Here is a 257541-nt window from a genome sequence, read left to right on the forward strand (position 1 = left end):
CACTTCAATGAGTTATCTGAAAATATCTTCTTTTGGGGCCGGATTCTGACCGCAGTGACTCAGGGATCTGTCTGGAGTAGCCCATTGATTGATTGCTACAGGTCTGCACATGAGCTCGGAATCTGGCCCTTTATTTGGATCTAAAGTCCAAGCCAAAGAAAAGTGGCATGAAAGAGCTAAACATCCAGCCCCCTGCGCCCTGAAATGTAAGAAGAGAACACTTCACCTTCAAGCTGTCTCGGCTTTCCAAGCCAGGAGAAAGGGAGAGTTATGTTCATTTCCACCTAAGCGATAAAGGCTCGGGGCAGGTTCATAGCCTGGCCACTGGCAGTGTGGGTTTCCATATTTATCCTCCCATCGTACTCAGGATCAGGGGCCAGGTTTTGTTATTTCTTTGTGTGAAATGCTGGTTAGAGGCAGACACAGCACGGAGACCCCCCTCCATCTCTCTACTGATGCCCCTCGTTCCTGATCCCCAGCGCCCCCTTCCATTCCAGTCCTGGGCTCCGCACAGCCAGCTGTCGTTCCCGACCAGCAACTCACTACGCTGTTTCTCTTGAGGCTTTGTTAATGAAAGACCTTGTGGGGGAAACTCAATTCCTTATTTGTATTACAACAGCCCCTTTTTGATTGCAGCCAGGATTGGGGCGCCCCTGGGCTGTCCAGACAGCGAGGCCTTGTCTCCGCATGAAAAGGGCTGATCTACACTGGGAGCTCACACGAGTTAGCTTGAGTCGTTAAGGAGCTGGCGTAAGCAAACTGGGAACAGGGCGCTCTGAGTCCAAAGGAAGAATGTCCCCAGCAGGGGCTGTGCTGATCTGAGTTGGTTTCTGGACTGATCTGGTTATATGGATGCTCCCAGTGTGGCGAGACAAGCCTTCAGCCTCTGTCCTTTTCTCTGTGCTTGCAGGGGTGGTGTTGTCTCTGCCGCCTTGGACTTCCCCTTCTTACACTGCCGTGTTTCCCGGCCTGGCTGTTTCCAGGGAGCCCAGCCGGAACCGTGTTCTGCGTATGTAACCAGATTAGCAAGCACAGCAGCTATTAGGTGAGTTAGGTTCCCAGGGACCGGGGATCCCTGAACACTGGTCAGCTCTGGAGACTCCGAGCTGTTGATACCTGCTTCTCACCCCTGCACCTGCTGCTGCTGCCGTCGCGCTGGCTCTGCAGTCCTGTGCCCGAAATCAGCCACTTCTGCTCACAAGTCTCCCGCCCGCCATGGGAAAGCGCTTTTCTCCACCAGCCACACACCCAGGCAGCTAAGCGGGCTGCGGCCCTTGGCCTGTGCCGAGCTCACGTACCAGGTCCGTGCCAGCTGGGCTGGCCGTGTTTCTTGCGTTAGCACATCAGCGACTGCTGCATAATATCCGCGTTCTGCCTGGATCTTCGGGGAACGTAAACAAGGCTCCGAGATGGCCACTAAGCACAAAGAAAAGGCCTGTCTCCTTTCCAAGGGCCGGATCCTGTGCACGTGGTAGGTGGTGGGCAAGTCGCCTCTTGATGTCAGCGTGAACCGGGAGGAGTGAGACAGGCAGGCCTGCGCCCCCGAACAGGCCTGTGATGGGGTGTGGTGGCATCGCCTGGTCCCAGTGAACAAGGGGTTAACCTGAACCTTCAGCTGCCCCCTTTCCCTTGCACAAACCCTGAAAGAGCTGGAGAGGAAGGTGCAGGCAGGCTCTGCACCTGGGGTCATAGGAGGGCACTGCGTAGGGGTGTGTGGGGGGGTGTCTGTCTCCTTCCTATCCTTGGAGGCTATGGAGGAGATCTCGCTGAGTCGGCTGCATTTCCCCAGTGGGGTTGCCCCAACAGCTCACAGTGTGCGTGTGTGTGTGGGTGGTGGTGGTGGTGGGGTGGGGCGAGGGTGTTTCTAGCAGGGGCTGCGTGCACTGCCCGGCCTGCCTTTCTGGCCAGGGAGAGCCGGAGGTGCAGTCTGTGTTCACTGCCTCCCTGGGACTAACGCATGAGCGCCGCAGGGAGGGCTGGAAGAAGGGCGGCCATGGGAGTCGGTCGGTACTGAGCGCTGCCATGCACCGGGGGCTGGGGGGGGTTGCGGAGATCAGGGTCTTCCCAGAAGGGCACAAGACCCATCTCAACCACCCAACGAGAGGCCTTTGCACAGTCTCCCCCCAGCACTGGTGGAGGAAGCAGATCACAGGGCGTCTCTTGCCCCTCTCCGCTCCGGGGCCATCACTCGCTAACCCTTTGTCTGTGGTGCTCCCCACGTGACTGCGCTGCTGGCTGCAGCTGGAATCAGCGGGGGGCCGGGACGTGCCAGCCGAAGCGGGTGGGTTTATTTTATCCATTAAACAGCACGTGGCACAGCAACCCAGAGATCAAAAGGACCCGCCTCTCCTGTTCCCTGGCTTCTTCTGCGTCCCCGCCGTCAGTGCAAGAGCCTTCTGCCAGAGCCCGCCAGTGGACATCTCTTTTCTCTCAATTTCTCCCTCTGCTCTTATTTGACTCTGTGATTAGATCATTGATCTCTGCCAGGTGCTTCGGGATGGGGCTGGCATGAGAGATGCTGCACTAATTAGGCATGAGTCATAATTATAGAGCAATGGCTCTAATGAACAGTGAGCAGCCAGCCCCTGAAATCGATCCTGTCCTGTCTCGTTTTCACCTCTGTTTCGCTCGGACGAGACGCTCTTTGTACAGTCTGGACGTGCTTGTTTGCTACCTGCGTTCTTCTCCATCTCCTTGCTCTCCAGGCTTGTGCGGCCCGTGAGCTCCTTGTTCTCTAGAGTGCTGGAATTGGGTCTAATTCTGGGGTGACTCCATTGTAATCCAGTTACTCTGGCTTCCCTCCCCCCATGTCAGGGAGACCCCCATTCTGGCTTTGGCTCCCCACAGCTTGAGTGCAGGACAGCTACGGAGACAGACTCCTCCATGTCTGATATCGCAGCATTGCTGACCTGACAGCTGAACTCTGCCGTGCCCCCGGCAGGCATGCTGTCAGAATTCAATGCCTGTCTGTCCATGTGATGGATCAGGGAGGAAGAACTGGGCCAAACCAGCTATTCCTGACCCCCAGGCAGGTACCGGGGGAGTAGAGAGGTCAGGCTTTGTTATCTCCGCAACCATCCCCTCTCTCAGCTGGTACCTGGCTTGCATCTGGCTTGTTAGAGGAGCTAATGAAGGGTGCCAGCAATTATAGGGGAAAAATTGATTAAATGATAAATCATGGAGCCTTCAAATGGCTTTGGTCGGCGTCACTCTTGATTGGCACTGATGTCAATCAGGAGCAGAACTGGTTCTGTACAAGGGCGCCCGTTTTCTCTCCTGCCCACCCCTGCTGATGTGGGTTACTAGCAATGAAAGTCTCGGTCTTGAGACCTGGTGGCGTGAAGTTTAGCTAGCGAATCCCCACCCCAGCCTGCTGTCCCAGGGAAGGAAAGCCAAGCCAGGACTGAGGTACGCCCAGTGGGCAAAATGCATCAAGACAGAGGGGGTCTGGCCAACTTTGGTTGCCACTGTGTGACGTGGAGTTACGTTGTCTTGTGCAGCCAGGGGCCAAGAGAAGAAATGGGTTGGGGATTAGTGTCTGTCCCCAGGAGCCCATAGCCAGCGCTGTGCGTGCGTGCGTACGTGCTCGCTGCCCCCATTTCTACCAGGAAGGTAGAAATTCTGTATCACACATAATACATAAAAATGGGGTATCCGTATTATCTCTATTATGGTAGCAGCTGGGACCCCCACACCTGGACCAGGAACCTATGGTGCCAGGCACTGTACAAAGACAGCAGTAAGAGATGGTCCCTGCCCCAAAGAGTTTAGGGAGCTCATTCCCTGGGGAGCCCTGTGAACCCCAGGGTAAGCGCCTGGGTTGGAAATATGAAGACCTGCCCAAAGAAAGCTGGATGTAGAGCACTGCTGAGACTCAGGACTGTGTGCGACCTGTTGGCCTCTCCCCCCAGAGGGATCTCCTGGGCAGTTCTCTAGTCTGGTGGGGATGGGGTGTGTGCCTGAAGCCAGAGGATGCTAAGAGGGATTTCCTGAGTGCATGGGGGTCACCTGTCTCTTGGGGAGTCTGCCAGTGCTGCTGTCTTTGAGGGGCGCTCAGATCCGCACCCACGGAGTTGTCTCTACAGCCAGCCAAGGCTCTGCGGCGTAAAGTGAGTGAAAGATTCCCCCAGCAACACCTCGAGGAGTCCCTTGTGCTCCTCCTTGAGGAGCCAGGCCTTTGGAGAGGGGGAAGAATTAGCCCCGCACCTCACCCCCAGCAGTGGAAAACCAGCACTAGGTCCGAGCCCCTTCCAGCGAGGAAAAGCTGAGCTCTGCTCTCCCCAGCGCAGCCGGCAGGTGACAGCTCTTGAACTCCCCTGAGGCAGCCGCAGCCTGGTTTGCCCCTCAGCTGAGGGTGAGCCAGGGACCTGGGGAATGAGCCCGGAGAGGCGAGGGGGTTCTGGGGCCTGCCTGAGTCTGCGTGGAGCGCCTCGCGCATGCAGCTGGCGGGCACACCCCCACCTGGGCCTCGTTACACAGGAGGGGGCGGTTACCAGCTTCATCGGTTAAGGGGAGCAGCGAGAAATGGCTCTTGCAGCTGGGGCAAGCGGGGCTTCTTGGCCACAGCCGGCCAGTGAGGGAGAGAGAGCAGATCGCCTCCTGCTAAGGGAGCTGCAGTGTCTAGGTCCGGACTGGAGGAGAGGTCCGTCAACGGCTATTGGCCAAGATGGTCATGGAGGCAACCCCAAGCTCTGGGCATCCCTAGTCTCTGACTGCCCGCAGCTGGGAGCGGGTGCTGGGATGGATCACTCGGTGGTTGCCTGTTCTGTTCATTCCCTCTGAAGCACCTGGCCCTGGCCGCTGTCGAAAGACAGGATACTGGGCTAGATGGACCATTGGTGGCCGTTCTTATGTACGACGCAACGCTGGGTGGATCAGACCCATGCGTCAGGGTCTGTTGTGGTGGATGCTGTAGATGTAGCCTGATTGGCAGAGGATTCCAGCCCCTGTCTTACAGCTGTGGGGAAACTGAGGCCCTACCGCTCTGTTAACCCTTCAGCACCTGGATTCTCTGCAGCAGTCATTCTCCAGCCAAACGCTCTACGAGGAGGAAAACCAACGTATTTCAAGCTCAGCCTCCAGTGCCAACGTTCACCTACCAGTGGCTGCTAATACAGAAAAGCTTAAGGAAATAAAACAGAGGGCTAAGGGGTCAGAAAGTTTGGTGCTTACGGAGCAGATGGCCTGAATGCCCTCTGTGATTCACGGATTTGTCTTGGTCATCCGTGCTCTCATTCAAGCCAGCCGTTCACGCTTTGAACTGTGCTCTTCTCGTGCTCATTAAGCAGCCAGCTCATGGGTAGGCTGTTAATGGAGGTGATCGATATGGGCACTTGCCGTTAATCTCAGAGGATGAAATTCCCCCCTGTGCAGCGGGCCAAGCACAAGATCTATGCTTTGCTAAAGGGCCACGGGGGGTGTGTATGTGGGTGTGTGTGTGTGGGTGGCCCTGATTTACTAATACGGCTTGTGTTTCTATTTCCTGTGTAGCAGGAAGGAGCAATCTGTAGCCAGCTTGGTTTCAAAGGGTAGAAGTGTTTTTAATACCCAAAGTATCCCAGGGCACTTTGCCAAGCAAAGACCATGGTGAAACCTTGACTGCTGGCATGCTGGATGCTCGCATATAGAATCCTGTGGTGGAGCAGAAGCACTGAATTCAGGTGCGGGTTATTTAAAAACAAACAAACAAGCCATTGGCCTGAAAACATTCAGAGGGGAGGGCAGCCCGTTGTGGTATTTGCACATGGAAGTCTGATGGTGCCAGACGTTCAAAAAAGTTCAGCACATTGGGTTCTCTTTTGCAAATCTGGGCAGGAGAATCGCCGTGGGAGCAGCTGAACATCTTGAAAAGCTGCCCTTTGGGGAGTGGTGCTTTAGAAACGCTAACAATAATAATAGCAATAATAATAATTTATTGTGGCCAGGAAAACACATGTAACAAAATATGATCTTTGTAAGCTCTTTGGGGCAGGGAGCTGGCTTCCTTTTATGCTTGCCCAGCACCTAACACATTGTGAGGGCTACTGGAAATCCAGAGTTAATAAATAATAACTATTATTATCACAGGGAGAGAAAGAAAGATAAGTATTGCAAAAAGGACTGGAAAAATCAGCATCGCTCAGTTAATCAGCAGTAACTATTTACTTGTAGCAGGACGAAACCAGGAAGGAGAAAAAAAATCTTTTCTTTCTGTTTCCTGCTTCTAGATGTTAGATAATTTCCCAGCCAGAAGAGTGTATTTTCCCCACCTCCCCTCTCTATGGCCTGGAGCCTGGAAAATGCTCCACGGTGGTAGAGCCGTGCATGCGTGTGGATCCTGCACTACCAACTCAACCAAGCACGGATACCTGGGCACCCACCCGCTCAACTTCCCCACCACGCCTGCATACCCACCCTCCCGTCCGCTGCCGCCCCTGCTGGGACCCAGGTGTATTGGCCATAAATGGACATTTATGGTTATGTGCAAATACATTTGTCCATGAAGTAATTTGCACGAAACGTCACATGTGGCACTGTGCAAAACTCGGCAGCTCAAGTTGACATATTGCCACCGGGTAAATAATGACACAGGGTTGCCAACCATCTGTAAATTTACAGTCAGTAAAAAAATGTACTGGCCATAAACCAGTCCATAAATGAAAATGTCTGTGAAATTGGGTGGAAATAAAACATGTATTTTGACATTGATCGTCGTCCTTCAGAATCACTTCTTGTATCATAAAATGACAGGGACCATGCCTTGATCAATTTCCTGTTTTCTATTATTGCACACGCCCCAAGAACCTGATGGATCAATTAACTGCAGCTAAAAGGACTGCGTAATGCCACATTCCTGTGTACAGAATAGCGCCAGCCAGTGCTCGCTTTTGGGACATGGCTGTGTCGTGTGTGGTATTTTAAGTGATGTCAGTAACAAGTTTATTGTGTCAGTAAAAAAAAAACCAACCAACTTCAGATCTTCATGTCAGTAAAAACTCAAAGGCCAGGCTGGCCGCCCTGCACAGGGGATGCGGCTCACTGCGGACTCCAGCCCAGGGGGTGGTGTGCAGGCTGACACCCTGTCCCTTATTCCAATGAAGGGATGTCCCTTATGGGAAAGGATGTCCCTTCTCTGGGGCCTGGATCAAGCCAACAGAGGAGGCACTTCCTCTCTTATTGAACCCACAGCCCTGCAGTTTGCACACCGCCTCGTGCACCCAGCTTTGCACTGCACGTTCCCTTCCACGCCCTCCTTCTCTCCTGGAGCCCGGCTCAGAGGTTGCACCGCCGAGGGAAGCGGGCCCGCTTCGCCCAGCCCGGATCGCGTTCGGCTGGAGAGGAGCGGCAGCGGCAGCGGCGACCCCGCCCGCCCGCGCCGCTTTCCCCTCCCCTGCGCCGGGAGGCGAACCCTAAAACTGACTCCGCCCCGCGCCCCGCTCCTTGCTGCCGACGGATTTGCCGCGGCAGAAGAAGTGGGCGGGCCCCGCAAGGGTGGCAGCTGGGGGACACGTGTGCAGGGCAGGCAGGGGAAAGCCGGAAGTGACAGCAGGCTGCTGGTGCTGCTCTTGCTGCTGGTGGCCGGGGCTGGGGGGGTCGGGGTCCCTGCCGTGCATGCAGTGAGTTGGTGCTTCTCGGCTCTGCGGGGGGGAGAGACTCAGAGACGTGCTCGCTGCAGGTCAGAGCTAAAAACAGTCCCTCTCTGTAGGCACCAGACATCCTCAACCCCCCCGGGGGCTCTTTGCAAGGGAGACACCCCCCCCGGGTGGGCGCAGGGTTGCAACGTGCAAGCCCAGGGCCGGTGCTGGGTGTGTAAAGGGGCCCTGGGCGAGTGTGCAAAAAAAGGACTCACGCCCATGTGGGGGAATGCCCAGGAGCATTTCTTTACTTTTTTTTTTTTTTTTGCACAGGTTTCCAAGGTAGCTCAGCCATTCATTCAGCCGCTGGTCGGGTGAGGCCATCCCCGCGTGCAGGCTGGGCCTGGGTTCTTGGCCAGTGCAGCTGGTGTGCTTTGCAGGAGAGCTGGCAGTGCAATAGGAGCCGGCTTCTCAGTTGTGCCTGCCCGGCTCATGGTCCCAGCCAGGGAGAGTGACACGCTGTGGGGAGTGGAGGAGCGCATCCCGGACTGTTCTAAACCGGCCTGGTGGGGCGCAGTCAGTGACCCTGTGCTTCAGAGCGAGATTGTCTTGGGTGTCCGTGGGTGGAATGATAGGACTTGGGTTTAACGGGGCCCTGCTCTGTTTTGTTGTTTGCAGCAGAGCTTTTCAGAAGAAAAGGAACGTTTAAAAGACTCTTGGACACTAGGAGCCATGCACAAGCGCGTGGGTCGGTTTGTACCAGGAGAAAGCGAATTGGGATCTTTGGAGTGGGTTAGAGAGCTGGGGGTGGTGGTTCTGCTCTAAGCTTTTGTGGTGCAGTAGGGAATGAAAGCAGAAGCGGTGTCGGTTGGCATTTTTGTTAACTTTTAACTTTGCGTTAAGTTCAGCTGGTAGAAAGACTCTGCACAGAACTCTAAAGAGAGTGCACATCTCTGCACTAATACTTGTACTTCCCCTCCTCTCCCAAAATCCTGTTTGGCAGAGAGAAATGTCTCCTTAGGGGTGTGTGATAATGACTATAAAGTATCTAGGCATTCCTCAGATAAAATAATAAAACATCTGGGTTCCTTTCCTTACGTTATTGGTAGCTTCTGAATAATAGTATGTCAAAAGTATCCAAGTACCCTGTCTAATGCTGGCTTATTTCTCCTGCACAACATAAGTGGCTGTAAACTATTAGTGCAATGAAAGCAGTGCTGCGAATGCACTAATAGTCAAAATGCTAAAGTAGGGTAAAACTGTGTTCGGCAAAAGTAGGTGGGAAATGGTGTGCACACTTTGGAGTTTCCTAAGCAGACACTTCTCTGCTACGTCCGAATGTAAACGGAAAAGCGCTGCTAACACATCCTTTTTGCTCACGCTGAGGAGTGTGTGCAGACTTAGCCCCTCTGAAAACCAGCTCCTAAGGTACTGCTGTTAATAACAGGTAAGGGATGTCTTGTCCTCTGTGATGCCTGAGTTTTGTGTTGGCGCCATCCCTCCTAATGCATCAAATCTCTTCTAGGTCAGTAGAACCCGAGTGTGTCCAGCATGATCCCAAACTGCAGTGCGGTGGTCCAGGCGCTGCTAGGGACTTTATTTACCTGGGGGCTGACAGCTGCAGGCTCCGCGCTAGTCTTCATATTTTCCAGTGGCCAGGTGGGTTTTGCCATTCAGTTCTGAAAACGCATTCCTTCTCCTTCCATATAAGATTTCTGTGTGATCAATACAAAATACTTAGGCCATGGTTCTGCCTGTATGGCTCTGACTTCTGGATGAGGAGAGGGCAGTCTTAGTATGCATCTTATGATGTTTGAGGGGCGGGTGTTTGTTTAAAAACAGCAAATACACAGACATCTGCTCTCTTGTAAATCCAGCTCTCAGATGCCTACCTAGGCATTTATATCACATAAGGAAATATCGTTTGCATTTATTTTCCTCTGTGATGCGGGCAGGATGCGGGAAGAATGGTATTGGATTGCAACTGTAAAACGATTGACTGTGGTTCTTCTCAGGAAAGGGAAGGTGGAAATGACCGTTTCTTCCTCAACGGTTTCCCCTCCTCTGTATGCACAGGCACGTTGGCTGGTTTTAATGACAAAAAGAGGTTTTTACTCCTGGAGTCAGTGCAGCTGTTAGAGGGGGAGCAGGATTCTGTTCTGTTTCATGCATCAACAATAATATGGCTGACCAAGTTCCAGCTGCTTGGTGAAATTTTTTTGCTGGGTGTAACTGAGGGTTGTTTGTGGTCTGCATTGCTGGTAGTGATACATGAGAAGGAAAGAACCCTGCTTGACTCTCAGATCCGAGGTGTTTTCAGTGAGGGAGCCTATACTCTGTTCACCATCACAGCGTTCTGCAAGGGCAGTAGTCTGCTTTCTCAAGTTTTGGGAGCAAGGGGTGAGTTGGCAGCTGAGATTGCAGCTGGAGTGGATTCTTCTCTGCTGCCTTTCCTCCGGTGTCTGTGATGGAGGGCAACTTTATTTGGAGCGTTGGTCAGTTCCGTGATCTGGGGTTGAATTAGCTGAGACTCTGCTTGGGTCCCTTTGCCTCCTAAGCCACCTTTGGAAAAGCTGCAGGCCTGCGTCAGTGTTGCCTTCAGATGTCATCCCGTTTTCCCAGCCTATCTCTTATTTAAGCTCTTCTTGGATGACTTATTCAGGAGACTTGTTTTGAAGGGAGAGTCCTTTAGCAGCAGTATATTAACTTTCTTCCCCTTGAGGAAGGGTGAGTCACACCATGGGCCAGCTAGGCAGCGGGATGCCCTGAATAACTGACAGGCTGTGGAGTCAGTTGGCTGATACTTTGGTTTCAGTATTTGTTGGCTACAAACCAAACTTTAGAGAAACATGAAGAACTGCAAACAAGAAGCTCCCCTCGCAGAGGCAAAGTACATCATTAACTTTAAGCACGTTTTTAGGTCCAACCTCATATGGCAGAGCACTGCTTAGGCGTGTGCTTAAGACTCATTGTAGTCAAAATGGGACTTAAGCCTGTGCTTAAAGTTAACCCTGCAGAGTTAGGCACATGCTTGAGGGGAAGGATTGCCTAGTGGTTAGGATGCAAGCCTGATGCTCAGAGGACACAAGTTCCCTGGTCCACCAGAGACTCTGACTGTGGGAAAGTCACTTAGTGTCTCTCTGCCTCAGTTTCCCATCTGTAAAATGGGGATAGTTGCACTACTTCCCAGGGATGCTGTGCACCTTGAAAATTGGGAGGCGCTCAGATACTCCAGTAATGGGTGGGGGCGGGCGTATGTAAGTATCTTAGAATCAGGACCAGAGCTGCTGACTCCCCTCAGCGTTGCACCTTGTTTCTCGTAGCCGTTGGTAAACGAAGTGCTCTGTTCTAATTTTCAGAGGCGGATCCTAGACGGAAGCCTGGGCTTTGCTGCGGGGGTAAGTACAGTACCTGCTGTGACGTCCTCTAATTCTGCTGGTCACCTGCTGCACGTGCTTCATCACGTCGACGTTTCTCGTGCGTGTCCAAGATCGAGTTATGGCTCCGCGAGGCAGCGGAGGAACGTGGTACAGCGTGGCTCAAGTCCTGTCACACGTTGGTGCCCCCTAGGGGAGGGTGGAGCTGGTGCAGCGTGGGCAGACGCAGGCGTCCGTCTGGCCCGAGGCAGGATTTTTCACCTGCGGTGGGTTTGCCCTTCAAATTCAGTGCTGCTTGTTTGGATTTTCCGATTTGTACCCCTTAAAGCTTCCTTATGTGGATAGGAAAAAGTGAAGGAAGCGGGACCCTGCAGAGACTTTCGCACGTGGCTATCTTTGTGTCTGAGTACCCCAGTGAACTCTGGTGCTTAAAGGGGGCCCATGGGGGCGGGGGTTGAGCCAAGCCTAAATCAGCAGCCTCATGTAAATGGAATGCTTACCATGAGACTGCGAGTTTCTCTAAGGCATGAGGTAATTCAGGGGCTGTGCTAGAATCGTGGCTTAAACTGCATCAGGGCAGGCTGGTGGAAACTTCCAGGGGATTTGGGTGAGCCTGGAGTCTTATATTCTGCATTGGTAAATCACTGGCGTGTCTTCTAGGAGCTTGAATGTACGTGAGCATCTGAGCAACTAGCGTAAAGAGGTCTCTGGCTCTGGGTGCTTAGAGGGAACTGCTGTCCATTTCCCACTTCCTTCGGAGCGCTAGAATCATAGAATCATAGAATCATAGAATATTAGAGTTGGAAGGGACCTCAGGAGGTCATCTAGTCCAACCCCCTGCTCAAAGCAGGACTAACCTCTGCTATATCATCCCAACCAGGGCTTTGTCAAGCCGCAGCTTAAAAACCTCTAAGGATGGAGATTCCACCACCTCCCTAGGTAACCCATTCCAGTGCTTCACCACCCTCCTAGTAAAAAACTTTTTCCTAATGTCCAACCTAGACCTCCCTCCCTGCAACTTGAGACCGTTGCTCCTTGTTCTGTCATCTGCCACCACCGAGAACAGCCTAGCCCCATCCTCCCTAGAACCCCCTTTCAGGTAGTTAAAGGCCGCTATCAAATCCCCCCTCACTCTTCTCTTTTGCAGACTAAACAAGCCCAGTTCCCTCAGCCTCTCCTCATAAGTCCTGTGCTCCAGCCCCTAATCATTTTTGTTGCCCTCCGCTGGACTCTCTCCAACTTGTCCACATCCTTTTTGTAGTGGGGGGCCCAAAACTGGACACAATATTCTAAATGCGGCCTCACCAATGCCGAATAGAGGGGAATAATCACTTCCCGTGACCTGCTAGCAATGCCCCTCCTAATGCAGCCCAATATGCCATTGGCCTTCTTGACAACCAGGGCACACTGCTGACTCATATCCAGCTTTTTATCCACCGTTACCCCCAGGTCCCTTTCTGCAGAGCTGCTGCCCAGTTCGTCGGTCCCCAGTCTATAGCTGTGCATGGGATTCTTCCTTCCTAAGTGGAGGACTCTGCACTTATCTTTGTTGAACCTCATTAGATTTCTTTTGGCCCAATCCTCCAGTTTGTTTAGGTCACTCTGTATCCTATCCCTACCTTGCAGGGTATCTACCACTCCCCCCAGCTTAGTGTCGTCCGCAAACTTGCTGAGGGTGCAATCTACCCCATCCTCCAGATCATTAATAAAGATGTTGAACAAAACCGGCCCCAGGACCGACCCCTGGGGAACTCCGCTTGTGACCGGTTGCCAGCTAGACATGGAGCCATTGATCACTACTCGTTGAGCCCTATGCTCTAGCCAGTTCACTATCCATTTTATAGTCCTTTCATCGCTGATAAGAATACTGTGAGAAACCGTATCAAAAGCTTTGCTAAAGTCAAGGTATATCACATGCCATGCCTGAGCCAGGCTGAGGTGCTGCCCAGCTTGCATGCTACGTGACTCTAGGAAGCACGTGGTAAGGGTGAAAAGCCATGGAGGAACGCTTTGGCTTCTGACCCTGATGTCTGGCACAGGGAAGGATGTCAGGATGTTCTGTTGCAGTGCATTGTGGGCATGAAAGTGTTTCTTTTTCAAGTCTTGCTCTGAGGTCAACCCAGAACTGTCTTGTCTAGTTCTCTCTCAGAACGTTTTGGGGTCCATGTTCCTAGCCAGTGGCATAATGGGACAGAAGGCGGCTGGAGTTTTGGCCCTAATTCAGAAACTCCTGCTTGTCCCTCTAAACCATGCCTCTGTATCATTGCTATAATCAGGCATGTGTGGGTGGATTATAGCTAAATGACTTGGCGAAACAGGCAGATCCTGTTTGATCCAGTGCGTATCCTGTATGTGTCAGCAACTCCTGGAGCACAGAAAAAAATGCCCATCTGCACTCGAGATGAACTGGAAGCCTTAGTCACCTGTCAGCAGTGGATTTCTGGCTTCTTTGTTTTTCCTGCTGCAGTTAATAACATTGCTAACAGCTAAAGTGCAGCTCTGTGCCGCATGTGCCATGGGAGCCTGTGTTGACACAGGCACACACACAACTTTGTATCTTTCATTTTTTTGAGATCTTCCATTGTTCAGGAGACAAACAAAAAACACTTGAGTAATTGTCTTAGCGGAGAAGTAGGAAATGACTTTTCGTGAGTTTGTCTCTGAGTGTATTTCCCTGAAGCGTCACCGTGATCTGTTAATGAACTGGGAACTTAGGTGTCTCACCAGAAGCTTTTTAATAATAGCCTCTTAATTCATCTTTTAACACGTACATTTGGGTTGGCTGGGAGGAGCCGGGACCCGCTTCCACGCCTATTCCCTCTCCAAACGAACCTCACGACTTACAGGCGCTCTTGTTTCCAAACCAATGAGAGAGTCTGTCACAGGGCGGTCTGCCCTGTAAGGCCAGTCCTGTTCCGAGACAGACCCCGTTTCAGGACAGGTGTTTGGGCCTGGTGGAGAGAATGCTCACACCCAGCTGGGAAGGGGTCAGATGCCTGCTTGATCAGCTACTGATTTCTGTAAAGTCTGAAAGAGCTACGCTGAAGGGAGGAGTTACAGGGAACAGGTTGGTTTCTGTGGCAGGCCCTGGAGCAGAGGGGTGTCTGGGCAGAGGGTCTCATGGGAGGCCTGAGGAAGAGCTGCCAGGGGTGTGACGACTCTGGGAAGAAACCCCTGAGCCAGGAGCAAGGTAGCTGTTGGGTTTGTGTTGAACTGTTTTATTCTGGGCTTAGCTAAAGATCGTTGGTGCAATGAATCAACGGTGCTGCAAGGAAAGGGTCTGAACTGACGCAGGGTGTGGTGGTGAACCCTTCCTGGCGGTGGGGAAAGACAGTCCGGCAGCCTACAGAGTCCCTTTCCTCTGTTGGCATTGCCCACAACGCTGTGTACCTGCTGGTTGGGGTGAAATGAGCTAGGTTGCTCCCACTCTTCCTGCTTCTTCTGAAATGTTCCAGCCTAGCCCTCCAAACCTCAGGCACCTCGGTCCTGCTCCTGGGGCAGCATCGCAGCAAAGGAGAAAGCATTTCCCGCAGTGCAGCTGTCTTATTGGCTGATGGCTGGGTCAGCCCCCTGGTGATCACGGGCAACCCTACAATAACAGTTTCTGCCTCACTAGCCCAGCTGTGTGTGTGGTGGTGCAGGGCAGCTTGTGAGTGCTTGCAACCCTACATAAACAAACCAGCATGCACAACCAAACCCCCCACAAGCAACCCTACAACAGCGTGTACGTAGCTACGCAACTGAGGCAGGGATATTTTTTTCCTCCCCCAGCCTCGAAGGGTTTATTTTCCAGCTGGAGAGAGGTGGGGAAATGCTCGTCGTCATTGCAGTGTCTTCCACGCTGGCTGGGGAAAGCGTGTCACTGTGGAAGCTCTGATTGCTGGCCGGGCCCTATCGGCGGAGTGTGCTGCTCAAAAAAAAAAGGAACACCAGCTCCAAATTGTCCAGGCTTCTGGATGGCATTAGTGGGCCTGAATTGCCAAAGTGCAACAGAGGGCAGGGTTGGGTTTAATTTGCTACTTGCCTGTGCTGAGCCGTGCTGTGCAGTGGGACAGAGGTTTCCAAACTGTGGCTTTTCGCTGCTTGCTGGTGGTCTGCAGCCAGCCGGACGGTGGTGACCCCTCATTTCCTGCTGGTAAATCACACTGAGAGCACAGCTAGAAATCCATGAAGTGCTTTCCTAATATGGCTGCTCCGTGTGGCAACTGCAGCAACTGGCAAGGAAGATGATGTGGGACTGCAGAAAGGGAGCTGTCCACAGGATTTCCCTCCAGTATTAAAATGGGGCCAACTGCAGAAGTCTCAGAACCGTGGCATGAGAATGGGGCGCTCAGCCTCGTTGCTGGTGGGCGTTTGCTTATGTCCTGTCTGGTGATACCATGAGCCTGACTGAAAGGCCTGGTGCAGCATGCAGTTCTTACTTCAGTCACGTTTACCAAATTCATCAGACGTGGTGGGTAACTAAGTCCCAGAGAACCAGAGCTTCTGTCAGGCCTCGGCGGATCACAGGCTGAAAACTGCTGTTCTGTGGTAATGACAACCTATCGCCAGGGAGCAGCATGTGTGCTGGTGGGCGAGAATACAGCCCTACAGTAATGCTCTGCCCCTGCGTAGCACCTTGCATCCGAGGATCTGAAAGCATGCTATATCTATTAACAAACTACGCCTCGCCATTTTGCAGATGGGAAAAGCGAAACACCGAGTCACATGCCCACGGTCACACAGGGAGTCTGTGGCAGAGCCGGGGATGGGACCATTTCCTGCCTCCTAGTGCATGTGGGGCTGAGGCTGCTGTGAGCAGGAGATGGACGCCTTGTGAGATGCGTGCAGCCGTTATTAATCACCCGTGAGTCCTCCTGGGCATTCCTTTGAATCCCTAATGACGTGACATTCTAACCTTTCCAGATCAGTTAGAAACTTCCCCCGGACTTCACCTCTTTGTGTCGGCATCAAGCCTGGGCTAGAATCATTTATCTTCCTCTTTTGGAAAACCGCCATCTCCTGCAACTCAGCATGCTGTGCGAAGCGCTTTGAAACGAGCAATATCTGAGCGCCAGGTGGCTTGCGTGGAACTGAGAGAAACGTATTGGCAGTAACCCTGTTGGAAGCCGAACTGAGTCCCGCAGCGTTGCTTGTTAATAAGCCAGGCTGTGAATTCTTTATTGCAGATAGAGAATGCCACAAACTTTGTAGTGTGCTGACTAGCTGAAGCCAGGTGGGTTGATCGCTTCCTCTGTCCAGCCTCGACCTGCTTCGTGAAGTGACTGTCGGGGGTGTGACCAGAGGAGCAATACAGAAAGAGATTAATTTGCATGCTCTCCTGGGTGGCTTCCTTCCCATAAAAAATAGGATGGGAAAATAGACTTAAAAAAACCAACAAAAACCACAAGACTCCACATGTGTCTATTTCTTAAACACCACCACCACACACACACACCCCCCGCCCCCCCCCCCCAGTTAAAAGCAGTTTCTTCAGGTTGCTGTTACTGACATACTACCTGGGTCTTGGATTATTTTGATAGTTAAATGTTTTCTCTTAAACTCTTGTTTCTCCGCTCGATTGCTTGTTGTGAATATGTGCAGTCTGTTTCTCTTGCAGTCAAGGCAGGGAGGCCCCAGTGTGATCTCCTCCCTATCTCTTCTCTGAAGTCTGTTTTGGTTCTTGTTATATACAAAGCCTCTTCCACAGAAAATGCTTGCACATTAAAAAGCAAGCACAAAAGCTTTTTACTAAGCTGCCGGTTGTGATTGAGCAACCCTAAAATAACAAACTAGGGTGGCCAGCCCCCTTGCTCACAATCAACTCCAGTAGAAAGCGCTTTACCAGGTTGTTCTTTTAGTCAGTACAGTTGCTCCTGCTTTGCTGGGATTTTCTGCGCTCTCAGATTAAAACCTGGCATCTGATGGAGCCCTCTAGCCCCAGAGGTTAAATCTGTGGGGAAATAACGTGATGGAGCGTCATAGGTGGATTTCACTATAGTACCCAGCCAACATCTGTGTGCAGACCTCTTCCATGCCCACGCATGTGCCAGGTACTGGGAGAATAGATTTCTGTGTCCATAAGGATTGAAGAGCTAGAGAATGCCTCTCTCCAGAGAGGCAGATGAGATGCTGACCTTGACTTTCTGTGCTAAATCAACCTGATGCGTGAAGTGCAGTGTGCTGAAAATTGCTTTGAGCTTTGGCCTCCACTCCATTTTGTTCAGTGGATGGAGGGAAGGGAGGCAGAAGCTAGGGTTTTTTTAATTTTAATTTCATTTAATTTTTATTTCTTTGCCTTCATACACCCTCAATCTCTGGTTTTGAAGTGAAGATTTGAAATTGAGAATCCAAATTAGGTGCAGATGACTCAAATTCTCGATAATGGCCCATCACATTGTCTTCTCCTTTTGGCCTTACGTTGCCAGCTTTGCAATGCTTTAATAATTTCGGGTCCTCTTGGTTCATGTTACTTGGCTTTTGGTTCAGAGGAACACTTCGTGGTCCTTATAGCAAAATCCTGAGCTTCAGCCCAGTGGAACTTCCAATCTTTGCATGAGTATAGCCTGGGTCCAGTCCCCTTTTGAAGAAAACAAAGCGCATGATCTAAACTGCTTCAAATGGCTCGTGATTTTTTTCATACCTCAGATTTTGGGTGCTTAACTTGGGACATCTAAAGAGGATGGTTTCAGAAGATGGGTGCTTGGTACTTCCTGAAAATGGGGCCCCTTTTAAGATGTTTTGAATGGAGCACCCAAAATCACTAGTCATTCTTGAAAACGTAGGCCTGTGCTTTCCAAACGGCATTTCCTGGTCTTCTGAAGAGAACGTCATGCCTGAGAGAGCCTTTCCCATTCTAGCTGGGATTTTGTGTTTCACCTTTTGTCTCAGCAGGGTGCTGGAACAATTTGTATAGAAGGGGTGCTGAGAGCCATTGAACCAAACTGTAAACCCAGTGTCTGACGGAAACCACTTCAAGCCAGGGAGTGCGGCAGCGCCACCCCTAGTTCCAGCAGTTGGGGGGCTCCCGGAGTGTCTTTAACAAATGAGATTTCATTATTTTATCAACGCCCCTCTGAAAGGAGAAAAGCAGTGTGTGCTGCATCTGGAGGACGGATGGCCCAGTGGTGAGGGCACTAGCTTGGCGCTTGAGAAGCCAGAGTTCAATTCCCTGCTCTGCCACTAATGTCCTGTCTGACCTTGGGCAAATCAGTTGGTCTCTCTGCCTCAGTTCCCCACCTGTAAATTGGGGCTGATGCCCTGCCCTGCCTGTGAGGAGGATTGTGTGTGCTGAGGCCATTAGTTACCATGGTGATAGGGTCTGAGTAGGCTGGGGGTAGGCATCTGATGTGGGGTTTTGTTAAATATCGAGGCTCCGGCCGTTTTGTGCTGGAAGGGCTTGACCTTGAGACGTACTGTCTATTCCCACTGACGTTTTCTTTGCATGCTGCCCGCCGGTCCATCTTCCTGGGCCGAGCTGGACTGCGGTTTGCCGCCCTCGGCAAAGCGGGAAAACCAAGAAGAGGGGCCGGGGAGGTGACGGACTTCAAACAGCAGCTGACTTGTTGGGCATTGAATATTCCCTTTCAGGGCTGGATAAAACTGCCTTGGTAACATGCAAAGCCGAGGTGCCTTCCCCGGAGCGAGGCCGATTCTTGGTATCGGCCCCTTCGTGAGGTAAAGTTTCTTCTTGCTAAAAAGTTTGGCCTGTTGAGTGTCTTTCTCTCTCTTCTCCCTCCTCTGTTTTCTCCTGGTGATGGAGATCTCCCTTGCAAGGCTTCTGTCTTTAATCTGGTACGTAGTTAAAATTGCCACTGCCGCTGAAACAACGGCAAAAACCTGCGTTCTGGTCCCACACCAGCCCTGTGGGGTGGTGACAACCTGACGTGCCGCTGCTTAGCAACCGACTGTCTTTGCTGCGAGAAAGGGTGGGTTTTTCGGGTTGAGAGAGCTAATGTGATGGAAAATCCTGGTGGAGACGAGGCACAGAGGACGGCTTTTAACTTGGGATAGAGTGTCAGGGTCAGCCCTCTGCCGTTGCCTGGGGTTTACCTTGGCTTGCCTTGGCTAGCTACACCATGGTGAGAATTACAGTGTGTGGGAGACATCTCGAGGTACAACACACCTCTCGGGTGCTGTGAAGCCACAGGCTGAGTTGGGATCTTGCGGTTGCTGTGTTAGCACCTGCAACTCATGCAATTGCAGGGACCCACAGGGCTCTGTGTGTGTGTGTGTGTGTGTGTGTGTGTGTGGTGGGGGAGGGGGACTCACATGGTGCCTCTTGCTAGTCCCTGGTGACAAAGTGAAAGCCAAAGTGAAACTCAAACCCTGCACAATGTGATGGGCTGCAAAACTAGTAGGGACCCTGGAACTGAGCTTTGCAGGGGGACACTATGGGACAAATGCCACCACTGGTGCTGGTAAGAACTGGTGTGTGTCCTGTCTCTCCTCTCCTCTCTCTCCCCCCCTCTCGGTTTATGGAGGGGAAGGTAGGATGAGGCTGTGTACAATGGCATATGGCCCGTCTGCAACTGCCATTAGCAAATATCTCCACCGGCCAGAGATGGGACCCGATGGAGGGTGGGCTCTGAGTTGCTATAGACAGTTCTTTCCCGGAGGTTGGGCTGATGGGTCTCAAACTCATGCTCTGGGTCTAACCGAGCGCCATATTTGGGGTCGGGAAGGAAATTCCCCCCAGGTCAGATTGGCAGAGAACCTGTTTGTTTTTGTTTTGTTTTTTCCCTTCCTGTGCAGTGTAGAGCACAGGGTCGCTCGCTAGCTTGAGCTACGGTGCATGATGGATTCTCTGTAACTTGAAGCCTTTAAATCAAGATTTGAGGAGTTCAGTATCTCAGCCAGAGGTTATGGGCCTACAGGAGTGGGCGGGTGAGGTTCTGTGGCTTGTGATGTGCAGGGGGGTCATACTTCGCGATCACGGTGGTCGCTTCTGAGTCTATGAAAGAAGCAAAGTGCAACAGCCTATAGTTAATTAAGTTAGTTCTTCCAGCAGCAGGGGAAAAAAACCTGATAAACGTCTGAATTCTGGGGAAAGCAGATTAGCATTGTATTTAGAGGGCAGGGTAACAAACCTGCTGCCTGTATGTGGTGCTTAACTAGAAAAAGATTGCATTTACTGGCTCCCGGTAAGTTCTCATGAATAGGGATAGGGTCTGAGTTCAACAGTTACCTCTGTATGCCGTTCTTAATATAATCAGCTCCCTGGGTGTAAATTCTAACCTTTGTTTTAACTTGTGAGCATCTTCCATGAGCGGCTTAGACTGATAGCTGTCGAACAACCGGGGATGATTTTCTCTTTTCCCCCCCACTCCCCCTTTCTCCTTGTGTTGTCACTTAATGGACTGGGCCAAATCCTGTAGTCACTGGGCAAACCCCACTGACTTCCATAGTTAGGTGAGCGTCCTCTAGAGACGCCCAGTGAATTCAGTGGCTCAGCTGCAGCTGCAGAGCCGTGTAACTAAGATAAGCCTGTGTCTCTGCTCTGAGATCACAGTGGAAGCTGCCCGAGGGAGGGCTGCAAGACTGATCTGAGCTGATTATTGTTTTCCCAGACGAGCTGTTCACAAAGATCAGGTGAGGTTTAGGCAGCTCTGGCCAGGTGCTTTGCCCTCGTGTGTGGCTGTAGCACACCAGTTCTCTACCTTGACCATTCCATGACCCCAGCTTGTAACCATAAGGAAAGGCCGGGAAGGGAGGCTTGGGGGCGGGTGCCCCCGGGCAGGGAATCCATGCTGTAAAAGGAACCTATGGCTGTGGGAGAGCCAGAATATTATCACTCATTGTGGACCAGGATCCCACTGGGCTGGGCGTTGTTCACACAACAAAGACAGTCCCTACCCTGAGGGGCCTACAATCTAGATATTCCTTCTAAGCAAGTAGTGCTGTTGTTGGAAATCCAGCTTGGCGTCCATTCGTTTAGAGGCGCAGGGTCATGTTTACCCCTGGAGCGTGGCCCTGCACCTGTGGAAGCCAGCAAGAGTTTCACCGTTGGTTTAAGTGGCAAGAGGATCAGAGGTTGGGGAGAGGAATGAGCAGAATCTGGCCTGTTCCTTTCCTTGGGGAAACAGTGTTTTGCCGTAAAGTGATGATGCTGCTCCCGCGGCTCATGTCACTGACTTGTTTTTTAAGAGGTGGTAGCGTTCAAAATACAAAGTTCTGAGGAACTCCTTGCCAGAAGATGTTGTTAAGGCCAAGACTACAACGGGTTCAAAAAAGAACAAGATACATTCATGGAGAATAGGTCCATCAATGGCTATGAGCCAGGCTAGGCAGGGATTGCTGTTTGTCGGAGATACTGAACCTGGTGAAAGCTCTTAATTGGCTGATTATTTTTAATTAATCCAGCCTGGTGAATCTAACACCAGGGGATGGGACAGGGGATGGACAGATGGACGGGGGAAGGAGCGAGCAGAGGTCTGCCTGGTGAATCCGTGAAGGGGCTGCTCTTTTCCTCCTGCTGCGGGAGCGTTATTAAGTAGCCAAGGTTTTGTGGCAATGAAGGGGCTGGGTGGGGAGTGTGGGTCGCTGAGGCTGGATGCCTGGCTTACCCGGGAGCTGCGTGGTGGTTGGAGGGAGTTGGGATTACACAAAAGCATTTGTGGTTGAGAGGCAGCATGACCCTTTGCTGGCACCACTGGGAGCCTGATGAAACCTGTGGTGTTGAAGCAGAGGCAATGTGGGCCAATTGATAGGGCACCCGACTGGGAATCAGGAGACCCGGCTTTGTTCCCAGCTCTCCCATTGAGCTGTGGTGAACATTTTGAGCTGGTCACTGCTATGTGCCTCAGTTCCCCCCACTTTGGACTGTCTCTTTGTTGCATGTACGTACAGCACCTAACGCAGTAGGGCTCTGATCTTGATTGGGGGCAGTCCCATAACGTGTCTTAATTCTTTGTGTTCTCTGTCCCTTAGGTCATGTTAGCTGCTTCTTACTGGTCCCTCCTGGCTCCTGCCATTGAACTGGCCGAAGAATCTGGGAATTTCGGGGCCTTTGCTTTCTTCCCAGTAGCTGCCGGCTTCAGTCTGGGAGCAGCTTTTGTCTACTTTGCTGACCTCCTCCTCCCCTTGCTGGTAAGTAGCGGTCTGACAGTCTTTCTGCTGTCCGGAGCCTTGGGCTAGTCTCCCGCCCACCCCGTTTGTACTGGGAGTCCATGGACTGTTTATAATGATCTGCATGTTGCCAGATGTGTGTGTGTGGTGGTGGGGAGCAGGGTTTAAATATTGCTGTTGAGCTCTTGCCTTTCATACGGCAGAGTAAAGACTGATCTCTGAGCTGGCAGCATAGTGTACGCAGTGTCACCACCCCTTCCTCATTTGCTCATTTCCCCCCTCCTGCGGCTGCCCTAGGTAGGAAATGCAGGCCTGTTGCCCTAAATCATGTGCTGTCTTAGGGGCGTGGCTCATAGACTCATAGAAATGTGGGGCTGGAAGGGACTTTGAGAAGTCACGAAGTCCACCCCCTGCGCTATGGCAGGGTCAAGTAAACCCAGACCATCCTTGACAGGTGTTTGTCCAGCCTGTTCTTAAAAGCCTCCAGTGATGGGGATTCCACAGCCTCCCTTGCCAAGGCTGGAAAGTTTATAAGTTTTGTGCTAGTTTCTAACCTTAATTGCCCTGTGGCTGCAGCTTAAACCCGTTACGACTTGTGCTACCTTCAGTGGACATGGAGAACAATCGATCAGTGTCGTCTTTATAACAGCTGCTCTTAACATATCTGAAGACTGTATATCAGGTGTCACCCCCCCATTTTCACCCACACACACTCAGCTTCCTTTTTTCAAGACTCAACATGCCCAGTTTTTCTTACCCTTTCCTCCCAGTCCTCCCAGGTTTCCTAAACCTTTTATCATTTTTGTTGGTCTCCTCTGGGCCCTCTCCAGTTTTCCCACATCTTTGCCCAGAACTGAACACAGCACTGCAGCTGAGGCCTCCCCGTTGCCCAGCAGAGTGGGACAGTTACCTCCCATGTCTTACATCCAGAGCTCCTGGATGGCCCTGTCAAGCAGCAGCGGGACTGTATGTGTATTCGCCTTTGGCTTGGTCGAGGGCCGAGGCTTCCCTCAGACGGCTCCCCACAGTATTTGGGGATCCCCTGGGTGGATTTTGCATGGCTGCAGGGTTTTTCTATGAATGTTGCACTCAGTGTTGCCAACTCCAGCTGTTCATGAATCAACCCTCCAAAATGATAAGATTTAACACCTTGCCTTCTGTTTTCTGAGCATTTAGGGTGCCCTTGAATCACATTTGCAAGCTTTTCTCTGCAACCATAAGGCTAGGAACTTGTTTATTAAAAAAACCCAAAAAAGCTAGTGTATTCATGTAATAACATGACTCTGGGAGCTGGGGCTTTAAAGCACTGAATACTGGGAGATTCATGAAAGGTGGAAATGCACCAACTGAAGGAAGCTTTAACAAGAGCAACAAGTGCAAAGGGTTAACTGCAGTAACCAAAAGGGCAGGATGGTGGAAACATTGATTTTCTTGGCTCTGCTGGCTGTCTAGATTAGACAGGCTCTTAAAAAGGCATGAGATACCTGTGTGTTAGATAGTAGTGCCAGGTAATGAAGCATCATGAGTGCTGACGTTCCTCTGTGCTTTGGATAATGAGATTAGATGGATTTTTTTTTTTTTTTTTTAACCCTCCCAGTTTCCATTCTGGCAGAAGCCAGATCCAAACCAGTTTCTATTGAAGATTTCATACAACTGTATTTCCTGGGACTCTCTCACAGTCGGTGTCCAGGTATTAACGTGACCTTAGACCACACACGTGGGAAGTGCTGTCAATTTCTAATTTGTTTTTGATTTTTAACCGGCAGCCATTTCCAGACAGTTCAGGTGAGACCCTTTGTTTCAATCCTGAGATTTTTTTTTTTTTGGTAGGGTTGCCAGTGTCAGACTGTTTTCCCCAAAACCAAGAGATTAACTTAAAAATCACAAGGTGTTGTGTTGTGTGGGTTTTTTTTTTTTTTTGGTCTGCTGGTGAAGGAACATGTAGGGTCACGTTTCCAAGACACTCTGCAGCTACAAGGGCTAAAAACTGTAGATGACAGCTGAGTTTGTCATGTCATCACATGGCTCCCAGGAGCTGGGCCTTTAAGAATAATGCAAAATATTAATAGCAATTCTTGGAAAATGGCAAGGATTGGCAGCTCTGGTAGAACTCTGAAGAATGCTTCCCCCTCCCCTATCAGATTCTTTTTCCCCCTTCCCATTTTGGCACAACTGTGAATATATGAAAACTTAAAAAACAAACAAACCCCAAACAAACCTCTAATACAAGAGTCTGTAGCAGTAAACTCAGTTCTCGACTGTACTGTAAATAGGGAGGAATGGTGGTTTTGTGGTTAAGGCACTGAGTTGGGACCCAGGAGATGTAGGCACAATTCATCGCTCTCATCATGACCTCTGTCACATTTTTCTGTGCCTCAGGACTCTGTCTGTAAAGGATCCTGCAGACTGACGCTCCGTGAGCCCCCTGACATTAACGTCATGCTCTCCTTTGTTGTGTTCCTCTCAAATTTAAGTTGCCAGATTGTTGTGTGGTTAGGTATGTCTTGGTATGAGGGACATGTAAAGCAACCCAGCACAGGGTCCAGCTCTGTGTCACGCAACCCTATGAATGCAATTAGCTCGCATTGTGCTTGAAGCAGTTTGGAGATTTTCCCCCTCAAACACCCATTTGTTTCACTTACTTTTGTTTTAAAAATCGGTTCTGTCTTGCCTGTGTTGGTGTTGGTGATAATTGCCTGTCATTATAAGGTGCCAAAGGAGGCCTTCTAATATATTTGATCAGCTGCCCTCAGCTCATGTTTCCCAACAGAGAAAGTAAACAGTTATACCACGCAGCCCACTTCTCCCCATGTCCCTAACACGTTCTCTGCCTCTTGGGAAGAAGCCTAGGTCATGTGTGTCTGTAGGGTGGGAGGGGAGGAGGCAGGTTACAGCGTTGTTGGGATAAGGAGGAGGTGGCAGGAGGAAACAGACAGAGCAAAGTGATCAGGTTAAAGATGTTCCCTGATTGCTGGCTGTGGGACATGCCCGCCTACCTGTGTTGGATCTTTAATAGGCAGCCTGGCATGTGTCCACCCCTTAAATGGTAAACTGCTGCACTGTCAGGTCTGAGGGATAAGAGGCGTTAGCGTCTCCAAGCTGCAGGAGGGAGAGTCTGGAAGGTTGCGAACCCCGCTGGATTAATCTGCCTGGCGCCGTTGATCTCTCACTGCAAAGCCAACCTTTGGTTCCCAAAAAGGAAGAAAACCTTTCCTAATTATTGCACGGCCCAGTTAAAATAACATCAGGAGATTACCTGAGTCTTGGCTTGTAGTTGAGGCCCTTTTGCATTTCTACTTACTCAGAGGAGCTGGTGGGTCCTTCCACACCCTTCCCTTGGAGTCCTTTTGGGTAGGAGTGGAGGGACTGTGTGCGTTATCTTCCCTGAACTAGTAGTAGTTTTGCAAGGGTCTGAAGACACTTGCTCCCTTTGCCTAATGCGCACTCTTTGGGGATAAGAGAAGGATGTCCTATCCTCTCCATTCCTCTTACTCCCATTCTATTAACTGGGGGAATAGAATACCCCCAACAAAGCAGAAGACAGCAGTTAGTGCACTTTATTGTTCTTTATTTATATTCAGATCGGGCCCCAGTCATGGACCTGGACTCCCTGGTGCTAGGAGCTGTACAGACCCAGAACAAAAAAACCAAAGAGCATACAGTCAAAGTAATAGATCCAGAGGGGTAGCCGTGTTAGTCTGTATACAGCAAAAATGTCCTCTCATTCCACTCATCCCCGAATGAAAATGACAGATGCTGGTAGTGCGTCAGGAGTTACTGGAATCGTCCGTGTTAAAAGAAGTAATAAACGTCCGTAGGGCTGTGTGGGGGCTCGGAGGTCTCCCCACATCTTTCCTTCCAGAATTGGGGCCTTCAATTGCTTTGTGGAGAGCACAACCTAGCAAAGAGACTTGGTGGTGGTGAGAGGGGTGTTTATTGGAGGAACTTGGGGAGTGACTCACTTAAAAACGTATATAATTGTATTATTCTGATCAAAATTTTCTCTTTCATTTTTTTAACCTTAATAGGCCAATGACCTCCCTGAGATAACTCTCTTGGCTTTTTAATGGTCTGACATGGGGGTGAATTTGACTCATTGTCCTTTCCCCGTCTTTCGGATTAAAATCTCTCAAGCTGTGCTTTAGTCATTAATGCTCAAGCGCTCGTCAGGTTTAAATTATTGTAATTTTCTCCCGACATCTCAAATCTTGGATGAATCAGTTCAAGAAAAAAGGAGATGGAAGAACCAAGCAGCACTCTTGCTCACTGAAGTCTGCAATGGAGGAGGGCCCAGTGGGGAATACAAAAGGGTTTTAGCACGTACCATCATTATGAAAGATGATGATGATGTTAAGGGATTCATGTGTGGGGTTTTTTTTTTTGATTTTGGTTTTTGTTATCAGTGGACTGTCTATGTAAAGAAGACTTTGCTTTATGCTTGATACTTCTCCCTAATTTCTTTAGAGTACAGCAACAGATAGTAAAAATGTATAATGGCTCTTTGATTATGGGTGTGATCGTCTCAGCTTTTTTGCTGGTGGAAGAAAGGGAATGGGAACTCTTTCCCACTCGCATCTTTTTTGTAATTTTCCAGCAGTTCATCACAGAGGTTTGATTATGGTTACTAGTGATACGTAAGAAAATGTGTGTGTTCCACAGTTGGGTCCCGTGGGAGTTTTTAACTCTTGGAGACAAACCGGCTAATGATGCTGAACAGTTTGTCATTAGGTTCTTCAGAAAGGGAAGGATCTAATCCATTGGATTTTTAACTTTAACTGTTTCTGACTTGGAAGACTGAAACCATCTGCTCTTTCCTCAGCTGGGCTCACTGCGGTTGAGACTCTGGACTGTGTGTGTTTCCTACTGCATGTAGGTGATAACACTCCTGGACAATGCAACGCCATTAGGAGCTATGCCGCATTTGCATGTAGGGACCTTGATATTTCAAAATAACCATTGGGGGGAACTTGGCAAGCAGGTCTCCATCTACTGCAGTCAGGCAAACTGCTGTCTCTCTGTGCAGGTCCGAGAGTACCTAGTTAAACAAGATCATGGTCTAGTTCCCTGCAGGATGTCCTGCTGGTTCTGTGGAAATAACGCCTGTTTTTCTACTTCCCTTCCACAGGCTTCGGTGACATTTAAACATGCTCCTCACAGGAGGCCCAACACATTCCAAGGGCTGGTTTTTCTGTTTTAGGTTTGGACTTTTTTAAAAAAATGGAAAACTTGCTCCTGAATGATCTCTGGGGGAGGATTCCAGATCCCCTGCCTCTCAGGCAAACTGCTTTTTTTCAGAAAGGCTTGGCTGCTGAAAATCAAAATGTTTTGAAGAGACGTTGCTTGAGAAATACACTCCAGTGTCTACAGAGCACCTAGCACAGGAAGGCCTCCATATGCTACTGTAATGCAACTAAGCATCGTTGTTATTCTACCCACCCTTCACATTGTCTTTCAGCCCTGCCTGCTCAGTGGGCTGGAAGGGGGCAGAGAAGAATGAGTTGGTTCTTTCTCTCTCCTCTTTTCCAATCACATTTCCTTGTTTTTTCGTTTCCTTCCTTCCCTCCCTTTTTTCTCTGCTCCCAGCTTAACTCTCAATATCTCAAGGCCCATAAACTGTTAATGCAGGAACCCTACAACATTCTCGGATGAACTTCTTTAGCATAAACATTATTTTATATGATCACAGCTTTATAACCAAAGGCATCGATGGTTTAGTGGTGAGAGCACAGGGCTGGAGAATAGAACACGGGGGTTTTATTCCTGGCTCTAACTTTTTTTTTTTTTGTGTGTGTGAGTAGAGTTCATGCATGTTGTTTCAGCTCTCTGTGCCTCAGTTTCCCCAGCTGTTAAATGGAGATACTACTACTCGCCTCCCAAGGTAAGGTAAGCACTCTGACATTGTTAGATGGGAGGCACCATTTGGGACATTTTAAAACTTGGCTAACCTGGTGGTGTTTACCTTCATATTTAGGTATTTTGAAAAGCTGGGCCACTTTATTTCTTTTTTTTTTTTTAAAAAGGAGTTGGGCACCGGAAGCTGCTGAGGAAATCAGTGGGAGGTCTGGATGATGAGTTTTTATTTAGCTGACTAAAGGTAGGCACCTAGATTTGGCCACTGTGTTGCTAATAACGTACAAACATTGTTGCTAACATTCAAAGCCAAAGACTCTGAAGCCTGTGTTTGTGTAGAACAGTGGTCAGTTTGAGTCTCTACTGAACTCCTTTGTTATTGGTGCTTTGAATTGTCCACTTCTACAAGGGGAAAGGCTTGGTTGAGTTTCTCTCTCTCTGCCACGGCCTCCCGTGCCCCGCGCTTTTGTGAGTCCCGTGAAAGGGGGTCAGAGAACACGATTCTTCTTGTGGGCTGTGTCTGCACAGTGCGCTGGGGTGTGATTCCCAGCTCACATGGACGTGCGCTAGCCCGAGGAGAGCTGGCACAAGTAAGTATAAATAATAGTGTGGCTCGGGCAGCGGCAGTGGAAACATGGCTAAGCTGTGCTGAGTTACACCCGCCTGAACTCCTTGGGTACGGACTCACTGCCTGTGCTCCTGCAGCTTCGCTCGTCCTGCTAGCGTGAGTATGTTTGCGTGAGCGAGGAATTCCACAAATATAGTGTCAAAGTGTGGGTTTATTAATGGAAATAGGAAGGAGAGAAGGAAACACGAGCCTTCTCCCTCGCATGTGGTACTCTGCTGCAGACCGTCCAGGCAGAGAGACTCGCTATAACGCGCTTGGATTATTTTTTTAGCAAAGGCTGCCAAATTACTTGACGGACAGTGTACTGTGTGTTAGCATCCTGCCTGCGAGGAGGATATTCATCTAGCCCAGAGCATCTTTCTTGTTTTGTCAAAGCGTCTGTGTTTGGAATAGCAATGAGGAGAAAACCTCTTTCCTTCCTCTTTGCTTCCTTTAAGAGCATCTATGGTGTTGCAGAGACAAAATGACTGTGCAATGGAAACTGGCGCATTTGTCTGAAATGCTTGTCAATGCTTGGCCTCTGCAAAGGGAGGGAATCTTAAAGCAGTTTGCTGATGTTTGTTTGCATACCTGCCAGATTGCGCCTTCTCCTGGTTTAAAGGAGGGGTGTAACGGAGGCAGTATGGTCGAGTGGTTAGAGCACTGCAGTGGGGCTCAAGAGACTTGTGTTCTATTCCCAGCGCTGCTGGCTGACATTGGACAAGTCACCTTTCCCTGCCTGTTTCTTCTCCCCCGCCCTTTGTCTTTCTTGTCTTTGTAGATAGTAAGCCGTTCGGGGCAGGGCTGTCTCGTCCTATGAATTTATGCAGCGCTTTGTACTGCGGACCCCTGATTTTAGCTGGGACTCCTAGGCATTGCTGCAAAGCAAATATTTGTGTTTTGGCCAATTTCCCTTATTTTTCCTTTCATTTGCTCTTTTGCCTTTTTACCTTAATGGACAGGGCGCCCCCGTGTTTCCCCTCCCACCTCCACGCAGGTGGCTCAAACAGTTTCAGATTCAAGGAGATGGATGTAGCCTCTGACCCTGTAGCCGAAGTGCTGCCCGTTAAGGACAACGTCAGACTGCCTGCAACAAATGTTCTGGACTCGCCTGGAGAGCCCGTGTGTGTCTGGCAGGCAGTAACAGACGTACGCCGCCTTAGGTGGTGCTGCAGTGGTTAGTAATTCTACATAAATACCTGACAGCTGTGGGTTAGTGGTGTGTGATTGGAGGTAGCAAAACAATGGGTGACTGCCGCAGTGGTCCAGCTTCTGCTGTTGGTGTGACTGGCAGCAAAATCTGGCTCTGCGGGAGTTGTATTTAAACAACCTACGGATCACGCACAATCATGACGTCTCAAAACGGCTCTTTCCGCTGTAAATCTAACCACCGTTCTTGGGTCTTCGTTGAGCAGTTTGTCCTTGTTCTCTGGGAACAGTCATTACAGATTGCTCTAGATCAGTTCATGAAGGATCGGTCCATCAATGGCTATTAGCCAGGATGGCCGGGGATTGTTGTTTGCCAGAAGCTGGGAATGGGTGACTGGATAGATCCTTTGATTCCCTGTTCTGTTCATTCCCTCTGAAGCATTTGGCATTGGCTGCTGTAAGAAGACAGAAAATGGGCTAGATGAACCATTGGTCTGACCCAGTGTGGCCGTTCTTATGAACCAAACCCAGGACGCCTGCCATAGTGGTGCTGTACGTTACTCACAGAGCCGCCCAGCCACCGGGCTGGCTGTATCCCAAGTTGTGCCTTACAGGGAAACAATCATAGACATTCATCTGAATCCCCTAAGGTATCTATCCGCATGGCTCTCCACACACCCAGGCAATGCCTTCCACGCTTGCACTGCTGTTTTTTTAGCAGTGTGTGGTATCTGCTGCTGGAGCCTTTCCCCACTGCCGGGGCCTTTCACTGCAGTATGTAGCTGCACATGTCTTGCCCCCCGATTAGTGTGGGCATAGGCTAATTAACCTAGACTGGTTTAGAGAGCTCCTCATTCTCACCCCCTGCTCTCCCTTGCCCCCCAGTCTTTTCAGCCTTCTTGCTCTGAATGCTACTGTGGAACTGCGCCTGCAAAGATCGGGAAAAAGCAGATCTGCTTTAACAAGGGACCATGTACTGTGAAAGAAAAGGAGCCTGATGGTTTGTGTGTCTCCGTGTGTGCCCATGTGTGTGTCTCCTATTAACTATAATATTCTTCATCACCCCCCTGACTGTGTGACGCTCTCTTCGCTGAGTGATTCTTGCACTGAACAGGATAATGAGGCTAACTCTACCGCTGCGTTTCGCTTGGCTGTATGTTTCATCTTCTGTCTGCATATTAAAATTGCGTCACGTCTCCAGCTTCTTGGAAGGAGAATGCTGCTAGCAGTAGCACTGCCCAGAGTCGTTGCACTGTTGGCGGGTAGCGTGATGTGTCGGAGTCAGGGCCATGCTTCGTGGCGCTCCTGGCAAACCTTTAATCGCTTCCATCCATTTGGGCATCAGAAGATGCCATCGTGCAGGAGTTGCTGCTGTTGCGACGCTGATGGACTGAAACTGCCACCAAAGACTAACCGTTAAGAAGAGTTTGGGTGTGGTCTGTGCACGTGGCTTTTCGGGACAACCAGCCGTTAATTTGCAATCCTGCCCGAGAGCTGATGTGCCGTGTTGCCAGTATAAAGGCCAGTAATGGTGGGGTAGAGAAGCAGGTGGAATCCCATCTGGCCGAATCTTTATCAGTCAAGACACAGAATTGTTTTCTCGGAGTACAGTGTAGATCAGTAAAGCCATGTTGAATACTGGGACCGTCCCTCACTATTTATTTTAAAACCCTTTCGAAAGCCTTCTGTAAAGCTTGTCGGAGTGTGTATTCTGCAGGCACAGAAATTTGCCCGGGTTTTGCTTTGTAGAAATCTTGATGTAATTGATTTTAATTTGTAGTGTCTTGAAGGGCCTCAGCTCTTCTGCAGGTCCAAGCATTTCTTGAGCACTCCTGGAATCTCCCTGGCTGTGAATTGCATAGCTATTTTAATTAGCAGGCTCAAGTGCGTCAGGTTAAACGTGCAAGATATGGAATATGCAAGAGCAGAAAGTTCATTTGCACAAAGCAGGAATCTCCTTCATCCCTGTGGAGACTTTGGCCTGGTCTACACTAGGAAATTAGCTTGGTATAACTATGTCTCTCACAGGTGTGAAAAATCCACCTCCGTGAGCGTCGCAGTTAAACCGAGCTAACCCTGGTGTAGACGGTGCTAGATACATTTCAGAGGAATTTTACCCTCCTAGCTACTGCCTGGAAGTGTTTAGTAATTGATCTGGGAGAATACTGCAAAAATCCACAAAGGTTTGATACTTTAAACAAATTCATCCTGGACACCTGGATTAGTTAGATGAGCGTGCAGCCGATTGAGGCTAGAAATGTACCATGCAGATCTCTGTACTGTCACTTTGAATCAATATCAAGAAGCTACATAGGAGGTGAGATGGGGAAAGTTGAAGGTAGCTCTACGGTGAAGCAGAGGGGGAGCGCTATCGGCATTAGGGCTGGTACTGTATTCTTTTGTCTAACAAAATTCCTTGTTCGGAGTTAGAAGAAAGCAACAGGAATTCTCTACCATTGTCACATGCTACAATTTGATCTGTGTCCAACCAGAGCCACTCAGACTTTGACTTTTGGCTACTCTGCTCACAATCAAGAGACAAAGACTTGGCTGTGACGTCTCTGTGGCTCAGAAGGGCGTCAGTCCGTCAGCACAAGGGTTAGAACATGGGGACTCTTGGATTCGGATCACTGGGCAGTCTGAGAGATCTAGTGAGAGTTTAATAAAACGTCTCGTGGAAGAGCAGATTCATCAAAGAGGAGTGTTCCCCTGGGAGACTAATTGCACGCTGGTTGCATAAGTCCACATAGAGCCATGTCAAGATACAGAGCTCTTTATAGTAACTCTTCCATGTGGATTGGATGGGTTAATTATTCGGCGATGCTGAAAAGATTACTTGGGCCGAGCCCTTGGCATTGATTTATAATGAGGAGAAAGGTTATTCTTAGGCAACTTCTTAATTCCTTTGAAGCATGCCCCTTAAAAGTTCCCTTCAATTTGTTGTGTTTAGCTCCTTCCAGGGTGCACAGATAGTTAGCAGCACGTCCTTGCCCTAGGTGGCAGGCAAATCTTCTTCATTCCAGCTATTAACCAAGAGACATGCCTGCACATGCCTCTCTGCTTTTTGATTTAAGTTCTTCAGGACGGGACTGGAACATCGGCCCGGTATCCCCAACATAGGGCAACATTCAGCGGTACATTATTAAAGGGCGCTCCATATTTTTGACGTCCCCCTGCGTGGATCATGTCTGTTCAGCAGGGTGCTGCTAATTGGTTTTCTGAGGCCTGAATGACGTGGGGCAGCGCAAGTGGGAAGTTCCCAGAACACACCTCCTTTTTGTTGTTAAGCATGCCTGGAGCTTGCCAATGATGTTTTAAACAGTCCTCAGAAGCATGGGGGGGGGATGAAACTTGCCACATTCCTGTCGTTGGCATCAAAAGAAGATCAAGAGGCAATTTTTATATTGCTAGACCTGCTCAGAGAGAGATGCTGCTGCCTTCAGTATATATATATAGTGCTGTTCCTCCCCCTGACTCCCACACACACAGTGGACACCAGCTTTTGAAGTGTGTGCTGTAGTGGAAGTGTTTTCAGGAGACAAAGCTTGAAAACACACAAGGGGAAAGTGGGAAAAGATTAATTTTGAGGGATTCGATTTACATTCTAGCTGGTAAGATTCAGAGCTCAGTCGCTGCATTTTTAATTTCCCTGTTTCTCTACTCTACCCCTCACCCGCCCCGCACTGTGATAAATAAAAAGCAGCCCTTCCACCTCATTCTTCATCACCTCCCCAGCTGCTCTTCTACGTGGCGTGGAAGCGCGGATTCTGCTCCTATTAACTGAATGGCGGAAACCTGTCTGGGGAACTGTCTTCAGGAAATGATGTGAAACCTTCCTCTGAGGAAAGGCCTATTAACTCCGTGTTGAAACCATCTTATATCTCAATCCACCCTCCAAACAAATCAGCCAAATTAGCTTTAATTAATATATATGTTTTAAAATAACCCCCCACCCCAAGCAGAGGTTTTACTGTGAAAGGAGAGAAGAACCAGATGTTCCACTAGGAGTTCTCTATTGCTATTGATTTTATGTGGCAGGTGCTCAGATACCATGGTGACAGGCAGCAGCATAACACCGTAAGGTGGATAAATGAGAAAATTACCACCAGTGCTGCATTGACAGTTTGACTTGCAGTACAGCCATTAAAATAGATACAACAAGCTCTGTAACCAGGGGGTGAAATTCACCTCTGTGCAGACAGCCAGCACAAAGACTTACAGCTGAATTGGTCTTGGATGGTAAACAGGCCTTGTGCTGGTCCCTTCTGCAGAGGTAGATTTCGCCCGCAGTGCATGCTTCACAGACACTGGGTGACCAACACGTCCAGCACAATCCCTCAGAACAGTTATGACACACATCACCCAAAGCGAAACTGCAAAACAATCCTCTAAATGGATCCATTGAAAGCTACCAAGAAATTAGTGGGAACCTGTTGATTTGAGTTTGACCCCAGCTTTAGTGTTTGTGGAAACCAGATGCCCATTGAAATGTTGCTACAGCTTGGGGTTTTCATCTGAAATTCCTGTGTAAAGTTGTGTGGCTTTTTTTTTTTTTTTTTTTTTTTTAAAAAGCCTTCCCCTTTGAAAATCCAAACACTGTATCCCTAAATCTGAAATGGACTCTGATTTTCCTAGTCAAATGATTATACATTAAACCAGAGTTCCTCAAACGGGGGGGGGCACGCCCCCTAGAGGGTGCTGAGCAACATTGGGGGCCCAGGCCAGCCCCCATGGGGAGCAGGGAGGGAGCGCCACCCAGACCTGCTCTGCCCCAAGCTCTGCTCCGGGCCAGGCAGTGCCTTCGGCCATGGCACCTGGCCCCCACGGCCCTGCTCCCAGCCCGTGGCCCCAACCGCAGCCCCCCAACGGTAGCCCCAGCTGCGGGGAATCAGAGGGGGCATGGACAGGGGTAAGGGGAGATGCGGGGTAAAAAGTTTGGGGACCATTGCATTAAACACTACGAAAGTTATTGCATCTAAAGGCTTAAAGCCCAAAGCTCAACAGAAGTGATATACCCTGAATCAAATTTGGAGGGTAAATCCCCTTCTGCACTTCATGCTTATTTTGATCTGCACAGTGGCTAGATTGCCAGAAGATGAAATCCAGGAATCACTGTATTCTAGAAAGAGTCATCAAAATTTTATGGGTTGGAAGGAGGAAAAAGTGTTTATCTCCCAAAACCTGCAGTGAGAGAACCCCACTTAATTCCACTCCTTGCATTCAGCACAGCGCCTCTGTTATCGCAAGAAGGGTAAAGTTTCTCCATCATTACTTTCTCTTTTACTACGCATTTGCGATCATGATAAAAGGCTTATTTCCCTGCAGCTCAGCCTGATTACTTCCCTCCCTTCTTATCATAAGAGTTGCCCTGCATTAGAGCAGGGGTCTTTGCTGTGAAATTCAATTACTGTCGGAGGCTTGGCACAAAAATTGTAAAGGAGAAATTTGCAAAAGTGTTCTGGAGAGATTTAAGACTCCTAATGCACCCAGAGGAGGCTGAGTGGCCAGGCCATGAGGAAAGTACCCAATGTAAAGAATAATTTCAGTAGGTAGCAGATATCGTCTTCGGATTTTCTTTGCTTTTCTGGGAGGGGGGTGAACAAAGTGTCTTTTGCTAATTCAAATTTCACCCGGATGAAATAGGACACCTGTACTTTTGGGGTCTGCACTGGCTACCCTTTTTGTTTCAGAGAGCGATTCAGGCAGCTGTGTGGGGTTAACCCCCTCTGAAAATCAGGCCGGGGGGTGTTCCAAGCTGGGCACTCAGTATTAGTGGGACCTAACTGGCTTTGCAAGCTACGCAGTGCGTCAATGATCATCTGAAGTGGAACCCTTATTTGCAATAACTACACTCCCTGTCTGGCCGCTGAAGGTCCTGGCTTACCTAGGACCTGGTCCTGCGGTCGGTGGGAGTCAATGTTCACTTTGTGGGGTTCGGATCACATCCTATAAGGAATCGACACTCCGATGGGTGCTGTTCGCTGCTAAGCTGTCTCGGATGATTTACAGGACCAACCTAGTTATTTCAAGCAGCAAGATGAGGCCCACTCATTCGTTGGCACGCAGAGCCCTTCCGACGGCCTTCAGCTTTTCTTTGATCCTGTGTTGCGTGCGAATTGACAGACTGGGGCGCGGCCCAAATTAACGCATCTACCGTGAAATGGAAACCTGCCATTAAAATGGAAAAAAGGGGGCGAGATTGCAAGCTGCGGGTGTTTGAACGTGTCAACGAAAGCAAAATTGCTTTTATGTCAATCACCAAAAATATATCTTATCTTTTATTTAAAAAAAAAAAAAAAGGGTGGCACAATGATAACTGATCGGAGTAAACTCTGAATCATTTGGCAGAGTCTTTTGACGTGCTGTCTAGTTTGAAGACTACTTATAAAGAGCTGGCATTCATGCAAATTTTACACTGTTCATTTGTACAATAACCTCTTTGGGGTGGAGGTTGACTTTATATTTTGGTAGCGCCTCGACGTCTTATCCCCATTGTGCTAAGTGTGCTGTATCCATGGAGGAAAGATGGTCCAGTGGTCACGGTGCTGACCTGCGACCACAGAGATCTGGGTTTGCTTTGCCATAAACATTCTGTTACTTTCAGCAAGACACTTATTCCTTCTGTGTCTCGTTCCCCTATCTGGAAAGGGGGAGCATAACACTGACCTGCTGGCCTGGTGTGTTGCGGGGGGATAAATACATCAAAGACTTTGAGGTGCTCATGTTATACAGTAATGGGGCCATTCAATTGCTATCTGCACGATAAGCAGCAATCATAGCACACTCCCGGCCCCTCCACCCCATTGTGCAGTTTTTTTTGTGTATTTGCGTCTTGTGTGGCACAAGGGATGTCCTCAGTGGTTTGATAACATTTTCCAGTCATTTGCGAATTAAGCCAGCGTACCTTACACAGAGCAAGAATTTCTGTCCCGCTTTATATCCTGCGGGAGCAATTCCCTAGGCCAATTGAAGATGCTCAGAGTCTCGGTGGGGTTTGTTGGATGTGCTTGACTCGCGAGGCAGCAGGAAGAGACCAGTGCAGGGTTGCTGTTTTATACGTGGGGCTGGCTTGATTTACAATGCTGTACAGTACTCACTCTGCTCCTTGAAGTTGCTTTGCATCTTGCAGTGATGATAGCTGTAAGGCCTCAAGGATTTCTCTTTGAGAGCCCTGTGACCCAGGGTCTGCCTGTGGGCTTGTCTAAAACCTCCAAGGGCTGGAAGCTGAAGCTAGGTAAATACAGATGCGGAATGAGGTGCTTCCTTTTAAAGTTTAAACAGTGCGATGGCAATTAACCATTGGAATCACGTTGGAATGGGGGGTGGATTCTCCCTCTCTTTAAATCAGGACTGGATTTTTTTTTTTTCTAAAAGATGGGCTTTGGTTCAAACAGGAATGAATTCAGGGAAGTCCTATGGTCTGTGTTAGCTAGAACGTTAGACGAGATGGTCACTACGGTCTCTGAGTCTTTACAACCGATGAATCTAAACATAAAGAGTGCTGTTTTAACTGTTCTAGTGTAGTGATAGTGGTACAGTTCCCCTAGTGTAGACACACAAATAAGGGTGCAAAGGTATTTTATGCTGATATAGTTTGTTCCCCTTCCAGTATAGGAATAAACCATTTCTGGTATAAGCACCTTTGGATCGGTATAATTGACTCAATACTACGGATTGCATCAGTAAAAGAAATGCCATCGCTAAGAGATGTAGCTACAATAGTAGAACAGCTGCGTGTAGACCAGACAGGAGCTTTATTCTTGTGGTTCTCTTGCTGGTTTGCACGAGAGGTCCAGTGCTGTATCGCATTTCGGATGCCCTGAGTTCATGAGTCTAGTCTTTACAAGCCCACAGGACACCTCGTTATGCCAGAGGCTATACTGGCCCAGAGTAAGAGACGCTCCCTGTCCTGAAGAGATGACAATCAGACAAGACAGACAAAGGAAGTGCTGTCCTCTCTGTTTTACAGGTGGGGAGCACAGAAACGAAGTGACTTGCCCAAGTTGTTACACAGCACGTGTGCTAGTGCACAGAAACTAACCCAGATCTCCTGTGTCCCGGACCAGTTTCTTAACCACAAGAGCATCCTTCCAAAATGTGAGCTGGGTCTTGCTTTGAATACAGTGCTAAGTAGCAATGATCCTTTGATCCTTGCTTAGACGTGACGTGCATTGGTAACTTCTCTTTTCCTTTGCATTACCCAGTGCATGGGGATGAAGAGGGATTGACAGTTGCAATTAAGAAAAACATGAGGATCATGACAGCATTGTATCTAGGCCGTGTCAGCCCTGTCTGACTGACTTGAACTCCTTGAACCATTTTAGAGCTTATTGTATCTTTAGCGGCATTATGTTAAACACACTTCTTCTGGTCCAGTGACAAGACCTGTCTGTCACTCTACCTTCCAGATCGCTAGCGCAGAAGACACACGCCACAGAGTAGTTGCCTGATTTGCAAGTGGCTTCTTCTCGAATATAAATCAGGACTGAAACTCTGGCAGAATGTGCCTGAGTCCTTGTGACAGGCTTGCAGGCCAGAGCTCTGCTATGAACCAGGCATGCCTACATCATGATACAAAGAGGGCAGAATAGCAGTGTGCACATCAGGAACTATCAGCTTCCTTGAACTATGTATGTAAGCCAGTACATCGGCTTATTCAGGGAAGAATCTCAGGAACTCAAATGAAGATGAACAAAAAGTAGGACATTTTATCCTCAACCCCTTGTTATTTCCTCCCACTGTTCCAAGGCTAGTCCTTTTTCAAACGGGTTTAGTGGCAATGGGCCTGATTCTCCTTTCATGGACCCAGGTATAAATCTGGTGTAATTCCACTGACGTTGATGGTGTAAAGCTAGTGAGAGGGAGAGGAGAATTGGGTCTGTAATTCTTACTGAATGTGAGGTGAGGGCGCAAAACCTGACTGAGGCTAGCCCGATCTCGAAGGGATTCAGCCTCAATGTTTCAATTGCCCATGTGAGCAGAGCAGACCATGAGGTTCCCTCAGCTGTTAGAGACGTTGCAAAGAATTTATGAAAGTACAATAGCCAGGAGAAGCAGAGAAGCTCCTTTCTGAAGCAGGAGCGCAAGAGCTTGTGGCAGTGACTACTGCAGTGACTGTTGTACCTGATCATCTCGCTGTTGTATGTTGACTGCCACAGAGACACAGCTGTCTACAGCATCCAAGGATCTCTTCTCCCTTTGGTAGACATGTCACGCCCACTGCTACTAATAGGAGTTAGGGACGTGTCATCCCTTGTTGGACTTCAGTGCTGCCCATAATAGTCAAGTGCGTGCTTAGAGAAGGGGAATTGAAGCCAGGGGACCTGAGTTTTATTCTCGCTGTGGGTCACATCATCTGAGCCTCCATCCCCAAATGGAGATCACGTTCACCTAACCCACAAGGAAGTTGAAAGGCTTAATTCCTGTGTTCTGGTGTCCTTGGCTGGACGGGGCTGTAGTCATACAAAGTGTTACAAAGGCCAAGAAATTAAATACACCGAGCATATGTTTTGTGAGACATCTGGAAGTCTGGAGGGGAGGAACCCTCACCTCTCCCCAGCCCCGAAATAAATTTGATGTCGGCTTTGCTCCTCACAGGCCAGGATGATGCCCCCGGCCATTGATATTTCTTAATGTAGCCGAGCAGGCTGTGGGGAAGGGAAGATGGGAATGGGTGTCAAGGGAAAGTTGGCCGCTCTTGTTCCTTAGCCATTTGTCCACCAACGAGCCGACGTGAGCTGCCAGATTGAGCCACTTGTGTGTTGCTAATTGTGATTCTGGAGGAAGGTAACGTTTTGATTTTGTATGTCAGGTAATTGAGTGGTGCTTTCAGCTTCTGAGGGAGCTGTTCGATAACTTACCGGTTAAACTGCTTTACTTGTGCTTCTCCACGTCACGGCTTTTAACAGAAGTGATGCCCTGATCGGTTCCCCCTCCAGTCCTACCTTCCCTTGCTCTGCAGTATTTATCCCGCACCATGACGTCAACTGTGTGTGGGTTAAATTATGTTGAGAGCAACTTTCATCCTAAAGGATCCCAAACCACTCTGACTATCCGTCTATTGACAGGTGTGCCTCTCGGGTGTGAAGTGGTGGCCTGTGGATTGAGATCAACTGTGATACCTGTTTAATGGCTGGTCGGCCCAGGGAAACCATATACATTATTCTAGCTGTGGGAATGGTAGGTCTCCAGCTCCAGCGTGCCACGGAACAGCTTGCAGTTAAAACGCCACTTGCTTTGGGGTGTCCTGCGTGCAGAAGAGTGTGTTGTGAAACCTCCGTGCAATACATCTCGGGGGTTGGGGGTTGGAACTTTTTGCAGGGAGGTGCTGATGGCCTCTTGCTGAGTCGCTGTGGCATGTGTAACTTGTTCACTCCGCCCGCTATCATGGAGGAGGGCGTGACGCTTTGATTAGGGGGACCTAAGGTCTTGGACGGATGGTCCCCAGGTGCGTGCATTGGGTAAAGCAGTTGCCGTATGCAACGCCGTTGTGCCGCCCCGTTTGGAGGGTAACGTGGCTGCTATCCAAGGTGCTCAGGTTCATTACCTGGGGGGGAGTAGAGGTATGCTGAATGCAATTTTCCATGGTACCAGTTGAGTAGTTCGCTGAGGCTGACACTCTTGCGTGGGAAGGAGTGTGAAGGAGCCCGTACCGAGGCTAGCAGTTACGCACCAGGGAACCGTCTTGCGCCGTCAGGAAGACGGGAATCGTCCCTGACTGCCATCATTCTACTGGATGTCTATTGGCCGCAGCTGGTGAGGACCCACTGCAAGCCAGAATCTCCAGTAGTTCCCACGCCTAGCCTTCTGTTTGCGCACTGGTTCTGTTCAGACCTGGGGTGTGTCTCGATTGGGGAAGCTTGCCCGTAGTTACGCTGGGGCAAACCCCCTGGCATAGACACTGCGCCAGTGCGAAAAGAGGCACTGATGTGACATACGAGAGTGCACATTTCCCTAAGTTAGACAGTCCTGGGTGGAAAGATTGGACTTTCTGAACTGGGCCTAGTTTTACCTGGAGTCTCTCAGCTACTGATACAGTGAGACCTGGATTTAGCTCATGAGATCTGATGAAAATGACGCTCGTGTGACTGCTTTGTCTTTCTCCAGTTCAAAGCATTTATGGTATCGCAGTTGAGCAAGAACCAGGATCTTTGTTCGTTCTCCCTACCCTTCTCCCCCTTAATTTAATCTCCCTAGTTAGCAAATAATTGCCAAGAAATATTGTGTAATAATGAGCTGTTAATCGAACTTCTGTTTGCTTTCTTTTTTATCTGGGTTCTGCAAAAAGCCTTGCATAATAAAGGGGCTATAAAAATACATGTTGCTATGTTACAAGACTGCAGGGGAGGGGAACTAGTCACCATCAGACTTTGAGGCATGCAGAGAAAATGTTCTTCATTAATACCCTCCAAAGACGTAAAGGTTTATTGAAAACAGTTGCAATCTGGAATTGTCTGTTGTTTTGGTGCTAAATAGATGCAACAAAGCTTTATGTTGTGTGTTGCTGAACAAACCACATTCTGTAGCGATGGTGGCGCTCACCTGAAAGTATCTAACTCCTGTGCCTCAATATTACAGGGCGGGTTTTCCATCTAGAACAAGTGGGGTTATATATGTTGTAGGTGCCCTCCGTCCCCATGTGTTACAAGAACTCTTTAAAGTTTATTTACATCCTTGGACTATCCTTCCACCCCACTTCTTTCTCCTTGGTAGAGGAGCAATTATTTTGTTGTCTCAGGAGGGAAATGTGCAGCTTCTCAGCAAATCGGCTCTTTGAAAACTCTGTATGGTGCCATTTTTCGTGCAGGAACTAAATGCAGTGGCTGTATTTCATGGTATCTCTCAGCTTTCTGGGGCGAAAGGGGTTGGGAGGAAACCTCCGTCTCTTGATAATGACACTGAAATTCTTGATGAAATATTTGTTTCATTGTGTCTTTAGTTTTCACAAAACTTAGATTTGCCTTTTATAGAAGGATGGGGAGTTGCTGGTGAAGGGTGTGAGAAATGAATGAAAAGTGAAAAGCTTTTTTTTTTTTTTTCTTTAAGCTTTTTGAACCTTTGGTGCAAAATATTCCTGACATTCTGCCATGTAAAACGTTACAGGTTTAAAATGTCATTTGGGAGTAACCCCCACTGTATTGGAACATATCGTGTGTGTTGTCTCTCGCTGATTGTCCAGACTCCTCCTTGCTCCTATATAGAGAGAGTGAAACCTATAACCAGCCCTATCTTTTTTTTTTTCATATGGATCTCGCTGCAGCCAAAGCAACGTCCTCTTTAATCCTCCCCACTCGAGAGCTCTTCTCAGCCCTCTGCTCTTCTTTGATGCTGCCTTTTATCTCTGACCCTTTGCCTCCCGGAGTACTTGCACTCTGTTGGAGCCACTGTTCTCACAACACTCGTGCCTGAATTATTTACGGGATCCCTTTCAGCTCCGCTGTCCCCACTTGGGGATGTTGGCAGATGTCTTGCCACATCCTTTGGTGGCCCTCTATGGGAATGGAAGCTGGCTTACCCCTCTTGGCTGCGTGTTGCATTATAGGCTAAACATAAGCCCGTGGTGGTGGTCTGGGTTGTGGGTTAAACACTTCTTGTTTAAGTACAGATGGTCTGCACCACACTGTGCTAGTGGGTTTTGCTGGAGGGGCAAGGGGGATTTAGGTTAGATATTAGGAGAGCCTTTCTAATTATAAGGGTAGTTAAGCTCTGGTGTAGGCTGCCAACGGAGGTTGTGGCATCCCTGTCATTGGAGGTTTTCAAGGACCGATTAGTCAAACACCTGTCAGGGGTGTTCTAGGTCTGCCTGGTTCTGCCTCAGTGCAGGGGGATGAACTTGAAGACTTCTGACAGCTCGCGACCCCCCCATAATAATCTCGCGATCCCCTGAGGATCATGACCCCCAGTTTGAGAACCCCTGAGCTAAAGGACAAAGCTGGCACAAGCACATCTGTATAAACTGGCCATGAATAAAATTAGAAGGTTTCTGACAATCAGATCAGTGAAATTCTAGAACAGCCTCCTTGTAGGAGTCGTGGGGGCAGCAGACAGCCTAACTAGTTTGAAGAAGCAGTTTGATAAACTTGTGGGGATGGGCAGGGGAGACTGATTGAAAAGAACGCAGTATAATTTTTTAAAAAAAAAGTTGTGATTTTTGGGCCAATCTCTTGATTCTTAGGGGGTCCAACTCATGATTTTTGATCTCTTGAAGTCGGCAGTACTGAGACTCTGGTGCTCCTGGGGTTTTGTGCCCCAGCAATCTCCAGATTCCCTGTTTGGGTGATGGTGGATGTTGATTAGTTTTCAGAGGGAGCACGAGGACTCATTCAACAGAGGGGTGCTGTTTGCAATTTACGAGAGTTATGACTTAGTAAAGTAGCCTAGGATTAGCAGTGAATAAAATGTACCCACAATAATATTACATTAGCTACAGATAAACCGATTCCAGGCTTGCTTAATATTCACTTAGGCTTCCCTGTTTCCAGTTATTAGATGAAAGCTTGGGCATCCCGTTGCTGGCCAGATAATGCAGCTGGCATCAAAACAATAAGGTTTGATCAATGAGCTTGATGATATCCCTGCTGTTCACAAGACACCGTTGTAACAAATCTAAAGCTAAAATGCTGCTAATTGTTTAGATCAGGTGACCTTTCCCTTCTTCACAATTAATCGGAACAGCAGCCACGGCAGTATAGCCACAGCCTCTTGTCTAACTTGGCCAAGACTGTTCAGCTGTATTACCAAATGCAGAAGAGGCATGGCCGAGGATGGAAGATGCTCTGTGTGAGCTGTCTGAATAGGAAAGGCCTATCCTGGACTGTTGACGTGCCTGAGAGTTTTTTTGTCCTTTCTTGATGCAAGATGCCAGTATATAAATCCATGGTGCGCTGATGCCTTGAATACTGCATGCAGTTCTGGTCACCCCATCTCAGAAAAAGATACATTAGAATTGGAAAAAGTACAGAGAAGGGGGGGGGAGCGCATACACACACACATGCACAAATGAGAGAGATTAGGGGTATGGAACAGCTTCCATATGAAGAGAAATTAAAAAGACTGGGACTGTTCAGCTGAGAAAAGAGATGACCAAAGGAGGATATGATAGAGGTCTATAAAATCATGAATGATGTGGAGAATGTGACTAGGGAACTGTTATTTACTCTTTCACAAAACAAGAACCAGGGGTCACCCAATGAAATTAATAGGCAGCAGGTTTTAAACCAACATAAGGAAGTACTTCCTCACATACCACACAGTCAACCTGTGGAACTCCTTGCCAGGAGAATGTTATGAAGGCGAAAGGTATAACTGGGTTCCACAAAGAATCAGATCAGTTAATGGAGGCTAGATCCATCCATAGCTGTGAGCCAAGATGGTCAGGGACATCTCTCCAGGTTCTGGGTGTCCCGAAGCCTCTGACTGCCAAAAGCTGGGTTGTGATTTTGCTCAGCGCCTTACACGATTGGGCGTTTAAAGGCCTGATTCTGCATCTGTTTTTGGGAATCCATTTCATTAGGATTTTTTTATTGCGTGCTAAGTGACCTCAGAATCAGGTCCTTTCACCTTAGAACTAAACCATTTCCTGAGCTAATCGTGCCACCTGGCTTAATGTAACTGAATGCCATTCAAGGACGTTGGTTAGCTAGCTACACGGATGAATCTTTGTAGGGGTTCTACTGATAACTCTGAAGTGTAGCACTGTGACTGTGAAAAGCATTTGGTTTCCAAAACTTCTGTCCCTGTGTGTGTGAAATTGATCTGATCTCTGCATGGTGCTGCTCTCCTATTGTGCAATTGCACAGCTTCTGCCCTGCTCTGTGTTGCCAGTGGTGAAAGCATCTAGATGGAGAACAGGGAAAAATGAGCTTCAGAGTTCCAGAGAAATGACCCTTGGAACAGGCATTCTGGGTAGAGTTAGTCATAGACGTGTTTGAGTTTCAGATGTGTTACAGGTCTGATTTAGGGTGACAGCATAGACTGGAAACAGGCTAACTGTGCAGCTGTCCCAGCTAAGGTGCATGTCTGCATCTGTGCTACTTCTCTTGCATCGATTGAAAACAAAACAAAACAGAACTTTTAATACTTAGTAGTTCTCCTCTTCCTTTATATTTCATCCTCTCTCCTGCTGCTGCTTTATTTGGTGGCTCTTTGAAGCTTACAAAGATTGTTGTGATTGCTGCCTGTTATTGTACATGTTCTATTTTAGGTTTCATGAATCTGTGAATAATTTACTGACAAGGGAGAGGGGAAAATCCCAACCAAAAACTCATAAGAAGTGCGGCTGTTTCACGCTGTGAGCTATGACACTAGCCTACCCCTCATTAGCAAACTTGAAGGGCGCTGGCTTTAAAGTGCACTTCTGCAGACCCTGCCAAACATTGCTTGTCTGCTGTTACCAAGCTTTGAATTAAGAAGATGCAAGGCAAGCTGCACCTGAAATACTCAGACCCTTAAATCTCCATATGGTGATAGACTAGGCTTTCTGTACTCATTGTATTAAGGAGTGCTGGTAAGGTGATGGTACTGAATAATAGCGTGTGGTTCTCTCACCCCCACCCCACCCTTGATTTAAACCAGGTGTAATACCCCCGAGTGGGACGTTTTAGAAGAAAGAAATGGCAAGGCTGTGGCTATTTTGAGGGCTCCTTGAAGGTTGAGGTCACTGTTGTATCCGCGGAGCAGGGTGTACCGTATGGGCAGCATTAAGCAGAGCTCATGCACACAGAGGCGTTCCTGTTGTGCTCTAGCTAGAGAGACAGCCCGAAGCAAAACCCTGGATCCAGCCCCCAAATTTGGGTTGGGAGCTCAGGGCCATGTCTGTTTTTCACTACTGTGTCTTGAGGATCAAGACTGTTCCTTATTCGGAAAAGTGTTGTACAGAATCTGCTTGGCGTATAATTGGAAATTAGCCGTGGATAATGGAAGGCACTGTCCCTGTCGCCAGGCAGGGCTGTCGGGTTGCAATGACACCAGGGTGTAGGGGCTTGCTCAGACCTAGTCAGCTGTAGGCACTCGTGCTGTGGTCATGAGTGGGTGGAAGTAGGTGGACAGAGTGCTGGAGAGTCAGGCGTATTGTCTGTCAGCCCTCCATAAAGTGTGCAGGCTCTAAACCTGCAGAACTTGGATTCAGAATGGGGTCCACAAAGCTTCCTGTAGTATCAGTTTTGTGAGTCTGTATCGATGGGTTTCTCTCTCAACGAGTAACTTTGGGTCTCAAGGAGAGAGATGGAGGCTGTCGTCGGTATTACTAGTTCTGTTTTTCGGAGACTCCACAGTTCTGGCTGTCTCTGAGAGAGAAGATTGGGAAGACGGGAGATCTGGATTTTCAGGTTTAGGCACCTCTTGGGAGTCACTTGTGCCATCATGATCTGCTGGACAGGCGAGCTCATGTCAAGTGGTCAGTGGATGCAGAGGAAACAGACAGAAAAAACAAGACCAAGCTGGGGAAATGTATATACTGGGTTTAATCCTAGCTCTGCTGAAGTCCATGGGAGTTTTGTCGTTGATTTTGGTAGTTAGATTGTCACTCAGTGTATGACGAGACTAAACTTAACATCTGGCAGAAGGCAAATTTTAATGGCTTCCTTACACTCAGACTCTACTATCTAGCAGCCCCCTACCAGGATCAGGGCTCATGGAGCTAGGTGCATAGAAGGAGAGAGGCTCTTTCTTGAAAAACTACATTCTAAAGAGACAGGACAGTTGGGGTTATCTTACATCCAGCCTACAGATGGGGCAAACTGGGCACAGCGAGGGAAGAGACTTTGCCCAAAATGTCATGGTGAGGCATTAGAGAGACAGGGTGGGTGAGGTGATATCTTTTATGTGACCAACTTTTGTCGGTGAGAGACAAGCTTTCGAGCTACCCAGAGCGCTTTTTGGGTCTGGGGAAGATGCTCAGTGTCACAGCGAAACACAAGGTGGAACAGATGGTTCACCACAAGTAGTTAGCTCGTGTTGTAAGAGATGATTCAAGGTGAAGTGGCCCGTTAACACCCCTGCGCTCAGAGGACAGAAAAAGGGGGCATCAGTGGGTTACAGGTTGTTGTATTAAGCCCGCGAATCATTGACAGAGCTGGATACGCAGATCTCCTGGGGCCTGATCCGGTGCCTTTACCGTAAGACCATCCTGCCTTCATTTCCTCTTGGGGTTTTAAACCAGGTATCCTGCTGTGTTCCCACTGGCTGGAACTGTTGGCCACCAGCTAGCCAGGCCTGTTTCATGTGCTGCCTGACTCTGATGGCATTTTCCGTTTGCTGTCTAATCCAGGTGTTTCGTTTCTTTTGCACCACAGCTAAATGACTAGGCTCTCTGTGCAGCCTTTGCTTCACTTGCTTAGTGGGGATATTTCAGAAGCCAGTGCCTGTTTGTTATTGCCACGAGAGCCGGTTCCTCACACTGAACATGCCCATGAGAAGCCTGTTGTAGGATTTCTAGTTATCTGGATTTTCTCTTTTCAATCAAACCCTCCATCAGCTAAAGCCAGGAGGTTTCAAAACCTCTCCAGAGCGCAGGGTGTGGGTTGTTGCGCTGCACGTTCCCTCAGGGCTGCTCCTGTCACCTGACCACCTCACTGGCTAGCTGGCGACTCAGCATCCCAAAGCCCTCTTGCTTTCAGTGTCTTCTCCTGCGGGGCTGCAGGGGAGGCTAAATTGGCTAACATGACAGCAGCACCGTCAGAATCTTCTGCAGTCAGTCCCAATGTCTTTACTTGGTGCGGTTTGTTGAAGCCTCGCTATAAAAGGTCACTGCCAGCCTGAATATTTTGCAATTGACTAACTTGAAAAGAGAAATCCAGTTTCTGCTAGGGTCCAATTTAAATGGTATGTGCTGGCACTTAACACAGATAGTTTAGAATGCTTTTGTAAGGGTTTTTTGCTCCCTTGCTGGTGTTTTGAAAGGTCTTTACAGCAAGGGAGCAAAAGGACTGACTGAGTACAAGGGAGGTAGTGAAACTAGTTGTATGTACAAAGGGCTGTCTAATGCACAAAACTAACAGCCGAGAAAATCCCACAAATAATCATCTCTCTGCCAAAAAGATTGACTGAAACTGAAGGAAATCAGCAATCATAGCTGTAATTTGTAGCTGCAGAAGGTAGAAAATTTTCAGGTGGGAAGTTCAAGCTGACATTGTCTGCCTCTGAAAACTAGGTGAACCTCTTCTGAGAGCAGTGTGAGAATGCTGCTTCTGCACGCTTTCTTGTCAGTTACCCACAGTGTTATTCTGGGGTCCTGCTTCCTCCTCAAGGAATCCTCACAACCTCATCTGGCTAATGGTATCTTTCGAGTCTGACTCTGATTTATTAGGAACATAGGAGTGGCCACAGTGGATTGGACCAGTTGTCCTTCTAGTCCAGGACTCTGTCCCTGACAGCAGCAAGTACCGGCTGTGTCAAAAAATGCAAACCATGCAATAGGCAGTAATGGAATAGCTCACCCCTAGAGATTTCCTCCTGACCCCAATAGCTAGAGGTTAGCTCTTGTCCTGAAGCAATGAATATTTGATACCATTAATCGTTTAATGTTGTATGCATTAGCTTCGGTCTTTCCTCAGTCCTTCCTGTTGCCGTGGAGTTGTTCCATATTTTTGTCACGTTAATGGTTTTTCAATGATCCCGGGCTTTCATAAGGCTGCATTTTAAGTCTTTTCTTTACAGAGGGTTTTTTCGCCTTTGGAAGAGGTTAATGTGTACTATAGGACGGGGTCATCTTTGCTGAGCGAATGATGCTTCTCTCTATTATGTGGCCAGTGCTTTATCTGTACCGCTTCCAAGGCTGTGCTTGATTGGTGCCTCGAAGGGAACGTGAAGATGAGTTACTGCGCTTCTGGTGAGCTGTGCACTGGAACTGAAATACAGCCAGGCTTCTAGCAAGGTGCCCGGCATGTGATCTCTCAATAACTTGACTGCACATCTCCACCTGCTTGACTGTTTTCATGTTGCATATGAATTCAGTTCTGTCTCTGAATAGTAACACTGAGCCTTGCGCCCTGCATTTTAATTCTTAGTGAGTCCCAGGCCGGCCTTTGTTGTGGCACGATGCTGACAGTGGAATGATCACAATTAGGCGTTGTTTGTTTTTGTAAATAATGTATGGTGAGAAATGGAGGCATGGAGCAGAATGAGCCATGTAATTATACAGCTTTTGGTGGCTTTCAGGAGTGTGGATGGTGTAAGGGTCATTTTGTCTCTATGAGCAGAACTGTACTGGGCTCTAACTAGGCAAGCAGCTCCATGCAGTTTTCAGTGGGTGTCTCGAGGGACACTCTGCATTTACCAGTGTTCAACCATGGGGGTTATTGTCAGTATTCTGGTCCTGATTCAGGAAAGAACTTAAGCATGTCATTTAAATTTAAGCACGTGCATAAACATTGTTCTTAAATAGGGATGTTTTCCCTATGTTGTGGTGTCTGGCACTGGTTCCTTTACAACTGTGCATGGGAGTTAGGGCTGGTCTGCACTGAAAACTCACATTGGCAGAACTATATTTTTCAGGGTGTGAAAAATCCTCACCCCTGAGAGACGTAGCTATGCTGACCTAACCCCCGGTGTAAAGAGTGCTGGGTCAACAGAAGAATTCTTCCATTGACCTATCTACCATTTCTTGGAGAGGTGGATTATACAGTGATGGGAGAACCCTTCCTATATTTTTAAAAACTCTGTGTTTTATAAAGCAAATTGCTTATGTTACAAATGACACTTTTCATAATTTTCTTTGATACTGTTTGTGTCCTTATCCTCTGGACAAGGAAAATACCCAGTTTCAACTTGCATATTTTTTTCATTTTCACCAGTTCAGAGCTGCGACGTTTGGTATGAAAGCATGACAGAGGGAGGTTTGGCTTAAAAACAAAACAAGAAGCCTTGCCTCCTCTGGATTTGAAACCAAACCAACAAACAAAACTGCATGTAAACATGGTCTTGTTGAGCTTAAGTTTGGTAAAGTTTATTTCTGCAAAGCCTGAATTTTGAAACCTATTGACCTGATAATATCTCACTACATTAAACTTAAACAGAGCGAAAATAGTAAAGGGTAGAAAATGAATGGAAGGCCAGTTTTTGTGATGACTCACTTTTGCATTTGTTAGGTTTTATTGCTTTATGAAAGAGTCACGCTGGCACAAAGATAACTAATCTGTGCTCTGCAAATGGACAGAGCGTTTACTTCTGAGAGGTTATTAAACCATTGCTGGACAGTGTTTTAAACACATATGGGATACTTTAAATTAATTGCTTTTTAAAAAGCTATCTTGTTTTGTGGTGGATGTGTGTCCTAGTTCACTCTCTTTTTTCTAGATCTATGAGGCTCTGTAAGGAAACATACATAGATATATTTGATTTGTAGCCATTGGCTTTATTATTGGAAGCAAACCCTGCATGCAGACATGCCATAGGTGGAATATTGAATATCTATTGAATAAATAATTATACTGCACTTGTTAAAATTGCAAGCTCTTTGGGGCAGGGGACTGTCTTTCACTCTCTGGATGACATCTAGCACAGTGGGGCCCAGACCTGACTGAGGTTTCTGGGAATTATTATGACATAAATAAAATGCACACCTGCATCTGCACATTCTCTGTGTCACATGCACACACAGAGGCCGGTGTACTAACATGGTCCCAGCTAAGTGTTTAGAACAGGCCAGGGATACGGGAGGTTTAAGGTGATCTGCAGGGTATGTTAAAAAATCTGGGCTCTATTTATTTATTTATTTATTTATTTTTAAAGACACTGGAGTCCCACTGATATGAGAGAGGGAGAGTTGGGACCTCTGTCCTGCTACTGTGTTCCGTGCTGCCTTCGAGACTTGGACCTCTGGGTTTGGAGAGAGAATAGTTCCGTTCTTCTCTGTGGAAACTGAACTTTAAGAGATGGTGGAGGGGACCTCTTTTCAGTACTGAATAACACAGTTTGCAGGCCCGGGTCCCAGCACTGGAGAAATGTCTGAGCAGCGTGAAGGGCTGTTGGTAGTACCTCCTGAGGCATGCTGCTGCTGAAATAGTTTGTACACTGCGCCTTAATCTCCACTATTTCCACCCTCCTGGACAATTACACCGTGTGGTCTCTGCTTTACATTTGTTCAAGCGAAAGTTGAGCGAAGTGTCATCTTTCAGCTTCTTGATGACATGCTTGTTCTCAGCTGGGGCTCTGCTGTAGAAATGAATGTGCTAGGCGTGATTTTGGTGTAGCTGGATTGAAATCAGCTGAATGTTTCCCAAGCCCTCTTAAATAGGTGAGTGGGTCCCATGGGAACTCGGGTTGTCGTGGAATGTGGAACGTGGCTGCCGCCTTGGATTCATCCGGCTGAGAAGTGAGCATATAGCTTCTAGACAGCTTCCAAAGCCTGTTTGCCTTTCTAATCTCCGCACACTCCTCTGGCTACTTTACCCTTCAAAGCTGTTCTAATCCAGGTCACCTGCTTCCTTGGAAGCGTGGGAGGATATGCCTTAGCTACAAAGATTTGCTGTGTAATAACCTCTGATGGGGCAATTAATCCAGTGGCTTGAGCATGGAGCTGGAAGTCAGGACTCTTGTGCTCTATTCACAGCACCGTCGTGGTGACATGAAGTTGCTAATTCTTTTTGCCTCGGTTTCCCCATCTCTAAAATGGTTACCCACCTTTGTAATATGCTTTCAGAGCTATAGGTTGAAAACTCCCCACTCTATATGAATGGACCAGTATTGCCATCTCCAGGCACCTGTCTCTAATTTTCAATGCCTTCTGAAGCAAAAACTGACCCTCTGTCATCAGAGAGAAGTTATCTTCCCATCTTAGTTATTTTCTCCTCTTAGGTTTTTTATTCTTTTTAGTCTCTGAGCTATTGCTGCTTTCTCTCTTCAATAGCCATTAAATGAGAGCCCCTGGGCTTGATTTATTACCATTTACATTATTTTCTCCTAGCGTTAGCCCCTGGATGCACTACGAACATTTCATTTTTTTAATATGGCCGTGAAAAGCTGATTACACTATTCTTTTTCCCAGTAAGGTGCTCATTGTGCATTGCAATGCATTAGGGAAGCAAGGGCATAGCTCTCCTCAATCTCCAGTGCAAAAAATGTGGTTTAATATATCTTGTTCCAGAAACATTGCAGCTTCCATTGGGTTCGTTATTGGTAATAAATAAATAAAGTAGGGATGTCAAACGATTAAAAAACACCGTGAGATTAAAAACAAGTCATAATTAATCGCCGTTTTAATTGCACTTAAACAATAATAGAAGACCAATTTAAATTTATCATGAATATTTTTGGATGGTTTTTCTACATTTTTAAATATATTGATTTCAGTTACAATGCAGAATATAAAGTGAACAATGCTCACTTCATATTGTTTTTTTATTACAAATATTTGCACTGTAAAAAAGATTTAAAAAAAGAGAGCGCAATTTACAAATTGAAGCATGAAGGGCATATGAATGTTTAGCATATCTGGCATGTAAATGCCTTGCAACACCGGCCACAACAGTGCCTGCGAACCCGTGTTATTGCCTTTGGGTGACATTGTAAATAAGAAGTGGGCAGCATTATCTCCCGTAAATGTAAACAAACTTGTTCACTTTAAACCATCCAAGGGGTTTGCCTCCCTGGCAATCCACTTCCTCTGGCCCCCCCCCCCCCCCCCCACGCGCAGTAAGTGCCCACTAAGATTTACACTCTTTGATCTCATGTGATCAGTGAAGGAACAGAAGACATGCAACAAACCGAGCAGTATGAGCGTGGGCTCACGGGCCGCAGAACACTTTTGGTTTGAGGCAACATCACAGCTAGAAATGGGTTTTCAAAGACTCATAGCAACACAGCGCTGGCAGGGACCTGAAGAGGTCATCCAGTCTAGCCCTCTGAGACAAGGCAGGATAGGATGCTAAAAAGAAATAAAAAGTCCTTAATGACTTTGCTTGGTCGGGAAAAGATCTGATCCTAGGCAGTTTAACTCCCTCTCTCTGCCAATACAGTATATTAGTGACAATAATTGAGTGAATCACTTGCAAAGCCAATGAAAACCCTCATTTAAAAAAAAATAACGAGGGAACCATTGTGATGTAAATATCAGAGCAAGGAGACAGTGCACCTTCCTCACTGATGTGGAGTGTTTGCTGGCATGCAAGTGTGTTCTTTGTAGTCCCCCCAGTAATTCCCTCCCCATGCTCCCCCAAACTGGTTTCAATGAATTGCAAAGAGTATCAAAATGCTGCAATTAATCATATCGCGTTGAAAAGGTCATTTAATTTTGCTTTTAAACAAGCAAGTGCATTAAGCCCCAGAAAGAGAGCAGACAATGATGGAACGAGTCCGGGCCTTGTGGAAGGTGAATTAAGTTTTGGGCATCAAAATAATAAAAAGCCGTGTCACTAAGAATGATGGTCTGGCAGGACCCACGGTGTAATCTAATTTTTCACATAAAGACTCTGATGTTGTAAGCCGTGCTCAATGAGCCTGCCAGACATGATGGCTTTATCTGGACTAGTTTAGACTCACTCCTTAGGGACAAAACCTGCCAGAGAAGAGAGACCTTTGCTTCCCAGGGTAAGTAAACTTATCAAAAGTTATTCTCAGGCAGAGACTATACAGAACAAAGGAACAAGCTAGCAAACACCTCAGGGAGTCAGGAATCTATTGCTTGAAAAGAGTAAGCATGGTCCAATGGTCAGAACAGAAGCGCAGGACTTGAGAAATCTAGGTTGAAGTCCCTGTTCTGCTACAGACTTCCTATGTGACCTTGGGCAAGTCACTTAAGATAGAGGAAGGGCCTGATAGAGGAAATGCAAAGGGCTGTAAAAGGCACGAGCTAGATTTAGGAGTTTCCCAACAAGAAAGGTCACTTTAGAAGCGGAAATAGGAAAAAATTTAAATTTAAAAATAGAATTGAAAGGTGAATTTAGTGCTGGTGGAAGGCACTGGAGGAAATAATTCTGTCATGCAGTGTGCATTAGATTATGCAACTCATTGCTGCAGGATGGTAAGGCCAAGAGTTTAGCAAGATTCAGAAAGGAATTGGCTATTGATATGAATGTCGATTATCCAAAATTAGTATAACTAATGCCAACAAAAACTGGGCAGGATATTAAACTTTCAGTGTTCAAGCCAGTTTCTGACTATTAGAGATCAGGATGAGACCTAACATAGGGCGCAGATTATTTCCCAACTGCCTCATGTAGGGTTCTTATACCTCCTTCTGAAGCCACTGTCGGAGACAGTATACTGGGTTAGATGGCTCTTGGGTCTGATCCAGTCTGGCAGTTCTTGTATTCCTAGTTCACATGGGCCATCGAACACCCTGGAAGAAATCTACTCACGAAGGCTGTCCTTGGGCCAGTGGCTTTTTGTACTTCCTTTGCTATTATTTCAAATATGTACCTCTTTGAGCAAGAACTTTTCCCTTGCAGTCTTGCTTTCCTTCTGCATGCTTCTGCATTAGAGTCATACTCCTGTATGACATCACGCTCTAGCCATCGTAAGGAATGTGATGTCACACCCGGGCTTCACTGAGGAAGTCTGGGAATGGGAGGAGCGAAGGACTTTGTTAAAGACAGTCTTTGAGAATCAGCAGGGACCCCAGGAATCCCCTTTGAAAGCTAAAGAGCTGTGTCTGATACACACTTTAAAAGTTTCCTCCTGACCCTTTTTTTAAATGGATGAGAATTTTCAGGGATTACAGTGGGTGCTTTGCTGAGCTCTGCACATCCCTCGTACATTTCTTCCCTGGTTGCTGGTAAATCAGTACCAGCCATCCCCATCTGCTTCATATTAGAGCAGACAGCATTGCTTGCTGCGTGCACATCAGGAAAGTCAACAGTTGCCATTGCAATCTGGTTCTTAGTGGTGCCAAAGGAACAGTCATTGCTATTCTCAAGCATTCAGACATGGACACTTTGACCTGGTTTCTTTAATAGCAGGGTGAGCAGTGCTTTCCTTTGGAAGTGAAATCACAGAACATGGAGATACATTCTCAAGCTGGAATCTTAAGTGTGATTGAAAAAGTAGTGACTGTGTGGGGGCAGTGTGCATGTAAACATTACAACAAAAGATCTAAGCCATTTTATTCTTTTAAAGTGAGGGGGAAAATAAGAGTCCCAATTGCAAGAGATGGTAAAGCAACTTCAGCAGCAGTTGCTTTCACGGAGAGTACTCAGGATTAGACTATGATCCTCTAAATTTCCAGTCAAGAGACTTAACTGATGTCTCCCAAGGTAGACTGTAAGAGTTTTTACAATCTCCCCAGCCATGCACAGGTCAACAGCAAGGCATCTATTTTCCAAAATCCATTGGTATTGGAGTTTCTCTCCATATAAGAGAAATCCATCGGGACTGATCCCAGATCTGTCCAACATGATCTCAAGAGTAGACTTTGTCATGGCAGATCCACTGATAAATTTTCCAGAGGAGCAAGAAGCCAATAATGTGCAACTCCTGCACTGTCTGGGTTGTTACTAGGATCGATGTTGAAATTTTCCACCCTGCAGAATAACGGTAGATTTGTTTTAGCAGTGTGTTTGTTATTGCAATTGTTTAGTAATAAAAGCAGCAGTTGCTGGTTTAGCGTGGCCACTGTGTGCCTGTGTTGGAGAGACAACACTGTAAATAACACTAGTGATGCAACGCTAAATTCTCTGCTTGCTTTATACCAGATGATCTAATGGGCCCTTCTGTCCTTAATATTGAAAAATGAAAGGATCTTACTCAGGCTATGCATCAGAATAATTTTCTCCAGCTGAAGAGATCTTCCCGGCCAAGTCTCTCATTCACCAGGCATTTTGAAATGCAATAACCCCTGGTGTTTTTTCAGTTAACTCTAATTAGCAGCATGAGCTAATTAACATGGGCTAACTTTTCCTCTTCCATCCTGATGCTTTTTTAACCCACTGACATATTGCAGTTAAGGGGCCCCCCCGGGGAGGGGGGGGGGAGGAGAGAGATTGGAGTGGCTCAGAGCTCTCTCAGTTGGAATAAATCAAGTGCTTTGCTGAAGGTCACTCCTATTTTTCGGATTGATGAAGTTGCATGTGTGCGTGTGTCTGTAAGGTCTGTAAGTCTCCGTGGACAATAAGCATCTGAAATGGCAGCAGATCTCTTGGTTGCCTCTTTTTAGGCATGAGCTGCAGAGGGAAGCTTTCGGTATGTTCAGCAAGGATAGCAGAGGAAATACCTAGGGGAGGCTTTTCTTGATTGCCAATTTTCAGACAAATGCATCTCGACTTCAGCAGTGGATTGCGTGCCTGATTATCTAGCTATGTAATGCTAACCGCCTGGCGGCTGCTTCCACTGATTCTTTTCTTTTCATTGCAATCTTTAATTTATGGACTCCTATATGCTCTGGTCCATGCTCTGTGCTTTTAATTTTATTACCCTTTTATGCTGACAGGACGGAGATGAGAGCCAATTGCCTTTCTGGTGCTGGCAAATCAGTTGATGATAAACTGTGAAAAGCTGCTTTTTGTATGATTTGTTCTGTAATGTGAGGCTTATTAGGTGCAGAAGGACAGACTGTGGCTTTGACCAGCGTGCGGCCTCCAGGAAGACATGACCGAAGTGAGAGCGGTGACTAACATAAGCGGGGTGATGAAAGACGGGCAGGATTACATGAATAGGTTCATGCAATCATTTAGACAAATTGCATACACTTAATAGTTGAAGCTTTATTACAGGGGACCCCAAGCTTTCAGCTGCGAGAGCCACATCCCTCAGTCTTGCTCTAAAGGTGGGCTGGAGCAGTCTTGTGGCCCCCCCTCCCTTTCTCCTCGTTAGGCAGGGCTCCCCTGCCTGATTGCATTTCCCATGGAAGGTGAGGGAGGCAGTTGCATTATGGGAGTCCGTGGCTGTGGGGCATTCCAGAAGTTGCAGCTTGGCCCATGGAGGACAGGGCACCTGAGGAAACTCAGCAACAGCGCCCCTCAGACTCCAGGGTGGGACATCAAAGGAGAAATATTCTGGTTGTCGGTGTTGGGGTTTTTTGATGAAAAATAGAATTTTTCCATGGAAAGCAAGCACGTTTCATGAAAAATTGTTTGTTTTTAAACCCCCATTTGGTGCAGAAAAAAACGTTGAGTCAAATTTTTTCTACCGGCCCTGCTGGAGGGCTCTCGCCACAGGAGGAACTTAAATATCTGGTGTTTAAAGACTGCTCAGACCAGAGGAAGGGCAGTGCAGCCAGAGACTATCTTGTGGTGTTTCAGAGTGGCCACGGAATTGTGAATAAAATTAAAAAATTTGGTCTTTTCTGCTTCATTTGGAGTCCAAGTGAGAACATGTCCGGTTGTGCTGACCCCAGACCTTCCCGATCAGCAGGCTGGCTGAAAAGAGACCAGGGAGAGAACCCATCTTGAGAGTGCCTCCTAATGCAGTAATGTCACAGATGGGTTGGGATATTCCACTAACACCGGCTTAGTGGCAAAGCCAGATGACAAGTGACAACGAATCGTATCCAAGGTAAAAGCCAACCAGTGGCCCTCGGTCTGACAGCCTTAAAGGCTACACCAACATGGGGATAAAAGACCTGCGGCATGGCCGCGGCTGGCTCAGGTCAGTTGAATTGGGCTTGAGGGGGCGAAAAATTGCTGTGTAGAAGTTTCAGGCTCAGGCTGGAGCCAGGGGGGCTGGGACCCTCCACCCATCCCGAGCCCAAATGTCTGCACAGTTGTGCGGTTTTTTATCCCTGTGTAAATGCACCGGTTGACTTTCTCCAATCAGCTTCTCACTGCCATGGGCACTTTGTGATCTAGGAAATTGCTGACTCAGCCTGCCTTAACGAGGTTGCTCTGATTCAGCACTTTGGTGCACATTTTAAGCCAGGTGGCGTAGAGGCATAGATTCCAAGGCCGGAAAGGACCATTGTGGTGATCTAGTCTGACCTGCTATATAAAAGAGGCCAAAGCACTTCCCCAGAATAATTCCTAGAGCAGATCTTTTAGAAAAACATCCAGTCTTGATTTAAAAGTTGTCCATGAGGAAGAATCCACTATGACCTTTGCTAAATTGTTCCAAGGGTTAATTACTCTTGCCTTTAAAATTTTACGTCGTATTTCCAGTTTGAATTTGTTTAGCTTCAGCTTCCAGCCGCTGGATTGTGTTAGATCATTATCTGCTAGATTGAACAGCCTATTATTAAATATTTGTTCCCCGTGTAGGTATTTATAGACTGTAATCAAGTAGCCCCTTAACCTTCTCTTTGTTAAGCTAAATAGCTTGAGTTCATTGAGTCCATCGTTATAAGGCAATTTTTCTAATCCTTTACATGTTCTCAAGGCTCTTCTTTTAACCCTCTCCAGTTTATCAATGCACTTCTTGAATTGTGGGCACCAGAATGAACACAGTATTTCAGCAGCGGTCATGCAGTGACCAAATACAGAGGTAAAATAACCTCTCTTGAGATTCCCCTATTTGTGCATCCCAGGATCACATTAGCTCTTTTGGCTACAGCATCACATTAGGGAGCTCCTGTATAGCTGATTATTCACCCACGCCCTCAAATCTTTTTCAGGACTGCTTCCCAGATTAGAGTCCCCCATCCTGTAACTATGGCCTACGTTGTTTGTTCCCAGATGTATATGTTTACATTTATCGGTATTAAAATACATATCATTTGTTTGCACCCAGTTTACCAAGTGGGAGGGGGAGAGTTATTTAAAGTCTATGATTCCAAGATCCACATCGCCCTGGATCAGTGACCCATCCGCCTCATTATTTACCACTCCCCCAAGCTTTGCGTCATCTATAAGCTTTGACCGTGATGTTTTTGCTTTTTCTTCCAGTGATAAATAAAAACGTTAAATAGTATGGGGCCAAGAACCAATCCGTGCAGGGCCCCACTGGGAACACTCCCACTCAGTGACAATTCCCCGTTCACAGTTACGATTTAAGACCTATCAACCAGTTAGTTGTTAATCCATTTTATGTGTACCATGTTCATTTCATATTCTAGTTTTTTTAATCAAAATGTCATGTGGTACCAAGTCAGACACCTTACAGAAGTCTAAATCTATTACGTTAGCACTATTATCAACCAAACTTGTAATCACATGGAAAAAAATATCAAGTGAGACAGGATCTATTTCCCATAAACCCATGTTGACTTGCATTAGTTACATTGCCCTCCTTTAATTCTTGGTTTATTGAGTCCTGTAGCAGTGAAATAAGGAAATTAACTGATTATTCCAAACTTCCTGTTGAGTTTTGTTTCTTTGTGTCTTAGGAAGTCTGCTTTTTCATATTTAGCCATTTCTTACTCTCGAGGACAATTCTTCTGCATTTGCTAACCTGAACTGCAGGGTTTTGCATCCAGTTGTTTCCATTTTTTTTGGATCTTGGTTTTTTTTTAGTCCGTATCAGACCATGCTACTTACGTGAAGTTCTCCTTTGTGCACATCCTTCCAGTATTTCATGGAAAACGTCTACATTTCCACATGCTTTTTTCATCCACTTATTACCTGTTCCTGCTCCAGTCTAGGTAAGACTGACTCCGGCTGAAAATCTGGGAAATGTTGAGAGGAAGAAAAGAATTGTAACATTTTGCTAAGGAAAAATCCTTTCTAAAAGAAGAGTGTCTCATCAGTGCATCTTCTAATGGCTAGATTAACGGGGCAAAGGCACCCTGATTAAACTGCAGTAGGAAAAGGGTAGCAAATATCTGATTAGTATTAATAACACCAGTCAGACTATATTATGCAAATGAGGGGCTAATAGTTGATTTAATTTCATCTTAAATTTTTTTTTTTTAAAGTGACCTTACTCTTTGAGTGTCTCATTTGCCTGGTCTGATGATTTCGTGTCTGTTAGTTTATATTGCTGCTCTCTCAATCCAAGGGCGAAAGTCAACTTGCAACTCTGCTGTCGTGGGTAGAACTAAAACATTGCTGCCCCATGATCCCCTTCGTGACCCTTTTACATTCTTTCAGCGAGTACCTTGCCATCAGTTTTGTCTGTGCGGTCAAACCCTTCAACGAATCCGGAACTTCAAAACTGCGGGAAGAGAAGTAGCAATTTGCATGGAAACTTGTGGCACCGAAAGTAGATGAAATATGTCAAGTCTGATAATATCTTTGTTTCAAGGGGAGATGTACTGAAATCTAACACATTCTTCAACCTTTCCTCCTCTCCCCTGTCTAGGTTTTCCAAGCTGAAAATTTTATTTTCATTAAATTCTGTAGCAAGCGGAAAGTTGGATTTGAACGGCATATGGTGAAGTTGTTTTGTCAGTGAGACCTAGAGTCTTCCAGTTGAGTGTGTGGAAGTCAGTAGTGACATCTGGTGGCCTGTCAGGTTAACCTCAGCTGTGAATTTTCTATATGATTGGTGGCGTGCCAAGTTCCTTCTGTCTATAGGAGAGCCCGTTTGGACTTACTGCAAATCCGGCACTGACCTGGAAACATGATATTGTGTCTGACTGGTTCAGCAAATTTCCTTTTTGGACGGTGTCTTTGTTTGTGTTGTTGGTCATGCCTAGCACTCCCATTCCAGGGTCAGGAACCCATTGTGCTAGGTGCTGTACAAACACATTTTGTTTTTAGGTGTGCACATTGTCCCCGTTCCCCCCACCTACATACATTTTGAAAAATAGGAAGTATTATCAATATATTCTAGATGACATTGAAGGTATTATCATACTTGGGAAGTGATTCAATAAAATGACATTGCATGGGTCCTTATTTATTCTTTCCCTGGATTCCCAAGGAAATACGCTCTGTTTTGAGTTAGTTTGTTTTTTTTTCTTCCTAATTGCCAGGGCTTCAATTGAGGAAAGGGCCCTTTCTCATTAATGCACATAAGTACGTGCTTAAGTTCTGTTGTGGTCAATGGAGCATAAGCTGATGATTCAAGTTAAACCTGTGTTTTTGTGCTCTCCTGAGTAGGGCCCCAGATCAGAGGCCCCGACCAGCAGAACCTGAACCTTAAAGTATTCACATGCTTTGGTGAATAAGGGCCTGAAAACCCAGCTTGAACATTTTCTGCCTGTATTCCTGACAAACAGGGGAAGGTTCCACAAGCAGTTTTGACTATGCATGAGCCAGAATACAATCCAGCTCTCTCTCCTGTAGTTTTATTGGCTCAGCAGTGCTGACGGCAGTTTTGTCAGCAAAATAAGATACTGCATGTTTAGAGTTTTTTTCCACACTGTAACTGCAGTTGAATTATGTTTGTGTTTTTTTCTTTTTTTTTAAAAAATGTTGCGTGGAGTTTCTGTTTTGAAACAAAAATTTTGTACAAAATGTAAAAATACCAAACTATCTTGAGTGAGACGTTGGTGGTAATCACCAAAATATGGACATGAAATTGACATCTCCATGTTTTTAAAATCCTGTGCCCTGTGGCTTTTTCACTACCAGATCCATCACTGTATATTGAGCGCAGAAGCTTCTGGAAAATGCATTAGGTTTGCATATGAAGGATGGAGTCAAAATTCCAGTTCCTATAAACCTGCAAAAATTCTTCAAACTGCAGCTATGTGGAACCTGCCTTATGAAACCTGACAGCTTGTGAAACTTGCCTGGTTCAGAGTCTTGCTACATAAAGACTTTTTAACTCAGGCCCAGTTTGTGGAAAGGTCTTCGGAGCGAGCTTGGTTCGGTCATCTTGGTTTGCAGTGAAACCCTGTGAAACTTGATGGCCTCACTTTGAGTTGGTTTAAATCCAAAACTCGGGGCGGTGTGAACCAAATCCAAAAGAAACTTTGGTATGAAACACTGAGAATCAAACATACTGAGCAGTGCCCAGATCTGCTGTTAAAACCTCTGCAGATTCCAAAGTTGTCTTTGAACATTGGGTGGGGGGAGAGGGGGAACGTAGAGAGAGGAAGATACACACTCACCCATGGAAACAAAGTTAAATTTGCCTCTAATCCATTTCAGGGCATCAACGATCCTCCCCACACAGCCTTGTCTTTGAGCTACGATCGGAGAGCAGTGAAAGAGAAGTACGATCCCGAGCCGACTTATCACCAGGACAATGGGAGTGAGCTGTCCATCCGGATAGGTAGAACTGGGCTTCATTCAGGCAAGCATCCTGTCATATACCAACAGCAGCGTTAGAATAACTCGATTTAATTGGCTCATGGACCATGATATCTATGCTTGAAATTTAATCCATTTCAATGAGCGCACACACACTTTCCTTCTCTCTTTCTTGGTGCAGGCTGGCGTCTGGCCCGAGAATAATTGCTTCTCTTTCTCCTTCAGTTCTCAAAATCACTTGCATGGTTCTCTTTCTGGGCATGGATTATTAATAATTAGACATCTAATTTGACAGTGAAATGAAATTCACTTACCTTGAGATGAAATTTTCCAGCTGTGAAGGAGTGGAAGGTCGCTCTTGCCTACCCACGCTAAATTGTATACATCCCGTTATAATGACCCTTGTGATGGTTTGCCGCAGTTATGGGCCATGACTGATGGTCACGTTGTGGTTTATTCTGGGGGAAAATAGAGCTTCTAGCTGTTAGAACGTGGAATAAAATGTCCTGTCTTGGAGAATATCTGATTCTTTTTAACAGTTTTTTAAAAACCAGTGGGAATGTTTTATACGATTTTTGTAATCTGAAAGCATGTTAAAGCATCCCAGTTTTAGGTGTGTGTGTGTTCAGTGCTTGTCCAGCACTGTAATGAAAAGTGTTGCACCTGTATAATATTTGCTGCATCTTCAACTGGGGGTCTGTTTCCTTCCCTTGTGGGAGGATGAACTTGATCTGATAGGATTTTCCTTCTCTAACTACTGTGTGCCTTCATTAGGCAGAACAATGTAGTGTGCTAAATGGCGAGTGAAAAAGTCTTGCTGCTTTTATATTTTTCTTGAGTTTAAGCGTATCTGGAACACTAGCTACTACCCCAGTTTCTCACTGCCAAGTATGGAGATTGGAGCACATCAAGTAAAGAAGTGAGTCTTTCTGCAAAGAATTGAATTAGCTTCTTAGATGAGGTTTTAGTCTTCTTTATGTAGTTACATTCTTCATGAAAAACTGTTTTGAACCAGAGTGCTTCTAACGTTTTAAAATTTTAGCCGGGGGTTTGCAAAGGAGCCCAAGTGGGTTAAGTGTCTAGTTACCATGGGATTTAGGTGCCTTGTGTCTTTAAGCTCCTTTGACAAGTCCAGAATTAAACCCCAACTGCAGCTGCCCAGTTGATAATTCTATCATTATTTTTGGAGCATTTAGCATGCTGACAATTTTATGTCTCAACTGCCATTTAATTTCACTCTTAAAATAATCATGCATCTTTCTATAAATTCAGAGCTACTCTCTTCTGTGCTCTTGATTGTAAATGAAAACCATGGAAATTATTTTGAGAACAGAAACTTTCCATTATGCACTGTTGGTTTGCTCTCTCTGGGGAATTTTTTTTTAAAGAACTGCAACAAATCAATACCCTTTTGTTCTCTTCAGTGATGTTTTTCTTTAGTTTTTTTGCTTGTTTGAGTGAACTTGCTATTTTCACAAGACACAGTGTGATTGCCATGAAGACCAATTGCAAATAGAGACAGACAGCAACTTATTAATTAGCAGCTTTCCCTAAACCCAGCCAGAACTTACCAGCTGTGTTCTTGTGAAAATTCTCAGGGCACATAATGGGTATTTTATTAATCTAAATGACACTTCTAGCCTAATGTAAATTTTGACATAGTCACTGTTGAATTATTAATTTAACTTTAAAAGTCCAACAACCAAGCTGAAAAAACAAAACAAAACAAACAAAAAAACGCACCTCTTGCATTGTTCTGCAATTGACTTAAAAAGTGTAAGGTGGTAGTGATGAGTGGAGGGGGGAGACGGATATTGACTTGATTGAAAAAGCATGAAAGTTCAAGCCTCTCCAATCCTATGTAACCAAGGCCCTGATCCTGCAAAGATGTATGCACATGCTTGACTTACTGCCATGAGTGTAAGCGCTCACAGGATCAGGCCCAAATTATGCCCCAGTCACGCTTAGCCAACAGGAATCTTCAAGTCAATGAATCTGCTGGCTAAATGGGAAGATTTACCCTAGATCTACGTAAAAGAAGATTGGGGGGGCAGTGGGGAAGTCCAGTGAAGGCTACACCCTACTTTTCAGTAAAGTGGAGAGGCGGCTCCTTGTTGCCTTTGTGTCCCCTTGTTTGCATGCTGTTCCCACTGGATGAATGAGTGGGATGGGAGTGGATGCCATCTGGACTGAGCTCTGTTGAGTCTTTGGCAAATGTGTGATCTGTGTTTTATTTACCCCCCAAGTGAGAACAACATCTTTCTCCTCATACAGACAATGCTTTGACCCTTCCATCTTCTGGTATGAGCAGAAGCAATTCTACAAACCAGTTTTATAAGCTGCTGCATGTGGGAAAAGAGCAGCCAGCGTTCATTTTTACCGGTGCAGCTGCAGAGATCGATACAAAAAAGTATCAGCTACTTAAAGCAGTGCTTAAAATACGTGTATTTCCTTTGGAGCCCTTTTGCCTATGTTCTATATCAAGCAGACGTGAAGTGCAGCGAAATGCATGTCTCTAGTCTCGGAGTGTTAACGCAAGGGGGGATATACATACAGGCTTAATAACTGCTAACGACATACCAAAGTCAAGGCCTGATTCAGTCTCCAGACATGAGGCTGGTGTAATTGCTTCTCCCTTCCCATCTCCTGATGCCAGGTGCACAGCCATGCTGCAGAGGCTGTGTTAATGTCGGTGTGTTTTCCTTGAAATCATGAGAAGCACGCCCCCATAGGGTTAAAATTCAGCCCTGTGCAGAGGGGCAGCCCGAAGGCCATGCACCACTTACGTCCTGTGGAAGTTTTCTGCGTGGGTGTGCGTTGCACCCACGGCAATTCTGCTCTGACCCAGCAGGAGATGGGTGTGTAGGGTCAGTTCAGGTGGTGTACGTGCCAAAATGCATTGGCTCCTCAGCCCAGCCCTGGCATGTCCTTCCTGTGGCCTGGTTGCACAGGAGTTTGTGGAGATGCATCTGTGTGGGTTAGGAGGAGGGGCAGAATCAGAGCCGGTACCTGGTGACATGGGCCCACTTCTGAGTTTGAAGCAAAATGCAGCACTGCTCTTCTTTTAAATTTGGCCTTTGCTTGCCCATAGCGTCCTGGCCTCTGTAATCTATGCTGTTTGCTTACAACAGAGCCAATGCAATGTAAAATCCTCTCTTAGGATCCGCTGTCATGCATAAAATCAAATAGTTTTAGAGTTGCCGTTCTGGAAATGATAGGCCCATAGGATCTGATCTTCAGATCGCTTACCGCCACCTGGTTTTCCCACTGCTTGTTGGTTTCCACTGCTGGTCAAGCTGCGATTGTTGAACCATGAGCTCTTGTGGATTTCCAAGGCTGATGTATCTCTGGTGCTTTAGCAGCTTCCTTAATTTACTGGTTAATGGCATGAAACAGAGGTCCCGAACGGAAGGTTTTTAGCCTGTTGTTTGAAACCTTTTAGGTTAGTTCTCTGAATTGATTTTCGTGGTGTAGACATCTTTCCATTCGAGGTCGTGGAAGGGTTCAGGTCACTGAAGGGAAATACCCTTCACTGTGTGAAGTCTCTTGAAGGATAGAAAATAGCAGTAGGAGCCCCGTTGGCAGTGGTGTTCCCGAGAACCGCAGAAGTAGTGTAATGATCCTGACCGGAGATGCGTGTTTGATTTCTATTCTTCCAGGGTGGTTGAATTCAGCCAACTCGTCCTTGTTTTCCGGTCAGAGTAGCAAGTAGGCTCTGCTCAGTTCCGAGGTCATGTTTCAGCATCCCCCACCTCGGAATATCTTCATCTTTTTGGTCTTCTTCAAAACTCCTGTGTGAGGCTTTTCTCGCCAGGTCAGTACTTCTTTGGCCGCTCCTTCCTTTTCAGCAGCGCCTCCTGTTTCAGACTGTGCTTTCCTTGCTGTTGTTTTTGTCCTCAGAGTGACGTGATTTTTTTTCCCCCTGAGCCTTTGGGCTCATGGTTTGAATGTCAACTCTGTAATTTTTAGTGTCCCAAATGCTCGCAATGGGAGCTCTTAGAAAACGATAAAGCAGATAGTCTACTCCAGCAGAAAGTCTACTCCAGCAGCAGATTATTTTGCTCATGTCTGCCTTCTCCATGCTTTCCCCTGTGAAAGAAGAGCAAGCTGTGTCAGCACACACTGACTGATTATAGCACATGTAGCTATAGCACTGAATGTGCACATGTAGTCTGCCTTCCCTGGGCATCCCCAGGAACACAAGTAACTTCAACGTGGGCTGGTGCCTAGGGACAGCCATGCTGAAACATGCAGACCCTGTCCTCCCCCCCCCCCCCCCTCCTCCTCTGATTCATAGACACCTAGTGATGGAAATCCCTTCTACAGGAAGGCCTGTGGAGTGTCAGCTCCGCTGAGTTTGGTGTCAGCGTGCAGTAGGTGGAGCGGTTCTGTCGGCAGTTTTTGGATGCTCAGGTCTCCTAAGGCCAGAATTTGCCCCCCATAAGTCACGGCTACATTTAGGCTGTGCTCTTCTTTAGGTCTCAGGAAGGATTTGCAGACAGCACCGTGTCTAAAAATTTGAGCCATGAATCATGGCTATAGAAACGATATATTAACAGTGAGAGGATGTTTGTTTCCTACAGTTTTCCAGCGCAGGATGATTCATGTCACTCCCAATTAGATGCCTGAAGAGAGTGGGAGGGTGATGCTTCTCACCAGCCAGTCCCTTAGTCTTTTCTATTCCTCCTGCTTCAATTATTCCTGCTATAATATTGTAGGTGAAACATCCATTATATCAAACAAAGTGCTTTCTGGCTGGTGCCGGTTGCCTTGCACCGAAGGCTCTTACACCGAAGCGCCCAGAGGGTCCAGAATTAAATGTCAAATATAATTTCCACGTTAGGAGCCCAGAGTGTTTCCCTGCCTTCAGAGAGGAGCTGTCAGCTTGAGGGAATGTGAATCAGCCTGGTGTGTGCTGAAACCTTGACTTCGCGAATCAGGAGTCATCATTCAACAGGCTAAAGTGGCCGCTAATTTGCTGTGTGTGTGTGAGTGTGAGAGAAGACGTGCACCCATGCCTGCACAGATTTCTCCCTTGGGAAGTTGGTGAGGAGTTGCATAAGTGAACAAGTAGCTAGGCCAGTAACTAGAAAGATTATGAAGTGCCTCAAATGCAACCCTGCAGATGGGATTCACCACACAGATGGCTAATGCTTCTCAGCGGTGGAGTGGACTGACATAAACATGGTGACTCCTACAGAAGCAGCATTGAGAGGTGGTTTCTTGATAGGGACTCCCTCATTTAAAGTGAGCGAGAGGAACAGAGAGAGCGAGAGAGACAGGTATCGCGATCTGCTCTGAACACAACTCTCTAGTTGCAGAGAAATTCCAGGGTTCATGGGATTTAGGAGCAGAGTCAAGGGAACTTTCCTGGGTCCTAAAACTGGTTCCCCCTGTGGTCCTCGCCAGCTCACTGAGGCCCTGATTCTGCAAGGTGCTTCAGCATGTGAATAAGTTGCCAGAAAGGATCTAGGGGTTATAGTGGATCACAAACAAAGTACGAGTCAGCAGTGTGATACAGCTGTGAAAAAGGCTATGGTCATTTTGGGGTGTGTGTTACCAGGAGTATCCTGTGTAAGGCGTGGGAGGTAACTGTCCTATTCTACTCTGCACTGGTGAGTCCTTGGCTGGAGTACTGTGTCCAGTTTTGAGTGCCACACTTTAGGAAAGATGTGGACAAACTGGACAGAGTCCAGAGGAGACCAACAAGAATGATTAAAGGTTTAGAAAACCTGACGTCTGAGGGGAGGTTAAAAAACTTGGGCATGTTTAGTCTTGAGAAAAGATGACCAAGGGGGGACCTGATAAGTGTTGAGATATGCGAAGGGCAGTTATAAAGAAGATTGTGATCAGTTGTTATCCATGTCCGCTGAAGACAGGACTAGAAGTAATGGGCTGAATCTGCGGCAAGGGAAGTTTAGGTTAGATATTAGGACAAACTTTCTAGTAGTTTGAGTTCTGGAATGGGCTTCCCAGGGAGGTTGTGGAATCCCCATCACTGGAGGTTTTTAAGGACAGGTTGGACAAACACCTGTCAGGCTGGTCTCTGTTTACTTGGTCCTGCCACAGTGCAGGGGGCTGGACTTGATGACTTCTTGAGGTCCCTTCCAACCCTATGTTTCTGTGATTCTAAGCACATGCTTAAGTGTCTTGCTCAGTCGGGACCCTAAACTCTCCACTAGTTTTCCTTCTTTGTAAAATGGACATTAATTCCTCCCGGTATCACAAGGATGCTGTGCTCTTCTCTCCTTACATCGTACACTGCGACATTGTTAAGTCGCTACTAACCAGGGGAATGAGCTTTCATTTTAATGACTCAGTTTACTTTTGATACAGCATGATTTGAACAATGCTACTGATGTTTCTATGTAGACATTTAATAACAAAATTCACATGGGGATAGGAGTGTTTTGGAATGAAATGAAATCTCATAAAACTGGTTATTTAATAAAGTGCTGGGCTTGAGGGATCCATAAAAAAAAAAAAAATCCTGCCACATATAACGTGTGTGTGAATGTAAAATGCTCAATAAAATCAGCTGCAGAGCTACCCGGCAACTTTCATCTGAGGATTTCAGGACATGTTACAGATGGGGAAACTGAGGCATAGTGCAGTGAAGTAATTTGTCTAAGCTTGCGTAGGGAGTGAACGGCACAGCGGGGATTAGAACTCGGGTCTCCTGACCTTGGGTCCCACGCTCTGCACGACACAGTGAATACAATCTCGATGTGTCATCTTGGTGACCATGCATAGTCCATTCTACTTGCGTTATGCAGTTTCTCTTCTTTCTTGCCATTTCTCTATTGGCAACTTTTTATAGCCTTCTTCAAAAACGCATGATCGTGTGCCAGGCCGTTGTGCAGATTGGCTCCTCTGAGGTCTGCTGATATCAGGTGCATAAACTCTTGAGTTTTTGGTCTTCCCCTTGGTTGTCTTCTGTCCATGATAATTGCAAGAGCCACCCTACTGATGGAGCTCTTAGATCTCTGCTGGATGTGGCCATGCCAACATAACCTCGTCTTCCTCAAGTTGTCTTCAGTTGAAGCAACCTGCATTCAGTCCCTTATAACTTCATATCATTTCCTCTCATGGAGTGTCCAACTGTTTGAACATCTCAACGCCTTCATTTCCATGGAGCGTACTGATTTCTCTTCTGGTGGCTGGCCAAGTCTCTGTTCGATACATTAGGATGGGTCGAGTTACGGTTTTATGCACTCTGCCTTTTACCTTCATTGGCCTCTCTTTGTCGCTAAGAACTGGGTCGGCTGCTGTCATTTGCACCAGGCAGGGTGAGTACGATGGGGGGGGCATCGTTCCAGAGGGCTCAGCATGAAGCAGTTTCACAAGTCTGGGTTTGACCTGGGTCACTCCCTTCCCTCTCTCTTAGCGCTCTCTGCTTTTACCTTCCAGCCCTCAGAAAGCAAACCATTTTCAGTCTAAACCTGGGCAGCAGACTGTACAAGCCAGGGAGCCCTCCCTTGCTAACCTAAGACACCTTTTAAATCTCTCAATATATTGGGCAAAACTCTGTAAGTAACATTGCGAGGAAAGAGGGGAAGAAATGGGGGGAAAGGAACTAGTGAAATAAAAGAAGAGGAATGAGGTAAATGGGCGAGCGGGCGGGAGAGACCCTTTAACCACCTGAGAGAAGGCGGGGAACTGAATTCTGGGATGCACATTTTTGCCCCAAGTAGCAGTAGAGTTTTAATTCCTAGGGAACTAATTAATATCTCCAATATGTTACCTGGCTGTCTCCTTGTGAACTCCTTCCTCTGAAATCTACCCACTTCTCTCCTGTCTCTTCTAAATCCTGGCTTGTCCGCTGCCTAAGAACTTCCATTAGCTTCAGCAGAAGCAAGCGAAGACTGTTAGCTTTTCCTGTGTGTCTGGGACTTGAGTCAATACAGCTGGTAGGTCCTTGTCCTTCAGTGGTAATTTCTGAAATACTTAATTGTATGCTGGCTTTTCAAAGCCCTTATTGTTCTTGGGAGAGGTGCATGTAGAGTGGGTTAATGGAAGACTCCTATCCACGTTTTGAAGCTAGACTAAGACACACTCGGAAACTACACGGTGACCTTAGCGGGTCGGTGTCTCACTCTTTTCTAGCGATACTTTGCCAAGACTTAACACAAAATCCTTCCTACAGGAGCCCTCGCTTCCTTCTGTGAAAAGGCAGTTCACAGTGATAAATTATACTAACTGATCTTCGCTGAATGTGATGAATACGCTATGTTTAGATGGTAAATCCATTGGATTTACACCGAGAGCAGAATTTTGTCCCACTGATTTTTCAAGATTTCAAATTGCAGTCCGTTTCCAGGGTGATCCTATAAAACCAAACCAGATTCCCCTTTATGTTTTTCCCCCCTCTGTGATTGGAGAGAGAGGAGAAAAATGTTCCCATTGTAACAACCTTCTGCTGGGGCAGATTGCGTCCCTTCTGTGCGGCTGCAGGCAGTTGAGCTGAAAACGTTCAGAAAGTCTCTTCTTTCTGGTTCTGGTTGGTTTCTACAGTCTGCTCTCCTGCAGGGGGTTATCTACACACAGACTTGCTTTGCACTGTGTGTCTGGCAGCAGTGCAGCATTACCAGTGCTGGTGGTAATGCGGGGTGCACTGGTATAGACTGGGGCACAGGTGTGTTACCAGGGTCTTGTGTCGCCTGCTCCAGCAGGATTGGGCATCATAGCAGTAAAGTCCTGTACACCCATTCTCTGCTAACGCTCCCTACAGGTCATAAGAAGACCGAGTGGAGACGAGGCTGAAGAGAGAGCAGGCCGGCTCAGCAAAGAGGAATAAAGATGGCAGAGGGCAATAGGCTGGGAGAGATGCTTTGTGAAATGTAATGGGGAATCTAGGGTGTCTGCCGCGGGCACAGCTGGAAGGCCCCATATTGGCCCAATTCAGCGTTGCCAACTCGCTGTCTTTTTCTCTAGCGCGTCTGACCGGCTTTTTGCTGCTGTGTTGGATTCTCTGCCGGCCTTGGCATGAATCGTTGGTTCAGGTGGTCTGGTCTGGGGCACACAGCACAGAGCTCTTAGCTCAGCCGCGACTGCTGGCCGCGAGGACTATTTTTTCTGAAGACCGACGTGTCTTCTGCCTGTCACCTGCCAAATGGAATGTTTCACGGAGTGCGAAAGCCCTGGCTCGCATTGAAAACAGCGCTGGGTGCTGTCGAGGGCTAACGGCCCTAGGAGGATGGGTTGGATTCTCTTCGCTGTTTTGCTGTCGTCTTCCGGGCTCTGCTGCCATGTGACTGTCATTAGCAATGGCAGCAGCGCTCTGGGACAGGGATGTCTTTTTCGTTCTGTGTTTGTACAGCACCTAGCGCAGTGGGGTCTGTGAAGGGGGCTCTTTGGCGCTGCTGCAGGGCAAATAATAAGTGGCACTCTGGTAGATTTGACCAGCTGCAGCTAGGAGTGTGAAAGGGTGATGGGAGCTTTCTTTTCCCAGCCGGCAGCCCTGAGAAGTGTTGCCCCGGCGTATGTCCAGTTCAGACTTCTTCCTTCCTCTCTTCTTTATTATTCCTCCACTCGATCTTTACAAGCTGGGGAGAGAGAATCCTGAGAACCCCCAACAAACCTCTCTTAAAAGCGGGGTACGTTGCCTCGCTTGCCCCCGTTTTGCTGTAGAATACATACCACCAACCTGTTTCTTTTAGCACCTGTCACTCCACACCGAACCACGGATACTGCTCCTCTCCTTGGCCTGTGCCTTGTCTGCCTTCTTGGGTTTCTTTCTTTCCCCTCCCTGTTGTTCCTTCGTTCAGTATTTTGCTCCTTGTAGTGCCCAGAGGCTGCAGCTGGCCCTGTTGTACGGGGCGCTGTCCATAATGAGACAGTCTCTACCCCAAAAATTTAAGTCTGACCGGACAAGGTAGACCAAGGGTGGGAGAAGAAACAGGCAGGGCGAGAGGAAGTAACTTACCCAAGGTCCCTCAGCAGGGCAGTGGCAGAGCTAGGATTAGAACCAAATCCCCACACTCACAGTCTGATCCCTGTACCACTAGACCGTGCTGCCTCCTGCCTGGCACTGGCTGGCTTGAAGAAGCACACCAGTGCTGAGTCTCCATGTTTTCTCCTCCTCCTCACATCCTATCCCCGTCTTTAATGCTTCTTCCCACCCCATCCACGTGTGTTCTTTCCCCTTCCCCCTCACTGGGCCTCCGTCTGCTCCAGCCCCAGGACTGGGATCAGTTCAGTTGCTGGAGGAGCTGCTGTTCCGGAGCACAGCAAAACCATGCTGTCCTGGCACGACCGGGCAGCTCTGGAGTGACCAGGACACCCTGCGGGACTGAGTGAAACAGGAATGCAATGCAGTGATCTGTTCCAGCGGGGATCGACCTGCAAAACTGGAAGAGTCTTGATCTGTGGGCCCCTTCGGGCATGTCTTTGCTGCAGTGATTATAGCACGTGACAGCAGTTGAGCTGCGGCAGCAGGAGCAGCGGCTGCTGCTGGAGCGCGCACCCGAGGTCCCGGTGGGCAAGGCCAGCCTGTGCTGCCCAGGGTTCGCTGCTGCTGCTGTTACTCAAGCTCGTGTTGATCTTGCCAGATCAAAGCTAGCTGGAGTACGTCTGCGTGCGTTGCCATCGCGCCTCCCGATGGCAGTGTAGACGCACCCATTTGTTGTAATATGCGTCTGCTGTTGGCTTGGGGGGAACGAGAAGGGAGTCCTTGCAGAGCGCGCAGTGTCTGAAGTGGACTTGGTCAGAGGTTTGCAAAAGCTCACCGTGTGAATTCTCTTCTTTCCTTGCTGTGTGTTAGCGCAAGGTGATGGCCCAGAATATTAGGATTGGAAGGGACCTCAGGAGGTCATATAGTCCAACCCCCCTGCGTGGTGTGTGTGTGTGGGCGGGGAATGATTAGGACAATCTTGGCAGTGGTAAAAAACCTCTGATTCATTGTAATCGTTTTCAGCAGGCCCCTGGCATATGTGAATGAAATATTCATTAAGGGGTTACAACCTCCATAATAGATGGGCTCCTTATGCAAAACGTAACATTTACTGGTTGAGAAGGTTCCAATATATTCAGAATCATGTCGACACATTCGCACCACACTTGATACTCTGCTGCGCTTGGCACACTGCCGCGTATCACACACATCGAGGCTAGCCAGCAAAATCCAAAATGAACCAAAGATGAGTGCCTCTGGCTGTTTTAGAATCGATTTAAGAAAACTCTAATGCCAAGTCGCAGAGGCTTTAAATGGCTAGCGGTGATCTGTGCCATCTTGCGTTTTAACATTTCTAGCCTTTAATTCCTATTGAAGAAGGAAAATTGACATACATGCACGTTGAGCTCCTTGCTACTATATACACTGGACCCAGTGTCACTGTTACACCAAGTAATTCATTGGCTTCACTGGAGTCACTCTGGATTTAACCCACTAATGGGGTTGCACGCTTGGTAGCTTGTGTAAGATGAGCTTATCGCACCCACCAGGCCTTCCTGCAGCCCTCCACAAGTTAGCTGGGTGCAACCATCCCATCGCCTTCAATTTCAGGGACTCCTTGCAATTCCTCCCATTTTCCCTTCTCAGGGTCCCCTAATCTGCCCCATTCCAGGGGCTCTGTGGCACACCTCCATACCTCCTTTTTCTCCTTCCTTCTCCCCTATTATCATTTCTCTTCTGTCTGTCACTCTGGGTGTCCATGTGTTAAATTCTGTTGGGAGAGTGAAGAGGGTTATAATGCTGGGAGGTGTTAATGGGTGCCATCAACAGATGGCAGCCCCTTCATGTGTTCCGCGTTTCCCAACTCTTAATGTTCCAGCCCCCCGCCGCCACCCCCAAATCAATAAGGTTCTGGCCATAGACACTTTGGAAGCAATAGGGTTCTATCATTCCTGGACACTTTGGAACCAATAGGACAGGGCTCGACAAATTTGCTTCGGAGTTAGGAGCCAGCCCAAAAATTAAGGAGCCAGACAACATGGGCCCAGCGACGGGATGCCCTGGCCAGAGCGCAGCAGCCGCTCTCCCCTCCCGGCCCTGCCCCTTCCCCACCGCCCTTCTCCCATAACGTGGGCCCAGCGCCGGGGCGCCCTGGCTGGAGCACGATGGCCGCTCCCCCCGGAAAAAAACTAGGTCCCAGACTTAAATTTTCTAGGCGCTATGGCGACCTGGCGCCCGGGGTTTGTTGAGCCCTGCAATAGGATGTGACGTTCAAACGTTTTGGCGTTACGTAGACACACAGACACAAATGCCCTCAAGTCACATGGAAAGCCTCCCAAACTCAGCCAGTTAAGATTCCCAGCAGAATCTCTCCCAGCTAAATATAATTTCTTCTTTAGGAAAATCTCAGACAGTTCTATCTGAAGAGAGTTCTGTGCATATATAGCGTCTGTTGCTGTTCTCTAGTTTATTGCTACGGGAGCTTGAGTATAGGATCCTTTTTGCTTAGTTCATCTGTTTTCCGTTGCTCAATCCCCACTTGAGATCAGGAGCAGGAGACCTTGTTTTCTTACATGTCATGCTTTAAGTTATTGCTAGGAAGAGTGAGCCAAAGCAGAACTTTGTGACCCATCAGCACAATGACTTCTCAACTAGTTGTTTTTCAGCGCTCCCTCCCTCCCCAAGGTAGTGCTAGATCGTGAGAGCATTTGTCTGCCAATTATCAGGAAAGAGGTTTTTAGCTGGGAATAGAAGGTGCTGCATTGAACAGCTGAGCTGGATATTTTCAGGTATAGCTTGCTTCAAAACAAGGCAGGGTTAAATCAGATGTCTTTGCCCTTTCGTTCCATTTCTCAGTAAAACAGCATCCTAAGTTGTGTGTGGGTTATTAGTGAGTGCATACAGCTTCTTTGTTTGCCTGCAGAGCTGCTGAACTGTCTGTATCCCAAATCACAGCTTTAAAGAGCCCTTGGAATGGGAAAGATGTTGCATAGATTATTTAAAAAAAAATCAAAATCTCTATAAATTAATGCATGTGAAATGCCTCTTGGCATCTTTAAATATTGCACGAAACAGCAGGACACAAGTATCATCTTTCATGGCCTTTCTGTCAATGCATCCTCGTTTTCTGGGCTTTCTCTAATGCTCTCCAGGATGAAGTGTGTCCTACACGTTCGTAGCCCAGCAATGATCTTTTTTTTCTGTTTTTGTTTAAATCTTGTGGCCGTTTTAAGTTACAGGAACTCGTACAAAGCAACAATACATTTGCATTGTGCCTTTCATGCCGAAGAGGACCTTTGGGTGTTTTTTAAATGGAGAGCGACAGGGATGAATTGCTTCCACGTTTCCTGAGCTGTGGCAGGGGTGTTAAGCAGTGAAGAGAACACAGAGTAAGTTTGATAGGGACTGAGGTATAATAAAATATCCAGTTAGTGTTGCTGGGGGACTCCCGGTCTGCAGAAGTTGCCATGGGCTCTTTCATGTCCATCTATCAGCCAGGGTTTAAGTGTTCCCTGATGGATTCCCTCCCACAGCGCACGCACCACACTGAGGAGCTGGATTGGGTGCTACGGGGAATTGCAAAGGCTCTGCCTCTCTTGGTAGTGCCTTTTCCTGTAAGCCTGTTAGCTCAGGGAAGCTGACGCAGCCCAAGACGTTGCTTTGGTTCCTGTCTGTTTGCTCTAGAAAACAGTCCTGTGTAGTGAGCTGCTGGCTGTTGTAAGGAAGGGGGTGTCTACACTGCTGTCACGGGGCGTGACTGCAGCTCGTGTGGACATCCCTGAGCTAGCTTTAGCTGGCTCGGATACTAGATTAGTGAAGCTGTGGCAACGTGGACTTCAGCGTAGACTGTACAAGTCCACCTAGACATACGCCGACAGCCTGGGGTGGGATCAGGGGAATGTTCATGGATCTGACAGGATGTGCCATTTGAAATGAATGGGGGGATCTTACCAGCTCTCTCCCGGTGGCACTGGGCTGTTCTCCGGAGCCCGGAGCCATTCTCTATCCCCAGCAGCGTGAGTTCAGAAGACAGCCCCGACTTTGAAAGATCCCACCCACGACCCCTCTCACCAGGCCCGTCAATCTGTTTGGACAGCATGTCAGACTGTACTGATCGTCCGGCCAGTGAGAAACGAGTGTCGCATCCCTCACAGCTTGGCTTCTGTGCTCGGCACCAGTTTGATTTAGCCAGGATTCATTAGCCTGTCAGGCTTATTAAACTCAGTGGAGCGATATGCTAGTTCAGGCCTGCTAGCAAGTGTGGAAGGTACAGAGATGTTTGCTGTGGTGTATATGTCTCTGAGTCAGGGGAGTCATTTCCCAAATGCAGTTTGCTAGCTCTGTGCAATATTTTCAGCTGTGTAATTGCCTGACTTCACCTGGCCACCCATTATCCAGACCCTAAAGTCTATTTTTATTCCATGTTCCACAGCTACTTACATTAAGAGACCACTGGAAAGCTTATTTCCAATCCCTCCATCTTTCTTATAATGCTTCTGTGATGGACTCCTTGCTCATTACTGGCATAGCTCACAACACAATGCAATAATGTCACTTAGCTGTTGTCTCGGTAGCCTAGAAGTGTTTTAGCAACAAAGTGGAGTATGGTAGAGGATCAAGCTGGAATGTAATCGCCCCACCACGTCCTTAGTAGGGCTTATCATGTGGCGTGACCTGACTTTTTGCGTGTGTGTGAGAGCACGAAGGTGCGATTAAACGCCGTCATATGAATTGTGACGTGCAAGAATATAGCAACCTGCCATATCATTGTGTGGGAGTCAGTCCAGATGCGGTATGCATGTGCGGATGACTACAGACCACCTGCATGACTGTGGAAAAAGACTGGTGCAAGGTGACATGATGGAAAAGACACTGGTGTGATCACTTCTAGCTTCCCAAGTGACCTGCCACTAGTGTCCTTGACATCGATCAAGTCATTAAAATCCCAAAACATCCTCCCTAGAGGCATGCACATATGCCCTGCACCAAAATACTTCTCTGCCTGTGTCTCGCAACCAGTTTGTCTCCTCTTGGAAGCTGCCTGGGCTGAAATAGCGTCATCTCCAAAGAGTTAAATGGACCCTGGATAGCAGAACAGGAAGGCCCATAAAAGGGGGGGAATAGATTTCAGCAGCATTGAAGAAACCCTGAAATATCATTGCAGTGTATGATACACTCACACATCAAACATCTCTCCCTCTGCTTCTGCTTCATTCATTAAACATCAGAATTCCTATATTTTCTTTATATGATTTCTTATTTGAATAGGTATCTCAATCACTTTTAGTTAGCCTGAGAATGCTTCACAAAAGAGAAGTGAAAGCGGATTCCTGACACTCAACGACCACAGGAATATTAATTCAGGAGAAATTTCAGGGCAGATGTATGAAAGCATGTTGAGGGTTGTTTTTTAAAGACGGGATTTGTTCCCTTGGCAAAGTGGGGAGGCTCCGTCCCTGCATTATAAATATATATTAAAGATAATGAAATGATTTGTAAGACATAGCCCAGCACTGCCATGGATGATTTGCTTTGGCTTCAGCTTTGAGAACAAACTCTAATGAGCATTTGCAATGGAGTTCTCAGGTTAGCATCTGGGATGCAAGGAACCAAAATTGCGGAGAACAAATTTAGCTCCCCCACACCTCTCCACGCTTTGTGAACATTCCTCTTTGGGTGATCCCTGGTCCCTCTTGCTTTCCCTGTGCTTAAACCCAACCTCGAGTACATACAACATCCAAGAACAAGAGGAAAAGAAACCTTTCTGGATGCAAATGAGTGAGTGTGGGGCCATTGTGTTACAGAATAATAATACACCGCACTTGTGCAATGCTTTCCCTCTTCATGGGGCTGAACAAATATTCTCACTGGGGTGGTAAGTGCCATCCCCATTTTAGAAATGATGGAAGGAAAAACGGAGTTGGGAATCTGTAACTCCCCGGGGGTGGCACTGGGATTGCAACTCTGGAGTACCTGAGGACTCATCTTGTGTGATAGCTTCTAGACAGTGCTGCTCTCAGGTGCTGTATGCTGAATTTGACCCACCCCAATGCTAGTTACACTGAGCCATCAGTTCAATTTACTCCTATCCCAGTTATGTCACTGGGGAAGGAGCTGCTGTTGAATAGGGCTCACTGCGTGCATCTGCTGCCTGAAAAAAATATTGCTGGTGGCTTGGAGGCTCTGGAAACTAGCTTTCAAAATTAAAAAAAATCTTAATATTTTCCTAATTGTGGGGAGCTGTGGTGCTGTTGATCTCTTCCTCGCCTGATTCTGATTCTGACCTATTTCAATTTGGCTTTGATGTGTGCTAAAACAGGGCTGTTTATGTCAGGGCTCCTTTCATGGGCTTTTGAATGTGGTATATGGCACAGGATGATGGAATAATGCCTTTTCACTAAAAATCAATGTTTTATTTCCCCCACTAGGAAGCTTTTCCCAATACAGATATTGATGGGGCTGATAAGAGCCATGTTTGCACCGTAATTGCTCTTTAAATCATCGGTGCTGGTGGCGTGGATGCAGCTCTCTCTCTCCAGGAGAGCTTAGAAAGTTGATTATTCAGCTTTTGTTCAAAGACTAAAGGAAGGGGTTTGGCACAGGAGTAATCCTAAAGCTGGGGGATTGAGTTCTACAAAATGGCAAAAGAAAACAAAACCCAAACCTATTTCTCAATTCTTACTTGTTAGGACAGCTGAGAGGATAAAATGTGGGTCTAAATATATACGCCCTTTTAGTTCTCTTTAATCTTTTATACCTCCACCTTCAATCTCGGTAAACTTAGTGCTAGGTGGACTCATCTGGAAAATAATGATACCTAGTTCTTATCTAGCACTTTTCACCTGTAGATCTCAAAGGGCTTCATAAAGGAGATCAGTATCATGATCCTCATTTCCAGATGGGGAAACTGAGGCACGGGGCAATGCCGTGACTTGCCCAAAGTCACCCAGCAGATCAATGACAGACCTGAGAACAGAACGTGGGTCTCCCGGTTCCAGTCCAGTGCTCTTGCCACTAGGCCATGCTGCCTCCCTGTGAAGTCCTCTGTGACTACATAGTTCCATCAAGTGCTGTAACAGTGTAATCAATCCACAGCTCCCTGCCCAGGAGCTGAGAGTTCTGGTCTACGGGTATCATCACTAAAGGTGAGTCCAGTTTTCATGGCCAGGCACTCCTTGTCCTCTCTGAGACGTTTATTTGTGATGCGGTAGTGCAGTCCCAGTTGGACACTGAGGTCTTGCCATGGTAGGTGTTGTATGTGCACATAAGAAAAAGATGGTCCCAGACATTTTACAGTCTTAGGAACTAGCGCAGTTTATGGTGGATTTTATATGCATAAAGAACATTTCATGAAGGCTACCAAATAATCACCAGATGGCAAACACTTTTGGCTCTTCTGCTGGAACAGAATGGATTACTAATGCCCGCCTGGTAAGAGAAAAATAAATGTAAAGGAACATGGGGAGAGAGGTAGTTTTTGGGCCTCAAATTCAGGACTGGGGTGTGCTTTCTAAAAAAAATCTTTAAAACCCCCCAAATATTTTCCATTTTAATGGATATAAAAAAAAAAAAAAAAAAATTCAGTGCAAACCATTTTGGGTTAGATTTTAAACCCACCCCTGCAACATCTGTGCATGGCGTCCAAGTTGAGCTTTGCACAAGTGTCTGGAGACGGGAAAGTGAAACTGATCAATCTAATTTCACTATGCGGACTGCATGGATGGTGGAATTTATGGTTCTAATTCCCTAAAGTATGTCTAGACATAAATTTTTAGGTGTGTTAATTAACACAATTGTAAAGTCTGGTGTAGACAAGATAAATACTTGTCCCTAGTTGTGTTTCATCCTTGACTGAAGTCCTGAAGCAAACATCTAGTATAGTGTCTACGCTTGGATTTATAGTCATGTTATTTAACACGTGTTAAAATACAACTTAAAAATCGAAGTGTAGATGCACTGCACTGTTAGTTGCACAGGTAAGGAAACGTCTTTTTAAGTTATATTTTTAATCTGTCACTATCCTCTTTAATATCATTTTTGGTTAATAATTATTACATGTACTATGCATTTGCAATATAAATCAATTAGAAAGGTGTTTAATTATTAAAGTGTTTTTCAGTTCAGAATATCATGCCACTAGAGAAAAGTCAATGAGTTACTATCCAAACAGAACTGATCCAGATCTATAACCCCTGACTTCATTTTAAACTCATTTCAAATGCTCTGGATCCACGTTAACTTAGCCCTGGGCACAAAGAGGCAGAGCTGGGTCTGCCTTTCATTGCAGCATTGTTTTCCGTTAGTCTCTTTGGTTCCACTTTGATGCCAATAATAGGCTGCCTCCTAAATGATGGCTGTCCTGAGGGTTTGTGAAGGCCTCATGCTAGGCTGCTTTGAATCATGCGGAGTGGCACCAGACTGTGGGAAAACATTTGCCAAGAAGAATCTGCATCGTGCCAGCCCTCCCACCTCACTGGATGTCGTTGAGCTATTTTAGCATCCTGCAGGTTGCTGATAGAGGCTATGTCCCTCTTGCTGGTGACAAGACAAAGAGCGCAGCTGGTGGGTGGAGGTTTGATGGTGTCCTCATTTTTCTGTTGTACAAATATTGGGCTGAATTTTAGTCTTCCACATGCAGAGAGGGATTGAATAATGCTGGCTCGAGCCCAGAGCAGCTAAATCTAATACGCCGCCTACCAGTGCACCTCCAGCATCGATACATGCGTTCGTGATGGCTGCACTTCAGAAGATTATGAGGCTTTGCATAAATGTGCGATGCACCAGATACGTCTCCAAAATATTATCCAACCCCCCTGGATCCTGGTGGTAATTGCTGTCTTGGACTGCTGCTCAGCAGAGGTGTCTTTTTAAGCTGACCAGGATGGTGATGCTTTGACTGGGACGGGAGTACACTAGAGATGACCCAACTCATTCCACTGATTAGTTTACATGTGTATTTTGGTGGTACCATCTGGCTCCATTGTTCTGAGCACTGCATAAACGTAGGGGAAATGAGTCCCTGCCCAAAGAGCTTACAGTTTGGGTCCTTGGTCAGATGTGAACTCTGGTTTTAGAAGGCTGCCCTTCCCATTGTTACGGTTTCATTAAAATGTAGGCTTCTGGGACCCTATTTCCAACCCATATTGAAATACTCCCTGTTGATGTGCTTCTGAGTGCGTGGTGTGTGATTGCTGAGTAACCATTGGACATGATGTCCCTTGGACATGGGAGGATGGGGTGAGGAGAGGGGTGGAGCCACAGGGTTGCCATAGAGGTTGAGTGGAGGGTCTGCACCCATGTACACGTCAGTTTAGGACACTGGGATATACCCAGGCCGGAACGTTGTCTAATGTTTAAAAAAAACTGAACAGGGAGTTGCGGGGATGATACGGATTCTGTTCCTGGCTCCAGCACTACATTGCTGTATGACCTTGTGTAGCTTGCTTCAACTTTGTGCCTTAGTTTCTCCATCTGCACATTAGGCATCGTTCTACCTATCTTCCAGGGGGGATTGTATAGGGATTTTCATGTTTATCCAGCGTTTTGAGATCTTTGGACAGAGTATGCTAGAGATGTGTAAAATTGTTCTGATTTCAAGATCCAGGGGGTTTGGATAATATTTTGGAGAAGTGTCTGGTGTTTTGTATGTTTATGCAAAACCTCAAAATCTTATGAAGTGCATCCATCATTAACATGCATATCTTAAATTACATCAGGGAGACTTCAAAAAACAAACAAGATGTATAAACATTTTTGCAAAGAATGTTTTTCATACAGGCACACATTCCTGGCGCTCCGAGGGTACCGTGGTGCGTGAAATCACATAGACTAAGAAGTGCTACATAGCAGAAGTTTCCACTCCTAAGTTGTGCTAGCTTTTTGCTTGAGGTGGTACCTAACATTTGAAAAGCTCCTACACATCTCAGGGGTGTGCGTGTGTGTATCTGGGGTTGTGGTGGTAGAGGGGGAAACCCATTTAAGGGTTGGATTTTGTGTACTTTATGCTCCCTACCTGTTAACTACACCATTTGATGAAGAATGGTTCCAGTCAGCACCGCACTGACGGCTGACTTCCTTGACCAGGAACGAGATCGCAATAAAGGGAACTTTAGGACCTTTTCCACCTGGAGCATTTAACAGTTAAGTCCCAGACTTCATTCCGGCAGGTGGTTTTCACTGGGGGGGGGAGGGGTGTGGAAATCTATCGGGTGGAAAAACCCAGAAAATCCCATTCCATCTTGCTGCACACACTTGTCAGCAGATTAGTATGAAAAATTACTGTTCAAGGGAGTTAATTTCGGGGCATTCAATAGTAATTTTTAACAGGAGAAGTACAACGGAATAAAGTGGGGTGACGTTGTCCGTTAGTCATTTCAACGCTTATCTGGAATAGCTCTTCTCCCACAGACCTGCAGTCATCAAGGTTACCTTGTTTCTATTCCCTTGCCATAACACCTTCCCCACACATACACAATGTGTGTGCACAGCAGTTTTGGGATCTATCCCTGCAGTAAACAATCTGCTGTGATTAGACCTCTACACTTCTTCCCTTTGTAAATCCAAAGCTTTCTGCACTTTAAACTCTTTTCTAGGTCCAACCTTCTTAGCCTTTTTTCAACCGGAGGCTGGAGCATGCCAGAGATGACGGCCCCTCAGGGATGTCCGTATGGAACGAAGCCTTCAATAATAGCAGCCTTCAGTAATAGCTAGGCAGCAGCAAATGTGTGAGTGGGTGTATGTAATATGCTACTGAGAAAGGAGGTGGGTTTTTAAATGACTAGCGGCTTGGTGATTTCTCATTCTATCTAGTCTGTTGGAAGCCTAATTTAAATCTGTCATGTTTTAGGACTGCATTATCTGGAAGTGTTAAAACTGAGGCTTATTCGTCACCATCTGTGTCTCTTTACATGATACTACAGTGGAGTAACTCTGGGCTCTGATTCCCCTCCCTCACTCCCAAGTTGAGTCTAAATGTTAATACACACCCAGGCATGTGTTACTAGGCGATAACACAGACCTGAAGAGCATTTTAAGGAATGAAGCAAAGCTGAAAGTCTGTGTCCAAAGCCTTGAGAAGTGTCTATAGCAATAGATGTGATGGACTGTCTTAAAGTCATTGGGAGATAGCACGGAATTTGCAATGTTGTGTAATAAAAAAGGCTTTTTTTTCTTAAAGACGATGGATGGTTGGTTTTCCCTCTGCTAACACAAGAATGTGTTCCCTGCTGAAATATAATTCTGTGACTCCTACGTGTATAAAGCAGGCATTTGCGGGACCCAGAAGTTGCACATGAATTTTAAAATGCACTGGATTGTATTAGCTGTACATGTCCAATATTCTTTTCTTTCCATGGTGCCTTAAATGGGAGCTGCAGGCTCGCTGATACAGTGATTAAAAGGGTTGTTTACTTTTCTTACAGCTTTTCCAAGTGCCTCTGTTGGCAACTGGTTTTTGTTTTGTCGTACAGCAATACCCCTTCGCAAATCGCAGCAGCTGGCCCTGTGCCTCCTGCCGCAACGTTTTGCTGAGGGCACCGTTTCTGCTTTTGCCCCGTGGCAGAAGCACGGCAGTGTTCCCACGAGGGCAGCTGTAGCAGGGTCCCAACTCTCTCCACGCCGGCGCAGGCCCTGCTCTTAAAGTGCTGAACTTGGTAATTCAGCGCCCAGGGTTGTGTCCTGTAGGCAAGATAGCAAAGCTGTAGGGAGTCCAACCACCTAGCTTTACAGGACTGTCATTGCCTTGTCCCAGTTGTATCCAGGTCCGAAGGTAAGCCGATTCAGCCAAAACCCGAGTGCTTTCCGAAGGGCAGCTCAAATGCAATTGTTACAAACCTCAAGAGACGGAGTGCGCCCCCTAAGGCTGGAAGAAACTTCCAATCTTTTGCTTTGTGTCCTTCATTTCGATCCTGCATTGAAGCTGACTTGGGCACAGAGCTGTATTTCTACAACAGCGGTGACCCCGGTGTCACAATTAAAGGCACAGGATGGCACGCTCGAGTAGAGAGAGACTGCTTCCTTCCTTCCTTCCCTGACGTTCTGAGGCACAAGTCTCTCGAATGCGTCTGCAGAATATCTGACTCTGATTGAGCTCAGGTGGGCAGGATGCTGTGTGGTAATTTAATGGATGTCCCGTGCACGCGGTAAGGGGAGAAGGGACCTCTGATTACTCAGCCTTCTCTACAGCTTCTGATGCTGTTGACCTTTGTGCTATATGCTTGTCTGGCCTTGATGTATCAGTGGGCAGTAGAAGGTATCAGGAGGGCTGCAATTTTGAGAATAGAAAATTTTAAAATTGAATACAAATTCTTGACATTTTGGAGTCTTTCTGGCTACACCCAGGGCTGATCTTTGAAGTGACGAGAATTCCCATCTGTTCTGCATAGCAGCAAGGCATCTGAAAGGCTTGACTTTTTAAAAACTCCATTTGCGTAAGAGAGGGAATCATTGTCTGCTTAGAGTTACAGCCCTTCTCACGTTTGGGGTTATTGCTTGCGCACACGAAGTTATATCACTCCTGATGTGATGTTTCTATTAAACTTTAATTGCTTCCTACGCCATGTTCATGAATATAAATTTATTGCTGGTGTAATTCTGAAGTAACATCACTGGCTATCCTGGAGTCATTCTTTATATACCCCGTTGTAACTGAGAGCAGAATTTGGCCACTGATTTCAACGTTTTCTCCTATTTAATTTATGATTTATTCAACATCTCCTTTGCAAGGAGAACGGTCCCTTTTCGTATTGGAATTAGTAAATTCCATTGGTTTAAAATACTAGTAATATAGGAGCTATTCTTTGTATCACAAGGGTGGGGGGGATGAGACTGGTACAGCTCTGTAAAAATATCCCTTCGCGGTGTTATAAATCCTTTAGGAAAATTAAGACGTGGAGTTTTTGTGCAGCTGTGTGGGAAGGAGGCGCGCTAATGCTATTTTGCAGCTGAATCATCTCCGCCCTCCCATGGGGGGGGGGAGAGAAATTTATCTTGGTTTTGGGATGGGGGCACCAAAACAAGGGCCGTGGTAAATACTGCGATTGATTTCAAGAGAGTGTCTGTTGCCCTTCACGCTACCCACCTCTCTGTTCAGCTGAACGTTTGGGATCCATCCTGACGGGCGTGAGCAGCATGGCCGATTCTGTAGACCTGGCTGACGCTGATCGCTTCGGAAGATTATCCCGCCTTGCAGTGTCTGCGGGGCTGAACGGATTGCTATGTGCTGACGCATGTAAATGCCTTCTCTGTAATCGGTTTCCTCCCCACCCACCAAACTGCTCCACTGTTGCTTTCACTGACGCAGGTCCGCCCGTGCTGGCAATAATGGTCTGGTCTGAAGGCCACTCTAGCCAGTGTAGAGACCTACGTTGTCTTCAGTGGGCTGTGGGGTCTGGTCCCGTGTGAAACCACCATCACAATGATAAAATGTGCCTAGTCCTTAGTCTTGCAGATACAGGAAACGCTACATTAGAGCAGGGGCACTCGGGCTTTAAACAGCCAAAGAGCCACTTCATCATCCAAGATCCTCACCCGAGAAGCGGAATAGCAGCTGATCACAAATTACCCTTCCTTACGGCAGCCTTGATGACAGCGAAAGCAATCCCAGCCAAGCTAGCTACTCACCCTCTCAAACACAGACTCAGTCAGGGAGCTTTCCACCAGACCGCCCTCTGGGTTGAGCTCAGCCCCTTGTGCCCTTCTCTTTTGCACAGCTGGACAGAGCCACAAAAGGTGTGAGCTGAGGGTTGCAGCAGTCGGGCACTGAGTGTGTGGCGCAGTGACGAGCTTTGGTGTTGCCTTTGAGACGTGGAGAAGAGGGAGACTGAAAGTGGGAGTCCAGGCTGCTCTGTTTCCCTCTGCAATGGTATCAAAGCTGTCGGACAGGTGGGTGTTGAACACGGTGGCTACTGGATCCCTCCCTCCCAACCTCCTTCTCTGTCCCTCTTCAGGGACCCCTCTCACAAGCAACTCCTCGGCCAGGAGGTGCAAATTCTCGTGCAGTTGGGAGCAGCAGAGGTGGTTCCTCACTGTCTGAGGGGAAAAGGTTTCTACTCAAGGTATTTCCTGATCCCAAAGGCGAAGGGAGGCCTGAGGCCCATATTAGGCTTGAGAGCACTGAACAAGTTCCTCCAAAAGACGACGTTTTGCATGGTCTCCCTCGCGGCCATCATTCCTTCTCTGGATTCGGGGCGACTGGTTCGCCGCCCTAGATTTACAGGATGCTTATTTTCACGTGGCTGTCTTCCCGGGCCACAGGAGGTTCCTGGGGTTTACTGTGGGCACGTGGCATTACCAGTTCGCAGTCCTGCCATTTGGCCTGTCTACGGCCCCCCCCGTGTTTTTACCAAGTGTATGACGGTAGTAGCGGCCCACCTCAGGCTCAGGGGGGAGGGTTCAGGTGTTTCCTTACCTGGACGATTGGCTCATCAAGGGCCTCTCAAGGGAAGAGGTCCGTCGTGAAGTGCAAATAGTGAGACACACGTCTCGGTCGCTCGGCCTGTTAACAAAGGAGCAGAAATCATTACTCACGCTTGTTCAGAGAATAGAGTTTGTGGGGGCGGTCCTGCACTCTATACAGGCCAAAGCACACTTGCCCCATACCAGATTCCTGGCCATGACGGAGCTTATAGCCAGACTCCGGAGCCACCCGATCGCCACGGCGAGGGTGTGCCTCAGCCTCCTGGGACACATGGCAGCGTGTACCTACTTGGTCGTCCATACAGACCTTCATGTCCCACTATGCCATCACGCAGCAAGCTTGGGACGATGCGGCAGAGCGGTTCTGCAATCTTTCATGGCCACAAACTCCTGCCCACCTCCGAGAAGCACAGCTGGTGAGTCACCTAAATCAGAATAGACATGAGCAAGAACTCGAAGAAGAAAGAACGGTTACTTGCCTCGTAACTGTTGTTCTTGGAGATGTGTTGCTCATGTCCATTCCACAACCAGCCCTCCGTCCCCTCTGTCGGAGTTCCAGCAAGAAGGAACTGAGAGAGAGGGGGCCGGCAGCGCCATATATGTGAGCGCATATCACCGCTGCAGAGGGCACAAGAGTCTGCCCTACAGGTACCGCTAGGGGAAAAATTTCCAGCACCCGTGCATGTGGCGCACACACACCCCCCTAAATCAGAATGGACATGAGCAACACATCTCGAAGAACAACAGTTAGGAGGTAAGTAACCATTCTTTGCGTTGGGAAGGCTGTGAAGCGATGCAGGCAGAAGAGGATGGTGGATTGAACTGAGAGGTCTGAGGATCAGAAAAGCTTCTCTTTTGAATACAGAGCAGTTTCGAAGTCAGTAGTTACTTTACTTCCAAAGGCATTTATACGTCTGACTGTACTTTTGGTGGATTTCTAGCTTTCGCATTTGCAAGTTGGAGAGAGAAATCACGTTTGTGATGAAGATTTGCAGTTTGGTCTGTAAGTTGTAGATTTTTTTAAATGACCAAATCGTGTTTCATCTGGTAAATGAGTTGCCACTTTTCAATTTCTGACATGAGTCACCTCTGGATATCCCCATCGGCTTGAGCTTTGCTGCCAAGGTATGTACATTTAGACATTGAAAAAACAAAGTGGCTGTCTAATAAAATAACAAGTCTTGTCCCACTGCCATTTTCTGTTGGTTGTAGTGATGCCTGATGGGACTGGCACAGCTGGATGGTTTAATTCTGAACCCAATGAAAGAGCTGTTTGGTACTGTCCTTCTCTAGAATGGGTGGAGGAACACCGTCTTCCTTTCTGGGTGGACTCCCAACCCTGTATGAATTCCTCCAGCTCACGTTGCTGCTTTGTTCATAAGCAATCTGAAGATGGGTGATGTTGCTGTGTTTCAATTATAGTCCTAGTTCCATTGCGCTCCTTTCATGTGTATTTAAACCTGAAGTCCCTCATGCGTTTAGTCATGTTCTTTATTTTAAAACAAATGTAATTAATCTGCAAACAGAACTTCTCTAGCCGAAACCACGGCACCCCCTTCAAATGGAAAGGCAAACAGAAACTGAAATAATAGGAATGCTAGAACAAAGGAAAATGAGAGATACTGCAAAAATATAACTCCATCTTATCACCGTTAATCTCCGTCATCTAAATTTGCTTTTCAAAAAGTATTGTAAAGGGATGTCTTCATAAAAAGCAAATTGCAATAAACGTGCTGTTCTTTCACCCCCTGAAATAATAAAAGCCACATGGTTGTCATAACTAAACACTGGGCATCAAAGCTTCAAACTCCCTTTTGTTGTGAGTTTTCCATATTTCTGTGTTTGTTCAGCTCAGGAACGTGTGCATATAAATAGCCACCATTTGAAAATTGTACCGGGCATATTTTCTGCTTTGTGGATTTCCATACTTGCTTTCAGCTTTAATTAAAAAGAAGAGATGTTTTACATTTGTAATGGAAAATGGTCTTTGTGCCAGATTGCAAATAGGCAGATAAATGAACAAAATGGAACGACGCCTGTTCTTGTGGAGGGGAGGAGGCAAAAGACCATGAGAAATCCACATGTTGCAAATTGCACGCAAGGAACAAGATGGGGTGAATCAGCATTTGCTAGTATTGAGGTTCAAAGGTTGAATTCAGGTAGTTGGGAGATGAGCCTAATGGAAGAGGAATGTTAAAGAAGAACAGAGATATTGCAAATGGTCTATTTTGCCTTTTTCCATTTCTAAGGCTGTGATCATAGAAACTGAAGACCAATCGGCATTCATTTGTACCCGTGTAAATCCAGAATATCTCCAGTGAAGTCTATGCATGTACTTCAGACTTATGCCAGTCTGAACTCCTCAGGTGGCCATAGGATCTCTGTTGTGTGGCTAATCTATGCCTACTGCCTATAGCACCAGAAGAGATTCACTGGTACAGTTATTCTGGTATAACCACACACCTAGTATAGACACAGTTTATATGGGCAGAAGTGCTTTTGGTCTGTATAGCTTATAGCGGTTCGGTGAATGAAAAAAACTGTGGTGGCAAAATCACTTTTATGCCAGTATTGTCGCATCTACATTAGGACTTTTGCCAGTTTAGAAATGTCACCCTCAAATCATCCCCCCCCCTTACTGGCGTTGCCTTAAGTTCAGCTGAAAACTCTTTAATTTCAGCTGCATTTTTAGCATGCCATTTTCTTCCCCCGTATTTACTAACACTACCTGAACTCCTGTCTATGCAGATTCTTTTCCTCACTCTGGTGTGTGAGCGCTTGAACTTCTGCTGTCAAGTGCAGTGATGTGTTTCCTTTTTGTAGGCTGCCTGCAGGAAAGGGGATGTTTCAGAGACGTTTGGGGAGGGAGGGTACACGTGCACACGCAACTTCTGAGCCTGCTGTTTAAATGCATCTTCACAATAATATTCAGCTGGTATTTTTCTCAGTATTTGGACTTTGAATGGATGTTGTCCGTGCTGCTGATAGCTGTCTTTGTGGCTAGCCTAGCTAATACGGCAGCAAAATGGTTGCAATTCTGAAGGTATTTGTGTTTGACTGTGTGATGAAAAGCAACTGCTCTGCAACTAAGCAGATGTTCAGTCAACTTGTGGTCATCCAGGGTTTAAAAAAAAACTCAAGTGGCATCATCAGCTGCTATTTAAACTTAGTGGTTCTTATCCAACTCTGCCACTGACCTGCTGGGTGACCCCGGGCAAGGCACTTAACCTCTCTATGCCTATTTCCCCTCCCATCCTTTGTCTGTGATGTCTATTAAATTGTGAACTGTTCAGGACAGAGGATGCGTGTGCGCACATGAATGCATATGTGCTGGTTAAGTTACTACAATGCTGTATTGTAGTTAGTCATAAAATTTGCTAGAAAATAACTTAAAAAGAAAATCGCACTGCATTTCTTCCCTTGGCATTTTGTCCTCTTTTCTGAAGCTCTTTAGAAGTATTGTCCATGAGATGTGCTGCAGAGGGACCTGGACTTCACAAATACTTCTGTTCACGGGAGACATCCGTGCAGTCTGTTCTGACATTCGCTGTTAGACGTTAACGTGAGATGTGTAGCTGTCACCCAGCGTGATGAACGTTAATTGTACACCCACTTTTTTTATTTCTGGGGGAAAGGGGATATGGAGGATGAAAAGGAGAAAAGTAAAAACCCTCAAGGACCTGAAGGAGGGATTGCTTAACCTCCAACCCAAAACAAAACACAACGTGGTAAAAGCGGCATTGCATTTGTTTGATAGAGGCAACAGTGTTGACATAATATACTTACACTTTTATATATGACTTCGGTCCCATCACTGTGCATGTGCTGGTGTAGTCCCCATAGTGTCAAAAGACCCTATAAGCTCATGTGGGGGGGAAGGAGGAATTAACCTTTAAACTAATTCCTTGTTGAATAGTTTGGACTAAGGGTTCCTTATTGTTGCATGGATAAATGCAAATAACCCAGCAAATAAAACCTGCCCTGTTGGCATTAATAATATTGCTCGTCTTGTGGTAGGACCTGCTGCAGGCAGAGTGTTTCCAAATGTAGGAGGAGGACTTTCCCAGCTCCAAGGAGCTGCTGGTCAAAGGACTCCCATGGGAATGGTTGTAAACTGCACCCTTTCAGTCCTCCATTCATAGGTGCTGGGACTAGAGATGCAGGGGGTGCTGCTGCACCCCCTGGGTTGAAGCGGTTTCCGGTATACATAGGGTTGATAGTTTTATTCAGTGGATCTCCGCAACCCCACTGCACAAATTGTACCAGCCCCCACTGCCTCCATTTGTGCGGGCGTGGCTGCACGAGGTGCTGGGCTGGGTAGGATACCTGGCTCTTTCAATGCACTTTGAGAGGCCGATGACACTGCCCTGTTCTCAGGCTTCTCTTTATCATAGAATCCTAGATGACAAGGGTTGGAAAGGACCTCAGGAGGCCATCTAGTCCCACCCCCTGCTCAAAGCAGGACCAACCCTCACTAAATCATCCCAGCCAGGGTTTTGTCAAGCCGCACCTTAAAAACCTCTCAGGATGGAGAGTCCACCACCTACCTAAGTAACCCATTCCAGTGCTTCACCACCCTCCTAGGGAAAAAGGTTTTCCCCAGTGTCTGATCTAGACCTCCCCCACTGCAACTTGAGACCATTGCTCCTAATTCTGTCATCTGCCACCATTGAGAACAGCCTAGCTCCATCCTCCCTGGAACCCCTTTTCAGGTAGTTAAAGGCTGCTATCAAATCCCCCCTCATTCTTCTCTTTTGCAGATTAAACAAGCCTAGTTCCCTCAGCCTCTCCTCATAAATCCTGTGTCCCAGCCCCCTCATCATTTTTGTTGCCCTCCGCTGGACTCTCTCCAACTTGTCCACATATTTTTGTAGTGGGGGGCCCAAAACTGGACACAATACTCCAGATGTGACCCCCTCCCTCCTTTTATGCAACTCATGCTTTAAACCTCCTTTTTGCTATTAGGCATTTGTACAGTCGCTTCCCCAGCAGCAATTGGAATGGCCCAAACCAAGGATTTGTGCGAGAAAGGGCAGCGTGAGCAGATAAATAACAGATGAAAACAAATGTCCCTAAAGATACGTCCTGCCATAGGGGAGGGCCCCAGTGCCCAGGTTCCAACCCACCCTCAAACGTCTACTCTGCAACTAAGCAGCCCCGTAGCCTGAACCCCATGCGCCAGAGTCAGCTGCCAAGGAACAGCGGCGGGTGTTGAGTTGCAGTGTGGACATACCCTGAGAAAACAAAGTACTCTTAAAGAGCAGGCAGGTGTCCCAAGTGACGGGCAATCATTCTGTCCTGTTTAGGTTCTTGTCCATCACCATGCCTTAAAGGGTCCGAATTGGGTCCTAATAAGATGTCTGATTCGCCCCCTTACAAGTTGTCTGTATCTTGGTGAGATCTGAGCCTGGTGCAGGGCTGACTGACTGGCCCTCTCACGACTCCTGTTAGAAGCCTTTTTCCTTTGAAGCAGATAATGAGATTTTTCTTGCATCAGGAAATTGGGTAGGGTTAATCTCACTAAGATCAGAAGCTGCTATGTGCCAGAGATCGGTGTTCCAAACATAACTCAACCCTCTGAGATGAAGTGATTAAATAACTTCAATAAGTAAAACTTAGCCATAAAATGACTTAACAATATGTTTTAAAGACTTCCAGGCAGACAAAAAGCTCTTGGAATTTAGCATGAATTAATCTTTTGAATAGCACCTCTTGCATCCAATTAAATTCAACAATGTGAATTCCATCACAATTCTATGAACCAATTCTATTGGTTCCATCAAGGAAATGACTCTTTAAATGCTTTCCAAATATTGAACTATGATTTCCCCCAGCACTCCTTTTCTCCTTTAACATCATACTGTGTTTGTTGTCCGAAGGGAACGATCTATACTTTGATTGCATCGGTACAGTAGGATGCCACCGTTGATGCCTTTTTCCTATTTAAGTCTGATTGTTTAATAAGAAGGCCTTATACTATATCATGGGAACTTGGCTACTGTGGAATGTTCCTCTATCTCTCTGTTGTCTGGGGTTTAAGGAGGCCCTGCAGACTACACTGCAAGAAACCAATATTCTGAGTCTGGAATTCAACGGTAATGATCTTCCAAGTAATAGGAAAGAGATTTTCTCTTTGATCTCAGGCTGTGTGATTCTCATTCTTGCTCAGGGACTGCCGTCCCATTAGACAGCTCATTTTGGAGCACAGTGTTGTTAGTGGAGGAGGAAGTCTGTGCTGGGCAAGTGAAGCTTTCTGGAAATGGCTCTGGATCAGCACCAGGACTGGACGTCTCAAAGGCACTGCTTCTGTGAATGGGAAAAGTGAGCAGCCCATACCTGCACTGCTATGAAGGGAAGACGTTGCGTGGAGTGTTTTGACCGTTCACCTCCAGCGGTTTCCAGCTCTATGTTCTAAAGTTTGCCGCCTTGCCAGAAAGCAAATGCAAAGTAGAAAGGGCTGAGTTATCTGACTGTAGGGAGGGGAGACGTCTCTCTCATGGGCAACAGCTAAGTGCCCCTGTCCCAGCCTGACACTGCTGCTCTTTGCATTCCTTTCACCTTATGCTGGTACAGACTGATGGAGCACCTATATTTGCGTTCCACCTCAGCCATCTGCATCATTGTGATGCTTAGGAGAGTGAGTTACAGCGGTTCAAGCAAAATGGTCTCATTCTCCCCGTCAGCAACTCTTGATTTTATGCATACAATTGCTTTTGTTTTCAGCAATCTTACCGGGCCAGGTCAAATTCTGACAGCCTGTACGATTTTTTCCTCCCTCCCTGACACGTTCATTTGCAAAGTCCGTATAATTCTACACGCTCTCCCCTCTCACCGGATGGACTGCTTCACTACTCCTGTTCTCTAGACTAATATGTGCACAAATGAATGTCCTCAGGTCTTGGGAGCAGTGCTACAGGAAGAAATTGCTACCGCAGCATGCATGCTGAAAAATAATCTGCAGTGTAAGAATACGGTACAACCCCATTAAATTGAGCATCCATTATCCCGCTCTCCATATTAACTGAACCAACAGCTGGCTGGGGCTGACAGTGGCTGGGGTTCGGGCGATCAGCGGGAGCTTCGGCGCCCATTCCCTGATTTATCCAGGTTTTTGGTTATCCGATTTGGCCTCGGTCCTAATTAGATCTGATAGTCAGGGTTCCCCTGTGCAAGGCAGTACCAGTGTAGGATGGCTGTATTTTGTGCAGTGTATTTTTCTACAAACAAAGTCTCAAAATGCTTTAGAGATAAGTGAGTGTGATTTCGGGAGTGGGCTGCATGGCTGATATGGGGTCTGTTTTGTGTCTGTGTCTGGAAAATAAATGAGGCAAACTTCAGGGTCTGGGGGAAGTGCAGGGGCAGCCATGAAGGCTCTGGAGGGAGCTAGCCATTGGGGGGTTGGTTTGGAGTCTCCCAGACAATCGGTGCATCTTGAGTTCGAGTCACGCTGACGAGGAAGGGTGTGTGCGCCTTGCAATGTTACCCATGTCGTACCTGTCGTGTAGGAGAAAGACTTTGGGTCTCCAGTGTCATTCTCTTTGTAATCTCTAAGGCTCACTTAGAAATATAAGGAACGAAAGACTCTATTATCCCCCTTGGCACAGATTGGCTCGTGGGTGTCTGGCTCTCGGGGGTTATCTGCTTTCCAACGCAACGTCTTCCTGACTTTGAGAACTTGGGACGGGGAGCCCAGGATAATGGGTCTGTCGCTCGTGATGAATTAAACAACCTTTCAGGAAATCTCGTGCACATGGTTAGATAAATGGAGGCACCTTCTAGACAATTAGTCATGGCGCTCTCCATTTATCTTCCCGGCTGAAAGCTTGATCAGATAAAGCATGCACCCTTCTTATCCATCAGAAGTATTAGAAATTAATTTGTTGCATATGGGAGAGCAGGGAGTGATTGAAATAACAGTGAGATCAGTTAAGGAATTAATTCTGAGGTGAAGCCAGCAGGACTGGATGCGGAATTCACCATAATAAGAAAACAAGTGTTTCAAGTTTTTTATTCTAACATGAGAAATTGGATTATTTCCTGGCATTGAGTCTAATTCTAGAGTCTCGTTCCTTCTTTAAAACAAACCAGCGTCATAACTGCACCTGCCCCATTGCCCAGCTGAGCAGAGAAACAAGGATAGACTGGGCTGTGGAGGACAACTCTTTCCGTGGAGGGGTGCTGGTAGGTCAGAGTATGGGCAGGATGATGCCGAGGAGACTACACTGCCTGTTCTGTAGCTGTCTCGTGGAGTTGTGTTCCCGGATTTGTCGATCTGTCGCTTTCGCCAGCACGAAAGTAACTTTAAAAATATGAAATACAGTTAGTTGACAGAGTTTGATTGACTCCAAGAGGTTCTGTGTTTGAAGACTCCTTTGTTAACTGTGGAAGGCCTAAGAGACCGACCTTTCTTGGTTCTGAGACTCTCTTCCTAAAAGAGCATGTTCATCCTTTGTAGAGTCTTATCACCAAGAGGAGGTCTGCTGCGGTCTCCTCAGTGTACCGCACAGCATGGAGTACTGCCTAGTGTTTAGAACAAGGGACTGTGAATCTCTCCAAATCTGCCACTGCCTTGCTATGTGTCATTGGATGCATCACGGAGCTGTTCTCTCTTTAGCTGTCTGTAAAATGGGGATAGTACTTATCCCATAAGAGGTGCTGTGCGGTTTAATTACTCAGAGGGAAGTGTGAAATCCTCTTATGAAGGGCTAGATAAGTCCAGTGTGCCATGGTGAATGAAAGTGAATGGATGATGTAAATAGCCGACCTGCCCTTCGGTACAGAAGCGCCTCCCTGCCCATTTGAAATCCACTCTGTTGATAGAACAAGGTGCGAGGGGAAAGAAAAGTGTCTAGCTGCCTATGGTAACTTGGAAGGCTACCCAAGGGCACTGTATGCTCAGCTCACCCTGCTGTCCCATTCCCGTGGCAGGACGGCAACAAATGGAAAACGTAATGGGAGTTCACATCACACTCCCTGGCTGAAAATAAAGACCGCTTCCTCTCTGTCCTGATGAGGCATCCTGCTTAAAGAGGAGACGCTGTCCGGGGTTTTGCCATTTTTAAAAGGTATCTGTCTTCTGTGGAACTGTCACTGGCTCCTCCTTAGACATTTGCATAATTTTCTGTTTCTTGGTCCTACAAAGTTCCTTTTGGGTGTCTTCCCCTTTACCTTCGGCCAGAAATTTTCCTACTTTGGCTTCAAACTCATTCCTCACTTCTGATTAGATCCTTGGTGCCTGACGTGATTCATAAATTAACTGTATTAATTCAACTTCTCCTGACATCCCTTTTTGAATTTGGAAGCAGCAGGGAATCTGGCAGGTAAAGCTTTTTAGCTGGAACCTGGGTCAAGGTTCATGGGTTGCAGGCTTGTGGGCTTTGAGAGATTTCCCTCCCCCTCTTTGAAACTTTGCCTCCTGGTAGTCATTAACTTGGTTTGTCGGATGCTTTCCTCACATGGCCTCAAGCTCAGGGAGACGACACCTCTACACAGATAACACTGAGTCCTTCTTTTTCTTGAATCCAGTCTGCCTCATATGCTCTTCAGCTGATTAGTTTCTCTCTGAGGTCTTTATTTAACCCTCCAGATTTTCAGGATTACAAAGAAATATACTTTTTTCCCTCTGAGAAGAGAATGGATTCTGTGACTGGGGCTGGAAGGAATTTGTAAAAAAAAAAAATAATATATATATATATATATATAAACCTACTGACACCCTCTGTGGTCTCTGAAGGGCCGTGAGTGAGTGAATAGCTATCTAAATGAGTTACCATCTCATCGCAGGAGTTGAGGGTGCCTGTGGGTCAAAGCCGAGGGTCTGTATGGCAGTGATCTACCTTCACAACTCCTCCTCCCCAACCCGTGTTGTGCCAGCGACCCATGTGGAACCAGCTCAATTCCTTTGTGAACCCACTCGCCCTCTCTTTAGCTCATTTGCTTTTCTTTTTTAAAGGGGCACCCCCCTTTTTTATCTGCCTGGAAAAGGTCGTTTTCAATGTTTGTTTGTAGTGCAGAAATGCCAAGCCCTGTCTAATGAGTTAGTCCTTTTTATTGGCTAATGACACAGCACTGCAGCTAAGTGCTTTTTATAAACATCTTACATTTTCAGACATGAAAAGGCCCTTTCCAATTTCACTCCACGACCTTACAGAATCAATGAAAGCCGTCAGTGGCTGCAGTGTGCACAGTTGGCAAAGTCATTATGTCCGCGTTGCTCTGCCTTTATAAAGGATGCTGTTTTGGGGTTTGGTTTTGTTTTTTTGTTGAGGTTTACTCTGCTGCCTTCATCCTCGCCCTGTAATTGCTTGGATTAATCGGGATCGAATTGTCAGTTAGCTCTGTTTGCACCAGCGTGGCATGAGAGAACTGTACAGCTCATGGGCTTCAGTCCCAAGCACTTGTCAGCACTCTTCTAGTCAAACCTTTGGTGGTTTTTTCCTTTAAAATAAAATAAATGCGACTATGTTTTTGTCTTGCTGCCCTTGATACAGAGCAGTGCGAGGGCGCTGCTGTTTACGTCTGGCTTAGGTTCTGGAGGCTTTATACATCGCCATTGATTTCTGTGCAGTTTCCCTTCTGGCAAGCTGGGACCTACCCAATGGTCAAAAAAATATAAAGCTAAAGGGAAAGATGGATCAAATCGAGTGGAGGGTCTGGGGGAGCTGCAGAGGCTCTGTGCTGCTCCCCCGGGAGGAGAGGATGTCTCCAGCAGGGTCTCATGTCTTTAGGCTGTTGACCACTTTGGAAAAGAGATGCAAAACCTCCTCTGAGTCCTGAGCTACTTGGTCCATGCCCTCCAGGGAGAGCATCGGGAAAGCCCTTTTCCGTGCACCATAACTGGAGAGATGCTGCTAATGGCGCCCTAGCAAAAAATGACACCAAATCATTCGTGCTAGAAGTGCAAAAGACCCAGCTGACCATCCAGTTCATTTCTCAGCCAGCGTGGGTTGTTCCTGACAGTCTGTTTCCTACTGTCTTGTTCAGATCTGCTTTAAATATCCCAAGCGATGGGTGCTGGAGGGAGCTGAATCGAGCTCTACTCATGCAGAAAGACAGGTCTGCTTGACAAGGAGCCTTCAGCTAGCTTCGGGTGGGGCAAAGGGAGCAGATTTGCAAACACGCCTCTTTAAAAAAACAAAAACAAAATGAAAAACAAACAAAAGAGCCTGAAACCCTTTGCGAAAGAGATTGCTGAGCCGAGGCTTTGAATGTAAAAGGGGGTGGAGAGGTTTTGGAATCCGTTAGCTCTCTGCTGGGTCCTGTCTACGTGGGGTGATAGCACAAAACTCTTTGCAGAAGAACTTGCACAGAAAAGAATAGAAATCTTCTGACCTGGGGACTGTCATGACTGCAACTCTTGTGCAAAGCCTTTTGCGGTTTATAAAGATGGTCAGTCCTTTGGGCCTGGACTGTCTTTCTGTTCTGTGTTTGTACGGCGCCCCCATAGCACTGTCCTGTCCCATGGCTAAGTCTTGTAGGCGCTGTAGCAATACAGATAATAAAGAACACTGACGTGCAATATAACTACCCCTTTCGTTCCAAGACACTCCATGCCCTTAGATAGCAAGCGTTTTGGGGCAGAGACCTTGTGCTCATATCTGTTTGTATGGTGCTGTGTCCCTCCCATGACAACTGTCATGTTTGATTTAGTACATTACTGAGCTTAACTTCTGTCCAAACTGGCTGAAACAATCTTGAAACCTGGGGACAAGCTCTGCGTGGGCTCAAAAGCTTTTCTCGTTCACCAACGGAAATTGGTGCAGTAGATGCTCTTTTCTCACCCACCTTGTCTCTGAAACAATCTTGTCACTTCCGGGTGCATGGAATATTACGCAATCTCGGTCACTTAAGGGACGGCTGCACTGCAGCTGGGAGTGTGCGTCCCGACTGGGGAAGACAGGCACTAGCTCTGCTCCAGCTAGCATGCTAAAAATAGCAGCGTGGCGGTTGCAGCACAGGCGCTGGCATGGGCTCGCCACCTGGGCGCAAGCTTACTTGGCCTCCTGGGTCCGTGCTCAGGTGGCTAGCACATGCCTCTGGCCATGCTGGAGTGTCCACGTGGCTATTTTAAAGCGCTAGCCCGAGCAGCGCTGGTGCATGTCTGTCTCCCCATGCTGGGAGGCTCGCTCCTGGCTGCGGTTGGACACATCCTTGGGGTTTCATGGCACACGGCGGAAGTGGTATCCCGTGCGTCTCTCTAGCTAAGAAGTGAATGGGAGGCGTGGGACCCAGACACACGCCGTCTGAATGAGCGGCTAGAAGAGCAGTGTCCTTTTGTACAAGTGATAAAACTCAGCCTGATTACTGCTAGTTGTTAAAGAGCTGCTGACTCCTCATGGGCGGCCGTGGTACACGCGCCGTTCTGCCGGGATCTCTCCGATTCTGCCCTCCCCTGGTGCTTTGTGGTGCACGAATGTGGTGCTACCTGTTCCCAGTCTGCCGTCAGAAAACCCTGTCGAGCTGCTCTAGGAGCAGAGACGATGCTGACCTACAGCCCAGCTTGTGGCGGTTCAGAGCCCGGGCCCGGGTGCTGGCATAAGTCTGACCTCTGGCGTGGGGAGGGGAAGGGGTCAGCAGCAGGAAGGCTTGGAACATTCGGGCCCCATTTCCCACATCACCCTCTGATCTGCATCTGATTTTGCAGGCATGCCGCCAGAACCAGGTGTAGGAGGAGAGCTGGCGAGATGGCCTGTTGCTGAGCTAGTGAGAGGAGCAGATACGCAGCCTGTGAAAGCCAGGCAGTCAGGGCAGGAAAGAGGTGGTGGGCAGGTGGAAGGAACCTCCTCCCACTGTGTTCTTCAGAAACAGCTGTCAATAACCCGCCCACCTGCCTGCTCTGCTGCCTGATTCATGGCTCATGTTTCCCCCTCCCCTTGCCCAGAGGGCTCCAGCAGCCCCAGCTGGCTCCCTGCGGGAGGAGGCGGGGGCCGAGAGGAGGCTTATCTTAATGTCAGCCTAACAGCTGGGAATCCGCTTGTCTGCCCCTGTGGGGCACGCTGATTGCATCGGCACCTCCTAGGATCAGGCCATCTCTCTTGTGCTCCCACCCGAGCAGCTGTTTGTTGTGAATAAAAGCTGCTGTCCGAGCAACTCTGCTGGTTGTGGCACTGTCTGTGCTGTGGCTTTCCTGCAGGGGCGGTGAGAGATGGCTGCGTACGCTTAAAGTACTCGTGAGGGGTGATTTCTTATGCACTGTGGGGAAGGCGAGTTTGTGGTGAAATTCCATGTAGATTATTTCCCCCCGTCCCCCACACCCCCTCTCCCGACATTTTTGATTGAGATCCCATTTCCTCTCTGACCCCATTGCTGTGCCCGGTTGGAAAGCTGCCTTGTTCCACCTCAGAGGTGGCTGCATCTCAGTAGTTGGCAAAATGAGTTAGGGACTTAGCTGGATTGGAATGCTGAGGTACAAACAGCAGCAAGATAAATCTCCAGCTAGCCTCTCTTTTTTCCATAGTACATTATCCTCTCTCTGCCTAAAACAGCGCCTGACGGAGTGCATCCTTGCTAAGAATTCAAAAGAAGACCTCAAACACAAAAGCCACTGTTCTGTTCCCAGTTGACCTGCAGGCACCATCCCCATCAGCGGTCTGTAGCAGCGCAGCTGTTTTCACTCCAAGCCCCCCAGATGCTAGTTGGCCCATCCGGTTGTACTGCACCATAAGCAGGACTTGTGGTCTTCAGAATTAAAAGCCTGTGTTAATGCTGCTCGTAGGGAGTGGGTGTGGATCCCTTAGCTCCAGTACTTTGTAACGGCATTGTTATTGTGAAGGAGAACTACATCAGCTCTTTGGGGCAGGGCACAGTCATCTTGTTGCGGGTTCGTACATCACCTAGCGCAGTGGGCTCCTGGTCCGTGACTGGGACTTCTAGATGCTACTGCCACACAGATAGGAAATTATTTATTCTTTTAGATGCCAGGCGTGTTCTGAATCTTCCGTGGAGATACCTACACACGTGCAAACATGATCCTGTGTTGAGACACTAAAAGAACAGCTATTGTTTCAGAGAGGAGTAGCGTTTTCTTAGTTCAAACCTACACCAGTCTCACACATACGTGTATGCTTAGGGTTCTGGCTTGAGAGCCCCAGGTTCAAGGCCCAGCTCTGCCACAGACTGCATGTATGGCCTTGAGCAAGACACGTGAGCTTCCTGCAGCTCAGTTCCCCACCTGTAACATGGAGTTAACTGTACTGTCCTGCCGAACAAGGATGTTGTGTGGTACATACTTTAAGATTGTGACATGCTCAAATACTATAGTAACAGGGGCCGTATAAGTACCTTAGAGAGAGAGAGAGATGTAACTAATGTAGGTTTTGGATTAAGAATATTCCCTCTAATGTGTTTGTTTTTCTGTCTGAGCTGCCTGTTTCTTACATGCATTAATACTGAGTATCTTTATGAATATCTTGCTACAATTAATCATCTATTTATAACAAAGCAATTGTGTATCAACGCTCAGCGCCTTCTCATTTCCCCTCTCCCAGATTTTTGAGACGAGACTGACATCTTTATAAATAGTTCTATTTGGGGAGCTAATTTGCTGCTCACAGACTTAATCTGAAAGAATTACCTCGCTGGAACCTCTGGACAGTTTTGCTTTAATAACAGTCCAAAGATTTCTCTGCTGTCCATGTTTGCTCAGTCATTACAAGAACAGATATTGTTTTGAAGAGGAGTCCTGTGGTGAGATGTCAAGGGAAAAGCCGATGGGGAAAGATGGATGTTTGAGGAGGAATTTCAACTCTGTCAGTAATTTCTCTGCCACCACCTTCAGCCTGGGACTTCAGCCAAACTTGGGTTTTTAAGTTTCAGTTTTGCATTTCAGATGGTTCAGAGACAGAACCCATTATCATCCATCTCTCCTCTTCAGTTCCCCCACCTCCATCTCTTGCCACCTCTCTGCAGAGTGCTCTCAAGAAGATGGTGGTGAATAGTACTAACGAGCTCTGAGCAAGCGAGCTGTCTTGAGAAGAAACCCTTCTTAACCCTTTGGTCTTCTTGTCTGGGCCCAGATTTTCCGCAGAGCCACCTGCTCAGGAACGCTGGAATGCAGTGGTGCAGAGAAGTCTCCTTTGCTGTGCGTTTCCTCTGGTTTTGGTACCCGCTAGCGTTCGCTGCCTTGTGCTGTTGGCCATCTAGCTCAGGTGATGTGGAAACAGCATTTCATGCACGCAGTGGAGAGACCAGGCTAGACCGTGGAAACTGGGCTCAGCCGTGAGGAGGTGTGTTAATGTACTACGACACTGGAAGGGTGGGAGAGGAACCTACAGTAAGTAGACAGGATCGCAGACAGATGTGAACTGGAAGAGCAGAGTACCCAGGCAGGCCTTATAAACTGATGTCGGCAGAGGCTAGCTTTCTCTGTCAGATAGGAACGTGCTGGACAGAAGGGGTTGATGCTCAGAACACAGCTGGGGCAGCTCTGATTCTTCCACTTTAAATCCGAGCTCTGCCTGTCAACTGCCCCAGCTCCAAAAGGTGCTGCTTGAAGTCAGATCGCCAAGGACAGCGCCATCCTGGGGAAGTGACTTGCCACGTCCACACATCTGAGAGGCTCGGCCACCTGTGCCTGTGCCCAAATCCTGCCTTTGTATCTGCATCTCTGCATACCTTTGCATGTCCAGCATAGGGGCTGAACTGGAATTGGATTTCAGGCAGAGCTGAGCAGTAAAGCTGCCTGGAAAATTTTGCTGGAAACAATGTTTGGTCAGAAAAATGTCATTTGGATGAAATCAATTTATTTTTCAAAATTGTATCAATTTTAATTAAATTTCCCTTTTTCCTCCCCCCCTCCTCCTCCCCCACAATGGGGAAAACAATATTTTGGAAAATTTCATTTAGAAAACATTAGTTTTTATTTTACTTTAATTTTTGTATTAGTTTTAATTTACATCTAATATTAGTTTAGTAGTAAAGCATAGGATTTGTCATATGCCATGTTATGCGATGCTACTACTTACATGTTAAAATGGTAAAAGTAATATAAAAATGAAAAATAATAACATTTCTTAACAAAAATTCACTTTGAAACAAAACGTGGAAGTTTTTCCCCCAAACCAAGACATTTTTGGATCTTTCGTTTCATGGGATGTTTAAAAAAATATTTTTTTTTATTCCACTTTGCAACAAAACAAACTTTGAAAGATCGAAATTTCCCACGAAATGGAAATTTGAAGTTTTGACTAAGCTGCGATATTCAGCTAATTTTGAACAAAATTCTAACAAAGCTCCAATACCATTTTCCAGTTATTTACCTGGGTGCAAAAATAGACATTTGATAAATTGCAAGCGCAGAATCCACGCAGAAGAGATACTGGAAGGCAGGGTGTATCAGTATCCAAAGCCCCAGTTCAGCAAAACATAGAAGCATACGTTTAAGTCCCTCTATATTCAACAAAAGCACTTAAAGCTTAGCTGAATCAGGGCCTATATAGAAGGGGAACTGACAAGTATAAGACCATTCTGTTTCCCCAGTAGATTAAAGTTTGAATTCCAGAACTAACAAACAACTTTAATAAAGGGGTAGGGCTGCGATTAGCTATTGATCTATCTGCGTGTAGCTTGCAAACACAGTAATGCTGAGTTAGCAGCCCAGGCCAGAGGTTTGCATTGAGACATAATCAAAAATGAAAAGTCATTTCACACACCGCTAAGAAGTCAGTTGCTTTTATAAGGCATCTGCAGTTTGAGCCACATTTGAAGCCATTTATCTCTTTCCAGCTCTGGCTGCAGAGGATATGAAAAATGCAGCACGCTGCACACAGGTAATTAAACTTTTTGGCAGAAACTTTGCCCTGAAGCTTTTGCTGGGAAGTTCAATAATGATAAATCAAGTGGAATATTTAGAGGCGTTTTTGAGAACACCATTTAAAATCATGTACATGGCACACTTAATTACATGCCAGGTGATTACATGGGAATGATTCTTTCCAGCACACTCATCTAATTGCACCTGCTCCTTCTTCCAAAGACAACTCATCATTCCACCCTGCTAGCACTGCTGCAATTGACGGTTGATGATCTGATTTCCAATCCCGGCTATATTTAGAAGTATTTTAATCCTTGAGCATTTTGGGGGCTGGGTTTTCTGTCATATCTGAACCCAGAAGAATCCCCATTTCTCGGCTTCCCTTGCTTATGTGCACCACTTAAAGATGATTCTACACCAAGGATTGGCTGCCGATACGCGACCTTCTGTCATAGACGGCCATTTATGATACAGTTAGGCACAGAAGCCTTCTGTGTAAGCTTTCTCGATTTGTCCCGTGTTGGGTAGTTGAAGGAGTAGAGCTTTTCTTCCAAAATAGGGGGTTCAGAGTGCATAGGGGAGACGATGGCAGTTCCTGGAAGTGTCAGATTAATGGTCTTCCTCCATGTTCAGTTCTTTCACCAGTGCTGTTCAATGTGTACAGCAGCAACGTGCCAGCAGCACTCTCGCACCAGTTAATCTGTGCCCAGGACATCTGCTGCAGCTGCCCAGCTCAGAACTTGACACGGTTCTGGATGATGATACGAGGCTCACGGCAGACTGTGGTGGTCGATGGCGCCTGCGGCTCAGCTTTTCCAAGACCCTTTCTAGCATATTTTCATCAGCATAATGCAAGCACAAGCCACGAGTTGAATATTTTCTTACGCGGCCAATGCCTGCAGCACGACCCAAACCCGGTTTATCTCGGCGTGACGTTGGATAGGTCGTTGCAACCACGTGCAGAAGAAAGCAGCCGAAGTTAGCACGGAACAATTTGCTCAGAAAAGGGGCTGTCTCAACCTGCAGTGCGAGCTCCTGAACGCTTAGAACATCAGCCTTGCCCTCTGCTATTCAGCAGCAGAGTACGGTGCTCCTGTCTGTTGTCGCTCGTCTCACACGAGGCTCGTCAATGCAGAGCTTAACAAAGCGACGCGCATTGTACTGGGACTGGTTCGTTGCCATGGCTGCCAATGCTTCATAACAAAGCTTGCCCCATATTTGCTGTGACGGGGGCTTCCATCACGCTCCTGGCCAAGGTCCGTGAGAACAGTGGCTTGCCTCTGTATTCAGACTTCTTCAAGCACTCGCCAGTTTGCCTGTCTTCTAGACACCCGCTGTGGTCACTGTCCCACCACGGGACACGATGGTGGAATCTGCTGGCCATAACGAGCGGTCAGCGATGGCAGTCGTTAATCACTCTCTCATCACCGACCCCGCAAGTTTCCTGGCAGCGAGTTTGTTGATAAGTAAACAAAAGTGTCAGAGGCTCCTAATTTTTTGGGCGGGCTTCATAATTATGGAAATGGCCCTTCTGACAAATAGCTCGGTTCAGACATTCATAGACTTGCTGCCTCTCATTTCCCCTTATCTTTGCTACCAGCCCCTGGTGATTCGGTTAGTAAGAATCTGGGAGTCGTAATCAGATGGCTACCGGCCTGTCTAATGATATCAAGGAGCGGGGGATTGTCATCTGGTGAGGGGAATGCTCGCTTGGTGTAATGGAACAAAAAGATGGGAAGGCAAATTTAAACTAGACATCAGGAAAAATATTCCCGTGGTTAAGTGAATTAGACTGTAAGGCAGCCTTCCAAAGAGAGTGGTTGAAAGTGCCATCAGTCAGATTTTCAGAATCAGCCTGCTCAACACCCTTGAGACAGCCGAGCCAATCATACCCCTTGTAACTCCTGGAGGAGTTAACGGAGATTTTCATTCCTTCATATTTACGCTTCTGTTACTTTTTGATATAAAGAGAGAGGGTTCAGGCTCGTTATTCTCTTGCTGAGATCCGTCGGTATTTCGAGTGGGCAAGGTGTTTTTTGGCATCTTAATTTAACAGCTAACTTCAAATAAATTTGTAACAAATCAAATATTTATTACGCCCCACGGTTTTGTTTGTTTAAATAATGCACAGCACAGGCTACTTTTAACAGTAAAAAATGCTTTTAATTCAAAATTTACCTCTGCTCTTGGAATGAGTGAACATCTTAGCAGGTGACAGGCTAATGTGCAGCCGAGGGGCAGGACTGGGCATCCATTTTCATTAGCAAGAGGCATGTAATGAATCTTTTATGGATATTTGATAATGGGGAGAGGATTGGTAATAGTAGTCATAATGGGAATAGCTGAAGCTTTCCCAGTTGTGCAAGGTTTCTAATTTATTGTTAAGGGTGGCGTTTGTGGATGTTTGTATCTCAGGCTCTCTGATTATATGAGGCAGTGGAATAATTTAATTTTACAGGGGGTGGGTAACATTTTTACAGCCATGGGCTATAAGTTCCTAAGTTACACAGGCACTCATGACATTTATTGCCATTCGTTTACAGGCACTTGATTGTTATTTGTTCACTTCAATATTCTGTGTTTGAAGAAAACATCACTAAAGCTCTGATGACCCAGCCATATGTGGAGTGGGAAATGCTGGGGTGTATGAATGTACATATGTGAATGTATTTTTATTCTTACAGAGAGGAAATTTCATGAATCCCCATTGCATCAGAGTCTGGGACAGCATATTGGTGCCTTCTGACCATAAAGTCTATGACACTTGTCCACACTGCAAACAGGGACTCTGTATGCATGTTTCTCAGCTGTCTATGCCCAGCAACCCACAAAACTTTTTTCCTGTTCCCCTTTGCTTTTGTAGGAGCCCTGATTATGTGCAGTGGTTACCCTTATTATCTGCTGATGAAGTAACACCCATTGAAAAAGGAACACTTTATCTTCTAAATTGTCTACAACAAGTCACACAATAATAATAATAATACAGCGTTTTTCATCAGTAGATCTCAAAGTCCTATACAAAGGGAGATCAGTATCATTATCCCCATTTTACAGATGAGGAAACTGAGGCACAGAGAGGGGAATGATTTTCCCCGGGTCACCCAGCAGGCCAGTGGCAGAGCTAGGAATAGAATGCAGGTCTACTATGTTTTAATCCAGTGCTCTGTCCACTAGGCAATGCTGCCTCCAAGATCTGTTGCTTATTTCACTATTGGAAGGTGCCCAGGTACTGGGGTGATGAGCACGATGTCAGAACCTATGTGGGATGGAATAGGAAAGGATTTGTGCACCAGGAAAGGCGACTGATTTGCAAAGCAGGGGCCTGCTGTACAGCAATGCAATGGAGCAGGTCCCCCAGCATCCCATGCCCTGGCTGGCCTGGGAAAGGGAGGCAGAGACTGGCATGTGGACCCAGTATTTTGCTGTGCTGCTAGGTGCTGACTGTGAAGGCGGCTCCATCCGGAATTCTTGGAGGCAGAACAAATTGTTTTGCAAAGCATTTTTGAAAGATGTTGGAAGTTTCCTCTATTGTTATTTTTGGCTTGAATATTTTGTTCTGAGTTGATTTCTGTCGAGTTGCACCTGCTGTTCCCTGCCCCCCTGCCATATGCATACGGTTCAGTTTTTGGACGTTTAAAGGCCATCGAGTTTTGTTTTGTTTTATTGTTGAATTGGTTTGTCCTGCCTGGGGCTTGTACCGAATGGGGAGTGGAGGGAAGAGGAGCTGTGGAAATCCTTACCTTTGGGTTTTGTGCAGCGCCGTGGGCAGGTATTCAGCCAGCCAGCTGACGCTTCGCAGTGTCAGCAGTTTGCCCCCATGTTCAGGAATAAGCAGTCTTAATACCACAGCTCATGAATCTGTTTCTCCTTGTAGGTTCAAAGAGAATCATGCTGCATTTGTCGTAGCAAATCAGCCTTTTCTGGGTGCACGTTAAAGCTAATGACTTCATCTGAGTGGCAAACAGGTGTGGTTGGTTGGAAGAGACTGGGTTGTATCTTGCATTCAGTGCTCACCCTTAAACACTGTAGCGTGTGATTGTTAGATAACGTGACCTCTGTATCTGCAGACTTCCTTTTACGTAGCGTAGCGATGACTAGGGGAGGCTGCGTATATGGAAGTTGGGTTACTTCGTTATCTTGGGCAAAGCTGGATTGTAATTGAGGGCACCCACTCTAGCATCTTTCTGCAGACTTTCGTGATGTACAGAAAAATGTGGTGTCAGAAAAATGTACCTGTTTGTATTTAGAGGAGCACAGACACTTATGCTGAAACACTGTGGAACTGGCTTCATGTTGAAATCCATGTGCTTGTCAGTAATAAGCGTTGGCCGGGATGTTGGTGGAGGGTGTTGGAACATTCTCACTGACTTGGTTCCTCATTTTTATACACAGGGTTGTCTTAGCTGTGTTGATCCCAGGATATTTGAGGGCAAGGGGGGTGAGGTCATATCTTTTACTAGACCAACTTCTGTTGGCGAGAGAGACAGCTTGCGAGTTTACACAGAGCTCTTCTTCAGGTCTGCGTAAGCTCAAAAGTTTGCCTCTCTCACCCACAGAAACTGGTCCAGTAAAAGATATTACCTCCCCCACCTTGGTTCGTACTTGGTATTTCTGTGTTCCTGGGCACCTAACTACATACGGAGAGAACCTGGCAGTTTACATGAGCCAAGCTCTGGCTTTCTGGGTACCCAGCCTCTGACAGCCATTCTCCCCACTGGGTTGACACTCAAATTTGCAGGGCTGAAGCTAGCGCTCCACAAATAGCTGTGTTAACAGCGCCTTGAGAAGTTGGGAATGGGCGATGGGATGGATCACTTGATGATGACCTGTTCTGTTCATTCTCTCTGATGCACCTGGCACTGGCCAGTTAGAAGTCAGGATACTGGACTAGGTGGACTATTGGTTTGACCCAGTATGGCCATTCTTATGTAGAAATATTGTGTGTTTTGTCTTACGGGTCACAGAAATGGGTATTTGCCTGTGTGGGTTCCAGAGCCAATAAAGCTTCGGGTGTCTTCTGAGGTTCTCAGAGCTGTTTGCAAATACTAAGTCTCACCATGCTTGTGAGTTGGGTATCCTTAACAGAGGCACAAAGATTTTAGAGCCCAGGAATCCTGATTCTTGTTTCCCTGCTCTGTGCCTTAGTGCTCAGTGCGTTCATTCCTACACAGGAGGAAGGCCAAGACTCCTGTGGTTGGAATAGAAAACAGAGGCACATTCCAAAGCTTAGGGTTATTACCAGGCAGCTAATACCAGCTCAAGGCTCAGTTCCTGGAAGCCAACTTTCAGGTTAAAAATAGAAACTCTAATGTCGCTATGGTTTCTGTTTAAACTCTGCTGGAAGCCAATGTGAAAGGCTTTCTGAGGAATTGGATGTGAAATATCTAACCTTGCACCCCTAGTGACAAGCAGGCTCCAGCATCTGATTTATATTGCAAAGGTTGGTTTCCTCCAGTCTGTGTTGCATACCATCTATGGGGGGGAGGATGAGCTGTTTATTAGCTGGTTGATTGGCTGCAATAAAGAACTTGCAGCTAAACTGGCTTTAGGCCAAAGTTTTTTTTCCAAAAGCAACTGGGGCACCCCAAAATTGAGACTCTTGGCATCTTGATTATTCACAAATTCTGGGCTACCAGTAGCTCCCATGGGCTTCAATAGCCAAAATATCTCTCTGGTTCCAGAAATACTCTGCTAATCTCTTGTGCCATATGCACCAGTGCTTTGTGTATGGTAGCTATGCTGTCTTCCTCTCCTTAAAAAACCATGGAGCTGTAGTTATTTGAACATCCAATCTCTTTGGATAATCGGGAACTGGGAGAACCAGGGATACAGCTTGTCGGGAAGGAAGGTTTGGCCGTGGGGTGTCTTGAACAATCTGAATTCTGCTCTGGTTAATGTGGGACATAATAGGGCAAAAGAAAATTTACACATTTTTATGTTTTTGAGAGGAATTTTTGTTGTTGTTGTTACATTTGTTGATACATTGTGTGGTGTGTTCTAATGGCAAAGGTCTCTACTCTTAAATAAGCAGTTTCCTCTTTGACCTACATTTACTGGAGTGCAACCTCTCTTCAATGTCATTTTATTTTGGTTTTATACACAGAGATAATGGCTAATTTATGCTCTTGTGGGTACTTGAAGGAAGGGAGGGCAAGGAGAAAGGAAAAGAGAATCAGAACAAAACAGCGTATAACTGCCCATGAACTGCATGAGTGAGCCTGCATGGTATCCTCTGGTCTTGAAAGGGAATGAGAGACAGGAGATGGTTGCTCTTTGCTTCCCTTGAGCACCTTGGACACTGCATTAAACCATGGAAAATTGAAGAAGCTGAAAAAAAACACGTATACAAATTTCATTGTTTGTGATTTTTGAATTGGCAAGCGGGCTGGGAAAGTCTGATCGGATTCTTCCCGCGCTGTTACCCCTGGGGGGAGCGGTTGTTTGTGTTATGGCACAGGTGAGATGGTAACACGCGCTCTCACCCATGCATTACTTGATGTTTTTCCCAACCTTCCTTGTGGCACCAAGGCCACGTCTTCACTTGGGGGAAAAGGAGTGTGCTTACGCTTCATTAGCTCACCTGCGGTAACTGACACCCGGAAAACGCTGGTGAAGGCGAGGCGGTTCGTGTTTTTCACACGTTACCGGGTTGAGGTAGAAGACTAAGGAGGAGCCGGGAGTTTACCTCACACCTCAACACGTGTGAACAGACTGTCTTGTGATCACGAGGATTTTCCCACTTGTTCGCTAACATGGTACAAACACACCTTTTCCCTGGAGAAAACTCCTGCGAAGAGCGGGAGTCACGGCTGGGCCCAAAGCCTTGAAGAGTCCTCTGAAAAGCCTTTTTTAAACTTAAAAACAAATCCGACGTCAAACACCCCCACTCCCACCCCTCCTTTCTCTCCACCAGCCTTGCACTGCTGTCCGCAGTGTTACGTTATGGGCCCATGTCGGTAACAGAATCTGTGTTTGGGTCTGACAGGTGCAGGTCATTATGACCTAAAACACAAGATCCTGGCTCCAGGCTCCGTCCTCTTTGCACCACTAAGTTGGCATAAAGGAGGGATGTTAAATCTGCCCTACTGGATCAACTGGGGGTCTCCTCTGGTGTCGGGAAATTGCTGGGTAGCATTGGGCTGCCAGCTTTCAGCTCTTTCTCCATCCCCCAAGGTGCAGAGGGCACTGCAGGTTGTGAGCAGGGCAGAAGGGCGTGTTAGCCAGTATAACTTAAACCAACCTTTAGGCTGCCCCAGTTGGGTTGACCCTAGGTTTAAGGGAGCTAAAAGGTGGCTATGGGTGTTGGGCCAAGCACAGCACAAGGGCCTGGTCCTGAGTATTTCCCAGTCTTTCCCTTCCCCCTTGACTTTATTTTCTTATTATTTGTAGCCATTTCTGTTGTGACCATCACTGTGGTATCTGACCCTCTGGTGCAGGGAGACCTCATGGACTGTTTGGTGCCTCGACACGTGACCCACAACATATGGGGGAGGCAATCCGAAATGGTGCTACTTAAAACAAAGCAAAGCCATCCAGCAAACAAAAGTCGGTAATAAAGATTTAGGAGCTTGAGTGACAGACTGTTCTTTTCCCTGACAGCGTATTGAGCTGTAACGCCAACTGTCTGCTCTCTTCCCCTGGGGCTTGCTCTGTAGGAGAGAAGAGGGAGTTTAGCTTTTTGGATGTCTGATGCTCTCAGAGCTGTCCCCCCTCTGAGGCTCTAATGTGGGCAGAGCTATCGCTCCAAAAGCAATAGCACATGAAAAATAGCCGAAGGGGAGACTGTAATGAAAGGAAAAGAGATTATCTCGCTCCCAAACAGAGCAGGTGCCAAAGCAAAGTTGCTTTGTTTTTTGCTTTGAAAGGCAAGTTTTGGCAATGCAGGTGACTTTTCAGCTCTCTTTTCACTGTTGAAAGAAAAGCAGCAGCAAGGAGGCTTCAGAAGTAGGAAGGATGCTCTCCTGGCCCAAGCAAAGGACTACGCCTTGAGTTCTGTTCCCAGCTCGGCCAGCAGCAGCTGTGTGACCACGGGCAAGTCCCTTCACTCTCTGTGCTGCAGTTTCCCCATTTGTAAAATGGAAGTGACCAGAGATTATGAGGGGGAAATAAATGCAGGCGGCCCACCCCGTCCCAAAGCCCGCCCGTATTATGGTCAAACCTCCCCAGACCTAGTCGTCTCGTGGATGAGCTATCAAACACTTGCTGTGGGACTGTCTGGATCCCAGAGAGTGCCAAGCAAATCCCTCGTTCCTGCCCTCTCATTTGCTTTTTCGTGCCCGTTCATGCTGACGCCTGCTCTGGCCCCCTGAGGATGCACCCATATGCTCTCTATGGAGTGCCCAGTGTTTCACACTGCGCTCGCGCTTTTCCCTTTTGGGCTGGTTGCAAGTATCCAGAAGGTGGCTGATAAACAATAGAGGGTGGCAGCCGGGGAAGCACAAGCAGTCTCAGCCTGCAGAAGCCTAACGAGATGCCGTGAAGTAGCATCAGCTCAAATTAGCGGGGGCTGACCGCTCTCTGTTTTGCAGGCTGCACTGATCTCACAAAGGCGCTGTTACGGGGGCACTGGATTCATTTTCCAGGAATAAGCGGCTTTTTAGCCCTGCTGTGAGACGCCAGCCTTTCAAACGGGCCGTGACTGACAGAAGCGCATCCAGCCGTCAGGCTTGGTTCAGGCTGCGTACGAGGGGCAGCCTGGGTGGTGATGCTCTGCAGCACTGCCTGGGTCCTGCAGGAATTCTCCAACTTTTTTTGCTGGAACCCCTTTAGAAATATTTCAGGCAGTGACGACCCCTCCCCACAAAAGTGATGACGCCCCCCCCCATGCCATGCCATCCTTACCAGCATGCACGGAGGGCTGGCAGCTCGCAACCCCCCCATAATAACCTCATGACCCCCTGAGGGATCACGACCCCCAGTCTGGGAACCCCTGAGCTAGAGAGACAGGACCCCATTCATCTCAGCTCCGGGGCAGAGGGGATGTGGCTTGCAGAGCTGGTGGCCAAGTTGGCCCTGACTGCAGATGGGGTTGTGCTAGTACTGTTAGCTGGGATGTCTGAGCCAAGGCTCTCCTACCCCAGAACACCCCTCAACGGGGCTTGTGTGTGCTTGGGGAAGTGTAGCTGACTCGGCACATGCCAGTGCTTTTTACCTTCACCTTTATTTAACTAGTAACCACGTCGTCTCCCCCATCTTTCTTTTCAAACCTGTCCTGTGAGCTGAGTCCCTGAGCGTTGGTAGGGCCAACCCACCACCTGGCCGGGCTCACCTGAATTCGGTGCTTTTTCTTTTTGAGTACATCACACACCGGGTTCCGCGAGGGTCTGCCTGAGACCTCGTCTGCCTGCACAGACAACGCTAGCCAGGGCAGGGAAGTGGGCTTAGCAGTGCTTCTCTGTCCCGACGTTACCAATGAGCATGGGCTTCATCCTGCTGTATTCAAGTCGTGAGGAGTTTTGCGCCAGCGTTCGCTGCAGCCCCGTTACTTCTTGATTCCAAAGGCAAAGGGAGGACTGAGGCCTATCCTGGGCTTAAGGCGCCTCAACAAGTACCTCAGAAATCTCAAGTTTCATATAGTTTCCCTAACCACCATTATTCCCTCTCTGGATCCGGGCGACTGGAACGCCGTTCTCGATGTAAAGGACGCCCATTTTCACATTGCAATCTTCTCTGGCCATAGGAGTTTCCTAAGGTTTGTGGTAAGAGACCGCCATTACCTCTTGACTGCACCAAGGCTCTTCACCAAGTGCACGTCGGTGGCGGCGGCCTGTCTCCGGAGATGAGGAGTGCAGGTCTTTCCTTACCTGGACGATTGGCTCATCAAGGGCAGGTCAAGGTCTCAAAAACTGGCCAGCATCGCGATTGCCTGGAACATTTGCCATAAATGAGCAAAAATCGACATTAGTCCCTGTGCGGAGGATAGAGTTTATCGGGGCGATGCTGGACCTCTACCAAGGCCAGAGCATTCCTTCCAGAGGAAAGGTTCCTGGCAGTGACAAAGATCATAGCTTGTATTTTGACCCACCCCATCACGACAGCAAGGGTGTGCATCAGCTTCCTAGGCCATGTGGCAGCCTGCACCTGGGTGGTTCCCCATGCCAGACTGCACCTCAGACCTCTCCAGATGTGGTTGGCGTCGGTGTACTCCCCAGTCAGGCATCACCTGACCAGGATACTTACGGTTCCTCGGGAAATACTTATCTCCATAGCGTGGTGGACAGAACCACATCAGGTGCTTTCGGGAATGCCCTTCAAAGCACCCCAGACATTGGTCATACTGATTTCTGATGCCTCAGACCTGGGATGGGGAGCTCACTTGGGTTCCCTAAAAACCCAAAGCATGTAGACCTCAGGGGAACTGGTGTTACACATCAATATCAGGGAGCTCAGAGCAATTCGTCTCGCCTGTGCGGTTTTCCTACCACATCTTACCAGCAAAGTGGTGCAGGTACTCACGGACAATATGGTCTCCTTGTACTATATCAACAGACAGGATGGGGCCCGGTCCCCAACTCTGTGCAAAGAGGCCATCTGTTTATGGCACTTTGGTATCCATCACAGCATTCACCCGGTAGCAGTGCATCTCCCAGGGATCAACAACCGTTTGGCGAACCGTTTCAGCAGGTCCTTCTGCTCTCACCATGAGTGGTCCCTCCTTCCGGAGGTGGCAAGGAACCGACCTGAGGCTGATCCCATAATGATGTTGCTGGTGAGAGAGCTTGTTGGGATAAAGCTGCCTTCGTGCTATGGGGCTATGAATCAGGGGCACATTATCCAGAATTGATGCAGTTTTGTTGATTGGGTCAGATCGCTCCAGACAGAATATGGGGTAGCAGGCAGGAGAGATGCACTACTAAAAAAAAAAAAAAAAAAAAAAAAACCCTTTTCCTCTCTTGACTCTTTATTATTTTAATATCTCATCCTGACCCTGTAACTGTGCTTCAGACAGGAGAGCACAGGATATTAAATAAAATTCCTCAAGGTTTTTATCTTATTCCTTTCTATTCTTTGCTTCCTAACTGCTGCCTGAGGGAGGCAAGGTGGTGCGATGTGGTGGTATTGACTCAGCATTAGTGAAGCCGTTACTGGATACCGTGTCCAATTCCGGGCTCTACATTTCACAAAAGGGCAGTGGAGAACTTGGAAAGGGTTCAGAAAAGAGCTACAAAGCTGATTCGGGGTCCATACCTTGTAGTGAGAGAGGTAAGAATCTCATTCTGTAGTATTTAAGGGAAGGTTAAGAGGTGACTTGATCATGGTGAACAAGTACCAAAACGGGAAGAGATTTGATATAGTTCTTTAACCTTCCAGAAAAAAGACAATAGCAAGATCCAGTGGGTGGGAGCTGAAATGAGACACATTCAGATGAGAAATAAGGCACGTTATTAACAGTGAGGCTGATTAACTGCTGGAAGAGTTTATGTAGGACCATGGTGGAGTCACCATCATTTGCAGACTTTACAAGCCCTACACTGCAATACGAGACCAGCAGCATGGCTATGGCTGGCTGGCCTGGGTCAGCTAACTTGGGCTCATAGGGTTTGCGCTGCTTTAAAATTGCAAGGTAGACGTGGGCTGGTATCTGGACTCTGAGGTGATGTCTGCAGTGCAACTGGATGTCTGCAGCTGGCCCGTGCTAGCAGGCTCGGGCTATCGGGCGGTAGATGTAGATGGTCAGGCCTCAGCCTGAGCTCTGGGACCCTCCCACCATGCAAGGCCCTAGCGCCCAGGCTCCAGCCTGCATTCAAATGTCTACACTGCAATCAAACACCCCCTCAGCCCCGAGCCCTGCAAGCTTGAGTCAGCGGACCCGAGACGCGGGGTTTTTTTTTTAATCGCGCTGCAGACCTACTTCGGGTGTTTTTCTAAAAGAGGTGCCCAAGCGCAAACCAAAGTTATGAGCGCGATGCGGTGATTATTGGGTGAGGTTCTCTGGCCTGTGTTACGCAGGAGGTCAGACAAGATGACCCCAATGGTTCCTTCTGCTGAACGAGATAGGACACGAGGATGGGTGTCTGGAGTGTTGGGGTCCCGTGCCAGCCCTGCCACTGACTGCTACGTGCCTTTGGGCAGGTCCCTTAGCCTTTGTGTCCGTCTTTTTCCCCTTTGTAATACAGGGCTAATGAATGATATTTCCCCATCTGTGTAATGCACTTGGGATCTGTGGAAAAAGTCAATGGAATGTGCTGTTGAGTCCTTTACCTGGCATACGAACAGGTAATGCTCACACGGTGCTCTGTCTGCAAGCAATGACTAACCTTCTCCCAACCCCTAGGAGATGACTACCATCCCTACCTAAAGATGGGGGAAACTGAGGCAGATAGATTGGGCTCCCCGTCCTGTTGTCGGCACACCTCTCTTGGTTCGTCGTACACTTTAAACAGTGCCCAAAGATCGGAAACACTAAAGGAGGGTTAAGGGCAGATTGCACCTTGGAGTAAAGAAAAAAAAAAAAAAAAAAAATATATATATATATATATATATATATATATATATATATATAGCATCCGTGAAAATGTAGTGAAGCAATCTTCACTCTCTTCCTCTCTCTGTTTTCAGTAGCACCGATCCGTGCACAATATTAGATGAAATGATGGAAGAGCAGCGAAGATAACATTACACTATTTTGGGGTAGGGGGATATGTGTGTTTAGTTTCTTGTGATCTGGTTTTAAAAAAAAGTAGCCACAGTGGTATTGGAGTTTGCATTTATCATACTCACATGCAGATAGGAATATCCAGAAGGGTTGCTATAGAAACCGTGTGTCTCATGCCCCAAGCAACACTAACACTTTGCATTGGAGCTGCGTTTCTTCATTTGTAGCCTTTGCATAGTCTGATTCTATTGCTGTAAAAAGGATCACATAATAAGGTGACTCGGAGGAAAGGTGAGATTAAAACCAAACCAGCCCCTCTAACCAGGTAATTAGACTTTGGGTAGCAAGTAGGTTGCCAGTCAGTGTTCCAACAGCTGTACAGCCTGGACATCTGAGAAGGTTAAACTGCTAGAGAAACATGAGCATTGGTGGGAAGTTGAGCCCACTGCCTGCCTGATGAGCTTGTTAACGTGTGTGGGGACCACGTAGGTGCTTTGAATCCAAATCCTCAGGCAACAGATTGTCTTTGAATATTCGTAGAGTTGCTTTGCTCCCCAGCTGATATTTGTATCTTGTATGTGAGATGGCGGAAATGCCTCCGGCCAACGGGGAACATCTGTGCTTTAGAAAACGCCCAGTGCTGCAGTTGTTTTACTTGTTGAATTGTAGGTGAGACATGGGAGAGGAAACATTGGCATCACTGTGCATCCAAGATCTCAAAGCACTTTTCAGGCACTTAACGGGTTAATCCTGTGCTGCAGATATGATGCCCATTTTCCAGATGGAGAAATGGAGCAGTGGCGAGAAGAACATGGCTGGAATTTTCAAAGATGGGTCAGAAAGTCGGGCACCTAACCCCCCCCTCCATTGATCTGCGGGAATGAAATTTCACTTTGAGTCAAATGTATAAACCATCATGCAAAATGTCTGAGCTCCTCGGAGAGCCTTTGCAGAGGGAGAGAATGGGAGACATGGGCACAGCTGTTCCCTTGCCATCAGCCTATATCAATGGTTCCCAACCTTTTCTCAGCCGTGGCACACCTTGATACCTTTAATTATTTTGAGGCACATCGTTATATGGTCTCCAAATGAGCTCGTGTATATTCATGAGCCAATCCAGAACTCTTCAAGTCGTTTTTCAAAACATTCTGTGGCACGCCTGCTCAGGCCTGGCGGCAGACCAGTGAGCCGCAACACACTGGTTGGGAAACGCTGGCCTATATAAAAAAGGCAGGCGGAAGGCCAGAAGTTCAGCTAGTGTAAGTTTGTGTCGCTCCGCTGACTGCCATGGACCTGACTTACAACCAACTGAGCCCCAAAATCTTCAAGTTTTCTATTTAAAAAGAAGAAAAAAAAAATTCCCTAACAACCAACAATAAATCTCTTCCTTCAGCATTTGATTCACATTTGCAGCAAACAAGGATTGCCAAATTGCATCTCAGGCTCCATTCCCCCCTTTTTTCTGCTCTCGCTGTAGATATCAGATGCTTTTCCAGATGTCTATCATTACTTTAAAAGAAAACAAATTCTACACGGATAGAAATGACTTTGTCACTTGAATTTAAGAGCTCTTCTCCAAAGAACAGCTACACAGGTTTTCCTCTCAACACACAGAATTTTTTTTGACAGCGAGTAATTCCTACTACCCCTGCGCCTGCTTTGTTGTTCCAGGAATTTCCTCATGTTTGTTTTTATGTGGGGGCATCACCCCACCCCAGCCTAGTTACAGTAAAGAGAGCTTTCCATGAGCATCCTCAGCGTTGCTTCGTCTTCAGCTTGCCTTCGTGCTCTGAACCCTGATGATGATAAACAGGAGGATGAATATAAGCCCTGCAAAGTGACTGGCTAACATGAGTTTTAGAAGAGGGGAAAGGATCTTTCTTTAGAGAGGGAGGATGGTCTAGTGGTTAGAGTCTCTGGGAGCTCGAGGTTCAATTCTTTGCGCTGCCACAGACTTTCTGTGTAACGTTGAGCATGTCGCTTGGCCTCTCTGTGCCCCAGTTCTCCAACTGTACAATGGGGAGAGTCAAACAACCCTGCCTCACGGAAGTGTGGTGAGGATAAATATCTGAGGTAATCAGATACTGTATTTATGGGGGGCCGTAGAAGTACCAAAGACAAATTTCCGAGCACCAAATCTGACCTTGTTTGTTCATGAGATTTTTTCACTGTTGTGTTTGCCCCAGTGCAAACCCTGCATTTTAAGCTGCACCAGTGCAATTGCCCTGTTTACGCCCGTGCAGCACATCTACAGTAGGCGTTTGCACGGCTGTACCTACACTGATACAAAAATCCCTATGGTAGACAAGCCCTTAGCTTCAGGGTGTGTCAGTGGCTTCCTTTCCCTTCCCTCTAGGTTTACCTTCCGATGGCGGGTTCTGCCCAATACAATATTTATTTTGTCTGAGGTTTTTATCTTCTTCTGCTCCCTGTAGTTCTCCCTGTTTTTGCTCCACACACCCAGCAGTCTCAGTCTTTTCAGTCACACCTTTCCAAGTTGCCTCTCCATTGGATTAAGTATAAACCAGGGCCCATCTGGGGGTGTTTTAATGGGAGCAGATAGCCTCCTCCGTGATGCGTTTTAAGCTCTTTGATATTTCCCTGTAACTGCTAGTGGGTGGCACTGAGTCAATGGTGCAGTTTTAGGGTGGAGTGTGAAAGCTGTGGGTTTTAGGTTCATATGGAAGTGTAGGTGGTCATGGCAGAGACTACCAAAGATACCCCTGGATTCCTGGTGCCAAGGGCTAGCCATGCGACAATATTAGGATACTCCAGTGATCTGGTACTGCAGGTAACTTTCAACTGCTCCTGCATAAGTGACTTTAGAGTTTGCTAAAATGTTCTCCTTCCCTAAGTGAGCATGTTTACTGGTGGAGTTCTGTGGCACTGACACGTATATTGTAATTATTGTCCATCTGCTGTTGTCCTTTCGTTATTAGTGGACTCTTAAGGATGTTGGAAGGTAGGAGAGCAAAGGTACTTCTGGACAAGATTTGCAGTGCAGATTATTGCATACAGAGAGATCCTATTTTCCGTCAGTGAGAAGGTTTGCATCTGTTTTCCCAATAGCCTCTGTTCAACCAGGAAGGTGGACTGAGCCCATAGCATGAGTATGAAGCTTCTTGATGGTCGTCTGTGTCTGTGGACTGACTGTGTCGTGGATTTTTACGTTAACATCCCATGGGAGTCGGAATGTCTGGGTGTGTGTTTGAGTCTTTAGCACCAGAGAAGACGGGGGAATCTGATGCCTGTTTGTGTGATAGATGGTGATTTTAAGATCTTTGCCTTGATTGTGTGTGTGCACATGTGTTGCAGTATGCAGCTGTGTGAAGAAGCATCTCTTCGAGTGTGCAGCGGGCCTTTTCATGGGGATGCTGCTTCGTCTCACTACCTCCTGCAGTGCATTGCTGGAAGATCCAAGACTATGGTTTGTTTTAGGAAGCCGGGCGCACACACTCTTAAAAGCCGAAGTTGAGTTCCCTGTGGAATGATCTGCCAAGGGAGACAGAGAGCCCCCTAGAGCTTGGAAATTTTGGATCTAGGCTGGACAAAGTGCAGGAGAACATACTATAGGAAACAACCCAGTCGTGGCTGGGGGATAGATGAACCCTTCCCATTCTACAATTAAAGGAAACAAATCCTTCGAGGCACGTGCAGGTGTTATGGGTCTGGATGAAGACTAATAAGACTCCATTAGCGTTTGGAGTCTTCAGTCACTTGCATAGTTCATTGTAATTCCTGCGGATTATTTAATTGGTCAGAAGGGTGGGGGAGGGAGCAGAATTGGCCCGCCTTCTCACGCATGTTTGTGGTTTGCGGTCCTCTGTGCCGCCTTTCAAGTGCTGTGCAGCCCCAGATTTTGAACGTTTGAGTAGAACGCGCCAGAGCCCAAGGACTAACTTCCTGAAAAACACAAGCAAGAGCTACAGGGTTAAAAAAAAATAAAGAAACAAAACCCAGGCACCGGCTGTACATCAAAAAAAGCCACTCTAGGGATTTTAATCCCTGCTATCAGATCTGCATCATTCACTGGCTTTCCTTTCACACAGCTAGATAATGTTCTGTTTATCCTTGGGGACTGGAATGAAATCCTGTTAGCAAATGTGTTAGCATATGCCATTGGTTTGGCTAGAATTTTGGGCTGACCAGGTGTCTGGGCCTGTGTATTACTTGCTAGCGGTGTGCTGGCCTGCAGATGTTGCTTTAAAAAGAAGTGCAAGTGTCTGTGCAGGTCAGTTCGCTGAGGTGGGTAACAACAGTCAGGTACACCTCAGCCGTAGTGGTTGCTATGCTGACATCCATGAAGAACTGGCTGGTCAGACGGCGTCTGATCTCCTTGTTTCCTGCGTTCCTGTCGTTTTTCTGATCGCTAAAGTGTGCTGATTCTTTGGTGTTGAAAATTGAATTCCGACCGTGATTCTTGGCTGCTGTTGAGAATCTCCTGAGAATATTTTAAAGCGCCCTTCCTCCTTTTCCTGTTTTAGATGGCTAGAGGTGATTTGTAAAATGCCCCCCCCCCCCCTTTCCTCTGGTGACCTTGTGGATCAATTTGCATGAGCACTTTTATGCTAAGATCCTTAATTGGTGTTGCAAAGGCTTGCTTTACCAAGTGCAGTGCGACAGTTCAGCATTATCTTGCCTAGAAATGGCATGGGAATTAAATTACATTCAATCAAAACCATTTCTGATGACTTCTCACACTTGTTTGTCTGCCATTAAAATTCCGAGGTGGGGGAAGCCGGTGGGGGAAGGAGAATTAAGTGCATCTAAAATGTCAAATCTTCTTTAGTGCAAAGCGGCAACTGTTGCCTGTGTGAGGTTCAGGAATTTCTGCTCATGTAATTTCTTGGCTTCTCCTCGCCTGTTCAAACTAAATGTGAACTGAGAGGCTCTCAGTCTAAGTGGTCTTGATTATAGTGCTGGCCTTTGCTCATTTTGCCCTTTCACAGTCCTAGCTGGTGCTTGGGTTCTACTTACGTGCTTTCAAAATGTTGGCCAAAATAGAGCGCGACGCCCATTCATGTCCTGCCAGGAACACGGGGTTGGGAGGAGTCTCAAAGCTCTGGCTGAGCAGGAAACATGCTAGGAAATGAAAATGGGGCAAGTCTTTTGAAGGCGACTGGGAGCAGCCACTGACTATAGCAGCGACCTCATCCAAACCTGGGAATGAAAACAAAACTGAATATAGCCGTGCCTTCCTTCGGCAACAGGTGGAAGCTTCCTGGGGAGGAGGTCGGTCTTGTGCATGAGGGGTTGGAAATAGGGTGATTCTCTTTGAGATCCTGTAATTTGCACCCTTTACTGTACTTGTGGCTGTGGAAGGTCCCCACGTCACTGTTGTCCGTCCCATCCCCGTGTCCCGTCCTGTTCCATCCCGCCTCCCCTTCCCTCCCCCCGTTTAAGGGTGTCTGGACATTGTTGCTGTACCGGCTTATCAGTTTTAACCTGCACATTGCCTAACTCTGCTCAGAGCGGGGCTAAAGAGAAGAATGAGGGGGGATTTGATATCATCCTTAAACTACCTGAAAGGGGGCTCCAGGGAGGATGGAGCTAGGCTGTTCTCAGTGGTGGTAGATGAAAGAACAAGGAGCAACAGTCTCAAGTTGCAGTGGGGGAGGTCTAGTTTGGATATTAGGAAAAACATTTTCCCTAGGAGGGTGGTGAAGCACTGGAATAGGTTACGTAGGGAGGTGGTGGAATCTCCATCTTTAGAGGTTTTTAAGCTGCGGCTTGACAAAGCCCGGGCTGGGATGATTTAGCTGAGGTTAGTCCTGCTTTGAGCAGTGGGTTGGACTAGATGGCCTCCTGAGGTCCCTTCCAACTCTAATATTCTATGATATGATTCTAAATGGCATGGTGACTTTAATGCCGGCCTGGTACACTAGCACTTGTAGGAGGCTTTCCAGACTCCTGTCAGCCTTCCAGCTGCAGTGAAACCACAAATAACTAAAACCGAAACAGAACGCTGAGGGAGGCGTGACCTTCTCCAGGCTGCGGTTTGGTCAGTGTCTTTTGTGCTGAGGGTTTTTTTTTTTTTGTGAGTGGGGAAAATAGTTCCGAGTGTGAGCCTGCTCCTTTCTGAGCTGACCTCGAGTCCATTTGTCTTCCCCCCTCAGACAGAGTTGAAAATGGGGAGCCCTATCAGAGGAAGAAGGGTGCGGGAGCCAGCCACTCAGAAGTCCCAGCAGCACCCCAGACTTCTGGAGACAGCGCGTCGACCCCAGGAAGCAGCAGTTGGAGGCGAATATTGCTGCTCATTTTGGCTGTAACGATACATAACATTCCAGGTGAGCCCCTAATCTGCTTTCAGTTGCAATTTGCAGGACGGGTGTAGCTGTGTTGATGCCCGGATGTGAGAGAGACGAGGTGAGTGAGGTGATATCTTTTATTGGACCAACATCTGTTGGTGGAAGAGACAATCTGTCAAGCTTCACAGAACCTTCTTCAGCTTTGGCGAAGGCAACCAGAGTGTCTAAGCTAAATCAGCTGACCTCCTTCTGCCTAACAATCTGTCCCACCTTGTATTTAGCTTCAGTTGGATGAGAGGGAGAGAGTTGATTTCACCTCTTCAAGGATCTTGGAATAGCCTCTTTGTTTTTATTGCTGTTTCATTATTGCAGAGGGTGCCCATCACGGTAACATCTGGGAACCTTTCTGATGAAATCTACTACAGTTGGTCTTGTTTTTCTGTGTTCATGTTGTTCCGGGAAGGCTTGACTTCCCATCCTACATTAGGAAGTAGCAGTTTCAGGAGAATGGCTTGTGAATCTGCATGGTGTCCTAAATCCCCTTGGTCTCCCAGGACTACCAGCCCCAAGTGTTCAAAAATCATGTCAAGCCCCCCCAAAAATCATGAGTTAAAAATCATGAGATCTTAAAAATAATAAATGTTAGGCTTTTTATTTGTCGGCTAGTCTTTGGGCTGTTAGGAGTTGCATTTCAAACTTCTCTGCAACCATGAGGGACAGAAACTTTTTTTTTTTGGGTGTTAATTAGAAGAAAACTGAGATTCCCACAGAATCGCTTAAGTCCAGGAGCTGGGGCTTTAAGAAAAATAGATATTGCAGGACTGGCATTAAAATCTTGAGAGTTGACAACACTCAGTTGCTTTGCCATTCTTTGTCATGCTGGGGATAAGACAGGATAACCTGCTTTCCTTCGTGCTCTTTTTCCCCTCCCCTTTCTATCTCTCTTCCCTGTTAGCTGAGCCCTTCTTTCATTTAGGTATGCAACCTGTGTTATGGAGCGAGAGAAGGAAGCTGATCTGCATAGCTGTGATCTTTGGGAGACTGAAATGCTGGATTCTCTGAGTTCGCTTGAGGAAGTGTGATTCCAAAAGCGCGGTGATTGTATCACTCTGTAGCCGGGAAGCTGCTCCGGCGCACTAAAAGAAAGCGGCTCAAACACAAAAGACACTCTTCCCATCAGAACAGAGACTCAGGAAGTTGTTCTGTTGCACGTGCTTTTCATTTTAAGGGCGGCTTCGTGCTGCTGCGGCAGAACTTTCATTTTAAATTTCATTATTGGATGCGTCTCTGTTCTACTGACACTAGTGAAAAGACTCAGAATTACGTGGCTTTGATCACAGCTCCTGTACCCACTGCAAGGACAGCCAGGAGCCACACAGGAAGCTGGCAGTAGTGGCCGTGTGTGTGCGCGTGTGTGTGTGTGCGTGCGTGTGTGCATTCGGGCACAAGTGCACACTTTCTGCTCATGAATTTCAAAAAGCTGCCTTCTTTCCAGCCTTGCGTTTGCTTGCTTGCCTCTTTGCAATCAGTTGCCCCATTTCAGCTTGTAATAGGTTTCCACTGTCCTTCACTGCTCCTTCCTGCATCTTGGTGGAGGCTTAACTAGGCTTTCTGTTATCCCAAAGAGGGGGTGCAACAAAACCTCTGCTTCACTTTCCATTGGATGATCTCAGGTGCTTTGCTAACACCAGTTGGTTATGCAGCCCAGCACCACTCTGGCCTTGTTACCCGTTTTTCAGCAATTGTCAGCCGTGGTGGAGCTGTGTCAGTGCTAAGCTGCCAGTATAGAAAAGGTTCAGGTATTTTTACCATTCTGCTGTGAAAGCCTGTTCTAGAATACTGTCAATTCATTGAAACTGCTTGAAAGCTTATATATGCTGGGTTTCTCCCCTCAGCAGTGGCTGTATTCAGCCATTCCTATCGCACAAACGCTTCGTCTGCCTTTGATGTCAGGTTACACCTGACTGTAGAGATGCTGAGCTAGTGTCTCATTTTGGTTGTACCAGGGAAAAGTTCAGACTTGCGCCACCGAGTGGCCAGTGAGCAAGTAAAAGATTAACTGCGAATAAAACGTCACTTACGGCAACGCGAGGGTTGACGCGTTGAACAAGCAAAAGCCAAGGACCTCTGAGTTAAAGTTTTCCCACCAGCCATTTGTGCGCTGTACCTCATTGCTAAGCCCTGGCTACTGTGACATACTGCACAGCGAGTTTTTATTTCACAGTGTGAGTAAACTAGAAGGTGGATGAAGGCTCTTAGTAAATCCAGCATGTTGAGCCTGTTGGTCTGGGATTGGAATACAGGAATTGCTGCGCGGGTCAGTGCAATAGTCCATCTAGCCCAGTGGTTTGTCAGCTCTTTTAGAGGGAGATGTAAGAAAGTCAGCAGTGGGCAGTTATTGGAATGGTTTCTCCCAGTGCCCAATGGTAAGAGATTGGCTTATGCCTCTGTGCCTCGTGCATTGATCTATAAATGGGTTGGGGCCCATTGTCCATTCAAAAACTCCTGGGTTTGGATTTTTCAATGCTTACTCTGCTAATTCCGGAAACGCTAATTACCCGATTAGCCTTTTTTTTTTTTTTTTTTTAAGTTCTGTTAAAATCTTCACCTGGATGATCCCTTGTGGCAGTGAGTCCCACCGGCCAATTATGCATTGTGTGAAAACACGTTTCCTTTCGTTATCTGTTTCGAATTTGCTGCCTCTCATTGCACGCCCCCTTGCTCTTGTCTGAGCAAAGAGGGTGAACAGCAGGTCCTGACATACCTTCTTTGCAGGAGTCATTACTTTGCATACATTTATCATGCCCTCTCTGATTCACCTCTTTTTCCAAGGCAACTAGCCCCGTTCATTCATGGGTTTGCCTTAGTCAATAATGATTCTATGACTGATTAAAATATTGTTGATGGGACTCTGTGGCTGAAAGTACTGGAGACATGGTGCAAAGGGCCTGGTGGGGGTGTGTGTCCGTCCAGGTATAGATAGATGAAAAATCAAAGGGGTGGGGGTTCCCTCCAGGAACCTGTGTTCAAGTGCTGCTCTATTGTCCTCTACCTGGACAGCTTGAAGGAGAATAAGGTTATTGAGGCTTAGCCGGGCCCAGCTCCTTCTTTGATATATAGACTGAAATAACTGCATGTGCTGGAGAACAGAGCGTGGCAGTGGGAGCGGGAATTTCTTTGCACGTTGGGAGCTTTAGGTGGAAGGTGCCACTGTAAATGTCATAGAATCATAGGGTTGGAAGGGACCTCAGGAGGTATCTAGTCCAACCCCCTGCTCAAAGCAGGACTAACCTCAGCTAAATCATCCCAGCCAGGCCTTTGTCAAGCCGCAGTTTAAAAACCTCTAAAGATGGAGATTCCACCACCTCCCTAGGTAACCCATTCCAGTGCTTCACCACCCTCCTAGTAACAAACTTTTTCCTAATACTCATGTGTCTTCAAGATGAGTTATGTGTAACTTTCTCTGTATGCAAGCAAATCTTGATTGTCCTAATTGGGGAGATCAATCTACTCATGATTCCTTGAGTGGCTTTTCTCTGTCTTTCTCATGAAATTTGTAGTTTGTGATTAAAAAAATCCATTTTCGCCTTCCCAGGTTTTTAATTCAGCTTCTTCCGATCTGGAACATGTCGTACTTTATAAACCCAGGTGCTGAGTTGTAACAACAACTTGAAATCTGTGCGTAAAACTATAAAATTACAGCATAGGAAAACGATTTGTCTTAATTATTAGAATTCTCTAACTAATGAACGACAGACAGTGCTTTCAGAGATCCAAAATAAAATCTGTGGGATTTTAATTGTGTAGGAATTTGCAAAAAACAAAACAAATGTTTTTTAAATAAAAAAGCATTTGCTTTTTCTTGGAGATGAAACTGATTTTAATCCCTTTTAATTAAAGCAGCTGAGTAGCAGAACTTCAGTATGGACTTTTCCACCATCTGGGAGAACCAGGGGACATGAAGTGACATATCCGATACTGCATAATCTTGAGGATTTTTTTCACTCTGCCAAAGGCAATTTGACTCCCCCAAATTAGATTTTTCTTTTTTGTTGAAATTTATTATTTGGATTGTCGTACTTTGCCTAGGAGCTGCAATGCTACACTTGATTGTGGTCGCTGCTGTGCAGATGCAGACCCAAACGACTGTCCCTGCCCCAAAATTTATAGTTTAAGTACGAGCTTCTACCAAATTTGAGATCACTGGGAAGGCTGACGTTTTTGGAAAGAAAAATCACTGGTTTAAAGCAAAAAAGTCTCCATCTGGGTTGTTTGCAACCCCACCTGAAAGGGGAACTGACTCTCATTAAAACAAATAATAATCAACAGTTGTGCTAATTGCCGTGTTGAGTGCTCAAAAACAGCATGAAGATAAGGCGGTCGCTGCTTTAAAGGTGAGCATAGTTTTATAGAGCCCAAAAGAAAAAGGTCACTGGCGTTTGAGCTGAAAACAGCGTAATTGGATTTTCTCTCTCAGCCGAAGCTGTCGGGAAGCACAAATAGGGGGCCTGCATGCATTTGTCTCTTGCTGTCCTGCGCCGTGTCAGCTAGGGAGATGGGGATTATTTCTACTGTCACTGAAGAAGCAAACCTTTGTAAAGGAGTGAACGAAGTGTCATCCAAAGCAATAGGTTAATGACGATAATCATGCCGTTGCTGGAGCGCACTCTTGGAAGCATTTTTTTGTTCCCACCCAGCACAAAGCCCTCCTTGGACAATTATTGAGACTCAGAAATTCTCTGTTACTTCTTAAAGGTCACAGGACGAAAGTGTAACATTTAGAGTGGTGTGGGAGCGCAGCGCCCTGCGAGTGCATCTGTTACAGCTCAGCAAGTGAGTTCTGTTTCTCTTGTGCTGTGTGGCTCCCTGGCTGACAAATAAGGTCTTCTCCATGGCTCCTTTTCCTGAGGCCAGACCGGGATACAGATCGCTCAAGCCAAATTGGATGCAGCCCCTGAGGGATTTCACGAGCATCCCGTGACAGTCTGGCAAAGCATGTGAGGTGGAAATCGCCTTGTTGTTGGGGCAGAAGTTTAATGGGTTTCAGCAGTGGGGCAGTGTTTATATTTCGAGTTCACTTTCCATCCACTTTCTTTGCTGGTTGACCTGTATGTTTCATTAGCACTGGAGGCATAGCCAGGCCAGCCTTTTCCACAGGTGGGGTGAATAATAGTAACATCTGTCTAGTGCTGGCCGTTGGTATCGAAGCCCCTTCCAAGCGTTGTTATTTCCATGTTACGGCCAGGGAAACTGAGGCACGGAGCGGGGAAGTGACTCGCCCAAAGTCTGTGTTGGCTGTGGGGATAGAAACCACATCTCCTGACTCCTAGTCCAGAGCCCTAGTCACTGGGCCCATGCATCCGTGGCAGCTTCCCGGGATGCCCTGTGATGCACTAACACAGGGAATCTCTAAGGTTGGTAACTCACAGGCCAGTTGCAGACTCCCCCGACGATGGGGTTTTTACTTATCTGACCTGTTTCCAAAGGGCATCCCTGTTTTATTGTTTGGCTGTGTGGCCCTTTGGGGTCTCACCACTTACTATGGAGTTTGTGTAACATCTCCTCTGGACTGTTGCCATGGATTCTGGGGGCTGTGTAGAGACTAGAGTTGCCAGCCGCAGATGAGAGAGTAGGAAGGAGGGGAAGTCTTTCTTAGAGGTGAAGATAAGGTTTTGAGGAGACAAGATGAACTGGTGCGATTAGGGAGAAGGGTGGTAGAGCACTACCTTGCCCATCGCCATCGTATCTGACCCACCTGTGTCTCGTCCTGGAACAGGGATTTGCCCAAGATGCAGACTAATGTCATGGCATTTGAAAGGAAACTTAAAAAAAGGGCTAAAAATCAGTGTCAGTGAAGTTCTTTTGTCTTCCCTGCAAAGCATCGTGCTGTCCTTGCAGTCGCCAGCAGTGCCTTGTGTCACATCTCTGGCAAATTAAATCTGATGAGGTTTCTTTCTGCCGCACGGGATTTGTAAACACTGTGAAGTTCTCCCTTAATTATAATCCTAGGAGTGGAAAGCCTGACATAATTAGTGCACGCTCCTGCAGCGCGGTGTGGCTTTGCTTAGTGTAGCGTGTTGCAATGAGCGCGCCGGTGCGGAAGCTGCCGTGGTGGGTTGTTGGATTGAGCTGCCGTGTTTTTGTTTGGATTCATTGCAAACTGAGATGTTGCGGATGGGGTGAACATGCACCGAAAAGATCCTTGCTGAACTCCTGCATGCAGGAGCCTGGTACTACCACCTGTTATCACAGTTCTGGTCCATGAAATTGTGTCATGCCATCTATCTCAGTGTGAACATAGCTGTGTCACATTGGTTTGGTAGTAGCCAATTTTTTTAGTGTCAATTGGTGATGTTGCTTATGTCGAGTCTTTCATCGAAGGATCTCAGAGCACCTTGCAGGGGCGTCTCAACTTCTCTGTTAGGTGAATATTCCCCTTGTTTAGCTGAGACACAGTGTGCTGGAAGAGCCAAGCCTGGGACCCTGCAGTCCTGGCCCCTGGGGCGAGACTTGTCACTGCATTGCATGTTGGGTACTGCTTTATACCTGTGCTAAGTGGGCACTTACACAGCGGTATAGGTAGAGAATTTGGGTTTGATGCCAGATTTACGTCCACACTGCAGTCACTCTGCATGGGTGTATGGGCTACCCAAGGGGCAGAGCCCCCAGTATCTTGCATTTACTGTTTCAAAGCACTTGCTTCTGTTCAATAATGGCTTAATTGTCTCATTGAATCTATCTTTGATTCCCTGTTCTTTATGGAGAACGTTGTCCTGGAAAATCCATGGGCTTGTCTCCCTGCTTCCTACTTCCTCACAGGTGTCAGTGTAGTGGCAGCAGGGCTAGCTGGTCAACGATTTATAAAGCGGAAGGTTTTCAGAAGCTTTGCCGAGATCACCTGAAAAAAAAAAAAAAGCCGTACGCAGTAAATATGCCTCTAACCTAATGGTACCTTGGGTGGATTGCCTTGCTGGAATGGGTGGTACAACATCCGTGTAGCTTACTGAAAACATACTGTAGAGCACCATCAGGACACCTGCCTTACGGCTCAGAGAGATGCTGTATTTGGCCTTGAGGGAAAAGGGCATAGGATCAGAGCACCTGTACGGTCCAATTGCAAGGTCTGGATTCCAGCGCTGGAGACTTGTCTTCTAGTCCCAACTCTGCCTCTGTCTCCCCACTTCCCTTCTCTGTCCTGTCTGCTTCCAATGCGTGCATACAGTGCCTGGTGCACTGAGGACCCGATCTTAGTTAGAGCCTCAAGCTGCTGTCGTAATACACAGAAGCAGAGTTGCATGCAGGTCTCAGTCTTAGTGTGAGGGAGTCTAGGCTAGCATGATCTGCACATAAGAGGAGGGTAGGAAGGAAAGCTGCTAAAAGGAGAATATTAGGAGGTTTAAGTCAATGAAACCTCTCTCACACACACTCCCAGCTACTAGACCTGACCCCTTCCTGGAGACCCTCAGGATGTAGTTTACACTAACTCAGACTCCCAATGTGTAATTTACCTGCTTTACACATCACCCCCTAAATTCTGCCCAGTCCCTCCCTCTGGTGGGTTAATTTCCATGTAACTGCACATGCTGTTTCTGGGAAGCTGCCACTTTTCATTAGCTCAGTGCCAGAAATGCCTGCGTATTAATGAAGGTGACACCTCGCTCCTCTGGAAGAGCGTCAGGCTAGCATGAGTGACAGGCAGCCTAGCCTGCTGGTGGTTTGGTTCAGGTGACTAACCAAAGCTTAGCCAATATGCGGGGATCTCGCCCTCACTCCTACCCAGCCAGCTCTCTCTGATCACTCCCCCACGTCCCCACTTGCAACCCACCTCCTCCAACAGCTTCTCCTTCCTCCCTGGAAAGAAGTGTTCGTGGGTTGTGTGAAGGCTGAGGCCAGGAGAGTCTCTGCCTCTTACCAGATCCTCTTGCTGTAATAGTTTTCAGTTATACTCGTTGACAGTAATGCTTAGCGCTTAAACACACTCTTGCACCTGAGAATCTGGCAACTGCTCAGGAAGGAGACCCGTGGCCCTGGCCCTCCCAGGGAGGCAAGTAAGCGTTGCAATCTCCATTTTGCAGATGGGGCAATCAAGACATTTACTAGATTGCAGGCTCCTGGGGACAGGGACTTTCTGGTGTGGAACCAAATGTGTCATTAGCGCTTCAATGAGCATTTTGCCAAAGTTCACGCAGAGCTGGGATTAGGACCCACGTCTCCTGATTCACAATCTTGTGCTCTAGCTACTAGGCCACACTCCTTCCTAATAATTCCCCCGGTGACGCAGGGTTTTTATTTACTTCGAGCCCCATTCAGGGGTGAGTGCCTTTCAGTTTTGGCGAAGGAACCTGTCTTTCATTTCGGGCAAATCTGCTGGAGTCTGACAAATGTGTGGGAAAGATAATTGAGTAGAGAAACCTGCTTCTTGAGTGTGTTTTGTGTTGATCGGCTTCAGCAGGCTAACGCAAGGTTCGTTAATTTGTTCCTAAGCTTTATGGCAACATAAAGAATAAATTGGTGAGGACAGGAGATGCCAAACAGCGGAGTAGTTCCTGCTAATTAATATTCATATATGCCGTGTTCAGTGGAACATTAATTATGTATTTAATCAGGCCCTGTTTATTCTGGTTCATCTTTGTACCTTGGGTGCTTGTTATGATGAGGAATTGAAAATAATTAAAGTGTTACGGATGTGCTGGGAAAAAAAAAACAATTAGTGAGGTGTACATTTAAAGTCTCTGTGCTGCTCCCTTCCCTCTGATCTGCTTAAAGAGAGGGAGGGAATGACACATGGCAAAAGTTTGGGATGCTTTCTCAGGCGTTTTGTAAGCCCCGTTTGGTCCTGTTGGCTCCGGACAGTGATTTGCTGCAGTACCAGAGAGGTAGCTTGGTCCAGTGGTTTGGACACTAGCCTTGTGAGATCGGAGTTCAGTTCCCTGCTCTGCCACAGCCTGGTTGTGGCACTTTGGGCAAGTCCTTTAGCTTTTGTCCCCCATCTATGAAATCTTCCTTGCAGGAGGTCTGAGGGTAAACACATTAAAGATTAAAAAAACCCAAAACAAAAAAAACTCCAAGAGTCCTGTAGCACTTTAAAGACTAACAAATTTAATTTCTGCAAATTTAATTTGCAATTTAATTTGTTAGTCTTTAAAGTGCTACAGGACTCTCCTTGTTTTTGCTGTATACAGACTAACCCGGCTACCCCTCTGGAACTTTTCATGTTAAAGATTGTGAGGTGCTCAGATATTACGGTAATGGGGGCTGTGTATGTCCCTAGGATAGACTGACGGATACATGACAGAGGCCTTCACCTTGCTGTGGGCGCAGTTCTGGTGATTTCACAAGTTCGTAGGGGCAGGGTCCCGTCTAGCTACTCAGACAAGTCACCACAGTCCATCTGCTCTTAGACAATGTGTGTTTTGTCTCCAGTGCACTGGTGACAGTCACAGGTAGGACGTGTTTGCTGACTACCCCTCTCTTCTTTCTCTCCCCGGGTGCCAGTTTCTTTTGTTTAATCCATTAACAAACCCTCTTTCCCCCCGGGACAGCTGCATGCAATTCAAAGGTTGAAGTATTCCTGATCAGTAAATGGGTTTGTTTTTATCCCCTGCTACATTTGCACTTGCCAGACAGGCAGACCCCAAGACCACTTCGCTGTAGGCTTCTGAATTCTTCCTGTCCGGGTTTAGTGCTGCAAAAGACCTCTGCTAGTAAGAAAAATGGCTGCTGAAATGGTGAAGGGAGATACAGTGGGGACTCGAAGCAGAAAAGAAGTTTCCCAAGCAACAGAGATGCCCCGACATCCCAGAGTGTGCTGGCAGACAGGCTCCTCTTTGCCAGTGTATATGTGTGAAATTGACACCCTGTCTACATTGCTGCTATCGCTAGGGCAGGGGTACCCAGCCACAACGCCGCTCAAAGCAGTGGTGTAGACGGGACCTTAGTCGTGTTCCGTAATCAGTCTCAGACCTTGGGCAATCTGTAGCTTTATCCTGGTGACAGGGAAGCTGTTCAGAAGTTACAACCTTGAACTATCTCGTAACTGATCAGGGAAGCTCTTTGTGATACTGGGATCTCTAACTGAGATAGTTTTGGGTACGCTGGAACACAAGAGGTTTGTGTCCGTCTTTTGTAGTGTAGTGTGTGGCTGCAGGGCAGTGTGGCAGGCATCGCTTTGTAGGGACCAGCAGATATGTTGATACCTGCCTCACATCATTAGGTGCTTTGGGAAGATGCTTTGACACTTCTTTCAAATTCCCAAATTCTTCTCAAGCTGTTGGGAATTTTTCTCCACTAATTCTGCCATGTGCAAGTATGTCTCTCTCTCATCCTCCACCGTTTTGATCTTGGTTAAAGCAGTGGGCTTCATCTGCCAGTGACTTTGGAGAGTGTCCCGTTGCTTAGAAACAGGAGGTGATGTTTTGCAACCAAGATAATGTCACCAAGGAAACCAAGCCATGAATTTCCTTTTTTTTTAAAAAATTTGTTTGCTGCCCCATGGACTTGAACACTGGGTGAAAGATCTTTTCTCTGACAGCTGTGGGAAAACAGTGGCTTTGGAGTAACGCTAGCACAGGGCAAAGTAGAGGAGATACACAGGCTTTACCCAGGTGTTGAGCTAAGAATCTGTTTTGTAGGTGTGGAGGACGGTTCCAAATATTTTCCCTGCCCTCTTGGCAATAAAGATCTCACTTCTCTTTCTGAATGCTGTCCTTACTTTGATTTCCACCACAAGTGTCAAAGTCGAGTGGAGGTGTATGGAGAAAAGCAAACTGGACATGGGTAGCCAAAAAAGCCCAACAAAGGCATCATGTGCAGAGCAGGGAGGTAACACACTGTCTCTGGCTCTGATTTGACTACATCGGAAATTTTGTATACTGATCTGGAACCTCCAATACTGGGGATATGGAAAAAGTGGAGTCACTTCTATGAAGAGCAGCAAAAATGCCCCGGGGGGCATATGGCAACGTAACTCACAAGGGAAGATGAAATGAGCTAAATATGTGTCAAGTGTTCCCATGGCTATGGAGCCCTGGAAAGTGTGAACGCCATGCAGGGGAAATAATGGTGGTTATGGCAAAAGTGGGGCATGGTCATCATGGGCATCTATGGGAAGAGATTTACCACATGGAAATTTTAGACAGGAAAAGCTTCCCAGCAGTGATATTGAGGAAGCTTAATTGCTGGGGCCCTTTAAAATGAGATTGAACCATAGATGAGTGAATGCGCTGTAGGGATCAATCCTGCATCAGCCCCCGGGGGGGTACAATAGCTTGTGTCTGATATGCCTCTTCCATCCCTCTTCAGTTGAGAGGGGCTATCCTCTCCTCAGAGCAGCTAGGCTTCTTACGTGAATAGGTCTTTCCTGTCTGTAACGACAATCTTAGCTCTCTCTGCAAATAGATGAGGCGCTTTGCTTTACCATTCTTAATGCTTTTTCTTTGCAAGGGGCTGGGGGTGGTAGTTTACGCACAGGCAATTTCTTTCAAACTTCGTTATTCTTAACGTCCTCTCCTCCCTGACCCCTCATCCTGCAATAAAAGTCCTTGGGGGGGATGGTGCAAATAGCTTTTGTGAGCAAAGTGCTGTGCGAGCCAAGGAAATGTAACATCTGTGTGGTGTTGTTATAGCAATGAAACGCACAGATTGATGTGCTGTAACCAAGACTAACAGCCAGCGCACGCACCAGCAGCGAGTACAACAGCTGGCGCATGGAGGTGGAAAAGTGCGTTGTCTCCTACTTCAGCTGCCGAGCCTGGCCCAGATAAAGGCCAAATCTAAGTGTGTGTGTGTGTGTGTGTGGAGAGGGGGGGGAGATGGCGCACTCGGGAGTTCCTCTCTCTCTGCCCCCAAGAACTCACAGCTCAGCATCCTCAACCCTCAGACAAATCGGACCGGGGGAGGGCTCTCCTTTGGACACCCCTTTCTCCCTGGAATCCTGGAGTTGCGTGGGCATAAGGGAAGGATTTAGCCCCCCAAAGGCTAGATTCTGCCTTGTCCCAAAAGAACAAGTATTGGGGGATGCCATGGGCAAGGAACGGCCGAGGAATCCTCCCCTCCCCTGCACCCTTGCACTGTCAGCCTAAGGTCCTGCGTGGAGGGAGCCCCAGAATCACTTCCAGCCTTCTCCCCTGCGAGTGCACAGCACCTCCCATGGAGCATTCAGGGCTCCCTCACCAGTATGTACACCCATAAAGGGCATGTGTGTGTAAGCTAGTACGCTCCCCCTCTTCTCTAGGGACCACTGGAGAGGTGTGGCTTCAGGGGCCTGAATCTTTAAAGGTGCAGTTGAGCCCCGTTTTAACTGAGTGCCAAGGCAAGAGAATAGGATTTCCATGCGTTAGTGCATGCTTTCTGTTTCTCCTACATTTCCCCTTCTTTCCCCTCTTCTTTTTGCACTTGCACGTGGATTTTAATGAGGTATTGCAACTTTTTTCCTTTTGGAATGTAACGTCCACATCATTTTTGGAAGCAGAAGATGCTGCTATTCTTTCTTTCTTTCTTTCTTACAGAAGGGTGCAGGTGGGGGAGTGGAAGGGGAGGAAAATGAATCGTAAAGTAAACTAAATGTGAACGTGATTTGAAAGACGTCTGGCTATGACATTGGCATGAAAGGAAAACACAGCTTGGCACAAACCCCATACCAGAGAACATGAAACCTGGATGGATGGATGGATGCCTTTGTAGTCCCGGTTTTGGCATATGCCTTAAAATGACACAGACCCATCCTGCTGAGGTGCCTGCCAGGACATGGCAGCCATTTGTTGTGTTCTTGATGAATTCCTACATTTAACGGCGTTAATCTCGTTTTATGAGCCGCTCATCAAGGTGAGGAGAGAACGTGTTTTGGTTTTGATAAGCTAGGGCCTTATTCATATTTTATGCGAAGACACCTTCGTGCTGTGAGCGAAGCAAAGAAGCCACGATGTAACTGAGTATCAGGAGCTTAACCTTTAGAGGTGTTATCAGTTAGCTTGCATTCCAGGCGTAAATAAGTGAAAGGGGATCGATCTATCAGAGTAAATAGGGGAAGGTGAGAGAAATCAAGGGTGGGTTCAACATAAGAATCTCATTTCTCCCTGGCCTGTTGCAGAGCTCTTTTGTAATACATGGAGAATGATTCTCTCCATCCCCCATCATTATGCCTATCAGCACGTCTTCCATCAAAAATAAATTGCTCTCTATGCGTAATATCTATTTGGATATTGCAAGAAAAATTATCCAGAATATAGGTTTCTGGTTGCAAAGGAAACACGTGTTTGCTCTTGGGTGGCCTGCGTGAAATGAACCAAGGGTTTCATTCCAGTTCCTAGTGGCCAGGAATTAGTGGTACTGGCTTAATTTAAAGAATTGCAGTCAGACATCACATTAAGTCACTAAAATAAGTGCCAGATGGTAAGAAAACATAGGCTGCTTAAAATATAGAAGAGATTTTTTGCTGCCATGGCTGTCATTCATCCTAGGCAGATATGGCCAAACGGCGCCAAGTTTGTACATGGAAAGTTTCACTGGTGAGTCCTTCAAAAGGGGCTATGCCAGACTTTTATGAGACCAACACAAGAATCCAGAGATCCAGATGTATCATTTTCTGCAATGGAACAGGCACTCGGGAATAATGGTGATCAGGCTCAGTATGAGAACCTAAACAGAACAGAGACTGTGTGATGCAGAAGGTGAATCTGTAACAGGAATTTGCAGATGGTTGCCACCAAATTGGAAGGTATATTCTCTATTGTAGAGTCATGGCTTTTTGGAGGGTCTGATCACATACTCATTGTTTTGTCATTTGCAAAAGTTGATTGAATTCATTCTTCTGGGAGATGCTCTCGCTCCTGCACTTGTCCTCTTGATATTAAGGCTGGAGTGAGGTATATGAAATCACGTCTCCACTAGGAGGGAAAATGATTATTTGTATGAATGCGTCTCAAAAATCCATCGAGTGTCTGTAGTATTAGTTTTGGATGATAGATTTCTTTGTTGCGCTATTGATATTGAGGATATTATGGTGATTGTCACATTTAATATGCACTATGGTACCTATTGAGTTTTGGCAAAAGGTGTGAAAACGTGAGCCATTAAGCTTTGCTGATTTACTGTGCTCTGGATCAATAAACATCTCCCTTTGCTGTCTCTCTCTCCCTCTGAATGTAAAGTACATTTCATTCCAGTGTTGGTTCTGTTTGCTGCCTTCATGCTAATGAATTTTTCTTAAGTATGTTTGACGAAGTGCGTTTCTGCCCACGAAAGCTTATGCCCAAATAAATTTGTTAGTCTTTAAGGTGCTACGGGACTCTCATTGTGAATGTAATATTGGGCTCCCCTTGCTAATAAGGGGAAATACTTCTCTTGACGTAAACCGCCCAGCATTGTTTCTGACAGTGCGAAACCAGACCTGAAACTAGTGACTTCCACCAGCAAAGGTTGCTTGGAAATGAAGGTTGAGAAAACGCGTTCGGTCTGCAGGAGCTGATGGCAGGAGGCATGGTGTAGCAGATAGAGCATGGGACCGAGGCTCAAGAGACCTGGCTTGCTTCCCACTTCTGCCCTAGATTCCCTGTGTGACTATGGATAAGTTGTGGAGTCTGTCTCTGTTTCCCATCTGCAGAATGGGGATAGTGGGGTACTACCTCAGAGGGGTGTTGTAAGGATAAAAATTCATTAACGATTGCAAAATGCTCCAGTACTATACAGAGGGAGAGAGTGAAGTCAAGTTTAGCCCGTACACTAAGTAAAGTGATTTTACCTACAGTTTTTACATTGCATACGGGTTGATGGAAATGTTTAATAAGGTGGTGACTCATTTCTGACTAAACAGGGAAAGCGAGCGAGCTCTGAAAGGCGTTGTGTTAAACCCCCGTTAATATAAACCGTACATTAATTGTGAATCTATCAGCCCATGTTTAGCCAGCTGCACGTGTTCAACAGCCTGATGAAGTAAAACAATGACTTGTTACCAGACGTGTGTTTGCTTCAAGTTACTATCCCTCTGTGAAAAAGCAGTGTCAGTGGAAGGAAATCTAATGCCCAGGTCCTGGGTGACAGAAATGAAGTATTCAGGTGAAATTTAATCAATGACAGGTGCTATATGCACAACAGAACATGATGGTTTTCTGGATGCTTCTCATTCAGATCTTTCCACCTTTTCTTTAATCTCCCATTTCCTACCAATCTGAATTTCCTGCCTGTCTGAATTTCCTTGGAAAGATGAGAAGCCAAGTTAAGAAGTTCCAGAGGGGTTAACCGTGTTAGTCTGTATACAGCAGAAACAGTGAGAGTCCTGTAGCACCTTAAAGACTAACAAATTTCTGCGGGCATATGCTTTCGTGGGCTGCAACCCACTTCGTCAGAAGCATGGGTTGCAAGGAGTCTTCTCCTCGCCCTCACCCTTCCATGAGCACATTTGCACCCTGCACAGGGGCCTGGCTCCCTGTGTTCTTGTGCCCGGGCATGACGCCCCATGCCTGCCAGCCACTCCAAACAGGTCAGGAAAGAGGTGGGGCTGTGACCTAGTCTCCTCCCCCTCTCCACCTGTCCCTGGAATCGGGGCCATGCTATCGCCTCCTGCCTGGTTTAGCTGTGGGCGTGGGTCCCATGGGACACTGCTGCTCTGCGCCGCCACCCAATGCAGACCAGTGTCTGTCAGGCCCAGCCTGGCCCTCTTCTGCCAACGACTTTATTTTTTTCCATGAGGATGAAGCTGTGACTCAGTCATCTGAGGTCACGTCAGTGTGTGTGAAATAATAGCTCTCCTGCCCACCTTCAATGTAATTGCATGTATTACACGGCCATGCTCGGTAAACTTTCATATAACTCCTGTCAGGCTCTCGTAAGCCTGTGATAAAGTGGAACCGGGGCAGCATCTCTGTAATTCTCTGCTGCAATGAAATATTATGATGCCCTGGAAATCGGAAACTTTAAAGGATGGAGCTGGGGGAAAGAGGGAAGCTCTCTAGATCTTTAATGAGCTGCTGACAGCAGCTTGTATTTCAAGAATTCATTTGTCTGCAGACTCCAGAGGAAGCCGGAGGAGACTCGTTCCGTGTAATTGGCTCTGTGGCATCTTTGTTACTTGATGATCTGTGTTTTGTACACTGTGTGGTCGCAGAGGCGGCGATAAAATAACAATCAAAAATATTAATTTCTTCAGCGTGAAGGAAATGTGGGTGCAGGGCCTCTACCCCCATCAGCTCCATTTTGCTGTGCACAGTAACCTAAAAATAATTCACATGCTAGCAAATGAAACATGAAATACCTTTGATGGGCTCGTGGTGTAGAACAGCGCCCCCGCCCCGCCCCGCCCATGTATACTTGTGGTGGTATCAGTTAGGGAACTTTGCTTGGGGAATAACAACCTCGAGTGGACCAGGTCTGGCATGTTTACAGAGAGCTGCCAAGATCAGATTGTGTTTTCTGCACCCGTCAGTTCTAATCCATGTCACCTCCTAGGTTGTGCGTATTATAGCCAAGCATTCACCTGCAGAAGCCACTTAGTTCTGAGTGGTGCCTTGAAGATGCTGGGGTGCATGACGGCAAATGCTAGCACCCCACATTCTTTAAAACTGAACCATCTTTTGTAAATATCCGGCTGTGTGTTAACTTTATTCCGTTGGATATGGAAGGACGGCGTACTCTGGGCCGGGTGAGATGCATTGGCCTTGCACAGAGACAGCCAAAACTGCTGCCCTGCTGCAAACGTCTTGTTCATTTAATAAAAATCCTCAAACAGCCCTCCCACAACCCCAGTTTTCCGTAGGACTGAGTTATTCAGAGAGATTCCTCTCTCACCAAATCCGATCAAGCATGTTCTCAGCAAATCAGGCGTCAAACTCCCTCATCCCTTTTTTAACAGCCACCCCCCCCCCCCCCCCCCACACACACACTTTTATGAAAACAAACCAAAGGCAGTCAGCTCTGTTGCAGTCCTTTCTCGAGCTCCCGCAAAGTCACTGGGACTTGTGTCAGCGGGAGAACTTGGGTTCTTAGCAGAAGATTAAAATCTGTTTTAAACAGTAGCTTCCCTCCCCTGTATTGTACACAACAGTGTGGCGCTACCTTTCCCAGAGCTCAGGTCTGTGTGAGCTCCGCTATTAAACATCTGGGGATAGAAGATTTCAGCTATTTGTTTTTCCAGGCAGTAGATTAACTGACTCAGTAATCCACCTGCTGTTTTTTATTTACTCATGTATAACTTTGATCAGTCCTGTCCATGGATCAGTACAAAAGTGAGACTGAAGCTCAGTATGTGAACCTTTGATTTTGTCTTTCTAATTTCAAGGTGATTACAGTCACCAAGGGGAGGTGCAGATAATATCTTTTTATTGGACCAGTGTCTTTTGGTGAGAAAGAGAAGCTTTTGAGTTTAAACAGAGTTCTTCTGGTCTGGGAGCTGAATATGTTTCCCAGACCTGAAGAAGAGCTCTGTGTAAGCTTGAAAGTGTGTCTCTCACCAACAGAAGTTGATCCAATAAAAGATATTACCTCACCCACCTTGTCTAGCTAATATCTTGGGACCAACAGAGGTGCAACACTGCATAATTCAAGGTGATAGTTTCACTGCTTGCACACACATCGAAAGCCTTTGAATTATTTCACCCTCTGTTAAATTAGTCCATGCTTATCTGGAACTTTGCAGAACCAGCTTGCTTAGAAATTTGCTTTATTAGTGCATATATTGTGAGTCGTTTATAGACTTTTATCCTTCTCTTCTTCAGCAATACAAATGAGCTGAGATAAAAGATGGTGCTGAAGTATATGCTGTTATGGCTTTTCTTTCTTTCTTTCTTTCTTTCTTTCTTTCTTTCTTTCTTTCTTTCTTCACCTTTATCAATATGCTTAGCACTGAATAAAACCAAGCAATGCTCTTTCATCCATACCCTTTTCCCCCTAGATGGGATTCCAGTTGCTTTGCTCATATACCTGAGTGAATACTGTGGGATTTTTCATCGTTACCAGACATGACTTGTCCTGATTGCTATTTGTGCGCTGTGCAGAGCCCGGCTCCCAAGTTTCTGTGTTTATTTGTTGTCCTCTGAGGCATTACAGCATAAAATACCCTAAAGCAGGTTTATTCCTGCTCTTGGTTTTTCAGTTCAGTGTGATCAGAATTGCCAAGGAACTGAATTGGATCATAAAACGGAACTACTGTTGTTTCAGCCTTTTGGATTCCCAGAGCTGGGAAACATAACCATTCCACGTGTTGCCGCTCTTCCAAATCTACAGATGCTAATTAAATCTTAATAATGTCTATGTTATGAAAACCATCCTGGTGGTAATGTTCAGTGCATGTGAGAGGCATAGATTAAGCCAAATGTGACCTAGCGTAACTGGACACAACTCCATTGACTTCAGTTGAGTTGCAGCAGTTTATACTTGAGCAGAATTTGGCCCAATGATTTCATATTCTGGTGGACATCAAAATGGATTGCCTTAGCATAATGAGATCCTCAGCTTGAACGTGTCCTTTTGGTGAACTGGATCTTTATATTCACATCTTCAGAAGTCACTGTTTGTTCACACCCATTTTTATAAATGGGGAAACTGAGGCAGAGAGAGGGGAAGTGATTTTTCATGTTCCAACCATATATTATTGAAAGAGCTGGGGAATTAGAACCTAGGAGTCCCGACTTCCACTCCCCATTCATACCACTAGAAAACACTTACCATCTGCTGCAGGTTCTTAATTGCCAGACCGGTGGATGGTGGGTTTTTTTTAAATTCTCAGCTATACCTTGTATTTGTGTTTACAACAGATGGCATTTTAGTTTCCAATTCTCTCTTACTGGCTCAGGTTCCTTTACATGTCTGTTCTTCAAACAACACTCTCAAGGATTCCTTTTGTTCTCCCATCTTCCTCCCAGTTGATTTTGTTCATTCCTTTTCATCGTTCTCTGCGTCAGTGAACTTGCCAGGATGCAGGTGCATTGTGTGCCATCTGCCTCCGGTCCCTGCTCCATTGTGAAGTGGCGCTCGCCCTGGAAGAAGCACCTGATCATAGCCTACTGTTTAGCTGGTCACAACTGATGGCTTCCTAAAGCCGAGGGTGTTTTGAAACGTAGGAGCCTCTTTGCTGAAAGCCCAGAATGTACGCTGCCAGGGAGCGACGGCTTGGCTCAGAAGCGGCTGTGTGGCTGCAGGCTGGCTGACTTGCTTTTTTCTGGTAAGGGAAACGTGTTTGAATCACTCGCCTGGCCAGCGGTGTGGGGGGAGAAGGCTGAAGTATGTTAACAGAGGAAATGGCCCTTTCTGTAAAAACCTGCCTGCAATGGGCCCACTGGCATGACCTTAAAACAAGTTATGTCCTACTCGTCCTCTCCTCCCATTGCTGCCTTCCTGTGCTCCTTGCTGTATCTCACATCGCCCGCACACCTACGCCTCTCCTCCGCTCTCTCCTCGTAACAATCCTGTCCCGTCACCGCCCCGTCATTCCTTCCTGCTGCATTCATTGTCACTTCGCTCAGAATGCTTAGCTAGAGTTTTACATCTTCCCAAGGTGTGCACGGCAGGTGAGTTGTAGCAAAACATCAGGGGGAGCGGCGCATACAGAGAGAGATACACCGACTGGGGTCGCTGTTCAAACGTTGAGAAGTTTGCTGTCTGCTCCGTTAATGTAACCCCGGCATTTCCAGTGCGTCCTACCCCTTAGCATAGGGATGCCCAGAGTTAGGTGAATCACCATCAAATGGTGGTGGTAAAGATTTCAGTGGTGGCGGCTGTCTATGCAATATGTCGGAGGGGTAGAGCATTCGGGAGGCAGGTTGGGGATCTTCTTACAACCTGAAATTGATGAGAGTCCATCTTGCCACTTGAATCATGTTGGAAAAGCCATAACACCAAGCTATGGGATGGCCCAGCAAGAACGGCGGGTGCACCTGGGACAGCGTCAGAAAGAGGTGGCGTTTAGGTCCTTTGGAGATGAGAATTAGAGGCAATGCTTGTGTATAGGTCTGGGACATAGAAATGTTCTGCTGATGGATTCATTAGAAGGCTTATAGGAGGCCTGTTTCCTGTCTCTGTATCTCTTTTCTCCGTCACAGTTTGCAAATCAGAACGCATGCTAGGAGAGCGCTTGCTTTCCACACCTGGACACGTAAAACAATCCCCACCCACACCCAGAGCAATTACAGATGCTTGCCACAAGCCTGCTCCTCTTCTCTGTCCCTGTCCTGTAGAGACAGAACGTGAGGATCTTGTAGGTTTTCCTGCCTGTGTCTTGGGTGTGTGTGTCCCCTCCTCCGTTTCACTGCTTGGCATGAAGGCTGGTGGTCTCTAGGATTGATTCTGCCATCTGCGTTTTGGCTTCCGTGCTCATGAATGGGCCTGCTACTGTTCATAGAATCAAAGAAGATATGGGTTGGAAGGGACCTCAGGAGGCATCTATTCCAACCCCCTGCTCAAAGCAGGAGCAGCCCCAACTAAACCATCCCCGCCAGGGCTTTGTCAAGCCGGGCTTTAAAAACCTCTAAGGATGGAGAGTCCACCATTCACTCCTGCTGCATTTCACTGCATCTGAAATTAGTGCTGCCCCCTTCTATTGCTGCCGTGTTGTGCTGTTCCAGGGCACACCTGAGCCCTGGGCTGAAAGAGCCATCCGTTACTGTCGTTTTGAGGCATGTCATAGGGCTGAAAATTGGTAACCGGCAGGAGAGAATGAGTGGTTAGTTGTGCACAATCCTTGTCCTGATCTCTGAATTGTGTAGACTTGAAAGAAATCGCTCCCCTACGAGTCTTCAGGTCTTTTAGCTGGTGCGGTTACTGGCCAGCCCTGTTCCATTGCTGAGCTCTTGCGGTGGTGAATCCACTGTGTCTTCACAGACTTGCTTGCCTCGTGTGTGTGTGTGTGTGTGTGTGTGTGTGTGTGTGTGTGTGTGTGTGTGTGTGTGTGTGTGTGTGTGTGAGAGAGAGAGAGGATGTGTGCGGTTTTGAAAAAGTAATAGGATGGTGATTGTCCAGGGCAACTCAGGGTGAACTGGCTCCATCTGCTGGCAGGGTGATGTAACAGCTGCCTGGGCTGGAACACAAGAATCTGAGAGGGAAGCTGCCAATTTTCAGTATCGCTGTATACTTTTCGAAGAGAAAACGTCTTGTTCATCAGAGGACTGGGGAAAGCCGTCTGAAGGATTCACAGCATATTATAATCCACAAATTAGGCACAAATTGACGGTTTAAAGTGGTCATTGTATTCAGACTTTGAAACGAGAAGTGTCCGATCAGGAATTTCCTGTTAGGGTGAGATTAGACTCATGAGTGATTTAGTTACTTAAAAACCAGTTAACCAGTTAGCATTTAAAGTGAAGGACATTGCCTGTCAGAGGTTATTCCAGTATAGGAGGCTTGTACGCTTTGTGGAGGGCTACATGCAGGACACCAAGTCAGCACACTCAGTATTAAACAAATAATAATTCATGACCACTCGGCTGTTGAGTGACTTCTGCACAAGTGTTATGTTCTCTTCTCAGTCTGTTGCTGGTCACTTGATCGCTTTCAGTTGCACATTCAAAATACAGGAACTTTTGCACAGTTATTGCCTGTTTGGAGTGGAAATTTGTGCCTGCATTGATCAGACGGTCGCACTCCAGCCTCGCGACCTGAATCTGAGCTGAATTCTAAACTGCAGTGGTTTTTTTAATGGGACCAACCATTGGTAATACTTACCTGTGTCTTAGCATGTTTTGTTTTTTGTGAAGCACCATGTCACTTGCCAGCAGTGCATGAAAATTAATATGTATGTATAATACAATGCAATAATGCATCTCTTTCTTTCTCTCAAAATGCATGTGCATGTTCAGGGACACACACATTTTTGTGTAGAATTTAACAGCAGAAAAAAAAATGAGCTATGGAGTGAGCTTATTTGCACCAAGTCACACAGGGAGTGGAGTCTGTGATAGAGCTGGGAACAGAATCCAGATCTTCTGAGTCCCATTCCTTCAGCACAAGCACGTCTTTCCTTCTTGTCGTTTATGATCCTACTATCCTTTCTACAACCGAAAAATGAAATTTGGTTTTCTGGATCCTGAGAAATTTGATGCATTGAAAATCTAGCCAATGGGCTTCTGCTTAGAACAAGGGTGAAAATACCACCCTGATTCAGACCTGTGATGCTTACTGATTTTCACTTGCTTGGTTTTTTTTATTCTGCATTATTACCCATTACCATACATCTCTAGCCAAGAGTCAGTAATTGTTGTGTATAGATTGACCCTGCCACCAACAGAGCTGCGTTATCATATCCTCAAGGTTCATAACGTACAGTAGAGGAATAAAAGGCATTTCTAGCATGTCAGGGTGGAAAATCTTTCTTTGAAGATTTCCCCATTTCCATGGCTAGCTCTGTATGTTGCCACGAGGGGGATCAATCTGGTTGTGGGCTATCAGAGCCCAGATTGTCAAATTTCTCCATGCCAGATACAAGAACAGCAGCTTTGGCCGATTCCAGAAGGAACGGTATCCAGCACTGATCAGAAAGATGGCTGGCTCGACAGCCCACCTCTGAAAATACGATACCGTCCATGCCAGTCATTGCATCTGCCGTACCTTGAAGGCACACTGTGTCCCTTCATAGAACTGCAGAGGCATTTTTGCACTCTCAGAAGCCAAATTGACTGTACTACATGCTGTGGTTTTGGTGAATCATCTGTTAAATCAGAATAACTTATCTAGGGAAATTCTCATTTGACTTTGAAACACCACCTCCCGTTAGTACGTATCAGCTGCATTAACATTTTAAATCCCCTTGCGGTGTGGTACAAGTCATTTAAATGGCTCCATTAATATAACAAGTTTAGTGGAGTTCTTGTGAAACCCTATTCCATAGAGCTTCCTCTTCTCTGTGTTGAGCCTTTCTTGAAATATTGATAGACCAATTAAGAGGGTTCTGGGAAGGAAGCCTAATTGTGATTGCCTTTGTGGGAATTAGCATGTCATTATCCAGTGTCCTTGCCTTATTTATTTTTAAAGGATGCTTCTGGTCTTTCAAAGGACGGTGGCTCCACCAGGATGAACAGTTCCCAGCACTGGCAATCCAGTGGTATTTCTTTGTTCAGAGATTTCTCAAAAGAAGAGAAGAAATCTAGGTGGTTACGTAGCCATGCACTACAGGCTTCCAGGAGTCTGGTTATGAGGAATAGAGCACGTACCCATCTAAAAACATATGCCCTTTCTCCAGATGCTCCTTTTCATGTAGACAAGGGTTATGCTCTACTGACTTTGCCAGCAGTTTGAGTCTCGGTGCCATGCAGCTGCCAATAAAGACAGCTCCTGCCCCGAAGACCTTACAGTATAAAGCAACGCAGACACGGCCAAGATAAAATGCATTGGGAGAGGAAGTGCTAATTTGGAGTTAGTTTTTCTTTTCATTTCCTTCTCTTCTAATAAGGCATTGCGGGAGTGCAGGAGGAGTTTGGTCTGACATGGGTTAATGTGTGCCGGCCTTGTGGAAGAAGAGATTTTTTCTTTTTCTTTAGAAGCAATTTGAAAGAAGGCAGGATGAGGATAGATTTCTCTGGGAGCACAGCATGGAAGAAGCCATGAATAAGCGGAGGAAATGAATCTGGGGTGTGAGGCTGGAGCATCAGTGGTGGGATGGGGCCAGCAAGGGGCATGTGATGAACTAGAGCTGAGATGTAGGCCCCTGTGCGAGGTCTGGTGCAGAGTCTTAAAAGTGAGGCTACATTTGAACTTGATAGGGTGGGAGCCCGGGGGCGTATTGGGGAGTGAATCTGATTGGGTGAGGCAGATTGGAGAGGAGTGATGCGTATCAGGGAGGCTCGGAGGCTGATTTTAGTTCCATTTATAGGCAGGGCCGGTGGCATGGTTAGACCCGGTTTTCAATTGTTTGAGTTTGCTAAACTTTCACTGTGTGGGCTGAACTTTTCCATATAGTTAAACTTCTACACCTGCCTTTAACTCACACGACAGTCACATGGCCCACATCCCCATGCTCCTGGTCCCCGCAGCAGTAGGCGCTTGCAGCTATCTGCTCTAATTTAGCAACAAGCTGGTTTACTGAGGGCAAGGAGGGTGGGCATTAGTCGCACAAGTTGCATGTCGTGTCAGTTGAGAATGACCTTCAGGTTGACCTTGAAGTAAAGTCACTTGGAACAGCCCAACACAACAGAACAAACGCCTATAGCCAGTTCAACTACAGTCCTGACTGTTTTAAGAGCTACTTGTACTGATTGTCTTCCTACCACCTGTGTCATGGCAGTCTCTTTGCACCCTTCACGGCAGGCCGTGTCTGGTGCAGTGGTCATTGAAACTAGCAGACTTTGTACTAAGACATCATGCCGGGAAATCCTAGCAACAGGGAACAAGGTGGTGCAGTAACAGCCAGCGTAATACGTTGACCTAACTGTGTGATAAATAACGTATCTGGGTGGACATGCTGTTGCCATGCACTGAATGTGCCCCAGGGAGCCCTCCCATCGTTCCTCTGGAGATGCAGCCTATCAGTTGAGGCTGCTTGAGTTAAGATGTAGACGGGCATGCTGGGATCTGTAGTCTTTGTTGTACTTCCATGGAAAAGATGAGGGGCGCCACACACAACCTGCTCCGGTTTATACTCTTTTAGGCATATCTTGTTGTCGTCATGACCTTCAGTAGAGCAAAGTCAATTGCCCCTGATGTACACCCCTCAAGTGGTGAAATGGTGACGCTACATGTTCACTAACACCTGTGCCTCATGTTACGCTTGAGCAACGGACTCAAAGACACACTCCAAACCTGGTAGAAGTACAAGGCCATTTACAGTGAGATGGATTTACCCTGAAAACTTGGTGTAGTTCACAGAGAAAGATTAATGAATAAATGAAATGTTGGCTTCTTTAGTAATTTCCTGAAGGATGTGTGTTCATTTACTCTCTCAGCAAGAAGGAACTTCACAAATCATCTTGGGAAGAGAGATTAATGTAATTTGCAGTTTCCTAAATTTTTCTGCCAGCTTTCAGATGCTGAAAAGCAGGAGATATTTGCTTTTAACCGTCCAAGCTCTGTAGCGTTCCATCGGAATGACACAGATCATTTCAGTTACAAGGTACACGTCCAATGCTATGTAATTGTCTGAATTCTCTGCTTTATAGGAGGGAAAGCATCAGTGCAGCCACTTGTTATGCTTGACACCACTTGCTCCATTTAATGGAAGGCAAAGATTTAAATTCCACCCCCCTCCAAATTTGCATTCTGTTTACATTTGCAGCGCTGTGGATGGGTGGGATTAGGTTAGCTGAAAAGAAAGAGAACTGGAAATATTCACCATAAACACAGTACAAAGCAGATCAAAGGTTGGATTTTTTTTCCACGTTAGCATGGAGGGTTCTTGTTTTGTGCATAAGAGGATGCAAATAAGGTATTTGCTGAATTCTTAGAGTCTCTGATGCCCTAAAAAAGAGGAGGGCATTTACTGCCATTAAATCTGAAATTCATTCAGTTCCTTTTCAAGTTCCATGGTCAGAAGCCTCTAAAAAGGTACAAACTATGCCTGTCTGTTCAGGAAATCCAATCTTCCAGGCATACAGCATTTCAATGTCTCTTTTGTAGTTTAATATTATCTCTATACATCCTTTTTTCCCTTCCCCCCAGAAGCTCAAGATTCTGCCTTCGTTTTCATTCCACCAGCTTATTTTATATCAGATGTTTTTAACCCATTGGTTAAATATCATTCTAATATCCAACATCATTATTTTAAACTCAAAGTCAGAGCTACTAAATCAGTGTGCCACTGAGAATTTTTTTTAAGCATTGAAAAGATCATTTATAGTTTCAAGTGATAGTTTCCACTGGTCCTTCTTTTGACATGGTTATGTGAAGCCGTAGATTACAGAGTGGATAAATCTTTGACTGTACAAAGTGTGTGGCTTTTGAAATAGATTTTAAAAGATCAGGATCCAGATGCACAGCTGTTCTGAGTGGCCATGACTTTCTCAAATGTGCTGTTCTTCTGAATTCCTGGCCAGCTGCTGCTACGATCATACTGTGACCCACAATTTAGACTTTCTGTGGCCAGAAATCATCCTAGAGCAAAAGCACAAGGAGAAGCGTGGTGACCAATAGGCCCCAGCTCTGTGACTTACTCGTATGGAGTAGCACTTATTCCTACTCATAGGAGCAGACCTGTAAGCATCAAAGAGAGTGATGTTGGTTCTGAACCAGATGCTTTGGACTGGTTCGCTGGAAATGTGGATATGTTAATGTATTTGATCTGGTAAAGGTGATGCTGTATCATTTGTTTTTCTTCATTTAACTAAAGAGCATTCTCTTCAGGGGTTTTCTCAAATAGTCTATTTATTGTACGCAATGCCTCTGATATCACACAGACCATGTCCCCGGCGTTACCAAAAGCTTCTCCTTTGATCTCTATTAATCTGGTGTTGGTACGTCTCCCAAATACATAGTGGAGTTTCCCCGTTGCATGAAAGCCCACAGTGTGACACGGATGTAACTGCGCGCTGCTGGCAAGATGACATATAAGGAGTTCAATCTGCTAGGTGCCAAGCTGTTCAAAGCCAGCAGTGGTAGCCCTTCTTGCCAGAGTCTGTTCATTTTCAGTGTGATGTGGGGAGAAAGTGGACGTCTTGCAATCAGAGTTGTACAAGTAACAGGTTTTTTTTCGGTTCCCTGGCAATTCCAAACCAATCAAATCCTCCCCTCACCCCCCAAATTAATTTCGAAGTCAAATATAGTTAAAACTTGCTAATTTTAATGCAAAAGGAAATTTCAAAACAAATTCATTGTGATTGGGCGGAGAGGGGGAGAAAATGTCAAAATGAAACATTTAGATTCTTTTCAGATATTGGGGGCGTTTGTCGGCCAAAGCCATTTGGCAAAATTGACACACATTCATGAAATGTTTCAGTGTCACCAAATCTGCTTCCCTGTCCCACCCCTCCACAAAAAAGAAGTTCCGGCTAAAACATTTCACCCAGCTCTGCTTCCAGTGCACAGTGCTGTACGTGATAATGCCCCACACCGTGTTTGTGGGTCTCAAATGAAGTATTGGGACAATTTAGGATGATTCCCATTCGTGCTTTGGTGGCAGTGCTGGAATCAAGGCAGCATGAAATGTGCATCACTCCAGCAGTTGCTGTGTCACAGCCCACTTCTGCACAATGCTGACGGAGGGGAGATCTTGTTGTTGTGCTGACGTCGGCCACCAACAACCAACTGTAGGCGCTGGAATTTACTTTTTGGCATCGGCAATGTTAGCTGGTTTTGGAAATGCCCCTGCCTCATTCCTCCCTCTGCCTGGAAACGGCTTGTTGCATCTCCAGAGGAATGTCATGGGATGTATTTTCTTAAGCAAACACAAACAGTGGGCAGAGTGAGAGATGGTTGTGTTCCAGGCACCCAGCAGAGAGCATCTTATCCTAGAAAAGAAGGCATGGAATAAACTAGCCGATAACGAGGATGCATAGCAGCAATAATAAAAGGGTGTGGAGGAAGAGCACTGCCATGGATGTTTGGACTGCTGCTTATTATGAGAACTGAGCAAAAGTTCCCCTTTTAACTTATCAGCATTGAGGACACCTCTCTTTTGAGCTGGGTAGGGAGAGAAGCCCCTGAAGGACAATGAAGGCAATGTATGAGTCATTCCCATAGAAGTATCATCTTCTCCATACCCACCGAGCGCGCACATTATTCTAGGGCTAGTCTAACTGGGGACATCCAGGCAAGTGAATCCTAAATCACTAACAGTGTCCATTTGAAGTGCATTAGCTAAACCACATTAAAACCCCTGTGTGAACACCCTCATTTGGAATTACAGTAGCTCTAATTTAGTTTAGTTTGGTTCACTTCCAAAGTGAAGCAGAAACCGAATTAAGGCCACTTTCATTACAAATGAGGGTGTTCACACAGGGATTTAATGTGGTTTAACTGATCCACTTCAAATTGACACCTTTAATGAATTCAGATTCATTTTCCTGGATGTTCCCGTGGAGACAAGCCCTTAGTCCAATAGGTGGCCTTAGGGGCTGAATTCCTCCATCCTCAGCACAGACAGTGGCAATTCAAGCCTGCCCCCAAGGTGCTTCATCCGTACTGTTGCAGGGGGAGGAGGAGACCCATTTTCCATGGCTCGTTCAGCCCTTGGCTTCTTGTTGAGAATGGTGATAAAGGGGGTGATTAGTGCAGCTGCAGTGGTCCATTTTGTGGTGTGGACCCGTCCATTGGGAACTGGATTGAGACCCACCAATCCATTTCACGTAGCTGTTTCTGTGCAGCCATCGGTTGGTAACAACTTTGGGTCACTCTCATGCTGGGCTGGAGTTGAACCAGTGACTTACAGATAAGAAAGCTCAGCAAAACAGAGCATGGAGTCATCTTCTTGACTAGAGTGACAGTCCACTCCTTTCGTGGCCTCTTCATAGCAACCCCTGTCACGAGAAAATTAAATTGCTTTCGTGACACGAATGCTTTCAGAATAGTTATGAAGCCACCTTAGTGTAGAATTCAGACAGCGGGCGTCCAATTAATATAATAACCCCCTTCCCCTGTCTTGGACAATGTCGCAAAGTTTGTGGCTTTCCCTTTGGAGTTTCTGTCAGTTATGATATCTCTCTGCTCTTGCAGAGATTTCTGCAAGCCATCAAAGCCTCCGATGCCAGCTGACTGCCTGTTCCTTATTTACCTTTAGTAAATTCAGTTTCAATTGCTCCACACGAAATGTTCCAATCCAGCCTTTCTGCTGTGTGGATTTAAGTCTGAGAAGAAAAAAGTTTCTTTTCTCAGTCCCTCCAGGCTAATTATGAGTGTGCCGGGGAGCGGGGAGAGAGAGGGGTTGAATGGCACCCAGTGAAATGCTGTACTTTTCCCATGTACACCTGAAGTCTAATCCGGTCAGTTTAGGCTATTTATTCTGAAGTTGGTTGTTACAAACTACCACTAAACTTCTGCCAATGTTCTGCCATGGGCCTAGTTTAGTGCCTTGGAGAATTGTAACAAGCATCTGATGCCTCATGTGGGGGATTCAGCATGTCTTCCAGTTTAGAAATGATTCTGCTAGATGCTGTGTGTTAGATGATCCTAGGTATTTTTCCTGCCCGTGTTCTTCATTACTAGAAGGGTGTTTTTAATGAAGATTTGACTCCCACCCCTCCTCTCCTCTCTCCTTTTTTAAAAGAGTGTCTGGCTGGTCATTTTCCCACTTGGAATGATGCGTCCATTCGTTGTAGCTCATCCCTGGACCGAGTTCTAAAGACAGGATCCGTGCATTCTGTTCCCCACTCTGCTAGTGGTGAACTTGGCGATCTTTAGCAGGGCACTCCGCTTCTCTGTGCCTCCACTTCCCCGTCTGTAACACTTCTCTAAAACAGTCTATACAATTCATTGTCACAGAGAGATCCTGTTTGCATGACAATTCCCCTTTATTATGCACAGCAATGAAGAACAGATGTGGTACTGAAACAACTGGTTTTCCAAGCCTGCTCTCCAAGTATGCTTTCCATGTATTTTTAAAGTAACTTAGAAATGGGAGAGACCTGTTGGATCTTCCATCTCGTCCTCTGGGTCCCTGGGTAGGGTTACGCCGGGACTTCTCTTGCTCTGCCCAATCTAGTCAGAGGTATGGCTGAGCCATGCTGAGAATATTCCCACCAGTTTCAGGCAAATTTCTACGTGGCAGAGCTCAGCCGTGCCTGTGCTGCTGTAGCTAGACTACTATTTATACCTGACTAACTTGTCTCCGTCTACCCGAGAATGCGTACGCAGGCAGGGGAATCCCACCCTAGCTCGTCCTGTAGATGTAGCCTATTAGAAACCTCTTCCCCAGCCTGTGCTCTCTATCATTCTGCCTTCGCTATTGAGGATTCAGTTGAAGTCGGAGCGCGTAGGCGACGTTAAAGCAATAGCCACCAATAATCCCAATGTCGTCACTCAATAACAGCGTAAGGGTTACAAAGCCTTGGGGCAATTCTATTAATGTGCAGAATAATTACACACCCACTAATAAATGTAATGTCAATAACTGGAATAAATATGAAATCAGCATAGAACAGGGAGAGAGCTGCCCCCAAGGCCTTCTGAAGCGGAATGAATTATTCAGCAAGCACCCTGCAAGCTGCTTTGTAAGTGCCTGCCAAGGGGTTTCGTTAATAACCGAAGCACCACAGATTCAACATTTGGTATTGATTCCGTGTTGGACGGGTTTGTGTTTGTTCTGCGTTTTCCAGGCAGCTCTTCTGCTGGCCCCTTGCAGCTCCACTGTGGTCATTAGTTTAGCAGTGGAGCTTGCCCCTGGGGTTCTTGCTGATTGACCAGCTGAATTGCCATTGTGGCAGCATCTGGATACCTCTGTTGGCTGCTAATCTCTTGCTTTCTAGTCTCCATGTGCTCCCCTGGGGTATTCTGCTTGATACATGTCCTCCTGTCCACTGCTGTTGTACCTTGCTTACATCGAGAGGGGAAAAATAAAACACCCAGATATGATTCCACAAGAACAAGCTGCCCGGTTGCCCTGTAACCTCCTGGCTTTCTTCAGGGTTGTTCTTCAGGGTTGTGCCGCTGCATTTGAACATGACACCTAGTGTAAAACAGAAAGCTGAGGCTTGCAGCCAGAGCATCACTGATGTGAGTCTGTCCAGGAGATAGACATGTACCTTGTTTCTGTGACCTGCTCTTGCCAGGCACAGCTTACAGAGTTTCTGGGGAGAAGGCAGGGCTCTCTGCCTGTCTCTTTGTCTTTGACATCATCATCTTGTTCTTTACTCCTGACATTTTGCCTTCTGTATTACAAGCTTCTTCAGAAGGGAAAGTGAATTTGAATTTCAAGTGCTGCTTGTCTCGTTAGGAAGCTTTTTTACAGCTTTCTACCAAGAAAGCATTCTGCTGCTCTCTCTGACTATTTATTACTCAGGACACTGTGTGTGAATCGAACACTTTTCATTTGTTCACCTGCTTTCTGCTACTTGTAAACCCTCAGTGTGTGGCGCTCGTTATGTATTACAGCTGAGATTTCCAAAGGGGTCTAAAGACCCGTCCTCACGTGTAAATTAATTTGGATTAAGGTAGAGAGTGAAGGAGGCCAATTGCTGCTGTAAATTGGACAGATTAAGTCAATTCTTAATTGCCCAGTCCATGCTGGGTGGGTTTGTTCCCAGAAGGAGGAAGAATAATGAAGAGAAGGGGAAGGCCATGCTGCTGTTAGCGGAGCAGTACTTCACCGGGGAGCACGATCACGTAACGTTTTTTCCTTTTGGATATGTCTTATTAAAAGAGGTTGAGATTTTTAAAAGCAATTGATCCATTCATGGAACTGTGGTGAATGTTACTCCGGGACGACAAGCAGGCCCATTCCTTAAGAAACAAGGCTGCTGAATCCCTTGTGAACTCTCCCTTCATTCACAGAGGCTGAAGGAACGATGTGGAAGATGACATCCCAATGGACAATTGTTGTTGTTTATATTTTTGTAGGTCAAAATCATCAGCTCAGTAATCAGGACGATGGTAAATTCCCAGGAATTTGCCATGGACCTGCACCACCTAATGGCTTGAGCCCTGCACTGGGAGCTAGGAACTCTCTGAGGTCTAATCCCAGCCCTGACACCTACTCTGTCTGTGGCCTTGGCCAAGTCACTTAAATTCTCTGCCTGAATTCCCCCTGTAAAATCGAACTTGTTTCATGTGGCGACTGTGAAGATTATTAAACATTTGCAAAGTACTTTGGGAACTGAAAGAGCTACATTAGTGCCATGAATTATTGAAGGATCCACGGCTTTGGGATTTGCTCTCAGTCGAGTATTACTGCCTTCCAGACACATGGCTAAGATTCATCTGTTTGCACAGGCGTTTCTCAATTGAATGGGTGAGAACCTGCCCTGCCAATGCTGTGCTGAAAGGGTGTTTGTGTGGGAGGGGAAAGGGGCAGAGAATAGCTCATCCATTTAGACAGAACCCAGTTTATCCCTTTAAACTGAGAAGCATCCAGATAAGAAGGGAGGGGTTTCTGACAGTGCAAATATAATGAGATGATTTGACAGGCTGCATAAGCAAGGAGTTAGCTGGGGGTAATAGCACTGCCCTGCCTCACAGCGGTGTGGTGAGGATAAATGCATTAAAGATTGTGGGGCGCCCAGCCTCTAATGGGAGGCATATAACTTGGCCAGAGAGAGCCAGCTTGGTGTAAAATCCTGGTTGAGACGTGGCATGGAAGCTTTTACCTGGAAGTAGCTGGTTGAGGTGAACCCCAGGTGGGAGGTATGGAGTGGTGGTGATCTGAGGAGTTCAGTTTTTATGCAAGTCTCCAATCGTAAAAGTTGGCAACGCTGCAGTGGCTTTACTGGAGGAAGGATACTCTTCTGTTCAACACCTTCGATGGCAGGAAAACCTGCAAGATAGAAGTGGATTGGCTTGGCTTCCGTGGTGTTCTCCGGTCTTAGTTGGTTAGCAAGCATTTTTTTAATGAGTGGGGGTTGTCTAGGTGCAGCTTTCTGATCCCTGCTGTGTGATGTAAGCTGCAATGAATAGTTATTTAAAATTTGAATCGGTTTAGTTTCGCCCACTCCTTTCAGCTTGCCTAGTTTTTACGGATGCATTTGTGGCAGATAAGAGAATTTTTCGATGGGATATGATAGGCTGTTGCACTTTTACGTCTATCTTTTGAACTTAAAGCTTGCATGGGATTTGCATCTTGTTCATGCAAATTGACTGAACACCAGCAACTCTGGGTTTCTAAGGGTGTGTCCATGCCACCCATGGCATTGAGCCTCCCAGTTTGGATTGACAGACTCAGGCTTTTGGGACTCACACTACCCCGCTAAAAATGCTGTGTAGACAGCGCTTTGAGGTTGCAGTTTGGGACAAAGCCCTCCCCCACCCCCAGGCTTCAGAGCCGGAGCTCCAGCCTGATCTGGAACGTCTACATGGGTGATTTGAGTGTGGTAGTGCAAGCCGAGTCTGTTGACCCAACCATGGGCCGTGTAGATGTTCCCTAACTGGCCCTGTGTATGTAGATTGGCATGGCAGCCAGCTGGTCCTCCCCTTCCACATCCAATACGATGAAAATAGCTACCTTAGGGCAAGAAACAGGTCCTCAAAGGCAATGGGCCATGAAGGAGGCTAGTTTCAGAGCTGACAAAATAATTTGAGAGATCCTTATCCTCCTGCTGCCATGGCAACCATGGGTCTTTTGCAAGAATTAATTTCTAGTTTCTTTTTCAGACCATGAAAGTGCAGGGCTGGCCTTTTCAAAAGTGACTATCCTAATTCTCTTGTGAATTACCTTACAGCATCCTGTAAACAAAGCAGGGTTCCTTGATTAGTTTAATTTAAAAAAACAAACAAACAGCAGCCAACCCAAACCTAGAGGAACTTGGGTTAGTATCGTCTTCAGTAAACATACATTGGAAAATTCCCTTTGTATGTGCGCTTAATGCCAGGTGTTCCCCGTGGAGCCGCCTGCCTTTCTAATTTTTCTTTTAGCTGAAATGCTTTTATTGCTTTTTCAAAATGACATTGGGGCAGAGTCTCTGTTCTCATTGATCCTTTCGCTTCAAAAGAAAAATCTCTCTTCAGTAAATCTCTCATTGATTTTTTCATTCTTTTATATATGGTCCTCATCTGAGACTTTTGTGTCACAACTGATTAATAAATGACAGCAAAGCTTCTCCTTCCAGACTTCCAGTCACCATCCCTTGCATCCATCATGCCTTACTTTAATCTGTCTAGTGGTCAAGATAAAGGACTGGCACGCCCGATGGCTGGCTCTGTTCTACAGTGTGGCTTTGAGCCAGCCATTTAAAAAATCTGTACGTCCATCCCCCGCCTGTAAATGGAAAATAGTAGAATCATGGATTTTTGAGTTGAGAAAGGGCCATTATGATCAACTTGTCTGACCTCCTGGGTTACTCAGATGAGGAAATTTGGTCCAGTGACTTCTGAAGTGAGCCCAGTAACTTGTGGTTGATTTAGAAAGGGTCACAATGCTTTTTTACTTTGCTGTTGAGAAGCTGAATGATTAGGAAGTGCTCTGAGATCCTTGACTGGAAGGTGGTGTGCAAGGACAATGTTTTATTATATAACATGCAGAGAATGTAATCCAAGCTTAATTTGTGGGTTACTGGGGCTCATCATGTCTTCTGTTACGGCATCCTTTGTGCCTGCGAGGTCATACTGCTGGGGGTGGAGCAGTGCACTCTAGAAATGGTGTGCTCCATGTGGTGTGACCTTGCACACACTGTGTGTGCGAGGGCACGCTGGAGAGGGAAGAGCAGCAGGCTTTGCTTGAGTGCTGAGTTAACATGCCATCCAGTGCTTAAATTTGTAATGTCAGCCAACCAGATTGCTGGATAAAGGTCAGATAAATAAAAGTGGGGCCTGTCATAATTCACTTGAATCATAAGAAGCAGAAATTGCTGCTGCTGCATTCTTATGGCTACGTTGCTCCTTGATTCACGGGCAGAAGCATTGCAACAGGTCTGCACTCTGAGCCTGTCAGAACGGGGCAAGTCAGTCAGACTACATTAGAAATCTGTTGTTCTGCAACACTGACTCCTAGCAAATGGGTTAATTAAGTCTGCCTCACTCATTAAGTATGATAGAAATAAAGTCATTCCTATAGGACATTGTCAAGATGATGATTTCTTCCTTCTCAAATCAAGTTAGTGTTCCGTGCAGGATTTGAACTTAGGGTTAGTAGCAGTTTAACATTTTGTTTTGGTTTAAAGCTAGCCTCCTCCCCTTCCAAAAAAAAATCTAGACGGGAGAATGGAAATTTCTCACCTGTACAAGAGAGAAACATCTATGGAAGTCGGGAAGGAATATATATATGGGTGGATGGGGGTGGGTTTTTTATATATAAGATTAGTTTTCCCGAACTCTGTATAGATCAGAAACTTTTCTCTTTCACCAACAGAAGGTGATCCAATAAAATATATCACCACCCCCACCTGGTCTCTCGAATATCCTGGGACCAAGATGCTACAACAACAATCCTAACAGATGAGCACCTACTAAGCCGTATGGAATTCAGTCGCTGTTCCTCAGAATGAGAAAGAGTTGGGTCGTTGCTCCCAGGATTTGAACCTGTGGTTCCTTGTCCAGATATTTCAAACCTGAGCCCAACTTTCTGGGATAAATGGAGGGACAGGGATGGTTAGGGATTCGTTTTCACACCTGGAAGCCCAGTTATGCACCACAATCTGTACTTAGGCCCCTTGTTATCCATTTTAGACTCCCACGGTTTGAAATTTTAGTCCTTCCATGACTTCCCCAAGATTCATAGAGGGAGTCAGTGGCAGAGCTAGATACAGAGTCCTGACTCTGTGCCTCTGATGTAAGCAGTAGATCACTCCCTCCTCTGATGAGGCCAAGCCCTGGTCTATACTATAAACTTCTGTCGTAGTTATACAGACATAGCGCTGTCTATATGGGGTCTTCTCCCGCTGACACAACTACTGCCTCTTGGGGACGTGAAGTGCTGACCGGAGAAGCTCTTCAGTCTGCGTAGGTTGTGTCTTCACTACGTGCTACAGCGGCACAGCTGCAGCTCTGTTAGTGTAGACGAGCCCTTAGAAAGGTCACGCTGTGCCCAGGTGCTGTCGTTCCCATGGAAGAGCTTGCTGAAATTTGAGCCTTGTCACTCATTTTTATCAAGTCTGGCTGGTCTCTTTTCTAGCTCAACGGACCCAGTTAAACAGATCTCATTTCTCCCATAGCTGTTCCTGTCAGTCCCGCCATCCAGATCAGCAGGATTCAAAGGCGTATTTGTTAAGTGAGGTTTGTTGGCTTCTGGTGTTAATTAAATTTTGAGTTATCTCGGAATAACTTCCAGGATGAGGTTTTTAAGCTTCATTCCTCTATTGTGGCATTCAAGTGTGTGTATATTAAAAAGAGAACATCTGGTTTATTGCTACGGTACAGAGAATTGTGGATCTGTGAAGCAGAGAATTAAAGTTTGCGTCACTGAGTGGAATAGAATCAGAAATAGTCCCGCCTCTTCCCGGACCCTGGGGCACAAAATGGACCGATGGTTAGGGTACTGTCCTGTGATTTAGCAGTCCGGGGTTCAATTCGCAGATTATCTGTGCTTCCCTGCACCAGCTACCTTGTCTCTCTGTGCTTCAGAGTTCCCCTCTGTAAGAATGAGAATAGTACTCCCTTCCTGACCCCACTGGGGCATTGTGGGAATAAAACAAAACCAGAATGGCACTTTCAAGTTCCAAGAGATGGTGGAGAGAGAGAGAGAAAGAGAGTGTGTGTGTGAGTGAGAGTGAGAGAATCCATTGACACTGCCTCTCATTACCTGTGAAGAAACCTTCATCTTTGCACTAGCATTACAATTGCTGCAGCTTCTGTGTATTGCACGTTACATACGAGTGCCAAGGGGTGATGTCGTTTGCGTAGATTCTGCTTTTAGTGTAACTGTAATATTGCTCTTTGGCCTCACCATGGAGGACCTGCAGGGCGAGATCTTACATGCGGCTCCGTAATAAAGGAGCTCAGGGAGATTGCAGTGTTGCCACCATGAAATTATCATAATTATATGTGATACCTATATTAATTATCAGAGCTAGGATTCGGGGGAGGGAATGGGCCTGTTAATTAGGGGTTTGATTTTACATCTGAGCCATTCAGAGTCCTTAAATAATCCCAAACGTACATGAAGCATTCTTGTTCTTCAATCATATTATAAAAGACCTTAGAGAGAGCTTTTTAATCTTCAGAGCACATCACAGGCATTATGTAATAGTCACGGCACCACCGTGTGTTAGTTTAGTACTGTTTTCCTGATTGTGCAGTTGTGTGGAACACCAAAGGAGATACTTTTTTTTTTGCACTCTGTGCCTGGTGCCATGCTACAGTGGGAGCAGCTGTGACTGTCTTGTAGAGTGTGGGCCGAAGAGTGACTGTGTGAAAACGCCACCATCTGGCTGTACAGCTCTGTTCCCTGTGCAAGTCTAGATTCAGCCCTGCTTATTTTATTGAGGAAAAATCAGTTGTTTACTTCTCCTTACTCCGGGTAGCCCGGCAGAGTGAGCAGGGAACCCTTCCCGAGTCCCACATTGTCTGCAGAATTGCTAATTAATTGCTCATTGCGGCATCTTTATCTCGAGAGGGATGTCTGAATTGCATCCTAACTAGATGAGCGATCCCGGGAATCCAAAGTTTGCTTCTCAGATCCTGGGATGAGATTTCAGGGCTGGACATTAGGCAAAATGGCCCCTTAGTTGTGTTCTCCCTGCTCCCTCCTGCCCATCCTACTCCCTTTGGCCACCTCCTTCCCAATGTTCACGGTGGTTGTTTTATCCATGGGGACAATGCTTGGATCCATAACTATTTTGGGGCCCCTGTCAGGCCTACATTCCTCTCTGCTTTGGTTGAGCTTTCTTGGATCCAAGTTTGTGTGTTCAACAGCGTACGTGCGTTTAAGTGTAAGTTCCTTTTATCTGTACCCTGAAACTGGTTCTTATCTCTCACACATGCCCTGAATCCTCAAATCTTTGCTGGCTTCCTGTCAGTTCCAAAACCGAGTAAGGGAATTATTCTTCTCCATGATCAACCCTCTCCCCCCGGAGCCCATCCTCTTCTCTCTCCAACCTCATCTTTCTGTTCTTCACCCCAGTCATTCCCTGTGCTCCCCACACACCGGACTGTCTTGCCACCTTCTCACTTCTCTCTATGGAGGGCAGAAAATCTTTCTCTCATAATGCTTCCACCAACCAGACACAGCCTCCTTTACCTCTCTGCATGCACTTTTGTGTAATTCCTCTTCTCTGGCCTGTTGTTATTAAACATCCAATAAGCTTCAACCTACCCACTTCCCTAGCTTAGTCATTTTCTCCTCAAGTTTGGCTCCGGTTATTCTGCTCCTCCTTTCTCCACCATATCTATCTCCATCACATCCCCAGATATCACCTGTACTGATGTGAAGAATACATGGCATTTGCCTATTTGCATGAACAAGCCAGTCCAGAAATTCTATTGGATTTTGTCCCCATGCTGTACATTGGCTTGGTAAGACAGCTGTCTGCAACTATGCTTTTTCCAGGCATTTGGACGATAGGAGACAGCGTTATCTGGTGCATGTGGTGATGGAAACCAATGCTGCTTTGGCATGTTTGGAACTCTTTGGATTTCACCACTTGCTGCCTAGTGGCAATGTGGCATGCTCACAGAATCGTGAGCAAACAGCTCCTTGTGTGTGTTTGCACATTAAGTGTTTGCATGTTACTTTAAGAACACGTCATTCACTTAGTGCATAGTGGCATGGTCTATGACACCACCTTGTTTTGTGTTGTTTCATCCACATTCTTATGTCCCTATAAGCAATGACCCATCGTATTCTTGCTGATGTAATTGCTTTTCACCTTGGCGCTAGGAGCTACCGTCAGTCACTTGTTACATTTTTCTGTGAGGGTGATCCTTCAGCATTGTAACTACCAGGATGTTGGCTATTTTGAAACCTTTGTTCTGCATAAGGAACTAGGTTGAATGACTCTGCAAAAACAGGGCTTGTAGGTGGTCCTGTTGATTTAGTGTAGGATTGCTTCATGATCCTGGGTTAATCCATTATAAGGCTGAAACATCTAGACATGTAAAGCCATGCAATCCCAAGAGGGTGGCAAAATCCCATTGCTTAGGCTAAATAAGCAGTCTCTTGGCAACAGCTGAGATGGTTGCCTTTTGCTTCGTTTTTCTCCTGCCGCTCTGGTGGAAGGTGCCAAACTGACATCACGGGAGCCTGAAATCCTTCCTGTTTATGCACACTCCGAGCAGGGCTGCCCTCTGCCAGTGCCCCTGAACGGCAGCAGCTCCGCTTTTCCAGCCCTAGAACTGTCTTGGGGGCAGGCTACCAACTGCACCAAACTCAGAGAGTTCTAAAAATTTGAGATGAGGGGAGGGATCTACTACGATTGTGTCCTGTCTGCTCGTAAACTGCCCAAGTAATGGTGTTTCCTTGGGAGCCTGTTCTATTTGCAAGTAGACTCTTTGCTGTTAGGAATTTTATCCTAGCATTCAGCCTAACTTTTCCTTTTGCCCTTAGTTGTACATCCCTAAGGATCTCTCCATGTCCTGGGTGCTTACAAGATGGTGCAGTGATATAGATCAGTGCCTTCCTTTCCTTGGTGTGCTGCTCAGCATGCTGTGCTTAGGAACGTGGTTTCCCAGGTGTTGTTTCAATGGCAATCCAGCACACATTGGAAAGCTGGCATCAGCGGAGGGCTTGGAGCCAGGTTTGGGAAATGAAGCTAGGATAGTACATAAAGAATTGCAAATGAATTCACCCCAAGAGCCGCCAAACCTGGCATCATTTATATTGAATAACTTACGTTTGCCTTGGTATTGATGATGATGATGATATGCCAAGCAGCTCTTTGATGTCTGAGTAGTCACAGCACCTCATTGGAATGATCGTTATCTTCTATTGAGGCTAAACAAGGGAACACTTAAATGCTCCCTTGTTTAGTGATAGCAATGGAAAAATACCACCGATGGACTAGATGGCATGTAAGCCTGGGCTGTGGCTGGGCCATGTGGCCCAAGGAGTTCCTGGAAGGCCGAGGATGCAGCGACAGGGGATTGATTTGATTGCAGCGGTGTGTGTGTGTGTGTGTCTGATGAGACAGAAGCAGCAGAAACGCCTCAGAAGCAGACAGAGACGGCTGTGAGAAAGCCAGAGATGCACTGGGACCGAGTCTGAGAAAAAGCAGAGAGAGTGCTCTTGAACACAGCGCTGGCCGAAAGAGGCTTAGAGCTGTGAGCAAAGATGCTGCTGTTGGATTTTTGCCGTGTTCCAGGAAACAGGCTTTTGTACGTTCTTTATAAATTAGCAGGACTGCATTAAAGAAATGCCTGAAACCATCATCAGTTTCTCCCCCCAATGGAAATAGTCAGTTTTCAGGGTCTTGCGGGTTAACTGCTCTGGTCAAAAGGGGTAATAATAATTCATAAAGACTTGAGATCGCATTAGAAGCACCTGTTCAGCCCAGACACATTATTAGAGATGGCATGATTCAGGACAACAATGTTCAGTCCTCAGCAGAACTGACTGTGGACTCATGACTTGGCCTGAGATTCCCCCTTGGGAACTGTTGGAGAAGCAGCTTCATTCATGAATGCAAGGGGAAGCTATGGTTCCTCTCTAATCTCAAGGTTGGAGATTTCTGATGCCACCTTGTGTTTTTTTTTTCTCTCTTTTCTCTTCCTTCACTCCCCTCCCCTGATTACTTATTGCAAATGTGAGCTCCCAGCTCTGTGCAGTAGGAGGTATGCTGGGGAAATGCACATGGCATTTCACCACTCAGTTTTGTGGGCTTTCAGCTCTTCGCAGTAGAGACCAACATTGGGGAATTAATAGCATTATATATAGCAATGAATTGTCACGGTAGAGAGCACTGCATCTTGGTGTCTGAACTGCCCTAGGGGTCCAGAGATCCTTAATGTAACACTTCGGCAAGTAGATTAAGCAAGGAATATAACAGCTAGAAGCCAGGTTATACAACCCTATACTTTTAAAGGCCTTTTCAAGGGAAGCGGTCTCATTCTATGAATACTGAATCTTGTTGAGAAGCTATAGGATTCTCTCTCTGGGCTAAAAAAGGAGCCAAACCCATGTAAATGGCACCACTTCTTCTGTGCGAAGTAACCCCATGTAGCCAGAAGGGGGAGCAGGTGCTGTGGGGGCTGCTATGTTGTCCTGTAGCTCAGAACATGGTTGCTGCAGAGAGAGAGGCGCATCCTGTTGCTAAAACCAATAAACAGATGCGCAGCGGTCTCTGGAGGCGATGGCAAGGGGAACCAGAAGGGGAAAGCTGCTTTTCTGAGAATACTGTTACTTTCTAACAGCATTAAATTCACCCCCAGTCTGGGTTTGCACTGCTCCTGTTGGACTGTGATTAAGAGAAATCCTAGTTATTTTAATTTAGGCTTTAGTTCTGCCACTCTCGCTGTAGCACCTGCGTGACTCCACAAACAATAGATTGGCAATAGCAAAGTTTCCTAATGCACTTCATGGAGTTTTTAGCTTAATCACCCAATCATCCTCGCCAATAATCCAATGCCAGTGATGCTTACTGGGTTATAGAAAGTTCTGCTCAGAGTAGGATTTTTTTTTAAAGGGAAGATGGCGGATATGTGGTGGTTGATGTTGTGAATGTCATTCTAGTTATGCTGGAAAAGTGTTATCAGATGGGAAGGTTTTCCCAGTGCTTGTTGACTCTAGATGTATTTAATTTCCTTTGGAAATTCATTCACTTTTCCATCTGGATCCCCTTGTTGGTGAATTCTTTATCCCTGGCTCTCTTACACTTAGATCTGGTCTTTGTGGTCTGCACTGTCCTAGGGAGGAATGCAACAGTCCGGGTGGTCTTAGGCGAAGACGCTGACTTTAAGTAGCAGGGTCTTGAGCCAATCTGTAAGAGCTCCAGACCCTTTCAAACTCTTAGCAAGGCTATGTTCCCAAACCTTGATTACTGCATTTTTGTGTATTTAATCGCTTCTCATTGTAACTTAATAAAGGCTCGTGTGTTGTTTATAAAGTGCTTGTAGCTGTGTTGGTCCAAGAATATGAGACACACAAAACGGGTGAGGTAATATCTTTTATTGGACCAACTTTTGGACTGCTGGTGAAAGAGAAGCTTTCCAACTACACAGAGCTGGAACAGAAGTAGGTCTAATAACAGATACTACCTCACCCACCTTGTCTCTCTAAAGGCTCATATGGTCTATCGCACTTTTAGTGGATTTGTAGTATGCTGGGTTGTTACCATTCCTCACTCGAGCTGTTTAAAGCACTAGAATCAACCTCTCTCTAATCTAAAAGACTAATACCTCAGACAACATTTTCATATGTTTGTATAGGAGAAGCTGCCCCTTAATTTGCTTCAATATTTTCAGGGCATGTCTGCACTGCAAAAGACCCGCAGCAGCGAATCTTAGAGCTCGGGTCCTTTGACTCAGGCTTATGGGGCTAAAAATAGCAGCGTAGACGTTCCGGCTCGGGTTGGAGGCTGGGCGTTGAAACCCAGCGAGGAGGGATCATCCCCAAAGCTGTGGGATTGCTGGTTTTCAAGCCCGTACCTGGGTCTTAAATTGTAACGATGTTCTTGTGCTTCACTGTGTCCTTCTGCCCTAATATTTGTCATATATTTGCCAAGACCATTGGATCTGAGCATCTCCTCGACGGTGAAAATAGAAACAGCCATATTTTTCTCTCACTTCCTTCCCGGTCTGTAAAAGAAATAGCTGGATTACGTGATGGTTTGTGAGGCATTTGAGAGAAGAGAGGCTGATTTGGCATTGAACTCTGAAAATGGTGAGGGTGATAGCATGTCATTTTTTCACTTAGCCTCCCTTTGTGCCCGTTTGCTCTGCTGTAAAATGGAGACAATAATATTTAACTGCTTCAGACAGATGTTGAGTAAATGAATATGTTTCAAGGTGCTTTGACTTCAGCTATGGAAAGAGGCTGAAGATCTGAAAAAGCGGTGGTGTTGTTTTGTTGTGTGATCACAGTGGGCTTTTCCAATGTTTTAAATAAACCCTGAGCTCTGTGTGTGTGTGCACCATGTGTGTGTGGGTGCATGTGTGGGTCATTATATATGTTCAGAGGCTTCCCAAACTATTTGCATCCAGAACCGACAGGCAGAGATTAGGAAGCGGGGGGTGGATTATTCAGGGCTCTGACCCTGTGTGTGTTGGGGGTGGGAGGGTAATCTGGCCCACCATGACTTTCAGATTCTCTCTTCACTTGGCTGTGAGTGGAATTAGCCTGTGGCTACTGCCGATTTCTGGTCTTCATTACCTTCCTAATTTTACACCTGGTAAAGCACCTGGTCTACATTACAGTTTCCGGCGTCACTTTGCTGCTTCTCCACCCAGCGAGCAGTTCCTCATGCACCATCTGTTGGTCTTAATTCCCCATTATTTGTGTTTCCTGGATATGTGCAATTTGAGCTTCTCTTCCACTAATTTCACCAGCGAGTTTCTTTTACCTCTTTTGACTCCTACTTCAGAGCGTGATTATTGTTGTATTTTTCTTATCCAGTGTGTAGACTCTTTCCATAATTTAATCACATCAGCACTTTGTCCACTTGAGTTCTGCCCTCAGGGAGATATCCTTCTGAGCTGTGAAGGGGAACAGAAGAGAAACACCAGCCCTACAGGCATCTCAATGGCTTCATTCAAGGATGCAGCTCATAGCCATTTATTGTGCTTAAAATGGAAAACCCCAAATGTTTTGCTGAGCCATCCACCTTGCTGTTTGAATGTGAAACAAGGATGTACTAAGCCCTTCATCATCTGCAGGTGCAAACTATTTGGAAGTAGCAGCATTCTCTCAGCTCTCTGTTCGCATCTCCTGTTGTGTGCATGTATTCCAGGGGGGATCTTCTGACACACATGGTGCAGGCAGCACAAATGCACTAACTGTCTGGCTTTGGTATTTTAATATGCCTGTTCGGTTAGTCAGGTTGCAGGAACTCCATTTTACTCAGTGGAATTACCATACAATAGTAGTATTCATCAATGAACACTTAAAGATTTATAATTCTGTAGCCTTAGGGTTGGGCTGAGCTGACTGGTTTGGGGTTCTCTGACCCTATCCTAAACCTTTGCCCAAAATTCAAACCAAAGCTTTTAGCGGTCCCAAGACCTCTATTTCAGTTTTTGCATTTTCTGCATGGAGGGGGCGGGGCAGGTGAAAGGGAAATGCTCAAATCTGGGAGAGGGCCGTTCTTGCTGCGTGTTTCCAGCTGACTGGAAATGTGAAAGACCACAGAAGTGGTGAAGGACCTTGCTCTTCTGAGATGTTGAGCGGTAATTGGCAGACACTCAAAGTTCAGTTAAGTTTCAGAGAAGTGTCCACGCTGTTGGCAGCTTATCCGAACTGTACCCGAAGTTCTGCCATCTTGGCTGTCGCACCAACATGCAGCACTGTAGAAGTCAGCCATGTTGTCTCTGTCATGAGTTGTTAAAGAGCCTCTTTTACTCCGGTGTCAAATTATACGAGCAGTCCGTGCCATACGTACCAGTTTTATTTTTGGTTTTCTGTCTGCCGCTTGGGGAGGCACGATGGTAGACTGGCTCTTAAAAGAAAAAAAGTGAACTGTAAGGAGACAAAAAAATTCACATTGCTCTGAACTGGTAGAGACTATTTGAAAGGACAAAAAGAATTGTTGGGGGGGCGGGGGCTGTTGAGGAGAGTTTGTGAAGAAAATAGAAAAGGCAGGAAGTGAACTGAGAAGAATAGGCTAATTATCCAGGTGGTGCTGCAAGGATCACTTCTGAGGATGGAACGAAAGTCAAATTGCAGTTCTCCTGCACCTGCCTGAAGATCTAACAACCGTCCTCGGTTAGACTGTGCGGACAATGTAATTAGACAGCTCTGTGACTTAGACTCCTGTAGGAAAGAAACTGCACCTGCTAGAAGGGCTCCTAGCAGAGAGTTGAGAATTCGTGCGTTCCTGTAATCTGTCAGTCAACCACATGGCGAATATTTCTCTGGTCTCTGCGTTGCTGTGTTGTAGACACAATATGTTAGGATGGAACAAGGTAACCGAAGCTGAGGTTACCGTAGACTTCTGTGCTACTACTTAAGCAAACAAGTCTGTTTGAGCCATCGGTAACGCATAAGGAAATTCGCTCAACACTGCTAGCATGTTTTTGCCCATGATTTGCCACAGGGCTTTGTTCCATGCATGCATGTGTGAGAGCGAGCGTGTAAAATCTGACACTGTTTTACAGAAAGTGCCCAAAGCTCTTGTAACAACACTATGATAAATTGTAATGTTTTGGACTTGGAGTGTGGAACAGTGGACGGGGCCAGTGTGTAGGTATAGATGGCATTTGTCGGCTTATATTTATGAGGAGGAGGGGGTGTGCTGTTTGTAAAGCCTCCGAGAGGCTTTCTCCACCGGGAGCTGACTGATTGATTTACATTTCTGTGGCAGAATCTGAGCGCCTCATCTGAAAGTTACAAAGGAAGATAAATGACTTGGGTTTAACAGCCATTTGAAGAATTAGGGGAGATAAGCTGGAAGATCAATCCACGTCCCTGGTCTTGAATTGACTCAAATCTGTCCCCTTTGAGCAGATTGCAGCACATTCATAGATTATAGGCCAGAAGGGACCATTGTGATGATCTAGTCTAGCAGAGGAAGAGACTTGCTCTGTCTCGCTGTTTGACTGATGTGAGTTCCTTATGTTTGTTTTTCTCTTTTTCTCTCAGAGGGTCTAGCTGTTGGAGTTGGATTTGGGGCTATCGGGAAGTCCGCATCTGCAACCTTTGAAAGCGCCAGGTAAGCTCCGTGTGCGTGTCTGATCTGGACATTTAAAGCTTTATGTGCACTCTTGTCTCTCAGAAATGTTATTCTTGATCTCTGTGTGCTGTGTGAAGCTTTACCGTGGAATTGGAGATATAAGTTTGGGTTAGTTTAAATGAGTCAGGAAAGCAGCAGAAATTCGTACTGCTGTTGGACTTTTCTTTTGGCTGCCGTTGAAAAGTTTCTGTTGGCGATGCCCACTCTCTGAAAGTGCTTTCCACGCCTGCTTCACTCGGCAGACCAATGGAGCAGAAGGGATCGATAAAAGGTGACAGTGAAACGGAAGCGTATTTGCCTGTTTCAGAGTATGGCTACACTGCAGTTTAATACCTGCCCATGTCAGTTGACTCAGATTCAGACTTATAAAATAGCACGTAGGCAATTGGGCTTGGGCAGAAGCCGGAGGTGTTGGGACCCTGCGAGTGAGGAGGGTCCTGGTGCCCAAATGTGTACCCTGGACTTTTACAGCCCTGTAGCCCAAGCCCCACGAGTCGGAGTCAGCTGACCCGGACCAGCCACGAGTGTTTAACTGCCGTGTAAATATACCTTATGGTACTGTTGGTTGTTGCTGCTCCTCTGTGTAGCTTCAGGCCTCACTTAAGGTGCTTGTCAACCTGAGAATACTCTGAAGCTTACAGGACTGGGTCCTCACAGAGATCCGTGCAGGGCAGGTGTCATCTGTGCTGTGCTACTCTGGCTGAGCCAGCAGGAAATGGAACCCCAGGTTCATGCAGAGACGCTGCTCTGTTGTGACAGTGATTCTAGCGTGACCTGGGCCCAGACTTTCCAGTAGCCATAGTCAGGTCATTTTAAACACATGGCCTATTTTTGTAGTGTTGTTTGAGCACAGAAAAACAGAATCAGAGAAGGGTTTTAAAGAACAGACGTCTCTCCGGTGCACGGACCTGAAGAGGAGGAGTTGCTAAAGTGATGCGCTAATGCCCAATAAACAAGCACTTGAGTGACTCTGATGTTTGCCAGAATGATGCTCAGCCATGGAATAATTTCAGAGAGCAGCACTCCTCGCCCCCAGCAGCTGCTGCTTTCTTTGGGCGTGTTAATGATTAATGTCAGAGAGGAATAGGAAAGCTGTGTGCATCTCAGTTGGAGAGGAGCATTGATCTTCTAAGCGGCGCCAGCTTTTCCCTCTGCCCTTTGTTTAATAATATCATTTAGCTGCCTCTAATTTCCTCCAAGCCCTCGTCAGCATGTCTCCAGTACGGAGGAGTTTGATTTGACGTGGCTGAAATTCTTAAGGTGCCTCCTACCCTGGGTGCCTTTCCCCAGGGGTTAGTCAGAAATGAATGCATCAGCTGTCCCTGGGACCTGCATCCTGCTTTCCTCTCCTGACGCCCTGCCAGGCGGGGATGGAGTAGCTGGTGACTTCAGAGTCATTAACAAAATGGATTGAAGGGAGGTTGGAGCGAGCGTGTGTGGGCGTCGCTCTATTGCATTTGGGACCTGGATGGGGGAGTCTTTCTGTAGTCTTCTCTGCTTCAGACATGTCAAAACCGTTCAGCAGCTAGCCTAGGACGAGCCTTCAGTCAGTCTCGCTAGCCTGCTGTTCAGGAAATTCGCTCCCCCGAAGAGCAGGCCGTGCTGGGGGGCGGGGGAAGCAAGGATTTAGGGTGGCAACGGATTAATTTACACATGAGCATTCTACCCTCTGGGCTGCGTGCTGCTCAGGCCTTGTCCACTTGTCATCTTGAAGATTCCTATCACTGCTGCCTGCTCAGGGCAGGTCTCCGGGGCAAGGTAGAAAACCCCAGCACCCTATCGGCATCCGTGCTCTTATTGGTAGAATTGCACCTGTGGGAAATTTTGAAGGGAGGAAGAAAGTCTAAAATGTGTAGATAAGGCTGTAGAGCCGTAGGCAGATACACCAGCTGGGGACTGAAACAGCAGTGTAAATCCTGGCCTAGTTCAGGTCCTTCTCCTCAGGCCTGGCTATGTTAACATAAGAGATTCCAAAGCAGGGTCAAAGTAACACAAACTACTCGCAACGGCTAACGGAGAGATTTCCAGCTTGCAGCAAGCAAGGAATAGGAGAGGACACATCTTTCTCTTTAAGGGCATGTCTACACTGCACCAAAAAAACCCCACAAAAAACCACAGTCGTGAGTTTCAGAGCCCAAGTCTACAGACGTGGCCTCCTGGAGCTCACGCTACGGTGCTAAAAACAGTCGTGTAGACATTCCCACGTGGGCTGCAGCTAGGGCTCTGAGACCTAACTCCTTCCCTGGGTTTCAGACCACAACTGCCAGCCCAAGTAGGAACCTCTCTGCAGCTATTTTTGGTAGTGTGAGCCTGAGTCAGTTGATCTGGTTTTGAGGCTTGCTTCTGTGTAGACATACCCTCGCCCCCAGGATTCCAGAGAGGTGGAGCGTCCGAGCCTGAGCCAAGCCAGGACCCAGGGTTCAAGCCCTATTGCTTTGAAGTGTCGCTCTGGGAGCTCACCAGAAGTATCCCCCTGCGCCATGGGCTGACTTTCTTTGTCCTCTGGGCAGTCAAGTTCTCCCCAGCTGCACCGTGAACAAAGGGCGAGCGCAGCCACATTTTGGGAGGGCGCTAGGGAGTCTGGGATATGAGTGGCTGAACTCAGGCCTGTGTAATGCAATGTAGATGCTGGAGCCCCAGGGTGGGACCCGGGGTTCAACAGTTCCTAACCTGGGGTTACAGATGAGTATAGATGCTAAATCCCTAGGTTAACAAACCCAGGGTCTGCTACCTCGAGTTCTACTAACCCCAGGCTTACACCATTCATTTCTACCACTTCATTTCTACCACTTCCTGCAGGAGTTCAGTGCTGTCTCTCCTCCTTTCATGAACCGTCATCTGCCAGGCAACCTGCTTAAGTGATATTTAGATAGAGAAAATTGTATAACCCTCTATCACAAAACTTCTCTTCAACTGGGAGCCGTGATGATGTTTCTCAATCCTACCCTCCCGTCTCTTTTGTCGTCCACTCCTGGGCTTCCACACAACTCTGCCAATAGACCCTGATCCTTACATGCAGTAACGCTTGTCGGTTCTCGGGCTTCCACAGAGCTGTGCCAATATAGCCGAGTCCTTTTATGTAAAATCCCATTATTCCTGTTCAGAGCTGAGCAGCGGCTGCTACTTGGTTTGGTTGTTGCATAGCGAGTGGCAGTTTTGTGCTTTGGACCCACTGTTCCCCAGGGATGGGGATAAAACCCAGGACTAAAGACTGGAGTTGAAGGTAGGGCTGCAGAACCGAGTTCGAGGCATTAATTTTCTGCCCTGCTCATCTGCCAAAGGGCTTTGAGAGACTTTATCTGTATTTCCAAACTGCGTGTTGCCTAACCTTACCAAATGAGGGAAGTAGAAGCAATCCTACTCAAAATATTCATTGTAAACATCAATGGAGCCTGTTGCAGTTGGCCAGAGCTGGGCCTCCAGAGCTGATTGTACACACTGGCTAAAGAACAGGGGTAAACAGACAAGAACACTAGAAGCAGGAAGGGCTGACTGGGTCTGGCTCAGCCCTGGAGTAGGGCGACTTTGTGCCTCGTTGGTAAATCACGTCCATGCACGTCGCAGCTGCAGCTCCATCTTGAGTCACAGCATCATGTGGACCCGTGGGAAGCGATGGTGCTAGGAGTGGCAGATTGCAGCAGCAGTAGGCGGAGCGGCCAGGTAACAAATGTGAATCTCGAACCTGGCCTCTATCCAGCCTGTGGTGAGAACCGACTAAAGTCTGTAAGGCTTTAAAGCGTTGAGCTTAGTTTAGAATCAGAGGGGTGGCCGTGTTAGTCTGTGTACAGCGAAAACAACGAGAGTCCTGGAGCACCTTAAAGACTGTTGTTTCATACCCTTGGATGTCTATATATATATACTTCCTATCTGTGATTTCCACTTCATGCATCTGACGAAGTGGGTTGCAGCCCACGAAAGCTTATGCCCGCAGAAATTTGTTAGTCTTTAAGGTGCTACAGGACTTTCGTTAGTTTAGAATGCGATTTGCTTTTATTTCTTCCTGATCAAGTCTGATTTATATTCTTCTGGCTTATAATCACTTAAAATCTTTCTGTACTTAATAGACTTAATTGTTTGTTTTATCTAGAGCAGTGCATGTGGTTTGGGTGTGTGTAGAGATTTCGTTTAGAGTGACAAAGCTGGTGTATATCAATTTCTTTGATAAATTGACCAACCAACGAGCTTGCAGAGTCCAGTGGGCAGCACTGAACTCTGGAAGATGGCAGTTCCTAAGGTTGCATCTGGGACTGGGGATATTAGCTGGGGGGGGAGGGTCACACAATTGCATAATCCCATGAGTGGCTGGCCAAGAGGCTCACTCACTAACTGGCTTGCAGGAGGCTGGGCGTGAGCTGACCCAGGAGTGGGGCGTTCACACAGCGGAACAAGTGGTAGTCGGGTTCTAGGAGTGAGGGATTGGGGTGACACAGCGGTATTTCGGGTGAGGGAAATGAGCACAGGAAAACATAAAAATGCCAACGAGTGAGGCAAGTGCAGGACGGCCCCAGGAGTGGAGCGATTGGGGTGACACAGCGACATACCAGTCGGGATTGCAGAGGGGAGCGTCACAGTATTACAGCCGGTTCTAGCCCCAGCCCCAAGGTTAGGCTAGGCCCATGATCCAGCCTGAAGAGCCAGTGTGGTCTGCCCAAGAGTCCACCCCAACCCTTCCAGAGCCAGCCTGGAATCTCCAGCCCCCATCCCTGGCCCATTAACATTAGGTCTTCCTCAGGTGCAAAATCTGCCATCAATCCTAACCTGCCTTGGAGACCAAAAGGGCTCCACCCCCAAACCTGACCCTCCCTTGGGGAGCTCCTATCAGCCTCTACCCTAATGCAAACCCGGCCTCCTCTACCAACCCAGGTCCCAACCCCCTCTGGCCTCCACCCCCCAGACTAGCACAGGGAGTCTCTACCAGCCCCAGCCCTGACCTGCGCCCAACACATCGCTCATTTTTCAATAGCCCCTTTAGGCTGAAAGTCCAGAGCTGGTGCGTCTGCCTTTTTGAAAGCTTGTTCTGACCATGAAAAATGAACTGCCCATCTGGTCCCTTGGCGTCGTCAGTCAGAAGAGTGAGAGTTTACGCACCAGACAACCCAACCTATTCTCTCGGGTGTCATAGCATGAATATTTCAGTCCTGTTACTGAGAAGTACGAACACAATGGCGATTACCAGTGAACTAGGGCTCATTTTACTTCATTTTCTATGCACGGCATAGTGTCCTCATGCTGTTCTAAGCTGGGACCACTGCTAATGGCCTGTTGCTAGCGGTAAATCTGGTGTGGGGGGGGTGATATATTCTTGCCTGTCCCAATCCATTCTCCTCTCCTCCCATTACACCCTCTGACTCTGCAAAGTCCCTCTTCGCAACTGCCATGCTCCTAGCCAGAGAGATCGCTTTTTGCTGTGGGGCGAGTCACTCTGTTGCACATATCCTGGGGTCTGGACATACTCAGCTTGTCTTCGGGTATGACTTCACTGCAGAGCTCAAGTCCTTGCTGACACACAAACACCCTTCACTTGAGTGTGGTTGTGCTTTTAACTCCGATTGGCTGGTCCGTCGGGGAGTATACGCTACAGCTCGAATGAGCTCAACTCAGCTGCTCACACAGCCCTGCTGCAGTGTGGACGCCGGCTAGTTCCATTTGACCGGTGCTTTAATGCCTTCCCACAATTCCCCCCTACTCCCATGTGCCCAGAAAGGACAGACAGACAAGAGCTCCCACAATTCACTGGGAAAGAGTCATCGAGCCGCTCAGCTTTCACTGCGGTGCTAAGGACCATGGGATATGCCCCCAGAAGTCTTAGTGACACACATGCAGCACAAGTGTGGACACAGCATCTCGCGTGTTATTGGCTGTGTGTCTGCCTTCGCCGGTGCCAGGCTACCTCGAGAGGAGTGAGTCGCGTGTCGATAACTCGAGTTGGCTCTGCAGCGAAGACCTGTCCAGTGTGTCCAAAATACTCCCAAGCCCTGCCAATCCCAGATGCCCTCCACAGTGGTATACAGCACCACCGTATAAACCTCACTTCTGACGTGCGCCTAGCCCCTATATGCCTGGGAAGCGAAAGGCAGGGAAATGAGTCAAATTCAGACCTCCCTCAAGGCATAAAGTAAATCCTCATCAAACCTTTCTGCTTCCACGTTTGAATTTTATAGCAGGGACTAACGAACGCTAAGCAGTGCCCCCTGCCTCTCATTCATAGACACACCTGTTAATTTAAGTGGCTTGGGGTATATGCAGCATATTCAGCCTGTGAAATAAGTCTCAAAGCTTTTCTGTATCCTGGATCAAAGAGATGTTGCTACACAGCGGCCTTATTGTTCCCAAATTTTTAGAGGGAGTTCAAGGACTGGAGCTGGACGTGGCTTTCAGAACAGCCCAAGTCCCTCTTTCGGCTGGATATGGGCGGCATGTCCTCGGACCCTCGAAAGAGGCCAGGCCCACCTCAGATGGAATCAAAACTTTAAATGCAAGAGAAGCTTCCTTACAGGACATGTGTGTTGCATACATACATACCCTAGCGCCATGGTCAGAGTCAACTCCGAATGTTTCTCCAAGGACTGAGAGTTACAGATAACGGAGCAGTATGGGTCTGAATGTGCAACTCTAGGCATGGAAGAAATTTGGATCCGAGATAAAAATGCAATGTGCTGGTTTATAGAAACCTCCTCTCCCTCCACCTTCAATGGCTCCTCATAAAGGCTACAGAGACTCCTGAGATGTGCTAACAAAGGGGCTTTTTTCTTCAGAGACTGCTTAGTAAAAGCGAAGAAGCCAGAAGCAGCTGGTTCTTTCTCTGTATTTAAAGCAGCATTAATCATGTTAGATGAAAGCTGGAATCTGGTCCATGAAGAATATCAATGCAAATTTAACAGGCTGCAGAAGAGAAGGGAAAATAACTTAATCACCATCAATCTATTGAACAATGTCACTGCAGATAGAGTAAGACGTGGCGTGATCTAGTTGTTCATCCTGGAGTGCGTATGGAGAGGCCAAGAGTTCAGTTTTCAGTCATTGCTGCATGTTGAGGAGAGGAACAGTGCTGCTCTCTTACCAGCCACCACGGACACAGAGAGACAGAGCAAATGGTTAACTAACAAAGGTGGGTTAACTAACAAAGGCAGCTAGGCAAGAAACGATCTTCTTGAACTACTGCCATCTATACGATTCTTGCAACAGATGGGGCAGTGGAACAGCTGGCCAGGTGTGGGAGTAGTCTGGTCATCAGTGGAAACAGCCAAAGATGAGACATTCTTCTGTCAGGATGAAGATAGATATAGGGAGTCCCTTTTAGCTCAAATGGTGGATCTACTTGTACTTCAGAGTGGTCAGTATACTGGGGGATAACAGACCGATCGGGGTTGAAGAAGCATGGTAACTTCTGCTAGAACTGCCTTCGTACTTCATCATAATCTTAAATTTTGTGTAGTGCCTGTGCAATGCAGAATCTCTCTAAGCCATGAGCACAGGGGCGTTCTCCAGGTAGTACTGAAGGGCTAGCACCTTTGATGTAGAAGGCAGCAACCGTTCAATAGCTCATGACCGCACTGCTCAGTAGTATATTAGGAAGGGACACATATTTTATCCACCAGAGAGATGCTTTAGAGTGACTGATTTGGAACTTGGCATAATGCTACGGGATCTTGGATCACAGATTAGGAGGACCTGGGTCATGTGGCATATCCATAAGGCTTCTTCTGATTTTAGGTTTTAAGTGATAAACACTGATAAAATACCCCTGCTACTGAGGGGAGGGGGAGAGGAGAGAGAGAGAGAAATAGGTGTTTATTGGATAAATACGGGAAAAACACCAAAAATGATTGCATGTATCTAAGGGTTTGTCTACACATGGAAGTAATGTGGCCCATGGGGTGTTGTTTCTAAAGCGTACTAGCGTGTTGCACATTAATTGTTCTGTGTAGCTGCTGCTGGTGCTCACTAAAGGTTCCCTAGTGCGCGTTAACGTAGGGCTGTTTAAACAGTACTACGTTAAGGCGTAGGGGGAAACATTACAAAGAGATGACTCATGACAATATCCAGAGAGAGAGCCCTGGAAGGCCCTGATTTTTGGATATCTACATGCAACTCAACCATTGCTGAAAATACACCCTGAAAAAGGAAATTGGTAAACCCCAAAGAACAGAAGCTCCACGTATCGAGCAGTGTCATCCCCACTACCACCAGACTCTGTCTTTCAGTCAGTTGTGACTCGTAGGAAAGAGCGCTACCTGTTGAATCATTAATGCTGCAGGTCGCAGGCTTTGCTTGGCAGACTCCAACCCAACCCTGCTTCGCTTGTGAGATCTCTCGTACCCTTAGTATAAACTGGTGTGTCTACAGAAATGTGTTCGTTCATTTAAATTAGAGGAAAGGACGAATTAAAATACCGTCTCCCCCTCCCTTTTTTTTTTTTAAATTCCTTGGATACATCTGGCCAAATATCTGTCTCAGGGTCATTTTCTTTTTCTCATATAGCCATGAAGAACCTCACTGAACTGTTCCCGTAGGATTGCAGTGTGGTCAAAAATTAAGCATCCTTCAGATCAGGAATGGGTGAAACTGAATCTGTTAATCATCTGAATTAAGGGAAGTGCTGTCAACAGATATATTACGAGCTTGCCTGCTGCATAGAGCCTCTGCAGGCAGCCTGTGGAGGCAGGAGCACAGCCTGTTAATTAGCACTGCAGTTGTCTGGCTGGCCCTTTCGGCAGTGTGTTGGGAGGAGGGCAGACGACTCTCCCTGGGATAGCATTGTACATAGGAGCTCTGGGTGGGGAGAATAATTCTCAGATTCCTCCCCAGCCTCCACGTGGCCTTTCATAGCGGTGAAAAAAATCAAATGAAATGAGCTCTCTGAGGGGAGCAATGGGAAAAAACCAGCACAAGCCAAGAGGATATTTTTGGGTCTCATGCTCCATGCTGTGCCATCTCAAAAGGTCGGGATCACCTGTTTCTAAGTCTCCATTCGGTTCTCCCACCCGCTCTCGGGGTTCAGGTCTTAGAGTGATCAATTTAATTAGCCACCAGGGTAGTAAAGATCTACCCTCTCTACGGAGGTCCACGATGAGTTAATCTTTCACCAGCCAAAATGGAAATGCAGGGTTGTTGGAAGGGCCAGGGGTGGATGGGTCTTTGGAGAGCCGTCTCTCCCCTCTAGGTGGTCTCCCAGGTCTGCTTGAATTATCCTGGCCTGGTGGTATCTATGTGTGCAGCTATTTGCACTAAGGGATTTATCTTCCCAAACAGGCTGGTATCCACCCTGGAAAGATGGGGGGGACTGAGGCACAGAGAGATTAAGGATAGGATTTCAACACCCTCCACTACAGGTGAGGGCAACAGGCACACAGCAATGCTGAAAACCAGGCCTGACGAGTAGTCCGAAGTCACACAGGGAGTACATGGTCAAGCTGGCGCTTGAGCCCATGTCTCCCGTTTCCCAGGACTGTGCCTTAACCACAAGACCATCTTTCCTCTCCTGCACCCTCAGGGCGTGTGTAAATGAACAGTGGGCGAGGGGCAAGCTGGCATGTGACTCTGAAGGGCATTAGCGTGTCGCGCGCTCGCCGTCGGTGCGGACCCTGCCGCCGCCCGGTAAAAGTTCCCGTTTCAAAGGGGAGTAGCTCAAAGCGCATTAGGGATCTTGCAACGCAGAGTGGCAGGGTTCACACCGGACGCTTAGTGCCCGGCACCCTAGCGGGTTGTGGATTTACGCCCCAGTGTGCTGTGTGCTAACTGTTCACTTAGACAGGCCCTAAGAGTCTTGACCCAGCAACTGGAATTGGTACCGAACTCATTTGCTACTGGAAAAACAAACACACACTTTCACTTGCTCTGTGTCTCTTCTGGATCCCAGAGCAGTATGTGATCCCATCGCAAGAGGGACCAAAGAGTGAGGAATGTGCTTGAAAGGGAACCGCTGCCTGTAGCAAGAGACGGGAGCTTGCACACCAGCTTCCCTTCAGGTTGAATAATTCGTGCCCGTCTGTGGGATCGGACCTGGCTTTTATCATGTTGTCTCCGGCTGGCATATTCCCTTCCTCTGCATTGATTCCTGCTGCTGATAAAATTGAGCGCAAACCCTGGCGCTGTCACGTATCCTTTGTTTTGCTCCCGCAGGGGAAGCGAGCCCACACGAGGCGTTAGGCAAATAAACGTCCCCTGCGGGATGGCTTCCCAGTGACACAATGATTGCGGCGCCCCCGTGTGGAACGCCGTTGAGAAGCAGAACAGATGTTCACAATCGCTCCTGGTGTGTGTGTTGGTTTCTGCAAGACGTGCTGATGTTTAATCACTTACTCCTTGGGCTCAGTCCAGCTACAAGTAGCTTTTTTGCAAAGTTGGATGTGTTTAAAGCCTGGGTCTCTCCGTCAGGTTTCCTGGGTCCCATTTCCCGTTTTGCTGGAGGCTCACAGTGTAACATGTGGTTGACCATCGCGATCTGTTTCACAGTGGGGCTGTGAGACTTGCTGTGTGTTTGTAAAGCCCTTTGAGAGCTAGAGGAAAGAGACTTTTGAAGTGGAAGTATTGTGTAAGGGGAAACCAAATAGGCTTTATTTACTCTGAGTACTGTAGGCCATGTTATACTGGTACCAGTTCGGAGGCTGTCCTGCAAGCAGTAATGGTCTCTGGGTAAAGAGTGGCTTTGGCAACCCCTTAGTTATCTGAGCAGTCTCAGTGACTTGTTCCGGATCATGTCGGTAAGTGAACATGACATGCAGATTTCAGTGTCAAGGGGAGGAGAGGTGAAGAGCAGGCATGCTGGGGTTTCTCTCTTCTCATCTCATTTCTTCACCTGTCTCTGCTTTCCATTCATCTTAATACCAGGTTCCCTTAATGAAACCATCAGTGCCGGCTGCGGAATTGTCTCTTTCATGCACAGCTGCTTTTTAAAAGTGGAAAAATTAGCAGTTCCATTTAGATTTCCTACTCATTCTTTTCTGTTTAACTGAACGTACTGATCTTGTTGCCTTGTCTAAAATAACATAGGGTACTTGCTGCCTTGTGAACAGTAGGTAATACCTTTGGAAATTTTACCCCAGAACTTGAGAAGCAGCAGGCCGGCTAGATCAACCTGAAGAAGCTCATTGATACGTACCCTCTTACCCAAATGCTTGTATTTTAAATCGTCAAACCTATTACCCTCCATCTGGGATACCGCAAATTATGCTTTCCTTCTACTCTCCGACTTCCAACCAAACTCTGTACCTGATGATGATCTGTACATTATGCCCGGATGTCCAGAAACTCTTTTGTTTAAACTCTGTACCTGATCATTTCTTTAAACATTATCTTTAATAAGAAAAAAAATTAATTGCACTTAAACATGCAGTGTTGGAAAGAGCGTGGACTTTTATGTTTCAAAGAATGGCTTAACTCAGTCAATTCTGTTCACAGATTTTTTGGGGGGGAAATGCTGCTAGGTAAAACATCAGCTATAAGAACATATCAGACAAATGATCAGATTTCCCCTTTCATACAGATGGTCTTATAGGAGAGGTGAGGGCCCTGGAACTGGTTCACTCATGAGCCTGATCCTCTCTTGTGTGCCATCTTCAAGTGAGAATGTAACTTACATCAGTGGGTGTGGTTCAATGGTGCGGGCATGAAATGAAAATGCCTGGACTCTATGGAACCTGGGTTCAAATCCCAGGAGAGTCACTTCAGCTCTTCATCCTTTTCAGTCCATGCAGTGAGTTCCAGGCAGTGTCTGGCACGTGTGGCTGAGACCTTATGCACCAAGTTCCCTTTCATTCCAAGTAGCCCTTTGAGTTCCCGTGGCGTTTTCTCTAACTGTAGCGGTATTGCCCTAATGCCCTTGACTTGAAAGTTTCTCTTTTTTCTAGCCTGTGCTGTGTCCCAGTTGCCCGCCTGGCTTCCCCTCTGCGCCGTAGAGGCAGATGACCACTTCCATGAGTCATATTTCTCTCTGCCCCCTGGTCCTGCACTAGTGGATCCAAATGCAGGATTAAGTCTGTAGTTTCAAAAGCACTTGGCCACCCAGGCTGCTAGAGAAATGTGACTGATTCTGGCCAAACATCCATGACAACATGCAGAGGAATAGATTGACCCAATGATAGATGGAGACTGAAGTGCCCAGAAGTATTGGCAAAAAGGAAAACAATTCCAAAGTTTGGAAGCATCGTCCTCTTTTTAACCCCTCCCCCCGATGCTTTGCAATGGGTTCTCTTCACCGCTGGCATTTCCAGCAGGCTCTCCTGAGGCTGTGGTCTTGTTCCATAGAAGGTCAGCAGAGCCAGCTTAATTTTAAGCTTGTTGAAATTTCCTCATCTGCCTTCTGTGCTCTTCAGTCAGTTAAATGAACATGAAGAAAGGCTGTTCTCGCCTTAGACTTGCAGAGCAAATTTGCTTGTGTTTTTGTGTGTCTCTGCTGCCACCCAATGTTCAGACTATATGTGACACAAGGCATAGAGCATAAAAGTCTTAAATGACCCAAAGTGTACCACCGAATCTTTATGGATAGAAATTCCATGCTTGAATAATAAGAATATAGCATGCGAGGAGGAGAGATTAAAAAGACTGGGACTTCCAGCTTTGAAAAGAGATGACTAAGGGAGGATATGATAGAGGTCTATAAAATCATGAATGGTGTGGAGAAAGTCAATAGGGAAGTGTTATTTCACAGAACACACTAACCAGGGGTCACCCAATGAAATGAATAGGCAGTAGGTTTAAAGCAAACATAAGGAAGTACTTCTTCACGCAGCACAGTCAACCTGTGGAATTTGTTGCCAAATTGTGAAGGCCGAAAGTATAACTGGGTTCAAAAAAGAATGAGATAAGTTCATGAAGGAAAGGTCCATCAATGGCTATTAGCTAAGATGGTCAGGGATGCAACCCCCTGCTCTGGGTGTCCCTAAACCTCTGACTGCCCAAAGCGGGGGCTGGATGACGGGATGGGTCACTCGATAATTGCCCTGTTCTGTTCATTCCCTCTGAAGTATCTGACCCTGGCCACCGTCAGAAGCCTGCGCCACACTGAAGTCAAGGCAAAGCTCTCCTTAATTTTAATGGAACCAGGATTTCACCCTGAGGGTCTGATCCAAATCCTGCTAAAGGCAATGGGAATCTTTCCATTGACTTCAGAGAACTTTGGATCAGGCCGTCAGTTCTGAGCTCCATCTTCCCTGTACTGAAGCTTTCTTGATCTCCCGTCCCCTTTCATCCGAAAGAGGCAGTGCAGCCCTGCTCTGCACTAGCTCAAATACCTGCTGTGACACTGTGTTCTCCAGGAGGACTTCAAAGCTCTGAAGCAGCAAGGAGATGCGCTAGTCAGAATTCAACCGTTTTGATGATATTCGCTGTGCATACCTTCCAGTCCATCCCCATTCTCTCTAGCCCCGCTCCCCTATCACCTCCTCTTCACTTCTGGGTCCTTGGTTGAAATTCAGGCCAGGCACACGGTGGCCAAAAGCAGTTACCAACCAGCAGTTCCTTGGCAGTCTCTGCAAGGAGTCAGAGCACAGTTTGGCCTAAGGAAATATTGTCTTTGCCTGAATGTTCTTCAAGTTTCTTCCAGTGTGGCCAGGGCCTACTGAGAAAAGTTGGTGGGACTCAGCCCCATTCCTATTAGACAGTTTTATAGATAGCTAGAGATGGACATTAGCAAAGAACACACGCAAACAATGGAGTCCGAAATAACATCTCCGATCAAGACTTCCACATACCACTAGAGGTGATTTATCTGCCGTTAGTCCCCAGAGCTGCACCCTTCACCAGAGCTAAATTTGAGAGGCGAAGAGAGCTACAATATTAACCCCAACTTGTACAAGTCAGACACTAAATTGCTGCATATCTAACAGCCTGTCTTCCAGTAGCCTGAACTCATCAGCGTGTGGGGCTCTCTCTGCTTGGAAGAGGCATTGGTAAAAAACGAGTTAAGAGGGGAAGCAGCTTCTTTGCTGTCATGCTGCTGTTGCTCGGTGCGGAAGAGTAACGTTCAGTCTCTGCACCTGGCCCAGCTTTTTGTTCCCAGGGCCAGCAGAAGTTGCGCATGGATCCAACCAGCACTGAAGGCAGAATCTTGGAGCCCATTGCTGCCCCCTTTACCCAATGTGAGCTTTGGACACTGAGAGGTACCTTTTGGTTTAATGTGAACTTGCGCTGATTTGGCTTCCAGTTGACTCCCTTTGCTTTTGAGTGTTTTATTTATTTCTCCCCTCCCCTTGCCCTTTTCCCAAAGGACTCACTCCCAGTCGCGCTCTGAACAACAGAGATTTTGGGGCCGTGTTATTGTTCCCTACTCCCTGACCTGTCACCCCAAGGGTAGCTGTGGGGGGGAGGGGAAGTTTGTGGGAAACTCTGATTTCTACCCAGCTAGCCGAAATACCTAACCCTTCCCAGTCGCTTTCACACAGCAAAGCAACCCTTTCCCCTGCTGTTAGCTGCACATGCAAGGTGGATGGGACGCACATGCACAGACGGATAATAACCAAAGTGGGCTTCTTGAATGGGCCAATTGATCACAGCAGCCCTGGAACTCAAGGAAAGTTCCCTCCAGATGTTAGCAGACGTATGAGCTGGCCACTGGCTGCCTTCCAGACAGGAAGGTAAAGAGAAGGGCAGCCATGTCTTTAAAGGAGTTGATCCACCCCCCCCCCCCAACTTCTTTCCCGCACAGCCTCCCCACCCCTCCACCTCGTGTGGCTGATTAAAAGGAACCATATGATGTTGGCGCTGCTTCGATCAAAACCGGCTGGATTCCTGCACTCTCCGACATCCCACCCGGGGGGAAAGCGGAGCAAGGGCTTTGATACCGAATCCGCCGTGTCTTGGCAGTAAAACCTCATGGAGCACAATTAGCCGAGGAAAGTGCCGCAGAATGCGGCAGGGTTGTAAAACACAGGTGCAGTTTATAGATGGCTTCCCGGTGCTGGATTTAAAGAGAGGACGTCTTTGTTAAGGAGAGAAGTCCCTCCTGGGAAATGTGCAGTCCGGCTTTTCCGTCCATTCCTTTTTGTTGTAGTGCTTAACTCGCCGTTCGCCGAGGGCTGCTAAAGAAGGCAGCATGGGAACTTGCTGATAAAAGGCCTGATCCTGCAGGCTATAACACGTGGAGCAATTTTACTTGCGGGGCAGTGCCTTCAAATTCCAAATGCAGAAGTGTTTCTGGGATCGGGCCCAAAGCACTCTCCGGTCAGTCTATCTGTGAGAGGATAGCAGGACACAATATAGAACCTCGACCTCCTTTTATTTTTTTGTAAGGCTGAAAATGATGGTGACTCCCTGAAAGTCTGCACTGTGTTTATTGTAAACTAATGTTCATGATTATTATTAATATTTGTATTACGCTGTATTAGTGCGTAAAACATTCTGCTGAATGTTGTACAAACCCATTGGAAGAGATTAACCCCTGCCCCCGTCTCTTTCCAGTTTAAGTAGACGCAACACACAAAGGACAGGAGGGGAAACTGAGACACAGAGGGGAACGGTGACTTGCCCAAGGTCATATAGCAGCTCAGTGGTGGAGCCAGGATTAGATTCTAGGACTCCTGATTCCCAATTCACTAGACCACAGTGCCTCTCCTCTGTTTAAAATCTGTCTGTCTTTCTCTTAGGGGACAAGAGGACGAAAAAAAAAAATGAACCCATGCTCATTTAATGTTTGGCTTAAAGTCACCTGCTGCTGTAAAAATATATTGACTTTTGCTAAGTCAAGGTTGGTGACTAGAAATGCTTCCTTGTGCAGACTTCACTTGGAAGAGTGAATATCTTTTGTCAGGCTGATGGGAGAGGGTGGGTGGATGAAGGTGGCATGTGACAGCCTTTCTAGTTTTATTGTTAGTAATCAGAATATGTTTTATTTGTTTATGACCCGATCCTGCATTATTGAACTGGGTGGGAATTTTTGGCAATGGCTCGAGATGGAGGATGAGTCGCCCCCTGCCAAGGATCTGTGGTCTGTACCAGGAAAGGAAAATGAATATTTTAAGGCAGACCTGGTGGAAGACGGACACACTAGAAAAAACCCAGGTTAAGCTGGCCAGTCTGAAGGTTGTTGAGAGTTTCTATCACTTTTTAAAAAGTGCTAATTTTTCGTAATAGAAATTAACATGCTGGGCTGATTGTGGTGAATTTTTCAGTGAATTACAAGGCAGCTTCATTGTGGCCAGCTCTGTTATCCAGCTAGCATCACGGAGCACGATTGATTTGGTGTATGCATGGCGCTCTCCCTTTCCCCTTCGTTTTAAGATCACATCTCCCTGCGGGACATTATGGAGAACACCCTGCCTTTCTCTCCTCAGCAGTGGCCGGCTGTCGCCTCAAAAGGAGACAGTCAGTGGAAATCAAGTTCATTCACTTTTGTTTTCAGAGACTTGGAGGTGCGTTCTGAATCAGTGGGGCTGTTGGTGACCTTGTTAAGGACAGGCGTAGATTTGCTGGATAAAAGGGGTGTGCGACGGGGGGCTCTGTGTCAGCTGGTGCTGCCGATGCGCAAAGGGAATCACACACACCTTCTGGACGCCAGCTCAGCCAAGCAGTGTTTGCAGAGCTCTGTGCAGAGTTACATGTGCCGAGTTCTTGCGGAGCACTGCGGGCCTGAGCTGAAGCCCACTGGAGTCTGTGGAAAAACGCCCATTGACTTCAGTGGTTTAGATCAGGTCATTTGATGGGGGAGAATGTGGGGGGAGAACACAAGCAGGTGCACACTCAGTGTGCACACCCATCAACCCACCCCCATTCCCTCTAACGCCTCGCTTGTCGGATTACCTGCTCCCCTAGCACTCAGTTTCCCCGCACCATCCCCAGAGTGCAGTGCTGCTATCTCCAGACCTGTCCTGGGCCGCACGAGGGATGGTGGATTAACACTGCCCTGGGCACGCCCAATGCTGCCATGGAGAGGGGCGTGCCCCTGAGTTGCTGCTTCCCTCTGTGCTCCCCAATCCCGTGCTAGTTTGCGTCCTTGGGTCTGGGTAATTGGAGGAGGGGGCATCCGGGGCATTGTACCATACTGCTGTGTGGATGGAAGCATGTGAGTGAAAGGGGAGGGGAAGATCCCTTGGGGACCTTTCTCTCCGCTGAAGGTTGGAGGCTCTTGCATTGGAGCATCAGCACAAGGAACTGTTTATCCTGGTCCCTCCGTCCTTCCCCTCCCAACAACCTAGCGATGCACAAGCGTCTTGGCATGATCCCATGTTCTTCCACAACAACGTCCACTTTGTTTAGGGGGGACACGGGCGCTTTGTAGGCAGTATTGTTGTTTCTGAGAGGATGAAGCAGGGACACAGGAATGCAATTATGGTTTTCCTCCTTTCCTTGTGAAGCCCTAGTGTACTTTAAGCATGCCGAAAGCACTTAATAGAATGCTCCCATCCCCCAAAAACAAAAAACACCACAGCATTTTCCCAAGGGCTGCTTCTGCTTCTGGCAATTTTTTCCTGTGGGGGAGGAATTCACCTTCAAGTCAAATTCCTGGGTGATAATCACAGATGCCTTCACGTCTTTTATTATGGTGGAGTGGGCATGAAGCCAGGCATGGGGTTGTGCCAGCAGTTTGGGTAAGGGTTGGGAAATGCAGGTCAGATCTGATTTGGCCCCTCAGGAGAGATTTAGTGGGGGGGCGAGGGGCGGGGGGTTGTATGCAAACCACAATGGTATGGAAAGTCAAGGGTTAATAAGAAAAGCATCACCATCCTTGAAAAGAAATGTGTTCCCAGTGAATGCGATCTGACCTTAAATCATTTAACTGGCTGATCTTAAGGAAGAGGGTGGAAGGAATCTGATAACAGTCAATCTGGCATTTTCATATTAGGATGGTCCAATGTACGTTAACTAGTTTATTTAGAAAGGTTCCCATTTATCAGGCCTATTGTCCTCTACGAGAAAGACAGACACATCAGCCTGGGGCCGCAAAAGACTGAGTAGGACTTTCCCTGCACCAGCAGTTCTGGGCTACTGTGAGCTGGGCTGGGTTTCAGAGGCTTTATAACTTGGCCAGTCCTGGGTGGATTTTCATGGGGATGGCACAGAGGTAACCCTCCAGCCTCCACCCTCTGCTAAATTTGAAGTCCCTGTTCCAAAGTATGAATGAGCTAGAGTTTCTGAAATACAAGGCCAGCATAATTTTTTAATATGGGCAAACAATGTTTTTCTTTAGCCTCATCTTTGGAAGTGGCTGACCATTTTGGCAGAAACTCTTCAAAACCATTCAGCCTAAAGGCAGATACCTGCTGTGGAAAATTTCTGCCCAAATTAAAATTTGGCAAAGTGTTAAGCCACTGAGGACAGGGTCTTATAATGGGAAGTGTCAGGCAACCTACCAGTCTCGCCTGTAATGCAAAAGCACGCTGGCTTTCGTTTGAAATAGGCCTTTTCAAAGGATGTCGTCTGAAAGTGAATAGGGCCATTCCTACACATAGTTCCATGGTGCATGGTAGCTATTAAATTCCATAAGAAAGAAGCCTTTGTCATAGCACCAGGCTAAATCCAGTCACAAGGGACAGTTTGTGCCAGAAAACAAAAAAAGATTTCAACCACAGCAGCGTTCTTCAGGCCCTGGGTAATTGGCAGGGCCTATTTAAAAAAGAAAAAAAGAGAATTTCTTCAGATGCATCATTGGATTTTAATTTTGACCAGAGCTGACGGCCCTACACAACCTCTGTGCAGGGCCTTAGCCCCCCCACCCTCTTCCCCTTCTTCATGGCCTCATGCCTCCCTCCCTCCAGGGAACCCCAAGCACCCCTAGGCATTAAAAGAGAAGATGCACAAAGCCACGCGCCATAAGTAGCTAGAGGCTTTGCTTCTCAGTGAAACGTTTCGGGAGCCCCTGTTTGGGAAATAAGCCGTGCTTGAGGGCGTGAACGCCTCTGGGTTCTGCCCCAGGGGGTCTTTTTGGGAGAGGCTGCATTCTCCTATCCCCAGACCTGCTGTGGAAGCGATGAGGTGGTAGCGGTCGGCATCCCAGCTACCCCTCTCTCTCCGCTGCAGAGACACCTCTTCCATAGCAGAGTCAGCACCTTGGCTCCGTGCTCGTCATCCCCCATCACGGGCGCTCTCCTGGAGAAACCCTTCCCACTATGTGTAATGTTCCCCTGGGGGAACCCTTCCCAAATCCAACCATTCCCTGAGAAGGCTTGTTTTTCCAATGCTTGCTGCCTCTTTCTCTGCCAATGAATCATCTTCTCCTATGGATCACCAGGCTTCTCCCATCTTTACATGCATGTCCTACGGCATTTATCATTGTGGTCCTTATTGGTTAAAGCTTGTCAGAACTTTTCATCTAAGTTTTTCTTCTAAGATACAATGGTTTAAATCTGAATTTTACAGTCAATAATGACAGCTGGGTGGGGGAAGGAAGTGGGGGAAAAAACCTCAACAAAATCATTTCCAGCCCAGAAGAAGAAAATGTGTTTTGATGAACATTTTTGCAAAAGTGTTTTTCTTCTTCTTTTTTTTTTTTTTTTTTTTTTAAAATCCAGCTCCTTTATTCATCTCTAAAAGCTTGCTTCCTGCAGGCCATCAGAAAAGCGGCATGGAGATGACTTGACAGGATGTTCCACAAATATGGAAAAAGCAAGATTTAAAAAAAAAGAAAAATAGAGCGAGGAGAAGGATCATAGGGAGAGCGGTACACTTACTGATGGTGCAGTTGCTGCTTCCCTCTTCTCCAACACTAGGTGGTAATGTCTTTGTTCCGATCATGTATTGTAGTTCTCAGTTGATTTGGGGCTAGTTCCTATTCAGGTGATGGTTAGAATAGAAACACTGGAAGGAAGCAAAATGAATTATTTGCAGATTTCTTCACCAAGAAGATAATGGTGAAATATGTACCCTGGGGCTACTCTTTGTGCCATTATGGTAAGGCACAGACAAGCAGTAACACAGGCAAACAACTTGAACTTCACTGTAATACATTACAAAGACCAGCTGGTATTTATTAGGGTTGTGAAGTACCAGGAAATAAATAAACTAGCGGAACTGTTGACTATATAGTTTATATACATAATTAAATGAAATACTTTCTCAAGCTCTGTATGGTCTGGGGAACTGATTGCAACAGGATATTGATGCAAATAGCTTACAAAGATTTTTTAAAAAGATTACATGAAGGATAAAGTTATAAGGGTTACCAGCTCTCTTGCTTTAGGGCAAAAGTTGACCGCCAGCTGGAGTCGGGAAGGAAAAATGTTTCTCATGGTAGTGCAGAGTGTGGTATTGCACGGTGAGATGGCCTATTGGGAGTTGTTTCATGTGGCACAAGCCAGTGTCAAACGTAGGATACTTGTTGCATGTCATAGGGTGACTGCCGTCTGGGGTGTCCTCATACGGCAGACCAGGGCACAATGCACACACCTGCCTCAGTTTCCCCTTGGAATCCACCTTTGCATAGTAACGTTGTCTCTCTTAGTGGCAAATTCAAATCCTTTTATTCATATCAAGTGTGGCAGTCCACGGATCCCTCATAGTAAAACAGTTCTTCTCAAAACCCCAAAGTAAAGCTGGGTTACAATGCAGCAGCTCTTCCATCCCACGCAAAGTCACCCACCTGGGAGTCATTAACCGCTCTGTCACGGTTCCCCTAGCCCCCGTTCCAGGGCCCCTTTCTCCAGGCCTATCTGCCAGAGCCAGTTTCTCTCCTGTGCATCTTCTCCCGTGGCCCCAAGTCAGGTCTCCTGCGACAAAACTCTCCGCAGTGTTCCACTCAGCCAGGCCTCTCCGCTCTGCTGCTGGGATCCACCCTGCAGCTCCAGCCCCCCTTGGTTTGGGTTCAGCTTCTCCTAACCAGGATGGTTCATGCCCTTCTTCTCAGGGGCCTCGCACAAGCTCTCCTTTAACTCAGCACAGGTTCCCCAGCTCTGACCAGTCTTCACCTCAACCGTTGACTTTTCCCAATGGCTCTCTATAACACTTTGCTGCTGCTCCTCCCTGGTTGCCTACCTGGCTTCTGGCTTCTCCTTTTTCTTACATGGTCCATGTTTCTGAAGTTCTTAACTTGAAGGATTTAGTGTGTTGTGGGGCTTTGTCATGGGGAGACCAGAGCTCCGTTCTCAGCCGTGGTATCTGATCTCCCAGTTAGCCCTGCCATGGGATACAACTACTCAGAGTGGCAGGAATCTTTTACGTAACTCAGTGACCCCATTAGCTAATTTAGGATCAGGGGTGACCCAGGAAGGGGGGAAATGAAGAATGGAAACTCCAGATTTTTCAGAATTTTTGCTAGAAGATGAGAACCAGACAGTGAAATTTTATTATTTTTTGTTATTTGTATTACAGAAGCACCCAGAGATCCCAGCCAAGATCAAGGTCACAATTGCGCTGGGCACCATACACACCATCCTAGTGAGACAGTCCTTGCCCCGAAGAGTTTACAGTCTAAGTAGACCAGACACACATACAAGGTGGGAGAAAGGAATTGTCATTACCCACATGTGACAGATTAGAAAGCAAAGCAAAGTAGATGGGTTTGGTTACATTGAAGAAAGTGCAAAAAGTGACTGAAGTCATTTGAGCTCATGTTTGCAACCTTGTGTTCTGTTTTCTCCGTCACTGCCCTCCCCCTCCCCCAAATACACCTAGACTTAGTGTTCTACACCCACCTGCCATGTCTTGTTCTCATTCAGACTGTGAGCTCTTCAGAGCAGGGGACTGAGTTTTACTCTGAGTTTATACAGCACCTAGCACAATGGGAGCCTGATCACGAGTGGGTTGTCTGGGTGCTACGGTAAGAAAAACAATCAATAATGCTAACAACGAACAGTCAGCTGCCATGGCAAAAAGTACGTTTCGATTTTTAGAAATCTTTTTTAGTGTCATCAATCACCTGTGCCATCAGCAGCGTCAGGAAGGGGAAGTTGTATTTCTTTTTCTCCCCCAGTGTAATTTTGAACATTCTGCACCCTTTCTAAAGATATGCCAATTTTCGAGTTACTTGCGTGAGTGACACACATTTACTTCTCGCCATGAAAGTTGTCAAGTCCGGACAGCAAAACCACCTGCTCAGACATGTCTTTCAAATGAGAGATCCTATTTAAGAGGTGTTTGGGTGGGTGGGTGGGTGAAAGAGATGTACATAGAATGTGTGTTTTTTTCTTTCTCATGATGATGGTGTTATTTCCCCCACTGTAACACAATGGACCCTATTCATCAGTCCTTTTGGTAGGAACGCCGGCCTTGTTTTGAACTGTTCTGCCCACAGATAGTTTCCTGTCCAGCTCTGGTACAACAGACGGCAGAGAGGCTTCGAGTTGACAGGCAGACTTTGACTATGGCTTGGAAAATATTATTCCATGGGACAGGCTGTGCCTCCCACGCTGTGTCTCTCAGGCTGGAAGCAAAAATAGGCTAACGTTTGATTAATGTACAGAGTTTGAAACCAGGCAGAAATGTTACTCTGTGGGTTTTCGGGTTTTTTTTTTTTTTTTTTTTTTTTTTTTGAATGAATGGAAATCATTGTGGTCTGAGAGACAACAGAAGACGCACTGGATTTCTCTCTCTCTCTCTCTCTCTCTCTCTCTCTCTCACACACACACACACACACACACACACACACACACACACACACACACACACACACACACACGCTCGGCAGTTCCACTGGGTTTGGGGTGTGCCTAGAAATGCTTAATGGGGAAGAATACATATTGCTGTTTATATGCTGGAGGGGGGCTGGATTGGGGAATTCCAGCTTTCCCTAACATCTAAGGTAAATCATAGTTCTTCAGCCAGACTGCTATTTTCTGATCTATAGCTTAAAGCCTAACATTGGCTCTGGTTTCTAAAATAAATTGCTGTAAGATGGTTATTAAGCACCTTTTAATTAACATTCCCTGAGGGTACAATTACTAGCTTGTGTTTTTCTCAAGGAGGGGTTTTACACGGTAAATATTTTCCCATGCTGTTCTGCAATGCAGCAACGTATTGGGAACATTCACGAGGTTTGCAAGAGGTGAGAGGAGCAGTTAGCCTCTCTTTTTAAAGGGTGGCTTTAGCCCTTAAAAATCGCAACATGACTGCTGATGAAGATGTGTTTCAGGTTTATTGTATGTCTCTCCCCTGCGGGAAGCCATGCAAACTGTTTGCTCGTTAGATCATGGAGAGGAATCACATCTGATCTCTTGACCCCTTTCAATTTCTTTTGAAATGCATTTGATGCTAGTTTGACATCCCTGGAGCCTGATGCTCTCACAATGAGTCATGCAGCAGATAGGGGACAAGAATCTTCCTCTCCCTGCACTGCCAGTGCTTCCTGATGCTGCCCTGCAGTTGCTGCCTCAAGCGACCACCGTCCGTTTTAAATAGTCTTATTCAGTCTTTGGCTTCTGCTGAGACCCCAGAAGTGGGGCTGGTTAGTGTCGTTTGTGGACACCTGCATTGAGACTGCAGACACTGGATGACGACAGTGTTCGGTCTTTGCTGACTTGAATTGTATTTGCATCATTGACCTAGAAGTGAGAGGCACCATATCCCACTCTTCAGTCATGGAGCTTCTGCCTCTTTCTGGTGTACTGGCAAAAAACCTCCTTCCCCCAGCTTATGTTTGTGGGAGTTCCATGGACGCTCCTACCTTTCAACCTGCCCTGAACCAAACATTGTGTTAGTTCCCACAGAGGAGACACACGAAAAACAGCAGGGATGGAATCTCTTATTTAACACCATGTAACAGTTTCCACGTGTTTGGATTTTCTGCTGCAAATTGTTTAAATACAAGTGAGAGAGATGCGGGTCTGCACAAGACGGAGGTGAATCGGCGTCTAAAAGGGGTTGAGCATGAGACCTTAGGAGGCATGGACTCATATCTAGAGAGGAGGCTTAGCCTGTTTGCTGTGTCTCGGGCTGGTGGGCTAACCTAAGTATTCTCAATAGCTGGTTTGCATCTATGCAAAGCACAGCGCAGTGTGTATTTGTAAGAGCTGCATCATAGAACTGAGACTGCCTTCACCTGCCACTGCCAAATGGCACATGAATCTAGAGGGGGACAGCTGAGATGTCTAAGATTTAGTTGGGAAATACCTGGGGTGGGCTGGCCACAGGTGGAATTCCAGCATGGTTGGTTCAACTCTTTTGCCTCCTTATATCAACTGAATTCCAGACAATTGTGTGTGTGAGAGTCTCTTGGATGAGACCTTAGGAACTGATGGGTCACTCTTCATACTGGTAGGAAATTGGCACGTGGGACTTGACACAAATTTAGTCTGCCCGCACGCTCTTGTGCAGCGGGCGGTGTTCTAACATGCTTGACCAAGGAGGCAGTTGCTTCAGGGATCCTTGGGAATGAAAGGAGCTACATAAGTAAAAGGTTCTTCCACTCGGTGTGCAGAGCTCAAAAGAGAATTGTGCTCTGTGTGTCCAGGTGAAATTTCCTTCTGCCCTGTCCTCATTCTTCCTCTTGGATTGAGAGGAGGCTTCTGCCAGGTCAGCCAGTGGGGGAGTCGTTTTATAACTTGGGGCCCAGTTTTTGTATTTGGCCTTCTAAATCCCACCTGTGGGTGCTCTGATTGGGAGAATAAGTACCTGATTTATGCCTCTGAGATTTAAACACTGTGTTCAATGGGATTCTGATGTTGCCTCCATGTTTGGAAAGCAAGTTACCCATTATTAAGCAACTGGGAAATGAAGGATTTCTAAGCAAAATCACTGACTCAATTTTATAGCAATGGATGCCCTACTCTTAACCTGGGTAGGTAACTGCTGGCAAATAAACCCGCTCCTTCCTGAAAAGTCCTCGCAATTCTGTCTTTGTCCTGAAGAAACAGTTTTAATTGTAAACAGAAATTAAGTTATAACTTGGTCATTACAAGGGGGAAGCAGAATGGCTGGAAAGTAAAGTCTGTCTGGAAAGCAAGAGAGGGAAAGCTTGAAAATGCTTCATCCTCAGGAGATCGGTTTACAAATATGTACCAAAAATGTGGCATGCAGTGTTCCTCTCCTTCCCTGTTTCTCTGAAGTTGAATATCTTCATAGGCGCCTTGCCATCTTCATTAAGATTTCCCAGTCTCTGATCTAAAGCATAGCAAAGGCAGCATAACATCCAAGCACTCAATTCTTGGAGCAAGTGAGTTCTCGTAAAGCAGCTTCAAGCATGTCACTTAACCAAGGATTATGAAAACCTTGGGTTTGGCATAACCAGTTTTTTTTTTTTTTTCCTTTTAAGTCTATGACCAGGACAAGCAAACTTTCAGCCTTGACAAATGGAAGCCATGGCAGATTGACCATGACGTTTTCGGTTAATCTTGTACCCAAGAAAAATTGTTTCAGCAATATGGGTGAAGACAGCACAAGTAATTTAACCAGTATGAAAACAAACACAACAACGTGTTCCGGCCTCTTATAAATTAACCCTCCCAATGCTGCAGTTCCTTGCCATTGGGAACCAAATATGCCGGTGCCGGCATTCATGTGAATCTAGTAGGATTTTGTTTGCTTTCCTGCCAAATCTGAACTGACTGGCACTGTGGGCAATATGGAGAAAAGCCCTTTTTTTCCCCATTTCGCCAGTGCTAGGAAGTTAGGGCTTGCTCTTTCTGATACTTCAGCACCAGGCACTTTCAATGTAAACACAGGCAGGGCTCAACAATTTTATTTTCTGTTGCCTGGTTCTGGACCAAAGAGCAAACGTTTTCCTGGACCTGAAAACATGTGGTAGCTTCGAAGCAGCTCGGTAAAAGCTGGTTAAGCCACACAAGGCAACGCTGGTTTAAAACCAGTTAGGATTTTTGAGGAAATTTTCTCAGTGTAGACCAGGACACTGGAGTCCATCAAGGGTCAGTTTCCTATTTCCTTTATAATGCTAATGAACTGCTACTCCTCGCTTTTCCAGACACACCAGGCTACTCATGTTTGCCACTTAAAACACAGTGGTTAAGTCATATGATGGATGAATGGCTCCTTCCATTGTCATGTTTTAGTGATGAACTGAGGGAACACAGGCCAAAACGAATGTATACCCACAGCCCCCTGACAGGGGAAGCTATTTAAGTTGTGCAATTGCTGTCAGGCAGAATTCCAGCTAGAAGAGTGGCTCCGCAGATGTTCTTGGCAGCCGTAGATATCTTGAACAATTTACCTTGGCCACACTACACTGATTATATCTGTTGCCAGCCTCTGGAGGTCAGGGTGGGTCTTTTGCTTGTGTCTGTTAGTGTAATCTTGCACCCACATAAGCTTTGAGTTAGATGCCAGGTTATAATTCAGTTTTTGGGGCTTTTTCCAGTGCTACAGGGGCAGCAGACAACCCGTCTTCAAAGACACCGCTTCGAATGGCAAATAAGGGATCATGTCATTCCATTTATTGCAGTCTCGTGAGCATTGCAATGGTGTCGGTTTTACCGCTGTGTGTATTTGAGTCGTGATGCGGTACCTGCTCGTCAAGGCTTCTTCCAAAGAGAGCTCCCTTTCATTTTATTTTGATGTGGTTTCCCTTAGCGCCACTATATTTAAGAGACAGTAGTAATTTCCAAAAGGTAAATTAGTCATAACCAATTGTTCTGGGCTAATGCTTAGCATTACCATGAGGGGTGATTTGCTGTCTTGACTTAGGGAGTATTTTAAAATACCTCCCTCTCTTTCCTCACAATATCATATGCCCGAGTTGCTTGTGGGTGTCTATTTTGGAGCTCCTTAATGTTGTTCAGGAGGGTGAAACTGAGGCACAGAGAGAAATTTTCAAAAGAGACTAGTCCCTGGGTGCCTCCATTTTTGGGTGCCCAGTTGGAGACACCATTTCAGAGGGCTGATTTTCAGAGGACGGCTGCTCAGTGCTTTTAGACATTCAGACTCCTTTGTCGGCCGCTCAAAATCACTGGGTGCTGTTGAAAATCTGAACCTAAGTGGCTTGCTGAAAGCCACATGGTGAATGGCAGAGCCAGGATAGGACCCAGGTTGACTAGATAGCCCCACTTGTGTCTTGTTAAATCTGGCATCTCTATCTGGCAATAATGCATTGCTATTTATTGCTATCTCTATCTGGCAATAATTTATTGCTGGCAGCAGCCATCACACTGTTACGTGATCTCATCTGTGACTGGAAATGTGGTGGCAGCACATTGCCTAGGAATGTCCTTCTCTCCTGAGCTGCTTCTCTTGATGCTTTTTTCTGGCTCCTGGACATTAAGCTCCATGAGTTTGAGTCATCGTCTTTCTTGCGCTAACTCCGGGTTGGCTGAGTGGTGCCTACCCATGTGGATTAGCGTGAGACTCCAGCACTGCTCAGAATCACTGCCCAAAAGTTATTTGGAAGGGCAGTACTTCACTTCTGGTGTAGTGAGGTCCTAGAGGGTAAACAGCCTTTCAGCCGCCATCCTGCCCAGGTCACAGTATCCTACTGTTTTATGCTTTCTAGTCATGCTGTCGTCTGCAAAATACTGTCCTCAAAAATTGTGCCGTATTTCCAGATTTCACACCCTTTCCCCTCACCAGAGAGAAGGGAACTCAGCACAGAGTTAACCAGCAGCACAAATGTACCAAGTGTCTGATCTCTCTTTAGTGCCCAACGGACAAATAGTCTCTCTGTTACCCAGCACTGCAGAGAACAGTCCATGAGTCACCTCCCTCGTTGGCACTTAGCACCTAATGTAAATCCCAGAATGATCGGCCTTCCCGTTTTCACCCACGCAGCTTCGTCCCAGTTTCCCAAACCACTGTTTAGCACGGTGAGAACCGGATTGTCTGGACGAGGATCTCTCTGTCTTTACCCTGCTCTGGAAGTGTCCGTGGACACAGTGACCCCAGGCACTATGTAAAACAACTCAGCAACGTACACATCAACGGATGATGCTTGAGCAGCTAAACTTCAAACAAATTGTGCTCTGTGGTGGTGGATAACTGTTGTGTTGTATCCCTGTTTGGTTTGGGGAGTCCCAGCTCCGATCCCACAAGCTCCTTAATCTTTCTTCCCCACTGAAAGGGCAGTCAGCAGTAGGAGTTTTTATGTGGAGTTCATGTGCCCTCTCTCCATTCAGGGCGGGTTGCTTTGGGAGCCATCCAGCTCTTTCCCGAATGGGTTTTCCAGCTCTTGAACGTTTTCCGCCCAGGTTATAACTAATTCACTTAAATGCTTTATAAGTTGTGTCAGCAGTGAAGGCCAAACTGTAAAAGATGTCTCCCCAATGGAAAATGACCTAAGGTGTTGAGAGCAAGAGTTGTGTAACGCTCTTCTAGAGCTTACATTGCTCTGCAAGGCATCCCGGAGGATGGAAGACAGGATACTGGGCTAGATGGACCATATAGCTGCTCTGATGTTGTTAGGTAGGACTGAGGTGCACTGGCAGACCTGAAGCTGCAATAACAGTGATGGAATCTATGACCTCAAATACCTTGTTTCATCATCACATTTCATGCTATTAGCTGAGCTATGCTTCGGCCTTACGCCCAAGTCTTTGTTTCAGCAAAGCTTTCTGTAGCGGCTTTAGGGTGTGAACCCCTGAGTAGGGTAAATGTAATCACGTATTCCATAGTAAATGAACACAAGAATCTCTTTAATCCGGGTTTTGAGCTGCAGAGTGCACCAGCTCGGTTCCTGCTCATATTTAAAAAAAGAAGGGGGGGAAAAAAGCTGTTATCCATGTTTATCTTATCACAATAAGACTAAACAAGGCTAACTTTCAACAAGGCAGCTAGTCTTTGCAGCCAGAGTGACCCCTTCCTCTCCTTTGCGGCGTGGTTTAAAAATAAACTCGCAGAGGAGGGGAACAATTTGAATGGAGACATTGTTACTGTACATGATGTGATAATAGGGCCTTTTTACAGCTACATCTGTTAGGAAATTGTCTGGTTCCAGGCTTTAGGGTTGCATAATACAGTCTGATGTAGTCTTTCACATTCTCCTCCTGGCAGGGGAATATGCACATTGTTAAAGGGAGTAGGGGAAAATCTGTTTGTTTTAGTTGAGCTCCGTTGTAGAGAATTGTTCGGATTTCCAGCTTCCACGTGTGTTTAAACTGGGAAGTTTGGAAATAGTTCAATATCCCAGTGCACGCTCCAGCCCTCCACCATCACTGGCAATGAGTTACAGCTGTGAGCTTTGCTAGTGTACACTCAGCCTCAGAGACTGTGGCTACAGAGATAAGAGGCAGAGGAAAGTGGCAGAGCCCTGGTGATGGTGCTGCCCAGCTGAGCAGATAAGGCGCCGGAGCCTGTGTGGCCTTGGGACTTAACACCCAGATAAGTATAGACCCCAAACCTTCTGTGGGGACCATATTTGGCTCCCATCATTGGGTTGCCCAGGCAGCCCCAACACATACATGACAATCCATCCCTCTCAAGGCTGAACTGGCAAACACTTTGTCCATGAACATGGGTTTTGGATTTTTGCTGAATATAGCCACACGCAGTCAGCTTTTAACGCAGACGTGGAAAAGCGCAGTATTAATACCCAGCACCAGGCCTGGTAAAGGAAATTGACAGGCAACCGCTTATCAAGGCGTACCTGTCTTTGCTTCTGTGGGCCGTTGGCACGGAAGTTGTTATAACAACTTCCCCCTTCTTCAGCCATAGAAAATCAGATGCCCTCAGTAAAATGTGGTGGGAAGGGGCCAAAGCCCAGAGGGGCCAATCCGTTTCTGTTGGTTCAGCTGGCTCCATCAATGGGCCCTTTGGTTTAGTCACAGGTGGCCGTATGGCCAAGAGATTAGCTAAATCAAAATGTTATTTCAGATGGTTAAGAAAAGAGAGAATATTCTCTCCCTCTCTCTTTATTGAGCTTTGGTTCCTTTTTGGGCTATTTTCATCCAGTGGTGGGAGAAGAATAATTGTGTATTCTTTAACTGAGTTTCATCTGCTTTACCTTACGTTGGGCTTTCTTTTCTTTTTTGTTTAAAGCGATGATAACGGTGCATATCACTGGCTGGGCTGTCTCTGGAATCAGTGACCTGGGTACACGTAACATTAGCAGCGAGTAACTCCATTGACGCTAGCACCTAACCCAGTACGTTTTCTTAGTACTTCATTCGGCACTTAAGCACTTCCCAAATTGAGCTCTCCTGCTTTTTAAGGTGGTCTTAGAACAGCAGGTCTCAGGGCAGCAGAGTGCGCAGCGGTTGTTTGGTTGTTGGGTCTCTTTCCAAAGATTACCATTCCAATTGCATTGCATCCCATCAGTGAGGCAGTTCTGATTTCACCGAATTCCAGGATTGCACGGTCGCCACGTTTCCTGGGAATGCCTTCCAGCAATTATAAAAGCAGATGGGGAAATAGTCATTGAATTGTAGGATCATAAGTGAGAGAGAGGGGGAAAAAAGAAAGAAGGAAACTAAGCTAATTATTCAGGAATGACATTTGCATTAATTTTGTATGAGAGATGTGTGTATGATAAAAAGATGCAAGCAAAGGGGACAGGGTTAACTTGTTTTGTATGCAGCTATAAACATTAATTGGCATGTACTTCTGGGAGTCTTTGTCAATAGGTCATAATCCCAGCTCTGCTTTTAGACCACCCGGTCTATATGTGTATTTTCTTTTAAAATAAAATATTTTAATAACCTTTATAAGACTTTAAAGCTCCCTCCAGCAATAGACCTACCCAGCATCAATGCAGCCACATCATTAAACTGTACTTTGTGTGGCCGTGCCAATATTAACATTTATTTGCTATTAAAAATGTAAATTTGGGTGGATAGTTCCACGGACCTACGCAGTTGAAAATGGAGTGAGCAAGGTCTTGAATGAGAGACCTCCTACGGTTCCTAAAAATACCCCCCAACTAATCCTTTGCTTCTTTGTCTCAGCAGCTGAATTTGAGTAAATCCTTCATTTACCTGGAAGGAAGGGCACCATCTTTTCACAGAGATTCAGATGGTGTCTTTTTGGGGCACAAGTGAAAATCCAGTTCTTATAGTTCCTGTTTAGCTGAAATGATCGATCTGGCATGCTGCAGTCCAAAATTGCAATGCGTAGGTAGAGCTGTTTGTGGGGCAGGCCACGAATGAAACAGTGGGAGATGTTGCAAGTCAGGATTGGAGGAGCGTTGGTAGAGAGAGGGTGGATGACCCAGGACTGGAGTAGCAGGCTTGCGCTTCAGTGGCAAGGGTCTTGGAGGAAGCGTGCACTTCAGACTTCAGAATAATTTGAAAAGGCGATTGAGGGGAATGAATTAGTGCTCTGTTTACTCCTGACCTGTAGCATCCCCTGCTGCTCTAGTCCTGTTCACATGACCTTTGTGGTTGTCCAAATCTCTGCATGGAATTACAGCTGCATTATGGACAATTGGGGATGAAATACTTCTTGTGCAAAGAACTCATGTGTTTTGAACCAGGAGGTTGTTCTGATTGCAGATAGCACCACCGCCTTCTCTATCTATTGCTGGTCCCTGGTGCCAAGAAATTTGTCCTCCCCTGAGCCTGCCTTCGCCATTTGGATGTGTGTTGATTTTATAGCCCCATAGGTGTACGTGCCAAATGAAGAATCAAGGTCCCGGCCCTGCAGAATTTACAGTCTAAGTGGGTTGAAAACACAAGCTGAGCTGTTTGAGTCCCACGATCTGTATATTTTCACCACATTAGGAACCTATCCGTGGAAGAGTTAAAAAGCAGCTGTCACTCTGTGGGCTCTCGCCTACCCCCCCCCCCCCCCAAGTTACTTGTGCCTGCGGGAGTGGGCATAATTGTTCTCCGTGACAGATCAGCTACCGGGTGTCACTCGCTGCCAGAACAAACCATCCTCTTTTCCCCCCTTTCCTTCTTTCCCATCTGTGATTGACCTTTGCAGAAGCCTCCGTGGTGCAAATTGGTTCCTCTGTTGTTGTCGAGGCAGCAGTTGGGAGGAGTGAGGTTCGCTGTACCAGAAACTCGATGCGTGCCCCAGAAATACATGGAGAGCCTCCAGCTGCCTAAATCCAAGCACCAAGTCAATGAAAAGGAATCGCTTTTTCTGTGCTGCCAGTTCCCATAGAGGGTTTGAAGGCAATTAAACTCTATTCCATCTGAGCAAGGGCCCTCGAGCAAAGGTGAATTGGGCCCAAAGTCCCTGGGAGGATTGTTTGACTCTCTGATAGTTCATGAGACCTAAAATGCCTTTTGCTTTTAAGGGACTAATTCAAAATGACCAGAGTCACTATAATCAGCAGCTTGGTCAGCTTATGCTGAACATGTGGGTCTCAGTACAAAGCCTAGACGATAACCATGTCCGCCGTGGTTTTTTAACGCTCTGATAACCCAGATGAAGGGTATCTCTACACTTGGAACTGGCACTGGACATTCTGGCTCGGGCAGACACGCCTGTGCTAGTTTTGATTGAGCTGGTGTGCTAAAAAGAGAAGTGTAGCCATGGTGGTATGAGTGGCGGAGGGAGGCTGGCCACACCAAGTACAGTCCCATGCGAGATGCTAGGTAGGAACTGGGGTGACTGGCCCCTCCAGGTGCCACAGCTACACTCTCAGAGCTAGTGTGGGAAGGTCTCCTCCAGCTGGAATGAAACCTCCGGCTCAACGTGTAGACGCACTCCTCATCAAGCCAAGTAAAGATGCTGAGAATTGAATTGGCACTGGGGACTTGACTTAGCCCTGTCACCTCTTGAAGTTCTTCCCCGTGTGTGCATATTATTGCCTACCGTGCTGAGCTATTTTGAAATAGCTTGTGTCATGCCCCGGGAAGCCCTGCACTGGTTTTCCTTGAAGTATTCCTGGCTTTGCCAACGATTCAATGCGTGACTATGGACAAGTCACTTAAACCCTGTGCTGTGGTTGCCCCATTTGTAAAGTAGGCGTAATAATGCTTGGTGATAATGGGACTTGTTCATGTTTGGAATGAAAGCTGCTCTGGGTATAAAGTGCATCCTTGATACTACTGCAGATGCCTTTTTGCTGTGGGTGTAATTCAGATAGAACAGCAGCCTTGAGTTTATTCTGCTCCGACACCAGGCTAAGTGATCCGTACCCTCTAAGCCAACCCCACGGCCACGGGTGTGTGGTGCACATCCCCACCTTACCCGTGGCTGCTCCCATGTTCAGAGTTGCCCAAACTTTTCTCAGTCCATCTGAGCCATCTCTCAACAACACGAGATAAGCCCAGAAGCTGTTGGAGCAAAAGTCACCGTGCATGGAATTAGCAAACGCATGTGACGCCGGCAGCATTGTGGAGGAAGTTACGCTATATATTTTCACTGTATGTTTTAACAGTTTCAGACATCTGACTGTAGAAGGATGTTTGGCCCATTGACGTCAGTGGGACTTTGCTTAGTATGAATAACAGTGCAGATCTTTCTTTCTTTTAGAAAGAAAAGCTACTGTGACTAGTACTTAAGTGTTTATATGGCTCTCTGCATACCTTATTCATCTCCTTCAAAGGGCTATTGTAAGGATTTGTCTTTACCTCATTTTACAAATGGGGAAACTAACTGAGGCAGAGATGACCCAGGCAACTCACTCAGAGCTCTGACCCTCAACTCCAGTTCCATCCTTTAGACCACACTGCCTCTAGGATACTGTGGTTGCGGGTGCATTTTACAGGATGTTTGCTGTCGCATGCTAGCGACAAAAAGGGAAAATGAGCACAGAATACTGCTTTAACACGGACATTACGATGTGATAGCCATCGCCGTGAGCGTGGGAAATAGCCACGAGGCTCAATTTAGGACATATGCTGCTGTGCGTTGCCACTGCACAGCCAACCAAGGAGGTTCCGTTGATGCTTTTGCTGCCTGTGTCTTTAACATGGCCCCTTGCACCTGAGTTTCCCGGGGCTGAGAGCTCGCTGTGTGGGTAGGTGTATGATGTTTAGAAGAGCCTCTTTTGTTTGGTGACGCAGTGATGACTAAAATAGACTAATCCTGACCGCCTAGGCTGGCCCACAGTTGAGTCATCATCTTTTAGTTCTTTACTCTGACAGGAAAAGAAAGAAAGAATCTACTTCTGGGAATGGCAATAAAGGATTCATGGGGATGGCCTGCAAGACTGAGCAAACATGAGCAAATAAGAGAATGCACACAGGCACCTTGTCCCCACCTTTATGGACTCTGTAAGTAGTATTCTGCAGGGTCAGGATACAATTTCTTTGTCTAAGGTGACGAATGTTCAATTAACTTATCTCTGTGTTTTAATGGGAAAAGCCCTCAGACCTCAATGCTGTTCCCTGCTTCCCCCAAATGAAGATATTGTAATATTTGTTTGTAACTTTAAGGCTTTTGAGAATAATTCTTTTAAAATGTCCTAGAAACTAGACAAATAAGAAATGCTTAATTTTATTATGAAAAATATCCACCCTTCTCTTGAACTAATCTTTAGATTCCTTGTGTGTGTCTGCAGCTTTCCATTTATTTGTATGTCTGTGTGCGCGCGTGTCGAAGGAAGTAAAATATTTAAACCAAAAAAGAAAGTGAGGCAAACCTGCTTTACACTTCTTTTAGCATCTTTCATCCTTGGATCTTAGCATGTGAACCACTTCTGCATTGTCTGTTATCACCCAGTTCATAGACGTTAAGTGCGGAAAGGGACTGTGATGATCATCTAGTCTGACCTCCTGCAGAACACTGGCCAGTGATTTCTGCAGCACACCCATAAATTCTGTTTGAGCTAGAGCATATCTTTTAGAAAGACATCCAATCCTGATGTCAAGACTTCAAGTGACAGACAGCCACCGTATCTCCAACTAAGCTATCCCAGTGATTAATCGCCCTCACTGTTAAAAACGTGCGCCTTGTTTCCAGTCTGAATTTGTCTGTCTGGATGCAGAGTCCAACCATTCAATCTCTTTATGCCATTTTCTCCTAGCTTAAAGAGCCATCTGCTCTCAGGAATCCCGACCTCATCTCCACAGAAGTACTTGTAGACCATGATCAAGTTACCACTGAACCTTCTCTTGGATAAACTAAATCGATTGAGCTTCTTGAGTCCCTCATTCCACTGCCTGGAGCCAACACTCCATTCTCTATTGTATTCAGTGACTTGTTTTTAATGGTATGTTGGTCTGCTTTTACACCCTGCACGTTTCAGGTTTAAGCAATGTGAAGTATAAAGTTGACGCCTTTTGGGCTTATGTCTTGTTGCAAACTCTGTACCCTCAGAATTCAGCAGTGTGCCTTTCGAGTCACTTATGGGTGTTTATTGTCTTTGACAGGGCTTTTCTGGGGTGCTCACGGCTGTAAGATCTGAGATCCTCAGGATCACTGAATCGAGCCATGCAGCTCCCCAAGGGGTAGGGAAAGTACTCTCTACTTTTGCCAGTGGCGAAACTGAGGCATGGGGAAATGAAGTGACTTGTCCATGGCCGCACTGGGGAGTAAAACTCAGATCCTCTGAGTTCCAGTCAAAACGTTAGCCGCAGTACGATCCTTCCTCTCTGCATGCTGTGAGGAAAAGGGCTCCCGTCCTGGAGGGTGGGAGGAGAGGGGGCTCAAATGATCAAGAAACCCAAACATCTTGGAAGCAAGTAGGTACCCAAGGCAGCACTGCCTAATATGATCAGCACCTGCTTATCAGATGGGAGGAATGTCACCAGGGTTGGCCGTTCATGTTTTCACTCCCATGCACTGTAATTTAACAGTTTCTTTAGCTACGTCCTGGTAACTCTGTATTGCTCAGTCTCTCTCTCTCTTTACTGTGGCCATGGAAAGGGAAATCCCATGAAGCATTTCCGTTCCAGTTCCCATACTTCTCTCTCAACCGCAAGGGCTTGTTCCACCCTCATATCTGATGTGAAACCAAGGCAGCACACAGCTGTCTAAGTGTACCTTGGTAAATTACCTAATGGGAACATTATTAATGAGACTTTTTTCTTTGTTAGGCTATAATCACTCAGCCAGGTTCTTGCTTTTATTCAAGAACTGTTTATTCTGTAACACAGTCAACAGTCTTGCAGGACAATTTGCCAGCAGTTATGATGATGGGACCTGCCCCCGCTTCCCACCCAGGCATCCTTAGTCAGTTGCCTCAGTGTCTCTCCGCTTTCTTTTCCCCCTCAATCAGTGTGGTGTTTTTCTGTTGGAGAAATGTCCTTGCAAGCGTAAATAGCATTTTATGTATAAACAAGTGACTGCTTGTCAAGAGCCATCTACCAGATAGATGGTATCTGCACTTGAAAATATCATGTCAAACACGTGTTTGTGAAATCAGCAAAATTAGAGAAGAAAAAGACCAATTAGGTCATCTGGTTGATATCCCCCAGTGCAGGATTGAGCGCTACGCTCTGCTAGCTAGCGCTTTAGCCAGGCTAATGCTGGGATTTTCAAAGTAGCCTCAAGAAGTCAGGTGCTCAGCTCTCAATGAGTTTTATGTACAATCTGGGAGTGGCATTTTTCCCTGTGGGCCAGAATCCCTTGTTCATCTTTGAAGTCCCCAGCAGGGCTTGAATAGTGCATGGGTCTTGTGCTGGTTTCTCTGCACAGAGAGTGAATGTAACCCCAGGTCAGTATCCTAAAATATTTTCTGAGTGTGTGGTCACATTTGAAAATTCATTTACTTCCCTGTTTCCAGGCCCCTTTTGTGTTTGCTTTCCACCAATTTCCTAAAAAAGACATTTGCCAGCAGGATTGTTTAGGGAAATGACAAGTTGAAAGCAGAATGTTTGCAGAAAGGTGATTTGAAGTTAATCTTTGGGAGCATTCATGGTGGAAACTTAATGAGCTACACCTGTCCAGTCGGTGAACAGAACCATGCCTTGTGACGTGTGGGTGGGTGGGCGTGTGGGTGTCCATCCGTCCAATGAAAACAGTTTGGATTTAAAATAACCAGTACTCCCGAAAGAACAACAAAGAATTATTTCCAGAAATTATTTGGTGAGTAACTTCAAACTAGAAATTTGAAAACAAAATTGATGTATTCACAGACCATGAACAGATTCATGAACAGAAAGAAATTAAATTAATTGAATAAATTATTCATTGCAATTTATTTGCCTCGCTGCACGCATCTGTGCATGTGTGTAGATATGTTTGTGTACATGTGTAATATATATAACTATATATGTGTGTGTAAATATGCAGCTACCTCTAGGATGACACATTGCAGCTCTTTAACAGTACACAGCGAAATTGCAATCCCATTTAGAATAGAAAACGGTTAATGCTATATCCAGTTTACACTCCTAGGGATTTTCAGGTAGACAATTTCCTCTGGTGCCAATTGGAATTTGGCCAGGACTCAGATTTAAACACACACTCTCTCACTTGGTACTTTGGGGCATACACTGACAGCAAGTAGGATAGTAACTGTTTTATGTCACATCCAAAAGTGGTACTGATGTCCGTGTATCCAGCTTTCACCAAGTGCCTTTTGCAGGATTTTCCAAGTACCAACCTTAGATAAATGGGGCCAGGCGGGGGAGGGAATTCACTGGTACCAGCTGGATCCAATGCACAGCAGACAGAGCTACTTTTGCAAGCACCCTTATCTAGCAGCAGGAGTAAGCGTCAAGCAGCCTTGTGCATTCTCTGCTGAGCCGCTGAGGTCAAAATGTGGAAAAAGAATGAGAGAGAGGGAGCGAGGAAAAGTGGAACGTGTGTAACTCATGAAACATATCTTTGTGTTTCTCAGATAGAGGGAGATGTGAACTTTTACCCTGTGCATGAGCATGACTCATAAATCAAACAGTTATATAAATAACAGGGAAGATAAGAATAAAGCTAAAGCTTTAAAAACCCAGTGGAATAAATAGCTGCTGCACAATGGGAGCTCTCTGTGCGATATGGCCCTAGATACGAACCTACTATAACAAAACAATTACCATCAATCTGCCCCAAACAATGGGAGCCTCTCTTGCTAATCACCCGCTCTTGACCAACATTGGAGTTTTGAAACTGGTCTGCTTGCTTTGCATCACATCTGAGAAGAGGGCTTAACGTTAGCTGGTTGCCCAGTGCTGCATTTTCCACAGGATGTGTGCTATGAGGCTTAAGGAGAGGAAATTGTTCCTTTCCCCATAGGGTCCCCAAGGTCTTGTATGCAGAGTTACCGTAGCTGGAGATCATGTACAGAGTGGGTGGGAACACCATAGCACCTGCATAATAACTCTGTGCCACTCTTGCGGTACATCCTAACTGTCATATTTAAAGCTTTCTTGACTGGTTGGCATAGAGCATTCTCCAGTTCTATCCCCGTCTCTGCAGCCCTCACTGTAATGATGTTCGAATGAGCTTCTTGTCTCTGTAACTTGCTATTAGTCTTGCTATCCCAACTAATATTGATATTAGCCCTCCAGCAGTGTGGCTTGGACAAAGTCTGCCAACATGCCAGGTTGAGTCAGCAGCTTGTTGGGTTTGTGTTGGGGAGACTTGCCATTGACGGCTCTGTCATCCAGCTGGGGTGCAAGTTTTGATGTGTCTTCACCCAGGTACTGCTGTGATTTTTATTTGAACCACTAGTTGTGCAATAATATCCCAATTTTGTCCCTGGACCATCTTGCAATGAAGTACCTCAATAGAAAGGGGTACTTCTTGATGGTACTGCAGGTGCTTGTGGATAATCATGGGCATTTCACTGACATTAGTATGGGTTGGTCAGGGAAGGTGCATGACACGTGCATCTTCAGGAACACTGGCCTATACAGAAAGCTGCAAGCCGGGACTTTCTTTCCAGACCAAAATATTCCAATAGGGGATGTTGAAATGTCCATAGTGATCCTGGGAGATTCACCCTACCTCTTAGTGCCATGGCTCATGAAGTCTTATACGGGCAATTTGGATAGTAGCCAGGAGCGCTTCAATAACAGGTTGAGCAGGTGTTGAATGACTGTTAATGTGCGTTTGGCATATTAAAAGCTTGCTGGCGATGCTTTTATGGCAGGTTAGACCTAAATGAGGAAAATATTCCCATGGTTATAGCTGCCTGCTGTGTGCTCCATAATATTTGTGGAGCTAAGAGTGAAAATTTTCCTCCTGGAAGGAGTGCAAAGGTGGATCGCCTTACAGCTGACTATGAACAACCAGATTTCAGGGCTATTAGAGGGGCACAACAGGGGGGGGGGGGGATTCGAATCAGGGAGGCCTTGAGGAGCCATTTTGACAATGAGCACCAATAAGGTGTCTTTGTAAACAGCCCTGTGCCATGGTATGACTGCTATCCGGTTTGCACTGCGTATCAATGTGAGTTGCAACCATCATGTGCAAGAGACAAATAAAGATTGCTTATTCTTCACAGAGTATGTCTTTATTAAGTAACAATTATTCACAACAAGCACAGAAAGCTGGGCTGGAGGGAAGAAGGCAGTGAGGAGCAGTGTGAGTTGTGATAGCTGGGTGTAAGTCCAGCTAACATTCTGGAAATTTTCGGAATGGGTGGAGTGAACAGGGTACCGAGACAAGCCGAGAATTTGGTAGGAACATGTGGGTGGAGTTTGGGGAGAGCATGGAAAGCAGTTTTGTATTGGCTGTAAGGGGGAGAGAGGGCGAGCATGCATGAATTCAGTCTGCAGCATTATTAGTGACTTTAGCATCTCCATTTGCTCCTCCATAGCTTTTATCATGCACTTGTGACCTGCTATCACTCACTCCCCATTTTCCTCCTCTCCTGCCTATGAGGTTTTTGATTTTCTGACACAGTGTGTCTCCATGCCCTTTTTTATTTTTTTTCCACCTTAGAAGACTGGAGGAGTTCTTGGAACATCTCCTCTTTGCTTTTCTGTGGTCAATTTCTTATCAGCCACAGGCGCTTGGTAGGTGTAGAGGGGTTTCTCCACAAGGGCACATCTGTAGAAGAACAATAAACAATGAACAGAAGCATGACTGTGAGTGCAATAACAGCATTAATGCATTACTGTAAAATACTGTCCCCCTGGCAAGCACACAGCTCGGCGATCAACCAGGGCATGGTGAGTTGTGTCCCGGGGTGGGAGGGGGCACTCAGGCTGGGGAAAAGGTTCTGGGTGGTTATCTGGGGGTATTGATGCAGGAAGATAGGGTCAAAATTTCAAATTGTGCCACCATTTTCCACAGGCGGGAGGCATAGAAGCTGATCTCTCACTCCTGAGAATAAGCAGGGATGTTAGGATGCATTTCCTCTTTCAAACCAGGTCCACATCTTTCCTGAAATGTGGCACCCACTATTGGACACAGTACTCCAGTTGAGGCATAATCAGCGTGGAATAGAGCAGAAAAATTACTTCTCGTGTCTTACTTACAACACTCCTTCTAACACATCCCAGAATGATGTTTGCTTTTTTGCAACAGTGTTACATTGCTGACTCATATTTAGCTTGTGATCCACTATGATCCCTTTCCGCAGTACTCCTTCCTAGGCAGTCATTTCCCGTTTTGTCTGTGTGCAATTTGTGTGAGTGAAATCCTTCAGGAGCAAACCACAGACTCCTTATTCCCCTGAGGAGAATATGGGAGTGTAGGCTGTTGGAAAGGGTCTGCTGTCTTGAGGTTACTTTGCATTAAGTGAGTCATGGGCCGTGGAGGGCTGGGAGAGGGGAATGGGCGAAAAGGACGGCTGAGGCTAAAACAGTAAACAGCTGCTGTTGCATTTTCTCCTGCTCTTTTGAGGAGAGGGCTGTGGGAGATGAGAACTGGAAGAACTGGGGAAATTTCCTCTGCTAAGGAAGCTTTTCATCCTTGCTCGTGTGAGCCAGCTGTGGCCAAGTTGCTATGCACCATGATCTCTGCTTGGTTGCATATGTTGGCTGTGCCATGCTTTTGCAGGGTAACTGGTGTCAGCAACTGATGCTATTAATATCCATTAGCAGCTAACTAGCGGGGCTGTGTTTAGAAAGCGTGAGTGAAAGTATTTCTAGTCCTGTTTTAAATTAACCCGTGTTGAATGTAAATGGGATGGAATTCAGTCGACTTCAGTCAGTCAGGGTCTGATAGCTGGGAATTTATCACACACCCAGCAGCGTGCATGAAGGACGCCTTTGATTTTCAGTTCTGCTTTTATTTCCTATTCAGCCTCTGTTGTTAGATCTTGGTTCAGCCTGTAGTTGAAGGATTGGCACTGTGAGTTCCCTGCTCCGGGAGTGGGGTGGGGCTGTGTCTGTGGCAATGGGAAGGAAATTCTTTGCAGAATCCCAGGCTGTATTTCCAGCCAGAGAGGCTTTCTTAGGGGCTGCCTGTAAGGCTTCGGGTTTGCTTTGCTAGTGAGGTTAGTCTTGGCTTCCCCAAAGCCAAATCTCGTTCCCTCCCTTGGGTCTTGGGAGTCCTCACCCTCATTTCTCCCTTCCTCCTGCCTCCTTTTCCTTCTCTTCATCTCTTCCCCATTCACTGGTTCCTCTGCAACCCTCCATTCTGCTGGCACCATTCTCCCCTCTGCTGACGTTCTAGACCTTGGCCTCTCAATCTGAGGGCCAAATGGGCTGAGAGGGTTGGGAAGTGTGGCTCGGTCGTAGGACTGCTGAGCAGTAAAGGCAGCTGCAGTTGACTGCAGGTCCTCTAAGCATTGCTACCTTCTGCCTTGGGGGAAGAAGGAAGGGCAGCAGGCTTTGGAACTGGGGAGGGAGAGAACATCACCATAGGCTTTGCAGGCCCGAAAATGGGAGGCGGGGGAACAGTTTTGTGCACTAAACACTCCCCTCCCAATTCTTCCACCGAGGTGTATATCCATCGGCTGCACGTCTAGGAGTCACCTTCTCTGGCAGGCAATGGACAACAGGCGTTAGCAGCAGATATTAGTGTTGTTGACATCCAAGGCCCGGGAGACCTTCGGCTCATAGCAACTGCACAAGTTCAGACCCTGTTGTCAATTTACTCAGTCCCTAGCTGGCTTGCTCTCCCACTGTCTGCACTGAGCTGTTGGTTAGCATCCGCACCCCCTCAGCCAATCTGCTGTTTGCAAAGAGGAGGGGAGGAGCCGACACCCTCTGGTACAATAGCTGATTGACTCCCTCCCACCAGGACGGCTGGGAATGCCACTCAGAGCAAATTCTTCTAGCCAATTAAGCCCTAACGCTAATAGTTTGCTAATTCTTCTCGATAAGGGTCTCTGGCTGGTCAGCTCTGCCAGCTGGGTGGGGAGACAGACGTAGGGGCCACCAGAGATGCAAGAGAAGCTAGTCATTCTATTCTAGTTAACCTTTTTTTTTTAACATTCATGCGTAGCTAACAAAAGGCATCTTTATCACGATAGACGCCGGGAGCACAACCTAAAGCAAAATGCAGGTTGGAGAAAAGAAATGTTCTGTTCATTATAACTAAGAAATGCAGCACAAAAAAATAATGACTTTCAAGTGTGGTGCTGTATAAACCCTAACTAAATATAGCACATTACCATGCCACTTCAAACCCTGTGCCGCCGTGGGGTGGGGGGTGGGAGGATATATTATTGCTGTATTTAAAGATTGGGAAACTCAAATACAAGGAATTTTCAGGGTCTGATTTTTTTTCAGCTGTGCTGAGCACCCACAGCGCCCATTGAAGTCAAGCGAAAAAAAACCAAAACAATGCTACAACCTTGTCCAAGGCTTCAGCAAGTTACTGGCAGGGCTGACTTTGCATTCAGTTCCTTGCTCCCCGTCTTGTGTTCTGTTTATTAGATCCTGCTGGCAGACTGCAGTGGCAATCAGGAAACGCATATCCCTGTTACCGTTTTTTTTACTGTTTTATTGGCTTGGTTCTGCGCCCTCCGTAACAAAACTCCGCTTGATTTCAGTCGTTCAGGATCTGGCTGTAAAATCCTACATTTTACTTTGTCAACTTGTTTTTTAACACCGGTTTCATCAGAAAAGCTTTAAATAACTCAAATTAACAGAGACAAGAGCAACTGACTACAGCTGTGCGTCCGGCCCTGAATGCATTGCTGATTGCTCTAGGCCAGCGGTTCCCAACCTGTGATCCACGGACCTGGTGATCGATGAGGCTGCTACAGGGGGTCCGCGGAAAAGAAAAATACTAACATCCTCACCAAGGAAATGTACAATGTCAAATAACACTAGTACATGTGGTGGTCCACAAAATGTTTGGAGGCTGGAAAGGGGTCTGCACACTCGAGAAGGTTGGGAACCGCTGCTCTCGGCCGGGCCACGTTTCAGCGTTTCTCAACCTTTTTGATACCAGGGACCGGTTTGCTGCCTTCCTAAATGGTGTCAGGGAGATCTCAGGGACCCACGCCAGTCTTCAGAGAAACACTGGCCTAGAGGACTATGCCTGGGACAGGGAAGCAGGCCGGTTGCGAGTGCTGTATTTCACCCATCTGTGAGTGCGCAGAACTGCAGTGGGAGTTAATTCTTCCTATCAAAGGGACATGTCTGCACTGCAAGGGTGTGCGCACAAGGGGGGACAAGCCAGGGTACAGAACTCCTCCGGCCCCGGGACTGGGACAGGAGCTGACAGAGATCTGAGTTGCAGTGCTGGGCACATGGTCCCCAGTAGGGCTGCGGGGGGACGACAGCTCCGCCAGCCCCCGGGCTGTGGTGGCAGCACAGAACGTGCCCCTCCAGAAGGGGTCACGTTTTTATTCCTGTGCACGGGAGGGAAACGGTTGTCATGCTGCCGAGCTTCTCCGCTTTGATAACTGAACCAGCCTGGGAAATTGAAACTTCCCGTGACCCGTGCTGGTATTTTCAGTTCCCATTAGTCACGGTGTTCATGTGCGTATGATGTATTGTAGCCACATGTGCACTTTGGAAGTTAAGGTGCTTGTCAAATAAATACGTGTCTAATGTCACTTACCAGCACCAGTCACTTAGCTTCACATATATTCTGCAGGCAAATAATCAGGATTTTCCTGAAAAACTCAAGTACTCTTAGTTCTAGCGGTATCGCTTGTGCCGGCTGTTTGACCATGGGCAGTCTTTCCTGTGCCTCTTTCCTCGGCCACCCCTTGTCTGTCTTTTCTGTTTGGATTACAGGTTCTTCGGGGCAGGGACTGTCTCAGACTGTATGTTTGTACGGTGCTTGACACAAGGGACACTATTGCAATACAGACACGATGTAGTAATAATAATAAGCATTAATAATAAACGTTACGTGTAAGCACACCCAAGGAGTGAGAATCCATTAGAAACCTAACGGTCGATTCTTATGTGCACAGCCCTGCCTCAGACTATCAAAACAATCTGCAAGTCAGAGCAATTCTTTGATGCTTTCCAGATACGTGTGAGAATCTACGTTCCTCCCCCCTCAAGTGCATGCTCTTAATAGAGAAAACGTTGCAACTATGTAACAGCAAAAATTGGAATAAATAGGGATTGTATCTTGAAGAGAATGAGAGAGCTCTCACTACATCACTGAGTTATTGTGGCTGCTATTTTTTACTATTGTTTTTGCTGTTTATAGAGTGAGAAGATGTGCCAGGTGCTTTATAGATAAAACAAAATCCCTTTAGATTTACAATCTATTAAGTTTATCCAAGAGAAGATTAAGAGGTGACTTGGTCACAGTCTGCATGTACCTACATGGGAAAGAGATTTCTTATATCTTCTTGCTGCTTCATCTAGCAAACAAAGGCATAAGGAGAACCAATGGTGGAAGACGAAGCTAGACTAATTCAGACTAGAAATACGATGCGAACTTTTAACTCTTCGGGCAGTTAACCACTGGGACAAGTTAACTGGGGATGTCATGAATTCTGCATCATTTGAATTCTTTAAATCAGGATTGAATGTCTTTCTAAGAGGCCTGCCGTAGCTCAGACCGGAGTTATGGGCCTGTTGCAGAAGTCGCTGGGTGAAGGTCTGTGGCCTGTGTGATGCAGGAAGTCAGACTTCATGATCATAAAAGTTCCTTTTGGCCTGAAACCGTGACTAAATAAACAACGTACGGATGGAGGGATGAAACACACCTAGAAGGAAGTTGATAGGACGCAGAAATTGCCTAGGCTGGATCAGATCGGTAGGTCCGTCTACTCCAGTACCCTATCACCGACAATAGCCAGCGCTATCTGCTTTACAGGAAGGTGCAAGAATCGCCACAGAAGGCAGCTATGGGATAACCTTCCAACATGCAAAATTCCCTCCCAAACCCCAATAATTAGAGGTTGACTTAAGCCCTGATACAGGAGGGTTTATATCACTTCCAAAACTCTTGCTTAGTTTATAATATTTACGGTGATAAATCTGGATAATGTTGTTTTCCATATAGCTGTCCAATCCTTTTTCTGAATCTTGCTAAACTCTGGGTCTCCACAGTATCTTGTGGCAATGAGTTCTACAGACTAATTGTACACTGTGTGAAAAAGGATTTCCTTTATCGGTTTTCCATATTTGCCCCCTTTCAATTTCACTGTCTGTCCTCTTTGTGCCATTTAAAGCTCCTCAGGTTTTGATGATGTTTTTTCTATTATCTAATTTAGAATTACACTCCCGGCCCGATTTGCATTATTTGCTACTAAATTTCATGCAGTTCATCCATGTTTTAGCACTGCTAGGGTGCAAACCCTGCCTCCAGGAACAAATATCCTGGGCCCCATTCTACTGTCAGTCCATCTTTCAGTCCTGGAGGGAATTCGCTATCCCACTACCTATATCTAAGATAGGGAGAATAGAAGGGAGCCTCCATAACAGCAGGGAACGTGATCTTGTGTGATTAGAACCCAGGATTGGCAGTCAGGACTGCTGGGTTCTATTCCTAGTTTGTTTCTGGCTGTGTAACCTTGTGCAGTCTCTGTCTGTGTAATGGGATTGATAACACTTACCTGGTCATAAGAGGGGGCAGTAGGCTTTAATCCTTTGACGTTTTTAACTGCTTTCAGATGAAAGGGCTGTATAATTGGAAAAGATAAATCTTTGGGAGTAAAACTCACCCATCTGTTTTGCAAAACTTGCCTTTAAAATTGGAACATGTAACAATTCGGTCGACAACAGGTCTGTGCATATGTGTAGCACCAGATCACTCACTCCTTGTCAGATAGCATTCTGTGTAAGCATCTCTAGTCTCGTGTGAGTCAGATTTTGAGGCGGAACACATTGTTCACCTATTTTCCCTCCATTCTCCCTCCCACCCCCGCCACGCGCACACACACACTTTGCGTGAGAGGTTACAATAAAGCAAAAGAAAGCCCTTGCGTGCTAAGGCAGCTGTGTTGAACAGATAGGACAGGTATGGGGAAGTGCTCAAGGCCCTGTGCTTACCACAGAACTCCTTCCCACCTGCAGGTCCCGATCAAACACCTCGACAGGCAGCCGGAGTGGGAAGCCATGATGTAATCTTGGGAACCCAAAACAATCGGCTCTTTCATGGCAAGACGATAACAATCAAAACAGTATGTAAGGGCCTGCCATGCAAGAATACACATGCACATTATACACTGTAGGGAATTGAAAGCTGTAGTGAAAAGGGGCTTGTTAAGAATATGTAGCCTACTTTCATAATCAGTTTGCAAAAGAATAGGCCCTTGAAAACAAGGGTTTAGGCTTATAGAAGGCTTTCTGTGCCTTGACCTTGCAAATATGTAGAGATGCCAGCTTTTTTTTTTTTTTTTTTTTAAGTGAACTAGGAATTTCCCAGCATGGTGCCATACCAATTGGCAGGCAAGATTTGCAGGGTGGAAGGTCCAGCTGCGGGTATGTGCCCCTAAGGACAAGGAATAGGTTATTTTCCTCTCCCTACAAAGAGCTGCTCCTTGGGAGAGCTTTGAGAAGTAGGATCTGCAGCTTCGTTACCTTTTCTTCCTTAACATTGAAGCAAAACTCTGTGCTCTGTTCAGGGAATGCCACAATCTTGGAGCAGAGGTGCAGGAATGATAAAAGATGTTTCCATTCCGTACGCTGGTGAGAGTCCACAGGACCAGACATCATTAGCTTCCTTGAAAATCCCCTGTGAATGTGTCCCATCTTGGGGTTCATGTTAATAAAATGGTACCTAGCTCTGATCTGCACTTTGCATCCAGGGATCTCCAAGTGCTTTTTGAAGGAGAAAAGTATAATTGCCCCTTTTTACAGTTGGGAAACGGAGGCAGAAGCATCTAAGTGATGTAGGCTCCTAAATCCCCATTTCAGAAGTGCTCTAGGCCCTCAGGAGCCTAAGTCCCTCTGACTTTCAGTGAGACGTAAGCGCCTTAGTGCCTAAGTCACTTAGGTCACGTCTGCACTGCAGCTGGGCAGGCAGACACTTGCTCGTGCTGCTTGAGTTAGCGTGCCGTGGATGTGGCGGCACAGGCTAGCTGCCCACGTCTGGACCCAGGGACTGGGCTGACCTCTGCTCGGGAAACTACCCTGTGCCACCGCCCGTGCTGCAGTGTCCGCATTGCTCTTTCTTGCCTGCCGGCTCGAGCCAAGCTCGCAGGGTCTGACGGCCCGGGCTGGGTGGCACCTGCCCAGATGCAGCATAGACACGTTTGAAAACGTGGCCTGAAGTGACTCCTCTGAGCCCCCCCTTGGCCACAGGCCCATCATGCTCCCCTTTAAACTCGCCTGTGTTTGTCCATTGGGCGATGATTGAGCAGTCGTCTTGCCATCCATGCAATGGCCGGATCCCGTTAATGTCAGATTAGTGTCTGCTTCTAATGCCCACAAAGTAAATTACTTCACCATCCTCCTGGCTTTTGGAACGGCACAAAAGACACTCATGGCTGTGCACTACATGCTGATGACTGTCCTGCTCAGATGGTTACGCTCGCTTCTCCCCTAGTCACCTGCCTCTAGCTGTCCCACCACCCACCGCACTGTACAGCAGTCACCCAGAAATGCACTTCCCCTTGGTTCAGACTGCGAGCACACGTGCTTTACAACGTGTTCTTTTTGCAATAGGAGGAATCGTTCCAAGTGTCTCCACCTATTTCCTTCATAAGGAACCCTTTGCTTTCCTGCTACACAATGCAGCTCTATTCGGTTCAGTCTCTTTCCTCCCTATTGTTTTGCAGAAAACTCTTCACCGAGGTCGGGAGAAATTGAGGTGAATATGGGGACTTGTACTGGGAGGGCCAGGCATTGGACTACAGCCTTCTTCATCTCAGCACCCAAACAGCTCTGGAGACACCCTCTTATACAAACAGAGGGGATCTCTGAGCAGTGCGTGGATGTGTCCTTGCTGCGTTGTGAAGCCAGTGAGAAGGTGTCTGTTCCCGGACGCCGTGTGCTGTTAATGAACTGTTCTCACCGCGGTACAATTAGCAATATCTGGGAAATGCTCAAGGCCTGGAAGACCAAGGATGTGAGGCTGTGGCCAAGGAGTTACAGAGAGGCAATGACCCTCCCTGTGGCGCACAGAGGCAGAGAATGGGCTTCTGGAGTGGGAGAGGTGGAAGGGGAAGCAAGGGGTCCTGTGGATGGTCAGAGGGGGAACCAGGGGCCTAGAAGAAAGTGGGATGTCCTCTGCCTGAATCTGAACACTAAATGGCAGAGCAAGGCGAGAGCAGAGAATGGAATAAGCCCAGTTTTGGAATTCAGGAATTCCCAGGTTCTAATCCCTGTCCTTCCAATAACGCCTTAGTTTTCCTGTCATCCTTAGGTGGGCTAACACTCACCTCCCTCCCCCAAGGTACTGTCATCTGTGCGTTAATCACGAATTGGATTTCCAACCACAGTTTCTCCCCCACTTCTCCCCCCCCCCCTTTTTTTTTAAAATAGTTTTAAACCACGTCTGACCCCAAAACCGAGCAGGGCTTCCTCCGTTTGATCTCTGCAGCCTGCTGCCGTCAGCGTGAGCGTGGCGCTCCTGCCAGCCTTGCAGAGCAGTACCTCCTAAAGCCCTGCCCCATTGTGCCAGCCAGGCCTGCCACCACTGAGCAGAGACAGAGAGGACGCGCGAGTGACCAGAGAGCGTGGACAGAAGAGGGAACCCAGAGGGGTGATTGTCGAGGGGATCCCACCTGGAATGGAAGGAAAGGGGAAATCCAAACGTGCACGTGTGTGAGAGAGAGAGAGCTGTATGCTGTTGCAGGAAGAAGGGCATCTTGCTGTATTTCCTCTTCGAGTATGCTCTGAATAAACGGGGGGTGGTTTGCATCAGGTCCTTGTTGTAGGGGAGTTGGGAATGGAATAAATGCTTCGGCTTTAGGCTTCTCTTCGCTAGGAATCTTTTCTCTTTGCTAAATTTGCCTTTCCCACATCTGCCGCCTCACCTCCCTCTTGCTCTAGCCCCATCACCGCTTTCTCACAGTCCCTTCTTGTTTAAAGGCAGGCCAGCAGCGAAAGGTCCTAGAGGGCTTTGCCTCCTCTCTGGGGGTGGGGCTGGGGCTGCAGGAAGGGAGGGAGAAGGAGAGCTTGGGGTTTCTTTTTGTACAGACCCCTCAGTTCACACTTCCCTCTCCCACCCATTAATTTGTTGTGGTCGGAGCTAGTAATAGCTGCTTTGTGCTCAGGCACGGGGAAGGAGGGGAAAAAAACCCAGCACGCAGACAGCAGCTCCACTGTTTTCTGTAAGGATGTTTTTTCCCCCCTCTCTTTCTCACTTGAATAACGTTTTTGATTGTAATGGTCTGTCCTGGTTAAGGAAAGCCACAGTCTGTCTTTCTCTCTCTTCTGTAAACCGTGTTAGAAGTTTAAATAACCCAGAGAGATTTTTCTCACCAGTCTTATTTTACTAATAGGAAACAAGTGTTTAAAGCAGCAAAGAGAGCTGTCAACCGCTGGCGAGAGAATGAAACCAGTCTTTGTGGGGAGGTTTCAGGTCTGCCTGGGAGTTGGGCAGTTCAGGCAGGGCCTGTGCTAGGACCCTGTACCTCAGCTCTTTGCCAGAGCTGACGTTTCTCTCCAGATTCAACGATGTCCATCTGTGGATTATTGACCACAGGAATGCCTGCTCTGGGATTGCTACCAGCGATCTCTGGGACTACGTGGTCCCTGCGGCTCTCTGGCAGGGCTTCAGTGGAGTTGTGGCCACTGTACCAGCGTTACATTTGGTCCCCTGTGTCTACTTTTAGACCCAAGTTATGGAAAACTTTATACATCTTGGGAGAAAATCCTTAGCCCCTCGGAAGTTCTAATTTGACTCTTGGTGCGGAGGTGGGACCCCTTTTATTACTGCGCTGTTGTGATGTGTTACACTGCTGCAGCACAACGGCGGGTGAAGCAATCTCATCCTGTTGCTATGCCGGGCCGTAACCGCACTGGAATGGGGTGGGAATTGGAAAGGTGGCCCGCGGGTCAACATTGCAAAAGTGGTGACCGGGGCATAAATTCACCATTTGGCGTGTCTCCATGGACTTCGGTGGAGTTGAGCTTACAGTGTCAGTGTCGAGTTTGGTCCCCTGTGTTTGTCTTAAAACCAAAGTTATGGAAAACATACAGCTTGGAAGAAATCCTAGCTCCACTGACGTCAACAGAAACTTTGCCACTGCCTTCGGTGGGGACGAGGTTTCACCCCAGGTACGCATATAGCCATGTGGTGTCTTCTCCCATGCTGCCCCATCTGCGTGGGATGTGCTCACTGCACGTATCCGCAAAGCCACCGCACCGTTCTCCTTCCAGTGTTTTCTTTAAAACGCTCCCCTGCCGTAATGCTGACAAAAAATTTGACAGTGGTTTGGCAGCTGGTGTGCTGTGGTCAGGATCAGCTCACTGTTTCTGGTGCTCTCTTATATTGTATATGCGCTATTGTTTATGGTCTTACGCTCGGATTGTAAGCTCTTTAGGGCAGGGATAGCGCCTGTTAGATATTTGCACAACCCCTAGCACAGTGGGGCCCTGGTCTCTAGACGCTACTTTAAATTAAAACCACTAATAACAATGATAATACGCATCAAAGTGAGGATGGAGCTTGGGACAGTGCTGTCTATCATCCTCTGCCACTGGTGCTAAAGGAGTTACTCTGGTAGCTGGCATCTGCAGTAGACTTTCATTTGCGTGTGCACACCCACTACTTACAGGGGAAGACAGACCTGCTTTGTCCTGTGTGGTTTTATAGTTGGGCAAGTCAGCTTCTCTGCCTATATAACGGCTCTAATCATACTGCACATCTCCGCCTCGCTGTCATGTCCTAGCGCTAAATGAGTGAACGCTGGTGAAACTTGCCAACGTCCTCTCACGAAAAGGTGCTGTAGGAATTCAGAGGGTTAGTACGTTTCACCCGGGGTAAATTCCCAATGGTCAGTGCTTCTTTTCACAGTAAATACTCTGATTTCTTACCTTCCACTGACCTTTAGGGGGGAAAAAAGGAGAATTTGTCTTTTTTCGAGAAGGGGGGAAGAAAATCCAACACTGAGAAATCTTGTACCTTTTTTGTTTCCATCAAAAATTTGAGATGAATGTGCATGAGGTGTGGGCGCGCACTAGTGAGTTCTGCCTTTAGTTGCAGCCTGGATTATTAAATTCAGAATTGTAAGTGGTAGAGGGAAGCAGCGCTGACACACGAAAGCTCAGGTAGAGATAAAAACTGAGGCACATCTGTATAAACATATGGGTGCTGGTTCAAGCCTGGCTTAGCAGAAGGTGCTGCAGGTTGGGACTGAGCTGCAGTGCGGAGCTGTGTGGTGTCTCAGGGCTGGATTAGGAAGCAGCAGTGCAGGGGAGCGGGAGTGTAAGCGATGGCAGAGTATGGGTGGAGGAGGAGGGTTATGATAGGGAAGCACTGAGACTTCTTGGCACAGCTGCAGAAGGAGAAAAGCTTGTTCATCCTTTGCCCAGACTATGCCCTCCAGCATTCTTAGTCCTTAGTGTTCATGAGCATCAAACCCAATTGTCAAATGTGTGTGTAGTGGGGGGAGATAAGTGAAACTTTTGTTTCCTTTCCAAGGATAGTTGGTGGAAACCTCACGCGAAAAGAGATTGCAAAGGGGTGGGAATAGCTTTCCTGAACTGGAGCACTTTGAGATTCAGTAGGCAGATAATGGCACACATGTTCGGCGAGCCCATGGTTTTGTAACAACCATCCCGGTGCCACCATGACAAGATTTTTATGTAACCAACTTGGCATGGGAAACGTGTGCATCTGTAGCTATATTGAAACTCTCCAATTCTTATTGCAAACCAAAGCTCCATCCTGGTTTATTCTCCTGGAGGTGCTTGACAGGTTTATGTATTTACATTGCAGTACCTTCGGGGTTTGTTTAAATATGTTTATTTTTATTTATTCTCTCTTGACAGTTCCTGGTGGGGGTTGGGGGCATCAAGAGAGGCAGCTCTGTGAGCAGGCATTTTTTTTAAAACTGGGTTGCAAAAGTGATTGGGCACCAAACCAGAGCTGCCATATAAACAATGCTTAAAAAAAAAAACCCAGCCTCCCTTTCTAAATGCCGAAATATGATTTCCACGTAGGTCTTTTTCAGCAGGTCCCTATGTTGTGCCAGTGAAAAATCTGCAGAGCAATGCGCACAAAGCCACGTAAGCTTATCTGCGAAAGCAATGTTCTGCCCTTGTGAAATTGGTGTGTCCTCTTGAGCTTTGGGTTGTGACATCACATTGCAGTCTCGTTATGTTCCAATGGGATTTGTGAGGCAGGGAAGAGGCGCTCGTGATTCCTTGCAGGACACCCATGAGAACATGGGGCTCTCCTGGGAAATTTGGGGTGAGTGGAGAGACTCAGCTATAGCTGCTGTTTCCTGCACCTGTGTAGGTGCCTAGGATAACGACCAAGGGTTTTCTCTGAGTGAGTCCTCCCAGATTCCTGAGGCTAACGAAGACGGTCAGGCACAGTGGTGGACATCTTGGGAGAAAGTGACCTAGTCGGCAGTCGACCTGGAGCATCTAAGCATGATTTCTGGCTCACAATTTGCTGCCGTGTGGCAACCTTCCGTTCTTTGGAGCCTGCACAGCTAACTCTGGTATTCTTAAAAACCAGGGCGTTGCCAGCGCCTCGCCGGCCCTAAGTCAAAGATAGAAATCCTCAGCATTGCTTGGGAGAGCAAGACCTCTCTCAAGCAGATTGGGGTTCTTAAATATTTGAAAAGGGGTCTTCGGTCAGAAGGTGCTAGGGTTGGTTGGTGGGCTCTTCCATGAAAAAGAGCAGTCACTGCCTGAGAGATTTTGAGCAAGTCAGCTGATCTCTCAGTGCCTCAGCTGCCTCAGTTTGGGATGTTCATGAGAGGGGCCAATGCTCAGCTCTGGCGGAGGACTTATTCCACCCATTGCTACTGTCAGCAGGCTAACAACACTCCGGTAAACGCTGAGCCCCACACGCACCGGGACTTGCATGCGTACGGTTTACACCTCAGCTCACAGTTACATCTAAGTGAGAAATCTTTGCCCTCCTAATACGCTTCCCTTGTTTGATCTGAGGTGCTCAGAGGGCCATGCTAACAAACTCTGTGAGGTAGGTAGGGGGCTGTCATTTGACCCACTCTACAGAGAGGGGAAACTGAGGCAGAGAGAGGTTAAATCAGACAGCAAGGTGTAGTGGCAAAGCCAGGAATTGATCCCAGGAGTCCTGATTCCTAGCCCCCTGTCAAAAACCACCATCCTCAAAGCAGTTTTAGGAATAAATGAACTGGCTGTCTTTTGTCTTTACCCTCCCCTTGAGAGAGGCCGCCCTTCCCTTCCACTTACATGGAAATGTCCATGGTACGGCCCCTTTGCACTGGGTAGGCACCTCTTTTTGCAAGCGAGGTGCTGTTGACATGGCCGGCTGCTGTGAGAAGCAGCAGAGATCCCATTTGCAGCAACGTGGTTTAGTGGAGAGGAAGGGTGGTCCAGTGGTTAAGGCGCTGGCCTGGGACTCGAGAGAGCTGGGCGTAGATCCTGATTTGCCACGGATGTTCTCTGTGAGCTTGGGCAAGGCACTTTGCCTCTCTGCCTCCCTCGCTCCCTGTAAAATGGGCATGATAGCCCGGCGTTACCTCCTGGAGATGTTGAGGATGAGCATGTGAAATAATATTGAAGGCTCAGATATTAGCGTAACGTGAGCATAGGACTCTGGGCATCTGACTAGCAGAGAGATCCTGGGTGAGTCACTTCTCTTTGTACCTCTGTCCCCTTCTGCAAAGTAAGGAGTAACACATCCTTATTTCACAGGGCAGGGGGGTGCTCAGCGTCATGAAATGCTTCGAGATGCAGCAGTGAAAGGAGCGGGAGGAGGGCGAAGTGTGTGGGATCAATGACTCTTTATTCTGGTTGATTGTTAAAGCCGGGAGGTAAGTTCTCTGCGGGTCTAGAAAGGGCTGATTTCCCCCCACCCCCCAAACTCCTTTTAAAGCGACCGTCTGTTAGCTGTGCACGGAGCAGCTTCTATAGGAGGTGGGCTCTGCATGGCTGCGTGCATTGCCCGGGGTGGTGGGCGGTTTTGGTTGGTTTGACAGCTGTGGTAACGTGCAAGATGCTTCCTGTCCTGTTCCCCCATCACCGCCCCGACACAGCCTGGTCTGGCACCGCCAGTGGGGGTGGTCTCTGGTACTGGCTCAGTTCTGTTCTGCTGTCAGCAGACGCGAGTCCCAGCAGTTGAAACATGCAGTGGTTCTACAATAGTCTGAGGAGAGGAGAACCCCCCCACCCAACCCTGCCCTGGCTTTCCTACAGTGGTGAAAGTCCAAGAAGACGCAAATGGGGCAATGCATGTTCATGGAGTCCTGAGAGTTTGTCTCTTCTTCCCCTGGACCCCGAACCACCCTCATCATAAAGCTTTTTTCTTTTTGTCACTTGGCAAAGCTGGGCTCCACACAGGCTGACGTTTTTAATGACGTTATTGCCAAGTGCTCTCTTCTCCCTTCCCAGCCTCCTTCCCTCCCCCACTCCAGGGTTGCCAACCGTCTGTAAATGTACAGACAAGCAGTAACACAAATGTACAACTTTAACACTGTCGCTAAACCCGTAAATAAACGAAAATGTCTGTCAAATTGGGTAGAAATCCAACATGTTGTATTTTGACATGGATTGTCGTCGTTCAGAATCGCTTCTTGTATCGTAAAACTACACCGATCATGACTTTATCATTTCTAGTATTGCACATGCCCAAAGAACCCGACTGATCAATTAACTGCAGCCAAAACCATTGCGTAATTCCAGATTCCTGTGTACAGAATATCACGAATGAGTACACACTTTTGTGCTATTGTTGTGTTGTTTATGGTATTTTTAGCGATGTCAGTAAAACGTTTACCGTGTCAGTAAAAAAAAGATCAACTTCAGATCTTCATGTCAGTAAAAAACTAAAATGCAAGGTTGGCAACCCTGCCGCACTCCCCTTGACTTGCCCACTCTCCCAGTCATCCAGGCGCTTTGTGCTCCAAACGGGGAGCCTGCCATCCTCGCTGCCGTACCAGCTGCATGTTTGCATTTCGGCCTTCCAAAGTGCGTCTCTAGGCTCTGCAGCATCCATCTCTCAGCACGGCGCCGTCAGAACCGGCATCTCCTCATGCAAGGCAGTCGGCTTTCAGGCTTCAGAATCCTGCCTCCTTGCAGTTGAAGGGCTGTGGTTAGCGCCGTCACAAAATCGGAGGCCAACAAGCAAAACCACAATCACTTTCCCTGCTAGCTCGGTTGGTAGGAGCCAGCCGCCGTAGCTGAACCGGATGCTTTCCTGCCCGTGTTAACTGCTAGCCTCTGGAGCAGCAAGTGAGCAAGAGGGAAGCTGGGAGCATTCACTGCTACAGCCCCTCATGACAGCGTGGCTGCCAGAATGTAACTCACGGACCTGTCCGGGCCTGTCTCTCCGTGTTGATTCCCTGGCACTGTGCTTTGGACACCGCCGCTGTCCCAAGGCCGGTCACCAGCTCACACAGCTGATGTTCAGGGGGGCTGTCTCCAACGCAGCCAGGAGGGAAGCAGAAAAGCAGGGCTGGGATGGGAGTGAAAGCAGCAGCTCTGCGGCTGGTGCAGGTCCGGAACCACAGCTGGTAACGTGACTCCTGCAACCTATATCATGAGTTGGAGACTCAGACGCCAGTTCTGTTTCATTCGACCACCTGCAGGCTTTGGACCGGTTGGTGCCTGGTTTAACATCTCAGCTGACGGGTGGTGCATCTGGGGACCTTATAGCAGCAGGCTATAGGCTTGAGGCTGCAGCCTTCCTAGCGCGGCGTGCTTCTCCCCTCTGGGTGAGCCGGACTGTGAATGTGGTCAGGGTTTCTTGATATAGTATTTATGTTTTATAAAAGCCTGTAGGTTAAAAACACACGGCCCTACGGCTACGAGCCACACGCGGGAGGTGATAAAAGCAAACAATAGGGTGACTGTGCAAGAGTGCAGACAATAGGGGAGATGAACAGTAAATGAGAAGGATTAACCTCTGCATTATCTGATGTAGGCTGAAACCGGAGCTTCTCTGACAGGACCTCCCACAACAGTAGAGGCATCTCAGAGAGGGGGAAGCCTGCCCCTTTTGGAGAGCTAGCAAAACAGGGCTGCCTCTGACGACTGGTGGGGAGTCCTGTTTGCATCTGCGGGTGTAGCCCAGCGTGTCCTTTCATTCCTCTTCGTATGGCACCAACTGGGATGAGTGGGATGAGCTGCATTCTGGTGGTAACTGGGGTAATCCATCAATTGGTCCCTGGAGCCCTGTCTAGTGGAAGTAGGGTTCACAATACTGCCTGGGTCTGGAGTGCATTCCCAAAGTGGAGCAGACAGGGAGAGTGTATCTGTACTGCACGGGGCTCCTTTGCACCCCATGTGGAGCCGAAAGGGACCCAACAATCTGCCCCACCCGTGTTCACTTCCTGCAACATACCCCAAATTCCATGGCTCTGCATCTCCTGCAGGGACCCCTTCATCCTCCCATCTTTGCCATTCCTTAATTAGTCAGTGGGTCACTCACGAACAACCTGAGGCTCTCCCTCTTCAACGGCCAGGCGTAGGGGTCAAGGGTTCGGCGCACAAGGCTGGGAGTTAGAAAGTCTTGGGGTTTGACTGTCTGGTTGTGTCTTTGGGCAAATCCTTTCATCTCATTCTCCGTTGCTTCCAGGAGTTGATGGATGGATGCGAAGCACTTTGAAGACGAAACTTGCTACAGAAGTGCCCTGTGTTCGCATGATTAGATTAGTCCCCAAGGGCCGGGAGCGTTTGCATTAAAGAGACGTACTTAATAACTTGTTTTGTATGGCCTGCCCTGTCCTCCCCCTCTCCCAGGAATGATAGATAACATACGTTACTTTTATTTCGCTAGGAACTTAGCAATTGGGATTGGAATTCAGAATTTCCCAGAAGGCCTTGCTGTCAGCCTTCCTTTGCGTGGCGCCGGATTTTCGACATGGAGAGCGTTTTGGTAAGTAGGGCTCCTCCTAAAAAGTTCTTCAAGCTTTGAAACGTGTCTGTCGAGCCCTCGTCCGGCTGCCGTTGCCGCATGGCTGCCTATAATGCGCTGCTTTCCATGAAGTGCCTTGTTACTAGCTCCTATTCAGACTCATCAAGGGCTTGGCTGTGTTTGGGGACTGTGCTTGGCTGTGTGTCCTCCCGCCTGTGTGCACCGGGTGGCGGCTCTCAGAGCAGCGCAGGAGCCTGGGTCTTGCTGGTCCGGTGACGCTACGTTCAACTCCTGCCATTTTCGCAGCGATCAGACGTTGTGGGGCAAGCCGCGGGCACAACTTGCATCCGTTCCAACTTCGTACAAGGAAGACAAACGCTGGTCTGTTCTGCCTCATGCGGCCACGCCGCTGCTGCCGAATGGGCGAGATTTGAACTGTAAATCCTCGCGAGCGGTGGCTGCAGGTACCTTCCGATGGGGTGGAATCCGCAGGCCAAAGGAAGACAAAGAGATGGACAAAAGAGAGAGCGAGTGCGATGCTCAACTAGTGTTTCTGCTGCCTGCGGACTCACTTCTCCTGAGGGCCGACCCCCTTCGTCTGCTCTCCTGCATCACATCTCTGAGGCTGTTCAGAGAAGGTGTGTCAAGGCCAGAGCCTTTGCCACAACTCTGGCTTTCTTTGTCGCTCCAACAGATTGATAGAAATTTAACTTCTGACCTTAAAGTTACCTTCTCTGCACGGCACGGCACGGGCAGGGGCAGGGCAGTCCTTTCTGGCTTGTTTTAAGGCCTGGCCATGCTAAAATGCAACCATGTTTCCTGTGACCAGTTTTTGATGTTCTTCTCTGACCCGCTTGTGCCAAACGTGGTTGTTCACACTGCTACCATCTGTTGCCCATGTTTGTGCCACCACACCTACCACCCTGGTCCGGGTTTTTTTTAACCCAATTGGGATCATCTCAGTGCATGCTGGGAAATTCTGGGCCACCATCCCCGTAGTGTCACAGCAGACAACAGCACCTAAAGGACATCGGCACAAAACAGCACTGGTGGCAGAATGGGTAGGTGCATTCTGGGATGTCTGACCAGACAGAGAGGTGGGAGGAAGGAATTAGACTGGCACGGTTAAGAGATCTAGGTGCTGCAAAGAAACCAGGGTGTTGGACCAGTTACAGGAGGACAATGTAGGCCACCAACAAAGGGAAAACACTGTTAGCATCCACAGTTAAGGACAGTAGAGCCATGCCATCAGCTGGCTGCACAGTCAGTAAAACACCGTAGCACGGATAGGACCTAGAGAGGGAAAATGGACCGGATCTGAAGGGATCCCATCTCTAGAATTCCCTCAGCCGTGGACCAGTGCTTAATGGAGGGGAGGGTATCAATTGGGGGAGAGGAGAGACCCATTGTGGGGGAAACGAGAGGATTATTTGCCTGCATGGAGCCAGATGTTCCCAGCTCTGTCTGCAGCCTTTCATCACCTTCCAGATTAAGGGAGGGGACCTGTCTTCTGCTGTGTTTGTTCATGAAGAGCTCAGCTGCTCTCGCTTGTTGTGCAAGGGCTGGTAAACATCTCGTTTTCTTCACGCAGGGGGCGGCGGTGAGGAAGCAGGGTTGCATCCGCTCAGCGCTCTTAAAAGCAGGGCAGCCTAATGCTACTCAGAGCCTGCATTTACAGATGTCATAGCTCCATTCAGAGGGAGATAGCCAGAGCCAGAGTGGGACAATTGGACGCAAGGGGGTCCAACAAACACCTGTGCTACGCTGGGTACAAAAAGGGGTCACAGAAGGTTTTCCTGTGTCCTTTCAGGGCTTCACCAGTGACCTTTGATCTTGGCTCTTTTGCAGGTACGGACAGCTAAGTGGCATGGTGGAGCCTTTAGCTGGTGTCTTCGGTGCCTTTGCCGTGGTGCTGGCGGAGCCCCTCCTCCCCTATGCTTTGGGCTTTGCCGCCGGTGCTATGGTCTACGTGGTCATGGATGACATCATACCCGAGGCACAAACCAGGTGAGAGAAATTCCTCTGCACCCTGGCTGCCCACACCCTGAAGCCGTGTTCTTTGGCTGGCCTTCGCTTGTGACTAAAACCGCTTTCCTTCCTGGTCCCCTTGAAGGGAGTGTAGTAGTGCAGAGAAAGCATTTGGGGTCTGATCCATGGGGATGATGGGGCATTTGCAATAAGAGGGCACGGACCACTTTACAAGTTAGCGCTGTGAGCAGCATTTCAGTCATTTGCCAACATCTGTTGCACCTCAGAGATGTGTTTTTAAAGAACTGCGGTTCCCTGCACGCCCCGGCTAATGCCATGTGTCGCACATGTGTGAAAGCCCCTTTCCAACAAGCAACAGGATGCAATGGCGTAATGGGCTGTAAGGAGGTTGGCTGCTTTCCTTATTTGTGGTGCAAGATTGGCAGAATTTTGCTGCCGTCGTTGTTTCAGACCGGGGAATGTTCTTGGAGAAGAGTTATTTTTTAATGCATTTGCTTTGACGAAGGAATTATCAGGTTGCAGTTCACTGAATTTGTTTGAGCTGCGGCAGGAGTGACTCTTTAAGATGTTTGTCTTTTCGAGCTGTCCCTCAATACCTACGGCTTGAAATTGTTTCCACTGAACAGTTATATTGCAATAACGCTATGCCCAAACCTGGTTGGACCCCTTTGTGCTAGCTACAGTGTGAAAATTCTATGAAGGACTGTCCTGCCTGTGAAGAGTTTACAGTCTAAAAAATGAGATGCAACAGGTCGATGAGAGAAACAAATAGAGCGGGATGGGAGAGATGCATAACAAACAAATACAGTGGGACGTGCACAATTCTTAACCAATCCGCAGCAGTGATCACAGCTGTAAAGCTACTTGCTGTGATGGGAGTCTTCACCCCCACCTATAGCCTGGGTGTGTCTGTCCTCTCTGACTCCTGTTATTGCCTCAGTGAGACTTTGGAGGAGAAAACTGCGTTAGATATCCGTGGTTAAGAGTCTCAAAGCCACCGAGGAGTCGGAGACATGTCCCCTGTTAATTTTAATGGAATTGCATGTCTAGATCCCCAAGATGGCTCAGCCTGGTTCAGGGGCAGAGGGAGCTCAAGCTTAGTTGCTGGATCAGCTTGGATGAGTCTTCTTTTGACTGGAGGAAGGGGTCAGCATGGGTTGAGACATTCCAAAGTCCTTTTTATTCCCCCATTTCTTTGAAGATTCTCTGTTTTTCACAGGTGAGACGTAAAGACAGTTCTCTTGTCAGCCTGAAAGAACGTTCTGAAACAGAGGCGCTCACGCTCTCTCCTTTCCTCCTTGCAGTGGCAACGGGAAGCTGGCTTCCTGGACCTCGATCGTAGGGTTTGTGGTGATGATGTCCCTGGATGTTGGACTTGGATAATGGCGGATCACTGTTGGCCAACGGAAGATGACATCTGAGCAACTTGCGTGGTAGCAGTTGGAACTGGAAACGTTTTTTCTTCTAGATATTTTTTGTATATATATATTGATCAAGTTTGGTGTTGATTACCTATGACTTCGTAATTTTTTATTTTATTTTTTTGCTGTAACGTACCATTGATTGTTTTCAAAGCACAAAGGTTGGTGGCTCCTTCCAGGCCCTGAGTTTCCTTTGCCACCAAATTCTTTCTCTTGTCAACTGGGTCGTCGATAAGACACATATCAGCTAGGCTGCAGTTTGCTGTTTACTTTTTCTCCAGTTTTCTGGCATTTCCATAACAGTCAGAGCTCTTTTGCTTTTGACCAACCTTGTTCTGTAGGCAGCTAGAGAGTCACAATCAGATGTCTAAACAGGCTCCTGATTAAATAGCAGAACAACTGACGGGTAAATTTGTGAAGGTGTCTGAAATTCTGACCTCTATGTTGGAAATGTGCAACCAGCACTAAGATGGGAACCTGCACAAATAGGTGTGTAGCAGCATGTCTAACACATTCTGCTGGGGCTTGGGAACATTTTAGTGGCATCAGCTATTTTGATGGATACAAGTAATCTGAACCAACAAAAAAAAGAAACCTTGTGAGAATCATATCAGGATATAGAAGCTGAGACGAGATCTGTTTCCCCTGCTGGAAACGTTGTCTTAATGGGGCCTTCCTCCGGTTTAGTCCAATGGGCAAATCTTTGCTTCTTTAAAAAGTTGAAAGAAGACAGCTGTTTTGTAGTGTGCAATCTTCTAGCGTGTAAGTTGTGGTTATACAGATTTGTTCATAAGGTCCTATGTGACTCTGTTGTATAGCAGGAACCATTTCCAACTGGGGCCTGTCGTTTTGTTTCAGAAATTGCTGAGCAATTGCTGTTTTCTGGTTGCTCTTTTAAATCACTGAGTGAAAATCTCCAGGAAGTGTTTGTTTATGCTCTTCCCGGAGGTTAGCCTGTTCGAATGCCACCTCCACGGTCCCCCAGTGAGGAAGTCAGCATTAGCTCTGGAAGGACAAATTTGGTCCTCACGACAACTCTCATTTTCCCCTGCACGCAGCCGATTCATTCCTTAGCCAATCTGAACAGTCAGCAATGTGCCACCTCGGTGTGTTTTTTTCCCTACCACTTGGTTTGTCTAACAATGATTTCTGAACATGCAAAGTAACTTGTTTTAATAAATCAGGAGCAAGCCCTGCTCCTCTTAGATGGACATGCAGTCACACAATGAGCATGAGGGAATTGGACTGTTTCATACTAAGCTGAATAATCTAAAGCAGAAGTTAAGATAATGACGGAAAATACACATCCATGTTCACTTTCTAGGCAGGCTGTTCTCCCCGTTAAAATGGTGTTTGATTAGACATTTGGGCAGGCACAGTAAATAGCTGGATTGCCTGGCTGATATCTAGACAGAGCAAGCCCTTTAGGGTTATGTTTGTAAGTGTATGCTCCCGATTCACTCTTGAGAGTCATGGGCCCTGTATGCTGGAGACAGTCTCCCAGTAAACGATCACTAGATCCCCCTAGAGAGGCTGTTGGAGTGCAGGCAGGGGGAATAGACACTAATGAACTAAGTTAAAACCATGGAATTGCTGTTGGGTTCAGTTCGTTGGCAGGATTGTTGGTATTTATTTGTATGTAGTTCTGGGTAGTACAAAAATGCTGGTTGCCAATGGACCTGACCTTTTAACTGTGATTAGTTTAAATAAACGGGATATTCAGAGGTTTGCTGACTTATTTTGCGTCAGTCAGTCCTTCCCTTTTCTTCTCCTCCCTGTGTTGTATTACGTTCCTTCCTCTTAATTCAATTCTTTATGTTTTGCCTGAAGACTTTGTTCTGAGATGGTTCAGAAATAACGCAGCTCAAGCTGCAACAAACACATCCCCGCCGACCGTCACCAAAGAGTAATCTCTTCTAAGAGCAGTCCTATCAGCTGGCATCAATATCCAGATTCATGCTGCAGGGAGTTCACTGTTCTTTGGATTTGCCATGCCAGGTCACATCATTGACCCATCAAGTCCTGCATCTGATACTGGTCAGTTCCAGAGGCTTTGAAGAAATAATAATACCAAAAAAAAAAAAATGTCCTAGAGAGTAGGGGTGAAATCCAGGAAAGGGAGTTTTGCCATGGACGTCAGTGGAACCAAGATGTCATCTCTGGTCTCCATACAACAAATCTACCATCACAAGGGGTGTTAATAGTCAGCTTCGTTGGCAGTTTTAGCAGAGGCCAAGGATGAAATGGGAACAGAAGGTGATCTCTATTCTAGACCCTCCAACAGGAGATTGAGGAACACCCATGGGGAAGTTACCACCGTTGATGTCCATTCTTTACCTGCCCGGAGGACCTCAGATCGGCAAACGGGCTGAGAGTGTGACCCATGCTCTTTAAATGCGTTTGGAAAAGGAGCCACTGTCTCTGGTAACCAAACAATGTCCCTGAGCAGATCCTGTTGTCATAGCTTGCGAACTGCTCCCTGCCCGGAGGTAACTTTGGCTGTCAGCCTTTCACCATGAGAAGTTCTGTTTCCCTGTGGCCACACCTCAGAGTGCTTTGACAAAAGTAGGGGGAAGTATCGTCATCCCTGTGGCACAGAGAGGTCAGCTGCAGCACAGAGGTGAGAGGTGACTTGCCCAAGGTCCCGCAGTAAGAGGGAGAACCAAGGTCTTCTAAGTCAGTCCTGTACCCTGTCCGTAGAATGACATAGTCTCTAAAGACGTACGCCCTGAGTTTTGTCCCTGGGGGTCAATGGAAAGTGCTCAGCATCTTTGAAAACCAAGCCAATGGACGAGCTGGTTGGACTGCCAACACTGTTCAAAGTCTGCAGGGACTCTGGCTTTTCATTTCAAACCAAGAGCCTGGGTGAAAAGGGTAGACGCCTTTGGGGGGCAGTGCTTGGTGTGTCCCTAGATCAGGTTTTTCGCAGTGGAGCCTTTGTAAGCAGCCTATTCTTATTTGATTTCTGGCGTGTGGTGTGACTGGGCACAAAAAAACCCCGTATTATTCAGTTAAAGAAAACCTTATACTAAGCTTGCTGGGAGGTGACATTACATAATGCATTTATTCCTGCTTAGATGTAGCCAGCCAAGATAACTATGTGTGTTCGACCTCTAGAAATGGGGGTGGAAGGGTATTGTTGAAAAGAACATCTGAACAACTCTCTTTTCTGTTTGTGCTCCAGAGGTGCAGGAAATGATACATGTCTGTCTTGTTGTGATTGAACACCTGGCTGAAGTCCAGAGCTCAAATTATGCATGGGAACAATAGCTGTCAATGAAAAGGCTTAGTTCTCAGCAAATACAACATAAACTCGCTGCCATCCTGCATGGGTGATGGGGAGTTGTTCTGCTTGTCATTCAGGGATTCAGCTGTTATTGTAGGAGGAAACTGGTTTGTGAGAATGATATTGAACTGAGGTCTGATGTAGAAAGGAAGGATGGCCCGGTAGTTAGAATCCTAGCTTAGGTCATGGGGGACTTACAGTCAATTCCCTCTTTTGCCACAGACTTCCTCTGTAATCTTGGACAGTCTGTCTGTTCCTCAGCTCCCCATCTGTATACTGGGGATAACGGTGCTGCCCAGCCTGTTAGGAAGATAAATACACTAAAGATTGCCAGGCTGTGTCACAGGGCAACAGGGGGCCTACACATATCCGAGAGAGCTATTTTCCCGTCCACCTTTCAGTCTGGCAAGATGCTGAGGTGAGTTTGTGGATCTCGGGCGTCAGGATAAAATAAAGAAGCATGGGATGGTTTGGATTCCAAGTTTCTTTGGAATACTCTCTCTCTCTCTCTCTCTCTCTCTCTCTCTCTGTGTGTGTGTGTGTGTGTGTGTGTGTGTGTGTGTGTGTGTGTGTGTGTGTGTGTGTGTGTGTGTGTGTGTGTGTGTGTGTGTGTGTGTGTGTGTGTGTGTGTGTGTGTGTGGTGTCCTTATATATACATGGTCTTTTGTTCCCCTTCCACTAACTGTCACAGACCAGGGTGTGTGCGGCCTGGCCTAGTGGTCGGAGCCAGTGTGGTCTGGCCTAGGGGTTGGAGCTGGGGCAAAGATCCAGAGTCAGAAACTGAGCAGGGTTTGAGCAGACTGGAGCAGGACTGGGAACACGGCAACCCACAGGAGCCGTGGCAGCTGCGGGCATAAACACTGAGCAGCCGCTGGCCAAGTCCTGGTGACCTGGCCAATGAGGGGGTTTGGCTGCGATTAGATGGCTAATCCCAGGCCCAGCTGCTGGCCTGACACTAACCTGTGCGACTGCCTTTTAGGTGAGGAGCTCCTGGGAGCAGAGACAGGGCATCCTGGAGCGTTTGGAAAGCAGCTGGCAAAGGGCGGACGCTGCTATAAGGAGATGCTGAATAATGCTCTCTCTGTTTGATTCTTCACTTTCCAAGCAGACTCGCCGACGGTGAGAGTCTGGTGTGGCGGTCACAGCCCCCGGTAGTTGGAACAAGCGGCTGATTTCATTTAAGAAATGCACCCTTGTTGTCTGGATTTAAGTCCTGATCAGTGTCTAAAATGGGATAATGATTGTTATCCACCCCCCAGGAGCGTGGAGAGGGCTAGTTAGTTGTTTGCAAAGTTCTGTAGGATCCTTAAATGAATGGCACAGGGTAAATGCATATGTTCTTGTTATGGTTTTCCCTACCCACAATAAATATGGATCTTGTCAACCTTAACAGGACGCTGGGAAGTGCCAGCTTCATTTACATTAGTTGGTAGACTTAAGATCTTTGCCAGTCTTGGGGGGTGGAACATTTGGAGAGTGCATGGGGTAGAGGTGAGGTGAGCTGGCTTTATTGCTTTGGCTTTTTATCCATTCCAGGCATGAAGTATCTCAGCCTTTCCGTACATGTAACGTCTTGTGCGACACACACAAACACCCTCCAAACACATGCTAACCCCAAAAGAACGTAGCTAATAAATACTTACGCCCACTCAGTACCCTGCTTAAGTGCAAATCAGGCCAAATGCTGCAGGGTTACACAATGTTTCTGCATGGCGAAGACATGCCAGCTGACATTACATAAACAGGCTACAGTTGAATGTCCTGCTGCTATAGGGTACACACGTAGATCCCAAAGCTGCAAAGATTTATGCCTGTGCTTAACTTTACATGCTGTAGTTAGCTCAGTGAGACTAATCGTGGTGTGTGAAATTAAGCACATGAGGAAATCTTTGCAAGAACAGTGCCTCTATTATCTCTCATCATTCTAGCTAAGATGTTTATATTGTGCTCATTGCTGAGGCATCTGACTATCTCACATTCGTCAATGCATTTACCTTCACGCTTGTGAGTGCAATTATCCTGTTTTTATACAAGGGAAACTGAGGCCCAGCGAGACCAGGGGACAGATACTTAAAGACTCAATGAAACATTCAGAGGAAGAGTTGTCATTCAAGCTGTTGTTAATTTACATGTACCATGCACAAATGCCGTAGGCCAAATGCTTATCTCTGGTACATTGTAGATCCATGGTAACTCCACTGAAGACAATTAAGTCAGTGCATTTACATCAGTGTGACTAAGATCAGAATTTGTCCCTGACATCCTGACCAAATTCCCTGAATCCAGTACATTTTTCCTTCCTACGTTCCCTCTTTGGTGTAATCTGGTATAATTCATGTCCCATCCCTAAATCTTGCTGTGTGCTTCTAAACAGCTCCCACGTTTCCTTCAGTGATAGCTATATTTCAGCAGTGACTCATTCATATGTATTATATAATGCGTGTGTGCCTGTGCGTATAATATAGACTGTAGAATTTGCGTAGCACTCTGGGAACATACAGAATGAAAGGTGCTATAAAAGTGCAAGCTTTGGTATGTGTGTATGCAATTAATTAACCTCTGCATTTTTTTTAGACGCCGAACTAAAAAGACATGTCCCTTTTGGAGGTGATTGATGCTTTATGGAATACCAAGAGTTAATAACTGGCAAAGCATGCAGCATGCTAGCTCATTGGGAAACTCCTCTGCAAATACAATTACTGCCCTGAGACAATAGCAATGCTGTGTTTCTGACTAAGTGATGTATTGAGGCAGTGTTGATAGCCAGGTGTACGGCATTGTAAATGTGTTTATCTCTGGCTTAGGTCACTGAGGGGATTATTTCAGGCTTAGAATGTGTAAAAGGAAAGCAGCTGTTTCTCACGCACAAAGATGTGCCGGAGCTGGGCTGCCAGAAAGGCTTTGGGGACAAGAGGGCAATTTGGTGGCCTACTGGCAATTTACTTCTGACAAGGGCGTGACTCATGAGAAAGCGTGAGCCACAGTGGCTTGAACCACCTCTGCACTTTCACCGTCAAAGGCGTCTCAGGAACTGTCAGAACGTGTGCAGGCGCACGCGCAAGCCCTGCTTCTCCTGGCCTCAAGTCCAATTTCACATTAAGGCCTATCATCAGATCAGCTCATTTATTGAGCCATCTACCCCACCTCTGCTCTGCCGATGACGAAGCCTTGATCACGGCCTGTCTGCTTCTCCCTCGAGCACCTTGACAGTCCTGATATTCGGGACTTGTTCTTTTATAGGCGCCTGTTACCCCCCCCCCATCTCGATTTTTCACACTTGTTATCTGGTCATTGCCGTGTTGCCAACTGTTGCCATTTTATTGCGCCTCTTGCAATATTTGGTGTGTTTCCTCAAATTCCTGGATCCCTGGAGTCCCGTGAACATGCCAGAATCTCAGCTTTCATTTTAAAAAATAAGTGTGTTTGTCATCCTCACGGCTGTGCAGACCAGCTTGACAATGTGACCTAAAGGCTCAAAAGACAAATGCAAAGACCTGTACATGCACTGGTTTTATAACCTCCCCGTTTTTCAGCCAATTCCATGGTTTTTTCAGGGGGCTGACTCACACCGTTTGAATGCTTTGGGCTGGCAGGGCCGCTCTCTGGGGCGGAAACTGTCTCCTTTGTTATTTGTCTGTACGGCCCAAGCACAACGGGGCACTGCTCCGTAGTTACCAGAAGCCGCAGTTTTGGTATCGGTAAAGCACACTGGATGCCAGCTCCTGCAGCATGCCGCTTTGGCTGTGCTCGTCTTTTGTGAGAGCTGGACCTGGGGCAAAGACTTCCATCCATGCTTTGGGAAAACCTTTTTGCCTCTGAACTTTTGCCAGCTAGGGCCCTGGTTTCTGACTTTTGCTGAGTCGTTCCCTTCAGGCGCCCGAAAACCTGTCGTGTGCTGAATGTCTGGTTTCTGAGGAGACCGGGAAGGCGGCGGGGGTTGTGCTAAAAGACACACGGCCCCGGGGAAAAGACCAATCATTATTTCCCAGCCCCAGTCACATGCCAGGGGTCTGGGTTACTGAGCTTCCCCCTCACACTGCTCGCCTGGGTGTCTTTCCTCCACCGCCTCCAGCAGGCATGGCTCTCCTTCCTGTCAGGAGGGAAGAAAGGGTGATGAGGGGAGGAGAGAGCAAATGAGGCTGTGTCAGCTGAGCCAGGTAAACCGCCATTCCCCCTAGACAGCGTGACACAGCTCACGTTGCTTCACGGCACTTATTGCTGAGTCAGGGTTCAGGAATGCTGGGGGCGACGCTATCGCCCAAGGCCGCCTCTGTGCAGGCGAGAGCTGGGGCAGGGCCTCCTTCCGCAGGGATTGCGTGTGGACGCCCAATGTTTACCTGCGAAGGGGGGGGGGAGCGAGGCGAGAAGTTGCAGCCGAACATGATTGTGGTTTCTAGGGAGTGGACGGGGACCAGAAACCCCGGGCAAGAGCTTTGCACGCAACTGAACAATAATCCCATTATTATAACCTATGCCATAAAACAAAACCCAGCACAAAAAATTACTGGGGCATGCAGGACGCGCACTCAGGGTAGGTTGTAGCACCTGAATCACCGCTTACAAAGAAACACTGATTTCACCTCCTTGTCTTACCCCCCCGAAGAGAAAAAAGGACTTTAAAACAAAACGACTTCTCTTCTTTTTATGGGTGCTTTGTTGTACTTGGCAACTTGGTTGCAATTAAAATAGAGGCGCGCGCGCGCACACACACGCACACGGGTTCCTGGCTCCTAACACAAGGGCAAAGGTACAGTTCAGCTCCTTGATTGCCAATTTCTGAGCGCTTCCCATACCCGTGTCCTTCTGTGGGTTGTAAATGGTGATATCACCTAACACTGTCTATAGCATGTTTCATCCCATCGTGCAGCGCAAAGCCTATTTCTGGGGTGGAGAGCAGTGGTGAGTCATGCTGGGAGGGAAGGGAAATGTTGGAAATGATGCTGCTATGTTCTGACGGCAAGTGTCATGGGGTCTTTAAATTTCCAGCAACGATGAGGTCTGGATTCTCTGGCTATGTCTACACTGACGGCGGCAAAGTCGCCACCGTCAGATCGACTTCTCTGGATCGACTGAACGGTCAATGAAGACCTGCTCAGTCAATCCAGAAATCGACGTATTAAGACCACCTTCTCAAGTGGCATAGCACTGGGTTCCCGTCAGCACAGTGCAGTGAAGACAGCGTCAAGAACAGAAGCAGAGAAGTCGATGGGAGTTATGCAAGTTTTTTGCGTAGCTTGCGTAACTCCCGTCAACTGCCGCCGAATCTCCAAGGTAAGTGTAGACAAGCCCTCTGTCTGCAGGCATAATTTTTGTGTCCTTCCAGCTGCAAATATTAGCACTTGTGTGGTTAAGCACCTGATTTGTAGGTACAAAAAGAGACCGGCCTTCTGAAAATGGAGGCCGTGATGTCTGTGCAGATCGGACTTTAGCTTTTAAGATCTTGTCTGATCTCCTTTCACTTCCCCTTCCACGGAGCTGCCCTCAGACCATATGCTGCCTAGCACTCACCTTGGAACAGTGAAGGGCAGAGTCAACCCTGCTGGTATTTGTCTTGGGCTTTGAGTACTAGAGAATGAAGCCGGTGAGATTGCACATCGGCCATGCTCTCTTGTGTCCTGAACCACTGCATATGTTACTGGGCAGTGCCTTTCTGCAGTATTTTGCTTACTGCTGCTGGCCCTGGTTGAACATTTTTGCAAGGTGCGTGTGAGAGAGATCCACTGACCTTCTTTTATGCCATGTTTCGAGCTGGTAGGACACATTTGGACAGAAGAGTTTTCTGTCGGAAAACACAGTTCTGTCGAAATCTAAGTGCTTAGGGAAATCATGTTGATTTTGCCAAATTTTCATTTCAGAGGGGGTAAAAAAGGGAGGAGAGGGGAGTTCCAACAGCGTTGAAATGTCCCGGTTTGACATTTGCAGAACACAACAACTTTTTGTTTTGAAATTCTTTTCCTTTTGTCTTATGTACAATAATATAGGATGAAATAAAAAAAGTCTAAATTGCAACGAAACATTTTCATCAAATGGATATGAATTTTTTCCAGAATTTTCTTTTGCCGAGAACTTTTTTTTTTCCTGCATTTTATTCTGAAGTAGAACAAAGACAGTTTTTGAAATCTTGAAATCCTCAGTGCAATGGAATTTCTCTTCTCTGCTCAGCTTTGACCAGAGTATCTGAATGGCTTCTTTCCATGGGAAGATTCAACAGCAAAAGGTGCTGTGTTTCTTGGAATGATTTTGGTGAATATCCTGTTGGGATTTCTGGCATTTGTTCTTATGCTTTATAATTCTACAGGGGGATATTTGAGAACAGGAAACAAAGAGTCTAAATGAAAGATTTTAATGTAATTTTACAAACCTCCAATAGTAACTGAAAAGCTCTTGTATATTACCAGCGCTGGATAACACGGAGGAGTTGTTTGAATCTCTCTCATCTATTATATTCTCATGTTCTTACATGAATAGTGAATCGATTATAAACACTGACAGATGCTTTCCCCGCCATCGTCTTGCACAGTCATTTTACTGTGCCTGAAGCAAAAAACACCACCACCGTCCAAAAATTCACCAATGAAAAATTAGGAAAGAGAACGACCAGGTCTGTTTTCCTTACGCTAAAACAGAGGCAGAATTTCTCCTCCATAAAGCTGTCTTCGGGAGTCAAGGGATGATCCGAGCATAAAGAAAAATGCATGCTATAAAGGAATGGGGGGAGGGTGATTGTAAATTCTAGAGCTGTGGATCTCTGGGCTATAAGCAGTTCCTAGCTGTGCCTGACTAACTTGCTGTCGCCTCGGGAAAGCCGTTTAACCGTTCAGTATCTCCCATGATGCACCACGGCAGCTCAGCCAGAGGGAACGGCTGTGGGGCAAATGTGGGAGCTGTAGTTCCGCTGGGGAGCCCAGCCTGCAGGTGAATGCATGAGGCACCTGAACTCTGACATCTAGGAGGCACTGCCGCAGGTTAGCATCGAGCCAACCCAACCTAGACAGAATGCTTCCACATTTCCAAATCTGAACGGTTCAGATTTTTCCGGCTTCTTAGCTGGAGGGTTGAAAACCAGATGTCGAAATATTGGAATTTCCCATGAGAGACAGATTCCTTTTTTCAGTTCTCTCTCCTCAGAGCTTGCCCCAGGCCTACACTTTCTCAGCTGGCACCATGGCAGAGGTGAATCTTAAGGAAGGGCTTTGAAGAGGACGAAGCAGGATCTCTGCACATTTCTTCTTTCTTGTCTGTCCGTAACTTGTCATGGAGTGGTGCCGCATGGTAAAACAGCTGCTACATTCCACCCCAGAGGTGGCTGCATGTTAGTGGCAGATGAACAGTCCCTGTCTGTACATAGTCCACAAAGCTTTTTGACATCCTTCACCATGAGAGAGCATGCATAAATATCAGGTCTCTCTACTTTCTTTGGTGCTCGAAAAGTCCCTGTTCTCTGGGGAAGAAATTTTTAAACTTCTCCTGTGTGTGTTTTTGAAATCTCTCCATCATTTTCCTGGCTTTGGGGGCTGTGGTTTTATGTGCTGCTGTTTTAAAAAAAAAAAAAATCCTTCTGAGGCCAGAGAAACAAATCCAGACAACAAGCATGAGGGGGCCTGAGGGCCTCCCGAGTCATTAAACAAATTAAGTTGTTAAGAACACAAGGACACCCAGGTGACTGGGTGTGAAAGCCCCGGAGGCCTCTGTAATTGTTATAAAAAGGCACCAGTGGTGGGTGGAAAAGAAGACCCCTCCCACTCCATTTGAGCTGAGTCTTCCCAGGAAAAGACTCCAGCTAGTTTTTGACTCTTCACCCAGTTTACACTCTGCTTGCTCCCCAACTGGAGTGATATCCTTATGGGCTGGGCAAAACACTCAGCTAGAACCCAGATGCGACCTGAAGGGGTGATGAGTCCCAGCTCAACCGGCAAATGTCAGGCCAGGCCCATGAACATCTGCTGGGCTGGGGCGTTGCTGGTCTCGCAGTTGGCCTCCCGCACCCAGGGGAACCTCCTTTTCAGGGGCTGGAGGTCCATATCCCTCTCGCTTCCACCAGTTCTTTGCTAGCGCCTGGTGCCCTCTCCCCAGGGTGCTGTAAGCGTTGCCGAGATACCTGCCCCTGGGGTTATCCTAGGAGCTGCCAGTGACAGAGAGGAAGTGTGTTTTCTCTTCTGCCTGTGGGTGGTGTGTGTGTTTGAGGGGCAGGGACGAGGTCTGCCCTCTGGCCCCTGTATGACCCACGTGGATTTCAGGGGGCTAGTTCCCCAGGTGGCCTGCACATAGTGAGAAGGGAGAAGCCACTAAGCCCCCCTGAAGGCAGCAGAGGGGTAAAATATTCGGGGATGGAAAGAGTCACTGTTGGGGGGCAGGGAAGACGGGTTCTGTAAAACAAGCAGGCTCACTCCTGTGGGGAGACCATGTGCATCTCCTTAGCCCTAATCTTCTGGTTTATGGCCTCCTCACGGCAGCGAATCACTCCGCTGCCATGGAGCCGGCCAGCAGAGTGGCCTTCTGAGTGGTGGGAGCAGATGCCCTTGAGAGGCACAGTGGTCCTTGAATTCTCAAGACAGCCCGTGTAACAAAGGAGGTGGGGAGAGGGAGCTGCAGAGAGTCTGATGGAGAAACACAACCATCTCTGGACAGATGTTTTCCTGAGGTAGCCAGAGGGCTCTGGCAACTGCTGCTGACTATGGGCTTGATCCCAGTGGCCAAGGAAGTCCATGGGAGTCTTTCCACCTATGGACAGGTTGCTATGTGGATCGCCACGTTTGCAAATTGAAGCCCAGGGACGTTCTGCCACTGACTTCAATGGAAGCAGGGTTGGGCCCTGATTCTGTAACAAAAGGGAGCCCTGACACTGGATGTGTGTTGGTAGCGTCATTCAGCCTGGTGATCTCAATAGCACACACAAGGAAAAATCCCTCTTGGCCGGATTCTAGGGCAAAAGTAGATAGTGACTGAGCAGATAAGAACCGGCTAGCGGCGGTTGTCTGGATTGTAAGCTGCTCAGGGTAGAGGCTCAGGGCAACCTTTGCACAATTGTCTAAGTGAATTATGAGCCCACGTTCCATTTTCTAAAGTGACTTCGGCACCTGCAAGCTTTTGAAAATGTTACCCCAGGTCTGCATATCTGTCTGGGCAGCTAATGGCATCTTTTCAAAATATGGTACGGTCCGGGGTGTGAAGATTATTGATATGGGCTCCAGAGCTTCAGAAAAGGAAGGTGAGTTGAAGCCATTCTTTCATTGTGGGAATTGTTTCCCCTTCCGGGTGGGTGTGGAGTCCAACCTTACATACAAAATACCCAACACTGTCTGTTTGATTCCACTTCATTAAAAAGACCATGTTTGCATGGGGGCTGTGATCGTGTATCAGTCACCTGCACTTCTGACAGATTCTGCCTTTCACGCTATAACCTACTGGTTTAAGTGCCTTTCAGTGCCTGTGATAGGTGCCAGGCGGTGGAGACTGAACTCCTTTTATTTATTACTTTATTGAGAGAAGATATGCATTCGAGAGAACAGCAGTGCCAGCTCCTTGCATACTTTCCCCACAGCATCATTGTGCTGGCCTTGTTCTAGAAGGGGGAAGCATCTCTGTGGATGAGCGGAGAGGTCAGTCTCTTTGTTCTTTCAATCCTTGGCATCTACTGGATACAAGTTTGCCAGACCAACTTGCAGTGGTGTACTGGGTTGAAGGGAGAGAAATCTCAACATGACTGATGTCTGGAGTGCTCTCCCATCCTGCTGAATGTTCATGAAAACAGCCGTCGAAAAGCAGCAATGGAAGCTTTTCCAAGGAAAGAGGCAAAATTCCTGAGCTTAGCTGTCTTTTAATTTATGGCGTTCGGTGCAGTGTATTTAGACAAGATGACAAGCTGATAAAATGGAAAACTGAAATGCATCTTGGCTGGATGTAAAGTCTGAGCGTGATTCTGTGGTTTGGAATCTCTTGGAAGGTAACCCAAGCTGAGGTCTCCTCGTATAGCCTTCTTTGCATAAAGCTGTTATTCGTTCGTTTTTGGCAGCTTGCACGCCTGTACTCCTCAACACCTGCATTGGCAAGCTAAGTTTCTCATCAGTTGAAAACTAGGGGTGGATAATCCTGTCCCACCAAACTCCATCTAGGAAAAGGAAAACAATTCCCCTCCCAAGCACATTGTGTATCTGAGATGTTTTGTGCTGGGTCCTTGTCGTTTTAGTTATTGATCTAGCCCCAGGCTATATAACGCAGGCCTAGACATGGATTTGGAATCCCCCCTCCTCCTCCCCGCACAGTTTTTTGCCTGCAGAAATTAAATTTGTTAGTCTTTAAAGTGCTGCTGGACTCTCGTAGATTTTGCACAGTTGGACAAAATGAAACTCGAGAGTCAGGAGAAACCCAAAACTGTGGCCATCCAATCAGTGTTCTGGGTGCAATCATTTCAGAGGGTCTCCATCTGATGCCCAGAGAACAGGCATGCACATCTCAAATGCACATCAGTGCAGCTGGTGCTAACTGGCCCCCTGGAGGCAATCTCAGCCAAAGAGACCCAGGCCTGAATTGGGTGTCTACTCTAGGAGTGGCACCTTCAGTTCTGTTGTCTCACTGTTTCCTTGTACTCCCCTGTCGGCCTGTCCAGCCATCTGTTGGCCCTTGCTGTGTACTTTGATTGTAAGCTCTCTGAGGCGGGAGCTCTTTTTGTTCTGTGTTTGTACGACACGTAACACAATGTGGTTCTTGTCCGGGACTAGACCTCCTAGATCAGTGATCCCCAGACTGCGGGGTGCAGAGGAACATTTGTGGGGGCATGATGGGGCCCAGGCCAGCCCCCATAGGAGTGGGGGGAGCTCCACCCAGCCCTACTTCACCCCTTGCTGTGGCCCCTGGCTCCCAACAGCGGCCCCAGCCCTGGCCCCCCAGCCCTTGACTGCAGCTCTGGTCCCACTCCCGGCCCCGGCTCCTGTGGGGACGTGGACACTTGGGGACCAGGATCCTGGTTGCTGCCGTAATATAAATAAATAATAAAATGCATAACTGAGGCACATCGGCCGGGCAATGTTGGGGGACCTTGCAGAGCCGCCGTCCAGGCTCCCTGTGGTCTGTCAATCGTAATAAAGGACTTCAGTCTCCAGGGCTGCCAGGAGCATGGCATTGTCTTTGATATACTGTGTCAAAATCTGCCATAATGGGATGCAGTCTATGATTTCTCTGCAGCAGGCTGCAAACAATCCCTGGATTTACTCATGTAGCCTCCGCTCTGTCAGGAGCGCTGCGTTTCTGTCGTGAATGGCTTGTTTTGTTCCGGGAGGTGGCTAAATACTGTACAAACACCCGTAATGATTTTAGGTCAAATGTTCAGGGGGGTGTTTTCCGAAGGTCCCTCTTTAAATGCTCTCTTCCTCGCCCTGGGATTGGTTGTGAAGCCTGACAGTTGCCTCCTCTGTTGTCTCTGGAGTTGACTGACACCTTGCGTGTTAAGGAGTGCTGATCGGAGAGGGCCTAGGGCACTGTGGTGCGCATTGTTTGTGTATGCAATAACTAACGTTGTGTGTATTGGAGGCAGTGACAGATGCTGATGGATTGGGCTTTCTAGTCAATAGGAACTGCTGTGGGAGGCGCAGATACAATGGGGGCCATTGTTTGGAAGGGCAGGCCTCTGCCTGCTTCCTGAGGACTGAGACAGGTGTATCACACGCTCGTCACGCTATATAGTGAAGTAGCAGCCAATACTTCATCTTACCTTGAATACGGATGTGAAGGGGGGAATCTCCTGGAGCCGGCAGTTTTCGGAACCCATTCGGCTGCTTTCACACAAATGGCTGAGGCTGCTTTTCTTGTTAGTTTAATTTTGGACCCACGTGGGATTCAGATGTGACAAAACTCCCTAGACCAGCAAAGGGGAATCCTGAGTGAGCTTCCGAGTAAGGGAGAGAAAAATCCCCCCCCTCCCCCCCCCACATGGAAATCAAAGCCAGCACCAAGGGACTAGCCTCTGTGTGACGTGCTGAATTTTTTTTCATTAGGAAAGACGCAGGGGGAGAGAGAGGGAGTGACACGAAGGCTGGTCTTGGGGTGAAGGCCCTTGAGACCTGGGGGCCGTGCCCGGCTCTGCCACAGATTTCCAAGAGCATAACTCCCTTTTAGGCATCTCAAGCCTGGTCTACACTTGCAGCGAGATTCGGCAGCAGTCGACGGGTGATACGCAAGCTACATAAATGAGCTCGCGTATCTCCCGTCGACTTCCTGAATTCTGATTACCGCGGTGTGCCCCCCAACGGTGCGCCAACGGGAAATGCCTTCCCGTCGACACAGCATTCATCTTTTTGCAGGGGAAGAATTTATCCAGTTCCCTTCCGGATCGATTGGATGAGTCTCCACTTCCGCTCAATCGATCCGGTGGCGCCAACTCAGCGAAGACGTACCCTCAACGAAGCGGCCACATTGTCAAAAGCATCCGGCAGCTCCCACTGAGAATTCTTCTCCCCCCACCCCCGCCCGTGCCCGTTGTTCTCAACTGGTGGCTATGGGCATAGTTTGGAGGAAGGCAGGGGAACGTTGCCCTCCCAAACTGCAAGCCTTGGGCAGGCGTGATATTTGCCCCTCCACCCGCGACCCCATTTGCCTGACTGGAGCTGCCCCTACAAACTACGCCTCTGCTGGAGGTGTTGAGCCGGAATAGAACCCAGGTGTCCTGAATCTCTGGCCCATGCATCAACTACAACATCACCCCCTGCCATCTTTATCTTTATCTCCCTCAGTATTCTGCCCTAAATCCCGACAGAGCGAACTTCAGATTAGAAAGGGGACCATCCGCGGCTCTGCTCCAGGGCAGAAATGGCTCTGCTCAGTTCCTGTAGCTGACACTCGAGCTCATCAGAGTGACAGCTAACTCTGTGATTGGACTTTCAGATCCCGTCACTGTTTATACGCTATTTGTGATTTGCAAGTCTGGTATTTCCTAACCGCTCTGCGTAAATTAAGGCCCGGCTATTTTAGATTGAAAGCCCCGGTTACTGCAGTGCCTGCTTAGTGGGTGAATTTCTGTGCTGTGCTCATAGGGAAAATATACACACCATGGTCCTGACCCTGCAGGGGTCTGGCCGCGGGAAGTCAGTTGCAAGATCAAGGCTCATATTCGGTTGGATTCTTTCAGTAAGAATACTGGAGTGGTTTACTTCGTCTAATACTCCAGGGCTGAATCTGCTTTTCTGCCTGAGTTCCAGATGTGCTGTTTTTGATGACTGCAGTATCGGCGCGTGGCTTGCATTCTGTCCTGCGTAGTGGGGAACGGGATGGCTCAAAAGGTAAATAGTGGAATGTGAAGTGTGCTGCAGGCCATCCTCCCCCTGCCGCTCATCTGAAGGCACCAGCACTCCACGGGGACAGCAAGATATGTTTTGGGAGGCATGCGTGCTTGGAACCTTTTTTTTAAACCTCTCTTAGGGGGTTTGAATAGCGCCCGTCATGGTATCGAAGTGCTTGTAAGATGGCAGTTTGACAGGAAGTCTGCGCAGTGTGATATTTCTAACCAGTGGTTAGCTCCTGGCTTGTTTTACATCTCTCTTGTAATTCTGATAAATGCAATTGATTTCTTAGGGACCTGTCTGCCTTTAACATTATTAGTAGTAGTAGTAGCAATAGTATTTTTTACTTTTCATCCCCAGGGATCCTAAAGTGCTGTTCAGATCATGGACTCAATGTTCCTTTTGCATCCAAGGCTCCTACTGGTGGGGAGGAAAGGAAGAGAGATTGTGCTGCATACCACCACGCCTCTCAATACTTAACCACATGCTTAATTTTACTTATGTGAGTAGTTCTGTTCGACTCGGTGGGACTACTCACCTGCATAGAGTTACTGTCATGCATGAGCGTTTTCAGGGTTATGCGTCTGTAGGTGCTGGATTGCATTCCATTTTAACGTGGGGTTACTTATGAACCCTGGGCTGTGCTCATTGCCTTGTTATTGTAGGGTTGCTTGTAGAGAGCAGGCGGGGCACAGTGGGGTGTTATTGTATGGTTGCTTTTGGGCCCTGGGCCACCTGCATTGATCTAGTTTAAAAAAAAATAGGTAGAGCAGTGCATTTTGAAGTGGAAAAACAGAAAATTCAATGAACTTTGAATTACCAGTCAAAAGGTAACGCCAGTATTTTTGGCTAGCTAGTTTGGACAGTGTCCCTTTGAGTCTGTAGGAAGCGAGTCACCTGACTTCCCCTACAGACCCCCAGAAAATATTTGTGAGAATTCAGAACAGGTCTGAAATTTGAAATTGGGCTATTTGCGCGTGCGCTCTCTCTCTCTCTCTCTCTCCCTCCCCCCAACCCCCTTTTTACTCGAAGCTCTCAGGAACAAGTGCTGTTTTATTGCAGATAATTTACCAGCTGCACAAAGGCTCCCTTGTAATGCCGAGCACCAGATGTTTAGCATTTCACAAAAATCTAATCATAAAGTACCTGTCTCTCTAAAGCACCAGCTGAGCTGGAGGGGAAAAAATGGTTTTCTTACATCTTCGCCCCCCACCCTTTCCTCCGATTAACATATGCGGCTGCCTTTAAATTCTGGCTTTGGAGGAAAGCAGATAATCTCCTTGGGCAATGTAGGTTACTCTGTATCCCTTTATAAACTGGGCTTGTTTGGGCTGTGAGGTCTAGCAGGGACTGGAAAGGATATGCACTAGGCAGAAGAAGCTGACTTCTGGATTTGCAAGGCATTCTGCAGGATCTTCTCAACTGCAGGTGAACTAACTCCTCACCCCTCCATTTACAATCATAATAATCACATAGTACATTTGTATGGCATCTTTCACATCAAAGGATCCCAAAATATTTTACCAAATGGTATATATGGGATTTGCTACACCCACCACTGAAATCAGAACCCCCTGGCGTGGGGAAATTGGAAGCTGCTTAGAAGTGCATAGCAGCTGTACAAGATGGTTCACTGTGAGAAGAGAATATCCTGCTTATCTGAAAGCACAAGGGAGAACAGAGACAGGTCTGCTTAGAGGAAGTTTGATCTAGGAGCTAGGGTGGTGACCGGAGACTTGGCTTCAATTCTTTGCTTGGCCAGATTTTCTGTGACACCTTGGGCAAGTCGCTTCGGCAGTTCATGCCTCAGTTTCCCCATCCGTAAAATGCAGATAACAGCACTGCCCTGCCTCATGGGTGTGTTGTGAGAATAAATACATTGAAGATTGTGAGGGGCTCAGATACTTCAGTGATGGGGGCCGTAGAAGTAGATAAAGTCTCATCACACTTACTGTTGCAAAATGTGCTATTGGATCTTCAGTGAGAAGAAGCGGTCAGGATCTGGGTGTTATGTTTCACCCATAAGATCGCATCCAATGTAGCATAGTGCCTTCAAACACCAGGCTTAAGTCATGGTTTGCTACTGGTTTTATTCGGTATTATCTGCTGCTGATCCCGATGGTTAGCATTGATGGTTGACTACGATCTAGTCTTCCTTTGAATGCAATGTGTTTCAAAATGCATGAGAAATTACAATGGGGTTTGATAACTAATTGACTAATTATCCAGAGATTTGCCAAGTGATGATAAGCAAACGGAGGCGAAAGAGTTAATTCTTGGGGAAGCCAAGGCTATGTCACACCAAGTTCTGAGCTGCAAGAAAGGCTGATTTATTGTTGCTGGTGTGAGCTATATTCAGCATTTTACTGCAGCAATAATTATTGTTCTCAGACAGGAACTGTGGGATGTCAGGCTCCAGCAATTCACCCATTATCACGCGGAGATGGCATCTCTCCTGCCTCCTGAGTGTGCACCACAGACGGCTTGTATTGCAGCTCCCTGTGCACCTTTTGACCGGGGAAGAGAGAGATCCAACCAGGAACTGCTGGCGGCTTTTTCCATACAGCTCACATACAAATGTAAAGGGGGCTATAAAGTATTCAGATGTCACTGCGCAACACATTGGCACAGAGGAATATATGACACAGAAGGCTAAACTGGGTGGCAGTTATATAGGAAATGCCACCCCCAAAGAGATCATGCAAATAACTGATTTTTCAGTTTCCTTGCAGTACCAATTTTGAGTTGAACGAAGCATTTCATTTGTCCCAAAATGAAACGTTTCTTTCAGGTTTTGAGCTTTTTTTTTTTTTTTTTTTTTTTTGGGGGGGGGGGGGGGTTCTTACCTTTGTTAATAACGTTTAAATACATTTTGAAACAAAAAGGAATTTTGAACTGAAAAGTCAAAGCAAAACACTTTGCGGGGGGGGGGGGACATTGGAGTTTGTTTGTTTGTTTAACGGAAACATTAGTGAATTCAGGAAATATATCGGTCAGCCTAAGTCTGTATCTTTCAAGGAAAAAAATCAGTTGAAAAATTTCAGTCAGCTGTAGTCCTAGCCAGGCGATGAGGGCTGAATTGTGTGGGGAGTTGATTTTATTTAGTTCGAGCAGAATTTCACCTCAAGCTCTTCTGGACAAGATTTTGAGCCATGAAAATCTGGCATAAGAATAGGCTAATGCTATGTACTAGTATAGATTTAAATTCAGCCACAAAACCAGGTTATCCACACCACCAAAGAACTGGGGCTAGTGGAAGGTACCCTGATCCACAAAATTGGCCGATTGCAATCAGTTCCCTCAACCCTTCGAAGGAGGCACTGGTCAGCGCAATGGTTTGTGGAGAGGGCCCTTCTCGAGTGAGAAATCAAACGTGCGTCAGTAGACCGTCAGCGGAGACGGGAAGCAGACTGCTGAGTCCCTGGAAGGAGGTGATGTGGCGTCTGGAGTGAGATGTCCCACCAGAAACTTGTTTCCAACCCATTCTCATGCAAAACGTCCAAGGGGAGGGAGTGAATCCTATCCGGTGCAGAGCAGAATCAGGCAACTTTGCAATTAAATAATCCTCCCCCTCTGTACCCTAAGCCTATAAAGCGCAGCAGAGCACAAGTGCCTCTCTGTCCAGTATCTTTCTTCCCTTCCCTTTTAATAATCTTATTCTTTTGTCCCTGTGCATTTACTCTCAACGTTATCGTTTCCTTCTGCTTTGATAGCTGCCGGGGCACCACGGGAGGACTAGACTAGATGCCCCTCTGTGTTTGACTGTAAAGGTATCCAACAGGCCACCTGTTTTCTTCACTTTATTTCCCAGGACACCTGATTTATTTATTTTATTTTTGCTCCTTGTTTAGGGTCTATTAAGTTTACTCCTTTTCCCCTGCCCTGGGAGACCCGGTTAATGAGTAACCATAGCGTGCTTAGAGGCAGCTGTCTCAGACAAACTGACGGAGACTTTTTTTGGAGCTGCATAAGGGAACGTTTGTTCTGCAGCTTCTCAATAGATCCTTGTGCAGGAGGCAAAAAGTGTAGGGAGAGAAAGAAAGAGACACTAAATCACTGGACTCCTTGAAAATCACTCTGTGCTTTTTTTTTTTTTTTTATCCCCCATTGTAATAGACCTTAGATGGCTCTCGCCTTTTCAAGTCTCTAAATTATTAATTTAGCCTAAAAACGTAGCACACAATGTACTTTTTAAAAGCAGCTCAGCTTTAAAGATCTTTTTGAATAACTGTGCACAACACAGAGCATACCGCCTATACCTGTTTGCATGGGGTTCGATCCACAGGTGCATAGATGTTCTTTGTCCTACATTCTGCCAGTGTAAAGCAGTTTTTATTGTTGCTGATCATATATTTAGCTATGTACATGCACTGCACAAATAGCATGAACATGGTTTTTTTGCACCACATCTTTGATACCTGGGTTGAGGGCTAACTGCACTGTCTGATTAAGATGAAAATGTTGGTGTGCTACTGCATCAAATGAGTAATGCACCATATAAAAGAGGAAGGAGAGTGTTGGGTTTAAGGCACTGAACTGGGAGTCAGGAGATCTGAGTTCTTTTCTGGGAGACTCCCTGGATGACCTAGGGCAAGTTATTTAAATCTCACCCTGTTTCAGTTCCCCAGCTGTAAAACAAGGTGGGTAATCCTTCTTGTTGCCTACCCTTTGTGTCTTGTCTAATTCGATTGTAAACTCTCCTGGGCAGTGACTGTCTCTTACTGTGTGTTTATATACCACCTGCCACATTGGGGGCCTGATCTTAGCTGGGTCCTTAGATCAGCGAGTGGCAGTCAGGATTGGAACCCAGGTCTCTTGAGTCTGTGTACTCCAACCACTACACAGCGGTCCCTCCACTCCATAGCATGATATAACTCAACCCTGTGTGCTCCTACCAAACTTGGGGTTTCTCCCAGTGACAGGACTGAAATAGCTGAGCTTTAAAGCGCTCGGGGTAATTGTATGCGTTCGAGTTTGGTTTACTGTCTCTCCAGCTGCAGTGGCATCAGATCATCGTTTTGCCCAGCCATGTTGAATACACATGTATATTATACGGGTGCAGCTCCCCCCTCCTGCTCCCCCCCACCGCTCTTGCATTATCTTCCCTCCTGATATATTGAACTTGGGCAAACCTGCTTAAAATTAGTGAGCTAAATATAGTTATTAAATAGGATAGAAAGACTGTGTCAAGTTCACCCAGGAGCAAATTCTTGCTGTCAGGTTCTGAAGCTTGTAAGGAAGGTGTATTGCTGCCAGACACTTCACTTGTGTGAACTCAGAGGGTCCTATTGTGTACCCCCCATTTTGCTGCTGTTCCAGCGTGTGCATTTGCAAGAGGATAGCACTATGAGATTTGCAGAACATGGAGAGATTTCCCATTAGAACCTTCCTCTCTGTAGCTACAGGGTCTGTCTGCATGGAGCACATTATAGGATCAGTGCCTTAGGATACATCTACCACTGCAAAAAAAACCTTCACAGTAGTGAGTTTCAGAGTCTGAGTCAAGTGACTCAGGCTCATGGGGCCTGGCTTGTGTTAAAAGCATAAGCTAAAAGAAGCATAGATGTTCCCTTATTCTTGTGGGTCTCTGGATGTATCGTCTAAGGGGGAGATTTTCAAAGGCATGAATGGGTGTCAGTAAACCAACTCCCACTGAAAGGAATAACAACACACAGCTCATATATAGTGCATTTCAGCAGTCAATCTCAAAGCACTATACAAAGGATTATCTCCATTTTACAGATGGGGAAACTGAGGCACTGAGTGGGGAATGGATTTACCAGTGGGCTAGTAGCAGAACTGGGACTAGCACCTGAGTCATATGAGAACCAGTCCAGTGCTCTATCCACTAGACAACAGTGCCTGTCCAGGTACCTCACTGCCCTTTGTGTTTTTAAAAATCTTCCCCTGTATCTATGTAACAGTGTGTAATACATACACTGTTGGAATAAAATCCATACCGTGGCAGGGGGGATTAACTAGTGAAGGATGAACTCCAAAGATACCATAAAGCCCATCACTAGTTACTCGCGGCTGCCACTGTATTAGGTCTGCAGAACTAGGCTCGGAGCATGCACCAGGATTGGTTTGCTCTTTCTGGACCAACTGGAAAAAAACACAAGAAGAGCCCTTGCCGTGCTGTTCTGTGCCAGCCCATTCACCCGGCATTTCCTGCCTGCCTTTCACGTGGTATTTCAGTACTTTTGCTTGTGGTGCAGACCAGAATCCAAAAGGGAGTCAAAATCGAAAATACGTTACCACATTTTTCTTACTTAAAAACCTCAGGATTTTTTTTGTACCTTGGGGTTGGTTCAAGTTTTGGGCAAAGGTTCAGGTTATGTGGATTTTTATTATTATTATTTTTTTTTTATTTTACCTCAAACACAGCTCCCCTGTCCCTGGAGTAACAGTTCTTTATTGGCTCTTTTCAGAAACTTGGCACTCTCGGGGAAGGAAACAAAATGTTTTTTGTTTCCACATTTAGATCATTTTTTGTATGGGTGTGTGAAGGTCAGAGGACTTTCAGAGGTTATAATGCTTCCCTGACCCTGAGAACACTGGCCATGTGAAAACGAAGGGCCTGTCTATACAGTTTGCTGTACCACTTTCACCACATTGCTTTATCTTTCTCTCTGTCTGTTTTAGGATTTTATTCTGCTGCTCATCTCTGTAATCTCTGAGAGCCTTCCATGTAAATCAACAGCAATTGCAAAGTCCCTAGTGTTCTTCATTGACGTTTTGTTTGGAAACCAGGAGAGCTAAAGTAGTATGACCCCGTACTGCGGCTGCAGTTAAACCAGTATAAAGGTGCTTGTATTGGTATAGCTTTTATAGGAATCAGCTATCTCTCTCCCCTCCCAGCTCCTTCCCTCACACCAAAACACAAAAAAACGACTGCTATTCACAGCCCGTTGGGTCGGCGATGATGCTGTCCAGGAGGCAGGCAGTTCATGGGCTTCTGCCCTCTGTAGCGCTACTGACAAAAGACCGATACGGATGTTCTTAAAAACGCTTCATAGTGATTTCCCTACTGAGCAACGAGGGTCACTGAGCATTATTACACTCATTATTACACTCATTATTCAAGAAGAATCATTCTCTGCTCTATCCTCCCTGAATTCCGGTGCAATCAGACTTGCCTCTGACCTTCTCTTCGCACATTTCCTCTGTGCCTAGCAGACTAAACATAACCTTTGCTGTCTTTTTCAGGCTCGGTTTCCACGCAAAGAGTGTGTGCACGCGTGCAGGGCCTTTCGAGCACCCATTGGTGCTCCAATGAACCCAACCCCGTTTTCCCTCTTTAGTTTCTCCCCCCACCCAAGAAGCATTTATTAGGCCTAGGAGAGCCGGTTGATGCTCCATCAATATGATGTCTGAATTAGCAGGGGCTTGGAAGGGATCACGCAGGAAGTCTGTGGCAGGACAGGGAATTAAAGCTGGGTCTCTGTAGGCCAGTGCCCCGACCACCAGACCGTTTTCAAGGATCCTATATCTTGCCTCCAGCAAAGATGCAAACTTTGTTTGGCCAGGCTGGGAACTGGAGATCAAAAGGACACTAAACAATTAAAAGCCCTGGCAGGAGAAAAGGGTTGTTGTCAGCTGCCAGGTGCTGTCTGGAGGGATGAACTGACACAAAAAGAGGCTCTGAGAAAAGATCTATAGGAAGCTAGACCTACCAGGCTACCGATGTGAAAGATGGGTAGATATATGGCAAACTAGGCATGTGTATTCTCTTTACTGCTTTTCTGTGAGATGCTTTTGCCCTAAATAAATAATATTTTGTTTTAAGGAGGCTGCCTTCTCACCGGTTGCCACCGTCATTGCTCCTGGAGGGACCAGAACGTCAGGTATCGAACGTAGGTCAGACCTGCCCAGGTGATCCCAGGCCCCGCAGCCAAGGCCCGGTCTGAATGTGGAAGACTCATGGTGATTCCACCCCGAGAGGCCTGAAAGCAGAGTGGGAGAGTGCTCAGAGAGAGCAGGGAGGGTGTGAGGGGCAGGTAGCTGGGATCTGTGACATCCACTCCCAGAGTTTGCAGGAGGGGAACCTCATTACCCAGCTGCACTTTTGTTCATTCCCTTCCCCTAAGGGCTCGTTCTGCAGTGACCTGCTTTCCTATATTATAGCAACACTTGAAGGGTCAATCCTTCACCTCCCGCTGTACCCGAGTGGCCCAGAACGCCCTCTGATTTTGCAGGTTCTTTCCAGGGAACTTGAGGAAGCAGGTGGCAGAGGAAGGAAACACCCTTCAACATGAAACATGCATTTGGGTCTGGCCTGCCTGTGCAATGCTTGCTGCAGGGTCTCTGGTCAGACCATGCTTGATGAAATTTGCTCGCTGTGGTGGGGTTGTCTGCGTCCCAGCACTACTTCTAGTGAAATAGGCCTATAAACTTTTCTCACAACAGTGCATGGCTTTCATGAGGACTTGCACAACCCTCTGTTTCCACTGCAAGAAGGATGTAGAATTGAACTTATCCCGGAGGTGATAGACTATGGGTGCAGGCAGTGCTAGCATTCAGAGGCCCACTTTCCACCATGGGACCTTTTCTGATGGACTCCTTTCAGCTACTAAGTCTCTTCCCTTTACTGTGACCTCTTGCCATCATGAGAGCCTCCGACTCCCCTAGAATTACCAGAATCATCATCATCCGTGCCAAAAGATGGCATTGCCCCTTCATCATATGCTCCCTAAATCCCATTTGTGTCTGCAAGCCTGCTCATAAATTTACAGGCTTATGAAGAGCCCTCACTGAGGGTTTTTGATCTGACAACATCCAGATTTCTGAGAGAATCTTTGATTTCCATGTAGCAGACCTTGGCGTGAACTGCATCATCTCCTTTGCAAATGAGAACTCCGAGATCCAGCTCACGTAGAATAAAGGGGGCTTTTAAGTGTTCCAATGAGCCTGTAGAGAAACCACTGATTTTCTGTGTCTTGGAAACATCTGGCTGACATATTCGCAAGCCTACAGGCTTTTCTTTAATTGTCCTGATTATCTGATTCATATGCACTTTATCTTGCTTTATTGGCAGTTTTGGTCTCTCCCTTCCATGCCACCCACCGCCATCCCACAAACACTCAGGCTACTTTGCTAATTAACACGTTTTGCTCTCTCTCTCTCAATTTTCCCCTCCCCAACTCAGCAGTGGTTAAGGAATGTGAGACAGGAATGCTGTCCTGTTACAAGGAAGTTAGGGAAGGGGAGGAGACAATCACTATAAAACAATGTCTTTGTGTTCCCAGCCAGTGCTCTAGTCACGCAAGGCCAAACTTCCCAACTCTGGCTACACATTTGAATGACCAGTTACCTGGAAGTGACTCCAGAGATTGCGGCCCAGGTACACAGCAGGAATTGCTGCTTTGAAAAACCCCTTGAATCATAGCAAGCCTCTTGCAAAACCAGGGCTGGGTTTTCTCCAGTTCCGCTCCAGGCTCTTGTGCAAATCAAAATCTCACACCTCCATTTCAATCCTTTATCAGCCCCTGGAGTTTTGTAAAAGGGGAAGAGAGAGATTTTGAAAATCACATTGATGCCACAGTAACATTTCAGTGAATATTATTGTTTTGTGTCACAGCTGTCTTTTCTGGGCTGTGTCTATTGGTTTTTTTATTTAAACAAACCCTACTGAAGTGACGCTGTGAAATTTTGTGGCATTGCACCTTTTCCCTCTTTAAAGGCAAACAGCAAAGGGAAAAAGAAAAACTCCTTTATTTGTTTCTTTCTGATGGATGAAAAAGACCGCACAAGATTTTAATTTCTTTTCGGGAGAGAAAAAAAATCTGCTTGTCTGTTTCCTTAGGCCTGCTGTAAACACGGTTTCTGTTCGTCTGTAGTTATATTGGTTTAGAAACGTATCTGTTAAAACAGCTCACGTCTTTACTCTGGATGCAGCTACTTATTTGAGCTGCCCAGGAAATGGTTTTCCTTTCCGGTGGGGGAAAATATTGAAATCTCAAAATTTCCCCCATTCTACATCAGGATGAAACGGAGACCTTTCTCTCTACGTTTTTGAAAGAGAGACTCCAGACTAGCCCAGTGGTTAGGGAAGTCACTGGGCAGATTCAAGATCCTGCTCCAAATCAGGTACGCACTTGGCTGTTGGCTATTCGCGGGTGGGTGAGGGTCGCTCTCTCTCTCGTTCCATCCAACAAACGTTTTGCCACAATTCATTCCTGCAAAAAGTTTCTCTGTTGACAAATCGCCATTTTCAGATGAAAAGCCGTTCCGTCAAAAATTCCCAGCCCAGCTTTAGTGCTTGGCTGGGTATAGCTTACGCCCTAAAGCACTGGAAGCGTCTTCACACCGATATCACTGTGTCCATGCTTGGGCGTTTGCACCACTTTGTTTTTAAACCGAGTTAGAGTTAAAGCAGCACAAACACGGTGTGTAGACCAGCCCTTGGAACTGCCAAGGGCATCAGCTCTTTCTGGAGAACTCTGAGTGGACTGCTTCTATTTCAGCCCTGGTTTTCAGGGGTAAGATCCTGCACTTGTAGCAGAGAGAGCTTTTTCTTCCCACTGGGTTGCTTCAGTAGGTGCTAATGAAAAGAAAGGATTTTAAAAAGTTGGAAAAAAATGGATTAATCGAGTTTTACTTCCTTGGTTCTCTCTGGTGTCGTCATTGTACCAATGCTCCACTTGTCCACAGAGCCTCCCAGGCGAGAGAAGATTTGAATTAATGTAAAAATTACGCTGGGGGCCTTGGGGTACTTTCAGACCTTCATAATGAAAAAAAAATGACTCTATAGTCCAGTGATGAGGGACCCACCTGAGAGGCAGGAAACCCTGTTCAAATCACTTCTCATCAGGGGTGTGTGTGTGTGTGTGTGTGTGAATGTGATTGTACTGGGGTCTCACATCCTAATCACTGAGCTGAAGGGTAGAAAGGAGGTCGCTCCCCCCTCACTGGCCTAATATGTGTGGCCATTCTTGCAGGAATGGCTTATGTGCCTGACTCCAGGAGAGGATTTGTGGTGGAGGATCACAAGCACAGAGAGGCCGTTCACTGCAGCTCACACTCAGGCCCTGAAATCTGTGAGAGGGGCAGGGGTTTAGGACACACCCCTCTTGCTGGCATCTCCCATTGGCTTGTTAAGGCAGCTCCTCCCCCCACCACATGCTGGCTTTTTCGGATCCCATTCTCAGGTGTCTATCAGTTCCCATTGATTGTATACGGAACCTAGTCGCTAACCCAGGCTTTGTGGGTGCCAGTGATTTTTCAAGGTCTATAAGAGTTAGGCATTGCAACGTTCAGCCTAAGGATGGGGGACTCTCCTGGGAAGCAGCGGCTCTGAAAAAGATTGGGAGTCATGATGGATAATCAGCTGAATGTGAGCGCCCACTGCGACGCTGTGGCCAAAAGGGCTCCTGTGATCCTTGAGTGTATAAACGGGAATATCGAGAAGGAGTAGAGAGATTGTTTGACTTCTGTATTTGGCACTGGTATAATCGCTGCTGGTATACTGTGTCCAGTTCTGGTGTCCACCCTTGAAGAAGGAGGTTGATAAATTGGAGGAGGTTCAGAGAAGAGCCCCGAGAATGATTAAAGGATTAGAAACTATGCCGTATAGTGATGGACTCCAGGAGCGCATTCTGTTCAGCTTACCAAAGAGACGGGTGTGTGGGATTTGATTACAGTCTATATGATTAAGTATCTACCTGGGGAGCAAATATCTGAAAATGGGCTCATCAACTTAGCTGAGAAAAGTATAACGTGATCCAATGGCTGGAAGTTGAAGCTAGCAAAATTCAGACTGGAAGTAAGGTGTACATTTTAATTAACCATTGGTGATTAATTAACCATTGGAACAATTTACCAAAGGTTGTGGTGGATTCTCCATTACAGGCAATTTTTAAATCAAGGTTGGATGTAAATGATCTGCTCTAGGAATTGTTTTGAGGTTGTTCTCTGGCCTGCGTTATGCAGGAGATTTGACTAGATGATCATACCGGTCTCCTCTGTCCTTGGAACCTATGCAAGTCCCCTTGTGGATTCAGGCCTTTATCTCTGTGTCTCAATTCCCACCTATGTAAAATAAGGATAATGGTGCTTGCCTCCTTTGTAAAATGCTTTACGATCGACTGATGAAATGTGCTTTGGGAAGTGAGGTATTGTATTATTATTATTATTCATCTACTACTGAAAAGCAGCACTTCTTGGGTGAGAGGTGACAACTGTTTAACAGTTCACAGTTCTATTTTACCGCTGTTCTAAGTGAGCAAGTGAAAAATAATCTCTCCAGCTGAACTTGTTGCAGGAATACAGGAGGGGAATGCTCATATTAATTATAATTATTAGTGGTAAGGCTGTTGCTTCTATGAGCCCCAGTCATGGATCAGAACCCCAGCATGCCAGGTGCCGTACAAACACTCAGTGAAAGACAGATCCTGCTCCAGGTAATTTTGTGCACATTTTTTCTCGGAGCATTCTGTTATTCTGCCCGTGGTCAGTCAGTCGGCACATTAGCAACATACGATTGCCCGCTTTGCTACAGAGCAGCTAAGCCCGTTCCATGCCCCCTGCCTGCTCACAGAATCTGATGTAAGTTTATTGCTTGGACTGCATTCGAGGGGCAAGTCTAGAAAAAAGCGAATCACTTAGGTAGGCGAGCGACTGCAAGAAGCATTCTAAGCTCATGTAACACCCTCCACGAGGGCTCTAAATTCCCAATTATCAGCTGTCACTGCTGGAGCTGCTACTATTATTTTCCCTGCTAAGTAGCTGCTCCTGAGGTTTCCTTCTGCATGTGCGTCGTTTGCTGGGTGACACCCCGCTCAGCTTTCCACCATCATTTCCAGCCCACATTTTAGAAGGTGTCATTTCTTACACGCAAGGAGCGTTAAAAGATTCCTAAAAGAAAAGAGAACCTCGACGCGTGAGGTAAAAGGGAACAAGCAGCTTATTCACCGGCTGGTGATTCAGCCCCCAGAGTCGCAGCAAAGCTGGTGTCTATTCACGATGGAGCCAGCCACTGCAGAATGCAATTCACAACTGTACTGACCCGCAAGAAAGAGGGGAGGAAAAGAGCCCGCATATTCCAGTGCTTGAGCAAAGCACTACAAGGCCCTTAGTTTTCCTCCTGCCATGAGGTCGTTCATAATGTTGTTTTGTTAATGAGAGAGAGAATTTCTGATAAACACAAAATACTTTGCCCTGTGAGGCCCTGATTCTGAGAAGACTTATGTACACGCTCCACTTCGCTCACATCTCAATGGGCCTGCATGCCAGGAGCAAAGCGAAACGTGTGGGGAAGCCTTGGCAGAATCAGAACCTCTGAGCAGCTCAGCTTGCTTTTCAAATCTCATGCTCCTTCCTCCAGAAGAGCTAAATACCATTCTTCCCATTGTGCTAGAGGAGGAAACTGAGGCACTGAGAGGATAACTGACTTGCCCAAGTTCCTACAGGAAGTTTGTGGCAGAGCCAAGAACTAGAACCCTTCTGCTCCTGACTCCCAGCTCTGTGCTTCAGCCACTAGTTCTTACTCCTGCACTTCCAAAGAGATTTTAATGTCCACCTGAAGTATGAAACAACCCTCCACAGGGTAAGCTTCCCCCCCCCCCCTTAAATGTACCCTAAAAATGACCTCCTATCCTTCAAAACACAGCCCATCCAATCAATGCAGTGCAATTGGTGCAGCATTTCAGCTGTGGTTTCTTACATTCATCTGATCTCAAAGCAGTTAAGGGAAAGGAAGCATTTCCACCGTGGCGTCGGGGCCTTGAAAACCTGCCATCCTCCCACTGCCCCTTGCGGGCAAGTCACTGTACTCGTTTGGCCATTTCATTGTAGCAGCCCTCTCCCTGGTGCGGTTGGGGACAAAGCCTGCCTTCGCAGAGCTGGAGAATTCCCTGCAGGGCAAATCCCGTGCCACCCAGCCAGGGAGCAGTGGCCTTTCGAGAAGGTGGCATTCAGAGGGTGTATGCTTTTTGCAGATGCAGGGGTCAGGATGTAGGCAAGCTGCAGCTGAGCAACTGCTGCTAGGCTTACCCTCCCATCCTCTCCCCAATGCAGAGGGGGCACCCCATGCACACAAGCCATGGTGGCTGTTGAGGAGCTGGCCTGGTGTGGAAGATTCCTCCCTCCCCCCTCAGATCTTCCCAGGGCCCAGC

General features: G+C 47.0%; 1 protein-coding gene across 2 annotated transcripts; it reads left to right on the forward strand.

Moving 5' to 3' along the window:
• The first annotated feature begins 7531 nt into the window (after nt 1–7531).
• On the forward strand, nt 7532–228594 carry SLC39A11 (solute carrier family 39 member 11). Of its 2 annotated transcripts, none has more exons than XM_067547295.1 (10): nt 7532–7654; nt 9079–9212; nt 10913–10951; nt 21839–21997; nt 61421–61565; nt 121291–121461; nt 166571–166640; nt 223383–223481; nt 225309–225467; nt 226754–228594. In XM_067547295.1, the coding sequence occupies exons 2-10, from the start codon at nt 9105–9107 to the stop codon at nt 226830–226832; spliced, it is 1029 nt and encodes a 342-aa protein (XP_067403396.1). In that variant the 5' UTR covers nt 7532–7654; nt 9079–9104; the 3' UTR covers nt 226833–228594. The 2 variants fall into 2 exon arrangements, with proteins under 2 accessions (XP_067403396.1, XP_067403397.1); XM_067547296.1 differs by having other exon boundaries at nt 61421–61544.
• Nucleotides 228595–257541: the final 28947 nt, after the last annotated feature.

The sequence above is a fragment of the Emydura macquarii genome, unplaced genomic scaffold (genome assembly GCF_026122565.2).
Source record: "Emydura macquarii macquarii isolate MOO-44397 ecotype Brisbane River unplaced genomic scaffold, CSIRO-AGI_Emac_v2 contig_1230, whole genome shotgun sequence".
NCBI classification, from domain to species: Eukaryota; Metazoa; Chordata; order Testudines; family Chelidae; genus Emydura; species Emydura macquarii.

What these genes read in the sequence shown, in the direction of transcription:
- SLC39A11 (XM_067547295.1), top strand. Translation starts at nt 9,105, where the DNA reads ATGATCCCAAACTGCAGTGCGGTGGTCCAGGCGCTGCTAGGGACTTTA. An exon ending in ACCTCCTCCTCCCCTTGCTG is followed by an intron (nt 21,998 to 61,420) that starts GTAAGTAGCGGT and finishes AATCCATTTCAG; the next exon opens with GGCATCAACGATCCTCCCCA. An exon ending in GCAACCTTTGAAAGCGCCAG is followed by an intron (nt 166,641 to 223,382) that starts GTAAGCTCCGTG and finishes TTATTTCGCTAG; the next exon opens with GAACTTAGCAATTGGGATTG.